This window comes from Orbicella faveolata, unplaced genomic scaffold (genome assembly GCF_042242905.1).
Source record: "Orbicella faveolata isolate gen_17 unplaced genomic scaffold, um_ofav_v1 contig_2, whole genome shotgun sequence".
Classification (NCBI taxonomy): domain Eukaryota; kingdom Metazoa; phylum Cnidaria; class Anthozoa; order Scleractinia; family Merulinidae; genus Orbicella; species Orbicella faveolata.
The window spans coordinates 28,259,801-28,465,555 of NW_028301547.1; the positions used below are offsets into that span (position 1 = coordinate 28,259,801).

At 39.0% G+C, this 205,755-nt stretch overlaps 13 protein-coding genes and 3 pseudogenes across 16 annotated transcripts; 7 read left to right on the forward strand and 9 right to left on the reverse strand.

The window, feature by feature from the left end:
- The first annotated feature begins 25,157 nt into the window (after positions 1–25,157).
- LOC110045119 (uncharacterized) lies at positions 25,158–25,954 on the forward strand. The gene is made up of 2 exons (XM_020750723.2): positions 25,158–25,329; positions 25,510–25,954. Exons 1-2 carry the CDS (start codon positions 25,203–25,205, stop codon positions 25,818–25,820), a joined length of 438 nt encoding a protein of 145 aa, XP_020606382.2. The 5' UTR covers positions 25,158–25,202; the 3' UTR covers positions 25,821–25,954.
- A 4,432-nt stretch (positions 25,955–30,386) lies between these two features.
- LOC110053973 (uncharacterized) lies at positions 30,387–72,604 on the forward strand. Of its 2 annotated transcripts, none has more exons than XM_089290630.1 (20): positions 30,387–31,513; positions 40,688–40,944; positions 42,542–42,656; positions 42,990–43,115; positions 50,872–50,997; positions 51,803–51,817; positions 52,657–52,724; positions 53,184–53,435; positions 53,762–53,903; positions 55,657–55,985; positions 59,239–59,383; positions 61,966–62,100; positions 62,769–62,950; positions 63,939–64,080; positions 64,424–64,767; positions 66,703–66,844; positions 67,564–67,907; positions 68,979–69,120; positions 69,333–69,869; positions 70,551–72,604. In XM_089290630.1, the coding sequence occupies exons 1-20, from the start codon at positions 31,447–31,449 to the stop codon at positions 70,862–70,864; spliced, it is 3,924 nt and encodes a 1,307-aa protein (XP_089146756.1). In that variant the 5' UTR covers positions 30,387–31,446; the 3' UTR covers positions 70,865–72,604. The 2 variants fall into 2 exon arrangements, with proteins under 2 accessions (XP_089146756.1, XP_089146757.1); XM_089290631.1 differs by lacking the exon at positions 30,387–31,513 and adding an exon at positions 33,128–33,463.
- Positions 47,870–49,201, reverse strand: LOC149112699 (uncharacterized). Its single transcript, XM_089290632.1, has one exon. The coding sequence runs from the start codon at positions 49,191–49,193 to the stop codon at positions 47,988–47,990; it is 1,206 nt and encodes a 401-aa protein (XP_089146758.1). The 5' UTR covers positions 49,194–49,201; the 3' UTR covers positions 47,870–47,987.
- A 7,398-nt stretch (positions 72,605–80,002) lies between the features above and the next one.
- LOC149112700 (adenosine receptor A2b-like) lies at positions 80,003–81,825 on the forward strand. Its single transcript, XM_089290635.1, has one exon. It carries the CDS (start codon positions 80,568–80,570, stop codon positions 81,510–81,512), a length of 945 nt encoding a protein of 314 aa, XP_089146761.1. The 5' UTR covers positions 80,003–80,567; the 3' UTR covers positions 81,513–81,825.
- Positions 81,826–86,082: 4,257 nt separating this feature from the next.
- LOC110053978 (uncharacterized) lies at positions 86,083–93,512 on the reverse strand (annotated as a pseudogene).
- Positions 89,003–90,176, forward strand: LOC149112701 (uncharacterized). The gene has a single exon (XM_089290636.1). It carries the CDS (start codon positions 89,080–89,082, stop codon positions 89,806–89,808), a length of 729 nt encoding a protein of 242 aa, XP_089146762.1. The 5' UTR covers positions 89,003–89,079; the 3' UTR covers positions 89,809–90,176.
- Positions 93,513–97,229: 3,717 nt separating the features above from the next.
- On the reverse strand, positions 97,230–97,842 carry LOC110053979 (uncharacterized). Its single transcript, XM_020760302.2, has one exon. It carries the CDS (start codon positions 97,791–97,793, stop codon positions 97,323–97,325), a length of 471 nt encoding a protein of 156 aa, XP_020615961.2. The 5' UTR covers positions 97,794–97,842; the 3' UTR covers positions 97,230–97,322.
- An 8,762-nt stretch (positions 97,843–106,604) lies between these two features.
- LOC110054004 (ribosome biogenesis regulatory protein homolog) lies at positions 106,605–115,880 on the forward strand. The gene is made up of 14 exons (XM_089290637.1): positions 106,605–106,818; positions 107,262–107,334; positions 107,839–107,877; positions 108,830–108,868; positions 110,343–110,393; positions 110,668–110,718; positions 111,121–111,199; positions 111,675–111,782; positions 111,913–111,962; positions 112,726–112,791; positions 113,325–113,366; positions 113,841–113,936; positions 114,111–114,145; positions 114,647–115,880. Exons 1-14 carry the CDS (start codon positions 106,625–106,627, stop codon positions 114,777–114,779), a joined length of 1,056 nt encoding a protein of 351 aa, XP_089146763.1. The 5' UTR covers positions 106,605–106,624; the 3' UTR covers positions 114,780–115,880.
- Positions 115,881–116,501: 621 nt separating this feature from the next.
- On the reverse strand, positions 116,502–118,883 carry LOC110054003 (uncharacterized). The gene is made up of 2 exons (XM_020760334.2): positions 117,420–118,883; positions 116,502–116,719 (listed from the first exon to the last, which is right to left on the reverse strand). Exons 1-2 carry the CDS (start codon positions 118,435–118,437, stop codon positions 116,538–116,540), a joined length of 1,200 nt encoding a protein of 399 aa, XP_020615993.2. The 5' UTR covers positions 118,438–118,883; the 3' UTR covers positions 116,502–116,537.
- A 5,187-nt stretch (positions 118,884–124,070) lies between these two features.
- On the reverse strand, positions 124,071–125,288 carry LOC110053970 (uncharacterized). The gene has a single exon (XM_020760296.2). The coding sequence runs from the start codon at positions 125,286–125,288 to the stop codon at positions 124,107–124,109; it is 1,182 nt and encodes a 393-aa protein (XP_020615955.2). The 3' UTR covers positions 124,071–124,106.
- A 1,760-nt stretch (positions 125,289–127,048) lies between these two features.
- Positions 127,049–179,222, forward strand: LOC110053988 (zinc finger ZZ-type and EF-hand domain-containing protein 1-like). Of its 2 annotated transcripts, none has more exons than XM_089290638.1 (88): positions 127,049–127,200; positions 128,919–128,946; positions 129,170–129,248; positions 129,604–129,685; positions 130,630–130,701; positions 131,542–131,601; positions 132,147–132,234; positions 132,511–132,575; positions 133,249–133,372; positions 133,711–133,819; positions 135,420–135,485; positions 136,300–136,446; positions 137,083–137,135; positions 137,481–137,559; positions 138,084–138,215; positions 138,813–138,929; positions 139,199–139,302; positions 139,398–139,478; positions 139,795–139,893; positions 140,136–140,227; positions 140,369–140,430; positions 141,104–141,205; positions 141,583–141,648; positions 141,939–141,981; positions 142,237–142,359; positions 142,584–142,679; positions 142,785–142,832; positions 142,953–143,023; positions 143,659–143,791; positions 144,188–144,299; positions 144,613–144,795; positions 145,336–145,397; positions 145,495–145,660; positions 146,317–146,438; positions 146,961–147,083; positions 148,181–148,282; positions 149,729–149,796; positions 149,973–150,054; positions 150,142–150,225; positions 150,645–150,756; positions 151,878–152,005; positions 152,418–152,512; positions 153,056–153,177; positions 153,385–153,464; positions 154,188–154,278; positions 154,737–154,813; positions 155,630–155,728; positions 156,304–156,401; positions 156,834–156,942; positions 157,188–157,243; positions 157,842–157,970; positions 158,595–158,661; positions 158,751–158,814; positions 159,516–159,673; positions 160,124–160,265; positions 160,789–160,840; positions 161,294–161,407; positions 162,055–162,098; positions 162,538–162,669; positions 163,193–163,294; positions 163,832–164,250; positions 164,621–164,703; positions 164,789–164,867; positions 165,291–165,424; positions 165,808–165,937; positions 166,144–166,197; positions 166,349–166,480; positions 166,960–167,071; positions 167,721–167,791; positions 168,068–168,187; positions 168,666–168,878; positions 169,829–169,929; positions 170,108–170,164; positions 170,608–170,770; positions 171,496–171,591; positions 171,887–172,060; positions 173,411–173,554; positions 174,021–174,073; positions 174,700–174,815; positions 174,970–175,057; positions 175,155–175,214; positions 175,617–175,733; positions 176,262–176,380; positions 176,621–176,703; positions 177,274–177,345; positions 177,578–177,691; positions 177,885–177,913; positions 178,265–179,222. In XM_089290638.1, the coding sequence occupies exons 1-88, from the start codon at positions 127,138–127,140 to the stop codon at positions 178,395–178,397; spliced, it is 8,925 nt and encodes a 2,974-aa protein (XP_089146764.1). In that variant the 5' UTR covers positions 127,049–127,137; the 3' UTR covers positions 178,398–179,222. The 2 variants fall into 2 exon arrangements, with proteins under 2 accessions (XP_089146764.1, XP_089146765.1); XM_089290639.1 differs by having other exon boundaries at positions 162,550–162,669.
- A 726-nt stretch (positions 179,223–179,948) lies between these two features.
- LOC110053989 (thiopurine S-methyltransferase-like) lies at positions 179,949–181,933 on the reverse strand. Its single transcript, XM_020760317.2, has one exon. The coding sequence runs from the start codon at positions 181,598–181,600 to the stop codon at positions 180,809–180,811; it is 792 nt and encodes a 263-aa protein (XP_020615976.2). The 5' UTR covers positions 181,601–181,933; the 3' UTR covers positions 179,949–180,808.
- A 473-nt stretch (positions 181,934–182,406) lies between these two features.
- LOC149112702 (adenosine receptor A3-like) lies at positions 182,407–184,139 on the reverse strand. The gene has a single exon (XM_089290640.1). It carries the CDS (start codon positions 184,120–184,122, stop codon positions 183,151–183,153), a length of 972 nt encoding a protein of 323 aa, XP_089146766.1. The 5' UTR covers positions 184,123–184,139; the 3' UTR covers positions 182,407–183,150.
- A 347-nt stretch (positions 184,140–184,486) lies between these two features.
- On the reverse strand, positions 184,487–199,078 carry LOC110053999 (uncharacterized). Of its 2 annotated transcripts, none has more exons than XM_020760329.2 (8): positions 198,451–199,078; positions 194,706–195,028; positions 192,971–193,065; positions 192,713–192,866; positions 191,979–192,042; positions 187,437–187,705; positions 186,727–186,901; positions 184,487–186,071 (listed from the first exon to the last, which is right to left on the reverse strand). In XM_020760329.2, the coding sequence occupies exons 1-8, from the start codon at positions 198,653–198,655 to the stop codon at positions 185,752–185,754; spliced, it is 1,605 nt and encodes a 534-aa protein (XP_020615988.2). In that variant the 5' UTR covers positions 198,656–199,078; the 3' UTR covers positions 184,487–185,751. The 2 variants fall into 2 exon arrangements, with proteins under 2 accessions (XP_020615988.2, XP_020615987.2); XM_020760328.2 differs by having other exon boundaries at positions 184,487–186,068; positions 198,451–199,077.
- LOC149112703 (uncharacterized) lies at positions 187,947–190,482 on the reverse strand (annotated as a pseudogene).
- LOC149112704 (uncharacterized) lies at positions 190,438–191,428 on the forward strand (annotated as a pseudogene).
- Positions 199,079–205,755: the final 6,677 nt, after the last annotated feature.

Here is a 205,755-nt window from a genome sequence, read left to right on the forward strand (position 1 = left end):
AAAAAACTTTTGTTTTGAAACATTCTAAAGTAACAGACCTAGACCGACTAGAGTTTAACAAAAATATGAACGAAAGCCGCGATTAATTTTTCATATTATACAGTAAATACACAATAAAGCTCGAGTTCAGGGAATTTCAGCACACGTTTGGTTAACTCAAACCGTCCAAACCAGCACATTCTCTCTGTTTTTCTAATTTTGTTTCAGTAACTTCAGCTGTGTCACATGTACTTACTCGAGATACTTCAATACCGGCGCTTTCCAAAAATGTAAATCTAAGTTAAATAATTTTTCGAAGTTTTGGCCTCTGAAATTACAACTCCGTAGCTAGGACTCTTTCTTGTTGTTTTCTTTAAGTTTCGTTGAGGATACTTGGCTTAAATTTGGAGAAAGTTCTTAAAGGGCGAACTCAACGGCTTGCGTAGAAATAGACCGACCACATTTTTATGTAATAGGTTACATTAAATGCAGCGCTGAGTCGAGAAGAAGTTTTAAACTTAATTTACGCCTAATTTAAACAGGTGGCTTTGACATGAACATGCAAATTTGTTTAACAACTGTCGTTCTAGACTGACTTTCCCAAAACAATTAAAAACTACATGACTTATCCTCAGACAAAGCTAGATGGCTTAAACTAAAAATCATTCCGCATTAAAGGCCGATACATTTATATTTAAGCAGGATTTCTCTGAAGTGTTTTCCTTTGTGTATAAGTTGGTCGCCTACTCGAGGTTTCCTTGTCTCAACTTTCCACATTTCGTTCCGAAAAAGATCCAATTTTAATTTCAGACAACAAGCCTAGTTTATTCGATCGTATAGCTGCGTGATTCAGTCACACTGTACATTTTCAGTTTCGCCTGTTATTCTTTTCCAGTCAAGCCGAGGTCGGAAAAACTATCACGATGGAAGTTTGGTTGAAACCTTAAAAAAATATGAATAATGAATCATTAAAGTTCTCGAAAAGCTTTGCCAATCATCTAAGTTTCCAGTGTAGTAAACACACTTCAAAATATTTCGTTTTGAAACAGTTTAAAGTAACAGACCGTCTCCTAGTTCAATAAAAAAAAATATGAACAAAACTCCGATTAATTTTTAATATTATGCGGTAAAGTCACACTATTATGCTCGAGTTCAAAGAGAATTTCATCACATGTTTGGTGAAGTCAAATCGTCCAAACCAGCACGTTCTCTATGTTTTGCCAATTTTTATTACCTAACTTCACTGGTACCTCATGCACCTACCCGGATGACTCAATACCACCGTTTTCCAACCATTTAAATGTGAAGCGCGATCTTTAATATTTCGAAGTTTTGGCCTCTGAAGTTGTAAGGCATTGCCAAATCTTTTTTTTATGAGTCTTAGCTGAATATCTTTCGATCGATTCTTCCAAGAGAATGATCTTTAATCCACTTGTACGGTGCCGTCTGCATAGGAAAGGAGTCACTTGATTTACAGGGTTAGTCGGTATGATAAAATCAACAGTTTATTCTACAGCGAAGGTAATTATAACTGACATTCAAAGACGATTGACTGAACTAAGCCGATACGAAACAACAACTTCTTACTCTCCTGCTTTCTTGCCCTTGACCGAGTTTCTAGTCTACAAAAGCTAAAAGCCCTGGCTTTTAACCAGAACTTTGAATGATGAAGTTATTAGATCGAGTAAAGAATGACATAAAACGTTTAAAAGAGAATATTTTGGTTGTAGACAGCAGGAGAGTACAAGCGGGGTTTCATGTCAACCGAATAGGTAGAACTCTCGAACGAACTGTTATTGAAATTTTTCAAACAGATCAAGCTTCAGTTTTGATTTGAATTATTACACAATGGAGCGGTCATTAACTAGGAGGGCCGGTATTATTTCAAAGGCGAGGGCCAAAAATTTGAGCCCCTCTCAGGTTAACTGCCCAAAAATCTTGCCCCCCACCCCCCAACACGTGAGCCCAAAAAATTGTAACCCTCCCCTGGGATAAAGTTTTGAGAATTAGAATGTTCCATCGCAAAAATCCATATGAGCGTGATTTTCAGACAATTATTTGATTGGAATAAGAAAAAAGTGTTATTATTTACAATATATTATTTACAAAATATTATTTACAAAACCCAATGCTTCACCAAGTAAAGAGAACCCCTGATAGCCCCATTGTGACTTTATATTGAATTCCTGTCTTGTGATCGACTTGAAGAGTGAACAGATTGTGCATATTAACTTATCAGCGAATGGCAATTCAAAAGGAAAATTGGCTCTATTCAGGAAAACGTCAGCAGTTCTTGCTCTACCCCTCCAGGTCCTGCAAGTTCGGCCATATCGTGTGGTCTGTAAAAGATTCCTCAAAAAAGTGATTCCTCCTCAAAATTAGCTTCCACAACTTTCCAAATCTACCAAAAACACAAATACATTCCGAGTACAATACACATATCATCAATTATCCGTGCACTTTGATCGCGGCTTTTTTTTAAAGAAAACTTTCATGAATTGATCTGCTATTCAGTTGTCCTATAATATAGGAAAATCGCATGCTGACGAGGCTGATTCCACTGAAAATTGCTCGAGAAAAAAACGATAAAAGGAAAAAAAAAAAAAAAAAACTGAAAGCGAAAACTAAAACGCGCGCTGTTTTCAAAGCCATTTCAAAGCCAAGCAAGCGATTTCGCGTGAAGTCACTCCTCATCTCCTGCCAATGAAGATTATCTTGCCCGGCTATCGTATTTAAGCAGCACTAAAAGTTTATAGCACAAAACCCATTATTACGCGCACATCGCCAAAAGTTTTAATGGATGGCGCCCAGAAATTGTGACCCTCCCCTAAACGCGGGCCCAGAAACTTTTGGCCCGCCCCAAATGAGCGCCCAAAAAATCGCAGCCCTCCCCTAAAATTCACCGGTCCTCCCCCATTAGTTAATGACCACTTCCTAATGAAGCGAAGAAGCTGTCATATGAATTAGCCAACGGGAAACGTAGCAAAAAGCAAAGGCAAAAAGTAGAAGTTTTCTTCATTCGGGTAAAGCGTTAACGAACTAAAAAAAAAAACAAAACGTATCAAAATGTTCAATGAGCTGGTTTTGTCCTGCGTCATTTGGTAAAGGTAAGGTCTGCATACGAGCCAAGTGGCCCATCAGGCCGGCGTCTATCCCCGGTTTCTGTAGCATGAAGAGACTGGGAGTATTTCGAATTCCTTCTGGATGGGATGCTAGTCCCTGGCAGAGTTGACCCCAGCGTTAAGTTGGCTGGCACCCATTTATACACTTGGGTGGAGAGAGGCACTTTGAGACTTAAAGTGTCTTGCCTAAGAACACAACACAATGTCCTCGTTCAGGGCTTGAACCCGGACTGTTCGAACCCGAGATAAGCACACCAACCATGAGGCCACCGCGCCTCCTACTGCGGCACTTGGGCGCATATTAATTACAAACTCAGTTATAGCTCAAAATTGTAGATAGATTTGCGTGTTTTATGTCGAGGAACCACTCAGCATCCACAACGAGCTTCTCAATCGAGTGAGAAAAGCAATACGAGCCTCTAAAAGCGTAAACGAGGAGGAAAAACTATTGGTATCATCGTTGGAAACATTTATAAATGTTGACAGGAATCAGAATTTACATGTATTGAAAGCTTTCAGAAAAGCCTAGCCTCGCGGATCATATATTTCTCTACGTGTTCATTAAAAGGTAAAGGAGAGTGACCCTCTGTTTGTGCTGCAAAGAAGTTTTAAGTTGAAAGAGGCATCGATATCGTCGCCATCATCGCAAGACGTGCAGGTCAAAGACTTCAAGTTTGTTTACAGTTTGATAAGAGGTAGCCGTCGCCGACTCAGATGCAGGTCTTGCTGTTGATAATCATTCATTGCCATTTCAAGTGATATTTTTAAGTAAGAATAATACATTTTAGGGTGTTTGCATAAAAAAAAAATTATCAAGAATTCGGCTGTGTTTACATGATTACATAAAGTTCCAGTGAAAATACACGCATTTATATTTTCCAACAGATTCAATTAATTACATTTGCCACGAACTTTGAAATTTTACAGAGTCAGTCTCTGGAATTGGTTACTATAATGACTGTAATCAACGTTGCGATTGGTGAATTTAGTGGAGGAGACTTAAAATGATTGGCTCATGTAACTGTCCGATTACAGGTGTCCGATTTCACCCAAGTGTTCGATTACCCTGTCAGATTACAATTTGGCAGATTAGTTAGAGCAAAATACAGCAGTTTATACAGCAATCACATTAAATTTGGAAGAAATTGTAATTGTTATGATCAATCCTCAAAATCTTGCAGCAGTACCTGAAACATTTTGGAAACCAAAACAAGTTGCAACAACGAACTACAAAATGGACTGAGGAACTTATTCGCGCGGGTTACATCTTGCTCCACTTAAACTGTCAATCAAATTACCAATGTTGCGGCGTAAGTTTGCAAGGATGCCATCAAAAGAACATCCGGTTTGACTGTAAAAGAAGTTGTGTCGAACTCGTCTCCGTTACTCTTGCATCGTTTTGCCAAAACAAAAGTTGCACGTTTTCTTTTTTCAGGAAAGAACAGTTTTTGGTTGAAAGCCACCTGAGAAACATTATTTTCTATTTTTACTTCGAGTCTTGATATTTTATTCAGAGGTTTTTCTCAGCTATTTACTGCACCATGCCATGTAATAACCTCAAGGTTTATGGGAAAACTCAACTCAAGTCCCTCGACATGAAAAATTGAAGGTTTTTTTGCTATGAATAACTTGGTTCCTGCTTGTTTTTACTAATAGAAACATCCTGTTTTTACTAGAACAGAAAAACAAAACTATGACACATTTTACAGAGGTTGGACTCCACTTTTCATCTCATAGAAACTGTCTTTTATTTTTCATTTTACTTTGATGGAAATTATTTTAATGTTTATATAAAGGCATGTCAAAATTTTTGTTCTTCAGGTAGCTGTCGTAATTTGCGATTCACCATTGATCCAATCCATGGTCACCGTCTGGATAATCACGTGATACGAACCATTGACGTCATCAGTGAGGATATCTGCCAACTGAAATGCTACCTGGAGCCAAACTGTGTCAGCTATAACTTTAAAAAGATAGCAGATACAGATGGAAAACACAGATGTGATCTGAATAACGTTACATATGAACACCACAACGAACACTCAGGAGACCTCGCGACGAACGAAAGTTATGTGTATCGCGGAGCTGAGGTAAACATTCAACTGCCAGGTTAAAGACTGTAGTTATCATAGTGATTCTTTACATTTAATTTATGGCCGCATTTGCGAAATTGTAAGGAAACGCAAGTTGTCTCGTTATGTATTTGTTTTCTATCCAGTGTTTTTCGAGCTTTCAAATCCAAGACGATAATATAAATTAAAGATAAATTCTGCAGACGAGATTCTATGACTGGCCTGCTATCCTGCTTCTGCACCATTAACGTTTTTACAACATTCCAAACTGCACGCAATCGGTTATAATTTCCGTTTTTTTTTTCTGCTACAACTCTGCTTTAAAATTCTTTATCCTACCGGAATTGTGCTGTCTCCCTTTAGCTGTCATTTTCTCTCGCTGTCGCCAAACAATCGTTTTCTTTTCTTTTCTGTTATTTAAAGAATGCTTGTGCAAAGAAACTGTGCCAGAACAATGCAACCTGCCAGGCCGGTTTTACAGACAGAGATTACCAATGTTTGTGCATTCTCGGATTTACTGGTCATGACTGTGAAGTGGGTAAGAAATATCGTCATTAACTCTACTAGTTACAATAAGGAATCTCCCTTTGAGACTGCGCTTGTTAAACTGACCTGTACTCCTATTTAACCATTGGATTGCTATGGGCCATGCAGACTGTTTTCTTCGAGCGATGTGTCGACAAGGCACAGTCGAGTGGACTTTGACTAATAGAAAACTCTTCCTAGCTGATTGATTGGAGCTTAACATGAAGTCTAAAAGCCAAACAAATGTGCTAGAGGGTAAATACAAACATCTGTCACGGAGCCAAACGACTAATGCTACTGAAATTTCTTTTGTTTCTTCAGATGTAAACGAGTGCACTAAAGAAACACACAATTGTGATGTTGATGCTGTGTGTAACAACACCCGGGGATCCTATAACTGCACGTGTAAAGATGGATTTTATGGAGATGGAATAAACTGTACTGGTAACTATCTGTAACACAGTTTGGTTTTAATAATGCCTCTTAATACCTCTTTTTCGTATTCAAAAGCAAGGAATTTTATCAGACGGTGGGAAGTTTTTGTGTGAAGCAATAAAATAGTAACAAATAAGGCACGCTATGTTTCAGAGCAAAAATATACGTAATCATAACATTCCAATAAAAAGTTTCCCAGTTATAGTTTTTTTGTTGTTTCAGATATCGACGAGTGTACCAACGGAACACATAAGTGTGATGTTAATGCTGTGTGTAACAACACCCGGGGATCCTATAACTGCACATGCAAAGATGGATTTCATAGAGATGGAAAAGACTGCACTGGTAACTAGATGGATGCAAAAAATATATCATTTTAGTATAATTGCTCAGGTAATAATAGAAATTCTCGCGCTCTCATTGGTCGAGAATGGCGTCTTATTCCGTTATATTAAACTCCGACTAATTTTCAAAATGATCGCCTCGCGCTTTGTCGATATCTCTGAGGAAGAAATGAATATAATGAAAGAAAATGCTATTCCGGGAAACACCAAACATGCTACAAAGTTCGGAGGGACACCTTTTTTCAAAAGTAGGATGTGAAAATTGTGCTAAATATTACAACGAAACCTGTTAAATTCCTGTGCGCCGTGGCTGCAACTAAGAGCGGGCTACCGCATGTTTGCAGTTCAGGATGGTGGCCAGTGTTTTGCTGGTGCTACTGCGCCGCCGACCTTCGACATGTATGGAAACTCTACGGAGTGTGGGGCTGATCGTGAAGGTGGAATGTGGGCCAATTAGGTTTACATCATCAAAGGTAATAACGCAGCTAACAATCGGTCAAACTGGATCATGGGCTCATTTTAAAGACATACAAATAGAGGTCTGCCCTGCTTGGATGACTCTTTTAGAATTCTCAACAGGATTGATGGCTTTCTAATGGCCAGTTCAAGTACAATCACAAAACAAGCGGTGCCGTGCGGCTAGCTGTTTTAAGGTTAAGAATCCATATACTATGATTTTAACTGACAAGCACAGATCTATCGTGACCTTCGATTGATAGTTATGATTCTCTGTCTTCAGTTCAGTGCGCTGGATGTTGTCCCGTGAAAGGAATAACGGTATTGCGAGACTACCGTTTCAACGAAATATATATACTCGAGAATTTCAACTGATGATAAGATTTCAGTGTAAGCAAAAAGCAACATAAGTACTTTAATGCTCCTGTTTCCTTTCTTTAAAGCTTTGGGTTGCCAAGAAATTATTGGCATGGAAAGTGGTGCGATCAGTAACGGACAAATAAGTGGCTCTTCCGGATTGACCGGTTTTTTTCGGTATTTAGCACTAAGTGTGCGATTGGGTCCACTGAAAGGCGTATAGCTATTTTACTACAAATAAGAAATTCAGCACCAGCTGTCAGTAAACCAACAAAGTTTAAGCAAGTAACAAACAACTCTGTGCATTTTTTTCCCGTTGTTGATAAAAATTATATTCTGTTTAGTCAGTTGTTTCCAAAACAAGTTCTGTTCAACCAGATCGCTTGATGTTCACCGGATAGCAATAAATATTGCGTTATGCGTTAATCTCTTTAACAATCAAGACAAACGAACAAAAATGTTTGACACATTTCTCGGAGATCTACAAGGAAACACGTTATTTTATTACTACTCTACAAAAATCATTAGCCATTAAGTTCAAAGGGTTTACAAAGCTGTGCCATACATAGGAAAGACAAATTTCCGTCATGGTAACAATAACAATAACAATAACAATAACAATAACAATAACAATAACAATAACAATAACAATAACAATAACAATAACAATAACAATAACAATAGCGATAACGATGACGATGACGATAACGATAACGATAACGATGACGATGACAAGGACAGCGACAATGACGATAGCGATAACGATAACGACAATGATCACAATAACAATAACAATTGGACCGAGTGGAGTACAATTCAGGGGGTAATCGCGCGAATAATTTCAAAATCGGACCGGCGCGAAGTACGAGGCCGATTTGAAAGTACGAGCAAGATTACTCCCTGAATTGTACGACACGAGGTCCAATTACTAATTAATCGTATATATAACAAATTTCGGAGTTAAAAATGTCTTTTGAGAACTTCTTTTGAGCGAAAATGAATGTAGCACGTTTCACAAGGTTTGAAAACTGTAGGAAACATTGCAAGGAAAGCCATTAAAACGCGCGCAATTGACATGCAAATCACGCGGGTATGCGATTACAGGTATCCAATTACAAAGTTCAAATTAGATAGCTGTAATTGGACACCCACATGATCGCACGCCGATTACGTGGCAAACAGGTGCGCGGAGAACCAATCACGATCGAAAATTTCGTTATAGATACGATTATGGTAATAATCAAAACAACAACAAAATTCTCGGACGTGATTGGCTATCAGCAGCCCGATTTGAGCATTTATTAAATCCATTTTGAAATCACTGGTTATCCTTGCAATCTGATTGGCTCTCAGTGGTGCGATTTATTCACAAATCGCACTATTTTTTGCTCTAAATCGCATCTTTTTCTCAACCAATGGGAATGGGACAGTAAAACAAACCAATCAATCAGACTTCAAGATTGGTTTAAAGTAATCAATAAAATTTCAGAAAAGTGAAAGGCAAAAAGCCATTTTGTGGAGAATTTTGCAACTACTATTGCCAAAACTTTGTTGTTATTGTTGTTTTTTCCCCCCAAAAATTGACGAATTTAATTAATTACAGTTTCTGAATGACGATTATGTGCTCCTTCAGGCTGAAGACCTACTTTAATGGAAGTTTCCAACTTTCAGTATCCATTTTGACGAATATTTTGGCGATTTTTCTTCAACATTTGCTCAAGATCCGTATGATACCGAGTCCAGTAAAACATAAACAAACGAAAACCACACAACAACAAATTCAGAGCCATCTCAAGAAGGTAGATGTTTCCAGGTTTCCGGTAGTTTCAAACGAAGCAACAAATGAGCCAAACTCTGTCGCTGTGAATAAACATAGTCAAAATACGCCCCGCTCCACAAAACAGTGAATGAATGAACGTCTTATGAAGCTGGTGCTAGTCCCGCCATCTTGGAAATATCTTGAAAGAAATGGCGCCGCAAGAACTTGACAAGGTCCTGAGTATTGAGTCCTTCGCCGAGGTCACAAAAAGAAACGTAGATGATAACGAGCTGGATTCCCTTAAAATCATGCCATTAAACGGTATGAAAGAAAAAAAAACGTACCATCCACTGGGCATCGTGCACTCGAGGGACTTTCACAACTCAAAAGAAATCCATCGCAAAATCACGCAGGATGCACCTTCAAATTCCTTCTCTAAAGGCAATGAAAAGTCTCAGCCTCAACCACAGAAGAAAGAAAGGCCTATGCCATCATTGATTCAGGCGACGAGAATTGAACTTTTTTAGCTGAAGTAGACTATTTTCGTTCTGACTTCAAAACTGCTTGTTTCTTTGTCATGCCCGGATGAGTTTTCGTCACATGACATCGTTTTGCATACTAAATAAGACGTAAAGGCGTTTTCGTTTGCGCTTTTTTTTCAACACACCGGCTACTGGAACAATACACCAAAAAATCTAAAAATTAAGGCGATGAAATTGTGAGATTTCAAAATGGATCTAATAAAGTGGCAATTGAACTTCGTGTCGTACAATTTTGGTCTGAAATCATACTTGTGATTTCAGACCAAATTGCCCTCCACTCAGTTCTATTACCATTATTAATTGGACAGTGTACGCGTCATGCTTGTAATTGGACAGTACGCATCATTTTGCGAGCGCTGTTGCGGTGCACTATGTTGAGTAAACTACTGTGTTTTTCAGCATTCATAACGACGTTTAATCGTTAGGCGCTCAATCGATGGTTTGTTCTTTTCTTGGATTTTGTCATAGTTTTGATTAACAGGTAACAGGACATCGCGTCGTCCAATTCAGTCTGTAATCATACTCGTGATTAACTAATCGGACTTCCGATTTTGTTAATCACTCGTATGATTACAGACCGAATTGAACTCCACTCAGTCCTATTACCATTAATAATAATAATAATAATAATAATAATAATAATAATAATACCATTATTTACGTGTCAATTGAGATTTAACATTGCTGTTAATTGGGGACACCTAAAACGAGTTATGAGTTATCAGGTTTATGTACACATTAACTTTTTAAACATTATAGTTATTTACATGATAAAAGCCTCTTTTTATCAAAATAAAAATACAAAAGTGAATAAAGTTACATATAAACTTAGTTAATTAAGAATGAAGAAATTAGTCAAGTTGATCACACATGATATTGGAATCCACTGCTCGCATCAATTAAAATGTTTAAATCCCTTTTCCTAATGTCAACCGAGGTCAAAACTGTTTTGGTTTTGCATATCTTTTAGAATGCCAAGACGCTCTTGGAATGGGAAGCGGTGCGATCACTGACGCGCAGATCACCGCCTCTTCCGAATGCGAGTCAGAACACGAAGACAACGTACATGTCGCTATGGCCATACACGGCAGACTGCACTTTCAAGAAAATGGAAGTATAGCCGGAGCTTGGGTCGCTAACACAAGTGATGAAAATCAATGGCTGCAGGTTGATCTGGGAGCTCAGTACGCTAAAGTGACAGGTGTAGCAACGCAAGGAAGGAATTCCTCAACTTACCCACAGTGGGTAACTAAGTACAAACTGCAGTACGGTGACAACGGGGCGACATTTCAGTTCTACAGGGAACATGGAAGTATCACGGACAAGGTAAAAGTTAACGTAATCCCCTAGAACACGTTATTTATCACTTCGTTTACTTGTTTTCTTATATCCCTTGTTTTAAAGTTCGCTTTATTTTCATGTAGTCATCAATCTTCAAGGAACTGGAGTTCCTATTTGATGTGATTCTGTTTATTACAGCACAAAAATTAATCAAGTTGACTCAAAAAGAATATCTGAATGCAAATTCGTTGTGCAGTGTCCACGATTTCAGCAACTACAAAACTTCATATCCTTTTGAGGCCGAAGCAGAACATTAAGAAAAGGAGATGTTTATTTTCAGGTGGGGTTGTAACAAACAGTTTACGACTGTCCGCACGCGTGAGAAATTGTGAGTTTTGTTTACCCTCACCCATCAAACTTCCGAGTGTCTCCGCGAAATAAAACTCACTTTTTGCCTTGGAGCCAGTCAATGTATAAGTCAGCAGTTAATGGCTAACAGTTTGAAATTGTACTGATTCAGGAATTTACCGGAAACACAGACCAGGACACTGTGGTTTATCATAAGCTCAACCCATTAATCACAACACGGTACATTCGTTTTGTACCAGTCACTTGGAATGGCAGCATTTCAATGAGAGTGGAGCTGTATGGCTGTAAGCAAGGTACTGGAAAGGGCATGACATTTCCAAAAACGATTTTAACGACTAAAACTGTGACACTTAATTAAAATGATGAAGTGGGTACTCAAAAACATTCAACAAAAGGCATTTCAGTATTAACAGGAGCCTGGCTCGTCCAACTTGACAAAAAAAGAATTATGAAATATTCATTGCCGTGATATATCAACCGCGAGAGAGAGTTTTATCGTATTTCTAAACACTGGGAAGAGTTGAAAATACGATGCACAAAGGAATATATTTGAGGATCTGTTAGGTGTTTGGAAATGTGATGGTTTGTTTGGAAATGGTGGTTTCTCAATAGAAACCAAAACTAAGAAAAACAACAGTCCTAATAAAAATCGAATTCAAACCACCGTCACAGTTATGATCTCCTTGGTAACACTTCGCTAATTATTAAAACAAATTGAGAAATTTTGAGCTAACTTTCCAACAGCGATTTAGTTCAAACTTAGAATACAAACTGATATAATATAAACGACACGCGCGTGGCAAAAGCTAATATGTTTCAGTATTATCAGACCATATTAAATGAAACACCGAGATCACGATATAGGCGCTTGGTCCTGTTATATTCAGTATGTTGAATATGTGATTCCATTGTGATTCTTGTGCATGTGTGCGTATTTTTCTTGGTTGATATCGACTTTCTCGTTTATCTTTATCTTGCGTCGGTCAAACAAAGCAACCATAAATGTGGAAACGAGTTCATGAAACATAACTGGAGCTTTTGTCAGTTTTGTCCTTGTGATAGCAACGCAAGCATAAACCAGGCATGATAGATCAGATCAATAAGGAGGAGTTCATTTTACACCGAGTTGATGTGACAGAAAACTGACATTGACTTGCAATCTTTCAATAACAGTAAATTATTTTTCTTTTACTTTTAACAATTTTTGCACCATTTCATTGGATGACAATTTTGCGCCAACTCTACCTTATTTGATACCCAATTTGTTACCAGACCTGAGCTTTGGACTGTTGTTGTTTCCTAATTACCCAGGATTCAATGCTACTTTTACAAATCTTGGTTCGAGTGGAAGAAAAGGTCCAAATACATCTGCAGTTCGTAAACACTACACAGGTCAGGATCATGACGGTCAAGTTACACTGTCCGGCGGTATTCAACAGTGGACTGTGCCGTACACTGGTCAATACAGAATAGAAGTAGTAGGAGCAGCTGGGGGCCATGATAACTACCAGAACAGTTCACAATACAGAGGAAGAGGTGCAAGAATGGTTGGAACCTTCAACCTCTCGCAAGGAGAAATAATTCGAATTCTGGTTGGTCAAGAGGGAAGAATAAGAGGCCACAACGGTTCCCGGAGTTCTGGAGGTGGTGGAGGAACATTTGTAGTAAGAGGAAGCAATACGTGCTTGATAGTGGCCGGAGGCGGTGGAGGCCTCAGAGCTGTAACATCGAGACACCAGGAATGTGATGCCAGCGCAAGCACGTCAGGAAATTCTGGATACAAATCATCATGGTCAGGAGGCAGCCATACACACGGTGGCACGACTGGTAGTGATGATGATGGTCCTTCAGGTGAGAATAGCGAATAATTATTTTCACTTCACCAAAGTGAGCTGTTGCAGGAAACTTCTGATTGGAGTCCTGCCACCTGATCTGTTTTTATTCTCCATCTAAAAATGTTCACGATAAGGATTCCGAAACTCAATATGACGAGGAATGCTATTAAATTCCATCGCACCAGTAAAATAGAAAGATCGCTTGGCGACTTCTGGGTTTAATTTTGCGATATGATAGTCATCACAGCTTTAAGTCGTAACTGTGTGTACAGAAGAATTTAAATGAAAATAATTATTCTAATAAGGTAGCACCAAACTATCAAGGCATTTTCTAGTTAACAAGGTAATGTGAAGTTTTCACGATGATGGGGAAAAGGATGTTCAATCTGTAAAACTTGTAAATTTGCGTGAGTGGAAAACAGCATTCCAATTAAGTCCAAGCTAGACTCGGTAGTGAAGATAGAATTGTTGTCTTAACCACAGCGCTCTTAACTCACGATTCGAGGAATCGATCAAATATGAATGATTTGTGTAAGCGTGTGGAGCGGGACGTGATCGCCTAAAGTGTGCGGTGTGGTGTTACACTTTGGGCCGTTGAGAATTTGAGCGCTCTAAAAGACACTGCATGGAGTTTGAAATAACGATGGATAAAACCGCGCGACGAAATAAAATGTCACTCTTTTTGATAAAATACAGAAAGTATACTCACCTAGCCTGGTTTTTGCCGTCCATTTGGCCTATTTCTTTTTTCTTCTTTTTTTTTGGGGGGGGGGGGTCGGGAATGGCCGGGGGAGGTTGTGGTGTTTATTTAGCAACTTTCCATAGACACCTCAAAAACCTCAAAAACGATGATTTTCTTTATTTTATTTTTGTCACTTGACCTTTTTGTTAACAAAAAGTTTCAAGATTCAGACGGGATTAATACAATTCATTTAGTGGTAAAACACGTTCTTTTAGTCATAAAATAAGTCCTCGTTATTGATGTAAGAGTAATACTATGCCCACACAGAACACGGAAGGTCATTTTATACGCTTTACGGCAACTAATAAAAGTTGAATGCTTAGTTCTTGAGCGCTTTACGATGCGATGAATTTTCTGTTCACTTTTTGAAGCAAGAAGCGTAGCCGAGTGTTTGTCTTACTTCTCGAGTGTTATCAAAAATTCGCAACCCGACATTGGAGGAGGAACAAGTGGACTATTTGCTCTATAAATATGTAAAAAGGAATGAGTGAGGTAATTTATGTTTTTCAGGTGGCGACGGAGGCGGCTTTCACGACAATGGAAAGGATGGAAACGACGGAAAAGGGGGTAAAGGATTCCTTCATGGAGGGGAGGGTGGCCAAAAAGGTGGTGGTTTTGGAGGGGGTGGTGGAAGAAGTGAAACAGGAAATAAAACCAACAAGGCTAGTGGAGGGGGTGGAGGGTACTCCGGGGGGAGCGGAGGAGGCAATGAAGATGATTCCTGTGGAGGAGGAGGAGGATCATATAACGATGGAAAAGATCAGCAAAATGAATGCTGTCATAATACAGCTGGTCATGGCCACGTGATCATTACATTACTGTAAAATATTACAGCTGTTATTATATTCACTGATTTTTTTGTCTCTAACTGAGTTTTACTCAGCTATTTTAAAAGTTGCAATCAATTTTTAACCGAAAATAGTCCGTCAGTTATACTAGGTTATGATCTCAACGAGATTGCTCGCTACAGGCGAACAACTTTTCCCATCAGTCATCATATACTTAGGTATATCTCCGTTTTGTGGGTAGAAGTTTTAAAAAGATCATTCACAGCCTTGGAGTTTTCGACTTCTTCCAAAGTCTCCAAACATTTGCGCGCGAATGCATCTACACTTGCCCCTCCTCCCACCCCACCTACAATGTTCGACAGGTTTACGCGCAATTTCTCTTAAGTTTCCACATTGTATTGGGTCGGAGAGGGGAGGAAGGGGGGGGGGGGGAGGGCGAACCGTATTTTGAAAATAATAGTAGTGCTTTTTCAAACTCCGTTTCTAAGGCTGGTTTTCACGGCGCACAAGCATAAGCCGACATACGGAGACGCTGTAAGATGTTGATAATTAGCGCCTTTTGTTAGAAAAATTTCTAACGAAAGGTGCTAGTTATCAATATCTCACTGCTTCTGTGTATGTCGGTTTATGCTTATGCTTATGTGCTAGTGAGGACCAGCCTTACAAACACAGATAATTCATGCAACGACCCAAGTGTCCTAAGGACTTTTCTCCACCATTGTAGCTAGCAGGAATTGTACAAAAAATGGTACAATCTAATCTGTCAGCATTGCTAGGTTTCCTTTGGAAACAGCATAGGTATACACATATTACACTGCATGCATGTCTTGGCATTGGCGTTACAAAGTATAGTCAGTAGCTTAGCTTTAGCAGTTGACAACAGTCACGAAGGGCAGATTTTCTTAAGGTATGAAATTCGCTAACTCAAAATGGATCAAAAATCAGGTTCGAAAAAGGAATTTCTTCTTTATTGAACTCCAAAAATGATGTAGTGTGAAGTGGAGTATCTTTTGAGTAATGTTATATAGACATATAAATTCTCCTTGCTGGTTCCTTTACACTTCTCAGCAGTCGTAGGGTGAAGTTGATATACGAACTTGACTTAAGACACAGTTTGTATACAGGTGTCATGATTTGCAAATCGAATTTAAGATTTGTCAAATTCCAAACTGAAGGACGAAAGTGAACAAGACAATTTAAAGTGAAAAGTTATAAAATTAAGTCAAAATCAGACAGACAGGCCCGGAGCTTTATGGAGTGATGGTAGAATTTCATTGTAATCTTAGATTATATTTGTTATGATAACTTTACTTAATTAATTATCTAAGAAACCGTTAATTACACCGAGGTGTAAACAAGTTAAAAGCTGTTCAGTGTTACCTGACTAAAAAGGATCTGTTCATAAGGGTTACTTGTAAGATTTAATGCCGGATTTTCAAGTTCCAAAGTGGCGTTTAGTTTTGAACTTTGCGTAAGATCTAAGCTTTCAGTTATGTTGTTGGTTTTGAAGTTCTTGAAATTTTGTCTCGCTTTCAAGCCTCACTCTAATTATATGAAAGCTCTCGTAAACGACCAAGTCTAACTGCGACCACATTTTTTATATTCCCAAGGTGATCGCAACCTGAGCTTCGACTGTATTTGAAAACCAATGAGAACAGAAAAATTCAACTTACTTCTAAATTGAAATGCCCTACTAAAACTAAATGGCTCCAGCAATTGAAGTTGACTGCAATTTTACGTTTGACTGTTTTCTTATTGCTTTTTTGACTGTTCATACCTGAGGGTCGTAGCGGCCTAATGTTATTGAATTCTAAACTCCTGATCCGAACGTTGAGATTCAGTTCTGCTTGGAGAGCTTGTGACGTTCTTTTACGTATGTGCTGTGATCTGATCTTAACCAACGGCTCAATTTTTAAAGTTATCTTCAGTAAGGAAAATTCTGTTCCATTGCTCTATTGATCTTGTGAGAACATTAACTGTTAATTGTAATACTTGTAATAACGGTATGCAATGAATTATTTGTCATATTTAGAGGGTTTTCAAAGCATGGTTTGTATTTCTTTTTTTTTTTTTTGGTGGGGGGAGGAAGGTCATAAAGACAGGCCCTCGAGGAAAGGTATAAGAAGCGGCTCGTTCCATACAAAGAGTCAAAGGCGGGAAAATGAGGCTTCCAAACGGAAAACATTACTATAAAGCCGGAAAAAACTTAAATTATCCCGCGCGATACGTAGTTCTGGGTCATACAATTTCCATTGGTTAAAAAGCATCAGGTGTCATTCAAAGCCATACTTACGCGATACGTAACAAGTGTTAATACGTCATTTCAGAGTTACATTGTACCTCTGCTTCAAAACGAGTCTTCGTGCAAAACCTTTCATATGAAAATAGATTTGATTTCCATGAAAATGAACCTTTAAGGGGAACACATTTTTAAATGATTGGTTTCGCACAAAGACTCGTTTCGACACAGATGCAAAAGGCAACTCGAAAATGGCCTATTATGAGGATCTCGGGACTACTTACTATTATTTACTGTATGCACGCATTAAGTAATGGAGGCCAGATTGTTTTGTTTGAGCTACATTAGAATTTCATTCGTCATTATCTTATTCTCTAGCCAATCAAAAGAAAAGAGGAAAATGAGTTCATGATTTGCGTCACTAAAAAAGCGTGCCTATGACTTGGAATTAAATTTCTAATACAGTTTGACAAAACAGCTGCAGCCCAGCTAGTGTCGACGACACCGAGTTAACGCGCTTAGTTTTTATATTTCATAGGACACAGGTCACAGCGCTAATAAAGTCTCCGTTTCTAAACCTTCTGACAAAATTTTCGTGATTTCACGTGAAATGCTAAAACTATATTACATAGAAACTACGTTCAATCAACGACATTATCACTGTCTTTTATCGTTGTTTAGGTTAGAGACAACATCATAGACTCATTACTGTTTACCATGCCAATAAAAAAAATAAATAATTAATCCACCAACGACAGTTCAGAGGAGCTCTTTTGTTGGTGCAACCACCAATGATTAATATGTGGCTTATTTCTGGAGCTGGTGGATTGAAAGCTGATTCAGACAGATGTCAAAGTTTAGCTTTTCATGATACGCAAAGTTGAACCGGACGTTTTAGCCTCTCGCTGGAATGTAACAATTTTGAAGCCGATTTGCAAAGATGCTTTTTGTACCTTTCTGCTTTTTTTTTTCGCGTCTTGTTGGCTTCCTTGATCCCAAAGGCGCAAGGTAAGGTTGTGTTCAGTCAATGTTCGAGAACATTTTTGTTTTAGTGCATGCAGCTTGTTTTGCTGTTATTACCGTGTACTCTCGTTCATTGAACGAATGTTTTCAGCACCCTTGACTGACTCAACTCCACTTTATTAAGGCGTCCAGACGAGTCTTTTATTAGTATATAGCTTGGCCTTGTTGTTAAAAACAATTTGGACAAAAGGTGGTCAAGCTCCGTCGCAGGTAAGCTTTCAATTCTTTCGTTTGTCATACTGTTACTTTTTAGGTAGGTAGCGGAGAAGAGTGTTCATATCAGTAGCCGTCTTCCTATTTGTGTTTGCACTTTTTTAATTTGTTTGTTTATAAAATCGTCTATGGCCTCCTGAATGTCCTGACTTTCGCCAATGCCTGTTTCAGTTTCTACATTAGACGCTTCAAGATCTTCAGAATTATCCCGCGTGATACGTGGTTTTGGGTCGTACAATTTCTATTGGTTAAAAACTGTCAGGTGTCATTGAAAGCCATACATACGCAACACGTAACAAGTGTTAATACGCCACTTCAGAGTTATCTTGTGCCTCTGCCACAAAACGAGTCGAAACCTTTTATATGAAAATTTTGATTTACATGAAAATAAACCTGTAACGGGAACACATTTTCGGATGACTGGATTTTTGAATATGCTATTTACTTCATAGGCCACGAAGAGCCAAATTCATGCTCCTCCTCGATCGACTTAAATTGTATCAAGCACTCCTACGATTGTGTGAAACCACTTCTTTCCATGCCCTACTGTACTGGAAATTACGTTTTAAAGAGTAACACGGTATGGGGCTTGTGCAAAGTTGATTTGTTTTCTATATTTCTAACTACATAGTCCGTTCGTATGCTGAAGGGTTTATAAAAAGCTTTCAGCAAGTACCCCGGAGTTTGATCATTATAATTTAAAACATTAATTTCAATGCCTGTGCGTTTTCTTCTGATAATCCATACCTAATCTTCGATTGTGTAAATTCACATATCAAAGGGTTATAATATAGCGAGGATTCTCCTTTCACTCAGGAAAGTAATTTTTCAATAAGGAGAAGAGGAAAAACTGCAATATTTATGTTTGGGGACTTTATATGAATAGAAACTCTAGGGAGTAAAAGCAATAATAAAATACAGCAATAAAACCCCTAGGGGCTACTACCCTATTTTGGCGATAAAACGGTGTGTGCCCGAGGGGATTGGGTATTGCCGGTTTTGAAGTTCCCGATCCTTTAAAAGGGGTGTTATACTTATTTTTGTTCCCGGACGACCCGGAGTGGTCCTCAAATAGGGTACCTAACTTGTGACAGCTAAACTTCTAAGGCGTAAATGCCCAGCTACACGAAAAACAAGTTCTATGCTTCGTAGTTAACTTCCGATGTTACAGAAACGAAATAAAGTTCACTTCATTTCTTGGTTTTGTTTTTTCCTTAAAACAGGGTGTCATTTTTTGGGTTTGTGCCTTAAATAGGCTATCAATTTGCGTTTGCTTTATCCTTAAATAGTAAGGGTTTAACACTCGTCGCTACACAAATCTATGTAAAATTCGGACCGCTCAGGCAACCAATCAGAATCGGTTCAGCCATGATAATATGTAAATGTAATTGACATCTAGCCAACATATATGCTCATTTGTTATCTCTAAACAGGACAAATTCAATAACATCCAGTCAAAGCAGTATGTATTATTTATATATTTTTTGGTCTCTCTAACGATAAAGAAATAGTTGTATTATACAAACTGAAATATGCTCTCGGATGGTCATTGAACATCCACAATGAAATCAAGGATTTTTGAAAGCTTTCCTGATGTTGTGAATTTTCTAATCTTCTTAGGTCGTGTTTTATCTAGACCACCATTACAAGAGTTAGCAACCGTATTTCGTTGATTTACTTAAAGTTTCTCAGTTGGTCACGGCATTTGCTCTCATTTTTCAGTGGAAACGTTTGCGTCATGACCTATTAAATATGCGTTATTGATCAAGGTGGTTAGATATATATTGGCCTTTTTACGTGTTTATATTGACTATTAAAGACGCAGTGGAGTCCATAAACATCCACATTATTCGCAATTTCGAGTAATCTTGAGTCAACAAGGTTGGTCAATGAAGGATTTATATAAAGAACACGCGAAAGAGTGGGTAATCCCAAACGGGTGGATCGCTCCGTCTTGCCCAGGTGGTTTGTTTGTTTTATTTTATTATTATTATTTTTTTGATATTTACAAGGTTCGTTGAATTTCGTCGTATAAATTCAATGAATGAAAGCAGCGAAAAGCGCATCATTAGTTAGGCTTCGAACTTCTGAATTCGCGTATTGTTAAGGCGCTGCAAAAGATTATCAAGGTAAGTGCCTTGATAATCTCGTGGGCGCTGTAAAAAGGCTTTGTAAAAGGGCTTGATGTCTAACCGCAGTTAATTGCAATAACAACTATAACTGAGTGAGTTGTGTGTTCACGGCGGTTTGTCAGGCTGAAACGAATTGTTAAATTCTTGTTCAACTGTTCTAGCCTATAGCGATTGTCGATTGATCTACAACTCTGTTGTGGTATTGGGAAGCGTCATCCGAATCTTCGAGAATCCAGCAGTTAGTACAAACCTACTGACCGACGATTCATCGCATGCAATCGGGTCCAAGAGATTTTGAAATATTAATTTTCCGTTTCCTTTAGTTCTTTCTTTTATATGGATATACTTTACACAAAGTGGCTCCTTGTGCTCAGTAAGACTATCAATCTTAGCCCTGTCAGATACTAATAAATAAATTCATTAATAATAAATTCAGTAATTTCAAAGCCTCCAGTTCATCTCCAGGGTTTTTCAAGTCCCTCGAGGAATTACAGGGAGAAACAACCTATTTAACGCTGCGAATTGCTATTGTCTTATTAATTCTGAGCATTTGACAAATTATTTTCTGGTAGAATAAGAATTGTTGTACCAATTAAAGTGGTCAAATTTGCTTAGCGTTATAAATAATATCGAACGCTATGACAGTGAAGAATGATCATCGCAGTTAATTTTCCAATTTAAGCAATTGGAAAGAAGAAGCCTGAAAAAAATCAGGGCTTCAACGGGATTCGAACCCGTGACCTCCGCGATACCGGTGCGATGCTCTACCAACTGAGCTATGAAGCCACACATTGGGAGCGAGGTCAATTAATTGAGTTCATATCTTCCCGTGAGGAGTGAAATGATGTGAAGTTTATATGAAATAATTCATATATGAACTGCGGTTGTAGATGACAGTGAAGAATGATCATCGCAGTTAATTTTCCAATTTAAGCAATTGGAAAGAAGAAGCCTGAAAAAAATCAGGGCTTCAACGGGATTCGAACCCGTGACCTCCGCGATACCGGTGCGATGCTCTACCAACTGAGCTATGAAGACACACATTGGGAGCGAGGTCAATTAATTGAGTTCATATCTTCCCGTGAGGAGTGAAATGATGTGAAGTTTATATGAAATAATTCATATATGAACTGCGGTTGTAGATGACAGTGAAGAATGATCATCGCAGTTAATTTTCCAATTTAAGCAATTGGAAAGAAGAAGCCTGAAAAAAAATCGCGTGGCTTTCGGCACGAAAACGAAAATACAGCTTACTTCTGGATAAATTCAGTCTTAGAAACCAGCAACTGGTCCCAAATTACTTTCTGTATCCTTACAAATGTCTTGACTTCTATCTCCGAAAGATTTGGCCGCAATTTTTGAGCAAATAAACATTTCGTCGACGGTGACCGCCATTACGTTGGCTTGCATACTAAATTAGCTAACTTGACAAAATTCTCCCGTGGGGGGGATATGACGAAAAGAGCTGAAAGATGGCCTATAATTGGCTAATGATGAGATCATCCCACTGTCCAAATTTGGTGAGAATCGAAAGAAACGCCAATTTTCTGTCACGTTTTCAATCTGTGGTCACTGGAGTGACCAAAATCGATACATCGGTCGGGATAGAGTTTTATTATTAAATTATATGACTTGGTGACTACTTTACTAGCCCTTTACTCGTGGAAAACACCAATTAAATTTAATCATGACTTTTAAGAAAGAAAGCTGTTGTTAATAGTGTTATTATCGTGTCATTTATATCGTTCATGCCCATACATATCCCGAAGAAAGTTCTACAAAGATTAAGACCATTAGGTCATCGGAGATTTGTCAATGGCTACCACTGATGGTGCAATAATACAGTTTGTGTTGATCAAGTGATGTGATGTCTACAGTAAGAAAAGAATCATCAATGACTACTTTGGAATGTGCACTCCGTTCCGACGGTAGTGCTAAGCAAACAGTTAAATTTTAAAAGCGCGGTTATAAGATCTAACAGATCTTCTTGTTTTATTTACTCAACACCCGCACTTTCTGCGTTATTTTTCTCTATAATTGAACCCAGTGTATTGAAGGCTTTAGTCTTTTATTATAAAGATATGTTACAAAGGTAACGCTGCAAAGAAACCTGCAATTCTCAGCTTTTTCTCTGTTACCGAAAGAACCCAGTTAAATGCAGCGCATGCGTAGTAAGTCAAAAAATTGCGATTGAATGAAAATTGCACTCTCGGAAATACGCCTATTACACGAAAACCACTCATTAGAATTTCACGAAATTTGCCACGAAAATATTTAAGGAAATAAGTAGCTTGAGTATTGAAAATAACTGAACTTTAACAAAGGAAATTCTAGATATTCCAGTGAACCTTCAACAAGGGATAATTAAAGATCTCTCTGTTAAATTATTAGCAAAATGGTGTTAACTTGTGAGAATCGTTACAAGCTTGTTGCATGCAAATTATAAATAAAATCTGATGACTAGATTTTCTATAAATAAACAAAACCGATGTTAAAGGCCTGTTTATATTTATTCATGCTGCCATGGCAACGGCACATACGTCAACTTAACTATCAAAAAACCAAAGTTTGTGTTATTAACTTGCTTGCTGCCATTTTTGGCGACCGAGGGATCAAGGGTTTTAGAGAAAAAGGTGAATGAACACAGGTATCAAAAACTGTGTTCAGCCACCTTAACATATGCATGGCGGACAGTCGTATTTTTTAGCGGCTCTCCCCATTCTCCCTCGCCGTTTTTACACTCGCTCCAGACCTTTCGTTCAAATATTGACCGTCTCTCGCGTTCGCAAAAAATACGACTGTTTTGCAGTCTATGCTAAGGGCAAATCTGCAAGGTGGGGTGAGGGGTGATGGGTGACGAGGGGTGAATATTGCTCGTTCCTCACCCCTCGATCTCGTTTTAGACCTTTTGCTCTGTAACTGAATTTATTTATATTTCAGTACGCATCTGGATGCTTTTGTAAAGACATTCCATAATTTTGGTGCAAGATAACGCCGTGACTATAAATTGTCTGCGCCTCTTCATTCACGAGGAATATACTTCTCTAACTTAATGAGAAAAATTAACAAAAGCCCACTTAAGCTTGTTGTTGCTAGTTTACCCTCCTTGAAGTTGAGTACTTTCCGTTCCCGGTGGCAGATTCCTAACATCCTTTCCTACATACGTCCGTTTTGGTTTTGCATCTGACAGAATGCCATGAGCTAAAACGTGACATGACTAATTTTGCTACTTTGCTAGATGTGTTTAAACAGAGCTTGCTTGACACCTCAACTACTCCTCAAGATAGGATTTCAGAGTGTGCTCAAACTTTCAACTGTCCAGCAACTAGCGATTCAGTCACAAAAGGTAAATTCCTTAAAGGTGTATCTTCAAACGAGTTAATTTCAAATACGCAGTTTGAATACAGCGATTTGCTTTCATTTCGTTTTACAACTTCTAATGCATGTATGATTCTCGACAAGCTTGCGTATATAGCAAGTGATACAACTGGATTGAACGAGCTCGCAGATTTACGAGAGCGTTTATTTGCACAAGTTATACTGACAAACAAATTATTATTATTAGCATATGAGATTGTACGTGATTTCTTTGAGGTCAGTGATAGGCAACGACGCAGATGACCGAATGAACTATGGCCTCATGTTTTATACGCGCAACCACGCGCTCTGAACTGAATTGTAATTTGAACTGCACTGTATGTAGTATTGATAATCGTCGCTAACAGTAAATTGTTCTTCAGTTGTTAAATACTACGTTGTTCAATTAAATAGTGTGCAATAGCTCAACCAACCAGATTACAGCATGTGTATTGGTTTTCTAGCAGAATTCTACTAATTTCTGTGTAATACGTTCCTTTAAAGGAATATGAAGTGCCTTGTTTTGTTCTTCATCTCTTTGGGTCTGGCGATGTCATTTCCTCGACCTCCTTACCGTGATGCTGAGGATCTGAAAAACCAGATGGCCGGTATGTCCGTCAGTTTATTGCTATAGTTAGCAGCCGTGTTTTCATTTGACCTTTGAAAGTAACACTAGTACTGTATTCAGTTGGGCCTGTTTAATGGTACTGAACACTTGCTAACCAGGTAGCACTTTTAGTTTCTCGGGCTAATGCGGTTTCTTTTGCGTAAATGTGTCGTATCTTATTCGGATAGACATTAGCAAAAGTTTTTGCCAAACGTGATTCTCTGTTTACTCCTTATTGTGCGAGTCTCGTACTAAACCTTTTATCTCTACTGTTTTGTGGGTACTTTTAATTTGTTCTGTTCCTTATATCGAAGCATAGCATGACCGATGAAAAGCCCCCTATATTCCAAGGAAACTTAATTCAATATTGTAACATCTCCGTTTTTTGCAGAAACAGAACTCGACCACCTTTGGCCGCCAATAGTCAAACGAGGTGAGATTAATAGACTACTTGTACGAGTTCGAACATAACCAATACCACTTGTTGTTAAATTGTTCCGTTTTGTAGAGCATAGTATAAAAAGCCTCCGATGTTCAAAGGAAACTTAATTCAATTGTAATTTGTCCGTTTTTACTGAAAGAAGAGCCCCTGTCAATTAAATTCAGATGTTATGTGGCCTTTGTTTTGTTTTTGTTTTTGTTTTTAAAAATGAACGAACCTCGACATTATCATCATGATATTATTTTTGTCTTAAAACAGGATAATATTTGTCACAGTAACTTAAACAGGGCAAGAAGAACTTAAAAAAAACCCGAATCTTACAAGGGAGGCCAGGTTGATAGTCAATATGGTTTTTATCATTACTCGTGTATGTGCGGCTTGGCCAATTCATTAAAATTATAAAGCTGTGAAAGCGGTTTTTAAGCTAGGAATAGAGGCTTGAAGAGAATTCCGAAGTTTATTTCTGGCCTTCTTTATTTGAAATGCCATCTATAGCAAGAAAAACATGAGTTTCATAGAATTAGAAACTTTTGGCACTTGCTTTGCAGAGCCGGAACTGAATGAGCCTGGCCGCAGACGTTACATGACGTTTGGCAACACCGCTGGCAATGTTGGCCAGCAGGGAATCAACTCGGGAAATGTTAATGTCGGAACTCAATGGAACGGTGGCTACGGCGGCCACTACTACGGCAACTACTACGGCCGACGAGGTGTGTACAACTTCTTGTAGAAAACTGTATAATATCTTAATTGATAGCTTGTTGCGTACATGTTAAGTCTTGTTGGTTTGTTCCTTTGTTCCTTTGTGACATCTTTCCTATAAAGATTTCTGTAATACCCTAAACTTAAAAGAAAAATTTCAATCGAATATTTTACATCTTTTGCTATAGAAACAGAGCTGGAGGAGCCTGGCCGACGTCAGATGAGCTTTGGCGGTACCGGTGGCAATGTTGGCCAACAGGGAACTAACTCGGGGAATGTTGCCGTTGGACATCAATGGAACGGCAAACGTCAGATGACCTTTGACAACACCGCTGGCAGTGTTGGTCAACAGGGACCTAACTCGGGGAATGTTGCTGTTGGACATCAATGGAACGGCAAACGTCAGATGACCTTTGGCAACACCGCTGGCAATGTTGGCCAACAGGGAACTAACTTGGGGATGGTTGTTGTTGGAAGTCAATTGAACGGCCGAAAATGAAAAAAAAAAGATTTCTTTCATCTTGAGTATGAAAAGCGACTTCCAGTTGTAGTTCAGTAATGGTTTAATGTGATTTTACTTGAGGGAAGCAATAATTGTAGAAGTAGTAAGAAAATAAAGGTGTTTGAAAAGCCGTTTTACTGTTTGCTGATGAGCCACGCATTCACTGGTCTATGTTGGGAAGTTTTTGCATTTAGGTAAGGGTTGAACAAGAAAAAGGTTCCGAGAATGTTGAAACCTGATCCAAGATTATTACGTGATAATAACGGAATCTTATGCTAAGCTGAATCCAGCAGCTTTGTTCTCGTGCTTTAAAATTTCCATTACAATATCTCCTCGCCTCTGAACATACATCACCCCCTCCCCCCCTCCTAAAATCTTACAATGCTGGATGGGTGCACCTCGTATCATGACGCGCGTTACCAGATTCGCGCATCTCTTGGTTTTCGTAGTGGTCTGAGCAAGTCTAAGCATCGTAAAGCGGATATCTGAAGACTACCTTGTGGTGTTCATAGTAGTCTGAGGATATCATATATGAACACGACTTTGAATCGCCTTGGCTTTGGAGTGTTAACCGTGGGAACAGCTATATTTTATTGGCTGCATTTTCAGTGATTGCATTTGTTGATTAGTTCCAGTCGCGACAGATAGCTCAGTCTTTGTCCGGTCGAATGTTGTTTAGCATCAGTGGAAAAGTACTCTGAAGGCAATTCCAAGATCCATAAGAGTGAGTCTAAACCAAGGAATGGCAATGTAAAAAAAGAAAAAAGGAAAAAACTCAGGTGCAACCCTGAAGAAACTGTCAATGATTTAAGAATGGCTGACTGTTAGGATCGAGAAACTATTTTAAACTAATCTCAGATATGTTGATAAAGTGGTTTTCCAAACCCTTTTAAAAACACCTATGAAGCGTGTGGAAAATAACAGCAAAATATAGGTCATGTTTAACAGCATAAAAAGGCATCTGGTACCTCACTTTCCCATTATTTTACTTTACAGCCTTAAAATATCATTATTAAACATATACCATGCTAAGTCTCATGCTCGAACTCGCAGTATTTCCCTTTGAGAAAAACGAAAATCTATGTCAATGTGTTGGGCGCAAATAACCCAATAATTATACAAGAACAAGAGACAAATCAATTTCAATGGCGAAAGTAAAAGGCTATAATTAATTAAAATCCTGTCATTTAACTGCTATCAGTAGAAACATAATGTCCACTACATAAAAACTGTTTTTAGACGTTTTCGATCGAAACATTGCGCGTTTACTTTGCTTAATTTCCTGTCCGCCGTCATGTCTAGTTTGTCATCGTGTGTATTTCCTTTATGTAAACAACACTGTGAATGGTTGTCATAACAAACGCAAAGAGATTTTCTGGAACCTCGATGTTTTCGATTCTCTAAAACGCTTTAAGTTCGTTAAGACACAATAATGGGTCAACTTGGAATGCTGTTTAGCATTAAGGACGTTAAAAGACTGTAAATTAATCGAGTTGAAATATCTTGAAGCAAATCAAAATCGCGCCCTTACGCTAATTGCTAAACAGCCGATCTCCGTTCAAGTTCAAGAAGTCGAGAGGTTAATCCGGTAATGTATTACCGGTACAGCAACAAAATCAAACCGAGGTCATCAAAAGTGTAAGTTTAAAAGTGCAGTGGCAAGTTCGAAATAAATTTCGCCCATATAAATTGGAAACAAGGAGTGAAACGGTCTGACCCGAAAGAAATAAACTAGATATTAATACGACTAATTTAATCCGAAAACGTTACAGAAAACATACCTAAAAGCCGTCGATTCCCCTCAATACCACTCCATATTGCCTTAAAGAGGCCAAGCTTTCTGCTGTAAGAATAGGAGGCCTTATGAATCTGTTTTTATCGGCAACCATGCTGCGTGGCTGATATTCGAGACTCAGTAAAAGTTGTCACACAACCCTACGAGCAGCCCAGTCACGCTTTCACTGCTCTCGCGCAAATGTTCAACATTTGGCAATTACAAGTTTAATGTAGTGACAGTAGATTGAAATGCACTTTTTAAAGCTCTTCTATCCAGGAGCAATTATTTCTTGTTCTTGAATGGCTCTTAGTTGTAGCTACAGTCGGGGAGGCGGGGGGGGGGGGGGGGGTGTACTCCCGGAAATTTTGGATATCTGTATGCCGTGGAAAATTAAGTGGTCTTCAGCTCTTAAAGGTAACACTGAAACACCAGATGATTCTCGAAGTATCACAGGGATCACTAAGCTAAATAATTTTGAGTTTAGTTCCGCTGAGTCAATTACTTGTTGGCGCGCATATTGCATTGACCGTGGACAGGTGGAAAAGCATTTAAACCGGAAAAGCCTGTTGCACATTATAATTTAGCGTTGTCCAACACGCAATCAGTCTGGTTGTAATGCTAATCGTATTTGATAGAATCTCAAGTTTTCTTCGACACATACTCACATACTGGGGTGGTGACATACTACTAGATGGGCGTGGCCGGGAGCCACGAGTTAAGTCAGGCAACTCGCAAAGCTTAACCGAGAAGAGTTTTAGTGAACCACTGGTGGAAGGACTGCAGATTGTCCCTACGCCTTACCCTAATAGGCCTCTGTGTTATTCTAATGAACTGATGCTGTTACAATGATACTATTTAGCTTTATGAACATGCTAATAGTCAAGGGTTTCTTCTGAAGTATAACAGATGATCTAATGTACTTTTTGTCCGACACTGCGCGCAGGCGCAGCGCAACAGTGCCTTAACAAACTAATCACTCTAGAACATCTGAAAACATAGATCTCGCGAACAGCTTACTTTCCTTAAAATAGTTTTTCACAAAGAACTACTTATTACACTGTAATTCCGGGAGTACACCGCCCCCCCCCCCCCCCTCGCCGACTGTAGCTACAACTAAGAGCCATTCAAGAACAAGAAATAATCACTCCTGGATAGGAGAGCTTTAAAAAGCGCATTTTAATCTACTGTCACTACATTTAACTTGTAATTGCCAAATGTTGAACATTTGCGCGAGAGCAGTGAAAGCGTGACTGGGCTGCTCGTAGGGTTGTGTGACAACTTTTACCGAGTCTCGAATATCAGCCACGCAGCATGGTTGCCGATATAATAAAAACAGATTCATGAGGCCCCTTATTCTTACAGCAGAAAGCTTGACCTCTTTAAGGCAATGTGGAGTGGTATTGAGGGAAATCGACGGCTTTTAGGTATGTTTTCTGTAACGTTTTCGGATTAAATTAGTCGTATTAATATTTTGTTTATTTGTTTCGGGTCAGACCGTTTCACTCCTTGTTTCCAATTCATATGGGCGAAATTTATTTCGAACTTGCCACTGCACTTTTAAACTTACACTTTTGATGACCTCGGTTTGATTTTGTTGTTGTACCGGTAATACATCGCCGGATTAACCTCTCGACAGGGAGATCGGCTGTTTAGCAATTAGCGTAAGGGCGCGATTTTGATTTGCTTTAAGAGATTTCAACTCGATTAATTTACAGTCCTTTAACGTCCTTAACGCTAAACAGCATTCCAAGTTGACCCATAATTGTGTCTTAACGAACTTAAAGCGTTTTGGAGAATCGAAAACATCGAGGTTCCAGAAAATCTCTTTGCGTTTGTTATGACAACCATTCACAGTGTTGTTTACATAAAGGAAATACACACGGTGACAAACTAGACATGACGGCGAACAGGAAATTAAGCAAAGTTAACGCGCAATGTTTCGATCGAAAACGTCTAAAAACAGTTTTTATGTAGTGGACATTATGTTTCTACTGATAGCAGTGAATTGACGGGATTTTGATTAATGATAGATAGCCTTTTACTTTCGCCATTGAAATTGATTTGTCTCTTGTTCTTGTATAATTATTGTGTTATTTGCGCCCAAAACATTCACATAGATTTTCGTTTTTCTCAAAGAGAAATACTGCGAGTCCGAGCATGAGACTTGGCATGGTATGTGTTTAATAATGATATTTTAAGGCTGTAAAGTAAAATAATGGGAAACTGAGGTACCAGATGCATTTTTATGCTGTTAAACATAACCTATATTTTGCTGTTATTTCTCACACGCTTCATAGGTGTTTTTAAAAGGGTTTGGAAAACCACTATATCAACATATCTGAGATTAGTTTAAAACGAGAAATAAATTGGAGTGGTTTTTCCACATTTGTTCGAAGTTTGAAGTCAATTGAATTTATTTTAAGACTTTAGCAGCGCTTCGTCCTCGCACCTTATTTCGGTCATTTTATTACACGAAAAACCGCACTTTGACCGCGCTTTCAAATTTTCGCAAATTTCTGAAAAATACAAATTCGCTGAAACCTTATAATATGATTTTTAGAATACAGTCACCTAAGGGCGTCTTTGGGCAAAATATGAGCGATTTGCCAAATGGGTCGTTGACCGGCGTTTCTCGATCCTAACAGTCAGCCATTCTTAATGATTTATCGAGGATTTAATTTCGCGCGACACTAGGACGTAATTAATGCAAATCAAAGACGCCCCCTCCCAGTCCTCCCTGTCCGTTCTGTTTTGCCCAATAGAGAAGCTGTGGTATTATACACACTGAACTCTGCTCGGGATAATTATTGGACACTCACAACGAAATCAAGGATTTCTGAAAGCTCTCCAGAAATTCTAAACAGGTGATGGTGGGAATTTTCAATTCACATAGGCCAATTTCTATATCTAGGCCACTATTTCAACAGCAGCCAGACATTCGAACCTCCACTAAGGGCCACCTTTCCACAATGGCCACTGGTCCTGATACTCTCAATCTTATTTTAACCATTCTACAAAAGCGCCCTCTACACAACGCCAACGGCAACTAAAGCGTGCCCGAAGCGCCAAAATTACCTAGCCGGGTTTCGCACGAAAACTCATTTTGACACAGATGCAAAAGGCAAATCGAAAACGGCCTATTATGAGGATCTCGGGACTACTTACTATTATTTACTGCACGCATACATTAAGTAATGGAGGCCAGATTGTTTTGTTTGAGCCACATTAGAATTTCATTCGTCGTTATGTCATTCTCTAGCCAATCAAAAGAAAAGAGGAAAACGAGTTCGTGATTTGCGTCACTCTAAAAAACCTGCCTATGACATGGTATCAAATTACTGATACAGTTTGACAAACAGCCAAGCTAGCGTCGACGACACTGAATTGACTTGCTTAGTTTTGTATTTCATAGAACACAGTTAACAGCGCTAATAAAGTCTCCGTTTCTAAATCTTCTGACATCTTTGCAAAATTTCGTGTTTTCACGTAAAACGCTAAAACTAGATTACATGGTAACTACATTGAATCAACGACATCATCGCTCTCTTTTTTCATTATATAGGTTAGAGACCGCAACATGACAAGATGTCAACGTCATAGCATTACTTTCCATGCCAATAAAAAAATAAATAATTCATCCACCAACCACAGTTGAGAGGAACTCCTTTGTTGCTGCAACCACCAATGATTAATATGTCGCTTATTTCTGGAGCTGGTGGTTTGAAAACTGATTCAGCCAGGTGTCAAAGTTTAGCTTTCCATGATGCGCAAAGTTGAACCGGACGTTTTAGCTTCTCACTGTATTTTGAAGCTGTTTTACAAGGTTTTCACGAGACCGTCTTAGAGATGCTCGTTGTACCTTTTTGCTTTGTTTTCCGCGTCTTGTTGGCTTCCTTGATCCCGGAGGCGCAAGGTAAGGTTGCCTTCAGTCAATGTTCGGAAATATCTTTGTTTTAGTGCAGCTTGTTTTGTTGTTATTAGCGTGTAGCAACAGAATGAGCGAGAGTTTTCAGTATCCTTGACTGACTCAATTCCATTTGATTAAGGGGTCCAGACGAGACTTTTATTAATATATAGCTTGGCCTTGTCGGGTAATAATTAATCAGCCAACACTTCGCGCATTCAGATCACGAATGCTCACAACATTTACCTGTTTTAAATTTTTTTACGTGCAAGAAAAAACCCACCGGCATATCTTCGAAAAAAAGCCTAAAACATAAATAATTTTGCAACATATTTGGGTGTAACACAAGCTTAAAAAATCGTGGCAGTGAAACTGCGAAAGCGGAAAGTGGAAGAATTGCGAGCAAGTGCTGAGCATTTCGACCACCAACACGGCACTACAAACAGACGGTTTGGCCTGCAGCAACTTTTTGCGCCCGTTTTGCGGCTTCTTGGATTTTCAACTTCTTGCGCTTCGAATGGTAAACCACAAAAACACGACATTTTTACTTCTTGCAGCGGCTTGCGAAATCTTGCCGTGCAAGAATTGTTGCGCCACTTCTTACGCGTGCATTATTTTAGGGCTGTACTGTATATGGCCTTTTTTAGACATACAATGATAACCTTCAGACACTGCAATAACTCCATAGTAATAGATGTCCAACAGTAACGGTTAAATGTAGAAATGATGATAGATCTCTGACGAATGCAGCCATAACACTACTGGAAAAAACCTGAAAAAAGTTTCAGGCTTTGAACGGGATTCGAATCCACGACCTTTGCGTTACCGGTGCAACGCTCTCCCAATAACTCTAGTCTACGTTTAAGACAATACAGCACTCCTTTCAACAAAATTCCTAGATTTATTTCCATAAGTTTATTCTGTGACGTTCTTTCATAACATTTGTATTCCAGATCCGTTTTCGCCGCTTTTTATCATTGCACCTGTTGAAGACTGTAGTTCCAGCAGTCGAAAGCTTGTAAAGATCTGAACATTTCTAACCAGTAAATGGTTTTTAAGTTTTTCATCTCTCAAAAGAGTAAAAATAGTATTACAAAGAATTTCAATAACGGTCCTTACTTGACGTGAAGCAAACTCGAGCGTTTAATGAACACCAAAAGAAACTAATTATTCAAGGTTTATTTGAAGGCAGCAGATGCAGTCGGTGGTGAAATTTGAAAAGACTGTTTTCTCAATGATAACGGTTTAGGGACGTTAAGTAACCAAATCAATCAAATGTCAGGTTTTCGGGTAGATTTCCGTCATTTGCAAAAACACTTTTAGACTACGAGTAGTCCCTCTTTCGCTTAGTCCGTCGTGCGTGACGCGAAAGAAAACCGCGAGAAAAAAATGCCCGCGACGGACTAAGCGAAATGTGGACTACTCGTTGTCTAAAACACTTTTGAATTTGTGAATTTGAATATCTAGAAATAAAAATAAAATCTCCGTTTAATTTCTAAACCTTTTGACATCTTTGCAAAATTTCGTGTTTTCAAGTAAAACGCTAAAACTATATTACATGGTAACTACGTTGGATCAACGACATCATCGCTGTCTTTTATCATTATTTAGGTTGGAGACAACATCATGACAAGATGTCAACGTCATAGCATTATTTGCCACCAACCAGAGTTCAGAGGAACTCTTTATTGTTGCAACCACCAATGATTAATATGATTCTTATTTCTGGAGCTGGTGGTTTGAACAGAGAACAAATTAAAAAATTGAAATTGACTCAAACAGGTGTCGAAGTTTAGCTTGTCATGACACGCAAATTGAATCGGACGTTTTAGCTTCTCGCTGAAATGTGATATTTTGAAGCTGTTTCGCAAGATTTTCACGAGACCGTCTTAGAGATGCTCGTTGTATCGTTTTGCTTTGTTTTCGTCTTGTTGGCTTCCTTGATCCCGGAGGCGCAAGGTGAGGTTGTCTTCAGTCAATGTTTGAGAATATTTTTGTTTAAGTGCAGCTTGTTTTGTTGTTATTACCGTGTAGCAATAAGGATGAACGAGAGTTTTCAGCACCTTTGCCTGACTCAATTCCACGTAAGGCGTCAGGACGAGACTTCGTTAAAGTGCCACTGAAACGAAATTTTCGTACTCTCTTTTAATATCCCAACCTATAGTTTCAAACGTGCTTAAAGTAATGGTGAACTTTATTTCTGTCAAATCCTAACGGAAAGTGCTTTTTTTAGCTGTTGAAATCGACTTTTTAGAGCAAAACTGTGTCCGGGCTCTGGAACCGAGTTTAAGGACCTTGTGACGTCACTGGTTGTATTCACGCAAGAAGCGCTATAGATTCTCTCTTGTTTTCACTTGATTTATTCAAGTTTATTCTTCATATTGTCGATATCTACTAGTTTTCTACCTCGTAATTTCTGTCCAGCGTTGACAGGAAATACACATCATAAACGTTGGAGGGCGCCAGAGAGTGTAGATTCATCAAAATAAATGCTACAGATTAGAACAGCTCAGTATACTTTTCGAACATCTTGAGTACTCGATTGGAGATTTCGAAGACGAATGTGGCAACTTTTATAATCACGTCCTGAAGCCTAAATACGATATTTCGTCGTCTGTTTTCAGCTTGGTTCTGAAATTTGGATTCTCACGTTTATCTAAGGTCTATTAACAAGGTTCGAATATATCCTCAGCAACTTTACTGCATTAAAAGCCGTAAGCGCATCAGCCATCCGCACAATCACGAAGTTATTAACGGTCCACAAGATTTGAGTCGAGTACTTCTTTGCACACAGAGGGCATCTTTTTATGATACTAATGAGTGAGAGTTCTTGTGGTAGACAAAATGTATCTTTGAAAATTGTGATCCGCAGCAGGGTTTGCTTTATCGCCGCATACGTATCAGTGTAAACAAAGCGGGAATTTCGCTTCTCTTTTATACGTATCTCCCAATTGCAATATTTCACGGCCGATGGATTACTTTGAGTTCTTTAACACATACTTATGTCTATGATCTCCATTTAATAGTATCCAAGTTCAAAACAATTCGTTAAAACGTCACTAGTTTACACTCCTTTCGAAGGTTTATTAAACAGAATTTGAACTAATTCGCATATATGACCTTTCGCCGCCGACATTGTCACGCTTTCTCTCCTTTCCTGAAAACATACCTGTAGGGTCATGGCAGCTTAGTTTACCTTTATAGTCTAAATTCGCTCCCTCATGTAAAAGAAGAGGGTTTCTTAAATTGTTGCCGTTGTGATAACTTGTAGCATGTAGCAGATACAACTGGACTAAAGTTCACTGTGGCACAATCTCGTCCGCTGTGAAACTCACAAAGTGTCCGGTTTCCTCGAAGCGAAGCGACTCGAAAACTCGAAGCGTTGTTGCTGCGATTCGTGCCGCAGCAGTTCGGATAATATTTTCAAAAGCCGCTTTCTCTTGTTTTCCTGTCTTTTTTACTTTACGAGTGTAGATATTGTTTAATTGAGTGCTGGCCATTTCACCAAGAGTCCCGATCATTTTGCGATCTAAGAACTCCCACTCGTTTGCTTGCTCACATTAAGTATCCTGCAAATATCCAATTAAATAGACTGGAAAGCCCCAGGATCGACTCTCCACCTCTTCATGTCTAAGGCCACTGTTATTATCTGCTTTACAGCTCTGAGATGTCCTTAAGATGTTTTTTTGGGGGTCTTCGAACAGTAATCTCTTCTCCCATAATCACTCTAAATTTTCAGCGCGGCATGAGAGCAATACAACCAGTGACGTCACTAGGCTGTTTTGGCCGCGCCAAAATGGCCGCCAATTTTGGCCTTAACCAGCCAACTTCGAACGGCTGAAAAAGCAGTTTTCGCTTACCGTATGCGAAAAAAAAGTTTGCAGTGTTTCCAAGTAAGGTTGAAACTTTATTACTAAGCAAAAATCTCACATACAAAAATTTCGTTTCAGTGGCACTTTAATAAATATATAGCTAGGCCGGAATGATAATTAATCAGCCAACACTTCGCACAGATCATGAATGCTCAAAACATTGACCTGCTTTAAAATTTCCTACCTGCGAGAAGAAAGCGACTGGTAAAAGTGTAACACTTTATAAGTAGTTTTGCAACACATTTAGGTAAAAAAAAAAAAACAAAAAAAAAACAACAAAAAAACAAGCCTACAAATCGTGACAGTGAAACTAGTTGTAATCCTGGTATACAGTGTTTGCAATAACTCTAGCCTCTAGAACAATGCAGCACTATTTTCAACAAAAGTGTTAGATTCATTTCCATAATATTAATCGGTTTTATTAGATGGCTTTGGCTTGTGGTCGATATAACGCGTGCTCTGATTGGCTAAGAACGAGATCTGAGCGGTCATTATGCAGCCGTAATGCCCACGGGCCGATTACGGATTATGCAAATTAGGAAGAGCCCGACTCTGAAAATTCAAGCCCATTGAAACGATGAAAGCCGATTAAAAACAGAAAGAGAAAGTAAATTTAATCCGAGTAGCTAAAAGTTTAGAGATTTTTCCTTAACAAAATTTATATAGAAGTCGTTTTTGACTTACCAGCCGGAACCTTGGCGGGCACTGGTGAAAAACAACCAAAGTTTACCGAGTCTGGTAAAGCTAAAATCGCTAAGTGAAAAACACCATCGGCAGATCTGTCATGCATCCTGAGCAGAACACCACGAAGAAACTTATAAGTTATCATCTTAGTCACAACAATTACTGAAATATTGAACTCCGCAACAGTTCTCGTCAAATAGATTCCCTCGCTTTAACACAAGCAAGTGTAAATCAGCTTCCAGGATCATCAAATATAAACAATCGGACGGTTTCTGTCGGTAGCAGTGTTTCTGATAACTGCAGGTAGTTTTAGACGTTCACAAGGCTTGAAAAGTTCATCCATAAATCCCAGAATGAAGAAGGCGAAGATATGTTGTCTAAAGCGAATGCGGAGATCGAGTTATTCTGAGCAGTACACTCTGAAGCATTAGTATTTTCTCTCACCGAAAGACCGTTGGTTTGGACTATTTTGAAGCACTTTCTGTCTCTTCTATCTGCGTTGACGTTTCGCCACAAAAGTCGGAAAAACTCCCCCATCAAGTTGTGGCACCACGATACTAAAATACCTTTTTGAGGCTGTGGCAATCATTTTTCCCTAAAGAAATGTGTGTTTTTCACGGAATACGTAAAGTTCACTGACTGTGTAGTTTTGCCCTGGGTTTGAGACGATCATGGATCGGTAAACGCGCGTATCGCCGGATGTAAATTGACGACTACCGCTCGAATAATTTTTTCTTTTCTTTAATTCATGAGTCATATATAAACAACTTAATAACCTCGACCGTTCGGTCGTTACGGGAAAGTCTCAAACCTCGGCCTACCGTATTGACCTCGCTATCGCTCGGTCAATACGGCAAGGCCTCAGTTTGAGATTTTCCCGTAACGACCTCACTCTCGGTTATTAAGTAGTTAGTATTACTTCAGTACATTTCTATTCCAGATCCGTTTTCGCCACTTTTTTTATCATTGCACCTGTCGAAGACTGCAGTTGCAGCAATCGAAAGCTTGAAAAGCTCTAACCCTTTATGACCACTGAATGGTTTTAATTTTTTTCATCTCTCAAAAGAGCAAAAGTGATATTACAAAGAAATGTTGGTCCTTCTTTACGTGGAGCAAATTTGAGCGTTTAACGAACACATAAAGAAACTATTTATTCAAGGTTTACTTAAAGGAAGCGGATGCAGTCGGTGACGAAATTTGAAAATACTGTTTTTTCATTGATAACAGTTTAGAGACCTCAAGTAACTAAATCAATCCAATGTCAGGTTTGGGGGTAGATTTCCGTCATTTGCAAAAACACTTTTGAATTTGTAGAAATGATATCTATATAGTCTTCCTTAAAACTAAGCTGAAATAATCATTAGGTTTCTTTCCCTATCACTCTTTTTGTTTTTTTGAACAGCTGAGCAAAATTTGGAAAAATGGTAATTAACTGTCTGCATGGGGTAAAATAAGACCGTTTTAATAAGTCAACGCATTAGAATGTATGTTAACACACCACCGACAGGAAGTTTTAACTTGGCACTTAGCTTGAACAGGTGGTTTTGTCATGCCCATGCAAATTTTTTAAAATACTGTCATGCTCTTATCATTTGTCGAAAAAATTATAATCTCGGACAAAGCGAGCTGGTATATTCTATCTTTAAATTTCTTAATTGTTATCCTTGGTGTTTCCGCAGTTCAGACGAAATTGAGAAAAAAACGTTGGTAGAAAGAGTTTGTTTTTATATTTAGTGGCACACAAAATAAATAATGACCTGTCTTCTTGCAACTGGTTAATCTGAATAAGTATTGGCTAGCGACTTAAAAGTGCGCTGTTTATGCTTTACGTAAAGTTAGACAGATGATATTAAGTAAATCAATATATCATAGCTAAGGAAACAACAAGGTAGGCTGCTTACGGTGTTTTTATTTGTAAATCAGGCATGGAGTAAGGAGCGATGGTTTAAAAGACGAGAGGTATTGAAATGAGACAAGGGTGCTCCACAAATGAGAGGAAAACAATCTTTTCAACTCCAACCTCTTCTTCTCCATAGCGACTTTTTTATTTCACTTTCGCGGGAATTGAGGTGGCTCAAAATTGTTTCCAGTTCTTAGATTTTGATGGGTCGTTATAACCGCTCTTAATCACTTGATGTTACAATCATGGTATCAAAGCATTGCCCAATCATTGGTGAACACGTTATCATTTTTGTGACACGACAGATTACCATAGCAACAGTATGACCTGCTAAAAACACCCTTAACACACGTCGAACCTAAGAACCGGCTGCGAGCAGTCCAGCAGCAAGGAAGGCGGGAATATTTACATTGCGTGGTGGCAATATTTCGTTGCATGTGGTTTTGTTTGTCGGCAGAAAAAACAACAATTTTCTAGTTACCGTGACCCCCGACAAGTTTGAACATAACGATAAAAAATTTCAAAGCTGACAAGCTTGTGGGGTCGTGTACTAAGTAAAAAGAATAGTTAAGAAGCTACCATTAAAGGGTAAAAATTATTCTTATAAAAGATATAATTTTGTTAGATTAAGTCAATAGTTAAAAAAATAGATAAAATTCTCAGATCTGTAGTTGATTATTTGTGGGGCTAAAACATTAAAATTAAAATCCTTAAAAGTAGCATCGATCCATTTAATCGTCCTGTAGCGTTCCAGAGGACAGCCCCTCAACAGAAAATGGAGTTTTGAAGGCAAAACTAGGAGCTATCAGCCCATCCTTCAGTCTTCAAAAAAATCTGTTGCGGTAGACAATCAACTCTTCAGCTCAGTAAAGTGCGAATTTCAGGTGTTGAATAACTGACAACACTTTTGCTCAGCTCAAACTGCCGAAGCAGACACATTTTAACTTTTACATTCGTGTGTTTAAATTCCGTTATTTCCGGCTTTGTCAACTACTCGAGATACCGAGTAGCTGACAAAGCTAGTGCCGATGTTTGAATACTATTTTTTGCAAGTTTTGGTCTGCAACGCAGCGTTAAATATTTATTTTCTTCCTCAGAAAATCGTCACGAAGTTTAAATTTTTAATTTGAGTATAGCTTGTTTTCGTGTCTATCTAGAGATAAACAAGTAAATAAGTATAAGTAATCATACGGTTTCGAGTTCAATTTGGAATTAATTTGCATGAGTGAGTTTTTCAAAAAGCTGAAATTTCACAAGCCACTTCGGCGAGTGCTATTTCAGCTTTTTGAAAATCTCACAAGTGCAAATTAATTCCAAATTGAACGAGAAAAGCCGTATTATTATTTATTAATAATATAAACGTGAAAAAATTCAAGTGGAGGAAGTGCCGGAAGATCTTTCTTCAGGTCATTTTCTCTCCTTCGAGAAAACTTTTTTCAAAGTTTCCGCACAAAATTCTTGTTATCATTTTACGAGATATCATTGGCTTAGAAAATTTTCTATTGTATTTCAGCCAATCATAATCCAGAATTACAATGTGTAATTTGCATTGGTGTTACACGTTTTGCACTGTGTTACACCTAAACTGCACTCCTCTCAGTCAATCAGAATCGAGTAATTTTTTTCATGCATATTATTAATGAATGAAGAAAAATATGGGTTATTGACCAAGTGTGAGGCCAAGATGGCTGGATATTGGCCAAGTTCTTTTTTTGCGTGTTTATGGACCGAGACGGAGTCGAGGTCCATAAACTCGCAAAAAAAAGAACGAGGCCAATATCCAGCCATCTTGGCCGAACAAGCTTGGTCAATAAAGGATTTATTACATTGCTTTCGGGGAAATTTTTCTCGCGGGACACGGCGAGTAGTCCCGAGCGGGCAAGATAGCTCCATCTTGCCCGCTCGGGTAGCCAATCACAGCGCAGGATTTGACTCATCTTGCCCGCTCGCGGAGCTAGCCATATAATAATATAAAATAAAATGATAATAACAATTAGTCATCATGCTATCGGCGAGGTCAGATTGACAAAAGAAAAAGTTTTAAATTCAACAATTATGGTTGAATTTCATTAGATGCGTGCTAAAAGCGACGCCGACAGAGTTAAAGTATTACTCAACCGCCTGCTTTCGTGATCCAGAGGTCCCGGGTTCAAGCCACTAGCGGGATTTGTTTCTCGGTAGTCCCGAGTTCAAATCCTCTGTCACGCTTTGTAAATAGGCAACTGGTCTGCGCCCTCCCCCCCCCCCCCTGCCCGTTAGGATTTTTAACTATGTTATTTTTATTTGAAATATTTGTTTCCTTAATTTGGTTTAGTGACATGCGTGTAAACTAGCCAAGCTTAGTGCTTGTATAGCTAATTGCATGACCATTATAAATAAGATTTACATTTACACTTACATTCGATTACCTTGAATAATGAATGCGCTTGTTCGGGTATGTTTAGCTCGAGCATGGTCAGCGGAATTTCAGGTGCACGTGGTTAAATGGCCGCTAGCCAGCGAACGCAGACGTATTTCCGCTGTCGCTTGTCTCCGCCTAAAATAACACGTTATTTTCGGTGGAGACAGGCGACAGCCGGAAGTACATCTGCGTTCACAGGCTAAGTAGCCGCATATGAATTCGAGTCGGGTCGTCCACCTTCGGCTTTGAAATTGCTCTTTTGCTCTATTTGCCGTGAAAGTTATATTTGAGTGTAGGAATAGTATGCCAATGTTTACTTTTTTCAGGTCACTGTCGCAATTTGAGATTCAAAAGTGCTCCAATCCATGGTCACCGGCTGAATAATCACGTGATACGTACTATTGGCGTCATGAATGAGGATTTCTGTGAAATGCAATGCTACCTGGAGCCAAACTGCGTCAGTTATAATTTTAAAAACAATGGAGAACACAAATGTGATCTGAATAACGCCACTTATGAACACGACAACGAACACTCAGGCGACCTCGCGAAGGACGAAAATTATGTGTATCGCGGAGCTGAGGTAAGCATGAAATTCAAAAGTTGAAAGTAATAACTTCAGTTTGAAATCTTAAACGTTGAACAGGTTATGGAGCTGTTTTGGTTTCGACTTCGAAACCTTGTGCAGGATCTTTTCAAGAGTTTAAAATCCTGTGTCGGGGCTCAAGTGGTACTATGATCAAATCCCCCCCCCCCCCCTTGATATTATAGGTGTATCATATAGAATTCCATGAAAGAAGAAAAACGCCGTTTACCGTTTGCAAGAGAGATATTTAAGTTTGAAAAATGTGTAAAATATGCACATGAGATGCCTGATGACGTCATACACTCAACCCAATTTTATATCAGGTATATAAATAGAGCTATCTTGGTCAATTTGCAGCACAGCCCATTGTAACTTGGCAGGCGAATAGTTCCACAGGAAACACACCTACAGCTACAAAAAACTCGGTTCCCATGGCAACTCAGTCTTTTCCGGTCCTCACCCACTTGATTTCAATATGTTAGTGATCTTCAGCTAGCAAAACATTAAACGATGCCACAAACTTGAGCTAACGTATTTATATGCCTGCTGGATCAAGCATATGAGGCATCATTTCCAAATATCATAATGGAACGCCAAAGGTTGCCAGAAATGCCTTTAATATTGAGGAGGTCTGGAACCCAATATGTTGCCATGGTAACCAAACTGTTAAGCTCGTATTGTGGGGCACATTAAGTAGAATCTTACTGCAAAGAAGCAAACATTTCTGCTACAAATTGGCTGAGATATCTTTTTTCATCATATTTGGTCAAAATTTGATTGAGTGCATGACGTCATCACTGGGCTAATTTGCATATTTTATAAACTTGAATATCTCTGGAACGAAAAGAGATATTTGAATATGGTAAACAGCATTTTTCTTCTCACACAGGCTACTTGTTTATGTTTTAAAATGGCTGCGATAGGAAAGATGCGATTATCTAAGCCTTTTACCGAACTGACGCGAAAAACATAACAGTACTTGGATAAGGCCAGTTCGCAAAGGCGACACAGATGGTTGTTAAAAATTAAGGGAGGCATTTCTTGCCCCGTTGACATTAACGTACCATATCATATTAGTATTTTTTGCTAAAGCCATTTTCGTTTGAAATTTAAGCAAATGCGAAGCATTGAAGCTGTAGTTGGCAAGATTTCGGTATCATGTAATATATCAAACACGAAAGACCGTGACCACATTTCCAAACACCGAGAAAAGAGTTGAAAATACGACGAACTTCGAGGTGTTTGGAAACGTGGTCAAACACTGTCTTGAGTGTTTGATATGTCTTCTCAATTGAAATTAAAGCTGAGGAGAAAACGGAGAAATAAAATCGTAAAAATCTATGGTAATTAAGATCAGGTATCCAAACACCGTCACGGTTGTGATCTCCTTTGTTTGAGAAGTACACATCAAATCCACTCTCCAAGAAAGACAAGTTTACGATGGTGTTACAGGTCATGATCGTGGGAATTTTTCAACATTTAATTTCCAGTCGTGTGGAAAGCAATTAGTGTTTATAGTTTATGTGTATTAATTGTTAAATATCGTCAATGCATGTCACTGTTGTAACGGCTATTTTTGTTCTTTTCGTTGAAGAATGCTTGTGCAAAGAAACCTTGCCAAAACAACGCAACCTGCCAGGCCGGTTTTACAGACAGAGATTACCAATGTTTGTGTATTCCCGGATTTACTGGCCATGACTGTGAAAACGGTACTAATACATTCTATTGCAATGAGTGGTCTTACTCAACTTAGCAATGAGAATTTTGATCGGGGACTTAGATACCAAGAATGAGAAGTTATAACAGGGAGCGTAACTGTAAATTTGGCTTTAATTTCTGTTGCTGTTACCATTATTGTTGTTGTTGTTTTTGTTGTTACAATTACTACTGCTGCTGTTGTCGGATCTTGCTTAAAAGCTGAAGTTTAAAAGGCAATTCATGCTGGGAGATCACATGGAATATAATAACAATTATCTCCGGTGAGATAATTTAATAACAATTGTCTTTACAGATATTTCATAGGAGTCTTCTTATTGTGTTAGATATTGACGAGTGCACCAATGGAACACACAAATGTGATGTTAACGGCGCTGTGTGTAACAATACACCGGGATCGTATAACTGCACGTGCGAAGATGGATTTGTTGGCGATGGAATAAACTGCACGGGTAAGTTGTATATTTAAACAAAGAGCTGTGCGTAATGTTCCACTGAGTCCCTTTCCACACTATGCTGGAGAAATTTGAAAACACAGCTGTTTTTCTACAGTTAGACTAGCGCCATACACACTAATCCGCAGGAAAGAGAGACCGGAGCTTGACGAAAACGCTCCAAACCGGATTAATTTGAAAACGCTGACTTTTAGTGAGGTTTAGTTTGGATGGAAAACATTTTGAAAACGCAGCTTTCGAAAACGATGGCGTCACGATAATCATGTGATTTGTACGGGTCCGCAAATGATCCCAGACCGGAAATGATCCCCATATTGGACCGCAAATGATCCCGATCAAAAAATAAGGAATGGCGTGGATTTATATCAGAGGAAGGTGAGAACATGTACAAAAATTATGAACCACAAAACATGTTTCATCATTTTACAAAAAAAAAATACCCCACAGTTGCTGTTTTGTTCTTCGAAGGGTACAGATCGTTTTCGCTGTCACGCAATAAAAAAATATAATAATAAATCGAAAACCAACCAATGGAAAAAGCTAAGAAATTGTGATGTACGCTATAGAAGATAACTAAATAAGATACTTCTCCAAGTTTTAGGCCTGTGCGTTTCCCCAGACTTCAGATATTCGTCGTAAATGTTTCCCAGAAATTTACAGAGCCCAGTAAGAAAACGCCATGTTGGTGTACATCCGTGGTACACCAATATGGCGGCCGGAATATAGTGTAAACATTTGGAACTTACTTTGGCTTTCTAGGCGACTGATTATCAGTACTAAACAAACAAGCATTTACATAAGCACTTTTCCTAGTGCTCTAACGTCTAAAAAGGCTCAAAATCATGAGATAAGCATATATTTTTCAACAAACTCGATCGTAGCCTTGTGTCACGCAAGCTCCATAACCCTGAAATTGAAACTGCTCTAGTTTCCGAACGAAGCTGCGTGACGCTAATTTTAAACAAATATAAATATACCGCCTCTTACGCCTGATGAAGATAAAAACACGTCACGTGAAGACGATCTATTGCATTAGATGTCTTAGAAAAACACATACTTGTAAATATTCTCGAAATCCCGGTGGCGATAGTATCAAACATCTATCAAACAGTTAATTGTCAAAACGAAGTGCAAGCCTTGGCCTTGCTCGCATGGTCATGAAGCTGAACTTCATAACTATAGCTTGGAATTTTGGCTTCTTATAATACTCAAGTAATCATTTCCGAGGAATTAAAGCCAAAATACGACCAAGGAAAAATTATAAAATAAATTTGTTCAAATTTCAAGTGCTACACACTAGGTGTTTTACAGTTTAGCGTTCAGAATAGACGAACACTAATAAGAGTTAATCTTCTTTTATTCTGCTAACAACAGAACACTCGAACCACAACAGCTTGCTCAAAGGGCACGTGTTTACAACTGGGGGGAAATTGGTAAATCCCCCTCCTAGAACTAAATGTCATGTGATAACGCAATAATGTTCTAGAAATGTCACGCAAGGAATGTTGAGGGTCACCACAACAGAGTGATGAAGCGTTGTACTTGGCTTACATTTCTTTGCAATTCTCAGTAAAATTATGATCAGTGCAACATACGCTACATATCCTCCTTTGCTACACATTGATATTTCGGTGTTATAGTTAAATACAGAAGTTGAACGAGACTTACCGGAAGTTGAAGTTCGACTGGGATTCCACCTTTGTCACCATACACAGAGGGATTACATGAGATAGCATTGCGCCTGCGTGAACTCAGTCTTTAAAGCACTAGCCATGTGCATCGTAGGAAGTAAGTAACAGGGTGGGTCCAAGGGAGGGCATGTAATCCCTCTGTGTATGGTGACAAAGGTGGAATCCCAGTCGAACTTCAACTTCCGGTAAGTCTTGTTCAACTTCTGTATTCCACCTTGTCACCCACAGAGGGATCACATGAGACTTCAAAGACAGATGCACAGGCTAGTAGTAAATAATTTCACACAAGTGAACATACTACTGCAAAACTTTATTGGCAAACATGTCTTCCACAATCTTTTTGTCATAGAATTTAGCAAAGGTGGATTCTGACTTCCATCCAGCCTTGTCAAGAATATTTGCTAATGGAACATCACTCAGCTTTGCCTTAGAAGTTGAAGCTGACCTTGTGCTATGAGGCTTGAAAATGTTAACATCAATGCCTGAACTTTGTAATACAAACTTAACCCAACGACTAATCGTGTCTCTAGACACTGGACCGTACGGTTTAACATAACTTAGCAACAGTTGACTACATGAACGAGTCTCCCTTGCAAACTTTGTTCTTGTCAAATACTCCTTAAGAGTGGTCACAACACAAAGTCTTGGATCTGTGAATGATTTAAGTTCAATCACCATACCCTTGGACCCTGGTTTGGACTGTTTAACATGCTCTTGAAGTCTGAACACTATAGAGGAGCCAGAATCTATCATGCTGTCCACATTGAGAAAAAGAAGGGATTGCCCCCTTTGAGCAGTGACTAGAGCTAATAACATTGTGAGCTTCAGAGTTAAACTCTTGAGAGAAATCTCGTTAACAGGGGACAAAGTCTTTAAGTAATCAAGAACTTGGTTTACACCCCAAACTGCTGTATAACGAGGCATCGCTGGGCGAGATTCAAATACTCCCTTTAGAAACCTAATAACTAAAGGATGTTGCCCAACTGGGATACCATCTATTGAAGGGAGTATTGAAGAAAGTGCTGAACGAGCAGTATTAAGGCTACTATAACTAAGACCACTGTTAAATGAAGTCAGTAGAAACTCTATGATTTGGGCTAAAGAGGGACGAACTGTACTAATCTGTTCTCCATGACAGAAGTCAAGCCAATTTTTGTAGTAGGATTGATACTGTTTAGATGTGCCTTTCCTCCACGACTTGAGGATAATCTTGGTAGCTTCTGCAGAAATGCCTTGCTCCGTAAAGGATTCCCCGATAACTTGCATGCAATTAGTTTCAGTTTGCCCTCCATGGGATGTGGTTGACTGGGCTTGCTTGGAAGATACAATGTCCCTCTTGTCACTGGTAACAGTCTGGGCTTGTCGACCAAAAGACTCATCAGCTTTGGATACCAAGGTTGGGTGGGCCAGACTGGAACAATTATGATCCCTTCCCCTTTCTCCATTTCGATTTTCTTTAAACAACGAAGTATCAGGCTAAAAGGAGAGAAAGCATAAAATTGTTCTTGAGACCAAGAGCAAGAGAAAGCATCCACAAATTGTGCCTCAGGGTCTGGCCTCCATGACACATAACGTGAAACTTTTCTGTTAATTCTAGATACGAAAAGATCAATGGATGGCATGCCATAGGTCTCAACAATGCTGTGGAAAATATTTTCACTGAGAGACCATTCTGTGTTATCATTAAATGTTCTAGATTCCCTATCAGCATCAACATTTTCTTTACCTGGTAATGAGATTGCTGTCACCCAGATATTTCTCTGGATGCACCAGGTCCAAATTTCACGTGCAATCTTATTACATTCCAAAGAATGAGTCCCACCCATGGCATTTATGTAACAGACAGCAGTGGTATTATCTATGTAAATGTTAATATGACAATTTGTCATTGAGTGGCAGAATGATTTCAAAGCAAAAAAAGCAGCAAGTATTTCTAACTCATTGATGTGACAGTTAGACTCAGTTACAGTCCATCGACCTCCTGCTTTATCTCCCTTGCACACTGCCCCCCACCCTTCTTTTGAGGCATCAGAATACAGGGAGAGTAATGGATCCCCATGGGATATCCACTTAAACGAGCTCTCAACATTTTCGATCCACCACTTGAGGTCTATGACTGATGTGACTGACAATGTCATTACGGAGTTGTAGTTTCCCCTACTTTCTTTCAGAGCTTTGATTTTGTCCATTTCTAGACTTCTATAGAAAAGCTGTGCATATTCAACACCAGGGAACATAGAAACCATTAAACCTATCATTTCTGAGACATCATGAATTGAAACATGAGTTTTTGTCAATACAGTTAAACATTTCTGTTTCAGCTTTTCAGCTTTCTCTGGTGTTGGTCTCACTGTCATCGTGAGTGAGTTTAAGATAAAGCCCAAAAATGTTAACTCATGGCTGGGTACAAGAATTGATTTTTCTTGATTTAGAAGAAAACCCACTTTGGTGAAAAGGTGGACAGTGTCCTGAACATTATTACTGCAGTCATTAAACGAGGGCCCTTGTATGTATGAATCATCAATGTAGCCCACATTTGTGTGTCCCATTTGCCTTAAGGTGGAGTAGACAGGCTTAAGCAATTTCGTAAACAGTCGGGGAGCAGAAGCAAGACCATTAGGGAGGCAAGTAAACTGAAATAACTCCCCCTGCCAGGAGAACTTCAAATATTTTTGGCATTTCTCATTGATTGGAACCGAATAATATGCATCTTGCAAGTCTACAGATGCCATATAACATCCAGGTGTCATAAGCAAGATTGCTGAAGTTAAGCTTTCCATTTTAAAATGATGGTTGCTAATATATTGATTTAAGTTCTTCAAATTGAGAATGAGCCTATACCCTCCAGTCTTCTTTTTACGAAGAAATATAGTAGAGAGAAATTCTCCATGACAGTGCTGTGATTTCACAATGACCCCCTTTGTCAGAAGTTTGTCTAATTCTGAACTGATAATCTGTGATTCTTCCGAATTAAAAGCGATTTCCTTTGGGGGAAGCATTTGTACAGGAGGGCAGTCAACAAAATCAACATTAAAACCCTTGAGGGTTTTGAGAATCTGCGGATCAGAAGTCAATTCTCTCCATTCAGGAAAATATAATTTCAATCTACCTGCCGTTTGTCCTGGTTCTACAAGACATAATTTTTGACTTACCTCAGGTAAGTCCTCAGAAGCTTTGTTTACTTGCTTTGACCCTTCGACTTGGGAAACTTGTCTGAATTCTTTGTGGCAGAACCGCGACTTGCGGTCTGTCGCCAGCCTAAAAAATGCTTCTGACTTCTTCTTGCTCGAAAAAATTTCCCTCTGCCACCACACGATTGGCTTTTGTATCCAAAGTTAGAGTGGGTCGGGCCTTTGTGACGAGTGACGGTGGAAGTAGTTACTTTCCGGCCAACACGGTTTACTTCGGAGATATCCTTGACTTGCTTCGACAAGTCGTCTCCGACGAGTTCAGCTGTCACTGTTGTAGACGCTGAGCAAAGGTGTTTGTAATCCGTGTGTAGGTCCGGTTTTATGAGCTCTTTCCTTCTATTATTAAGCTCGGTATTTGCATGTGCCAAAAGAGAAAGGCTGTCTATTGCCTCTTGGGCGAGCACTTTCCCGCCATTTATCTCATTAACTCGTTTCAAGATGGCGTCAGTGACGCGAGCAAGAGCTGTCATGCCCTTAACGACAGACGTTTGCACTTTTTGGAATTTCAAGTCTTGCGACCTGATGGTGGAGCTGAGGTTATCCCAAATCAGTTGGTTAACTCGAACTTTCGTCAAACCTTCACAGTTTTCCGGCTGCGGATATTTGTTTATCTTCTCTTGCAGCCGTTCTTCTAACATGCCGTCTCGCACGAGACGCGTCACAATTTTAGCGAGCTCTTCATGGATGGGAGGTCCCGTCTCCTCCGACTTCAGGTCATTTTGAACAGTTTTGAGGAAGTCTCCAACTGATTCGTCGACTTCATGTTGCTTTCCATTGCCATGTTCTTTGGCATCAGACAAAAGGTCATTGACCGAGGCATCAACATCCATCTGCTCGCTCGGTGAAGACGATTTTCCCGCCTTCTGGCTGGATTTGTCTTGTGAGGGGTTTGACAAGTTATTGTCGTTTAAGTCACCCTCGGTGACCTCCTCACACGCATACCTCTCAAGGGTTTGTGTTAGGGCCGTGGTCAATGACTCGGCCATCCGGGAAAAGCCTTGTTCCATAGATTTTTGCAAAGCACTGATCTGAGCGCTTGCCATGTCTTCATCGTGTTGACGGGAGTCAATTATGACCTTTTTCCCGTCTTTATCATTGCCGCGTCTCGAAGACTTGGAAGGTCTCTCTCCTGGTACCGGGTGTATCTCTACATGAATTTCTTTCGATGTTTTAGTAGGCGAATCAGGCGGCATTGTGTGTGGCAAAACCAAGTTTTCGCAGGACAGAAAAGACAATCCGTTCACAACGAAAGCAACAACGCACTGAGTTCACGCAGGCGCAATGCTATCTCATGTGGTCCCTCTGTGGGTGACAAGGTGGCATCACATTTTATCAGCCATTAATGCCACTCGTCTAAAGTTTTAAACTAAAATCTAACCATGAAGCAACTATTACAGAAGACGCTGTCACCTAAGTAGACCCACAAGCCTACAACGCTTCATCACTCTGTAAAACACCTAGTTTGTAGTACTGGAAATTTGAACAAATTTATTTTATAATTTTTCCTTAGTCGTATTTTGGCTTTAATTCCTCGGAAATGACTACTTGAGTATTCTAAGAAGCTAAAATTCCAAGCTATAGTTATGAAGTTCAGCTTCATGACCACGCAAGGCCAAGGCTTGCACTTCGTTTTGACAATTAGCTGTTTGATAGATGTTTGATACTATCGCCACCGGGATTTCGAGAATGTTTACAAGTATGTGTTTTTCTAAGACTTCTAATTCAATAGATCGTCTTCACGTGACGTGGTTTTATCTTCATCAGGCATAAGAGGCGGTATATTTATATCTGTTTACAATTAGCGCGCTTCGTTTGGAAACCAGAGCATTTTGAATTTCAGAGTTATGGAGCTTGCGTGACACAAGGCTACGATCGAGTTTGTTGAAAAATATATGCTTATCTCATGATTTTGAGCCTTTTTAGAAGTTAGAGCATTAGGAAAAGTGCTTATGTAAATGCTTGTTCGTTTAGTACTGATAGTCAGTCGCCTAGAAAGCCAAAGTAAGTTCCAAATGTTTACACTATATTCCGACCGCCATATTGGTGTACCACGGACGTACACCAACATGGCGTTTTTTTACTGGACTCTGTAAATTTCTGGGAAACATTTACGACGAATATCTGAAGTCTGGGGAAACGCACAGGCCTAAAACTTGGAGAAGTGTCTTATTTAGTTAACTTCTATAGCGTACATCACAACTTCTTAGCTTTTTCCATTGGTTGGTTTTCGATTTATTATTTCTGTTATTGCGTGACAGCGAAAACGATCTGTACCCTTCGAAGAACAAACAGCAATTGTGGAAAGTTTTTTCGCAAAATGATAAAATATGTTTTTTAGTTCATTATTTTTGTACATGTTCTCACCTTCCTCTGATATAAATCCATGCCATTCCATATGTTTTGATCGGGATCATTTGCGGTCCAATATGGGGATAATTTCCGGTCCAGGATCATTTGCGGTTCAATCTGGGGATCATTTGCGGTCCGGGATCATTTGCGGTCCTGGGATCATTTGCGGACCCGTACAGTACAGATTTCCTTTATGTCAGAGTCTTCCTCAAACACAAATCCAAAATTCCTCTAGCGTAGTGTGGAAGGAAAACATGTGATGCGTTTTCAAAGTGAAAATGCCGTTGTTAAATCTCTACGGCGTATTGCAATTGTGGACGGGATCTGAGTAGCCAGTGTTTTAGATATAGATTAAACTCGGAAAGGGCAAAAGCCAGGCGCGTTTTTAGATTTGCTCAGCTCCAGAACAAATGAAAACCACAAAAGACTTAAAGGAAGTCTAGTGGAGCATGAAGACTCTATTCTGATCAAGAGAACTTCAAAGGAACCTAGTCTTAAGGAAATTCGTTTTTGTTGTTTTAGATATAGATGAGTGTGCCAACGCAATTCCACCTGATTGTGACGTCAATGCAGTGTGTAACAATACCCAGGGATCTTACGTCTGCACCTGCAAAGAGGGATTTTATAAAGATGGACAAAACTGCACTAGTAACTATAAAATGCATTTTTCTTTAAAAGTTTTCCAGGAAAGAACTTTACCAGCGACGCAACTAACGCCACTTTCCCAGGCAGCAAGACCCGCCCTGTTAATCCCTTTTACTCTCCTTTATCCGAGGGGATCTTCCTAACAAACCATCAGTTTTACGACTTTTCCTTTCCGTAGTGCTACATAGAAATTGGTCATACATCGATCATGTACAGCGATACAACTGCTCTGTTTAAGTGTGACTGAAGTTTTTTTGAATTGGTTTCAGACTCGGTATAGCCCGTAAGATCATTGCAGCGAAGCTATCCTACCACACAAAGTTGTGATCCTGCAGAAAGAGTTTTACTGGGTTTTCCTGGGGTGGTCATGTACGACTGCAGGAGCACATTACTAGGAGCGTGCAACTACCCCATATTCCTGTTACGCCGTTTCCACAGACTGATGTATTTTTTGGTTGAACTTACCGCGAGTTTAGACCCCCCACAGGAACCTCTTTGACCAATCACAGGCAGGGACTTAATTTTTAACTGACTTAACCATTTTCATCGGAAGATTAAAAAGAAAATCCATCATTTTTTTTTCCTTACCGATGCGCGCACATGTAGACCGGAACTGACCTGTTTCGCGGGAAAAGAAGCCTAAAACTAGACCGGTCTGTAAAAACGCCGTGACATAGGCATCCTGACGACGATCAGTAGTTAAATTAGGTCAATTCTGTTGTTCGTTACTTTTACGCCCCATAACCATTTAGAAAACTAGAACATTTTTTACTAAATAGCTTTTTCTTTTTTTCCTACTTGTATGCAGGGTTTGTAGCTGGAGGTACGTTTATAATAAAAAGGAAAATTATTTGTAGGTTGGAATCTGAGTGATTGTAATGCCAAAGTAGCAAATATTAAAATATCAGGAGAGCATTTTCTCCTGACGAGGGGGGGGGGGGGGGGGGGAAGGGGGCTCCCACATAAAAAGGACCGGGTTGCTCGTCGGAAATTTTGACAAGAACCCATAAGAGATACCAAGATGCTGTTTTGTGGGCGTGGCTTAATCTTTTTCACCCCTTAGAGGTAACAATTATAAAAAAACCCACATTAATGAGGTTTTGATATTCTTATGCTTATGCTTATGTCGTGGCCGTCCTCACTAGCGCATAAGCTCTTTTTATGCTTATGCTTAAGCTTATGCTTGCGTCGCTAGTGAGGACCACGCTTAACTGACACTCATAATTTTCAATAGCGATCGATAAAGACGATTGCTTCAAATACCTCAACTCGTAAAGTTGATTTTTTTTGTCTGGGCAATACCCTAAAGAGTACCACAGAAGCTCAAGAGGTTCCAAAAGCGCGTTTTTAACCCTTAAAAGGTACGACGAGCACCCCCGTCCTTTTTATATGGAAGTGTCCCCCGGGAATCGTCTATCCTTTTCATGGTCTATTCAGTAGTCATTTCAAAGCTGAAAGCATCAGTTCTCTAGGAATCAATTCTACTGTTCTTGATTAATTAGAATCCATTGCTGGTGCAGTTGTATCTTTTAGCTGCCATTTTTGCAGTCATTTAAGCTAAATACTCTGACACTTAAATAAGGTTCATTCAGTCATTCATTCATTCATCCTGACACAAAAACGCAACTTTTGTAAACGGAAGTTTCTTGTCTAATATACTAGAGTGTGCTTCACCGATGGGAATGGAAAATGGTAACATTTCAGACTCCGCATTAAAGGCTTCTAGTAAGGTACGTATCAGCGCATTAAATGGCAAAATAACAAAAAAGCCATACCATGCTGTACTCTATCGCACCATGTCACGTGATGCCAAGACCAAGAGTGACATGATATTATGTCATAAAAAATAACATGCCGTACCACGTTATACTGATGCAGCGTTAATGAACTAGGTCTCGTATTAGTTAGCTAAGTGTTTTTTTTTTGTTGTTGTTTTTAATTTGGGAAACTTTTTTATTACTGACAATACAGGACTCTACAACAATGAAATACTCCCATTGGTTGCAGAACATCTAGTCCACAGGTTTACTAAATGTCAAATATTATTTTTTTTAATTATAAGTATAAATTGAAGATAAAAAAAATATTGAGGACTTCATCAAATGTTGTACTTACCGCTACAGGGCAAAAATGACTTAGGAGCAATAAATCGACTTGTGAAATGAAATGCACTTTATTATTTTTGGCAGTGGAGCGCTGCTACTGGACCAAGCAAAGGAAGGGTCGACCATCCCACCACCTACGTAGCCGAGAAGAGTAACAAAGAGCAGTGGATCCAAGTGGATTTTGGGAAGGTCGCCAAAGTAACCAAAATTGGAACGCAGGGTTGCTATAATCAGCATCATTGCAATGAAGAGTGGGTGTCTAAGTACACTGTCTCTTACAGTTTTAATGGTGAATACTTTGAGAATCAACTTCAAAACTCAAGCGACGTTCCTAGGGTAAGTTGAAAATTTCAGTCTATTGTAGACAGGCTCTCCATCATCCTGAGCTGGATATGAGTAGAACGTCATCCAGGGGAAGCTCAGTACTTTAATATAGATACATGTATTGGTATAAGAACAACAAACCCTTCACTTTGACCATTCGCTATTCTTCTCCATTCTTGTCCCAGCGGTGGACTATTTGGTGGAGTCGGGGATTGTAATACCGCGGGTTCCCTAATGATGTAGAACTGAGTTTTAGCGTTCTCTTTTGGTTTACGTTTGTTTGATAACTACATGTATCCTTCAGTTACACGTCAACAAATGAGTGTGTCTAATTTTAGGAATATGAAGCCAACAAAGACAGTGCAAATCTTGTCGTCAATACATTGGATGAACCAATCGTAGCTCGTTACGTTCGCATTCACCCATCCGCCTGGAAAGGACGCATATCGATGAGGTTGGAATTGTATGGCTGCTATTCAGGTAAGATGGCTAAAGGCCTGGGCTGATTTTATATTTGCTCCCTAAAAAAACTTATCCTACCTTCCAAATCGCAACGCCAAAACGTTACAAGGACAGAGAATATATTCACGAGACGATGTCGTGTGACGCGATTTTTGTCGTTTAGGTTGATGTTTTGAAGTTCTCGCGATCCGTGCATTAGCAGAGGTAAACATGACGCTACTAACCTTCATCGCAATAATTCGATTCAGCGCTCACGACGCTAATTTACTTTTGGCAAGGGAGGGCGCTTATTTGGAAGGGCACTTATTAGAGGCGGGACGTTTCTTTCTTTGTGAATTTAACAAATCGAATGTGGTTTAGCGTGGTCTGTACCCTTATCGACAACGAATACGCGTCATCACAGTGATCAAAATGTTGTGGACTTACGAGGCGCAGCCGAGTGAGTAGACTTGCCACAAGTCGACCTTTTGTTAATCTTTGACTTACTTAGCCCCCTGGAGCGAAGCGAGAGGGTAATCTTCGCGCGACGAAGGCAGGAGGGCGAGCGCGAGCGCGAACGATGCAGGTCGCGAGAGGTCGACCTTTCCAACGGCAAAACTGACAATTGAAATATTATTGAAAAGGACTTTTAAAAAGTCTACCGAGTCAGTCCACAACAAAACTTGACCACTGTGATGACGCCTTGTCGATAAGAGTACAGACCACGCTAAACCACATTTCGATTTGTTTTTTACCACAATATCAAAGATAACGAAAGAAATCTTTGTCAAGCTTTGTTGACAATTGAAAACTCGGATTTGAAAGCGCACGCGCTGCACTATGCAAATGAGCTAGTTGTATGCGTCAGACTTTCCTTCCAAAAACTTTTGCAAACTCGCTCAACATGCAGAAACAATAAGAAAAAATGTTTGGGAAAAGAGTGATGACACCTACTCGTTGTCGATAAGAGTACAGACCACGCTAAACCACATTTCGATTTGTTTTTTTACCTCAATATCAACGTCAAAGAAAACATTTTTTCAGAGCGCGAACTGGAAAAGGTATTGCGCGATACATTGACGCGAGCAGCGTGGTATAGACTTTTATCGAAAATGGCAGAGTAGCCAATCAGATCGCGAGATTAGCAGCAATTGTGGTAAAAATGTACATCTATAATGATAAACAATAGATACTTTAACTCGGGAACTGTAATTTTAGGGGCTCTAATAATCATGATGTTCAATATTATGTTAAGGTCAACAGCTAATTTATTGCGGGGTGGGGGGGGGGGGGACGAGGAGCGCCTATTGCAATATTATATAGGAACAGCATTCGATGTATACATGGGGGCGCAAAACAGCGCAATTGAATAAAAACGAACAAATAAAAATTTCACTTCTGAGACTGGAATTTTAGCTAACAACAGATTGGGGTAATAGATTTAGGCCAAATTTGATTTGAGCAATTTTATCTATATCTTACCCCCCCCCCCTCTCCCCCACATCCCACCTCCTTATGCTCTTCGCTAAACTAAGAACTGATTTCAAATTTATATTAATTGACTCATGATGATTTTCCTAATTTACCGCTGACCACCTCAGTTCTTATGAAAACATGGTTAAGTTTGTGACTCGGCAAAGCTTTGGCAAAGTTCGCCTCTGTAACAGGGTGCCCCTTTTTTCGGTTCTTCAAGACACATTTGTGCGTGTTTTCGTAGTTGAATGGCAAAATGGCCAGCTAGAATTTACAAACAGGGAAACCTAATTTCCAAACCACAAATTTTCTATCACAGGTTTTCCGACTTCTAAACCTCCTGCATGTATGGCTAGTCTTGGATTAGAAAATAACGACATCCCCGATTCGGCCATAACGGCTTCAAGCGAAGATGACTATAAAGAAAGCCGGGGTCGGCTTTACCAGCAGGAAAGCTGGATAGCTGACGTAAAGGGTACAGAGCAATGGTTTCAAGTAGATTTTGTAAATCGCACCAAGGTGACTGGTGTGGCCATTCAGGGATGTGCGTACCGGTCTTGGCAATGGTGGGTTACGAAGTTCAAACTTGCTTACAGTTACGATGGAGAGTTTTTCAGTGACTACAGGGAAGACGGCCATAATACAAAGGTATTGCTTTATTATAGTTTAAGAGCAGTCCATTTCAGATGCACATTTGCCCAATCGTCTCTGTGCTGTACGCCGGATTAAAGAATCTTAGTGCTTGCGCTGGCCACAAAATTCCGTCCTCATCGATGATGTCATAGACAAAACAGGAAAACAGATTTGAACGATTTGAAAGACAGACAGGCAGACAGACAAACAGACGCGTCGGGCTTCGTTTTCTTTTTGATTAGAAATTCAGGTTAACTTGCTTGGAGAATATCCAGCTGCTCCTCAATTCACTGTCTTGAAAAATATGATAATTTTGGATGTGCTTATGTTGTGCTTTCTCGTCTTCTTACGTGGCGAAATAACTTCAAGGGAAGCTATGATTTTGGCGTTTAAGGACGGTGCCTACTTTTGTTAGTGCGCACACGTTCTGCGCAAGGCATGGTTTAAGCGCCACGCGCGCGCTGGGTTGACATGACGCAATCAACTTCGCTACCAAGTACACGACTAAATGAATGAGTTGCCAGTAATCGGATACCCGTGTTTGCGCGAAGAACTCTGGGATCGTCAGGGGGCAAACATTGCTAGTCGCTAGAAGGGAATATATGGCGAAAAGTTGTTTCGAGGTACAAGAAAACAATTTTTGAGAGAGATTAACGCTTTTTCGCCGTCGTTTTTATCACGAATGGATTTAGCCAATGCTGATATGTCGAATATGTAAGTTTTTGTTTGAATAACCGTGAAATATGTGACAAAATCTACCGATAAACTCCGTTGCTTGCGTGAGGTTTATTGTGAAATTTACATCGCGTAATGGTCTGAGAATATTACAAAATTAATTAGGTATAAATCAAGAGGAAATAACCCAGTAAAGCCTTTTAAGCTGTGTACAGGCTACTTTTGGCTTATTTGAAAGCTCAGTCATACAAATAATACTGGAAATAAACCCGGTGGCGATCATTGTACTGTCTGGGGTTGATTCAATGACAAATGAGTCCGCGCGACTCATGCTGTGTGGCTACTGTGTCGCTCAAAGTCTTTGTTTTGCTTTTACAAGCACGTATTTCAGTGAGTTCCTTTTCTATAACAGATCAAGGGTGGCTCCTTGAATATATCTCTGAGTATTTGTGCGTGATTATGCTTTCCAAAGTTTGGTTTTGACGGTTGAGTGACACGAAGGATAGTACTGTAGTTCCTTCTGCAATTTTCGATTTCTGTTTTAGAGCTTCTTTTTTGTCTTTATATTTAACTTCTCGGAGGGTCTTTTCTACCATTTGCTCCGGGTAGCCTCTCGAGATCAGGCGTGTATTGAAATTTTTAATATTCTCTTCAATGTATTTCACAATAAACCTCACCCAAGCAAAAGGGAGTTTATCGGTAAATTTTATCACTTATTTCACGTTTTTTCACACAAAAACTTACATTTTCCATGTATCAACATTGCCAAAATCCATTCGCGATAAAACAACGGCGAAAAAGCGTTGATCTCTCCCCAAAACCATGTTTTTGGGGGTCGAAACAACTTTTCGCCATACATTTCCTTCTAGCGACTTGCAATGCTTGCCCCCTGACGATCCCAGAGTTCTTTGCGCAAACACGGGTATCCGATTACTGGAACTCATTCATTGAAAGCAAAATTCTCCTACTGTGACCAAATCAAGTTTAATGAACCTGTACTTCAACCAGGAACACCAGAGCAGTAGCATATCGCTAACCACTAACTGTTAACGTCTTCTAGCTAAAAAACTAGCTGTTATCTGTCGAAAATTATACTGAAATCCAAGTGTAAACATGTAGCTGCAGATGGCGTAGTGCGAGCGCAAAACAAGTGCGAGATACGCAAATGTTTTACTTACTGGGGAGGTGACAGGAAAAAATGTAACAAGCACCGTAAAAAGTTTAAAAAAGGATCAATAACTTTTAAAAACGCGTGGCTACCCCTATATTTTATGTTATGAAATGGAAGTGGCAAGCCTATTCAGCAAGTGATTAGTTTCTGGTTGTGAGCAAAAGATATTTAGACTGTATTTTAGCTAAAACAGAGGAAGGCTGTCAGAGACGCTAAAAGTGCTGTTGCAACGATTTTATTATTAAAAACATACCAAAAATGGTTTTTATGTTACCACTTATAAATCTTTATAAATGTGTTTGCTTTTCTGTATGTAAAGGCGAATTCTAAAGAAAGCTGTGAAGAAATATCCTCTCCTTCTATTTTCAGAAAAATGCTAATGTCAGCATTTTTGTTGAGATTCAAGGCTAATTATCTCGAAAAAATGCGTGGCTACCCTCTTTTTTCTTTGTGGATTCCGATAGCCCTTGCAAAGATCTACTTTTCCCGCAAGGTCCTAACCCGGCGCAAAAACCTTTGCATTTAGTGGGCACCGTCCTTAAGCTTAACAAAGAGTAGGGGATGCTAACTAGGAGTTAAACTTCCTTAACCCGAGATTTACTACCCGGCCAACAAAAGCTGCTTCGGTTTAACAAATTGACGTCAGTTTTTTATGCGTCTGTCCTCTTATTGATGATAAATTGCGTCATAACATTGTCAAAGTGGCTGTGGAACCACAAGGCGCAGGCGAGTGGTTCCGCAGTAGACTTTGACAATGTCACGACGAAATTTATCATCAATAAGAGGACAGACGCATAAAAAACTGACGTCTATTTATTTTTTACAATAACAACTCAAATGGTCAAATGCCGGGAATGAATGAGGGAAAAGACGCCTTAAACTTGCCGTAAAGAAAGATAAGTGAATTTTATTCAAGATGAAGCGAACATTGTCAATAGCTTTTCTCGCTTTTTGATTGGCTATACTTAAAAAAGTCAATAAAATCTCATTGGTTACAAAGTTGACAATTCGACAGCTGAATGTTGAACTGTTGAAAGCTTGCATAAATTAAAAATTTATCTTTCTGTACTCTTATTGATGATAAAAACGAGCCAATCAGCGCGCGAGAAATTAGACAGTTATTGTAAAAATGCTATTTTACCCGCTGGCTAAAAAACATTCGGTTAAAAAATTCGAATATAATCCAAGGTCAATTTGTTCGTCTTTTGAACAACCGGGTACAAGGATATATAATATATATCGTGGTAAGGTGCGATCTGGTTTAGCAATAAAATACCAAAAAAGACAAAAATGATTGTAACTGGAATTTAGGTAAAAGAGTTCTCCATGTAATGCTTTCTCCTTTTAACGTTTAGATGATATACCCCTACCCGCTGACATTAAGATACTCCTCTGCCTCCGTTTGTGTTCCTTTTGACGTAGGAATTCGCAGGAAACACTGATCATTTTCTCGTTGTGAGTCATTTGCTGAAAAATCCAATCAATGTCACTCGTTATATAAGAATTTATCCAGTGGCTTGGAACAATGGTATTAGCTTACGAGCGGACTTCTATGGCTGCAAATCAGGTACGCTGGATTATGCCATTATTTTTCACCATCTACAAAGTTATTAGGATTAATCCTACATAATATCTTCTCTACTTCTCTACTTTGACTTAATCAGTTACTCAAATTCCAATTACTAAGAGGAGCGAATGGAATGCGAAACCAATGTTTATTAAATTTTGTTATGCAGTATTTGTACTATTTCTTGTAGAAACAGGGCCGTAATATTTTTTGGAAAAAAGAACAATAAATTTGAAACAGGAGCCATAATCGGGGACGGAGACCGTAAGCGCGCGCCATTTCAAGTATTGGGGTTGTCCCCATGATATGGGACAATAATTCTATTTTTAGAACAAATTGCGCCATCACCTGCGGCACACGCGCGTACATGCTGCGAGGATTTTTGCGGATGTCGCGCGGGGGAAATGGCGTCCGAAATTCCCGAAATTTTTCATGTTTTTGGCCCACAACTCAACGCGTTTACGTCTGTTGGAATTTTGCTTAAGTATTTTCGTCGTAAGCTGCTCCAGTTTGAGTGAAGTAAGACAGTGTCGAATTTAGGTATGTTCCGCTGTAAGCTTATATATATCGCTGGCCAAGTTGTGTCCCGACGGATGCTTCTTTTACATGAGCTGTACATTACTCCACTCTAAATTTCACATATGTTGAAGATTAACAGCTTTTCCATTACAGAGCAAAAAACTAGCTGGATATATTAAGATATAGCAGAGCTTCAGGACTTCATAGTTTCCTAGCTCCTCTTGCCACACGCTTGCGAGGAATTTGCCAGTCTATCGCGACCGAAAACTAAACAAAATAATTGCTAGTTTGAGTTTCGCTTGAATTGTAAGCAACGCTTAATGTTTCATCAAGGCCCAATAACTTTACGTCCGTAGATACTGCTCAGTTTTATTCGTGTAAAAATCCAGTCAATTCTCTGTTGTCGATGAATGAGAGCGCCCGCCGATGCGTGTTTTGTACAGTCAATAAACATGACAAATTGTACTTCCGCCGCACTTTCGTGTGAAAGCGTACATCGAACTCAAACAATAACTCGATAGTTTTTAAATATGTTTAAGATTGATAAATGTTTGAGAACATATTAAAAGCTAAGCTGAAAATATGTGAATAAAGCAGAAATAATCAGCAAAGTTACGATGACGCTTTCGTTAATCAACTTCAAATAACGATTTCGATTTTGTTGATCGAGTTATCAAAACTCCTTGTCTATTTTCATTTTCACAGTGTAAAACTTCACTATGCTTATGTTGAAGAAACACACATGATGTTAGTAGCCTTTGTTGCGTTCGTGAAGTTTGTTGCAGCATCTCAGCACAAAAGACAACGAAAGAAATCTTTGTCAAGATTTGTTGACAATTGAAAACACCGACTCGGACTTGAAAGTACACGAGCTGCACTATGCAAATGAGCTAATTGTACGCGTCAGACTTTCCTTTCAAAATCTTTTGCAAACTCACCAAACAAGCAGGAACAATAAGAAACCATCAAAACAGGTTTTGGTTATGATTAACCATTGTCTGAGAAACTCACAAATTAACTCGATACCAGAGTAGAGAGTTTTCTTGCTATATTCTTGAGTCAGAACAAACGCAAAAACATACGCGTAAGCTTACAACTAGCGCGAGCAGATCTTATTATTCATTCCCATACGGGAGATTGAAGTCTTGTTTTCGACCCTGAAAATCCCACCTTTTCCGTTAGCTCAGAGCATAAAACTACTTATAAGCGCCCTGGTTCGTATTCCCTGCCTTATTCCCCGCCATCACTGTGAAAAATACGCAAGATAATCTCCCAAGGTCTCTCAACTCTCACCATTTGATCACGCAACGTGACAACACCCACGCGAGAGCCCCGACATGTGCGTGGATCCGCGCGGATATATGACGTCAGGATGGCGCAATTTGTTCTAAAAATAGAAAAATTGTCCCATATCATAGGTGCGCGCGGATCCCAAGACTTACGGTCTCCGTCCCCGATTATGGCTCCTGATTTGAAAACATGTTGCGACAGAAATTTCTATAGTGGTCATTACGATGTAGCTAGAGCAGTGAAAGCGTTCTTGTGATCCAAAAGAGGCAATTTGTGTATAAGCCTCTTTGTGGTGTGGTGTACAAAGAATATCAAAGAATAGGAGGGCGTCTTGTTCATTGCTAAGGATATAAAACGACGTTTAATAGATGGCGTCGGAAAAAAAGGGCGCACTGCACTGCTTCATCCACAGTCCTCCCAAGGTGGGCATGAAAAGGTTGGCGAGAACTGGTGCGGACATGTAGGATGGGCTGTTACTATGTCTATTTTCACCCTCCAGGTGTATGCCACTGATACCTCCAGGCTTAAACAGTTATTTCTGGGTAATTATAATGTTCAATTACCTTCTTTTTTAAGGAACGGGAGCGAGCTCACCTTGGTAATGCTCTTGGTCGTAAAATTTTCGAACCGTTGGTCTATTATGCAATCATGCAAGCTGGGGTTTTAAATAATAAATCAGTTCATATGAATTTAAGAAAATCAATTAATTAAAAATTTTGGAGAAAATTTATTTACATGGTTGGCTTATTTCAAGGCTTTTTTATTTTAAACAGAAATGGAAATCCCGCAGACGGTATGTGCTTCTCCGCTGGGAATGGAAAACGGAAGGATACCAAATTCAGCCATTGTGGCATCGTCACGTTACAGGCACTCTTATGGACCGGAACGAGGGAGACTGAACAACCAAGGTAATGTTTTCTATCAAAATATCATCGACCATGAGATTAAGCCAAAAAGCCTTAAATAAAACCTAGGAAAATCATCGGTGTAATTTTGTACATGGAACCGTGAAACTGTTTCTTTTAAGTGTTATATCGAAGAATACAACAGAACAAATTGGACAACCACGTGATAGCGCGCTGGTTACGTGACTAATCATAACCATAATCATAATCATAATCATAATCATAATCATAATCATAATCATATAGAAAGAAAACCCTATTATTTATGTTGAACTGATCACTGAAGCTAACCACCGTGCCCCCAAACGGCATCGCAATTGCACCACCGGGATCATCTACTGATTCGCACACAGTAAACAATGGATAAACCGCTCAGTCAATTCACATTCCTTGTTTACTTACGAAAACTAGTTACAACGATGTTGATCCTCGATTGCGAAGGCTGTGTACTGTTTGAAACAGCGTTAAATGGTGGAATTGAAAAGTTCGCGTTTGTAATTAATTTTGTTTCCAGAAAACACAAAACAGATCCCAGATGTACTTAGAGCAAATACTCAATACCATCAATATGAACTATTTAGAAATAAGACTTTATTCTGTAGACATCATTTGTCCTCCTTTCGTTTTCTATATTTCTTCATTTCCCCTGTTTTCAAATACAATATTAAAAGGAGGATGGATATCTGACGATGACTGGAAGGACAATCAGTTTCTACATATTGACTTGGAAAATGTTACCAAGGTGACAAGGATTGCCACTCAAGGATCATTTGATAAAAACTGGTGGACAAAAAACTACACCCTGGATTACAGCCAGGACGGGGTAACATTCATATCACACAACAATGGTCAGGTATTAGCATAACTCCCGCATCTACATATTAACAAAGGGTCTGGATGGGGTTGGCTTTTCATACGGATATACCATACAATTTCAAGAGAATAGTGAGTTTCAAGCGTTCTGATTGGCTAAATGTTCACCTCTGAGCAGCCGAAGGGAAACAAAATAGCTTCCGTTTCGGTTTGTTGATTTATTGTCAGTATTAAAGGTTTTTTGGATCTGCTAGGTATTCAGCTTGTGTGGTGTATATCAAAACAATTATTAACCTCATTGTCGGTGTAAGTGGTGAATATTTTACCTGGCCGCTTGGCGGCCTCGGTTAATAATAATTGTTAAACATTATTTTCTGCTATTATTCTAGAAACAACTACGGTCAATGCTAGTGTTTTGTCAAGAAAAATAATGGTATGATGACAAAATAGTGATAAAAGATAAGATAAAACACTGCTTTTCTGCTAAAGGAACTGGAACATAGTCGCCTGTGACCGTGAACTAAAAAATACCAAAAGTTCATCTTTTAATGAGTTTCAAAACTAACATGATTTGACCCTCGAAAAGGATTGAAGCGCAGCAATATACTTTATAGACTTCTCGTCTTTGAGGGCATAATGGAAACAGGCGGTGAAAGGGGTATGTTTATGTAAATTTCGCAAGGACGGAAGAACAGTCTGTCATTTTTGTCGCGAGCTATTTTGATTTCTACTCAGTGATGAATTATATCCCGTAAACTATATCCCACCTATCTCACAGATGTTGTGCCATTTTTTGTGTATCTACGCTTGCTTTTCCTCGAAATTAAAATATGCAAATGACTCGGCTCTCACGCGAAGGAAAAATCGCGACAATTCAGGCCCGATTTGACATCTTTCCCTGAGTTAAGGAATTCCTTCAGTTTATCATTTTTTCTTTATCCAAAAGAACTTCTTTACGAAAGCGTAACAAAAAGATAATAAAAAGGAGGAAGTAAAGGCTAAGATACTCATGTTCTTAATGTTTAAAGGTCCTGCAGGGAAACACGGATAATGTTCGTACAGCGGGCCACATCCTTGATCCTCCGATCATCGCTCGTTTTATTAAAATCAATGTTAAAACATACCAAGAAAGGCCGTCATTAAGGGTGGAGTTGTACGGATGCAGTGATGGTATGTATATTATGCTCGTCTGGCTCTCGTCTCCATATATCTACTTTCCCCAGCTGTCGTTCGTAAACGACGCTGTGGATGGATATAATTATAGTCTCCTCTATGTCAGGGTTGTCACCATAACGATAACTAAAGCTTACTTGCACGATAGAATATAAACTGCTGTTTAGTCTTTAAAACAAAAATACATCAGTATCTCTTGCTGATTTTCTGCAAGGTATATCAACTGTCAGAACTAAGTAAAAGAAGAATAGCCTGAATATTTTGGCCTATTCAAGATATTTTTATATCATCCTTGTCATGATATGTCGTCAGTAAATCTGTTTTCGTTGCAATAAAACAGGTTTCCCGACGCCAAAGCCTCCAGTGTGTTTAGAAGCCTTTGGAATGCAGAATAAACAAATTCCAGACTCTGCTATAACAGTTTCCTCTTACCTGTCCAGTAGAACTGAGGCTAAAAACGGAAGATTGCATTTTCTGCGCACATCAGACAGAGCGGGTGGCTGGGCAGCGGGAAGGGATGACAATAATCAATTTTTTCAAGTACATTTTGGTGACTGGAGAAAAGTAGCTCGAGTGGCTATACAAGGAAGAGAGGATCGAAATCAGTGGGTAAAAAGTTTCAGCCTATCTTATGGATACGACTCGGTGTCTTTTCAAGATTACAAAGAGGAGGGATTAAAGAAAGTAAGTAAAAGAATGAGTAATAAAAGGTTAATTAGTTCAACTCTGTCTACGTTCTGACATTAAGTGCTGTACTTAGTTTATACCATGTTATACCAAGTTACCTGTCACTGGGAGGCGTGGTGGCTTAGCAAGCAGTGAGTGTGTTCAGAGGTCCGGGTCTGTTTCTTACCTGGATCAACATGTCCTTGGACAAGACACTCATGCTTATATAAATAATGATAAATTAATAATAATTACAGGTTACCGCAATCAGCGAGTGAATTATCGGGATTTACTTGCTCGAGTTCGCTAACAATGAACGAGAAATTTCAATACCGCACGAGGCTTTGTCGAGTGCGGTATTGAAAATTTCGAGTTCATTCTTTGTGAACGAGTACAGGTAAATCCCGATAATTCATGAGCAATGAGTACGTTAACATTTTTATTATTCAAATTGAATACACTGCACAAAGAAACATTGCATTGAAACCACTATATTTGAGTCAGCCGAAGCCATGGTGTAATGACCGTGGTGTGTTGAATTTACACCTTGCTATTACACCACGATAATGACGTCAAGGTGGTTGTTTCGTCACAACCCAGTATCACGTGGCACAAATCAGCCAATCAGAAAATCGGAATTCGCATAGTGTATGAAAGTTGAATAATAATAACCTTTACTTACCCTCGCCGGTGTTTATAGCTCAAAGGCCAGTGAGGCCGAGTAAACAACTAAAACAAATAATTGAAAAGTGAAAATAACATTGCTAAAAAATCCCAACTAGCCGGAAGCAAACCAGCTGGCTATTTACAAGCGTAACTGAGTATTTGAACTAGAGTACCATGAAACAAATCTTGGTAATGGTCAGAGTGGGACTCGAACCCGGGACCACTGGATTACGAGTCCGACGCGCTGACCACTCGGCGACGCTGCCTTCTCCTATGTCCTACTCCTCCTAGCTTCAATGTTCATGACCGGCGAATGTGACAAGGGATACACAATTTATATTTAAGGGGGCTTTATTAATATTTTGTTCATTGGTTTATGGTGAAAATTAAGTGAATTAGTTTTTGTACTCTGCAGCCTTCCTCTACAATGACTTTTGCATAAAAAAAGAAACTTTGTACAATGTATGTTTTCATGATTGCTACTGGGTGATATTATGAGCTGTGTGTAGAAGTGAGGTTGTAAGGGGGGGGGGGGGCACTTCTTCTTAAGGGCTCACCAAAATGCAAAGTTCAGTCACGTTTGAGATGGCCATGGCGCGTCCTAAGGTTGCCATGTACCTTCAAAGTGAAAACTTCAATTTTCGTTCTCCTCATTCTATGAGCTTTCAGACAAAAAAAGGGAAAAGTTAGAAAGAGTTAATATTAATCGCGAAAATGGACACAGCCGACTAACCGAAAGTAAAAGTTTCTTATCTATTGGCAGCTTGATTTTCCAGACTAAACTCAAACAAAAATTTCTCTCAAATTTGGTCATATGAAAGATCAAACAACAACAAAAGAGTGATGGAAAATTTGAAAATCCTAAAAACGGCTTTTTAAGTTTTTGCTTTCCCAGAAAAAAAAAATTAAAAAAATATAAAATTGTGTTGAGTTGGAACTTAACAGTGATGACGTAAATCCTCCGATCTAAATTTCATTTTCTAAAAAACTTAATGAACTTTTTGAATAGCCCATTACAAATCTATGAGCTTATATTGGAAAAGGGGTGTAGGGTATCTGTGATGTAATTGCGAGGCGCTACCTCCATTGTACTGGAGAGACACCCCTGAGGTACAAGGTAACCTTAGGGTTGTTACTTGTGGGATTTATTCACTGGTATTAAATTACGTTACTACCTTTTCACGGATTGTTTAGGTTGGAGGGGGGCGAGGGGGGTGGCGAGCGGGGTGGCGCGACTTTTCTAATTTCGTGGTAAAATTGATCATTTTTAATTCTTCATTCTTTAAGGTATTCCCAGGAAATAATGATCAATATACACCTGTGAGTAATGATCTAAAATATCCCATCATCACTCCCTACATTCGTATTCATCCAGAATCGTGGCATGGTCGCATTGCCATGAGGACAGAGTTCTATGGTTGTATTGAAGGTGAGAATTAGCAAATTCAGTTACTTCGACTTTTCATGTAAATTAACCTGAACTATTTACTTCAGAAAAAAATTGGAACACGTTAAAAGCTTGACGAAACGAGCCAATTGGCAAGTGAGACCAACAGAAAGAAATATTTTAAAAGTGTCACTCATTATACAGTGGAAATAGCCTAACGGTCACCTGGTTAAACGGTCATCTCGTTATTACGGCCACTTTTTTGTCCCGGCGAAACGCCCATACAGTTTCTAATAAGAAGAGCCTGTTAATGCGGCCACCCCATTAATACGGCAAATGGCCACATTCTGAAATCCCAACCTGTGTAATACTTTATTATTTATCCCGTTCATTCGGCCACTCAAACCAGTTATGTCCGTCTTCAATATTATTAATAGTGCATTTAGCTATTCAAGTTTCAATTTTTAAAAGTTATATCTGCATTCCGCTTGCTTATTAAAGTTAAGAAGTGCACTTGTGCTATATATGTTAAGACGTCACTCAATTTAGACCAGTCATGAAATTTGATCCTACTTCGCTAATACGGCCACCCCGTTAATATGGCCAAATTTTCATGGCCCGTTGGTGATCGTATCAAAGGGGTTCCACTGTAATTGATAGCAAACTCCAGGAGACCAAAAAGAAAAAACAACGGCTTAGTTCTGTTAGTTAGTCTTAAAGGCTATCATACTGAACTTTGTAATTTTTCTTAAAACCCTCAGAATGTCAAGACGCTCTCGGTATGGAAAACCGAACAATCACTGACGCACAGATTACCGCCTCATCGGAACGCAATGCTGTACATGCTGCCTCGAACGCGAGGCTAAACTTTCAAGAAATTCCAAACAAGGCAGCAGGTGCTTGGGTCGCTAATTCAAGGGATGCTAATCCGTGGCTACAGGTTGATCTGGGAGCCCGGAACACTAAAGTGACACGAGTAGCAACCCAAGGAAGGAATTCAGCTTTAACTGATATTCCACAGTGGGTAACTAAGTACAAACTGCAGTACGATGACAATGGAGAGGCATTCCACTACTACAAGGAAATGAGACAAGCCACAGTTAAAGTAAAAATAGCTTAATTTCAGTCAAATGTTTCAATTCTTAATACTTGCTTGTTCATATATTTATATTAATAAACAGAAGTAAAATGGAAGAGCTATTTTATGTGATTTTGTTACACATAAAGTGTTTATGAAAATCGGTAGTATAGCAGCTCTTGCAAGCTTGTAACTCTATTTGTCGTCATTGCAGCAGCTGTTATTGTTTTGGGGCTAGGGAGCATTGTTTCTGTTGTTTGTTCTATTGTCCTTTCAAAGGGTTTCAAGTCATTCATGTGAGACCTTACGAGAGCTGCAACATGACCCAAGAGAATGACTGAATTGCTGAAAACTGGTTAGATGAAATTATCAGAAGGAATACGACGAAACTAAACTGAAACATTAGTAGCAAATATTGGAGGAAGCTTAAAAGGAATACTGAGCGCTAAAATTAATTTCTGTGAGGCCATAGAATATTGGAATATTTTCCCCCAAGAAATATGAAATTTACAGCTTGTAACTGAGCGAAACTCTCAGAGAATACGATTAAACTGTTCATGACATAACTGCTGCTCGATATCTTAATGTTCCTAATCTCCAATAAAAAGACTTTATGGTGACAAGTGAAATTATGAAACAATTTCACGCGCGTTTTGTCACGATTCTAATAATTTCCGAGGCTTTAGACGGGGGAAAGTTTTAGAATTTCGACACAGCGCAAGAGAAATTTTTTTTTTCAATTTTACCAGTATATCTTTTGACTACCTTTTAATATCATGGGTGACAAATTACGCTCACAATCGTGAGTTTTTTAATAACGTTGAAATTGTACGCCAAAATTAAGAAGTAATTTGTCACTCATGATACAGTGAAACCCCGCCTTACGCCAACGTACGATCCTGTTAATACGACCACCTTGTTATTACAGCCATTTATTCTGGCCCTAATAGAAGCTCAGAACCCTTTAATAAGCCCCCCCCCCCCCCCCGTTAATTCAACCATTTTTTTGTGACCCGTTGATGACCAGATTAACAAGGTTTCACTGAATTATTAAGCAAATAGGTTAATGTCTAACATTTCATTGTGTTACTTACTCAGGAATTTGATGGAAACACAGACGAGGACACTGTTGTGTATCATGCACTTAACCCACCAATCACAGCTCGGTACATTCGTTTTCAACCAGTGGCTAACCATGGCCACGTTTCAATGAGAGTGGAGCTCTATGGATGTGTACAAGGTATTTTAAAAAGACAGCTAAAAATGTGTAAAATCTGCACCAAGCGCGAAACACATTCTAAATTCTTGTTAAACTTTTACAAGGTTCATCTGTCTTTTCGTTTTGCAGGATAAAATTTAGTACCACCCGTTACCTTCTTGGGTAGCTTTAGGCACAAAAGTTGTTCGACTGTTGAATTTTGGACTCACGGTTATTGTTTCCCGCTTATTCAGGCTTCGATGCTACCTTTACAAGTCTCGGAGCGAGTGGAAAAGATGGTCCAAAGTCACTCGGTGGTAATTACACAGGTCAGGATCATGACGGTCAAGTTACACTGTCCGACGGCATTCAACGGTGGACTGTGCCGTACACTGGTCAATACAGAATAGAAGCAGTAGGAGCAGCAGGGGGGTATGATAACTACCAGAACAGTTCACAATACAGAGGAAGAGGTGCAAGAATGGTTGGAACCTTCAACCTCTCGCAAGGAGAAATAATTCAAATTCTGGTGGGTCAAGAGGGAGGAATAAGACACAACAACTGGAGTTCTGGAGTTGGTGGAGCTGGTGGAGGTGGTGGAGGAACATTTGTAGTAAGAGGAAGTAATACGTCTTTGATAGTGGCTGGAGGAGGTGGAGGCCTCAGAGCTGTAACATCGAGACACGAGGGATGTGATGCCAGCACGAACATGTCAGGGAATCATGGGTACAAATCATGGCAAGGAGGCAACAATGGAAACGGTGCAGAGACTGGAGATGATAAGCCGTCAGGTGAGAGTGACCGAGTTACCTGGTGCCTCGGTTTCAAAATGAGTCTTCGTGCAAAACCATTTGTATGAAAATGGGTTTTATTTGCAAAATGCGAATGAACCTGAGGACAAACTCATTTTCATACGAATGGCTATGCACGAAGACGTGTTTTGAGAGAGAGGCAAACTCGGGGATGGCCTTATTGCTTTGAATATTTTTACTTCTCCAAAGTTAAAATCTCCATTTTATTCCCGGTGTTGTAATGTTTGCAAGACAATGCAGTTAACCAAGTTACAAGTTATCCAAAATAGATTCCACAAAATCAGTAGCATTTATAATTCTGCAATGTTGGCTGAGAAAACCGGAAGACAAAAAGAATTATCTGAGTTAAAAAAGAAGAAACCTGCCTTGCTCTGCATGTCAAAAGAGATAACTTTAGCGTTCGAAATGTTCTTCTCAGACTTGGGAAGCCGCCAAACCGACGGAAACAAGAGACACAACTGTCAGGAGGCGAAGTTTGAACCCCAGTATTTTCGTGTTATTGAAAAACGCAGTGAATAGGGTGAGGTAAAAATCTTGTTTATATGAAAGGTAAGCAAGTGAGGATATATGCATTCAGAAAACTCCCATTGCCTGACACTGCTAAATCTAGAATCGTTAAATATATCTTAAGCAACCAGTCAACTGAGTTTTGTTTCTCAGGTGGCGGCGGCGGTTTTTACTCCAGTGGAAGAAATGGTACCGCGGAACAGGACGGAGAATGGGGTAAAGGATTTCTTCAGGGAGGGATGGGTGGACAATCTTGGGATGGCCACGGAAGCGGTGGTTTTGGAGGGGGTGGGGGTGGTGGTAGGGGTGGAGGTGGTGGTGGAGGATACTCAGGGGGGAGTAGTGGAAATAATGAAGATGATTCCTGTGGAGGAGGGGGAGGTTCTTATAATGTTGGAAAAGATCAGCAAAGTGATTGCTGTTACAATACAGCTGGTCATGGCAAGGTGATCATTACATTATTGTAGAAAAAGTAAACCTCATGCCTAAAAGCGCTGTTTTTGTTATTACTAATTCCAGGAGATGAAACTAAAAAGAAGTCTTTGTTAGCAAAGCGAAAGGTCTCTTGGTTAGCAATTTAATAATAATGAGAAGCTAAATTTTTTCGTTGCTTAAGTGTATTTTTTTTTTCTTCTTAAGTACCGTAAACTGCCGCTTATAAGCCTTCCCCCGTATAAGCCCCTCCGGTCATAGACCCATGCACCTGTAAGCAAAATTCTACTACTATTAAAAGACCCCCCCCCCCCCCACGCCCCCGGATATAAGCCCCATTTCAAGTTTAGAGGGAAATGAATATAAAAAGACGTATTTGTGAAACTGTTTTATCATTATTGTTATTATTATTCCGCTTAGAAGCCCTCCCGAATATATGCCCCTCCGTTTATAAGGTCATCCAAAACCCTTACGAAGTTATCAGCCCATGGCATATAAGAAGCGGTAGTTTACGATATGTCTCGTGTGGTCCTCCCACAGATATCTTTCCTTGAACTTAGTTTTGTTCTTGGTTTTGTCAAGTTTTCTAGTTCTTAACAATTGTACTCACGATATATAGCCGTTTTCGGCAGTCTTGCTGACCTTGGTTGAGACCTCCACGAAAGTATACGTTATGGTTCGATTTAGTTTACGGATGATCTATCCCATCGTTTTCAGTGGCCCTTCATCAAGTATTGCTATTCGTCTCGTTGGTGTGTGCGGTTTCTTGTTTAAGCTTAGCCAGGGGGGTCTCTTTAGTTCGCACGCTCAGTAAACCCAAACATGTATGCTGACATGAAGGTATTTAGCTGGAAGGCTTCGTGCTTGTATATTCATTAGGTTAGTCAGTCACACTCTCAGCAGTATAGTAAGTAGAATTTGTGCATGGAGAGTAAAAGTCATTGGAGCCCCAAGACTCTCCTTACCTCTCTCGTGGAAGGTGGTCGACCGACTGTTAACTGTCCAACGATAACAATAGGTGACGTCACCAATATCTTCGCTATATAGACTTTCTGCCCATGGAGCTTTTTAAGTGATTGGCAAATAGGTTTAGGTTCAACTTGTATATTGCTAAATTTACTACTTTGTAGCATGAGTTGCCACTTGGCATTTTTTAGTGGAATTGTGTCATCTTAGTTTGAACATTCTTTATCATATGTTTAATAGGCCCTGTCCCGGAGGAATTTGGAAATGGAGGTTTTACTCTGAAAACGCATCAAATGATTTTTGTCCACGCAACGCCGGAGGAATTAAAATAAAACACATCAATCAACGGTCATTTTGGATTTGTGTTTGAGGAAAACTCGGTCAGGGAAATCATATGATTATCGTGACGTCATCGTTTCCGAAAAGCCCCGTTTTCAAAATGTTTCCCATCGGCACGAAAACGCAAAGCCGGCGTTTTCAAATTCCTCTGGATTAAAGAGCGTTTTTGAAAAGTTGGACAAGTGTGGAAATAAAGCTGCGTTTACAAATTCCTCCAATGTAGTGTGGACGGGGCCTAAAAGGGTACTTTTGGCATGTTGAGGTTTTCAAAGCGCAGTTTGTGTTAAACCTTACGTATAATTGAGGCGTTCGGTTGGGTCAATAATTTTAAATGTTTAAAATGTAGTTTTGTTACTCATATCATAATTTAGTTGGTGTAAATGGTATGATTTAACTTCTAACATTATCATAACTAGCACTGGAAACTGATGTGTGCGACCATTTATATCAATAAAAAAGTTATCCAGTCATTTTGCTTGCCTCCGTCAGTTTTAGAAATTTCTGTGCGACTATTAGACGATAAAAATATATAGTTATTGCACGTGAACTTAGTTACTCCAGAGGGCTTATAACGAAAATGAACCAATCAGATTGCTCTGTTGCCGGTCCAATATTTTCCAAGTATTGGACCGAGCACTGTCCCGACAGAATGATTCCACTTGTTTGGTTTGCTTATAGTTTTATGGTCTGCTTTTGTAAGAGAATTAACTTGCATGTAAAAGATTCTTTTTCATCCAAATTAACGTCAGACGTTAGTAAACGCTCATTGGATCTCGGTCAAAATTGGTAGAATTAGTCCTTGAACGTCGTTTTTTTTTTCTTCAGAACATTCAATTGTGCAATAAATATTTCTTCCTCCTCTTCTTCTTCTTCTTCTTCTTCTTCTTCTTCTTCTTCTTCTTCTTCTTCCTCTTCTTCTTCTTCTTCTTCTTCTTCTACCCTCGAGTGCCTAGGCCATTGCACAATTGCGGTCGTTTGTATGATCCTGAGGCAGTAAATGACGATCATCTTCCATCTTCCATGCTTCATTTCCCTACTTATTGATACGTTTCTAGCACGAGCATCTTTTCGGCGTCAGGTTGAAATTGATTAAGCCGTACTGCCCATTCTACAGAACCATGATGCGAGAAATCTCCTAACGCTATAGTACAATGCACAGTTGAGAGGACAAGATCGCACCTTCACCCCCCAGGGGATGTATATAGGGGTTGAACCATGATATTTGACAATGTGAGGCTAAAATTGTTCACTGATTTAGGCCGTATGGACTCTTCCCCTAACATTTGTGATAATGACACTCAAATATTTGTTTTAAACTACTTTTACTGTTCTTTTTTTATCATGATCATGAGGGCTTAACTTTGATCATTCGACGAGACGTGGTGCTTTTCTTGTGGTATAGAAACGTCTTAGACAAGGATGAGCGAGCGCTTATGGCCTAGTGCAAATCGACAATCGGAGTCGTAAGCCGATTCAGAAGCACGAAGGAATCGGAATCGGAACAATCAAAACGTCTCCATCGTTTGTCGGTGTTGGAAGCAGGAACACAAGAATCAACCAATAATAAAGCCCGGAATCGAGCATTTTGATTAGTTGATTCTTCTTCTTTCGCTTTCGACAATTTAGTTTTCACTGGATGATAAGTGACAGAGTCAAAATCGGAATCGGTATTCCGTTTGTGTTATTTTCTGGTCGGTGCAACTGCAGAGCTTGATGATGCAGTTTTATGGGCGTAAATTTACTTTAGCTATATTTCAGTGTCCGAAATTTTTGTGCGAATTTCCGAAATATGGCAGAGACATTATGTGTACTCTTCCGTGATATTTTGTGTGGTTTATTTGTGCAGAAGTTATCAACATTTTAAGCTATTATTTTGACTCTTCGAATAGAGAGATCTGTGCAAAACTAACAGAAAAAAAGATAGTATTTAACAGAGATTTTGTGCGCTCTGAGCGAATAAACCTTCTATAGAGATAACCAAATCTCCGTATGGCCGTGCGTTTAAAGAGATCGCAATTTACAAATAAACAAAGAAGTTTAGACATTCGAAATGCATTTTATTAACAAGCTTTATTGAAGTCTTAAGGTGGTTCTAAATTTTCTACAATACCAGGCATCTGTATTTGACTTGCAGATATTTGTATGTTCTCCCACATGGATAGCTACCAAACACTGATTTTGCCACATTCAGCTTCCATTCGGTTTTGCCGTTACACTTGTCCTGCACGATTTGAAGAGAATTGCTGGCACGACAGTTAATGCTGCTCATGGCCGGATGTAAACAACTATCCCGATCCCGTCTGCCATAGTTCGCGTCTAGTATGCTGATTTTTTTCTCTTTTTGGCAGGTTATTTTTCCATTTTCCCCTTCAAAAATGACAAGAAACTCTGGCCTTTCTGCAGAAAATAAAAGAAGAAAATTAAAAGACGTAAGAGGAAGAGGAAGAGACTCTAACAAGAGAGGAAATTTTCCTCTAAGTAATTTCGCGCTTCTCAAGGACCCGACCGTTAATTTTGATCTCATTCTGGCTTCAATTTCCGGAAATTTCAAGGGACGAATGAAGAGGACAAGCTTGAGGGGTATGCCGAAATTTTGGAAATTTCTTGCTAGGAATTTCTATTCATTTTGACTCTGCTACCAAAATTTCCGAAATTTTCGGTTGAATCGTTGGCTTCTCGGAAGTTCAACAATATCCGGATTCTCTGGAAGCTTTCCAAGAAAATTTCTGTACTATTTGTCTTCGTTTCAAAATTTCCGGAAGTTTTGTTCGAGTAGAAAGCACCCAAAAGTTAAAAAAGTATGCGAAGTTTCACAAGAATCCATCGCAATCTCTTAAAAACATGGGATCTCGAACTTGCTAATTTCTACAAATAGTCTAAAAGAAATGTATTCAATACGCTCGTCAACATCTGACAGAACGAATGAAACTCCTGCTGAAAAATTGTTCAGCAAGCTGATTGCATTACAAAATTTATACAATATAAGGCGCCTTCGATAGGTTGCTTCAGTTGTGTACCTTATTACATGATATTTTCGCGTATATTTCGCGACACTTAAATTTCGCGATTTGCCAAACTTTTGTATTTTGAATCACTTTAACTTCTCGTTTTAGGGTAACACAATGTATTTCCTTGGCAATGTAATAATGTAACAATGTAACATGTCCTTGAATTTTGAATTTTGTAAATCGACTTCATCAAAGGTAAAATAACGTCAAATTGACCAAAAAAACAATGGGGGACTAAATGCCAACAGCAACATAATGTAAGTCACTTAATTTTCGCGTCATGTTTTCATCGCGACACTTACTGTTCGATTTTTTTTTAATCGCGAAATTTGCGAAATTAACGTCCCGCGAAAATTTCATGTAATAAGGTAGTCATTTTCATGAAGCGAATTAAACTTGGTTATGATGCATTTTGAAGCTTGTTGGCTTCTATGTTAGAAAGAAGAAAAGAGAATCCAGCATTTAGTACAAACCTACTGACCGACGATTCATCACAAGCAAGAGATTTTGAAATATTAATTCTTTTCCGTTTCCTTTAGTCGTTTTTTTTTTTCCGTTTCCTGTAGTTCTTTCTTTTATATGAATATACTTTGCACAAAGTGGCTCATTGTGGTGTGGACGCTGCCTGACCGTTACTTTGGAGGTTTTTACTGCGCTTTGTAAACAAATCATTTAAGTATCTAAACGGCCAACAGGGTTTTTTGTGGTTTTGGTATCTCTATAATGTGTTAAAAGGTATTCTAAGAAAAAAAATTGGATTCCGAAATTTTAACGCCCAAAGATCTAACTTTAAAGTTCCCGCCTCAGCCACGCCCAGTGACTGCGGTTGACCGTGAGTCAGTGCAAAAAAAGAGTCTGGGTTTCTGAATTGGCCCTGACGTCAAGTCAGGAATTGCCAAATCCTGCTAGTTCAGGTCGCTGTTGTTTCAGTAGTGGTTAGGAGTTTTCGTCGACAAAAAGCAAACAAACCGAAGCTGTTGAAACAAGGCGGTTGTCAATCAAGCAAAATAAAATCATGAGGCTTTGAGATGTTCCTGAGGTGACGTCATTCGTCACCAATCTTTCATTACGCGGTCAACTTCATTGGCTGTCATTTTGTTAAAAAGGGCGCACTGCTACGCAGCTCACTGTCTATCACAGAGTATGGTTCATGTTTTCCATTTACTAATTATTGATAATTAACAAAGGCTTTCTTGCACTTCTTGAGTGAATTTGTGTTTTGTCAGGTGTGCATGAGCTGAGGGTTGGGTGTGGAATTTTCTCCGCAAACTCTGCAGTCGGTCTGTAATTTATTCTGCTGCGATGAAGGGCGAAAGCACCAAGCGTCTTGTTTCTTGTTTCTTGTTTATATTTTTGCCATTTATAAATATATTTACAACATGTCAATGCATATTAAGCATGGAAGCCCACGGAAGCCATGCAATAAGGCTTAAGGAAAGGACTGCCTTAAATATATCTAGGACCTAAAAAAAATAATAAAAATGCTGCCATCGGCACCTAAAATGATCATAATTAATAATAAAATATAGTTAAGCAAAAGCTAGACTCGCAAATCAGCAAAAGCAAAGGAAGGGGGAAAAGCGAAAAAAGTACACAAGCACGTAAAGAGATATAAAATCAGTATAAATATACCAAATTTCAGTGCTGAGAGAATGAAATAATTTGGGGCCTTGAAAGCGGAGTAAGAATTTCGTTACGTTTGTCCTACACGAGGAAAAAAGGGACTGAATTCTTTGTTCTAGTATTGTATTTATATATAATTACATCACACTGAGCTTCTCATACTCACCCCAGCGCTTAATTTAGCTTTAAAAAATTCCGAGTTGAAAAACAGTTTTAAAAGTGTTTTACTTCATCACTTGTCTGCACTGTGAAGCTCAACAGCTTCTTTAGAAACGAACCTCATTCCTTCCCTCCTCGTGATAGCCTGAAACACAAGTCACTACGAGTGGGCATACCGTGCGCGAACTATAGATAACTGTTTTCCAGTCAACATTTGAATTAATACAAACGGTTATTGGAAAATGCATGGATGCCGGAGAATGCCATGGAAGCCTTAGCTCAAATTCTATTGCAGAGCTTGCTTTGTAAACACCAAGTTCAGCCCATTTTGTAGATAAAAATATACCTAGAGTTAGAAGGAGCTGCATTTATTGGAAAATTTGTAAAGTCCTGGGGAACGTTTAGTTGAAGGGGATAAAAGACAGAGGCATAGGAAATACTTCTGTGGCTGAGAAAAAGGTGTGTTGGTTTATTTTTTGGTAATATTTACAGGCATAGGCGTACGGGCCGAAGCGGGGGGGGGAGGGGGCTGCAGCCCCTTCCTCCCCCCCAAAAAAGAAAAAAAATTGGGGGCGACTCAGAATTTTTTGGGCAACAAGAGAGATTCGGGCAAATGGAATGCATTGTAAAAGCCCTGCTCACGCTGTCTTCATAAAAAGATCCAAAAACCTTCTCTGAGAGCAGAGCCTTATTAACCGCAATTTGTGACTTGGACTTCAGATTTTGTGTGCTGAAAGTAATCCTGAGCAATACTAATAGTCTGTGCTGATCTTCAGGGGAGGACGGTCGACGTCATGTCCGCTCGTACAAATGCGGACATGACCATTCAGACCCTGCGCCAGTGTCGGAGTGAAGAAAGTTTCAACAGCGTATGGTAGATAGTATCAGCAATGTGTCTGAAAATGAAGAATTGGCTGACCAGTTCTCAGTTTGAATTATGAGAAGCCAGGGCACCCAGACAAACGCCATCGCACCGCCCTCAAGCCCTTGTAGGTGAACATGCGCAAAGACAAAAGCAGCTGACACCGGAATCGCGCCACCGTACTTAAAACACTTACTATGCATCCATCGACAAGGTGCTGTCCGAGCTTGAGCTCAGGTCTAGCGGAAATGACCAGGAAATACTCTGTGCTTTGGGAAATATCTGTCACAGTGAAATACCTGATAAAGAAAGCTTCTCCCGCGTTGCTAAAGTTTACAAAATCGACGGCGAGATTCTGGAAGCCGAGCAGAAAATGTACGCGAGTTTTCGTCTCGCGCGCGGATTAGGCTGCTGGAGACAATGCACGAGAATGATCTATTTGATGTATTTCCAGAATTTTCAAATGTGGTGAATATCCTTGCAGTAATACCTGCTACATCGTGTTCTGCAGAACGATCATTCAGTGCGTTGCGCAGATTAAAAACTTACCTCCGCAGCACCATGGGGCAAAAACGTGTCAGTAACATCGCACTTGTTAACATTGAAAGGGCATATGTACAACTCTGTAGTCAACAATGACATGGATCGTATCATTGATATCTTCGACCGTCGAAATGGCAGAGACAGCTATTTATTTTAACGTGTTTTATCAGCTCATATGATAGAATCATATGTAAGAATATTTCACTTCATATGTAAGTCTATGTTAGTGTACCGTTAGTGACCCTCGTTTCTTTTCGACTCAGTTTCGTAAATATTTGGACAACTTGAGCGAATTTTTTTGGGCAAATGGCTCACCGCCCCAAACCCCCCCCCCCCCCCCGGCAAAAAGTTGCCCGCACGCCTATTTTATAGGTTGTAAACTGAGAGAAAACAAAAACAAACACAGAAAAAACCTGGCTGTCTTGCCTGGGTAAGCGTTGTTCTTCTGTCGTAAAAAGTGATCAAGTTAGGCGTAGTACGGGAAGCATGATCCCTTTAATAGCCCGAATCTTGTCAGGCTTAGCAGCCAACAGGTTAACAACAGATAATTATAGCGGTTGATATCCGCACCGTGGAGAAAGTCTACTCTCTGTTTATTTTGCGCATTTGCTATATTCCCGACAGCAATGGATTTTATTTGGATTTTCCCTGAAGTACCATGTCATTCAGTACAACAGTGAATCTGCTAACTGGATGACTTGACAGGTAAAATCAGGTGGCTCACTTTTTAAAGCTTTAAAATTATCGAAAATTAACCCGCAACAGAATTCTATAGAGTTGCATAATGTGAACTGCCGGTCACGCAACACAGAAATATTTTTTCCCGTTTTGTTTTGGGTTTCATTTTTCCGTATTAATTAACGACCGGCGCAATTAGTCTCAAAGTTTCGAAAAATCAAAATGGCCAAAATACTGGGGCCCACATATGAAGCCGTCCAACCCAAATTGGCAACTATGATGTGAACTATAAAAAGAAAATATTGAATAAAATACTTCCATGCTTCGAAACTTTGACGGAAAGGAAACTAAGAAGAAACTCTAGCTGTCAAGGTTATTTTTTAAAATTTAGCTGTCCAGTGACCATCTGCTGACGAAATAGAATAATTTTGACATTTAGTCGACGCAGTGGAAATACTAAAATTTCCATTTTATCTCTCGATGTGCATGCACTGATTCACTCGCTCAAACCTTCTCGTGCCCTCGGCTCGTAAGGCCATCCTGTACAGTCCAAATAAAATTGATTTGAGCCCGAGCTGTAAGTGCAACCATTGCATTGTCGATTCTTAACCGACTACTGAGCTCTTAATTTTTGTGACAGTCCAAAAAAGGTGTCGGTAGATCATCTTCAAGAAAGATAAACCGACGTGATAGGCTTCTTTATTCTCAGCATTTGTCAGCTCGATATTCAAATATATGCATTTAGTCAAGCGTAAAAGCGGGAGCACTCATAAAATACTAATCATATATTTGCTTGACACAAATAATAACAAAAAATTATCTATAGACCACTTTTGAGCCCTTGTTGTGAACCCTTTGCCCTAATTCCCACCCGCAATCGTCAACAAATTCTTTTATTTTTATTTTTCTGAAGTCTAAGGTTTTCTTGGTTAACTTAACATATCCGTTTTTATCGCTTTTCCATTGTCCAGTGCCCATTCTTGTGCCGTTATCTGTAGCCTTAAGGAGAATTTTATGCAAAACAGTTAAATTCAGATCAGGTTGAAGACACCTGTGAGACGAAGGACGTCAAAACATAAACAATATTCTCGCCTTCTAATAACGTATGTGTGGTATTTGAGTGGTGTTTTTATGCTTATTATGCTAAAGAGCTCAGTATTAGATATCAAGGATGCAACCCGCAAACAAGATAACACCTGAAACTTCATGAGCGTGGCGCTGATCATGTTCTTATGCAATGATTGTTAATTGCGCTGAGTCTAAATACAAAATGTTACGGTAAATTTTGTCGCAAGGCGAAAAATTTGCCCGCGAATAAACAGGGACTGAAAGAAGAAGAGAGGAAAGAGGCTACAACGGAGAAAGACAACTACAAAAAATAGGTGCTTGGAATTCTTGGCTGAACGAACTGTATACCTTGTTTACTACTTCGTTCCTTGCGGTTAGTGGATCGGAGTTTGCTGGCGAAAAGTCTGTTAATTGCGCTGTAGACATCTGACGTTAGCGGAGTGTTCAAGAATAAAGTCGAGGAGAAGTCTCTCTTTTAAATAATTGCAAACAATGAAATGCCATTTCTACAAAGAATTTTTTCATTACCAGAACGATACTTTCAAAGTTGAAGATCCAGTTGAATCGTTGTACATCGTTAATTCTGTGTTCAACGCCTTCTCAGCCTACTCCGCCATCATGCTGAACATTTTATCAATCCACTCGATAAGAAAGACTTCGTCGTTACCAAAGCCTTTAAAAACATTGCTTCTGAGTCTTGCTGCTTCTGATCTTGGTGTTGGTTTACTGGTTCAGCCTTTGTACATCACACTGCTACTCGCTGAAAACAGTCAAAACTGTGCCATGCCGACAGTATCTTTTATTATCATTTGGTTTTTTGCTAATGCTTCGTTCCTTGGTATTCTGGCCATAAGTGTGGACAGATTCTTGGCTATTCATCTTCATCTCAGGTATCAGGAACTTGTGACTCACAAGCGAGTTGTTGCTGGGGTGATCTTCATTTGGGTTTTTAGCGCATTTCTATCGTTACTTGATTTTTGGATGGCAAGTGCTCAAAATGTCACCTTTGAAGTATTCGTCACTATCTTCTTCGGTCTTTGTTTCATTTGTACAACTGTTGTCTATTGTAGAATTTATCTCACTGCACGACGCCACATAAATGAAATTCAATTAATGCATGTACAAGCGGTAGCACAGAATGGTGAACTGGGGAATGTCACGAGGCAGAGAAAATCATCTCTCGGAACATTTTACGTATATCTTGTGTTTTTGGCTTGTCATTTGCCAGAGTATTGCATTTTTGTTGCAAGTAATACAATCTCTGAACCAAGTACTATTCTAAAGGGCCTTGTGCCGTGCGCGTGGACCTTGGTGTTTTTAAATTCATCTTTAAACCCTCTGGTTTACTGCTGGAAGATGAGACAAATTCGGCACACCATTTTGGACACATTGCGAAACGCATTTTTAAAAGCAACAACTGAGAAAAGCATCGAGTAACTGAGTATAGAAATTTAATAATATTGCTTCTTATACCTCACCGAGAGATTATCTCACCACACTCGATATAATTAACTGAGTCTGACTTATCAATGGCAGTTTCTGTGGTAACGAACAGAATGATAATGAATGTATTTCCTATCTCTATTGACGTCAACTCAACAATAATATTCTCTGACATGCGTTTTTGCTGTTTCTTTAAGAACGTGAGGTATTTAATAGTAGATATGAAAGGGAAAATAAGTATTTTTAAATCAGTTACTCACTGTAAGGTATAATACAACTGATAATAAATCAAGAAATATAAGAGGAACCACGAGGTGTTTGTTTCGAGGTTTTTTTTTTTTTTTTTTTTTATTTTCTATAATTATCAAAAATTAATTATCGTTCAATTTCCTTGTTGTCTGTTTTCAACCACAGTTAATAGAAATAAATGGTTAGGAAACCTGGCAAAGTTCTTTGCTTTATGTTTTTGTGCGCTATTTTGGGGTTTGACCCCGCACACAACCTGCCAAAACACAAAAGATGGTTGTACGTGCTCATTCAACTAACCAGTAGAAGCATTGCGATTACGTAATCATGCATAGTCACGAGCACAACACAAACGATGTGCAAGGAGCAAGGACCTTCTAACATAAATCTCAACCTGTTTGCTTGCTTCTTTGATGTTTACGGGCTTTCCTAACCATTTCCCTCTATTAACTGTGTTTCAGCCGAATATTTGAAAAGACATGCACCTGCACCAGCACTTCGTGGCGGGATGGGTAGCCTTTGGCATGTATAAATGTAAATGTGAATAAAGTCCTTTCTAGAAAAGAATAATACCTTTTTCAATTCAAAATATGGATTTAGAGAGAATTGTTCGACCCCACGTCCGATCTTGGACATCCTGAACAAAATTCGAAACAATGTGGATGTAAAATTATTTTCATGCAGTATTGTTGTCGATCTGAAAAAGGCATTTGACACAACAGACCACTCGATACCGGTATACAAATTGCATCATTATGGATCAGAGGAACAATTAACGACTGGTTTGTTTTGTCATATCTGTCAAGCGGAACACAATCAAGTCAAACTGGCTCTATTGTTTCTAAGAAAGAAAATCTAGTTTGTGGTGTCACTCAAGGTTCCCTGCTTGGTCCGTTGCTCGTTCTAATCACTGTTAATGACATGCATCGTTCCTCTCCAAAATTTAATTTTTATCTGTTTGATGATGAGACCAATCTGCTATGCGCAGAGATAGATTTAAGAAAGCTCGAAATTAGCGTTAATCAGGAATTGTCGAAACTGCGTGACTGGCTAGATCGCAACAAATCATTCCTTAACCCAAGCCAATCTAACTTCGTTATCTTTCATCCTTTTCAGCCTAAACTGGACTACGAATTAAAAGTTATAACATAAAAATATTTGACAATAATCCCAAGCAACTGGTAACCCTCGATCGCAAAACTTATGTGAACCATCTAGGAATATTTCATTGACAATAATCTTTCCTTCAAGTGTTACATTGATTACATCTCATCAAAAAAAAAAGCAGTACAATACAACACAATACAATACAATAATACAATACAATACAATACTTTATTCAAGAGATCTAGATACAGATAATGTGCATATGTTAAAAAAAAAAAACCTCTTGAAACGGTAATAATGAGGTTAGCCATATACGTGACAATTTCCATAAATAAAACGCGTAAATGACGTGTACAATGTAAGAACTACTTACAAGCCAAAATGCAATTTCAATGAGTTTCCAGGTCAAAAATTGTAAAACATGTTTACATGGTAAATTTAAAAATATTCTAAAATTTACTACTTAACGTCCATAAAGGTATTCGGTCTTGATCTAAACAGAGTCAGTGATCCAGCGTGTACAACTTCACTAGTTGTAGACTATTCCATGCATTAATTGTACGGACAAAGAACGAATTCTCACAGTAAGGGAATTGGCGTTATTGCTAGGCTAAGAGATCTTGTAGAATTTACTACTCTCCTATCTATCGCTCGTTAATCGAACCGTACATTTCCTATGGTCTCATTGCTTGGGGCCAAGCCGCAAATACTCATCCCAAGAAAATTGCTATTCTACAGAAGCATGCACTCCGAATTGATGCATTCTTGGATTGCAAAACTCACAGCGCTCCTCTCTTTGTTAGCTCAGGAATTCTTCTGAAATAAATGCTCTATTGCAAATCGGTTGCCTGTTTATCACAAGGTGTTTGCCGGTAACCTACACCTTTTTTAGGTTCACTTGCTTTAATTATAATGAACCATTTTCCAGAGCTAACAACTGTCGTATGAGTAACGTGGGCGGTCAGTTGAGGCTTGTTACAAGCTAACATGTTCTTTTTCCTTTAACGAATAGCTGTACAGCTAGCTGTTATTTCTAAGGTATTTGTTGTTGTGACAAAGCTGGCGTTGTTTCGTTTGGGTCTATGCACAGCTCAGGTCAGCAAACAGCAACGTACCGAGGAGCGCACAGATTGTTAGTAACAATAACAATAATAAATGTTAGCCCAGCCCAGAAATTAAATTGATCGTTGCCAATTTTCGTGGGATCCGAGTAAGCGCCTGGTTTCTTAGAACATAAAAAAATTTGCGTAGTAGACGTAGTAGAATTAATTCTTAGTTTCTTCGAGAATCTGACCTGAATGAGCACAATTGTAAACAATGTTTATTTGAACTCTTTCTTGCCTAATTTTTGAGTACTGAGCTAACAAATGGAAGCTCTCGCACAAATTGATTAGCCCTCGATTACTGAGACCATGATTTTAACGAGCAGTATTCGAGTATATCAAATACTCAGAGCGATTTGAAATTTTATTTAATAAGCAGTATTATAGTATATAAAGTAACTTTTTTGCTCCGAGTAATTAAATTTACTGCATGACCGGGAGAAATTTGGAAAACCTGTGTCTTGAACATTGTTTGAGCATATTGAGTACTCTATATCGAGTTGTTAAAAGTTACTCAAGCAATTTTGTCTTCTACTTATACCACTTGAAAATGTTTGTTTACAAATCGGTTCCTATCACATTAATTCAATTTTTAACGCTTCATGTAGAACCAGGAGCATCGTCTATACTACTCTACCAATCAAATCGATCACAGACCAGAAAGGCATGGTAAAATTGAAGTGCAATTCTAACAATCAAATCTAACAATCAAATCGATCACAGACTAGAAAGGCATGGTAAGATTGAAGTGCAATTCTTATTTATGTTAACTCACGTTTGACTTGGTATAGCCGGACGTTCTGCTAATTGCCCGGGTCCGATAACTGGAAGACATTAAACTGGTAAAAGTGAAATTTGATTGGCAGATTCTGGTTATTGGCCCTCTGACTAACTTAGTAGAGTAAAAATACAAGCAATTAATTCACGCGCAATCTTTTGTAGCTGTTTGTTTCGTACCATCAAATAAACGTAACCCTTTTTACCTTAAGTCCTTAGTTGGTATGAAAATGGGTTAATTTTGCTCGTTAAACTCCAACTCAACTAGTTCCTGCTTTAAAATTTCCTCGAATTAATTTTGCTATCGCTACCGTCCACATGGACACCAACCTGAAATTGTGCTCAGCTTGTTGTTTTACCGCCCAAAATGACCCAGAGCCGGATGAACAGGGAGAACTGCTGCTGGTGGAGTCGACGGAAGTAAATCAAAGCAACTACTCTTTGAGCCCCTTCGTATATGGAGTCTTAGTGTGTATGGTCCTATACGGACCCACTTCACTGCATCCTTTTAGATTTAGCTACCATGTATCAGACATATCATCTACTAAAGGTTATCATTTTTAGGTCCTCTGTTCAGTTGTGTCCAGGGGTGAATGAATGCACTTTAAACTAATGATTAACTTTATTTCAGAGCAAGTAGCTTTTATAGCTGTGATAACACTAGACAGGTCTGCGTGTTTATCAAACATGAAAGAACGTACATCTCATTTGCGTTTAATTCTGGAAATTAAACTCTTATACACAAACGAAATATAGTGCCCATGATTATGATTTAAGCTAATCATTGAAAAGGTGCATGCGCCAAGTTCTTAGCGAACAAAGACTTTCCAGGCGTTTCCAATATGTCCCTCAATTTTATTGTCGTCACAATCCAATCTGGCGCCATTTGGTTTCATCATCCAATGATAATCATACTTTGAAATGCAGGGTGATTGAATAATCTGTCTTCAGTTTCGCCGCGCCCCCATTTACCAACTTGTATAAATACCACCTTCTTTTCCCAATCTATGGCAAAGTCCTGTTGACATTGAATTGTCATTCTCCATTCTAACAAACGAGCCACAGGCGTCGGGCTGGACATCCGTCTGACCGCTGAAGTACTGGACTACAGCTTCACCAGTGCTGCTAGCGACCATGGTTACGTGGAATGTACGTCCGTGTTTTTTACTGCAGTAGAATCTCAGCTGATTAACTTTATTTCAGAGCCAGTAGCTTGTATAGCTGTGATAACACTGGACGGGTTTGCGTGTTTATCAAAAGTGACCGAACGAGCATCTCGATTGCGTTCAATTCTGGAAATTAAACTCTTATACACAAACGAAATGTAGTGTCCATGATTACAATTTAGCTATCTATAAACAGATTCTCAATATCGTAAGTACAGTGTGCAAAGCATTTCGAGAAACCCATTTAGTTACGTGTAGTAGTGCATTATATAAGGTAATCTTAAACAGGTGCATGCACCAAGTTCTTAGCGAACAAACACTTTCCAGGCATCTCCGACTTGTCCTTCAACACCAGCGTCGTCACACTCGAATCTCCCGGAACCAGTTTGTCTCATTATCCAATGATAATCATACTGCACAAATGCAGGGTGATTGAATAATCTGTCTTTATTTCGGCCGTACCCCCATTTACCAACTTGGAAATTAGCACCTTCTTTTCCCCATCTATGGCAAAGTCTTGTTAACAGCGAGTTGTCATTCTCCATTCTAACAAACGAGCCACAGGCATCAGGCTGGACATCCGTCTAACCGCTGAAGTACTGGAGTACAGCTTCACCAGTGCTGTTGGCGACCGTGATCACGTGGAACGTACGTCCGTGTTGTTTACTGCAGTAGAATCTCAGCTGCGTGAAAGACAAGTGTGATCTCAGATCAGCCATGGCGCTTTTCTCGAGAAACATTTTTTTGGTGTGACAACTGTCGATTGCACGGAATGATGACTCAACTGAGAACTGGAAGGGTGCAATTGAACTGTCAATCACCATGTTGGAAACAAGAAGCCAGCCTCCTGAAATCAGGAAACGGTCAGCGGTATAAACAAAAACCCATATCAGTCAACTAAAGTTGGAGAGCAAGAACGCTGAAAATAAACCTTTATCTAGAGAGCCTACCTAGAATTGAAACAAATATAGATTAAAGTTACTTTGCTCTTTTCTTGAGAATGAGGCATTAGAATCGTAGATACATGAAACTGTTCACTGCCCTATAATCCGGAAATCCTATGTGATATGCCAACTGTATTTCCACTGCAATTTCCAAAAATCGAGAAGAGAGTTGAAAATAAGACGCGTAGCAGAGTATTTTAGACGAACTTTGCGTCAAAAAATATCTATAACATATGACTACCTCAAGTCTCTAAATTCCAAAGCTCGGCCACGGGTAGGCATTATCCTATCCGACAAAAATTGTCCAGCTCATCCAAAAATGTCATTTATCTCGCAACGTGCTGTAAATGTACTTACAATATGTAGGTTCCACATCAACTGAGTTTAAAATTAGATTCCGCAATCATAAATCAAATGTGCTCAACAATAAAAGAACATGTGAATTGGCGGTACATTATAATAGTTCCCAACATGACATTTCTCAAATGAGGTTTATCGTCATTGAGCAAATTGTATCCTTCCAAAATCCATTACATTTAGACCAGTTACTGCTTACCAGAGAAGCCTATTGGATGACACAATTATTCACACTTAATCCGCATGGCCTTAACAAAAGGCGGGAATTTCGCTCCAAAATGATCGTATTAATTATAGCAACTAATTAGACATTTTCACATGTTCTTGCTTCGAGAATGATCGTGACTTGTCCAGCTCCTATTTATTCATTAGTCCTTTGTAAATAGTTTCAATTGTTATGTGACTTGTCTTCTGCGTTCATGGGCCCCGTTGGAGGATTCTGTTAGTTTTGTTTTTGGTGGGCTGTTCATGGTCCCTCAGCAGGGAATTTATCACAGTATTGTTTGACAGCCCTGTTTTGGGACTATGTTATAGCCTTAATTAAGATCATTCAGAGGCCTTTTGCGGGGAATGTGTTACTCTTGGCTTATTACGTAACTTTCACCACTTGCTTTTATTCACACTATTGTAATTTAAACCTTTTTGTATCTCTTAATTAAGTTACTTATATAAGCCTGTACCTCCAATACACGCAGCCACTATAAATAGTTTTTAGTTTTTAGTTTTGACGTTTATCTGAGGAAGGCTGAACAGCCGAAACGTCATTAAATCGAGTCGGACCAGTAAGAAGTTCACCCCACTGTTCTCACTTAGTATTTGTCTATAAATTCATGTGGTGGTATTGCATCCTTTGGATCCTTCTGCTGGAAGTTCATTGTATGTGCAAGCATCTAAGCATTTATTCCGTGAATTATTTGCAACCCTCACCGCCATCAGTTGTCATGTCGCAGTAAACTGGTAAAGAGTTTCCGTTCCTCTCGGGGTCGATCCAGTACTCCCCGTCTCCCTTAGAGTCGCCAGCGTCCCGGATGTGCTTACAGGAATGACCAGGACGAGAGGAAGACGAGCCCAGAAAGTCTTAATTTGAAAGTAAAAAACGCTTTGTAAATGATTGTCAATAGTCTAGCGCATCACAACCTTGAAAGTATCTTTAAACCATTTCTTGATTGTACAAATTTGCACTAGAAAACCAATTATCCGTCTGACGAATCAGCCTCCGAGAGGGATAATGTTCCAGGTATAAATCCGTCGTTTAAACGAATTATCAAATGTGTATCCAAATTCGTCTTTGGCTGGTTCGCCTGTCTGCTCGTACATTTTACGACGTGCTGACAGACGAATCAATTGAAGACGAGCGATGATGATAAAGGAGAACACATCTCCAGTCGCGTCCATTGAAGACGAATTTGGCCATATAATTCATCTTGATCTACACTAGACGATTTACACGTCTCAAATGGATACTCACTTGATATAAATTAGGCGTCGGGTTATCCGTTTCTACAAAGTGGGCCAAAGAACCAAGAAACTAGCATAGATGCTATTTAAAAGTAATAACGTTTTTAATTTGTGCACGTAAAAGAAGTTATTTAACCCTTCTCTCTCTTAGAGAAAGGTTATCGTAGATGTCTTGCACAGATGGCCACTAGTTTATCAGTTCATTCTGTCATGGGTCACCCTCTCTAAATAGAGTTAATTATTATTATTATTATTATTATTATTATTATCATTATTATTATTATTATTATTATTATTATTATTATTATTATTAGGGATAGCCCGACAGAAAGTCCAACGGGCACTTGACCTTGCTGCGGAAAAAGGGTCATCTGTTTGGCTGACGGTACTCCCCCTTCGTGAAATGAGTTTCAATCTAAATAAGAGAGAGTTCCGCGATGCAATCAAACTGCGCTACGATTGGCCGGTTGATGATATCCCCTCCACCTGTGTATGCGGTGATGTTTTTACAGTGGACCACGCAATGATATGCAAGAGAGGTGGGTTCGTTACCCAACGTCACAATGAGCTGAGGGACTTAGAAGCCGAACTCCTGAATATGGTTTGTACCGATGTTGAGATTGAGCCTGTCCTGCAAGACATCTCGGGTGAACAGCTGGGAAGAGGTTCTAATCGAGCTCCAGATGCGAGATTAGATATTCATGCGCGCGGGTTCTGGGAGAACCAACGATCAGCATTCTTTGACGTGAGGGTTTGTCACCCTAATGCTGATTCGTATAGGGACCTAGAGCTCCAACAGATATACCGCAATCATGAGAACGAGAAGAAGCGCCTTTACCCGAGGAGGGTTTTGGATATCGAACAAGAAACTTTTACACCCCTTATTTTCACGTCAACAGGCGGCATGGGAAACGAGTGCTTGCAATACCATTCCAGACTGGCGCAGCTGATCTCCATCAAGAAAGGAGAACATTATGCTAAAACAATCTCCTGGATAAGAGCAAGGACATCCTTCGCTTTACTAAGATCCGCACTAATCTGCCTAAGAGGTTCAAGAGCTAGAAGGAAAGCCTTTTGTGACTTTAAGAACATTGATATTGACGTTGAAACCCAGGAGGGAGCCATTATGTAAACACTGTTGAAATAGGTTTTAATAGTTTATTTCTTTTATTTACTTTTACCTCGTAATATACCGATATTGACGTTGAAACCCAGGAGGGAGCCATTATGTAAACACTGTTGAAATAGGTTTTAATAGTTTATTTCTTTTACTTACTTTTACCTTGTATATACCAATTTGTATGGAATATGTTAATTAATGTTATGATGATGATAGTAGTATTAGTATTAGTTGTAGTAACCATGATATCATGATTAGATACGGAAACATGTTTTACAGGTTTAACAGACATCAAATTATGTAAATATTATAGCATTTTGTAAAGCTTAGCTCTAGTTTTTGTCACAATAAACACTCCTCTTTTACTATTTAAAAAAAAATTATTATTATTATTATTACTAATCTTTACATGTAGAATTAATGGGGCCTTTGAAATCGATAACGAACTAGCAAGATTTTAGTATTTTAGTATTATTGTTTATCATTGTACAGAAATTAATTTTATCAGAAATTTGAAATAATCTTTTCAAGGAAGTTATAGAAATTCATTTAATATTGCAGTGAAAAATAACTTATGAAATGTAAGTAGAATGTTTGAAGAGATAAATTATGTAAATAAAAAGTTACTGAGATTTAAAAAAAATTATTATTATTATTATTATTATTATTATTATTATTATCGTCCTCACGTAATGTTTGCTTAGAGTCCTTAGGGCCGAGACCAGACCATGGTCCTGGTGCACTAGGGGATAGCCAGTTTTTAGCTTGATAGCGCCCTCAAAATGTGTGCTGTACCTAGCAAGGTTATCTTTTGTAGTTCACTGATGCTTATTTGGCCGGGAATTCTTCCAAGATAATTTTCTAGTCCCTTTTTGATAGCTCCAAGTGCTCCAATGATAACTGGTATCGTTTCCGTTCTCAAGCCCCACATTCGGCTTGTTTCGATTTCCAAGTCCTTATATTTGGATAGTTTTTCAGTGACTTTCACGGATGTGTTTCTGTCTGATGTCATGTCAACAAATTTACAGGTTTTCGTTTTGTGGTCTTTAATCACTATATCGGCTCTGTTGGCTGTTATTTTCCTGTCTGTATGTATTGGCATGTCCCATAATATCGTGACATCCTCGTTTTCTGTAACTGTTTTTGGCTCATGGTCATACCACTTTTCTGATGTCTTTATATTATAGTTGCGACAGACTTTCCAATGTATATACGCGGCTGCTTTATCGTGTCGGTGGGTATATTCTGTTTTCGCAAGTTCAGGACACCCAGACACGATATGGTCGATTGTTTCGTCGTATTTGTTACACATCCTGCATAGGGGGCTAGTACCGTCTTTGATAATGCTGACGTGGTATGATCTGGTAGCTAGGCTTTGGTCTTGGGCTGCGATTATGAATCCTTCTGTTTCTGCCTTCAGTCCACTGCTTTTGAGCCACTGGTTGGTTTTGTGGTGGTCAACATCTGCTTCCGTTATTCTCTTTGGGTATCTTCCATGGAGGGCTTTGTCCACCACTCCCATCATCATCATCATCATTATTATTATTATTATTATTATTTTAGAGAAAGGTTACATGATCCACCTCTTGTTTTCCTTCTCAAGATTTTAATTTTTGAGCTGAATAAATTTTATCTCAGTGTTATGTAAAGAGCGAGAGTTACTTTGATAAAAAGTGTTGTATACTAGCTTGGCCTCATATTTATCTTTTGATTGCATTATTCGGATCCAACTGATGAATTCCATAGCAGTATCTCGTTACAACCAATTATTTTCTGAATACACGCATTTAATTATCTGTACCATAATAAGTGGACCCTGCTCTGCGCCTCAAGCGATTTGGGATTGAGTGTCTTGTGTGGTTACTTAACTGGCATGCACCATCAGTGTGACTGTTGTACGATAGACAGTTTTCATTTCTAAGACATCTTAACCCACAACCAAGCTCATCAGTAGTCTAGTCAGTGTTTCTATGACATGTCCAACAAATTCAAAACCTAAAAATTATCAGGAATATAAGGTTTAGACTCTTACAAGAGATTCTCAAGGTACTTACCTTGATAATCTCTTGACACTTATTAACTCCTGACTTGTACGCCAGGAGAAAGCTGGGAGCGGAAGAACACGGATTGTTTTCAGCTGTTAATGGGTTTCCAATGGAGCGGGGGCGTTTTTGTTTTTATTTCATTTCATACGACGCCTAGTGAAACAGAGATTTCTAATTTACCTTTGAATTTCGCAATTATCTAGATCTGTTCAGTGCGCCTATGGGTCGCAGAACTTGCTCAAGCTTGACATGTAATGCCAGAGATGAATTTCAAAAAAACACTGAAAATACGAAAAGTAGCCGCTGTTGTTCACGTTCTCCAAAATACGCAAAACTTTGTCATTTCACGTTGTTGTTTTGAAGAGGACGGATACGAAATGCTCAGAGATTTATAACGCACGTGCACCGCCATTGTTTTGCTAGTTAAACCTTTTGTTTGATGGCGCTCTCTTCGCCGTTGTTTGCTTAAGGGCCCATTAACCGATCTTTTCGAGCCGTTGCTAAGGAAAATTTATTCTTATATAACCTCATCACTTTTAGTTAGTTCAGAGTTATTTCATGTGTTTTAACTTTTTCATGATCAGTAACACTAGTGATGATGTCATCAGGCCACGCTCATGGTCATGTGACTAATACAAAAAAAATGCAAAGGCTCCCAGGCAAATTAATTAGTTTATCGGGATTTTTTTCATTGATTAAATATTTTAATTTGAATCCTCATTACGTTATGCATCGATTTTGTTTCATTTCTAAAAGGGCAGATTTGGGGAGCATTTCAAAATTTTGAAAACTTCGTAATTCTCTGAAAAAAGCATGATTTCGAGAAAGGAATGCATAGCTATGTTTCCAACATTGGCTTTAATCGAAATTCATCGAAAAAGGCTGGATTTAATGAAAAACCGCGTTTCCTTTAGCATTTAAAGAAACCGGAAGTGCGCCCGATAGATATTGGGAGTTACCCTATCAGCGCGAGCATGAATCGGTTAATGGGCCCTTAAGGTCCCTATTTTCATATCCAACGCGCACTCGCGGAATCATTGTTAATTAATGGGCGGTTTTTTAACAGTTAATTAAATCGGATTGAGATGCTTTTTAATCAGTCGTCAAATCCGCATTCATGACCTTATACCACCTGCTGTTTTTCTTTGTCTCATGTTTTTCATGAGACAATTCAATCTAATAGCTCTCTCATCCAAGATGAAAGGAAGGCTTGTGAAGACGTAGAAGATTAAACATAACTTATATTTTTAAAACATCTGTGAATTCCCAGCTTCACAGACCAAGTCAGAGTAAACAATGGTGTTTATGTTATATCAAACCCGCGAGATTGTTTTTTAATAAGGTGCAATGCACATATACAGATTTAATATTCTAATTCCTAACACTGCGATAAAAATCTGCCCTCTCGCGATCGGCGACGGTGACTGTGCTACACTGTTCCTCTAACGGAAGTCATCAGAACAGTATCACCTCAGTTAGAGAAATTAGTATTTACTAGAGTTCAGAACTGTTACCTTCAAGACTTTCAAAACGCATCATGTTCTTCAAGGAGGGGTTATACGGTATTGTGAGAACCAAGTCCGCTGAAAACACCACTAACAACATCAAAGCAGGAACAACGGGAAAACACGGCAAAATCTTCTTGATCATGCTGAAATGGACACCCTGCATGATAGAAAATACATTTTTGAACTTTGTAACTTACACTAATTTTCTTTCAAATGTCCGTTCGCCGGATATAGATATAAGGAAAAAATGTTCTCTCTTTGAGTACAATGAATGAAAGCAATTGCGCATCTTAAACCAGTTTTCATGATTAAGAATGCAAAGTACTTGTAGAGAATTTTGTGACCTTCAGATACAGCGTTAAGTGTAAACGAGGGTCGTACGGGGAGGGGGGGGGGGGGGGGGGTTCTGGCACGGATCACGAACGGAAAAAATAGAGGATCACGGATATAAAAATTTCGTTTACCCGAATTATGAAAATAGGCAAGTAAGATACTCTTCTTAATAATCTGTTCTTACACTAGAAAGAGTGAAGAAAGCAAAATCGTGAGAGGCTAAGTCAAGGCTCCATATTGCCAATCGCATACCCAAGTCACTCTTGATAGACGACTCCAACCATTCGAAGGACTCGCGTCTCAAAATAACGTAGAATAGAGTGGTGAAATCACGAAAATCGGTTAATAATTAAAGTTCTTCGCGGGTCACGGCTCACGTTCAAGTCACGGATCACGGAGAACAATTTCCTAAATTCACGTTTCATGGAAAATAAAATCAGCTAATTACGCATTACGAGAATACTCCTCTACGACTCTCATAAATCAACGAACGGCCCTTCTTACCGTGTTCATCTTGCTTCCCTCGCACATTGTAAAACAGCTTTTAAAACTTAAACTTAATCCTGACTCAGTTTTCGTTCACATCTCAAAAAACAAAAACCAACAAAATTCTCGAAGTATCTCAAAGAACTCCGTACAAACAATAAAACTGGAAAATGTTTGGCTTAAATAATTTGTTTCGAAGGTGAAACAAACGCTATATATTTTGTTTTGATTGGACGAAACATTACTTTTCCGCGTGGGAAAAGCTGTACTTGATTGACATATCAATATTTCGGCGTATGCTTGACACGAAACTTCTCAAACTCATTACTATTTCATCAAGTTTAGACAAAGAAAATCACTACCTTGACATTGTTAAAGTATCTGATCTTAATTATCTTTCGTGTTCATCTCGTACTTACATGTACTTCATCAGGTGCTCGACGCTCATGGTTCAATAACAAGTAATTAATTTTTCCCGTCTCGTGACTCCCGTTGAGAGCCACGGAAGGCTGAGTTAGGGATTCAATAGCGTTGCTTCTAGAGGGGAAAAGAACATTGATGTGTCTTTGCGAGGAAATTAAAGCTAAGTCACTCTTCTTCATTCACAAAAGTAATGACAGCTGGTAAAACCCTCTGCCTAGACGAGCCTTTTGTGTCTACACAATACTTTAATTTGATCTCCGGTTTGGCTATTTGTTTCTCTTTTCCCTGTAAGGAGCCTTTCGATTTTTCATTCAAACTCGTTGTGTTTCATCTCTATGTTAAATTGGTTTAATTCTGATACCACGTCTTAAAATCACTAATAGTACAGCGTGTTTCTCTCATTCATCATCCCCTTATGTGCGGGCTATAGCATGTTACACTGATACATGATAAATCCCAGTCCAGTAGTTTTGTACTGCATCAGGATCAGTGTCCTTTCAGATATCTCATGGGTTCTATGAAGTGTTTGGGGTATTTCTCAATGATGACCTCTCCAGTTGTCCAATATATTTTGAGAGCTAAGTCGGAGTGGAACATATGGCGTGCTATGTTTCTCATTTTTAGACCAACAAAGCTATCATACGGGGTATGAAAATTATCGCCCCAGTTCTCAAACTGCTTTTAATTTTTTTTTATTCATATGGATCATTCATCATGCAAGAGAACGTCCTACGAATCTTTGAGTTGTCATATTGATAAAATATTAACAAATACAGTCACCACCAACAATTGCGAATTTGATATCAAACGACAAAAATTTGAAAACATTATACAAACTTATAAGGCAGAAATCTTACCTTGAAGTTTCATCTTCGAACGTCTTCATATCAAGCGACTACATGGGTACTGTATCCTCAGATATGATCCTCGACAAAATTTTGGAGATGTAATCATAGTTTCCTATATATATATTAACTTGAGATGTATACCTACTTAGTTTCCTTATTCTACTAGCGTTTGTAAAGCATTTATGCATTTTCCACTTCTATTCATATTTCAATAATTGCTAATATATTCTAATTGAATTAATATTTAGTATATTAAGTGCCTTTCAATTTTTCGTTAATATTCATGCGTTTTATACATGAGCCCTGCGGCTCAGATGTGGAGGGCAACCTTGTCGCACTGAATTGACAGTAACAAATTGACTGATTGACTGATCGATTTATTGGCTGAATTGCCGCCAGTAAAATTAACAAGTGAAAAACTTCCGAGTGCAATCACTTCGTGAAAGAATCAGCTGTGGAATTCAAGTTAAGCGCTATCCTTAACCAGAACTAGTTCAGCTTATAAGGTGAAATATGTAATCAAAATTTTAGTGCCCATTTTACTTCATACAGTTTGTAGTTTCAAATGGCTGCTTCGCAAGAATTGTATCTCGAGTTAAAAGAACCCATAAGCCATTAGGGAACTTACACATTTATTTATAACATCACTGCATAGTACACTTAATTTCTTACATGACAACATGGTGCATTGTAATTTATTCTTTGACAGTTTGGTACATTGAAATTTATTACTTTACATCAAGGTGTTGTGTAATTTACTAAATCACAGCAAAGTGCACGGTAATTTATTACATCATTGCAACATGCGCTGTAATTTATTACATCACAGCAAAGTGCACTGTAATTCATTGCATCACAGCAAAGTTCATAGTAATTTATTACATCACAGCACGGTGTTCTGTAATTCATTATATCAAAGCATAGTGTACGGTTCATGTAATTTATTACATCACAGCAAAGTACTCTGTACTCTGTAATTTATTATATCAAAGCATGGTGTGCTGTTCATGTAAAGCAAGGTGCACTGGAATTAATTACATCACAGCCAGGTGTACTGTAATTTATTACATCACAGCAAGGTGTTCTGTAATTTATTATATCGCAGCAAGCTGTACTTAATTTATTACATCATAGCATAGTGGACTGGAATTTATTGCATTAGAGCACCATGCAGATTAGCCATTTTGCCATCAAGGCAACGTTTGTGTTTACAAACTATCAAAGTAGCTTGAAGGGTTAATCTTACGGAGGGTATTTCAAAAATCATTCACGTGTGATCATATGTGTCTAAAATTGTGCCCCTTACGCCTGGTAGACCGTGGTGGCATGAATTGTTTTAGTAGAGTTTTGAACGACTAGTAGATTTATACTGAAAAAATTAGACTATGAACTCGAGATTTCTGTGCGTGGTAGTTTACGGGGGCTGCGCCCTCGTCAACTATCACACGATAGAAATCTCGAGCTCATAATCTAATTGTTTAATAAAAACGGACTGGTAATTGGTGGCGCGAAAAGCCAACAGTTGTTCTAAAGGACATAGAAGTTTAGTTTTTAGCACTTAACTATCCAATTGTTTTATGGAGTGTTACCGTAAACAGCTGCCGCTCATAAGCTTTCCCGGTTGTAGGCCCATCTACTTGTTAACAAAATGTTACTTCCCATTATAAGCCCCTCCTAGTTTAAAATGAAATGAATTCGATTCATTGAGATGTTTTAAATCTTAATTGAAAATCAGTATATTAAAAACGTATCCCGATAAACACTGTTGTAGTTCACCCCCCCCCCCCTGGATATAGGACCCTCCGTTAATAAACCCATCAAAAACCCCTTACGAAGTTGTACAAGCCCAAGGCTCATAAGTTTAAGGCAGAGGTTTACGGTATTCAACGAACGTAAACCTTCCAGAAGTCTCCAGAAGACGGCTGATTTAAGAAGTCATCGCATTCCCATCTGTTTTCTTCTGGAAGGGTGACCCAGTGAAATAAATTTACTATGAAAGCTGGATGATCGTATAATTCACGCATTCCTTGGTGACTCCATGTCCCGGAGAAATAGTGGCCTTCATGGTTTTTTCCCCACAGGTTACAGAGTTGTGTGAGGTATGAGTTGTCGTCCTCCATCCGTACAAATGACCCACAGCTTGAAGGCATGGTCTCTGTTTGACCTGTGAAGTACTTTATCACAGCTTCACCAGTGCTGTCAGCGACCGTGGTCATGTGGATTGTACGTCCGTGTTGTTTGTTACAGTGGAATCTTAGTTGAGTGAAAGGTAAGTGTGATCTCAACTCATTGATTGCGCTGTTAGCAATAATCATGTTGTGGTTACGGTAACTGTCGATTTTGCGGTAAGACATCTCCGGACTGTTAAGAGTCTGAGATAAACTGTCGTCAATCACAATGTTCAGGATAAGAAGCCAGCCCCCTGAAATATTCAGTAAAGAGTTACGTTATAACCAAACTGATCCGGTTAGAACTGACATAAACATTTTAATGGTTTCATTAAAAAAAAAAAATGCACAAGAGATCAGTTTTAATTACTCACGAAGCTTGAACTCGTGTTCGCGCATCGAATTGAAATTTGGAGTGTTTTGGAGTGGGAAAAAAAATCGGAGACCCCGGAGAAAAACCTCTCGAATCAAGAACGATTGAACTAACTACAAACTCCACCCACTTATGACGGCAGGAGGCCGGCGTTCTTGCCAGTGAGTTGTTCCTGCTTCCCAGTGACATTCAGCAAACGCACGACTCCTAGCTGTAGGCGTAAACCAGCCACTTCTGCTTAAAGCGAGTAACTATTATATAAAGAGAAGGGCCTTTTTGAGATATGATATTCATACGTTTTTTTTTTTTAAAAGAATTAGTCTGGCTCAACAACAAAAACGGTTGTAAGAAATATGCCGGAGTCTTTTTAAAACGCACATTCTTGATCGATAAGTAAAAAAGAAGATAAATTCCAAGCTATAAAGTTGTCATCTTGTGTTTTAGAAAATTGTCCATCGCTTACCCTCTGCGTTTGTCATGTCACAGTAGACTTTCAAAGGGTTTCCGTTCTTCTCAGGGTCGATCCAGTACTCTCCATCTCCTCTGGAGCTCCCAGAGTCCCGGATGTGCTTACAAGAATGACCCGGATGATAAGAAAACCAACCCAGGACGTCGATATTAACTAAGAAATGAGATGACTTGTTTATTAAATAGTTACTCCTTCAATTTTCTCAGAGTATTTGTCAAAATTTAACGTATTCTCCCGTGGATACATAAAACGGTTCCTTGATTGAGCTAAAATAAAAGGCTAGTGGATATAAACCATAAATTTAATGCTCTTTCATAAATTATTGTTTTATACTTCATAAATCTTATATCTGATGTTATAGGAACCATATGAACAACTTCTTATTGTTGTTTGCCAATTGACAGCTGTAAAGAAACCGATGAACAGCTAGCTATGTTTCGTAATCAGTATTTGCTAACTACTCTCAGGTGATAAAACGGTTATTATCCTCGGGTTTTGTTTTTGTCACGAGATCTGCTGTAAAAGCCTTCGAACTGAAAACGAGTTTAGTTTGAATGAGAGCCTTCGTTTTCCAGCAAGACACCTTTAAATTCCAAACCCAAAGGGAATAACAAGTCGTCCAATGAGTTTGCGCCTCGGCGGGATAAATTTTGAACTTCAGCATTTTATTGCGGAGGTCTCTTTAGGGTGACGGGGCGGGGGGAGGGATCTGAGTATCCCCCATCCCTTTGGGTTCTGGCCTAAATATCCCGTATGCAGTTTATTTCAATTGCAAAAGTTGGCGATTTTCCTACTCGATATCCCCTCAGCTATCTGGTCTAAATATCCCATGTCCCTGCCATAAATTTGCCTCCAAATATCCTGTATCCTATTGATTTTTAACCCATCCCAAGAACCTGTAAAAGGACCTCGTTGCAGATAATTATTACATGTAACTTTTGCTCCAAACTATTCTACCTTTGCCATAATATGTGGAGCCTGCCTTGCGCCTCAAGTGATCTGGACTCGACTGCCTTTTGCTGTTACTTAGCTGACAAGTACCATAAGTGTGACTGTTGTACGATAGACATTTTTCATTTCTAAGACATCTTAACCCACAGCCAAGATCATCGCTAGTCAGTGTTTCCATGACGTGTCCTACAAATTCAAAACCTGAAAACATTTCAATGTTGATTAAGCTCTTTCCTCTTTTACTGGATGAGGGGAGGGAAGTTTATATACAGTGTAAATTACTATATTTGTTGTAATTTTGCCACAGAAAGCAAGCAAAAGTTAAGATGAAGAAGATGTGAAAATAGAATAAATTTTAAGGCTGTCATTGACTTTCCATTTATAAGGCGAACGGCCAGGCTGTGGAGTGGGGAAGTTCCCACACCAGTTTGCTAACATTTCATGACTTGAGCTAACACTTGTTCAGATTCCAAGAATATAAACATTAATCAGTTCTGTTTTCTTAGCTAGACGAGATTAAGGCAGTTGGCGTACAGTGCACACTCGTCACAGTGAAATGTTTTTTTTGTTTTTTTTTTTGTAATCGGCTATATGAAGTGTACAAAAATGAGGAATGAAAGTTCTTAACCTTCAGCGCTTGGCAGAATGTTAAAGTTTTTAGCCAGAATTAACAACTTCAGTTTAATTTACGTTTCGCATAATATATTAGTTTGAACCTTCTAGTACTCAGCTAACAGCTGGAATTAGACACTTTTTGCAGGCAAGATCTTTCTAAAAATAAATGACGTGTAATCAGAATGCCTGAACTAATTTCTGTTTGTCGAAACAAGGGCGTAAAAATGCCACGGTACGGTAGAGACATCATGTGAGAGGAAAGTTTTAAATTATACATTGGAAAAATCTGTGAATTTTCAACTTTGTTTAACAAGGAACACACGAGACAAAAAAACTAATTTATTGCGGTCATTCTTCTCGCGAGTCAGAGTTGGCGTCAGTATTATCAAGCAGACAGGTAGCGAAATACCATTTAAAAATGTTTTGACTTTCGCAGTTAATCTTATCCTTAAAAAATAAAATGCATGGCAATCAGTATTAAGGTAATATTGCCCAGGCTCAGCTCTCGGTACCTTCAAGACGTTCAAAACGTGTTTCCTTGCTAGTGGAAGAGTACGACGGTGTTGTAAAGACCAACTGGGCGGTAAACACCACAAACAACATCAAAACAGGAACAAGAGGACGACCCAACATCTTCTTGATCACAGTGAATTGACTACGCTCTGTGGGGTAGAGAATGAAATGCTTTTCTCAAGTTTTAAAGTTATGACATGTTACTATATATGATACTTGTATGTTACATCAGTGCACAGATTAATATTACAAAGCTAAGCTTTATTCGCAGATTCGCTCCGCTGTCATGAATGTACCGTTAGTAAGCACCCTTGTTATGACATTTGTGACTTCAGATGTAACATTGAATATATAACGACAAGAAACTCTTACCGTTTTCCTCTTGTTTTTCTTGTTCATGGCAAAACAATTTTTGAAACCAAAATTAATCCAGTTTAAAATAGTGAGAGAATTCCCGAGAATACCCTAAATTGATGCAGTCATCAAAGGAAAACAAACACATCAATGAATTTTATCTTCACTTTTTTTAAAAACCAAACTTAATATTAAGGCACGTCTTCTGCCTGGAGGACGCGTCATATTATTTGGCACAGGATAAGGAGTTTGAAGGAACTTAATTGGCTTATCGAGACTTAACGTTCCTGACAACGAGTTAAACAGCTGCTGTATAAACTGCATTGTCAGGCAATAAAACTTAAAATAATAGACGGATTGGACTAACGTGTTTAAATCCTTGTTTCCACCCAATCCGTTGTGATTCATTTGGGAGGTTACAACTGTGCAATTTGCCACACAAATCTGATTGCATTCGAGTATGTACAAACAGAATAGTTGTAATTACCTCCCAAATGAATCCTCACATGATCTGAATTGGGCGAAAACAAGGATGTAAACATTTAGCCGACTGGAATCCGCGTCTATTTCCTTAGATCATGAAGAGTCACAGTTGGAACATTTTTTTCATTCACAGGAGTTCTTTGTTTGTATTGATTAGTAAAGGTATAATTCAGACACGATATAAAATTAAGTTATGTTAGCTCACGCTAGTTTGTGAGTTACACTGTATCAAAATATCGAGGTCTGTTAGCGGTAAATTATTTGCTTATCTTATCCCCAACATATCAGAGAAATTCCTGAAATTCAGGTTTTTTATATCCTTCAATTGGACATTATTAAATTATTTTGGGAATGAAACATATGGCGTTATTGTTTAGAGATTATGAAAGGGAATGGAAAGCTATCCCTTCAACTTTAATAAACTTCTGGAGGTTCTTTGAACTCTTATTACTATTTAGGGAACAAACTGTAAAGATTAACAAATGAATCTCGTGCCAATTTGGAGAGGGTGCCTCTAAAATCACTGGAGAAATCCAGCAATCAGCGGGTGACGTGCGGGCTCACGTGTTATTTCTTTTTCTTTGAGAAAATAGCGGAAAATATTCCATAACAAAATTTGAAACAAAAAACTCAACTCCAAGGGATATATTTTAACAAACCGCGAGCAAAACCTCATTTTCAATGAATGAATGAAGGGTTTCACATGCCGTAAAGCTTCTTCTCGCGGAACAGTCAATAGGGATTTTTACAATAACTGTCTAATTTCTCGCGTGCTGATTGGCTCGTTTTTATCATCAATAAGAGTACAGACAGATAAAATGTTAATTTATGCAAGTTTTCAAGTTCAACTTTCACCTGTCAAACTGTCAACCTTTTAACCAATGAGATTTTATGGACTTTTCTTAAGTAGCCAATCAAAAAACGAGAAAAGCTATTGACAATGTTCGTGTCATTTTGAATAAAACTCACTAATCAAATCAGCCGCGTGACGCGGGACAGGGCATCATAACGTGATGCGTGATTTGCTATTTTACCAGCACTTGATGCGTGATTTACCAATTAGATTTCCGTGATAAGTGAACGTTCTTTGAACTAGAAAGATAGCATTCATTCAAAGTAAACGGGTAAAAAGAGTCTTAAAAAAGATCATCAAATCGTGGCAGACGTGACACCATTTTCTGGTCTTTTTCTTCCTTTTCTTGACCTCTGATGTCTTTGATCTTCGTGGATCTTCATGGTGCGATAGGTCCAAACAATTGTATATAAATTATAGGAATACGTCAATTGAAAAAAGTTAAACTTTGCAGAAGGACCACGAGTGTTAAGGACAATATACAAAGGCCAATTCTGATTAGTTAATAATTGTCTCGATATCTTAGTTACGAACGTAGTTACAATGTTTACTTCCTTTTTATTGGTTTTGTAATTGGACCTTAAGCGTCACCACGCGCATATAAAAGCTGAATTAGCGTCCTTTTAAGGTAGTTTTTCGTTCCATCTCGCGAGGCCTAGTCAACCTTGAACTCTTGGTTTTCTTTGATTTCCTAACCCTTGGCTCAAGCGGGACCGATATGTGAGTACCTTTTTCAAGTTACGTTTTTATAGCTATGGGCGAAGGAATACAAACGAACATTTGTACGGCGTTAATTGTTTTATAATCGTCTAAATTAGAAAATGTTCTTAATGTTACTAGAGTGACCGCCCACCTTTTAGGTTCGAGAGCAATCAGCTGTTCATCAGTTCCTTTGTTGTGTAATTCTGTGATTGCATCATATTTAGTATCTTAGCGTAGTATTTACGCTGGCTATTTTTTGATGTATTGTTATTCAATTTCGTTATGTTATCGATTCCAAGTCGTTAGTTTGTCTCGTGTAAGTTTTGACTATTTGTTACAAACTTTTCCGCTAAATTGATAGAATTTCGTTACATATTGTTATTTCAGGTTACGATCAGTTTATTTTGATGTAATAAATCGCCGATAACCGTCAACTTTGGTTTTCCGTGGTTTACATGTCTACCCTTGAAGACGACCTGTAAAGTAGTCCCACCCACTAGTTTGTCGCGACACGCCTAGAGCTCGTTTTGTTTCGTCCCGTTTTGGAATTTGTCAGTCGCTGCAAGCGCTACAATGAGCTTCAGCGTTATTCTTGTCCATTTTGTCAACCGATCATTTTTAGCAGTGCATCAGACCAAGATAATATGTCACACCATATCCGAAGGCTATCGTATAAAAGGTCAGAACGAATTTCGTCCAAAACGGCTGAAACGATAACACACGTTAGAGTTTGGTATCATTTTATACTGCTCGAGAAGACAGTTGTGTAAGCAACGAGAGACCTTTTCATCTTCCCCATTACTACAAGGCAATCGTTTGCATCTTCTTCTTCAGTATAGCTTAAGGCTTTGAACACTTAAAGGCCATCGCCATCAATAACGTCCTTGAACATGGCGAGTTGATACTCGGGGCATTCCCGCTCAAAACCAAGTAATTATTACAGTATTTCCCTTTCCATAGCTTTCAGTTCTCGAGAATTTCTCCACTTAATTGACCTCAAATCTAAATGTTGCGGAGACAATGATATCTGGTGGAACAACATTGAAAATTGTGATGATTTAGACGGCGAGACACCGGTAGTTGTTTTCGCTCCTAGGCATTCGTAGACAGTGCACGTTGTCGACGAAATTTGAACTACCTTAGCTTTTCGCTGCAACGTGTAATATTAGATGGCAGAGAGAACCTTAAACGAACGTAATCAATCAAGGCTTAATCAGGCTACTGTAAGTCAAGATACACAAGGTGAACGCGTATTTTAATATACAATCGATGAATAGCATAAAGTACAAAGCCGTTACAGGACATAAGCGTGCATATAAAGAATGTTTGGCAAATTAGCATATGACAGTCTTAAATTAAGGTATGTCCACCATTTTGAATAATCAAATCCGACCGGTGTCAGAAACTCGTTTGTCCGATTTGGCTATGACGTCAGTACTTTCTCATTGGCTCACAACCAAGCCTTTTGTTTTTACGCTTTATAAGTGCGACACCACCCGGATGGTTGGGCGGCTAGTTAACTCCACCGCAATATACACACCTCTCTTAATCTCTCTTAAAACAATACCTCGATATATAATTAAGTATTCTTCCTCAACCACCCCCCTAAATATCCCCCAATATCCCCTCCCAACCTGCATTTCATTATTCCCCTACATATACCTACACGTTCTACATCTCATTAATTCTGTACATATACCTATATCTCATTAATCCCCCACATATACCTACACAGCCCATATCCCTCATAGAGTAAATCCAATCCCACATATACCTACATCTCATTAATCCTCCACATATACCTACAGAGCCTACATCTCATTAATCCCCTGCATATACTTACAAACCATATATCTCATTGATTCCCCACATATACCTACACACCATATATCTCATTAATCCCCCACATATACCTACACAGCCTCCATCTCATTAATCCCCCACATATACCTACACAGCCTACATCTCATTAGTCCCCTGCATATACCTACACACCATATATCTCATTAATTCCCCACATATACCTACGCACCATACATCTCATTAATCCCCTACATATACCTACCCAGTCTCCATCTCATTAATCCCCCACATATACCTACACAGTCTACATCTCATTAATCCCCTACATATACCTGCAGACCATATATCTCATTAATTCCCCATATATATCTACACACCATACATCTCATTAATCCACCACATATACCTACCCAGGCTACATCTTATTAATCCCCTACATATACCTACACACCATATATCTCATTAATTCCCCACATATACCTACACACCATACATCTCATTAATCCCCTACATATACCTACCCAGGCTACATCTCATTAATCCCCTACATATACCTACACACCATGCATCTCATTTATCCCCCACATATACCTACCCAGGCTACATCTCATTAATCCCCTACATATACCTACACACCATATATCTCATTGATTCGCCACATATACCTACACACCATACATCTCATTAATCCCCCACATATACCAACACAGCCTACATCTCATTTATCCCCAACATGTACCTACACAACTTTCATCGTATTAATTCCCAAAATATACCCACACACCCCACATCTCATGAATCCCTCACATTCACCTTCACAGCCTACATCTCATTTATCCCCCACTATACCTACAGAGCATTTATCGTATTAATTACCAACATATACCTACACAGCCCACATCTCATGAATCCATCACATTTACCTTCACAGTTTGCATTTCATTAAATCGTTTCTAGAGTCATTACTCATTATACTCAGTGCTTATCAACTCATGTAGAACCAAGTAGTCTTGAGATATCTTGGAACAAGTAAATTGACTATCGTTATTCAAATTATCCGTTCACTTGCCTTGCGTTCAGACGTTCGAACGGATACCGTAAGGAACGTTTTCGCCTGAGAGGTCACATATTTTCCGATGCATTTTTGTGGTTGAATCAGCAGAGTTCTTCTTTTAACGACGCTTTTAGGGTCGAGAAAGTAAAATTGGCGATGTACTTATTTCTTTTTACGTGGCGCGTTCTCCGTGATGCGTGATTTAATAGAAAATTCAGCGTGATGCGTGATTGGTACCCCACCTCTGCCACCCTATTGTTTACGTCAAGTTTACGGCGTCTTTTCTCCTCATTCCACAGCCAGTTTGACAATGTTATGACGCAATTTATTATCAATAAGAGGACAGACGCATAAAAGAACTGATGTCAATTTGATAGTTAAGGCAACTCACGTACACGAGGGCGCCGCGGAAATGGACGACCGGAACTTGTTGTTCTCCGTTTCTTTTGGTCACGTGGTGATAACGACATTTTAAAACGATTAGCACTGGGCACGAGAACGACTAGTAAGTGACAAATGGGTCTGAAGTCGTCTTGTGGAGATGGAAATTTATTCGACAATTTTCTTTCATGATCAGGAACTGCAATTACTTGCTCATGCTTCACTTTAACAAGGCTCAATTTCTACCGCTCACTCGAATAAAACAATATCTGAGAAAGTCATTATCACTTCCAAGTTTCTACTGTATATAACCACAGGTAGAGAACCCTGCTCCAGGCTAAATTATCTATGCCCTGTCCTCTCCCACGGTAAGTTAAACCCTATTCTAGACTAAACCTGTCTGATTTCCCCACTCCTCCGGTGTTTCTAGGGCTTTGTAACCTCGCTATCGGAGATTTTTCCCGTCATGCTCCGAGTGCGTGTGTATTTCAACATGGCGGACAGCATGGAGATTGATGTGGCATCAGTGTTATCTGCAGCGGAAAAGAATACTAGAGAGAAGTTTAAATCGACAGAAGTCATAAAAGATATAGATCCGGATCTAGACATTGGAAATTTATTAGCTACAGATCTTCAGCCGATTGATATACGAGAATTTAGGTAAGTTAATACTAGGCAGCAAGCGTTACTACACGTGCAAAATCAACATACATGTAGGAAGAAAATTCAGTGAAAGACTTGATATATTTATCTCTATCAAGATCTAATTAAAGAGATAGTGTCCATTCTTTGTACAAGGCTTGTTGGAAGCGTTCATTCGTTCTAGCGGCACTCCACTAGTTAGACATCAAATATTAAGAAAGAGTTTCTCGTGCGAATAGCCTGGGTAGTCCATAGCGTGGAGTAAGTTAAGCTTATCTCTGTTACTCACTGATCAGTCACAACGAGATTTTTTCTTGAAACAGTGGATGTTATGGGCTACAATGCTATTTGATTCCTCTGAGTTTGTTTTCGATTGATTTAATATTTATCTCGTATAATTTTCGAAATGCACTGTGGTGTTTTGGTCAGGGTATGAAAGCGTGGAAGCATCTTTTTTGCAGGAAGAACAAAGAGGATTTCCTCAGGAATCTTGCGAGAGACAACACCCAGTTGCTATTTAATGCCATTTGGAAGGTACAGTCTATTCCCAGCATAGTCAATCAGACATTGGGAAATCGAATTCAATTGAGTTTGATAATCCAACCAAATCAGTTTGATTTCCAAACCAGTCGAACTCAATCAAAGAAATCAAACCCAAACAAACTCAATGCTAGTCTCAAAAACATGGAAAGCGTATTTTATACTGAAGTAAGTCAAGCCTCGAAAAACTTGTCGCTGATTTTCAACACCAGTTTTACAAAAATCGAGAGTTAGGAAATCAAACATGCGATTGAGGTTGTTTGTCTAATTATTTTTGTGCGAGTTTAATTTCATTTGATTGCTGAACTCAATCGAGCTCAATCCATGGATTGAATTCGATTGAGTTTGATCGAGATTCAGTTCAATTGGGTTTGATTTACTCTACAGTGTCTGTTGCATCAAACTTATAAAGCCATGTTTCTGTTAATTGCTCTTGCTGCATTAGTCATTGACAGTGTAAAATTTGTTGTTTAACAGTGTTATTATTTTGATTTTTAGCTTCCGAATGAGAGATCTGAAGGTCTGGTTCTTGCAAAGGTAACTTGAATGATTCTTGTTAACCTGAGTATAACCTTTGTAAACAATATTGCATTGCATTTCTTATTTTAGAGAATACCGAAGAATGTAAATACATGTACAGTGGAACCCTGTTAATCTGGTTGCCAACAGGCCACAAAAATCTGACCTTATTAACGGGGTGACTACATTAAAGGGGCTCGTTAAATGACTGACTGAGTTTATTCTGGCAATAATAACGAGGTGGCTATATTAACAGGGTGTCCATAAGGTGGCGTTTCACTGTATATACGCCCTAACAATCATGACCTTTTGTTATTAATAGTCTTTCTGTAATATACAGCACAATTGTGCAAATGCTACAATCTGATTGGCTGAGCTACTCGTATACTATCAGCCAGTAGAGTGCAGTGGCTGTCGGTCATCTACGAAATGGCAAGGTTTTTCTGTTTTCCTGGCATTTTCGAGGAATGTTTAGATGCAAATGGATAATTATTAAATTCCTAAGAAGACTAAACAAAGGACATTTACAGTTTCTTGACTTTAAAAACTCAAAAATACTGAAAAAATGGGTGGAAGTGTAGACAACAGCATACATTGTACATGTATTTCCAATGAAAATTCAGTCCCTGCAATTTTGCTAAAGCGTAAAGTTTAATAATAGGTGGAGAAATAGCTGGAAACCATTATTTGCATTAATTTCAGTAAAACAATTAGATTATTTGCTCTCAATTTCTATGAGGTGATAGTTGATTCAGCTATCACCCCATAGAAATCTCGATTTCATAATCAAATCATTAATTAGTCATTCAATTACGTAGTTAATGTTTTTGTTCTGTTTTTTTTTTTTTTTGTTTTTTTTTTTGGTGTGACATGTATATTGTTATCTTTCATTTAACACGTCTTTGTTGGATATATTACATGTGATTACTGATTATCCCATTAATCCCATTAATTTCAAATTCTTTGACAGTTACCTGAACCTCATACAGTTATACCAAGAGAGAAACCCGTAAGTACAAAGTAAATTTAATATCAAAAAAATCAGGGGAAGGTATCATATTACAGTAAACACCCGCGTATAAGAACCTAGTGATTTAAGAACCTACAGGCTGAAATTGGGCATTTTAATACCCAAATATATAAGAACCTATTTAGGCTGGCAAAGAACAATAGGTTCTTATACAAAAAAAACACTCTTATTTTTTAGCCAAAATACTGGATTTTAATTGATAGAAATTGTGAAATTTCTGAGAAACACCATGAAAATTATTTGTTTAATTGAAAATCTTTTAAATACAGAGTATAGAATACTGTATAAAATTATACTGGTGTAGCCTTGGGACTTGAATCTGTAGAGTGCCCTGACTTTTGCTCATGTGAAATACACATTACTGCTTGTCTTTTTCATTCCAACTGTAACAGTGATACCCAAAGAAAATGTTTGTTCTTTCTGTGTACAGTACAATGCATCTTTATTTCAATACGCAAGAAAATTAATATTTTGTTTCACATTGTATTTGATTATTTTCAAATTGGTTCAATTTTAATTCCCTAAATTGGGTTTTTATTTATTGTTGCTGTTTTTATTTATATATTTATATTGCTGTTAACAATTTACATTATTATCAAATACAACTGTAAATATGGTAGCCTATGATACTGAATTTATTATTGTTTAAAAAATAAGGCTTGGCATTTTTGCGGTTTAAAATACAAATGTTCAACCATTATGACATACTAGTACTACAGTAGCTCTCTGAATGGTATCACTATGACAACTCCTACAAATAAGAACCTACTAAGAACCTACAGTGTAATCAGCCTGAAAACTACCCCAAAATATAAGAACCCATTCAGCCTGAACCAAAAAATTCTAGGTTCTTATACGCGGGTGTTTACTGTAGTTACAGTAGGAAACTTTCAATGCAGGCAAGGAAGAAGTCGGCAAATTGTCTTCCTGGCTTTTCATCTTGCTTACACGGATAGTTCTCGTAACAGCTTTTTCTAGCACTACAGGTCAACTGATTTGTTTTTTTAAATGACCGTCAAATTGATGGATGGTACAAGTCCAAGCACAATAACAGCTATTCTTTAAGTCAAATATTAATTGACTTGACTTCTGTAAATGGGTCTTGGCACATTTGATGTTGTTAGGGTAACCTTACAGCTGAGGACTTGCATCCATTCAAGAAGGATTAGAATTACTTGTAGAAGCTTATTGCTCCAGAAACTAAGTTGATCATTGGCTTTATGCAGACTATGCACTGTATGTTCAGACCTAGCAAAGTGGTCAATGCAACAGTATAATCTGCTCTAAAGTTTACATCACCATATTTATTAACACTGCCTTATAAAAATAGCAAGGGGAGAAAGAATACTCATCTGTTACACGTACATTATCGTGTTTAAGATCAACTGCAGTGCTCGAAATTTCAGATCTCTTGCTTTTGTAACTATAAAAATTTCTCATCTTAATATTTCAGATCCCAAAACCAAAATTACCTTCAAAATGGGAGGAATTTGCCAAAAGAAAGGTAAGATGTTTAATCTGTACAGGTTGTGCACACTGTGTACATGATGTGTCATTCCGTTTTGTGCTTACATGTACCTTGTAGGAATTACGCTACTTTTATAATGTCTTTCACTTTTACTTCAAAAGACGTGTACATTGTTGTAATACAGCTGTTTATTAATCCATTAACAAATATATTTTGTTTAAGTTCGAATGATTTGGCAAATGTTCATGTTGAGCCAAGACTCACATGAGTCATATGAGTCACATTTTACAGTATATTCTTAATTTTACAGGGCATAGCAAAAAAGAAGCGAGAGAGAATGATATTGGACAAAAACACTCAGGTTGGTAACACATGTATGATGCAATTTAGTTGATTCTGTCTCTTACAAACTGGTGTACATGTACACTGTACAAAATGTAGTTACTGCTTTGAAATTATGAAAAGAAAATCATACTCAAAGGTGTTTACATGTAAAAAAAAAAAAAAAAAAACTACCAATGCAATGTAGAGTGCCAGAATTCAAAATGTTTCACTCGATAGTCTATATATTTCCCTTTGTAACACTTTATATAGTTGCTGCAATTTACTCTTTCTGTAATACATGTTTCATACAGTACTTAGTCTTTCACAGAATTGCAATTGGACAAATGCATGGTATCTAGGACATAGCTTTATGAGTGTAAATTAACGGCACTGTAATGTGTTAATTACATGTAATTAAACATTTTGCAATGGCTCTCAGGAATGGAAGCCACGTTATGGATACAAGAGGGGCAATGATGAAACAAAGGAGTGGCTGATAGAGGTTCCTCAGAATGCAGGTACAGTGTTTCCTGTTTGAAAACTGCATGACTGTTCAGTATTAATTTCAACTGGTCTATTTAATTTGGACATGATGGCAAGATTGAGACTTTTCATTGTCCAGTTTAAAAGGGTTGTGTGGCTTCCAACTCATGGACTGAGGATTTGGAGGTTCATGTACAAAAGGCAATCATACAAACAGAAAATTCAACATAATTATTGAATAACATACCAGCACTTTAAGTGTACCTTATATGCTAATGCATACATATCTGATTAAAGGGACCATGCAGGTTCCTATTTAACGGCCAAGCACCGGGCAAATTGACCAGCTCTGAGGACGATTTTGCCTGCCTGGTTTGACCATCTAGAGGAAAGTTTTTCTTATAAAGAAGTTCAGTTCAAAATGTTTGGACCACCTGCAAAAACAAGTTACCCTCCTGCTAAAAACATTAATGGAACTCCTGGTCATACATTTGTTTTGTTTTTTCTTAGATCCCTATGAAGATCAGTTTGAGAAAAAAAATCAAGCCAAAAAGGAAAGAGTTGCCAAGAATGAATATCAGCGGCTGAGAAACATTGCAAGAAACAGAAAGATTCCTAGTAAGTGAAATGTTTTGTTTTGTTGTTTAATATACTGTACATGTACAATCACGGATGTGTCTTGAGTTAATCTACACACTGTGCAACATGCAAGTTTTTAAATAATAATTGATTATTTGTCTTTTTTTAGTTCCAAATAAGGACCTTGCACCAACATCTGGACGACAAAGCAAAGAACAGGTGAGCACAAATCTGTGAGTACTGAGCACTGATGTCCAAATTCTCTCTGTTTAAAGACATGTTCTTCTTGCTGGGATCACTAGCAAGCAGGTGATCAGGTGCTTGATTCTTATGACCAACATGACAACAAACAACAAAAACTTTAATTGATTTAGAAAGAGTAAGGAATTTCAATGTTATAGAGTGAAAACAAAAATGAAGGAGTGTATGGAAAAATACCCTAGGTGACATCAGAGAAACTGCAAGATTCTCTTATTGCTTTTTGCTCCCTTCTTTGAAACAAAGGAGAATTTGACATGAGATCAAGAGTCATTGATAGTTAACCTTAATAGAGAATAATGGTTAAGAAGCAAACATCAAAGAAGCGAACAAACAGGCTAGATTTATGATGGAAAGTCGACCTTGAACCTGCTCATTGATTATGTCTGAATTACATAATCGCAACACAATCACCTTTTGTATTTTGCCAAGTTTTGTGTAGGGTCAACCCCCAAAATAGCCAACAAAAACATACTACAAAGAACTTTGCCAGGTTTCATAACCATTCCCTCCACTACATGTAACTATGAAATCACCTAAGAGTTGAAAATGCCAGGCAGCCAGTTGAAGGAAAAGATTTTTTTACATGTTTAGGTCAGGGACACAAAACAAACAAACATACGTGTAGACACACACACAAAGAATACATTGAAGTAAACAAAGTTACATGTAAGCTACATGTACATGTAGACTAAAGTTCTTGCTGTGTGATACATTAATCCAGGTTTCAACAAAAATAAATGTCAGCAGACTTTCAACTGCATCTCTGGGAAAATTCACGGAAAAGTTGGTAAGTATCATTTGCAATTTGGTAAGAACTACATGTAAAATCAAATTGTGGGAATTGTTTTGTTTTTCAGTAACAGGCCAAGTCAAGTCATTTTTATTTAGGCAGGGTAGCCCCATCAGCCATGGGCTGCTATCAAAAGGGGCCCTTCGTAAAATTAAGACTACAAGATTTAACGAATTCAGAATGTGAAAATTACCTCAAAGTTACATGTACAAAGAGTTTAAAAATTAAATAAAAAGGAAATTACATATCTATGAGGTACAATTTTTTTTTCTAGATCAATACAATAAAAGAGAACAATCAAAGTATATCTAAGTATTATGTTTGTAGAAAACTGATGGCTAAAATGAAAACTAAGAGAGTTTTTAAAAATGGAAAGCGACTTGGCATCTTTTACTTATGTGGGAAAATCATTAACAGGAACCGCGCCTGAAAATCAGGTGACTTTTTCGTGCAATTTTTTTTTCCGCTCTCAACTAAAACAATTTATTGTTGAAACAATGGTTGATAGTTTTTTATGTTTTAATTTTCAGCCCAAAGAAAAGATTCCTAGAAAAACTGGAAAGAAACGACAGGTAAGACCGTAGTAGCAGTGAAAGGACGGACAAGCTTGTTTTGCGAAGGAAGACATCACGTCTTATTATGACTTGACATTAGCAATGCTCGACAAACAAGAAAGACTTGACCATGCTCTGTTCTGCTACATGTATAAAAGCTTATAGACTACGTTATACCTGAGGAAGTGAACAGAGCACGAAAGAAGTGTTAGGAAAAACGTGAACCAATATGCGGGTGTTTCTCCTTGCTTCTTGAGCACAGTCAAGTCTTTCTGGTTTTTTCATTAATTTTTGTTTGCTAGGAATAAAACGTTGTTTGCAGCTGTTCTGATCATAAATGTCTGGTGACTTGTTTTTCCCGGAAACTTCGCGAAATTCACAACAATAAAAAGTCATCGAGTTGTGGATCGTCACGTGTTGTGAAGGAGGGCATCTCTTATTTTATTTTATTTTATTTTATTTTTTGTTTACTTTATTTTTATTCAATTTTAGTTTGAGCCAGTGGCCGGCGACTTGTCAAGTGAACGAAACCGAAGTAGGGAGCTGGCGGAAAAAATTGCCAAGCGAGACCCATTGGACGTTAATAAGGTACATGTACTTTACAAAGCTCGGCTGTGCTTGCGTTACGTTCACGAGAAGCTTGATTCGAATATGATACTATGGAAGATTTTTGGGCACGAGACTGCTATCAGGATATATCGTACTGAGATCCCATAATTACTGATGACATTGACTTGACGCCTATTTTGCTAACTTTTTCAGGCTGTCAGCCAGTACATAACGGAAACACAGAAAAGGTACGTGAAGGGAAGTAGGAAAAAAAATATATTTGCGGATTCACTGCATGAAGTTTTCGCAATAGAAAAAGTACAGAAGCGCGAGAGGTACTAAAGAAGGGACGGAAAAACGGTGCGGTAGTAGTAAGTTCAGCTTTCCCTGTCCCGCTTCCCCCTGGTCCTTGGTTCATGTCCCTCCTCGCTTCCTGTCCCCCTGCCCCCTTGTCCTTAGTCCATGTCCCCCCTTTCTTCCTGTCCGCCTTCCGTCTGGTCCTTGGTCCATGCCCCCTTCCCCCTGGTCCTTGCTTCCTGTCCCCCTTCCCCCTGGTCTTTGCTCCCGGTCTCCCATCACCCCTGCCCCTACTCTCTGTCCCCCGGTCTGTCCCACGCCTCCTCCTCCTGAATCAAGGGGTCTTCTCAGTGGCCCAGATTTAGAGCCTTTTCTCGCTTCGTCCAAGAAACTTAGGGTGACAATCAAGAGAATACCTGCGGAACTTTATTTTCTTTTCCAAACTTTTCTAGGGCGGGAGAGTCAAAGAGGAAAGGAACTGGCAAAGGAAAGAAAGGAAAAACAAAGTCCAGCTTGCAAGGAAAAAACAAGAAACCGGCCGGCAACTCTGGACGAAAATCGGGAAAGAAGAAAGCGAAAGTTTAATATAACGTCGATCTCTTGAAATGAAAATCTCTTTGAGCTTGTCTTAGAGAAAATGAAGCGAAAATGATTATCTTGTGACGATTGCTAAAATGTACATGCTAAACTCTATCTTCGACCTCCCCTACTGGGTTATGAATTTATTGTTATTATTGTTATTGTTATTATTATTATTATTATTATTATTATTATTATTATTATTAGTAGTAGTAGTAGTAGTAGTAATAGTAGTAGTAGTAGTAGTAGTAGTAGTAGTAGTATTAGTATTATTATTATTATTATTATTATTATTATTATTATTATTATTATTATTATTATTATTATTACGCGGTATTCTCAATTATTAAAGTGGCGTAACATTGACCACTTTCATAAATGGCGGCCAATTATAAATTCTTTTGCAAGTATTAAAATTAGCCTTACTAGCCTCAATTTGCAGTTGGTAATTCAAAAGAATTTTTACTCTGAAACAAGTTTAGGAAGGCTAATTTAAATGCATACAAAAGAAATTAAATTAGCAGCCATTTATGAAAAGGGTCTATAACGCTCACCGCACTTTGAGACAGGTGTGGTCAGTGATAATATAACGAATTGTCTGCAAGACCAGACAAACATCGGATTTAAGTATGGCAGGGAAGGCCTGGGCCTTTTTTCGATTTTTTTTGTTGTAGATCAGGGCTCAGGCTAACAGCAGCCTTACGACGAAAGTCTGAAGAGACACCTTGGAATTCACACCAGCATAATTATTATTAACCCTCTTGTTTATCCAGTGACACTCGTTTTCGTTTTAGCTAACATGAAACGACGAGTAAAAGGTTAATAAGAAAGAAACCTTATGATGGAACCAAATACAGGCTAGACTTGCTTATTTTTTTCTTCGTACTCCTCCAGACTCCTGCAAATAAGAGTTTTAGCTAACAAGTGACCATGTGTAAAAGTTAGAAATGGTTTTGAAATAGAGTTTTTCTTATCTCAAAGGGAACTCAAAGATGGATTAGGAACCCAGGCACATGCTGGAAGTGTTGTGTGAGGTTCGAAGCCTATTCCTGGAGAAATCGCAAACAAATCAATTGATCCTTGCTGCAATAATACTCATTCTTATCAGTCTGGTGTATTTCTTACATCTTGTAACGCACCGGCCGTGCTGATTTATTGGGCAGGAATGATCAACAAGCTCATTAATTTCGAGGCGGTACTGATCGTTCTTCCGTACTCTGGAAAACATATTGCTTCTCTTCTTGACGAATTTATCTTTAATATCTACATTTCATAACCTGGATTAAGAGCAAAATAGTGGGGGGTTTTTTCTGCGAATTAAGAATAGGCGATTTCCGATTTTTGGCAAAAAAACATTTCAGGAATCAAAACGTGCAAAACGTGTCATATGAAAATGAGTTTGATTCGCATGAAAACGAACGCGAAGGGGGAACACAATTTCGAAGAACAGATTCGCACGAACATTCGTTTTGACACACGTGTATTTGATTCAAAACCGAATACTTTTCGACGCTCAAATAATGAAAGCCGCTATGCTACACGACAAAACTAGTTCCGTGGATTAATAACAATCAACCAATCAAATTGCTCCAGGTGTTCGAAAACAATGGAGATTTTCTTTATTGTTAAAAAAATACAAAAAACTTAACAAATTCAAAATCTTACAAAAAATGGAAATTTTGGGCAAAATTTGTGCCGAAATCAATAATCCTTCGATAGGAAACAAACTGTACTCGCTTTAATTTTTTTACAGTCAACCAATGGTTACTCGACATCTTGTATGTCAACATTGTCCTCAGTTGCTCGTCTTCTTGGAGGATTCTGGTAAAATGACTTGTTAAACCTCGTGAATCTGCACCACGTTCGAGGCTCTTCCGCTTTAGACTGATCATGCCCTAGAAAAGGGTGATCCACGAATAAACTTTTCCGTGGCGATTCAGCTCGTTCTGTAAGTAAGTAAGAGGAGGAGACGTACGTTTGTGCGAGTACTACAAGTCTTCACGAGTTATGTCTGAAATACCTAAGCATTTGATAGCTTGGAGTTAGTTAAGAGCAAAAATAAAGAATGGTACTTTTATAAAATTAACCAAAAGCCAATGTCAAGAGACAGTTCTTGGATTTATGCTTTACTCTGAGGGAAAAAAGGGGGTAGTAATTCAGGCCCGTCTAATAATGTAACGATATCTGCCAGATAACCAACGAAACGTTGGGTTATTGCGAAAGCTTATGTTAACAAAATGACGGCGGCTTCTTTGCATCGTTTTCGAAGTGTCTGTGAAGAGGATTTAGATAAAGTTTTGAACGACTGCTAAATTTATACTAAGACGATAAGATTATTCGCTTTCTATTTAATTTCTATGCGTAATAGTTGATAGAAATCTCGAGCTCAGAATCTAATTGTTAAATAGACCAAAGAAGACTTCAAAATGTGGTAAGAACATCAGACGCGGTCGTTCTCCGATACACCGATGCTATTCAACAGGCCAAGTTCTGTGCCAGGATTGTAAAACATTTTGTTACAAACCAGGGCCTGTAATGCCGGAGAATTCTTCGATCAAATATGATTTGTGCTTGAAGTTAACGGAGAATAGTTAACGGAGCATAACAAAAGAGAACGTTTATTACTGCTAAATAACGTGTGCATACCGTCACAATACGAGTTTGATAATGCGCTTCGCTCGGGTTTTTTCCAATTAACTCCGAGGCAGTGTCCTTGTCCACCTCTCCCTTGGGGTCTTTCGTTGGGAAGTGGGTCCCAGTGTGGGGGATAGCGGGGAAGCTTGGCTGATATAGGCCGCTCCAATATACGTTTCACTTCGGCAGGCTCTGGTTCACCCCAGCCTTCAAAATCGTCCTCCAGTTGTAGTTTCTTCTTTTTTCTATATTGTTTCTTTTCTGGCATGATTGCAGGCAGACAGGGTGCAGCACCTTGCCATTTTGGTTTGCAGTCAGGCAGAGGAGGTGGAGGATCATGACCAGTGCCTGCTAATGAACAGTCATTGTTAGTAAGTTCTTGGAACTGCTGAAGGAAAGTCGATGGTTTTCTGACAGGTTTGTCGTGTCTCAAGAAAGAAGACATTGGACGCTCTAAGGCACTATCGTCTGATACACCACCAGCAGCTTCTTGCTCCAGGTTGAATTTAACCTTCTTCTTGTGACTGGAAATCTTATTGAAAGGCTGCTCATTTATCTGTGGCCTGGCCGTTTGCGGCGGGCTTTCCTTATGACAAAACCTCTCGTGGTCATATCCTTTTTCTGCGCATAAGCTTGCTTCCTCTTTGTACTTTGTTTCCTCCGTAAACGGTGCAAAGGTCCTCTCTACTCTTTGTTTAACGAAAATAGTTTTGCCAGGCTCACTGAAGCGATAATCTTTTTTTGAAACAGTAGGTGCTTCAAAAATTCCACTTTTCATCTCCAGTGTTATCAAGTGCTTCCGCTTGCCATCATGTTTCTCATTAAGCCCTCCAACAATGGAAGATGAACATCCACCCGCGCGGAGGACTGAGTCGTCACTGTGCTCATCCTTCTTGTCCAGTCTGTCACTGTCTCGATCCGCATCATCGCGCGGAACTTCTAAAGAAACTTTCTCTGATCCGCTTATGACACCACTTTGGCTTGTTTGAACAAAACAATTTCCATTCCCTTTGGCTAGTTCTTCCGCCATTTTTACTCCACTTAAGGTCCTTGACTCCTTGTTCGCGTCCTCCCCGTATTCAGGTATTCCGGTCTCTGTTTTGGCCTACAAAAATCAATATAAAGAAACCTCAGCTGCTCAGTGAGTTATTGTCTTGATTTAAGAACTACATTAACATAAGACATTTATTATTTTTGTTTTTATCGGACACTTTAATAGAGGGTGGCAAAGGGTTTTTGCTTGACGGGTAATCGCCCCAAAATTAGCAGCGTGATGCGTGATTGAGACCAAATTAGCCGCGTGACGCGGGACAGGACATCGGAACGTGATACGTGATTTGCTATTTTACAAGCACGTGATGCGTGATTTACCAATTAGATTTCCGTGATAAGTGAATGTTCTTTGAACTAGAAGGATAGTATTCATTCAAAGTAAGGGACTGTGCAATAATTACCTGGACGGGGTGGGGTTGGAAAGTTAGAGGGGGGGGGGGGGCATGGGAGAAAATGAAAACAAGAGAGAGGGGGCCTGGATCTAAAAATTAATACATGCAGAGGGGGCATTACTTTTTCATTCCTTTTTGCAAACTGGAAAAGTAGTGGAAGAGTTATTAGAGTTCAAATATAAATTTGACATTGGAATAAAACTGACAAATTTATCAACTCTAAGGTGTTCTGATCTATGAATTGATGTTTTCCTATCTGAAGAAAGACTAGGTCTTTGCAAGAGGTGCGTTCCCAGTACAACGTGGACGAGGCTGCATATAAAAGTTATGTACAGCACCTTGAGTTCCTCGACGAAAAAGCCAAAAAAAAAAAAAGAGTAAGAGAAAGGAACACTCTTCGGCTTATTTCTTGGACAATTGAAAAAAATGTAAAAGCGCTTACCAACAAGCAGCTGAAAATGTATCTAAAGCAAAAAGGTCTTAAGATAAGTGGAAGCAAGGCTGAGTTGATTGATCGCCGAGTTTTCACCCACGCGGGCGGGAACCTTAGTGCCAGAGATGCTGTAGAAGATGAGAAATCTCCCGATTCATGCAAGGACGACGCAAGCTCATCAGAGTCCAGTGATTCTGATGACTCTTCAAATGACATCTTTGACATACGTCGAAGAGTCATTTGAAGTGATGTTTGTACCGGAGGAAGAACTCCAACAAGTAAACTAGTTATGAGAGAATCAGTTGGAGGAGACTTTTTTCAAGGGGCGGTGGGGCGGGGGTTAGCATCATTATGTGAGGGGGGTTGAAATTAATCTTTGCTTAATGAGAGGGGGGTATGACTTAGTTTGGGGGCATATTTCACCTATTTACCAGCCCCCTCCCTCCCCCCTCCCCTTCCAGGTAATTATTGCACATTCCTTGGATAGTAAATAGAGTCTTAAAAAAGATCATCAAATCGTGGCAGATGTGACACCATTTTCTGGTCTTTTTCGTCTTTTTCTTGACCTCTGATGTCTTTGGTCTTCATGGATCTCATGGTACTATGGGTCCAAACAGTTGTGATACAAATTAAAGGAATAAGTCAATTGAAAATAGTTAAACTTTGCATAAGGACTATGAGCTTCAGTGTTAATTTTGTCCATTTTGTCGACCGATCATTTTTGGCAGTGCATCACACCAAGAGAATATGACACACCATACCCGAATCCGCCTATCGTATAAAAGGTCAGCACTGAATTTCGTCTAAAAGGGCTGAAACGATAACACACGCTCATTCAAGATACCGGTCACATATATATACCCTGGTATTCGATAATACAAATGTTTAACAAAACGAACGGCTTGTCGTTGTACGCCTTAGATCTGGATGGGATGTAATGAATTTCCTTTTAGGTATGCGAATCACATACCCTGGTATTCGATAATAAATTGTATCCCCAAGATGTGGACGTCATGAATTTCCTTTTGGGTAGGTGAATCCCACACAGATGGTCTCTCACTAATGAATAACAACACTTTTCTTAAATGTGTTCCAGGTTCCTTCTGATAAATCCGGCAGTAAAAGGAAGTAAAGTAAAACTTTATTTAACCCCGGGTCAGCCTTCGTGATAACGCTAGTAACATATAACGAATATTAAACTTGATCGAGGTCCTTAAAGAGTTCCACTCCGAAATATTTATTTTGCTTACGGTGTTTATTTATGGTCCTTTGCGCGGGACGTGCTCCGATTTTTTTCTCTTTGAACTCATTGAAGAACGCCGTCTGATTATTGACTTCTTTAGGACCCCAGGAAGCTTAGGCCCCTTCGTCCATACTACACCGGAGCAATTTAAAAACGCAACAATCACCGGTCGTTTTATATTTTTGTTTGAGGAAATCTCGGCCAGGGAAATTACGTGGTTCTCCTGATCCTATCGTGTTCGAAAAGGTCCGTTTTCAAATGTTTTCCGTCCACACTAACACTCAAAGCCAACGGTTTCAATTTCCTTCGGTTTGGGGAGCGTTTTCGAAAAGCTCCGTTTTCGTGACGGATTACTCTGGACCGTAGGCCTAACCGTAGAAATAAAGTTGTATGCGCTTTTAAATTCCTCCGGCGTAGTTTGGACCGAGTCTGGAGCAAATCACGACGTCAATGAACACCACCAAAAAAAAAGGCTTAACGAGCTTCAATAATTAAAATCTTTATACATTTCATAGCCGTCTTCTGCAAAGCAACAACACAAAATGGTGAACGATGAGTAGAACTGCTAATTTTTCGTATTTCCATTTAGAACTGAACGCTGTCATTACATATTTAGCCTGAGCGAGGCTTTAAAGCCATAGGCATCCTGGGCAGATTCAATTTTACAAGGCGTTGTCCTCGGCGTCGCCGTCGCCATTGTTAAGATCCCTATATTTGCTTCTCCTGTAACTCGGATGCATGCTGAAAGGTCGATCGATACACTTGAGCTTGTTTGACGTGGAGTCTGTCATCCTGAGTGGCTGCTTTGTGCTTGGCTCATGTTTTATCCCAAGACCAGTCGAACGCAGATGAGAGTATCGTGTGAAAACCGTAAAAAATCTCATAAATTGCAGCTCTAAACCAAGGTTCTTTTTAATTCAGCCGAGTTAAGTTGTCGAGCGTTTCGGTAGGAAGTTTTTATCCCTCCTGCTCAGTTGCCTGCTGAAACAATCTCGTTCGTGACGTTACTTCGCCGATGCAATACCTTTTCATCTTCCTCATTACTACACGGCAATCGTTTGCATCTTCTTCTTCAGTATAGCTTAAGGCTTTGAACACTTTAAGGCCATCGTCATCAATAATGTCCTTGGAATTGGCAAGTTGATACTCGGGGCTTTCCTGTTCCAAACCAAGTAATTATTACAGTATTTCTCCTTCCATATCTTCCAGTTCTTGGGGATCTCGCTACTGAATTGACCTCAAATCTAAATGTTGCGGAGTCAATATCTGGTAGAATCAAAATTGAAAATTGTGATGCTTTAGGCGGCGAGGCAGCGGAAGTTGTTTTCGCTCGTAAGCATTCGTAGACGGTACCCTTTCGCTGTAACGTGTAATATTAGATGGCAGAGAGAACCTTAAACGAACGTCATCATTCAAGGCTTAATCTGGCTACTGTAACTCAAGATACACAAGATAAGATAAGATACTCAAGATAAGGTGATCGCGTATTTTAATATATAACTGTATGCATAGCATAAATTACAAAGCCGTTACAGCACATAAGTGTGCATATAAGGAATGTTTGGCAAATTAGCATATTTTAATTAACCTTAAGTGATGGTATGTCCGCCATTTTGAATAATCAAATCCAGCCGTTGTCAGAAACTCGTTTGTCCAGTTTGGCTATGACGTCAGTACTTTCTCATTGGCTCACAGCCAAGCCTTTTGTTCTTTCGCTTTATACGTGCGACACCACCCGGATGGTTGGGCGGCTAGTTAACTCCACCGCAGTATACACAGCTCTCTTAATCTCTCTTAAAACAATACCTCCTGGATATATAATAAAGTATTCTTCCTCAACCATCCCTCTAAATACCCCCCACATATACCTACACAGCCTACATCTCATTAATCCCCCACATATACCTACATAATCTACATCTCATTAATCCCCCACATACACCTAAACAAATTACATCCCATTAATCCCCCACATATACCTACCAACCTACATCTCATTAATCCCCCACATATACCTACACAGCCTACATCTCATTAATTGCCCACATATACCTGCACGACCTACATCTCATTTATCCCCCACATATACCTACACAACCTACATCTCATTAATCCCTCACATATACCTACACAGCAATACATCTCATTAATCCCCCACATATACTTTCACTGCTTACATCTCATTAATCCCCCACATATACCTACACATCCTAAATCTCATTAATCCCCCATATATACCTACACAACCTACATCTCATTAATCTCCCACATATACATATACATATACCAAGCCTTTTGTTCTTTCGCTTTATACGTGCGACACCACCCGGATGGTTGGGCGGCTAGTTAACTCCACCGCAGTATACACAGCTCTCTTAATCTCTCTTAAAACAATACCTCCTGGATATATAATAAAGTATTCTTCCTCAACCATCCCTCTAAATATCCCCCGCATATACCTACACAGCCTACATCTCATTAATTGCCCACATATACCTGCACAACCTACATCTCATTTATCCCCCACATATACCTACACAACCTACATCTCATTAATCCCCCACATATACCTACCAACCTAAATCTCATTAATCCCCCACATATACCTACACAGCCTACATCTCATTAATCCCCCACATATACCTACATACATCTCGTTAATCCCCTACATATACCTACACATCCTATATCTCATTAATCCCCCACATATACCTACACAGCCTACATCTCATTAATCCCCCACATATACCTACATACATCTCGTTAATCCCCCACATATACCTACACATCCTATATCTCATTAATCCCCCACATATACCTACACAACCTACATCTCATTAATCTCCCACATATACCTAAACGTCCTACATATCATTAATCCCCCACATATAACTACACGGCCTACATCTCATTAATCCTCCACATAAACCTACACAGCTTACATCTAATTAATCCCCCACATATACTTACCAGCCTAAATCTCATTAATCCCCTACATATACCTACATAGCAATACATCTCATTTATCGCCCACATATACCTACACGGCCTACATCTCATTAATCCCCCACATATACCTACCTACACAGCATTTATCGTATTTACTTCTTTTTTGCGACGCGTGATTGGTAAAAAAAATTATCCATGATGAGTGATTTAATCAGTAGAAAAATTCAGCGTGATGCGTTATTGATACCCTACCTTTGCCACCCTCTTAATAGACAAGGGATATTGGTCAGGCAAGAGCCGCGATCCAAACAGGGAATAAACACGTACACGTATGTACGAGACGTCAAATTGAACAGCGTGGGTGCAGTTAAACGAATGCAACATGGTAAAACACACAGTCTTGTTCAATCACATTTTGATTACTACACTTCTTGACCTTCTTAGTGGCTGAGTCATGTAATACGCAGGGCAATCTACCTATCTTGAGAAGGGCTTTGATCATTTTTCATTGTAAAAGGAGTAAACGTGTCTCTATATATAACGTGAGAAAAATACGTTTTTCTGAATTGAAGATGTCTTACTCTCCCGGCCAATAGTCCCAGAAACGCCTAACCCACTCATTCACTAACTCATTGAGTTACCTTCTTGGAGCCATTATGGCGGCCGTCACTGATCACATCATCAAATGGCGTTGGTGCAACAGAATTACTTCTCTTCTTCAACCATCTTCCAAGCGCCGTGCGTGGCCGTTGTCTTTGCTCTCTACCATTGACCACTTGCCTTTCCCCTCCACCTTCGACACTCTTTTCCTCAGATAACTTTTCAGCTTCGGCAACTTCGCATTTAGACTCCACGGCACAGAGCTTCCCTCCCTTTTCAACTGGATTCTTGGATTCTTTCCCGCCAGCCATTTCACCTTTTTCAGCCTGACCACTGGAATGGGAGCTGCCAAAGTCTTTCCTTTTCTTTTCTTTCTTCTTTTTCTTTAACTTTGGCAGTTTAAGACGAGATTTTTGGTCCTTTTGCGGAGAAATCCAATCGTCTCCCTCGTGATCAAAGCTGAGGGTGTCGGCCACGAGAACAGGCGTGGCTTTGCTCCGAATGGGAACACTGGCAATGGAAGGTTGCTTAAGTTGAACAAGCGGCTTCCCTTCAGTGGAAGAAATATCGGGTAGACCATTCCTCCGCTGCAAATCCTTGTTCCCCTTATTATCTTCTCTCGTCTTTTGCTGCGTCATTTGATCATGCGGCAAGCCCCAAGCAGCTGAATAGCTGGGCAAAGTAGTTTGCTTCTTCACTGACTGGCTTAGCTTCTCAGGACTTGCCGCTGATACTTGACGTTGTGCAGCCATGACGCCAATGTTATCAAAATGTCTTGCTGCATTAGAACACGAGTTGGAAACTGTATCGACTGGTGGCAATACAGCTTGACTCCTACAACTGTCAATCTTGTCATTGACGAATTTATTGGGTTGTTCGTTGTCGACGAACATCTTGCACTTTGGTCTCGGATTTCTCGCCTCCTCAACTTCACTGCGCAAGAATACTCCGTCTGTCGCAGATGACCCATCTGCCTCTTCCATCTCCGCACCTGTAGAGTCCCCAGCCCTGGAGTTCAATCTGCTGCCACTAGAGCCTTTCGTGATGTTCAGTTCTGCTCTTGGGTGAGATTTCTCCTGCGGGAGAGTGGCTTTGCTTTTAGCGTGGTTTCTCTTCCCAGAAGAAGCGCTAGCACGTTCCCTGCTCTCGTTTATTCTGGAAGTCACCACAAAACTCTGTATATATCCCATAAACGTTACGAATTTGTCCATTATAACGAAATTTCACTGTCCAACTAGACACGATTTTTTCACGTGGCAAGGCACAGAAAATTATTTTCGATATGAGTGTTTGCTTTATGGCGTCATTAATTTCTATGACGCACAAAATTAACACGACGTATATTAATTGATTTAGAACAGTGTTGGAGATGGTGGAATGACTTGCATTGAATAAAACGAAATTAAATTGCATAGTTTAACATCAAACAGTGGTATACATGGTGTAGTACATTTTTCTCTATATATTGCAGAGTTTTGTTATTTCTGATCTCCAATGTCTTTACAGCGCGCGCAACCTAATCAGCAATCTTTTACTTGTCTGCACAATGCGCGCGCAGTGCAGAGCGAAAAGTCTGGAGGGGGTTGTTCGAAAGCTGGGTAGCGCTACCCACTGGATAAATCAGTGTCCAGCGGATAGCGTGGTTTATTTTGTTAACACTTATCCACTGGATAGTGATTTATCCGGTGGATAGCCTTATCCACCTTTCGAACAACTGGGTCCTGGATTCTATTTCAGTACAAAAAGTGGGGAAAAGGTTATATAGCGGAACAACGCTTGACTCTTAAGACGAGAAAAATTGACTTCCGTCGTCACTGCGGGACAGTGTATTTTCAAAAAGACCATTTTTTTAAAGAATTGTTGTTGGTAACTCAAGATAATTTGGTCACTGGCCCGCCATTTGTTAGCCTTTCTACTAAGGTCTTCAAGAAAAATATTTCTTCAGAATTCTCGGAAACATTGTTTAAAAAGTCTGTTAAATGTTTTTGACATGACTAACTCTATTGATATAGATGCTCTCCGGGCGCCTCTTATATAGACGGGAAAGAAAAAATCTCTGACGTGAAAAGTGTCCGAAAATAAAACTGTCCGAAATTTGGAAGCGTCCGAAATTTGAGGCGTCCGAAATATTTACAGTACAGTATAACACTTTTATGTAGCTCCAAAGCTCTTAGTTTCCTTTATGGAGCGAGAAAAACTGGTTGAGATACGTAAGAATTTGTGTTATTTCTCGTCAGTGCATCTGTAAAACCTTGAGTGTGTGGTAAAACTCTCATTTCCACAGGTCTTGTTTCAGGGTAATTCGCGTTTTGTAGGCGTAAATTTAGTTATGTTATACAAAAGATTATATATTCTTTTGTGTTATGTTACGTTTCAGCAAAGTGTCCGAAAGTGTTGTACGAAATTTGTCTGAAATGCGATAAAAAGTGTCCGAAAATCAAGACGAAATCCGATAGAAAACAGTCGAGCAATTTCAGGTTTTAGTGGACAAAAATCTGGTACCAGAATAATTTTAAGCATTTTACAGTCATTTTTACATTTTCTTAAGGGTAAATACATAAATAATTGCCTGAAATAACACCGAAAACAAGTTCCCATGGGAATGAGAGAAAATGAATTTCAAAGCGGTTCAGAGAACTTGTGCAAACACAGGCAAAATTTCATCATCAGTTTCATTTCAATTCACCAGTACTGTCAAGTGTTTCAGACGAAGTTCGACATTCGTTTTCGACGTTTGGTGTTGCTAGAAATGATTTTTTTTGAGAAGATATTTAAAACAGTCGTACAGGAGTTTGCCATACGATGTAAATAATCTTGGTACTAGGTTTTTGTCCACCTGTTACTCGAACTTCTGGTGGATTCCGTCTAAACGTACGTACGAAATTTCTAGCAATTTTCTGAAGCATGCGCGAAATGGGCAAAAGGTCCTTGCTCGCCCCAGTCTCTCTCAATTATTTGTGAAACCGAGAAATGACTGGGTACTGCACTTTCGATTCAATATGGCGAAGCTTTAAAATGTGCAAATTAAGGAAGAATGCTCATTTAAAAAACCCTTAAAACATGGGAAATGTAACAGGTGGAGGCGTGAACGATGGAGATGATGATGAAAACGAATTTTACGAGGTATTTATCCTTAAATTTTAATCGATATTTTGACAATTTATGCGCGAAATCTGTCTGGGTCGAATGACCCTGCTCGTTACGATAACACCGATCGGGCCATTTGTTAGCCTTCTGCAGGATTCAGTTCATTGAAATTCTCATTGCCAGTGTCTTAAAGCTTAAGTGCACCATTTTACACAAACGTATTGCGCTTCATTTGTTTATAAGCACGCACAATTAGCCTTGTAGCAGCCAAATAATGAGAAATAATGAGTATTACTTTTTACACCGGGCTACATGTTTTAGTGAACGGAAGCTGTTCACAGATGGATTTGTGATTCTTCCCGGATTTTTCTGCACGCTATAGTGATTCTCCACTACGGTTGGCTGTCTACAAAGCTTTGACGGTTAATCGCACTTTGATTTGAGATAATTCTCATATGCAGTTATTCCATTGTGATGGTTTGAGCATGTTAATTTTAAGCTTACATGTACATTGTTAATCTTCAGGGAAGAGTTAGGGGACGGATGGATAGAAAATGAAATGATCATAAAGTTGCTCAAGTCATTTTTCTATTAATATAATTAAATTATCATTGTTATTATCAGGAATTCTGAGCTGAATTGACCAAGCCTGAAAAAAAAAAAAAAAAATAAATAAATAAATAAATTAATTAATTAATTAAACCTAGGTTTGTTTACTTATTATTAAGTAGTATTCTGACTCCAGCACACAAGAGGATATCAACCATAACATCATTTTGCACCAAAATAAAAGAGAAGCTTCCTGCAAAGGAATAACCTTTGAGTTATAAAGATTATTAGTTTATTAGGTAGCCATGTACCTTTAGAGGTGTGCTCCGTAGCCTCCTCTGTCTATGACCTGTGTTTGTAAAGCTATAAAGTATAGCAGGACATGAGGAAACATCACAGCTGTTAAAGTGTATTTCACTTTCTTTTAATATTGACTTTTTTCAATATTTACTTGATTCATATAGAGCATTTGTAGTTTTCTTTGCTTTGAAAATTCAACAACAGGAAGAAAAAAACACCAAAAATTTGTGAAACTGCCAACCAAAATAATTGTGTACAAAGGGTAATACTGGACACTGGCAGGAAAGAAAAATGTTGGTTTTAACTAATGAACAAAGCTCTCACTCATAGTTTTTGAAGAAACTGTTGACACACCGAAAGTAAATTAACAGCCATAGATGCTGTAAACCTGAGGTTTGTGGCATTAGCTTTTCATTAGAGAAAGAAAAAGCTATTAATGACCTGCCTCTTGGTTTGCTTCCTGTCACAGCTGATGATTCATAGGCATGCAAGGTGTCCACATTCTTCAGTCTGGTCTTTCATTACTGGATACACATGTAGTTGTGATGCAGAACAGGGTCAGATCAGGATTTTTTCATGGGGGTAGGGCTGGTGCCTTGGGGTTGCACTATCAATGGGGCATGCCCACAAATTGTTGCCATTTGAGAATGGAAACCTATAGTAACTGAAAACTTTTACACCAGAAATACTGGCATTTGCCACAAAGGAGAATTTATAATGAGGTACATGTACATGTACCTGTTCTGTCGTAGTATTCATGATCATTTTCATAATTTTATTTTACTTTTTTGCTTCTCCATAAAAGGGCTGATGGTCACCTAATCCAAACCCTCTAAATCTGCCCCTGTGGAATATACATTTGTAGAGTATTTTCGTACTAAATTGATAATTTTTATTTCCTTCAGGATGGAACAGAGAACAGTTCACCATCAGGTAGTTGCATTTATTCTAAATATTGGATATCAAATATATAAATATATAAAAGTATATATATCAACTGTAATTTATATTTTGTAGTTGTTATTTGGTGAGTGTGAGTAACTTATTATTTAACTGTCTCAACTGACAGTAGGACACCATCATCACTGTAAGTACATTGTGGTACCTACATGTACCCGGCCTCAGAATGTTTATTGTTTCAAACTGATTATTTCAGGTGATATCACTGAGGGAGCTTTAGACCTTGCTATGCTATTTGATCATGGCTTATTACGAGATGCTGCATCAAAGATCAAGTAAGAATTTGTTTGATTTTTGTATTAACCAGAGCACAAAGATGCTTCATAGGCCAGACATTTCATATTGCCAATCTGTGAAAGTCCAGCTTCCTTGTCATAAAACAGCTTTGTAACTGTATTTGAGGTGATCAAAGAGGTAGCCTTTGCAGTGGGCATTAAATAGTGTCGGAAAGGCAAAGTGTGGATGGAAGGAGGCGGACTGGGAAAATGAAAGGTTCCGTCCCCTTCTTCCTCACGTTTTTTGCCTCCCTATCCCTTCCCCGTTTACGTCTGCTATGCAGGCCATCAAAGAGGACAGGTGAAGAATTTGTGACGAAATATTAAATCTAGCTGTTTTGTGGTTTCTCTGTAGAGAGGAACCAAATGAGTCTTTCATGCAGCAACACTCAAGTAGCATTGTACGGTGGCTTGAAGAAAGAAGAGCCAGACATGAGGTTTGGACAATGACAATTTATTGAAACTTAATTGGCCAGGAGATTCAGAGACTGAAAGGACAGTGCAATGTACATGTAATGGGTCCAATCAATAGCAAGTAGGAATATCATTTCCTTTAAGGTTACTCCAAAGTTTTGTGGGGTTACAGCTTCATCCGGACGATCCTGTTACAACTCATTTAATTTAGCAATTTTTGTTTACACTCAAGTGTTGACATTACGCTTTCGAAAATTCTTCACAAGATTGAAGCCATCGTCAAATTTGATAAAGTGTAAAAAGTCGCTGTTGGGAATGCTCTGGCTTTTCTAACAAAACCAGGCTCTTGTATCAAGTACTTTCAACTTTCCTGGACTCAAAACTTATTACCCCAGAGATTTCATGTGTATCATGAGTGCCTAGAGGTCCTTGAAATCATGCTGACCTGTTTCAGTGGTATGAAAACACTGTCAGACAAATCTGATCTGATCTGAAGCCTTTAATTATTCCATCTTGGAACATACACTGTAGGCCACTGACAAAGTCAGTCAGACAAATACACCTGGAAAAAAAAAAAAACTGATAAGGCATCATGCATAAAATTAGGAAAATGCAAAAAAAGAAAAAAAGAATAACAATGACAGAAAATTTGATCACACTGTCTAGCACTTAAGAAGAAATCTTTTCCCTGAATTTATTTCTTTTTTATATTTTTTAATTATTTGTTTCCTAAATGATTGAAATAGCTACACTAGCGGGACTTTTTCTTCTTGAGACTTGTTGGCTGCCATTATATATTTTTGCTAACGCATTCCCGAAGGTTGACAATTACATGTAAGGCTTGGTTATGAAGCTACCAATGTGATTTATCAAAGACATTTTACCTACTATAATTCTAATGTACAGTCGGAGTAGAAATAAATCGTTAAGTAACTATAAACTTAATTTTTGATTTTTCATGTTGTAGGAGTATGTTAGTTTATCGCAGTTCACAGACATGCTGACCGGCAGAGGAGCCAGTAAGGAAGACTGTTTAGAGGTTGGTTGTTGAACAATTTCCTATTTAAACGTTGTTGTTCAGAATCAACAGTAAAAGTATCAAATAAGTCTATTGATTCTCCTTAAAAAAACTACTTTATATCAGTGAAACCCTATACATGAAGCTGACGAGGAAATGGTATTCGCTGGCTACAACAAATCTTTCTCAAGTTTTCCAATTGAGTAAAATTTTGGTAGACTAGTTCCATGTACACGTGTATTAATGATCAGCTTGCAAGACACTACTTACTATTATTATTTAAGTTGTTCAGTTAGTATAGTACCCAAATTTGTACAGTTTGCTGACACATTGTAAGTTACAAAAGATTACTGTATTTTTTCGGTTATAAGGTGCACTTGGTTATAAGGTGCACATATTAAGTGTATCAAGTTTACTAACTGAAAATTTATCCTAAATACTTGGTTAAAAGACACAACCTGGAGTGCAGGAAATTTTTTGATCATGTTCACGTCGATAACAGCAATATGCTTCCAAATTCGCTAATTATGGTCCTTTCACTCTAACTTGTAAACAAAAGATAAAAAAGTCACAAATAATACTGGTATATAATGTCGTACACTTCACCTTCAGAGCTTACCGTGAGGTTGGTGCCCCACAAAATCTGTGTTTTATCTGTCTTGTGATGAAGTTCTCCTGAAAACACTTGTTCCATGCACTACATATGTCAGCTATATAAACAAAAGTTAATTTAATACAAATTAAAATTAATACAAAAATTAATTCATAATAATTTATAATGTAGTGAACTGTACATAATATTTAATATGACGACAACAAAAATATTTTTTGCCATTTTATCCCTTTCTACTTTTTGTCCAGTTATTTAGTCAATTTGATGCTGATGGAGAAGGATTTGCTGATGTAGAAACTTTTCTGGAGGTTTGCATTATTTTTAGTAACAATTATTAATTTCTAAAAACAAAATTCTGATTAATGTAAAGGAGGTTTGAAACCACTTTCAACTGAAAGTTACATGTATATGCCAGTATTCAATGTTTGAACGCACATGCACCATCAGCAGTGCCTTAAGTTTTGTCTATCTCTGCGTCATGTGGCATTTTAACTGTCAGATGTTGCTTCTGCAATCAACATTTTTCTCAAAATTATCTGTCTAGAATATATGGATCTACACTTTGGAAGAGAGAATGTTGGAGAATGTGGTCTTGCAGTACTTACAATGAAAATCACCACTTCGTATTTGGCTGATCAATTAGGGTTTCCTTTCTTATTTAAGATTTTCAGCAGGATAGCAACTTGCTTTCACAGGCAGGCAAATGTTTTTGAAGTGAATTTCTTTATAAGAAAAACTCCCCTCTAGACTAGGTGATCAAACCAGGCTGGCAAAATCATTCTCATAGCTGATCAATTTGCCCAGTGCCCGACACTTAATGAAACCACTGGATCAATGCTCCTTTTGCTTTTAGACCCTCCAAACCTTCAGTGGTGGAATCAGTGCCAAAGGAGATTTAAGGACTTCAATAAAGACCCTACAAAACTGCTGTCTTACGCCAGGTACAAAATAGAAATAATTCAAGGGACTATTTAGCTACTTAACATGTATGTATCTACATCAAATAACCATAAGTAAATATTTAAAGGCAATTTGATGCTGATATCCAGCAGCGTGCATATGTGTACATGAGAACGTACATTGCAGGCAAATCATCCCATTTGTTGGCTCTATACTTACAGCGGGCATTGTTGTGTTTGTTGGTGCTTTCAGTGAGAATATCATAGCTTTGCATAAATTTATTTACTAAAATGCAGTAAATAACTTTCCATTGGCAGGATTTGTGGACTGTTTTGCTGAGAACAAGGAAGCAGTTGTGAATCATGGTCGTAAATTGCTTAAGGTGGGTTTCGACAACTAATCTTTTTATTAGCTTTCGTTGTTGCTGGATATCTGTTGTCATACAAGCATGTTCATTTGCCAGTCTTTCTTCATTACTTTTATTGCTTAATTTTCTATTGGGTACACGAATACCAAATATGATGACATTCCAACTTATTCTGTGCTTGATTTTTCATAAACAAAGTTTGCACTAATTACAAACAAAGGAGAAGAGAGCCAGAAATCTGCAACATGTCCGCCATTATGGAAATTCCAGGGAGCCCTAAATTTATTTGTTAGCTTGAATCGGTCCCACTGATAGTTCTGGGCATTTTAAAAATTTCTTTTTCCCATTAATTTTAAAGGGAGTCAGTATGGGGGTTCAGTAGAAGGTTAGCTGACCAGGGGCCCATTTCTCAAAAGCACTGGAAACCTTTCGGGTTCGTAAAGCCATTTTGAGTTCATCTGTATCCAAAACGGAGAAGTGTATATGCCTGAAACTTCTTGTATGAAGGGAACCTCTGTTCATCTTAATAATATGTAAATAAAACAGCTCTGTAATCATAAGGTTTGAGATTTTGCTATGGCTTTCCAGGGGTGAAAACTTTTTGGGACCATTGAGAAACGGGCTCCAGGAGTCAGTGTTTATTTGAAACCCTGCTAAAAGTGTTGTATACTGATGTTCTACTTTGTAGTTCTTGCTGAGAAACAGAGCCACTAGTACATCTCTTCCTTTGCCTGCCCTAGAAGGATTCTGTAACACTTCTGAAATGAGACTGAAAGTTTTACAGGCTTTCATGGATGCACTGAAAGAGAAAGGTAAACAGCTGGGTAAATGCTACATGTAACTGTACCTATGCTTGTCTTAAACAACTGAGTGAGTGCCTCACAGGGTCTGGACATTGTACGTGTTGGTGGGGAGAGCTGAGGCAGTGAAAGAAAAGAACCTTTTCAAAAAACTCAGGGATGAGACTTAAGTTACTTGTCTCAAGTCAGACAAAGTTACTACAAGAACGCCAGTCTGTGATCAGTTACAAAGTACATTCCAAGCTTGTCAAAAACTGGATAATTTGTTTGAGTAGTCTGTTCTATCTGGAGAGGTAAATAAATATCCTTATGGCTTTTGTTTGTTATGCTTTTTTTGTTTGGTTTAATAGCTGAAGTACAGAAGCAGGTCCCATCCGTGGAAGAAGGTGAAGTGCTCAAGCCCTTGATGAAATGTTACACAGCACTTGAAGTGTCAAGCAGCAAGGGCGACATTGCCAGGTATGAGAACTTTTGCTTTGATCTGGCTGAGTGTGTTTCTAAACTTGTAAAGTAGACTAAAGTAGTTGTTAAAAAAGAAGTGACTTTCTCTGTGTCCGTTATATATCCAATACAACTGTCATATCAGGAAGACACTGTGAGAGGTAATATGTAAATTTAGCCAAGCCTAAAAGCAGAGCTCCTGATTGCATTATAATGAACCATAATTAACCATAATTAACCTCTGCAACTGGAGGTTTGACTTTCCTTGACTGTACACCCTCCTTCTCCCACGGAGTAAGAACCTGGCAAAAATCTGTGATCAACACAATGCAACGTGCTGTGGCATACTGCACTGCCTGCCCCGCCCTGTTGTTAAGTGTACAAAATACACATAAAAGTCAATATTCTCTAAGAAAATATCTGTAGAAATGTTGAAATACAGAATCAGTTTTATCGCCTGCTGAGACTCACAACATCAAGGTTTGAATTTGGAATACCTTAAATCCTTGAATTAGCAACCAGGGCACTTATTTCAAATTTAGGAGAAGGGGGCGGGGGGGGGGGGGGGGGTGTATTCAAGGGGGGACTTATTTAACTTTTCCCAAATCATGACCTGACATGGTCATTTTTTAATACATCCTATGCACGTAAACAACAACATAAACTGTTTGTGAACATAAAAAGCTGATCCTAAAGTTTAAATCGTGGCACCTTTGCTACTGGTAATTTTTTTCTCTAAACTTAATGTGTTCACATACTGAAACATGTTTCAGGTTGCATTGTAAAGATGTAAATTACTAAATGACTGTAAGAAAAAAGCTGGACAAGAGTGATTAAACACTAGGAAAACTATACAGAAATGTACATCCTTTGTTGTCTAGTTACTCATCCACGAAATGGGGGGGGGGAGGGGAGGGGAGGTGCTTATTTCAGGGGGGCACTTAATTTTAAATTTTGGCTGATAGGAGGGGCACTTATTCAAAAGGGGCGCTTATTTGAGGGGGGGGGGGCACTAATTCGAGGATTTACGATGCATGCAATCTTAGCTAAGGCTATAGTGCACCCTGTGTGGAAAAACGTTAATTATAATTCATTATTATATGGCTCGTGCTTGTAGTCAATATAACAGATGCTCTGATTGGCTTATTCTTGGGCAGTAATCTTCTGTAATGCCCACAGGCCCATTACAGGCCTGCCAAAAGAAAGCAAAAAGCCATACATGTATGAACATTTAGTCTTTACAGGAAAATCTCAAACCTCAGCCTTGCCATATTGACCTTGCTATTGCACACTCAATGGGTAAGGTCTTGGTTTGAGATTTCCAGGCCATCAACTGCAAATTTTTGGTTAATAAGTAGTTAATATTGATTGTGCAGTACCAGAAAATATCCATACTCCCCCCACAGAAGTGATCGGAATTTCCTGGGGGGTGGGGGTTCTCTAAGACCAAAAAATTGAAAGAAATGTATCAAGTTTAATTGGAATTTCCAGAGGGGTTGGGGTGGGGGTTTGTCTTGGAAAAAATCCCTTCCATGGGGGGGGGGGGGGTATGAATATTTTCTGGAACTACACATTGATTATTTGTTGCTGGTTGACAAATACCTGTTTAATGTTTCAGGTTGACAAATGGAGACACAGGTTCTTACTGGCAGTCAGATGGACCTGCCAGGTCTCACTGGATAAGGTAAGTACTGTTACCACTTTGTGACATACAGTACAGTGTTGTGCAAAGTAATGCAAGCAAAGTTCAACAAAATTCCTGGCTTTTCGAAGAAATTTAGCTTGAAATGATAGTTCAACAAAATTTCCCCGCATTTTTGTGACATCTATCTTTGCAATCCACGCGAATTGTCGGAGAATAATTCACTGTGCCATAATTTACTCCTCCCGAAAAATTTGCTGTGAGTTTTTAAATGATGATTTGCTGTTCCTGAAAATTTGCTGCAATTTTTCAAATTCATCTTCTGTTCACAAAAGGCTAAGAGCTATGAGTGGAATACATAAATGATCATGAAAGAAGTCTTTAATATCATGAAATAAAATCATAACTCCATGAACTGTTAGCTATGAAACTCACCTGGTTATTTCACAAGGAACACTCAATATGTTGACTTAATCCAAACCCCAAAACACCACAGTTCCATTAAATACCTGAACTTGTTGTTAATCACTTAATACACTTGCCAAAACGCCATTTTCAAATTGTTGAACTGTTTACACTCTGACTGAAATTTCCTGAATTTTTTGGATTAAGGTGAGCAACCATAATCTAACAGACAGTGTTTCTCCAAATACAGTGTCAATACATATGTCAATACATATGACACTGTCAACTCTTATGACTGTCAGAGTTGAAATTGAAGCTGTTGATCAGAGAGACAGTTGGGTTTTTTAAAAATATTTTTCAAAATGAGCTTTGAGATTTGTTTGATTAGTTTTGTGTATTTTTTTGAGTTATAATTAGTGTTTGAGACTGATTTATCATACTTGTGTTTCAGATTACGAATGCGGCCAAATGTTGTGCTAAAACAACTGTCAATCAATGTAGGCTCATCTGACCAGAGTTACATGCCACAACATGTTGTTGTAACAGCAGGACGGGATGAGCAGAATCTCAGGGAAATCAGTGACTGTAGGATCCCTAGGTATTACATGCATCCCTTGTGAACCTTAGCTCAAAATAAGAATTCTCATTGCTTGACATACATGCACGCTTCTTTTTGTGCCCGTCTTGAGAATCTCAGGAAGGGGGAATCTCATATAAAAGGGATGGGAGTTCTCATGAGAAATTTTGAAAACAACCCATGGATGAGAGGTACCAAGATCCTGTTTTGGGGGCATGGCTTCAATTTTTTACACCCTCAAGAGATTATACATGTACCCATTGTAAAACAACACCTCATCTATCTCCTGTCATATTTTTTTGGCTCAACACCCTAAAAGGTACAACGTGCACCCCCCTTCCTTTTTATGTGGGAGGCCCCGCAGCCGAGAATTTGATGTCATATCAAGATGATATCCCCTTGTAGTCAAACAGTCCTTTTTGTCATTCTCATTACTTGACTGCCGTGGTGTCCAATGATTTTATATTGAAGGCCAACTTGGATGTTTAGATTTAAGAAGAATTTAACAGAGCATTTCATTGTACTTCCGGCTGGTGAATGCTAGGTCACTTACAGTCTTTATAGTGGAGTTGATAAATTACAATGTTTTGAATAATGTTTAACACAGTTCTGGGTAAAAGAAGCAAGTTAATGTCTTTGTATATTTGATCCCATCAGTCAGTTCAATGGGGACTTTGTTTTGGTGGATAACGTGAAAATTCCTTATCCAGGTATGTAACAAGTAAAATTACACATTTGTGTGATAAATTAGGTTATTCTGTAAGAATATTTCTGGCAATGAGTGCTCAGTTTGCTGCAAGTTCAAAACTGTTTCACACAATGAATTGTAAGAAATCTCAAAGTCTACTCTACATTTGCTTCACTAAGTTTGTTGTTCTAATTTTAACAACTGAGTTATTAAATGACTCTGACAACTTATGAGTCAGGATGTTTTGTGTCTGCATCACAAAAATGTTGACAGGTGGTAGGGAGACCATGCACTGTCCATGAAAGAACCTCTACATGTTCACACATTGTTATTTAAAGTCACTGTCTGTGGTTTCTTGTGATTCCAGTGATACAAATCAATATTAGAAGATGCCACAGTGATGGCTGTGATACAAGAATACGAGGAATCAAAGCTGTGGGGTACAGGTGAACAACTGACTTATATTATTAACAGCTATAATTTGTTTGATTTTATAAAAAAGGCTAGAATGTCTGGCTGTCATTGGTTTCTTTTTCTTGACACGAAGCCACTATTAAAGTTTTACCACATGTAAATTTATGCTGTGCTACTCTTGAGTGATGCCAATTCACTGTAGGTTATGTAAACCCACATTATATCTGGTAGGTTTCCTCTTTTGTAAACAGTTTGTCAGCACTCATTTATTACTCTTGTGCTAGAATGATGTTTGAAGGCTGGATGACACTATCAAGCAGATAAATGGCTATCCAATGGATAAGTGTTAAAAATACCAACTACGCTATCGACTGGATAGTGATTTATCTTTCAAACAGCCCACATGTGGTTTAGAGTGTTTCTTTGCCAACATTTGATATGTACATGTACGGTACCTTCCATTTTGTCTCCCTGGCACTCAGAAGGTCTGACTTGCTTTTCTTATTAAATGTGTGATACACTCAGTTGTCTGTGTAACTGGTGGATTTTGTTTCAGAGTTTTGAAAAGTAAAGGCATGAGTGTGGGTGATGCATCAGCTGTATGGTTTCTGTCTGTTCTGGGAGCGACTGCTACTGCTGCTATGCCTATGGCACCACACCTTAGGGATCTTATCTTGTCTCATACAAGGTAATTAAACAGCCTAGGGCTAAATGAGCTGTGCTATCAAATGGAGTTTTAATGATTGCGAATGGCAATTAATAATGGTTATTTAGGAGGGAGATATATAAATAAATGCCCCTTTAAGAAGCATGCTATTCTATTAAATGCTATTAAATGTTAAAATACAATGTACTGCTTGTTGTGCATTGAAAACAAGACCACAAAATCCTTTAAATTTAATCACAAGTAACAATACGTGATTGAAGGAAAGTTGTCAAGAAAAATAATAAACTGTAAGTCAGTGGTTTTTTTTTGGAAACTTGTGTTTACCATGTACTTACATGTATTTGCAGTTAGAATTGTTTGTAGACATGTATATTGAAGCATGTACATGTAGTTAGTTAACCTGACTATGATGTATTGACTGACACACTTTTTCAGTGTTCATTCTCATTTTTTCAGAAGCTTGTATCCTAGTTTATACTTTGTATGGACAGTGCTTTCAAACAGCTGTGTCCAGTCAACACGTATCAGTTTTGTTGCGTGTCAATTTTTCTTATAATTATATCTTTTTTAGACTTACTTGGCAGATCAAATGATATAATTTTTTTGTTTCATTAAAAGGTCAGCCCTAAGCCACATGAGGCCAATGTCATTATCCTTAACATCACCAGACAGACCAGCATCCCTCTCTCATAATGTTCTTGAGGAAATTGAAAATTTTCTCCATTCTGTTGTAAGGTGAGATATATGTTGTACTTTAATTTGTAAATCCCTGTTTTGCCCTAAAGTTACTTTTATCAATCTGATTATCAGGCTACAGCTTTCTTTGTTTACTTGTACAGTGTATTAGGTTTTCTTGAACTGGTTCTGACATTACCTCTGTATTGTGCTATCATTGTCATTTCTGCTGAACCCATGCTTTTTTTTTCTGGTTTCTGTCAACAAGTCTCTACCTGGCAAAGTTTTTGGTAACCAAAAATTATTTGTGCATCTGAATTTCTTTGTAGATATGAAGGTTCAATTCAACCAGAGAGTTTAAAGATTTTATTGGAATATACTTTAGCACGTGGAAATCTAACAAGTATTTTTAAAGTTCTAAAATTACTGTATGGTAAGAGAAAAATATATTTGTTTTTTATGTCATTTTGGAAATTACCTCAACTGAGTTTGTGAACTGATTTTTGTACTTTAAAATCTTTCCTTAAGAAATTGCTTTTGAAGATTTTGCTGCTGCCGAAATTGTGAAATCATTAGAAGATGTTCAACTTAGAGCTACAAAGCAACATGGTAAGTAATTGTCGTTGTTTAAATTTATATTTGTTTTAACCTTTTCAAACCCTCTGGCGAATGCAACAGAAGGTTGCTGAAAATTTATAATTAGTTTTTACCAAAGTTTTCTTATTAGATTGATCGCACATGCTGTTAAATCACCACTTCACGGGCCTGCCCAGTTTCAGATATTTTGTTAAATCCACCACCCCGGGGCCATGCATTGTTTATATGTACAGTAACATGTACATCATAACTTTACGCTACAAGAATCAATTGTTGTTATTTAAGTACATTGTATCTGAGTAACAGCATGTGTGTTTCTTGCTGTTAGGTGCAATCTTAAAGATGTCTTTGTCTTCTTGTGATGGAGGCCACAAAGATAACCTTTCAAAACCAGAGAATGTTTTGACAGACAACTGGTCATCTGAAGGTAAATGTATTTAATGTAAATTCCGTTGTCAATCCAAGCAGAGTAGCCTGTTGACACTAGAAGCAAGGCAACTTTCTGAACTCATTTGTCACCTGCATTATGTGCTACGTGCATTTAGCTTTCATTGCCAATGTTTGGGCTTTGCATTTTGTTAAGTGTACAGAGTATGTAAAGCGTAACTCACCATACATGTCAGAAGGTAGCAACTTAATCATGTCTACGTGTACTTGCTTTTGATCAAGCTTACTTATCAGAGAGTGGGAAGACGAGAGTGTCAATGATGTTTTCAAGCGCTGCTTCTGTTCGTGTTAAACTGACAAGGTTAATCATCAAGGTTGGTAGCATAATTATGGTAAAACAACTTACCTTTAACCAGTAGTTATATCTTTTTTTGACTTTATCATGAGCCTGGTGGTGTTTTCTTTTGGCAACTTGAATCTTAATAACCTGGTCAATGTAATCGTCTCTTTTCCAGGTGTCCAAAGGAGAAATTGGTCCATCACATGGGTTGGTGTTTGTTCTGGATGATTTAAAAAGGTACAGGTGATTTTGTCAGCTACACTGTATCCGTTTCAATAAAGATCAGCGATTCAAAGTTTGAAAACAACCAAATGGTATTAAAAACATTCATGGTCCGATAGAAGAGGCATTCAAACCAGCGCGAGAACCCTGTGGTGTTGGTCAGCTTGCTATCATGTTACCATAAAATTCCGAAAGTAACGGCCCGCATTGCTTTTGGATTTAGCAGACAAAAGAGGCCGCTAGTTTCAGGTAGCCGTTGACAGTCATTTCAGACAAAGCGGGCTCGTGTATGATACTGACTAACCACATAAATAAAGTAGACTGTGTGAACAAGAAAGGCCTTAAATTTTGGTACTACTCTCGGATAGGCCGTTACTTTCGGGAAGACTGCTACTTTCGGGGTTTCGATTGAAGGTAAAAATTAACGTTACTTTCGAGGAGCCGTTTTTTCTCGAGGAGGGGTGAGGGCGTTATTTTTGGAATTCTACGGTATGCTTTCATACCATCTATGCTCTGTGATTTTACCAGCTCACTACCTAAGGTTATTTTTTTTTTTAACGTTATAGTTAAATTTTTAAAAAAAGACTTTGATCACAAGTTTTGCCTATGTTTTGAAACTTTCTACAGGTTTACCGTAGATTAATTACTATTTTTTACTAATGGAAGGGAGTGATTTATTTCATTTCAGAGATGAAAAAGAAAAAGAACGTGAAGGAAATGGACATGAAACAGATGCATTAAGCAAGTACAATGACTGGACCAAAGCTACATACACAGATTATTTAGCAAGGTGAGATTACATGACTTGTAGCTACAGAGCAATTCTAAGGCTTCTAGGAATATTTCTTACAGTTTGCTTGACTTATTTAATTGTAACTCTCCTTGTTTTTCTACATAATTTAGTAAATTATTACTTGAGGGTTCTTTGCTTTGAAGATCATTTTGTATAAACCTTATAAAGGTAAACAGCTCTTGGGTTATTTTACTATGGACACAAGTTGTTACTAAATCATTGGCAGATGGATTTAAACTTAAGACCCAATATCGGTGGAATTAATACCAACAATTTATAGCTTTCAGTCCGGTTTTTTCCAGTGCTAAAAAAAACTGCTAAAACCTCATTGATTTTAACTGGTTTTGGTTTGGTTTTTATTTTCTTATTTTCAGTTCTAAGGAGAAATCAGAGATCAATCACGATGAGCCAGTGGCCTTTTTTGCGACAGAGGAGGACTGGTATGTTGAACTAGAAATGAGTGTGCAATGTACCTTAAGTACTCAAAACTACATATCAATTGATTTTTGGTAAAGTTAGTGCCTAAAAGTACACTTTTTTAGAGATTAATGGGTGGTAAGGCGTTTTGTATCCACAGTATGTGTAGTCAGTGTGCGGCAAGAAAATAGCCATTTTTGCCAAGTTTTTGGTGACTCTGTTCAATGGTCTTTGCTAAATAAAACAGCAACCAGACATTAAAATCGGAACGTTGTTATTTAATTACAGTTCAATTATTATTATCACTTTTCAGGGATGAAGTTGAAGTTCATGTTGATAGGATTTTGACGGGAAAGGTATTTCCTTGTCATATTGTGTGCGATAATAAGAATGTTCTCTGTGCATGTGATCATGTTGTGTCTTAATATCTTAGGACATATGAATTTGAAATTGCAGTTAAAGATGATAATTTAACCCTTGGTCAAGGTTAACCTTGGATAAACACTCATGGGCCTTGAAAAACATTAATCACAGGCTCTATATTACGTTGTAACTGCTGTTAAATAGTTACTACAGGTACTGTCCATTCTTTCCTGTGTTCTATTTTACAGTATGTTGTGGTGAAGTTTCTTGGAGCAAGGAAAGAAAGCGCTGAAAGAATCGGAGTGCTAGGAGTCAGCTTTTTTGGTTATGAAGTCAAGCTCAACTGTCCTTTACATGATGATTTGCACTTGGTAAAGTTTGGAACCTTTTTGGATTGCCTCTAGATATTGTTATAATGAAATTTCCTAGATCTTTTAATTATAAGTTTAACAACACTCACTTTTGTTAAAAGAACAATCTTTGTCGAGATCATACATTTTCCATGTTTTATATCCTATTGTTTGCTATGCATGTGTCAGTGTTGAATATCTAAGCCTGTTCTAACATAAATCAAAAATCATTGTTTTTATTCCAGAATGATGTGGCTCCTCTACCGAGTGGAAACACTGTAGAAGGCTCAACTTTGTTTATTCGAGTTCTTTCATTTCTTGATGAAATGGCTAAGGACCAGGTACTGATCAATATTTCGCAAAGTTTTCCTGTGTAAAGTAGGATTTTCTGCTTTTTCAAATGCAAATTGTTATCACCCGTGTTCAACTTTGCTCATTTTTTCCAGATTCGTCTGAAATCAAGACCTAAGAATCCACCTTTATTTAAGGAGAAGGTATAAAAATTAATATAAGTGTGCTTTATATTATATTGTATTTGATTTATGTGTCTGCATGTGTGTTTTATGATATAGATAGATTATTGTATTATGTTATTACTTTGTTTGTATTTGCAGGAAGGTCAGCTAGAAATGAGTAGTGTCAGTCTGGAGCTAATCTGGGATGTTTATTCACTTGTTACAAGCAGGTACAGCTCAAGACCGTGAATGATAACGAATTAGAAAACAGTCCTAAGAAAACACGCGCGCTGATTGGTTAACATTCGTGGTTCTATTAAACAATTAGATTATGAGCTCGAGATTTCTATTGCGTGATAGTTGACGAGGGCGCAGCCCGAGTCAACTATCACGCAAATCTACTAGTTGTTCAAAACTATATATAAATCCTCTTCACAGACACTTCAAAAAGCCAAGAAGCGGCCGTCATTTTGCTAACAAACACACACTGCCACGTTAACCACTATCTATCACAGAATAGATAGTGAGTAGCGTAGTCAATCAGAGAACGGCATTCGTGATAGAACGCTAGTAGATTTAGACTAAAACTCGATAGAAACACGGTACATGTTTTCTATATATTTCTTAAATCCTAGTCCTTATCCTCAGAGCCCAGTTGTTCAAAGGGTGAATAACGCTATCCACTGAGTAAATCACCATCCAGTGGATCATTATTGGCAAAACAAACTACAACTGTAAACTGGGTAGTGACTTACTCTGGAGCCAGGTCATCTACGTCTGAACGAACAATGATTACTTTCCTACGTTGTTAACATAATAATATTCTACTATACCGTGGGCCGTAACTTTGGTTGTTTATTTACAGAGGAGTAACACACAAGAAGATAGTTGTGTCTAGTTTGCTTCTTCTTCGTCTGTTCCACCAAAGCCTTCCATACTTGAAATCCAACATCAGAGAACTGGTAGCTGACAACACTGACAAGGCAGCATTTGAAAAGGTTCGGCTCAATTTGTTTTCTGTATTTTCGCAGGGAATTTAGTGTGATAAGAATAAAACGAGTATTGCCTGTCTCTCTGAGGTTACAGCTCCAAGTCCCGGAATCTTAAAATGCCATCTTAAGAGCTCAGATGAGATTTGCCTATGAGTGTAAATGGAGAACCTCGAACATTCCTGTCTTTGATACTAGACATCGGCTAAGAGGAAAACCAACGAAAGAGATTCAAAATCTAAAATGGAACAAGTGTGTTGGTTTTATTGCAGAGCAAAAACTAACTGTTGTATTAGTTTAGCATTCTGCTTTTTACATATGTGCCTTGAGTTAGCTTAAAGGCTTGTAGAATGTAGGACATCTACAGTGGACAACAATTATGTATTATGGATATTTATTTTTCAGCAACAAGAACTGTCTTCCAAAGTTTTTGCTCATTTGTGTGATGTTGTGGATGATAACAAGCAGTTTTACGATGAGAAGATTCATCAGATTTCAAAGTTGATTATCTTAGAAGGTAAAAGCTGGAAAAAAAAAGCCAAACGGTTATTTGATATCTATTACTTACATTTGCAATTGACATTGGTTCACTTCACATTACATTAGAACCCGCCTTAGGCTCACCTCGTTATCATAGTTATTGGTTTTACAATATTTAGTGTTTGCGACCAGTTTGGTTTTTACCGCAACAATTAATATCTTTCACTTTTGATACCACCGAGTTTATGTGAAAACGTTTGCGATATTTCTTCATGTAAGAGTCTACATGTGCGCTTTAATTTTTTGAAAGTAACAATATTTAAAGATTGGCCTGTATCTTTCCCTCGTAGGAGCAGAGATTTTCTTCCCAGACTCGCAGACAAGACGAAGTCATCTTCTGTCCATGGTGGATCAAGTGATGGAAGAAAAGAAAGCAGTGTCTCTTGGTCTGACATTTGAGTCACTTTGTAGATTCTTCAGTAACAAAGATGCCAGTGGTCTTCTTGGACTTCCCAATGCTGTGACAGAGGCAAGTTTGTCTGATTATGGTCACGTACTGTCGAGTTATTTGTAGACTTATATATTTATTATTCGACAAAATTAATTGTCGTGATGTAATCTATATGTGACTGATGTCTTACAACATACATAGTTTGCCATATTTGGAAGTACCCTCAGGAACATTTTTTGACATTGTAAAACCCTGGCCCGTCTTTTCGAGTCTGGGAATCGGGGAGACGAATGAAATAAGCCCATCAAATCCCTGTACAACCACAGATGTCTTAGCTATAGAGCGTGTCCGCATGACGTCACGGCAGCCCTATTGGTGTTCCAAAACAACGAAACGGCGGCCATCTTTGTGTACCAAACCAATCCTGTAGGAGTTGAATTCTTTTCTCATGTAAACACTTGCTTTTGGTCCATTAAATTTGCATGGCTGCTTGCCACGCGAGTGAAAACGCTTTATAAAAATACAGGATAATCAAATATTTTATCACACCATCATTTCCCAAACGCCATGTCATGAGTACTCATTCAGATGTGTTCAAAAATTGTTGTGTTGTTATAGGAAGGGTTTGACTGCGGACCTGTTCTTGGTGTCATGACAACACTACTGTCCGTAGCATTTCAAGAGGTACGCTCAATGCTAATCATAATGCCACTCTCATCTTTATATGGCATACTTCACCGTCACCTTTTCTCTAAATTTATGTCTGCTATTTTGTATTTAGTGCCTCACTTGTTTGGCAGCAAGTGATCAAAGTCACAATGATTCGACATCTAACCTTGTTCAGTTATTGTGTGCAATGCAAAGAAGTCTTCTCACATGGTGCAGCACACAGATCAAAAGTGGAAGTTCATTTGGCCAGGATGTTGCAACGACACTTGTAATAGAATGTAAGTTTGTAACAGTTGCTATTATATCTCTCAGGTACTACGTGCACTGAGATTGGTCAATTTAGCGGGCCATATTCCACCGTACTAGTCACTAAAAATTTATTCCGGTAGTTGTTGCCAAAATGTTTCGTGATTTATTGCCAGCAGTCTTCAAATTTTATAGCAAGTAAAAGTTTAAAACTTTCTTTTACTTAAAATTGTGTGTTAAAACGTGCTAACGACTTAACAACGATTTCAAATTGACTCGTTTTGTTTTCGACGTGCGTCAGAAATTTGAAGCCGTTCCTCGTGAATGGAAATCGTTCCCGAACCCGTAAGACACACAATAGAGATAAAATAAATATCGTACTAACCTCGTCTTCTCGGTTAGTACTGTAAGTTACGATCCTTGTTTTTTTCCCTTTCGATTTATGTCCCGCGCGCATTAATCGAAGGGAAAAAAAAAATCGGTCCGTAGCTTACAGTACAGACCTCGAACTCGGTTTGAAAGTGGTATTTACAGTCCAATTGTCTGCAGTTGTGTAAACGTTCTATTCAATATTTGGCAACATAGCTGCCTAATAGACGCTCAGGGTATATTGTAGTCAGCCTCATTCTTAAGGTGAATCGTGTTATGTTTGATTCCTGTCATTTATGTGCCTTTCTTGTTATTACAGACGTTGCTATTCTCGCCAACAAAGTGTTCCTGTCACTTCAGGCGGTAAATGATGCAGAGGATCAACTGACCGTGATTGACAGACTTGAACACTCATATGTGTCGGCAGCCATGAGGCAGCTGGTATGTCGGGTTTCAATTGTTCTGTTCACCTCAGCTTCTGTAAATTAGCCAGCTTTTCCTGCATTGGGTTTCTGTGATTATAAAGAGTCCTGGAATGCCATACAATGTACACTTACGTATTATCAGGCAATTCGTATCAGACTGTAATTGTGCTTGCGTTCCCTGTGCTTGCCCGGGTTGGTCGAAGGGATCTTGTCAGCTCTGCCTAAAAGAGTGTTCACTACAGATTATTTGCTTCATTGCTACACCCTTGTCGTTCAGTCGAAACTTCTTTTTAGTGTTTTAACAAAACGTTTGTTTCAACGGCTTTTTTAGACTTTCTTAAAGTTCTTTCCGATAATATTTCCGGGCCTGTTGGTTTAATGTCCTTTTGTAAGCGAAGGACTAAGCAAAGGTCAACTTGTGACAAGTCTACGGCTTTTTAAGCCGGTGTCAAACCCGCTTTTATATGTCAGGAATCCTGGTTTCAATTGTAGTATCTTTCGTATAACCTACTAATACGCCATATTGTATTTGCTGCAGGTTCTCTTTCTTAACTTGTTTACAAATGTGGATTCCATTTGTATGCCAGTACTCAGAAGCCTCCAACCAGTGACTCTGGAGTTAAAGAAATTTTCAAACAAATATCCAGAGCTTTTCTTTAAAGTAAGAGTCATTAAAAGTGTTAGCGGTTAGGTTTGACAAAGTCTCAGATTACGTAAACAGTTGTACTGAAGCAAATATACTACACATTATGATCATAGGTTTCAAATGATATTCACGGTTTACCTTTATCGACTCCCTAATACCGGTGTCCCAGGGCATTATTTTGAGCTTAAAGTACGGCCCCGTCGACACTACGCCGGAGAAATTGAAAACGCAGCTTTATTTCTACAGTTAGGCCTGCCGTCCACATTAATCAGTCACGAAAACGGAGCTTTTCGATACCGCTCTTCAATCCGAAGGAATTTGAAAAAAAAAAAAGGAAAAAAAAAAGAAAAAAAAACCGCCTGCTTTGCGCTTTAGTGTGGACGTAAAACATTTTGAAAACAGAGCTTTTCGAAAACGATGGACGTTGAGATTATCACGATATTCCCCTACCTGAGTTTCCCTCAAACACAAATCCAAAATGGCCGGTCTACATTCAAGATCTAGTAACGTACTACCAACCTTCCAGAATCCTCCGATCATCACACTTATTACTTCTTAACCCCACGAATTTTCACCTGAAGACGTATGGTTCTCGAGCTTTTGCTGTTTCCGCTCCTGAACTCTGGAACAGTCTACCTGTTTCTATCCGCTCATGTGACAATCTAAGTTCTTTTAAATCTAAACTCAAAACTCATCTTTTTAAGAAAACTTATTACTCTTAGCGATTTTTAGTTTTTATTACTTTCTTAAATGCACATTTTCAATTATTAAGATTAGTACAGCTCATTTTAGCGAATTGTACAGCGCCTAGAGCAGGCATGGATAGGCGCTATATAAATATTATTGTTGTTGTTGTTATTATTATTATTATTATTATTATTATTATTATTATTATTATTATTATTATTATTATTATTATTATTATTATTATTATTAATTGGTGTGTTTTCAAATTTCTCCAACTTAGTGGGGACAGCATATTTTCGCGCCAAACGGAGGTTATCGTTTATTTAACGTAGATCAATTAGTTTGCCTCCATGTGAGATTTTCAATACTTTCAAGGATAATTATAACATTCTGTTCATGGATTAAACATATCTTTTCGTCCACAGATTGATTCTGAAGAGTGGAATAAGACCCAGGGACAGACTGTGCTGAGAACATGGGAGGTGGAGTCTGCGCACAACTACGAGAACAACCAAGACGTCAAAATGGTAAACTCGACAAACTTGTTTTTCACGTTTTTCTTTTTCTCTGGCAGCTGTCCACAGTTTCAATATCATAATCTGTATCTAAATACAGTCCAACCCCTATTAAGCGGCCACCCCTATTAGTTAGCCAGTAATCAACGTCTCTATGAGGGCTTTTCTATTGTTTTTACCTCTATTAAACGGCCAACCCCTTTTAAGCGGTCACTATCCATTTCCCCGAGGATGGCCATTTAGTAGGGGTTAAAGTGTAGTTGTGTGATGTAATAAAATAATGATTAAAGTAAGGAAAGAAAAAAAGGAAAAACGATCCCCCACCCCAAAACAAACATTGTTGCTGGAAAACTATTTCTTGTTGTATATCAACTGTGGGAAGCAGCGCTTTAAACTAGGTTTACACTAAAGGAGATTCATCAAGTTTAGAGTACACGAATTCATAGGCGTTTACACTGAAAAGATATTCGGATTCCTAACCGTTTACACGCGACGACAACTCCTGGAACATTCATGATGAAATGGTTAACAAGCTGCCGCCGAAGAGAAGGCTAGGGGTAGATTGAGACAGTCTGAAGTTTTCTTTCCACTCGCTGACCACAGTTTTGTTGTCAATCATGTAGTCCCACCAGGCATTTGTTCTGGTCTTATCCAGAATCGTCCAGGTTTTCGATCGTGCCATCGTCATCTCCGATAAAGTGTGGAGGACGTCAAGATTGTCTGCGTCGATAATTTTGGTTTCTGAGGAATATAGCATTACCCATTATAAGAGATTGTCTGGACCTGTAACAGAATGAGGCAACTAGCGACCGCCAATAATGGTCATCGATGTTCCAACGACTGTGACTACATTACTAGATCCGCCATTTTGGTTCTACCGCAAACTCAAATGATCGCAGGCGGAAAAATATCCGGATTCGTGAGAAGATCGGTTTACACGACAAAACTCTCCGGATTCAAAAGTTCTCGGATTTAAAGTTCCCACTTTAAATTCCGGATTCATTCTCCGGAGACATGACCAAACCGGGGAGATTTTATTTCGGATTCGACCCAATTGCGCGTAAACGGCAAAACCAATCCGGCACTAAAACGTTCCGCATTCGTGACGAATCCGGAATGATTTCCTCCAGTGTAAGCCTATGCCAGCCTTTTCAGCACTGCTTAAAGTCCCGGTCAAACACGCGCAACATTTCAACGCAGTATATTGTAACATCGATAAGCGCGACATGTTGCAAAGGTTTGGTCACCCTGTTGTATCATCATCCAACGTCTTGCAACTGGGTGGCTGAAGGGAGGCCAAAAGCGGGCAATATATTGCGCGGGCGCGAGGCCAAACGCGGGCAAGACATTGTGCGGGCGCGAGGCCAACAGTTGGCAATATTTTGCGCGCGTTTGAACGGGTCATAGAAATTGTTTAGTAAAGGTGTATCAATTCTTTACCATTCATGTCTCTCTTAGGTTTTTAACTGTCCTGGTTGTTCTGAATTTACTGTTGAGTTTGATCCACGATGTGAAACAGAAAGAAGGTACTGTTGACTTTTACCTTTGTCAGTAGTTAGCAAATGCGCTTGGTGACATGTTTAAACGTTTTTAAATGGTTTAACCAAACATGCCGAGGCAACCCTATAAACGAGTGGCAAACACTTGAAAGTCAATATTAATGTAATTCTGAAGTTATTGTTTTGTTTGAATTATGTTGCAGATATGATTACTTAGAATTTACAGATTCAAACGGAAATAAAAAACGTTTTGATCAAAAGGTTGACACTGAAAAGTGGCCGAAGGTATGTCACCATACTTATGAACATTTTTCTAAAACAAGCGAGGTATTTCGACATTTCTTCACTTGCTGAGCTGTGATTATCTTGCAGAGCGTAGACTTCAAAGCTGGAAATCGCCTGCTGTTTAATTTTCACTCAGATGGCAGTAACAATGAATGGGGGTACAAATTCAAAGTAAGAGCAAACTTTATCGACTTGTTTTGCTATTTGATCTTTGCCACTCTCAATTCGGCTGAGATTGTGGCGATCGTTACAGAGCGACGCATCTTACCTTTGCCACGTACGACAGTTTTTAATTAGTTTTTGGCAACTTTTTGACTTAGGTTTTTTACAACTTCTGTTGGCATCCGTTTGAAATAGTCAATCAATCTGCGACAACTTCCCTCCGGTTTCAAACGTTTGCAGGTTTTACAATTTAACATTTCTGCCCTTGACAGCTCCAATGTTTTGACTTGCCGGCTCACATAGAGGCCAGCAAAAATGTGTCAAAAAGATGTCAAAATTTAATTGCTCAAGTGGCGAGGGTGCGACGCGTAGCACTGTAATGTAAACCATGAGTTGACTTCAAAATGTTTTTCTACCTTGGACTACAGGTAACTGCAAAAGGTTCTCCAGATGTAGCTTTGTCGTGGATTTTCGATCTACAGCTTGGAATGGCTCGCCTGTTTGGTCAGCTCTGTAGTGCTGCTCTGGATAGTAGAAAAGGTAGGTGCAAACGACCAGTGTAACATGCAACCTCAACACTGTGAGAGGCACCCAGTGCTGTTAGAACCTTTAGTCGTGGTCGAACGGTGCATTATAGTCCATGATTGTTGATTCTCCCCTAGCTATCATCGACTATCATGAAGAATTTGAACAAGCTCAAAGTGAATGATAGCCGATGTTAGAGCATTAGTTTGTCTTGTGTGATCGTCCGGGTGAAAGTAGTTCTCAAAAGAACTGTTGTCGGTGTGTTATGTTTCGACAACCTGAGCAGAAGTCATCTTCAGAGTCAAGTGAATAGTGTTTGTCAATTGATGGGGGCATAAGTCTGGTCCGTTGAACGTTATTGTCAGTTAAGCCGTGATGATATTAGCTGAAAGACTCACGTAAAGTTTAACAGCGATCATTGGACAGTTTTAGTAAGTTTCGATCCGTCTATTATTAGTCAAATTAAGTCGGTCTGTTTGAGGTCCGTCCGTACATGATAGTTGGTGGTCAAACCGAAGCGCGTGCTATCTATCATCGACTATCATTAACTATCATGCACCGTTTGACCAGACCTTACGTCTAGCATAATCCAAGCCGTTTATTTGGTTACAACATCCACGAAGACAAAGTTGAAATGATTATCCAAGATAACTCTGACCTATCTGTACATCGGATTGGAAGAGCTGCTATTTAGATGGCGAACACAATGAATCGGGTTTATTGAAGTTCTGATTTCCACTAGACTGTTTTTTTTTTTTTTTTTTTTAAACTGAGAAGTGGGTGCCCGGTTTTTCAAGAACAATTTTGAAGCGTCAGTCAATGTTCCATTAGGACAACTTCACACTAGGGACCTAACGACATGAACATAATGACACGTTACGTTTACCGTGTGAAAATACTGACGTAATGACGTAATAGCAACATAACAGCATGAACATAACGACACAAGGAAAAAAATTGATCTTTTCCTGACTTTGTTATGCCGATGCTCATGTTACCCACACAAGCAATAATGTTATGTCGCTAGTGTTAACCAGGCCTTTTTGGGTAGAATTGTTTTACGCTTGAATTTTCTCATGCGACAGCTGGGTCCGGCTAGCATGTGACTTAAACTTGTTTTTGTTTTCTCTTTGTAGCCTCCCCAACAGTGACAAATGTAGACAACGAAGAAGAAACCAAGTTACTACAGAGTGAGATCTGGACCACCCTTTTTCGTGGAGGATATATGACAGGCAAACTGCAAAGGTCTCTTTCTGGTTACCACGTGAGTGATGTTTGTTTGTTTGGTTTTTTGTCAAAATCACACTTTTTAAATGCCATCGTGAACTTCGAAAGTCTCATTGGTCAGCCAGATGGATTGCTCTCGTTTTCCGATATTGGGTTTGAGTAGTACTCAGCTTTGCAATTCTTCATTTCTTTGCTTACATAGTCCTTAAGCTTCTTGTAACGTGACCAGAGTTGAGAAGAGTTAAATTTAATAGCCTTGCGATGGAGATAATCGCGTTGGCAATAGCTTTTGATAACCGCGAGTTCATCCACGGACAGCGAATTCCACGTATCCTTGCTTTCCTCACAGGCACCTGTCTATCGGCAATATTAGTAAACAATTTGTTCCAAGTGGAGACGGCAGAGTCAACATCTTCCTTGTTTTTATTATTATTATTATTCTATCACAGGCAACAACAGGTACTCCAGTGGAAAGTTCCGTCAACTCCTTCCTCCACGGGATCATGAGTGGTGATAACAGCACCATGGAAGACGTTATTAAAAGGTTTGTGTCCAGCTGAAGGCGAGTTGGTAAGCATTTGGACTTAACGGTCTGTGACTTGATGATGCAGTGATGTACGATGGAAGTAAAGCGAAGACGTTGAGCAAGTTAGAAATGAAATTCATTAACCCAAAGTAGCCCAACTAGTTTGAAATAAATAATCATTAAGGAATATCATTACACTTTGCGTTCTGAAGGCAGAACGGAAGAAAATAGCACGTTGGCTACATGGCGTTTGGAACTCCTTTCGATCTATTTGTCCACGTGACATCATAGTTTAATGACAAGGATTTGATACCACATAACTTTAACCTAGTGATAGAAAGCCAAGTATGAGGTCTAGAAGCTCATAGCTTTGTTAGTCTAACCATTCACAGACTGGCTTTTGTTTGCATAACTTCTGGTTGCTGGGCTAATGAAGACACACACCCCGCCCTGTTGACAATGAAAGTTTTGCCCTTTTTATTGTTCAGTTGATCTGTTCAGCTACACGAATTGTAGACAAAATGGCACCATGAAAATATCAATGGTTCATTTTCCCTTCAGGTGTCGTGAGAAGGCCCCTGGGCCATTTATTGGAGGTCCTCTGGTAGACAAAGCTGTACACTCTGTCTTTGCTGCTCTCATTTGGCATTCGCAGGAATTGAGGGACCAGGTTGTACTTTTTGGTAGGTAGACCTACAAGTACTTTGTTTTCCACTTAACTACAAATATGGTAGCAAGACAATCAATTCAAGCCATTGTGAGGCAGTTGAACGCATTGCCTTCTGGAAGTGTTATTCTTTGTCGGCTTTTGCATTAAGCATACTTTGTGTCATTTCCAATTACAGTATGGCGTTAAATGATACCTTTAATTTTTTGTTTTTGTTTTTCAGCCAATAACACACCTCCTGAAGCTGTCCCAGAAGGCGTTCAAGACGCGTATTTAACGGCGGAGTCTCTCAGACGTGGTTTGGTATGTGTTATATTAAACACATTTTCACATCCTGTAGTTCCTCATTTTTGCTGGAAGTCAAGACTAGATTTGAAACAGTGACGTTTCAGTCCTTGTTTTTTGTTTTTATTCTCGGATTATCTCCCGTCTGTGCTCGTTATCCTCTTACGTCCCAGTCACAAATTAAGTAAGATATCAAACATGAAAGACCGTGTTTGACCACATTTCCTAACACCGGGAACAGATTTGAAAATACGGCACGCAGCGGACTACTTTTAATGAACTTTGATGTGTTTGGAAATGTGGTCAAACACTGTGTTGGCGTTTGATATATCTTCTCAATCGAAACCAAAACTAAGGAGAAAATGGAGAAAAATATCGTAAAACATCCATGCGAATTAAGATAAGATTCGATTTCCAAACGCCGTCACGGTCATGATTTCCTTTGTCTAAACATGATGAATCATTAAACAGTTTGAGAAGTACATATTATATATTACATATTATCGAAACCAAAACTAAGGAGAAAATGAAGAAAAAAAAATCGTAAAAATCTATGCGAATTAAGATCAGATTTTCAAACACCGTCACGGTCATGATTTTCTTTATTTAAACTTGATGAATTATTAAAGAGTTTGAGAGGTACATATTACATATTGCTTTGTTTATGTAGCGAGCTATTTCAAAAAGTAGGATTCCTACAACATTTCAACTTACAGGCAACTCTTTGTTATAAATTTCAAGGTTGATCGTCGCCAGCGTTTGATTCTGCAAGCTGAAGAAGAATCTACCCAGGAGAGCAGCTCTTCTCAAAAAATCAACCCAGACACACCTGGTATGTCCTAAAAAAGTGCTAGGCTGCGACCAAGATCCTGTGATCATTATTAATAAAATGTACTGTAATTTATGTTTAGCGAGGCTTGCGCCCAATAACAAGCTAGCATTTTAAAAGTCCACATAGACCCAAGTGGCCCATCAGGCCGGAGCTTATCCCGGTTTCTGTAACATGAAGCGACTAGGAGTATTTCTGTTCCCCCCTGGATGGGATGCTAGTCCATCGCAGAGTTACCCCCAACATTTATACACCTGGGTGGAGAGAGGCACTGTGAGAGTAAAGTGTCTTGCCCAAGAACACAACACAATGTCCCCGGCCATGTCTCAAGCCCGACCCGCTCGATCCGGAGTCGAGCGCGCTAACCATGAGGCCAACGCGCGTCCCACGCTAGCAGTTTGGCTTGTATTTTCTCTGTTTTCAAAATGCATGTTACAGTAACGTTACATTTTTGGTTTTAGTGATCGCCTGTAAAGAAAAGGCACAGTTTCTTCTCAAGTTTGCTGGGTTGCAGAGAATCACTGACAAAAGCGCAGAGGTATAATTATTATTAGCTACAGTGTAGAAACCAGTTTGATTTACAATCAGTGACAACTGTTTTGCAATTAAGAAATAGAAAACATGTCCCGTGTTTCTATTGAGGTTTAGTATAAATCTACTAGCGTTTATTACAAATGCCGTTCTCTGATTGGCTACGCTACTCACTATCTATTCTGTGATAGATTGTGAGTAGCATAGCAGTGAACCCTTGTTAACAAAGTGACGGCCGCTTCTTGGCGTTGTCGAAGTGTCTGTGAAGAGGATTTAGATAAAGTCTATTAGACTATTAGATTTATACTAAAACGATCAGATTATTCGCTCTCAATTTCTATGCGTGATAGTTGACTCGGGCTGCGCCCTCGTCAACTATCACACGATAGAAATCTCGAGCTCATAATCTAATTGTGTAATAGAACACGATTTTCAACCAATCAGCGCACGTATTTTCTTAGGTTTGTTTTCTAAACACGTTTAGATGTTACGTGCCATTATCCATAAACTGGATCTTTGAATAATGCGTTTTGAGAGTTTTCATTAGTTTAGCCATTTTGGTAAGTGTACGTGTAATTTGTTTGGCCGTTTTTATCTTATTTTAGTTTTCTATATTTTGGTGGTGTTTTTAATAAAACAATTATTCCACTCGCGCTTGTTGGATGTGAGATGATAATCGCCAACTCGGCGCTACGCGCATCTTTGATTATCTGTCGTCTCATACCCAACGGCCGTTCGTGAAATAATTGTTAATTACTATTTGGAAATATTTAGTTGCGTGCAGTTTATAAAGTGATGTCTTTGTTATTTGGTGTTATTCTAGGGAAGAGAAAACAGACGTTCCAAGTGGTTAAGCAGGAAGTCATCTTGGCAAAGGACATCTACAGAGCATAGTGGGAGTCTATTGTTAGGACCCAGGCAGGTTAGATATCCCACTTATTCTACTGATATATGCTAAGTTAGATCTGCGTGTTTCAAACTATTTGCTGTCTTAGCTTCTGGGTGCTTGTTTGTGAGCTTCCAAAGCAAGGACTACCGTACGATAGCGGTTGATAAGTACCGCACGATTTCGTAGCAAAACATAGTTACATTTAAAGGAAAACAATTTTAAGAGACTTTCTTCACCGACTCTGTAATTTCTGCACATGTTAAACTCCTGAAAAGGTGAGACTTAAATCTGCATAGAGACATAATAATTGGAGGCTTACTAGAAAACCCTTGGTTACTTCAGTCTCCAGACTCATAGAGTACACTTTTTTCTTTGTCTTTACATTTCACTGTAAAAAAAACTGTAAATGTACGAGTAAATAAAGTTATTATACTTACAAGTATCACCTCAAATAGCGTCACTTACAACCCCTTTAATTTGTTTTCTGCATGTACTTGATAGCGTGTTGAATGTCGTCTCTTGCACTCCTTGTTAATGTTGACATGATTTGACCAACCTTATAACTTGGGTGCACTAAAGTGTAACTGAATTCTTTATATTTTCTACAGAGAACGCTGTCACTTGAAGAGATCAAGACTATTGACAAACACCCAGCATTCAAACTGATCCTTGACTTTGTGACAAACGATTCGTATTCTCATGAAAGGTAAATGAACATGTTTATGGACGTTTGTTCTAGTTAGCTGCTGACTCAGTACACTGTTAAGAAATAGTTACCGTAGTCAAGTAAAAGCAAAGTGTTTAGAGGAGAAACTCACTCAGAAATTAGCATATAAACCACGCAGAGCTCGATGCAATGGATGGCTCAGGAAAAAGTTCTGTGAAATGGCGCAAGAATTCTAGTGGTCTAGGGATTTAAAATTGCTTCGTCCGTAAGTCACCCACGAGGGCTATTGCCACCTGTATATGGCTATGGAAGTGTGGAGATCTCGTCATAACGTTTTCTAATTACAAGCTACAGGTCACTTAGCCACATTGGCAAAAGAGCAAAAAACGTTTCTGAAAGTAAGACTGTTTTGTGCTGTTATTTGCCTTGATAATTGAAATAGATGAAATAGACTTTTCTTTTTTAACGTAGAATCCAAGCCCTGTTGCAGCAGAGAGTGAAACATGCCAACGCTGTTGCTGACATTTACCTCTTTGCTGCCGAATTTCTACGCATTTCTTCGGAAACCGACCTCGTCCAGGTAATAGTCTAGTAAAATATTACTATCGCAGCGCAAGTACATGTATCTCTATTACAGTTATCCTTAATTTTGTTTATATATTCTCTAAACAAACGTTTTGAAGCTTTTTATATAGTTGCCTATTGGCCTTGCAATACCAGAACGGCATTCGAACCATTCTGTTACACCAGTTTAGGATCAGTGTTTTGCTTTGTGGGTTTATTTATCTTGTTTTTTTTTTTTTTTTTTTTTTTTTTACTACACAGGCTCCGGCTGTTCTTTTCTTACAGCAGTTTCTGGCATCCCAAAAGTTCTTTCCAAGGTAAAATCAGTTGTTTTTTGACGAGGTTCACAAATGCTGCTCAAGTCAACGCCAATTTCCAATATACTGGTCAGAGTTTTTAAACGTAGTATATCAAACACGAGAGATCGTGCTTGACCACATTTCGAATCACCGAGGAGAAAGTTGAAAAAATGGACGAGTAGCAGAGCAATTTTGACGAACTTCGAGGTGTTTAGAGATGTGAGAAGACACTGCCTCGAGTGTTTGTTCTCATTCGAAATTAAAATTCAGGAGAAAACTGTGAAATAAAATCGTCGAATTATATGCTAATTCAGCCCAGTTACCCAAACACCGTCACGTTTATGATTTCCTTTCGTTAAGGTGGCTTTTTACTGTAACAGTTTATATGAGGAGAGATAGATTTTAGGTGTTACTGTAATAGGCCATTTCCGAGTTACCTTGTTTCTCATTTTCAAAGCGAGTCTTAATGCAAGACCTTTCATACATATGAAAATGACTTTGATTTACACGAAATTCAACCTGTAGGCGCAACTCATTTTCAGGCAACTCGTAAATGGCCTATTGCGTTGTTACTGGCAAAGTTATTGCAAGTGCTTTATTGTTTTATGTTTTCCAGGCACTATGCTGACAATCTTGATGGCTGTGGTTTGAACCTGGAGGGTAAAGTACGGCGAGCTTACTACGCGCTGGTGAGACGATGTCTAGAAGGAGTCAAATGTTATCATTCGCAAGATTCAAGCCAAAGGTAGAGTGAAGTAAACCCACTTAGGAATTCAAATTATACTTTATCACACAAAAAAAATTGATTTAATTTGGAGTTATAGCGGGGAATGATGTTTGTTATATATGTAAGCTACAGTCGAACCTCTCCACAACCTTGGGAACAGAGGAAAGTGACTGGGGTAGAGAGTTGGCCGTTATGGGGAGTCAAGGGTGTAATATGACACTGGATTTTTTTCGAGGGGTTCACCATTTTTGTCATCAGAAAATACTTGGTGTAACATGTAAATACGTTGCACTATCAAAAAATATCAGTAAAACAGAAACCAAACAGAAATAGAGATAAACGACTGCGCGGTACGGATCAAGTTTCGTGACCTTTTACAATAAAAAAATGGGGTTTTGTATATATCGTTTGTCAGTCGTTGACTAACTGATCGTTGTCATGAGGTTACTTTAGCAGTCGGGACGCGACTTAGTGGCGTTGCTGTTGTGGAGAGGTGGCCGTTGTAGAGAGATTAAAATAAAAGTAAATGTCTGGACTGTCCGCCGGGACAAAAAACGTGGCCGTTGTGGAGAGGTGGCTGTTAGTGGAGGTTCGACTGTACTATGTTACAATCTATTCTAACGTATCTGTCTTCAATTCAAGGCCAAGTTCTGCGGCGTTTGAGTGTCTACGAGCTTTTGTCCTTCATCTTCTTGACACCGAATGGAAGGTTTGTGACGGCATTCAGATTCTAAGAAGGTATCTTTCTATAGAAATGTTATGTCAAACTTGACGTTGTTTGGTATTTTTGCTTGGTAGGGTTATGATCACACGTTTGTTCTAGATGTTCATCTGCCTGAGTTCCTGCTTGACACAGCGAAAGGTGAGTGACTTTTTCATTAATTCAGCCTTCAATAAAAAGCCGGATTATCCATAAATGTTGTTCATGAAATCTTTTACTTGGAAGAAAACTCAGGAGACACCATTAACTTTTTACCCATTCAACAATTGAAAGGACTGTTAGCTTATTCATTCAAGCCCACTTCCCAGTTTAAATGTTGTTCTGGTGTAAATAAAGAGATGCGGGATAGCTAGACAGCTCTTTAAGACAACATGGAAGTGGGTTCATAAAAAAGTGTTTTTGCCCTGTTTTAGTCGCGAAGATGTTGTAAAAGTTCGCAGGTATTTCCTTGTCTCCACTTGGTCTTTATAGGATTTCAGACGTGAAAGCGTAAGGTTGTGCGTTTCACCGCCTTCTATTGCTGGCGCACTATATCAAACACAAAATACCGTGTTTGACCACATTTCCAAATACCAAGAAGAGAAGAGAGTTGAAAATACGACGCGTAGCGGAGTATTTTTGACGGACTTCGAGGTGTTTGGAAATGTGGCCAAACACTGTCTTGACGGTTTAAATATCTTCTCAGTCAAAACTAAAATTACGGAGAAAATGGAGAAACGGATCATAAAATCCTATGGTGATTAAGATCAGATATCCAAACACCGTCACGGTCATGATTTCCTTTGTTTTAACTTGATGAATTATTAATGAGTTTGAGAAAGTATATTCAACTTGTCTCTTAGCGACCATAGTAAACCCCAATAAAGATGTGAAGGACATGAGTGAGCAGCAGGAACTGGACCACTATGAAGAAGGCAATACCTGGTTAGAGGAAGCTAAGCGGGACATGTCCTGGGTCTACCGCCTGCAACACGAAGCACAGACGGTCGAGGAACGGCGGGTTAGTCACCTCTTGTTAGTGGCACTTCCAAAGCAATGTTGGTTGTGCTTTAAAATAATCAGCGTAACCGATTTGTTAAGGAGTTGTACACACAAAATGTAGTTGATTTGACAAATCAAAATCTAAGAAGTCTGAGGAGAGAAGACAAGACGCTTGTGCGATACACACGATCTGAGATGATCGTGTAAACCACCAAGGCGGCACTCCCGACCACGTCTTGAGAAACTTAGAAAAAACGACGCCCCATGAACTCTGACTAGCGACTATGAGGGGATTGTAGAATGTTGATAGATCGGACGACCACGTATGGGAAAAAATGGACCGTCTTTTTGAACACGAATACGGAATGGTTCTAGCTAATTTAATATTGCATTTGACAGAGTTGGTTTTAGATTTTTTTTTTTTTTTTTTTTTTTTTTTCATCTTTCTTCATTTCTTCATCTTATCCAGCGAATGCATTTATTCGTGGCACGGTTCTCGGACATTCTTGATGTGTCGATAACATGCAATGGCTGTGATGTCAGCCTGTCAGGCAGGCGATACCGATGCCTCGACTGCTTGGATGTTGACTTGTGCAATAGCTGTTACACGAGTGAGTATCAGAGCATCTGCTTCAGTTTTAATTCTGAGAAATAAGCGACCTTTGTATCTGTACGCACACAGGGTTAAAACAACTGCGAACATGTCTTGTCGACGGCCTTCTTAGACTGCGAGCAGTCTCTCCTTTGCTTGAAAATCCGCGGGGAACAACGTAAACGAACAGAGGGGAGGAGCGAAGCCGTGAGTTGTGAGTAGCGCGTTCAACGTTCGCCTCTACTCCTGGTTTTCGTTGTTCCCTCGCCTATTCTCGAGCTAAAGAGGGACTGCTTGCAGTAGAGGCTCTTCTTTACGAAAAATGTCTGACGAAAATGCACCTCTTTTAACGTAACAAAAGTGACTTTTTTGAAAGCCGAGGACAAGTTTCTTGTGTTGTTTCATAGCCTCTTTCACGTACACATTCGCTTACAGCTTTTAAAATCTGTTGTTTTTTTTTTTCTGTTGTTATCCTCGTGTAGTTGAGCTATGTTCTGTTTGGAATGTTTTGTTTGATTTATATTTTTTGTGTTTTGGTACAGACGGTATGAAGCCTGATGGGCACTTGGAAAGTCACACTGTTATTGATATGAGGTTAGTGATGAGAACAAAACCGTCCGTAAATCCTGGCAATTTATCTGTGAAATTCGTTTTAAAAATACGGAGCACAGGGTGTGATACTTTTGGTACATCTTTTACTCAAACGCCCTCTAGAACTTGAGCTTGTCTTGAAAGCCATTAGATTTTACTTGTTATCTTATGAGGGCCAAAATTGTTATTGTACGTAATGTGTAAAATTCTTCGCATTTTGGTGTCTTAAGAACAAACTCTGCTCAGTTTTGCTTACTTCTTAAAAAAAAAAAATAATAAGTTCAAACTGTAATTTCTCTGGCGCAGGCCTTTATCACTAGTAGACACTTCTCTGCGGCAACGCTTTTATTGACAGGGCAGGTGTGAGGAATCAAATCACTGTTGCGAATGATGTACACTTACCTGCATTAGATTAACGTTCACAGATGTGATTGTGTTTGATATTCACTTGTTCAGGTTCAAGTGCGATGAGTGTCAGAGTTTTATAGTTGGTACGCGGTTTCACTGCAACGAGTGTGACGACTTTGACTTGTGCATTGGATGCCATTCATTTGGCAAGTTCCCAGAAAGGTGAGTCACCATCATTATCATGTTTTATTTCCCACACCATAAATAAAACAACATAGACAATAACAAGCAACAAATTATGATAGGGTAAGGTAAGGTAAAGTGGCCCCATCAAGCTGGAGCTTATCCCGGTTTCTATAGCATGAAGCGACTTGGAGTCTTTCTCTCTCTCTTCTTCCCCCCCCCCCCCCTCCCCCTTTGTGGATGGGATGCTAGTCCATCGAAGAGTTACCCGAAGAGAGCACTGTGAGAGTAAAGTGTCTTGCCCAAGAACACAAGGCAATGTCCCCGGCCAGGGCTCAAGCCCGGCCTGCTCGATCCGGAGTTGAGTTCATTAACGATGAGGCTACAGCGCCTACCACAAGTGAGAAAAACCTCCATAAAACCACCAGGCTTAAAGCGGAGGCCACCTCAGTTGACACTGACCTTATCAGACTTCACGAAATCAGTAGTCAAATTGTGGTTCTCATTTCAAAAGAAAGTTCCAGCCCCCCCCCGCCCCCCCCCCCAACCCTGATGTTTTCAGTAGTGACACCATGGTGGATAATAAGGTCAAAATAGCTTTGTCTTTTTCCTTAAGTTATAAACTTTTATAAGACATGACATCTTCCTTGATGACTCATTTTTTTTATTGAACTGCTTTTTTCTAGACACTCCGCGTCCCACAAAATCACTAAATTTCCACTGAAGACAGGTGAGACGAAGAATTAAGGCTCTTTAACTTATTTTTTTATCTTCGAGACGCGAAGTTGCATGCATCAGAATCGTTCTCAGTCTTTCTGCTCAATCTTGTCACAGCACCCTGTCATGAAGACAGAGTAGGATTTACTTATCCCCTTGTTTTTGAAAACAAACTCACAATGAAGTACACAGCCAGCTATGGGATGTTTGTTTTTAGTTGCTTTCTGTTGTTAAGGAATATCATCACTAGATTGCTAAATTGTTGTAACTTTTCTACGGCATAATTTTAGACGCTTAGAGCGTAGTCAGGCAGGCAATTTTTTACTTTGGTTTTTGGTTTTACTACGCTTTGAGTTTGGCTGAGTAGTCTAATTGGGAAGTGAATGGTGTGATTTTGGTTTTAGGGCACTCTATCGTGCCAGCAAATGAATAATTGTGTTAATGTGTTTAAGGTTCACTTCTAGACACGACCACAAATGATCCTACGAGTCGTGTCCAAATGTACACTCATCACCATGCCTGGCTTCAGTTCGCTGCTTTAACTCTTACGCTGGCTAATTCTCTCAACGAACCAAACAAGTCTGGTAAGTATTTTTATGTTTTTTATACTTGATTCACATTCATTTTAATTGGACACTTAACATTGCTAAAAGTTTTAAAATATACACTCGCCATTGCATTATCTACATGTTTGTGCTCTTGTTGACAATGAACATCAGCCAATGACGAGGGGAGAAGTTTATCTTTTGTTGTTATACCTCTCAACTCAAATCCGATTGGAGGAGAACGTGTCATGTGTCGTGGGTCAAAACTCCCAAAGGCGAACAAACCTCATTTAAAAAAAAAAAAAAAAATTGAACTTTCGACTCGCACGTTATCAGGTCATGCTCCTTGAAACCAGGCAAATTTGTGAGCCAGCCGGCGTCAAGCAAACGATTTCTTCGCAGTTTTGTTCTATTTTAAGTTGGGAGATATAACACTGTTCCCTCAGGGAACATTGAGGGTCTCGGGGAAACAAAACTCACTGTGTCCCTTGGGGCCTGTCATTAAGTGCTTATTTTAATATAATGTATCTTATCGACTACTAATCTATTTTATGATTGCCAGTCTTTAGCTCGGACTACCTGCTAACCGCTGGCCATCTTCACATGGAATGCCTTGGTCTCATCACAAAATGCTTAAGCCACGCCTCCTGTAAACCAGAGACAGGTAATCCAAACAGATTGATTAAAACTCCCTGGTTACATGTGAAAATCTAGTATGTCCATTCTCCTTAGTACCAAAGCAGTGCTTTAGGCCCCGTCCATACGCAGGAGAAATTTAAAAACGGTGTTTTCACTGTCAAAACGCATCAAATGTTTTCCGTCCACGCTACGCCGGAGAAACTTGAAAACGTAACAATCTGCGGTCATTTTGGATTTGTGTTTGAAGAAAACTCTGGCAAGGAAATGGCAAGGTTATCTTGATGTTATCGTTTTCGAAAAGCTTACATTTCAAAATGCTTTCCGTCCACACTAAAACGCACAACCGTCGTTTTCAAATTTCTCAGGGTTTGAAGAGCGTTTTTGAAAAGCTCCGTTTTCGTGTTGTATCAGTATGGACGGTATTTGTAACCGTAGAAATAAAGCTGCGTTTTTAAATTTCTCCGTCGTAGTGTGAACAGGGCTGTAGTCAGTTAAGAACCCTCTTGAAATCGCTTGGTTAACCCTGCTGTAATCTGTGAATAACTGCTAGATGTTTCCGTAGGCGACAGTGGAACAGACAGTGCAGAGTCCTCTGGGGAGGCAGCATCTTCAACTGCTGCTGCGGCTCCGGAGTCCATCCCCGAAGGTGAGAGTACAGAGGAAGCAGAAGGTGAGGCTGCTGTGACGCAAGATAAGGAGGCAGATGTCTCAGGAGTAGCTGAAGCCAAAGACGCTCCGGAAACGGTTTCCGAAAAGGGAAAGGGTCCAGAAGAAAGCACTCCTCAGACGGACAAAGAAACAAAGCAAGGAGATGATGATGTAAAAAGTGAGGAGTGTTCGTCTGAGAGTAAAGTTGACGGGATTGATAAACAGCAAGACACAGAAGCACGGAGCCCTGAAGACATTGAAAAAGTGTTTGCTAGCAAAGCACAGGAAAGACTCATAGGACTTCTTGGAGCGGTTCTTCCGCAGGATTCAAAGGTACAAATTTACAAGTCATGTATTCAATTGAGCTTACAGGCATTCTGTTGTAATCCAGTCTCCCCAAATTTATTTAGCCTGTGGAGTTATACCAGGATATGTCGTCAAGAAACTACGCACAGCAATAAATTCTAGTTACGCAACGTTCTCTCGTGGTATACCATAGAATATCCCACGAGTCACTTGTATTTTCTCGGAAAACACACAGTCAAGTATACCAAGAAAATACAAGTGACAACGGCTTTCCTGTATTCTTACTGGTTGTATTTTCTATGGCGAGGTATAAAGCATAGTTAACAACTTTTCCTCTAACTGCCACAGCCCAAGACACTGTATGTTAGGGTAACACGTTTTTCTTTTCTCATCATAGATCAGGCACTGGACAACTTACTGCTCTGGAATAGAAGAATTTATGTCTGATAAATTCCTTCCTACCTTGTTAAAAATTATCAGGTGCGAGCATTGTTGATTCAATCTCAGCGAGTCAGATGCATGGATAATAACAGTTATCCTGACGTTTCTGTCCTTGTTTCAACAGGAATGGCGAATCTGATGACAAAACTAAAAGTCTTGCTCTTGGTATTCTTGGCAAATTTCTCCAGTGTACGAGCCCTGATGTGAGTGTGTAAACTTGATTGATTTCTGTATATTTTAGAAAGCTCCCTTGCAGATAACACATCTTGAAAAGTTTACTGTAAATTGTTAAAGCCTGTCTGTGATAATCCGTCTCAACATTTTCCAGCCTTAGCCTTTCGTTTTCCTTTTTAAACAATCATAGTTTTCTAATTCTGGGGTTTGTGCACCTAACTAAACCCTTACCATGAGATTTCTTATGATTCGAACTTGATCTGTGAGAAATAAAGTATGCTGTTGTCGTTGTTGATGATGGTTTGCTTATATTTTCGTGCTAAAGGTGAGACAAACTAAAACTACCCCCTTGCAAAGAATGACATCTTCTTTACCCGTTTGGTTTTATTTCTGTATTGACGTCAATTTGAGATAAGAGAGGGATATGACTGGTGCCTCTACAATTTGTTCAGGTTGCCGATCGCGGAGTAGCGCCATATTACACATTACCTGTCAAAACAGAGAGCGAAAGCAGTGGTGGAGAGAGATCATCTGGCAAGGCAACAGTCGAGTTTCTCTTTCAGCTCGGAGCAGAGTATCTAGCAAGGTTAGTGGCCACTTTAGTGGAGAGTTCTCTAAGGGATGTGAGCAGCCAGACGGAGTTGAACAACACGTGTTTTGTCACATTTTCAAACACCGAGAAGAGAGTTTAAAATACGACTGGCAGCGGAGTATTTTTTGACGAACTTCGAGGTGTTTGGAAATGTAGTCAAACACTGTCTTGAGTGTTTGATATATGTTCTCAATCGAAACCAAAACCAAGGGGGAAAATGGAGAAATAAAATTGTAAAAATCTATGTTTATTAAGATCAGATATCAAAACACCGTCACGGTCATGATTGCCTGTAATCAGACTTGATGAATTATTAATGAGTTTGAGAACGGTATGTGTAAGTCAAACTTATCACTCGTTGCTTGTGTTTGCCACAGATCAGATCTCAACGCGTCGTCTGGCATGGCGTCCACATTACAGCAGCTTGCCAGCTCGTCTCAGTGGCATCCCAGTATAGCAGATCATGTAGGACTGTGTCTGGAACGATTGGCTCAACCTGCAGCCGAGGTATTGTTAACCTTTCCTCACAGTTGCCTGTCCGTTGGGAGGGATGTTTCACAGTGTTCCAGTTTAACTTCCTTTCTTTCTTACCCCCCTTGCTTTCCTTTATAATTAACCCTCGGCTTTGTAAATTCATTGATCTGCGTGTAGTTGACAGGGGCAGAATTTGTTCTCAACATCTTACCGTTATTTTTTGGTTATGTTCCTTGCAGAATGTAGAATTAAGTGCCGTTTTTGGACTCCTTGTTTTCGCGAGATTTCCTGATGTAAGTATGAAGAGCAATATTAGGCGCGGGTGAAGACTGGTAACTGGTGTGGTTGATGTGTGTAGCCTGGTTTCCATAATGGCATGCAGCCGTATGTGTATCACCTAACACATGACTACATGTAGTTATGATGCATATTGGGTATTTTCAGGTTGTTCGGACGGGGTCTGTGGCGGAAATGAAGGATCTTAGTGGAGAGAAACGGAGAGTTGTGGTTTTAAAGAATTACCCCGACAAGGGATCTGTCACTGTTATGGATATCAAGTCACACAAGAAGAAAACGGTAACGAAGCCCTCTATAATTTCTTGTAAGCGAAGGAATGTGCACCATTCATCATTCTAAAACTGTCTCAATGGTGCGCGTCAAAGACTAATAGAAATGCGACAAGACTTAATGTAATTTATGTATTCTGAATAATTGGCTTCCGGTTCCGGTGGCCTCGTAGTTTGTGCGCTCGACTCTGGATCGAGCGGTCCGAGTTCGAGCTCTTGGGCCCGTTTCTCGAAAGTCCCGAAAGGTTTCGCACCCGGAAAGCCGTAGGCATAGTGTTGTGTTCTTGTGCAAGACACGTGACTCTCACTGTGACTCTCTCCACCCAGATGTATAAATGGGTACCGACTAGCATCCCATCCAGGGGGGAGTAGAGATATTCCTAGTTTTAATTCTTTTTTCGTGGTAAAAGAAATATTTTTAGGGTAGTATAGTATCGGTCCATCGCTTCATGTGGTAAGCAAGTAGCCAAAACTTGTCTTGATTGACAGGTCAAAGAACACCTCCTCGAGGAATCTCCAGCACTGAGTGAAACTTTCAAGACTTCAAGATTTTCAGTTCTTCTGGACATTGTTGTTAAAATTCTTCAACTTCTAAAAGACAGTAAGTACCATTGTCAGTTAATTTTAATTATTATATGGCCATCTCCATGAGCGGTCAAGATGAACCAAATGCTGCATTTTGATTGGCTACCCGAGCGGGCAAGATGGAGCTATCTTGCCCGCTCGGGACTTCCCGCTGTGTCCAGCGAGAAAAATTTTCCCGAAAGCCATATAATAAATCAATTATTGACCCGACTTGTTCGGTCAAGATGGCTGGATATTGGCGTCGTTTATTTATTTATTTATTTATTTTTTTTTTTTTTGCGAGTTTATGGACCTCGACTCCTTCTCGGTCCATAAACACGCAAAAAAAGAACTTGGCCAATATCCAGCCATTTTGACCTCACGCTTGGTCAATAACACATATATACCAGTCACACTACTGAAAGGCAGATGTTCTATTTTGTTACTTGACGTTTGCTGAGTATAGTGCGGATTTAATCGTTCAGATGTTTTTACTTCTAGTTATGTTTAGCATGTTTACACGCTTTGTCGCCGTAGTTGTTGCGATGTCTATTTTCATGGTGTATTTGGTAATCAGGTGTCGTGTAATTGTTGTGGTTTTAATTAAGTCCATGAAGAATATTTGAAATTTAAAGTAACTTGCGACAGGCGTTAAGTGTGAGTTATCTCGTGTTTCTTTTGAACAGAAAAAGCCGTTCCAGTGGAGAGAATGTGGGTTCTGTATCTTGCATTAAAGGGACTCCTGGGTAGCATAAAGGTACTGTACAACAGTGCTTTCTAAGGACAATTTTGCTTTAAAATATTAAACTCTGTCTTTCTCGTACATGTAACTGGCCAAACTTATTTAACGCAGCTCCGGTACAAAATTTCTGTCCACCGTATAAACTGAAATTGCTCGATCTTCCCATCGGATTTTGTGTTAACGTTTTCTATTTCAAGTTTCTTAGCTTTAGCAGCATTACTAAAAGTTTATTTAGCTGCAAACGGTTGCATTTTCGTGCTAGTTGTGCTAATGCGGTTTTATTTTACTCAGGCCAATTCCAAGTTGAGTCTTAATTCAGAGATGGTATCCAGTGGTATTGTGTCACTGCTCGCCAACATCGCTTGCCAGGGAACAGCATTTAGCAGTCAGTGGATTTTGCGAGACTTAGAGGTAAGAAGCGTTTCCGTAAAATGGTTTAAAATGCTTCCTGTAAAGTGAGATTGCATTTTTCTCCCTATTGAACACCCTGAACTTAGTCAATACCTAGGGCCATCGCTATGTGAGAAACTAAAGGAAAGGACCATCAAATCTTTGTCAGCTTTTAGAACCAGGATACGCAAAAAGGATATGTCAGCTGTGTTAGAGGGATGTGGGAGAGATTGCAAATTATGTTCAACTTAGCTCTCACTGTTCAAGAAATATACTGTAAATAGGTAGTTTTAAGAAAAATGCTGTAAGTTGAGAATCTTTTAGTTTTTAACTTTTAATTTTCAAAATACTGTATTTTATGAGTCCCCAATTAGTGCTGTTGGCGTTAGAACAACCAGACACTTTAATAAAGGATATGTATGTAGGACACTAGATTCTGAACGAAATTACCATTTTATATTACCCAATTATTTTTTATTTTTTTGTTCAATGTAAACAGGTGTTATCTCTTAAACTCTACAAATCCGAGCAACCTTCTGCGGCGACTGCTACTAAACCTGCTGACAAAGAGGAGAGCAAAACAGAAGAGAAGACTACACAGGAATCTGGAGTTACTTCTACAACGATGGCGACCATTGCTATAGTGAAAGAAGATGAAGGAGGACATGATCCACTCGGAGGGCTTGATGATATCACTAAAACATGCTTTGAGGTTTGAACAACGGCATTTTTGGTTTATTTGGTCACCCTTTTTAATAGAAGAATATCGTTTTTCCAGCTGAGGTTAAATATTCTTATTTTGCTACCGATTTTAGGCTAAAAATATTCTTGAGAATATTCTTAGATTATAGCGTATGACATTTCTGTTTTCGAATGTATTTGGTGTCTGGATGATGTTAAAGTAATTTTAGAGCCAGCCTGCAGGCATTAAAGCCTGATGTGACTCACAGAACTTCTTGCAGAAATGTTATCTACATCGAACATACGGCTAGTGCTGTTTTTGTTGCTTTTGGGCTAGTTTTGCCGTTTAAAGAAAGGAATAATTTTATACGGTTTAGTTAAAAACATGTAACTGTATTGTATTTACAAATTTTCAACACAAAATTATATTCTTTTCAAAATCTCAGCCTCGGATTTATTCTTAAATTATTCTTATAATTTCGCAAACTTCAGCCTCTATATTCTTAGAAAATATATTGAGAGTTTTGGAGACCACTCAATCAGGGTTGCCACTGGTCAGGAAATGGTCATGGAAAAAAAAAATTCTTCAAGGTCAGGGAAAAGTCAGCAAATTTTATTTTGACCCAGGGTAAATTGACATTTTGAAAAAAAGTCAGGGGAAATTGAAATAATTTAACACGGCTGTTTTGATACCATTGAAGGCTGGAAGAAACATTTGGGATCAATGTGATAGCAACGATATTTTTCCTTAATGATGTAGGAACATTTGTTGAAAACATATCCGTCCTAATAAACAAGTAGAAAGGAGGGCTGTAAGTTCACGCTCGAAGTCGCTACTAGATCTGACATTTTGTATTTTTTTTCGTCAAGGAAATGCTATTTTTAGTCTGTGCAATCAGGACGATGTCTTCGCTAAAGTCGTGTTGTTTTCTAAACCACGTTTCATTGTAGCGTGCGTTGTCTATTTTTCATTTTATTCAGACTATCCACGAAGCAATGAACGTTTCTTGTTCAGTGTTAAGAGCCATTTATGAGAATGTTGAACACGATCAGAGCCGGCTGCTGGTGGAAGTACAGAGAGGGTCGGTATTTCTTATTTTTTATATTATAGCGATTTTATTGCGTCTCTCATGGATTGGACTTGTAAAGTAAATCATAATTTCACTGTTTACTGATATGATAAAGGATTAGATTTGATAATTCATAGCCATTGCCAATGGCGCTTCGTGTTAATGTTTATATCTTGATTATTTTTTTCAGGTTTGACGGAGCGGCTTTTCAAGTATCTGACGAGATAAAAGAACAAGCGAAGAAGTGGTAAAATAACTTTTGTACATCAACGACGTTTGAAAAGTTTCATAAGGAAGCATTAGCCATCTGCGTGATTTACTTCTGTGTTGAAATCAATCACGTTGTGTGTCTGTTTCATCAACTTTTAATTTAGTTGTCTTCTGTTTGAAGACATGATTGATCATCGCATTTATACACACAGTTATACATCACAGTTATACATTGCAGTTTTTAAATCAGTTAAAGCCCCAAAAACATTCAGGCTTGAACGGGATTCGAACCCATGACCTCTGCGATACCAATGCAGTGCTCCACCAACTGAGCTATCAAGCCAATTTGAGCTGGTCACATTGTGCTCTTTCATATATTCACTTGCTACCTTCTGTTTGTATAGCTATTTTCTGTTTATTTGTGATAGTTTGTTGTTGCTCTATTTTTTCCTTTCTTATTTCGCTTTTGTTTCTCTCTAGGGAACCTGTTGTCGCTAGTAAGCCCACGTGTCCTGTTGTTGATGTCGGTGTCGTACGTTACACTACAAACGAGATACTACCTCAGAAAGTTCAGGCCAAACCAGAAGAAACCGAAGTGGCTCAAAAGCTTATCCCTTCACTTAGTGACGCTGAAATCGAAGAGGTTAGCATGGCTATGTGATCAGTGATCTCCGATTAACCATTAGATTATTCGCTTTTGATTTCTGTCGAAACAACAGATTGTTTCTGATTGTTTCTGATAATTGGCCCACTGAAATGTTCTTAAAACAACGCCTCGATTCCCTGGCAAATATGTTAGTTTTAATAACATCGAATCTCCAAGGGGCAACTAACAGACCGGTCGTTCCGAGACATTACTATACTATATTGCCTTTATTTTCATCAGTAAATTTTCTTCCGCGCGCCAGTTCAAAAATCATATTGAACGATTTTCAACTTTTTTAGATGGAAGGCGCGAAAGACAAATTTAAAATTTAAAAAAAAAAATGACAAAAACCCACTAAATGCAGATTATTCTTGCGTACAGCTTGTTTACAGAGAAAATTTTACGGACGAGTACTATCCATCCGGGTATTTTCCTTCGAACGGGCACTTATGGACAGATAGTGTGCCTCCGCAGATGAACACTATCTCGGCCCGTGATCCTCCTTATTGGTGAACTATCACGCTTAGAAATCGAGAGCGAATAATCTAATTCCTTTAGTATAAATCTATTAGTCGTTCAGAGCTTGAATCTAAATCCTCTTCACAGACACTTCGAGAACGCAAAGAAGCGGCCGCCAGGTCGTCAAAAACCGCACAATGCTAGGTTTCACACTCTCTACAATTTTGCTGACAAAGCTAACGAACTTCTGTAATTTGTTTCAGACTCGCGAGAAGCAAGCCCGTACTAAATCGGCTGAGCTTCTAAAGAAGGAACTAGAAAAGGAAGAAAACCTGGGATGTACAGAATATCTTACTAAAGTAAAGAACTTTGATTGATTTTTCTTACTTGTTTCTTCTCATGTTTGGATGTCTACAAAGTCAGAGAGATTTTGTTTTTCAAATATCACGTGTTTGAGGCCACAGAGCGTCAGTTGTGAACTCTGATAACAAATAACAGAAAGTGGAAGAATTTTTTAACTTTTCTCTGAACAATATGGCATGTACATTTATCCTTAGAAGTGTCTTCCTGTTTTTCTGTTTATTACTACGTTCTTTACTCTTTACCCTTTTTTAGCCTTCTCACTTTTTTTGTGTTGTGCTTTTCTCTTTTCAGATTAATCTCGCGTTGTCTGTTATCTACTCGCGCCATTTGATAGCCATGCTGTTGGGAAACTGGCCTGAAGGTCACATGATCACCTCTGAGCTGTTGGATAACAGTGATGAAGTACAGCTAATTGGTTTGCTTGACATATTACAAAGGCTGGAGAGTAAAGAACGTTTTGAACAGGTGGCTAATGCATGTACTCAAGTAAAGTATTGCTTTAGGGAACGTCGCTGAACGAAAGGCTTAATGAGCAAAACAATGGCTGTGTACGTGCATTATAATTGTTGGTACATTTCATAGCTTTCCTCTTCAAAACAGCAGGGACCTTGAGCAAACCACGACGGCAACGGCAACAAGAACGTCACCAAACAGAAGATTTAATGAGCAGAACAATAGCTGTGCACGTGCGTCATAAATCTTTGTACATTTCTTCGCCTTCCTCTGCAAAACAACAACGTGAAATGACCATGTTCTGTGTATTTTGGAGAACGTGAACGAGAGTGGCTAATTTTTTGTATTTTCATTTGGAATTGAACGCTGGCGTTACGTATTTAGGTTGAGCAAGTTCTGATACAAGTAGGCCCACTAAACAGATCTAGACATCTGCGAAATTCGAAGATAAGATATAAGTTCATTTTTTACTAGACGTCGCCCTTAGCGTTCCGTCTTCGTTGCTTAAGCTCCCTAGCAACTTGAACGAAGCGCGCGAGTGACGTCATAACTCAGACAAACTCAGACAAAAAAAACGGACTGGTGGAAGATTTGACGCTTTTTCAAGCGCGTAAGCAAATGTTCCTAAAACAATTTTTAAAACCAAAATTTGGCGTTCATTTTCCTTCTATTTCTCTCAGAGCACGCTTATGTTGTCTGACTCTCGCGGGGTTTCAATAATTTGCATTCTATTTTTGGACTTCGCGCACTTCGTCATTCTGCGTTGTGTGAGAGTGAACCACGACGGATAATTTTTAAAATTTGTATTTCGAATTTCACTCTGTGTTCCATATTCGATTTAGAGAATATGGCCAAGAGAAACAAACTAAATGACTTTAGAGTATCACGAGATTCGTAGGTAAAATATATAGCCATTTTTAATCGACGTTATCCTTGGCGTCCTCGTCGTAGTTACTTAAACGCCCTATTGTTTTCGTCTAGTTGGCGACCTTACTCTAACATTTATGCTCTATGCTTTGGAGTAAACTGACAACAACGCAAAATTGCTAACCGTCATTAACTGATTCTTCAAATTTCTAACTTGTTTGTTTATGCACTAAACCGCTTCCATGTGATTCAGTTTCAACTTAAAATGTTCATTTGTTAACGCCCCCCTCACAATACTCCTCTTTATAAAATAACTCATTCGTCGATAGGTGTGCATAACTGTCTCGAATTGCATTACTCTTGCATATTTGGTCAAGACAAATTAATTATTCACGGTATGTCTATATGACCTTGTCAATGCCAGTAACGTCATAAATCACCTGTCTGTGACGTGCGGTATTGAGTATTTGCGGCTGCTTTTCATTTTTATTTCAGGTCGTAAGTTCAGTGGTACGACATGGAGACCCTGAACTGGTTCCCCCGCTCTCTCTTGCTGCTGCTCACTGTATGGGTGAAGTAACGCTATCAACAGAGACCAGAGAGTCCGCTCACAAATACCCAAACGATACTGTCGACAAGGTAAGCTTAGCTCTCCAGAAAACATGTTAAAAAACATGTTTGAGGAGATGAAACACGGAGAATGTGTTGTATAGTACAGACAGTAGTTATACGTTTTCAGAAAATAGCCCAAAGAAAATGCGCGTGCTAATTGTAACTAGAAACACGGAACTAGCACAAGCTGTTGATGGCGCGAACAAAGAGAATTTACCTTTTGATGTTCAAAGTAAACTAGTTGTTTCCTCGTCGCGATATTTTCTAAAGGAAATAGAAAACATTTTCTCTGTATTCCGAACACTCGTGAAAGTTTGGGAGAACTCGAGAAAGCTGTGGAGACACTCGCCTGTCGGTTCGTGTTCACACAGAATTTCTCGTTCTCCCACTCGCGTTTCTATAGCTCGACAGAAACACGGTACATGGTTTCTATTTATCGATTAAAATACTTATAACAGAGCACTTCTAACAAACTGTACCGGTCATTTTACAGGGGAAAGTGCATATTCCTGGAGCGGCAACACTGTTTGTTAAATTTGATCCCAGGTATGCTACTGGACAGATTGCTGTTACATTTAATGTGATGTTTTATCGAATAATAAATCCAAAACATACTTTTCTCCGTGACTTTGTGGGTTATGCTGATGCTTTTACGGACAATGTGGATGATGATTCTTTTTTTTTTGTTTTGTTTTGTTTTGTTTTTACTTCTCTATCTACAGTATGCATACAAAGTCTTATCGACAACCTCATTCCAAAATATTTTTTTTATTCTTCTCACTGATAGTGAGGTCGACTTCAAGAAATTCTTAGTCTATCATACATGACTCTTAGCGTGTTTGTATCACCAGCTAAAGAAACTTATGCCAAAAAGGATTTTTAAACACAAACTGAAACAGTGTTTGCTTCACCATTTTTAACCTTAGTTTGTAGTAGTATTTTTAATCCTAGTTCTAGTTTTAAACCTTAGTGTTAGTCTCACGTTTTCAGCTGTTATTACTTCTGTATTTTAGACATTTAATGTATATTTTAGACTTTTATATTTTATACGACCCTCCTGAAAACCACCTCTACGTGATTTAGAGGCATCCTCTTAAAATATTAATTTATTATTATTATGTTAGCTACGTTGTGCTGCTTAGAACTGTCAGGCTCACGTTCTTTCGCTACAGATGTGCAACTGAAGAAGGATGCGACGAACTTCAAATTGCGTCTTCACCAGATTACGATCAAAACAAACACGTGTTCTCTGGTCCAACTGGCCGATGGATTGATGTGGAAATACCAGGTCAGTCAAGCGGCATTAATTGGACAGCCTCAAAGCTGTGTTTTTTTCTTTCTTTCTTTTGAACAAAAGAACAAGCAGCTTTTAGTTTATCATCTCTGAGACATTATTTAAAACATTATATTGAGAGCAAACCGCTTTTTTCTTTTCGTTTCAGGTGACACTTTGTACTACATCTTCAAATCAGACAGCAGTACAAACGATTGGGGCTGGAAATTTGTAGTCACTGGAGGTCAACTTGGCAGGTAACGTGACTGTACTAAGGACTAGTAATGAAATCTTTTCTACTAAGTGACAACGACCAAGACCACTGATTGCGTGACTGTTTATTGAATTTCACAGATTCAAGACTGGTTTTACAGTACTGAATGCCATGCTTTCCTTGGATAACAAAGTCGCCAGGTATTTTTGGATGTAGCAAGCTCAAGTTGACCCCCCCCCCCCCCCTCCCCCCAATCCCCCCAGAAAAAAAGGATTTAAGGAGCCTGACGGAAACGTGGGCCAAAACTCTTGTAATAAATGATCCAGAAATAATAAAATAACAATATAAGACTGCAGTAGTCAACATTAGCAGCAAGTGAATGTCTACGCAATGGCAAAATACTACTGTTTTTGTTGAAAAAAAATGTTGTTGTTTCTATACTCTGCGATCGCACTTCTGCCCGCGAAAATTGGCGTATTTCAAAGAGGAATTCGTAAAACGGCACACGATTTCAGAACATTACTTTCTCATTTGTAGAAGCAGAATGTAACCAGATTTAAACTTACCAACGTGTTTGGTTGATTTGTTGATTTCGTTTCCAGGTCCTTGCCTCTTAAGAAGTTATGGGTCTGGCTGGTATCAGTAGCCTGCTGTCAAACTGGTCAGCAGCGGCTCATGGCAACCGGCTTGTTGCTAAGACTTCTGCTAGTCGTATCAGGGTAGGTTATATTAGGATGTAGTTCATAAAACTGAAATAAATATAAATGAAGGATGGGTCTTCAGTGAGGATAATTACTACAGTATTTTCCTCGTTTGCATCGTTAGACTAAGTGGTTTCATGTTTCTCCAGTATTTTCTCAGTCATTGGATACTGTTGCATAAGAAATGGAAGGTTTGGAGTAAGACTGACCTTATAGAAAAGTTTGTAAAATGCGTGGCCAACAGTGCTAAAGATCTTGAGTAATGTTATGTTTTCAATACAGTAGTGGTTTAAGGCGCTGGATTTGAACTCTGGAGGTCCCTATTTCAAATCTCTACTCTACCGCTATCTGGATTTGTTCTCGGTAGTCCCAAGTTGAACGCTTCGACCGCGTTCTGTAAATAGTCATCTCGTCAGCCTCCTGCCAGTTGAAATCCGTAACAGTTTATGTTCTATTTGCAATATTTGTTTAGTATTGTAAGAGTCTTCAAATACCACAAAAGGGCTAAATATATTTGACACTATTTTTATTTTTATTTGGATACAGACAAGCTGTGGATAGAGATGGGTCGCGTTCATCTCCAATGGAGACCAGTGACAGACCAGATCTCAGTCTGTTGAAGCCTCTTTGGTCACTTTACACCAGGATGCTTGAAAAGGAAGGAGGTGAGAAAGCTACAAACTTGCCATCAATAACGTTTGAATAAAAACCATAGACACTGAGCCGAGAAGTCTCAAGAAGGCGGAAACAACCGCCAGTAGTTTTATAACAGTTTCGGACTGTCCTGGGTTTTTGAGCTGCTGGAATCTTCTTCAGTTTTCCAGTCGTCTGGTCTTGTATAGTAATAAGTATTTTCTTAGTTGAGGTGTCACTATTGTTAATTCATTTGGTCGTTTTGTCAACAGGCTCTGGTTCAGCTCCTACGTTAGTTCCTCCTGTCCTCAGAGGCCTTACGGAACTCTTCTTAGTTGTGGAAAACCTTGCACAGGTCAGTATATATGGGTTATTGACAAGCGTGAGGTCAAGACGGCTTGATATTGGTTAAGTTTTCTTTTGCGTGTTTATAGATCGAGACGGAGTTGCAGGTCCATAAACTAGCAAAAAAAGAGCGAGGCCAATATCCAGCCATCCTAACCCAACAAACTTGGTCAATAAAGGATTTATTATATAGAAAAGAGCACTGTTTTACTGCAGGACGCCGCGGGTTATCCCGAGTTTGCAAGGTAGCGCCATCTTGCCGGATCGGGTGGCCAATCACAGCGTAGGATTCGGTTCATCCTACCAGCTAGCCATAAAATAACAACTTCATGTGTGTTCCAAAATATTTGGGGGGGGGGGGGGGAGGGGGAGTGGTGGGGGTGGGGACTCCTCCATTCTTATTGACTTGACCTGCCTGACACGTTATGACTTCCTGATCATGTAACGGCGAATTGCTCGAATACCCTGGTTGGTCTGACCATTCTTCAAGGTATGTGACTGCATTGTATCTCTACCGCTGGTTACTGCTATTGTTAGGCCTAACGTCCTGTCATATTCGCATTATCATTTGTCTGTGTAGGACTGGGGCATGGCAGAAGACCTTGTTGTTGGTTTTACGACAACCGAGAGCTTAAAGCGATGTTTCTCGCAGGTAGGAAGTAATCTATAGTTTACTGAGATCCAACTCATTTGTCTTCATCAACCGGAAATTATCTCTTGGATCAGGTTTCTTATCTTAAATAGGAACTGTTCCTCAAACAGTGATTCCAGTTAACTTGAGCATTGTAGAGGAAGGTTGTTACGAGACGTTGCGTGACAACCTTGCTTAAGGCCATAAAGAGGACTGTTAACAAGCTCGTAACTTCTCTTTCCGTTTGCTGCAGGCTGTTCACAAGGTTGGTCTTATCGGTCTTGCTATTGGACAGCCAAACAAGGCCTCAGAGGCTCTTATCAAAGCCGCCTCCACGCCCAAGCCCCAACAGGACGAGTCGAAAAAGGTGCGTCATTTGGTCACACGGTGTTAAACGCTGTGTCTTTGTAGGTTACATCTGCCATATGCTTATTGATTCTAGCTTTCAACAGTACTTGTTGTTAGTTGGTGTTACTCTCTTCCCATCTGGAAAAAGACGCACACTTGTACCCTCTTTGAACACATAATGACTCTTGGTTCATTTTAATCACGATCAACAGGAGAAGTCCAAAGCAGCCACGTCTGAACGGTAACTGGTATTTCTCTTCATATTTGTAGGTTGTTGTTGTTGTTGTTGTTACTTGTTGCTAGTCAGGAATAAAACTACTGAACCAGGGCTACATCGACATCAAATGTATCTTTTCGTGCCAATATCTTATTTTACATCGAGGAAGTCCAAAGTATACTGGAAGAGTGGAAAGAATAACATTAAGAACCGCACTTCCTGCGATTTCCCATTCCCAATTTCTAGTTCAGCCGTTAAAGAACTTTCAACTTGATTAGCCTTAGCAAGCGATTATCAGCCCAACCTTTTCATGGTATGTAAGCTTTTACATGTGATGTGTTCGTGCGTTATTTGACGAGTCCTCGTGTTTTGCAGCACCACAGGCATCCAGTTCGTGAGCCATTTTCCCATCTCGATTGGTTTGAATGACGAAAACGAGGATGACACCACAGGAGATGGGTCCAGTGACGACTCCAGTGACAGCAGCTCATCCGATACCTGGAGCTAGCCACGCCACCTGTTACGTCAGAACACATGACTGGACACCAACGTGTCACGTGGCAATCATGTGACAGGATTCAGGGAAACTGAAGTAATTCAAGATTCCAAAGTTGGGTTATCAACACGATTATACTGGAGCAGGTGCTGATTTGCGAGGAAACACGACAGATCAGGCCATGAATACTTTCCTAGACTATGAACCCGATGCTTGATTTTCATATAATTTACGATTCAGAAATGACAAGCTGGTCCAAAATAATTGGCTTCTAAGCAGTGTTCTTGGATTATAAAACTATATTATCTATCTCAGCTGATACATGAAAACCGACACTGACCAAACTTTGCTGTTACCTCTCATCATTTGTGCTTTGTCAGCCATTTTAACTGGTTGCAGTGGACCTTTTCACGGTTTATAATTACTTAAGAGTCGATGCGGAATTTTAGGAAGCATATCAAATTGAATACTCCTGAAAGAAGTTACTTATATTCCCCACGATGATCAACATCTTATTACTCGTCAAAATATCAGTACAATGTCCAACACACAGATGATAATAAAAAAAGAAGGTCATCAACTAAGGGATGGGGTGGAAGTGTATATTCCAAAGTACATTTTTTCAAGAAATTGCATTTCTTAAGAAGCCGAGGGCAAGGCTGAGACTGTTGTCCGATGCTAATCGGCATGCCTGGTGCTATATGAAAGCAGTGTCAGACTGACGAGGCAAAAGGATGCCATATATAAGAAAATTGATCCTCTCGCTGAAGGAACTTGCTCTTCAGGTGTTTAGTACATTGAAATGTTTTGAAATAAATATGGTTCGTTGATAAAGAATTCTTACGTGTGATTGTAAGACAGTTTACTAGTGAACGTAAAACAAAGATGTTTTAGAGGAGCTGGATAGATTTTAACGGATAGCGTGGGAGCGTGACACGCGTGCCACGAGTAGCGCGGCTTGCGGCTTCGCGTGTCACGCTCGCGCGCTCCCGACCGCTCACTTGTTTGGCGTTCTTTTCGTTCTTCCCCACGGAATTTCGAGCAAAAGAAAAACTGCTAGCAGTCTAGCTGTGAATTAAAAAATCGCCGTTCTAAATCCATTCTAATTAGCGCAGTGCCTAAACGTCGCTTAACACTCGTGTTTTATAAGGGGCGGACCATAATTTTTTTGAGGGGGGAGGGAGGGGGGTTGAGCAATTTCCCCCCAAAAAAGATTCTGCATAGCAAACACTGCTGAAAAATAATTGTGCAATGGGAGCCACGGAGGAAAAAACAGCCGAGGAAGAGCTTTCAACCTGATACACGTCCTGCGTTTAACTTTTTCAAAAATATTATTGCACAAGCCATTGCCCACCAAAAAATAATCAGGCACAACCTAAAGTTGAGAAAACATATTACGCCGCAGAAAATTACCCAACCTCCTAATAACGACAACGTGAAATTCCTGCTATCAAGTGGCGTCGACGTCCAAATGGCTCGTCATACAATCTTTCCTCTCGAGGAAAGATTGCGTGACGAGCTCATGACCAATGTCTGCGTGGGTTAGCAATCAAGCAGAAGCGATCACAACAGCATCATCTTTATATCCTTACAGTCTATATAGGACAGTTCAGGTCAGGTACCCAAAGGTTACTGTGCGAGCGTGTCTCATTTATGAACTACAGAAGCTAAAAAAAAAAAGGTTTCGTGGACGTGGTAGGTCAACACTTTACAGAACATGGAGCCTAAATCTCGTTTTGATCACGGTAAAATGATGTGAATAATCTTACAAACAAGCCTAAAATGATAAACAAGGCGAGCCATTTTTATCTTATTTTTCGTATTTCTAGTGGCTAAACTCCCATACAAAATTTTATTCCCGGCAAGTTGCTGCGTTGTAGGAAAAAAAAATGTTCATACAGTGAGGTCAAACACCTACGATGCAACACGTGATAAAGCTTATTTATTAGTTCTTTATTATGCAAATATCAAACCGACAAAACTAGTGCCACAACTCTCTTTGGATTGCGTGACGATCCCAAAGAGCGTCTCATTGGAGGCTTCCGTGGCATTGAAAGAAAAGCAAACAAAAGTGAAAGTGTGGTCTAATTCGATCTAATAATTAAGGGTAAGAATTAAAGAGCTGTTATACACTCCCTCTTCTAGGACAAGGATAGATCTTTCATGTAACGGTTGGCAATCAGTTCGGTCATGCGACAAGCCCATGAAATAAGAAAGTGGGAAACACATTTACATGTCTTACGTTGTAACATTATTCACAGCATGGCAGAAATGCAAATCTTGTTGTATGCATGGTAATTATTCCAACCTACGCCTCGGCATTTATGCCGACTTAAGGCAACGCATCGAAGTAAAAACTGAGCTTAGCATTGCTACACTTGGATTTCTAGCTACTTATACATAAGGCACTCTAATTGATTGAATTACTTGAAGTCCATGAGGTAATAATTCATAACCATGACTACTCCTTCTGTATCCTCGCCTCCATCCCTCGCACGGTCTTCAGACTTCTCGGGTCTGTGTTCCTCTGACCCTGGTGATTCATCTGACATTTTCTCTTTACCAAGGTACTGAACTGCGCATCTTTCGCCAAATAACTCGTGCACATCCTTCTCCGAAACGAATTTAAATGACTCTGGCAAGCCCTCGGGAGATTCGGGCGCGAAAACCTCGAGAAGATAACGACCGTCTGGCTTAAGGCAGTCAAGCATGATCTCCGTGTACTGCTTGAGTCGACCTTCTTTCATCATTTTAATTGCAGTCATAGATCCACGATCCCAGATGCAATCGAACTGGCCACCAACGACCTCAGCTGTGACATCGAAAATACTACCCTCGAGAAGCGTAATATCTTTTTCATTCGCTTTGAAAACTGTCCCTTCAATCTCGGATGAGAGCGGAATGGATTTCACGTGATGTGTTAGCTTGTTCTCGTGAAAGAAAGCTTCGATTGCCTTTCCAATCAATTCCACACCTACAACAGCGTGTCCTTGATCAGCGAACCAGTTCATGTCCAGAGATTTTCCGCAAAGCGGCACCAGAATTCTAAGATTCTTTCGTCCACGCGTGAATTCACCATATTGTTTGATCAACATGGCGTTCACCTCATCGCTGTGAAATTCTGGGTTGTCAGTTGTCCAATCCTGCTCCCATGCCTCTTTACTCTCAAAGTCAAGTGTAGCCAAGTGCTCTAATTTTTCTTTAACTTCGGCCATTACGCTGCAAACAAATTATGTTGCCAACTAGTTCAGACGTAAGAGGCAGTGGTTCGTCAGAAGGAATTCCGAGAAAAGACTGGTATCGAACGCTCGCATATCATCGTCCGCGTGTGAGAAAAGTTACTCTCAGGAGCTCTCAGGACACCTTGATTTGCGGGATCATTATTATTAATCAAACTGCAATATTTCTACTCATATGAACACTTTAAAACCATCCACCTCTCCCTCACTAAATTCTTTTAAAAATATATATCAATGGCATACAAGGCATGTAGTTGCGTGATCAGTCTGCTTTCGTGACTGCATTTGAATGTCTTACATTTGAGTGTCACGCGAAGCAGATCACGCGATCCGTTCATTAAGAGTTTGAGCATGTAAACCGTTGTGAAAAAAAAAAAACTCTGGCGTCTCCCACTGGTGCTTCCAAGGGCGCAAACCATTTTTTTTCTTTTATTCGATTTATACTCGCCCAAATATTAACCGTATGCGATCTGAATTTTCCATAGAGTTAAATGCATAGCATAGCATCAGTCAGAGGTATGCGATAAAATGCATCCGCGATCAAGGCTAACATTTGCAAAACTACAAAACTGTCGTACGGCACGAAACGTATTTAAAGATTAGCGGCCATATTATTAGGAGACTCTTTACTGTGACATTTAATAATAAAGTCACCTTTTCTCGTAACCACAGCTTAAGCTTACAAAATCGATGTAACTAACAATTATTGTTTGAAATCGAGGTAGATATGCTGCCGCTATTCACCGAGATTGAAAAGAATACTTCAATGGGAACCCTTGCTGTCAGGCGTTAAAATACTTTTTCTTTATTCAACCTTTCAAATTATTAATTCCAGGAGCCATCGGGGGCTCCTGTTAATTCGCATGCTTAAACCTAACATCTGTTTTGTTGAGGTTTTGTGAGGTTTCTTTAGACTGAACTTGTTACAGATGTAAGCAGTATTAAGCAATGTTTTGTTCCTGTAAAAAAAAAAAAAACATCTGTTTTGTTCCACGACAATTATCTTTCCTGACTTTTGTCAAAGCTAGTTTAATTTACAAACTAATTGGTATGTTTCTTTGGAGAAAATGTTTTCTTTAAGTTTCGATAGGTCACGTTCCTGGTTCAGTATTTCTCCATTACCAAATAAATGTTGAAGAAAATCGTGCAACACTGCCGTTTCCTTCAAGATGTTTGGGAACTATCTCTGAAAAAAACTTAAAGAAAATGGAAAAATTCGTACTTTACTTATTAATTATGAACGAGACTTTCAGCTTACGCATTTCAAATGATGATGTCAGGTTGATTATTTCTTTTTACAATAAACATTTCACCTCGCTATTGGTTTTAAACGTTTTCAATTTCTTCATTTTTTACCGCTCGAAAATCCAAATCATCAAACGTAAAACAGACGTAAGAGGCTTTTAATATCAGGAGTTTCAAATTACGGTCACAATCGTGGGTTTTTGTCCTTTTTCATTGTATTGAGAAATTTCGCGCCAAACGTTGCAAAGGCATTTTTGTTATTTCTCAGGTGAAATTATAAATTAACGCTGCAAATTCGCGCCAAAATTAAGGAGTAATTTGTTACCCATGATATTGGCAAATATATTTCGCAGCAAGGTTATGACTGCACGACGAAACTGCCTCATTTTCAGACAGTAAATCACAGGATTCAAAGACGAATTTAGAAATACCATGGTTAGAGTGCAAATTAGTAAAACTTGTCTCACAGTCCTTGAAGCAGAGAACACTAGGACACCATAACTGCAGATCTGTGGCAAGTAGCAAACCAAAAACACAAAATACACGTAGCAAGTACCGACTGCAGTTTTTTTAAGGCTCGCAGCATTTGTCATTTCGCCATTTATTGCTCTGTGGTGTGGTTCTTGCAGTTGAAAAACCTGTATTTGATTTGTTAGACGTCGTACGGCCATGAAAATCTTGAAATTAAGCACTGTTGTAGTTAGAAGACAAGCAAAATCAATAATGGAAAAAGTCATGTAGGAAACAATTGTCGGGATGGACAAGGCGATGAACGAAAAAAATGCACTCAACACCCATATTGAGATTACTACAGCAACAACACGCTTGTGAGTCACCAGTTCCTGATATCTGAGATGAAGATGAATAGACAAGAATCTGTCGACGCTTAGAGCCATAACACCAAAGAGCGACGCGAAAGAAAATAAAGTTACGGAGTAGGTAAATGCCTGGTAGAGGTTCACGTTGCGGTCGTAGTCTTGTATCCTCCTGACCATCAATGCGATGTACAAAGGTTGAACCAGTAAACCAACACCAAGGTCAGAAACAGCAAGGCTCAGGAGAAGTATTTTTAACGGATTCGGCAATGATGAAGATTTCCTTATAGCGTGGATCGTTATAATATTCAACATGATGGTGGTATACGATAAAAAGGTGTTCAAAACGACGTTGATTATGTACAATGAATATAACTCGTGGACCTCAGAAATTGATCTCTCGGTTTCTTTTGATGACTCATCAAATGGATCTGCCATTTTTGTGTGCTTTCAAAGGAGCTGTTATCGATGAAGCATATGCTACACAAGTTTGATCATGAACGACGCAAGAGTGGATCAAAAGGGTTTGAATAACTCAGTGATGAGAAAACATCAGATGGTACAACTTTGTCGTTTGTCAATTTTGTCTTCCAAATTTGCATAAACAATAAGTACAACAGACTGACGAAGTATCAAAATTCAGTGCAGTAATAAAACTAGTCTTGGTCAAATTTACAAATTCACAATCGTCACTTTCCTTGACTCAACATTCTTAGTGCACGAGGGTGGTTTTTACCTTAAACAGTAAAACTGAAGTTCTCCTCTCAAGTCTTGCTTCATTGTTCTTTGAAAAAAAAAGCGCTTTACGGATCTGTTCTTATATTTACACTTCTATACTCAGCTCTCTTAGTTACATGCTATCAGATTTTAATAATACCCTGGTAACATGGAAAAATGTTTGCTTTATAATTATACTTAAATGACTTGTTGAAGTGCCTAAAACCAGGTGTCTCATCTGAAAATGAACTGACTTAATTTTTTTCAGTCTGTGTAGCTAGCGGATTTCTCGCGCGCGATTGCGGAGCGAGGTTGCGAGTGGAAACCATTTTTCTCGCTACAGGACCGCCATTGTAATTTAAAACAAGATACTTGCGCACGAAATCCTGTTAGCTATACGTAGGCTAAGCTATAGACACTGAAGTTTCTATGAGAGAAATTATTATTTTCCGAAACTCCCAAGCAAATACTTGAAAAAATTATGTTAACATTACAAAGATAACTTTCTGAATATTTCACAGGCTGCTGGAGGAACTAAAATTCGATTTCGCGAACTTATACTCCTGCTACCGTTCAATGCCAAGTTGAAACTGGCGAGAGAGAAGTACTTGACGTCACCACCATAGGAATCTATTGTTAAAAATCTTTATCTCTGTGCATTATAGTGTATAAAGACCTCTTTAAACCTTTTTCTTTATGCACAAAAAAAAAAAAAAATAAGAAAAGCGTATTTTTAAAATTGTGCGCTGCAAAATTCTCTTAGCAACTCCATCTTTGAGCAGGTTATGCAGACTGTATAAACTATTATTTCCAGTCTTGAAACCAAGACGTGGGTGTCAGACATTTAAGCGACTGTCCTATTATTGATGACAAATTTCGTCATAAAATTGTCCAAGTAGCTCTATGTAATATGGTCGAATTATTCTCGCTTTTTGGTTGGTTCTTACTTAAGATCAATCGGAGGACAGACACGTAAATGACGTCAACAGCATTTGCGAACTTTTAACACCTACACACTCTGTAGGACTGTTTCAAACTAAACTCGTTTCGACGAATCCCTAAGGGATGTGACCCTCCATTGATCATGCGGTTGTTATTTTGTCTTAAATAGTGTTTATTTTGATAGTGTTTACTATCTTCAATCCTTTAAAAAAAAATCCTTAAAAATAGGATTATGAATTACATTAAGCCTTAGCCATGCTAACAGTCATTTCATGAAGATTAATGGTGTTCATATCTAGCTAATTTTTCTCGAGGATGCGTGTTCGTTCATCTTGAGGAAGTAACACCCTCATCTTAAGCCAAGCGACAATTCCTAGAAAAGTTGTGCCTACGGATATTTCAACCTCTTCAACATTGTTCCAATCCATCGACTTGGCTCTTCTTTTTTGATTTTCTCGTTAGGTTTTGAACATTATAAGGCAGCTCGGAGCCAATCTTTCTGATGGAAGAAACCCCAGGGATGGAACTAAGCTGACTTCCGATGATAGAGAATCCGTCAAACGGGCTAATCACTGTCTGCATGCTTTGTAGTCTCTGCTTGCCTTCCTCCTTCATGATGTTCTCCACTTTAGCTCTGCACTCCTCACATAAATCTTCCACTTCATTTCTCAAAAGGATTGCCTTTTCTGAATCTTTGTTTCTGTCATCTTCTTCCATTTCAAAATCTTCTTCGTATCAAAAAAGAATATCCAAGAAAAGAGAATGTTATATTTTTTGAGACATCGTGCGGTTTTCCAATTAAAAACGGGGGAGGTGGAATACTACCCGAATTATTCCGAAGATTGCAGAAGATTGCCGAAGATCGCCGAAGATCATTCCAAAAATTTCCGAAGATTTTCCAACAATATGGGAAGTTTGGTGAATAGTGGGTATTTTAGAACATATTTTGGAGATCAAAGGCACTTAAGCCTGCCAAAGTAAACAATTAATGCATGGATCTTAAATAGCCAATTTATCAAGCTATCATGTGATCATTCTCGTGCAATTTGGTATAAATAAGCACTGTTAGTTAGCCTTGGAAAAATTTACTAGCGCTTATCTATTCAAAATTGCACTCGAAATCGTGTGATTGCATAAATCCCACACTTGTGATCAGGCGAGTTAATTTTTTCTACAAGAGGAAAAGGGTTCTTTGTATGGCATTTCACTCTAAATGTCACAATGTCTGTAATAGCCATACACTACAGAGTAACGACAGCTTTTTCAAATAGAAAGTTCTTTGCCAACATTGTCTAGAGCCGACTTGAACATGGTCGACCTCACTTTCATCGACAGAAAAGGAAACCTGGAACGTTAACAGACGTTGAACTTTAAAGCACTCACCATTGACTTTATTGAGACGTTCCATCTTAGGTTTGTAGAAAAAATATTCCCATATAAGGCCACCGCCCACAAGAACGGCAAACAAAGCGAGAAGAATGATGAGGAAGTCATAATCATCGAATAAGCTTGTACTCTCTCGCTTGTTTTCCACCACGGACACCGAATTAGACAAAATCTACAAAAAAGAAACCAGATTACCAGTGGGACCAGGTTATGATCTCTTGTAACCATTAATACATGAACACTTGATAGACGCCTCTGGAAAGCTAAAGAATAATTTAAATTTCATTTAAATTAATCCTGGTGACGGTTTTTAGAACCATTTCCTTGGTAATTGAATAAACTTCCATTTATCGTTTGTTCGTGTTTTGATGACGCTTTTTCTATGAAAACAAAAAAGAACTTAATTTTCCTTAACGTAAAATAACTGAAAGGAGGTTTTTTGTGTTCTGTTGCAAGCATTGTGCAACAGAGACATTTGCGAGTTATGGGAAGCACGAGGTCAGTATTGTGAAGCACTTAGTTAACTTGGATTATTCTTCTTGTCTGACAGTGTAAGGAAAGATGTAAAAATAAATTTCAAGTTCCGGTCGTTTGTTCTGCCTTTAGTTAACGTAACATACTAAGCGCAAGTAGTTGCTGCAACGGCTATTAATTGAATGAGTTACAGGGATTTTTGTCCCTGTGTTTCGAAGTTTGGCTCGGCTCACCTCTAATGCTCTCAGCTCAAACCCTTCACTATGCGCCAGGTCCTCAGCGCACTTATTTACCATCTCACAAATCTGAGTTGCGTTTTGAGGAGGTCTGACGCTCATGCCAACGAAGTACTCATAGTCTACAAGTCGGCCGATCTCCAGCGACTTATCTTTAAGCGTTTCAAGTGATGCAACAGCCACGTGTCTGTCCAACAGCAATCCGTTAACAACTGGATTCTTTGTTCTAGACAGCGCATCAATCATATCATCGATGTCATTAAATGCTAATGAGAGAAACAGCACAATAAGCCATTTTGAGTTACCTTGTGACTCTGTTTCAAAACGAGCCTTCGTGCAAAACCTTTCATGTGAAAATTAGTTTGTTACGTTTTGCATGAAAATGAACCTGTAGGCCTAGGAACACATTTTCATATGAAAGGTTTAGCACGAAGAATCGTTTTGACACAGAGACAAAAAGCCACTCGGAAATGGCCTCTTAGTTTTAAGTCATTTGTTGTGTCTTTTTGGCGTGTTGGGAAATCAATAAATCTTAGATGAAATCTAAGATGGTAGCTCTTTGTATATTATGACATCATCATCTCAGATTGCTTACCCAAAGGAAATTAAATTCAGTTCTTTGGACGTACTATGTAGCAGTTTCATCTTCATTACTTGAATATTTCAGTAAAATTAAGTTGCCGGGGATGAGGATTTTGTCCTTCTCCCCTCAACCGGGATAGACCACAAAAATTCTCTTGGGCATTTTGTGTTGTTTACAGTTAAGGTCATTCCCCAGTATTGCATTGCGCATCCTTACCGCGCATAATTTATGGCGTCATTAACGCTCGTTCGTGCACGCGCACATTAAAAACATGGCTGATTTGCCTTGATATTGAGTTCTGTCAGCTGAAAAATGGCTATAGCTCACCAACGAGCTCAGGCACCCCAAATTTTTTTCCAGTCATTTTAATCAACTAATCATTAGCTTTGCGTGAGAAAAGACTGATCTGATTTCTATTGTTGAAAATTGAAGATATACAGGCAAAAACTAACGATAGACAAATCCGACGTTTCGGCGACATCTTGGCGCCATTGTCAAGAGAAACTAATTAAATATGCGATTTCAAGAGTAACTAAGAGTTCAGAGTTACTAATTTGCATAAGTTAGACAAAGACCTTAGCGCGAACTGAGTCTGATTGTACATTTTAACACGGTCGTAATTGTTTAATGAGTAACATCTCATTGATGAGACAATCAAACTTGTGGCATTTTTTCAACACGCTAAAACAATTGCGAAGGTCATCCGGAATCCTGCCTGCTTGTCTATTATCATAGTGATTGCGTATTGACGAGGTCTTGCTTCTATGTCCATCAACGCGTACGAACAGATGGCCACGGGTGTAACCGACATAACCAGCATCGCACTGGTCACACTTGAAGTTATACACAAAGCATTGTAGATCAATGAGCTGAGGCTTAGGTTCGCTTGTCGGGAACTCCTGGGCAATCTTGCGGCTCGTAAACACCGGTTGAACACTAGTCTGCAGCTTCACACTGAGATCTTTTAACTGTGTCTTCACGATATTAGCAGACTCCTGGTCTTTAAAGGGTATGACAACCCGAGTAGTGTTTTCTGTGGTAGATCTGGACCGTAATGAGGGCTGGTCAGCGACCTTTAAATTTAGGAAGGTTTTATCAGTGGAGTCAACAAGGTGCTTGGGATATTTCAGTTTAGAGAAAACAGACTTCAGTCGTTCGCACTCCTCAGTGAAGTAGGACCATGACGAAGACAGGTGATGTGCGCGATCGAGCATAGTTGTCAATAGGCCGCGCCTGTACCTATTATCGACATGACTGTGGTAATGGAGGAGCAGGCCACTGTTTGTTGGCTTCAAGAACACTTAAGTTTCAATACGGGGCGCTCTGTTTAGGAGTTGAGTACCGAGAAAGGGAAGCATTCCATCGTTTTCGACCTCCATAGTGAACTTGATGGTGGGGTGAGCGTAGTTGAGGGTGTTGACAAAGTCCCTAGCTGTAGACAAATCGGGCATCACAGTAAGTGTGTCGTCAACAAATCGACGATAGTAAGTTACCAGCTTACCCTCAACATCTAATTTCTCTTCAATAGACGACATGAATACGTTGGCTAGCAAGGGCCCAAGGGGGGACCCCATCGCTACTCCGTCGATCTGTTCATACAAGGATCCATTAAATTGGAAAAGCTACCCCTTGGTGGCCACACCCAAAAGATCAATAAGATCCTGCTTTGAAATGTTCATATCATACTCGGAATTAAACCAGTTGTTTCTAAAGGCTCTGTCTGCAAGAATCGTAATGATTTCATCCAAAGGTACATTCGTGAGCAAAGAGGACACATCATAGGACACCAGCAAGTCACCAGGTGTTATGTTGAGGTCTCGCGGTAGTTCGTTCACAAAATCGAAAATGTCCGTGACTGTGTACTGATTTAACGACAACGGTTTGAGCTTGTTGTCCAACCATTTCGCCAGAGCATAATTATACGTATTAGTCGCTGATAGGATTGGTCGCATGGCTAATTTCTCCTTGTGTGTTTTCGGTAACCCGTACAGGTGTGCCAGTCTAGAACCGGTCGGACGAAGAGACTGGGCCACAGCGTGGGGGAGGATCCTTGTGATGATAGATTGTACAAGAGCCTCCTTTGCTTAAAGCGGATGATAGTGCTTGGGTGGTCTGCCTCGGGTTTTTTTTCGTTCAGAAGGAATGGGACGAAATTTGCTGGTGTCATTGACAGAAGCTTCGGATAGTGGATGTATATATTCCGACTTATCCATTACAACGACACCTGAGCCTTTGTCCGGTTTTGTTATGACGATATCATCACGGCGCTTTAGTTGTTTAATGGCTGTCAAAAGCTGTTTAGGAAGACTCGGACCTTTACGGTTGATGTAATTGAGAGCTATAGATTTTAATGTTGCGGCAGCCAGTTCCTTAGAGTTGGGCATTGCAAATCGGGAATTACAGTTCCTCACTGTGATGCCCGATTTGTCTGCAGCTAGGGACTTTGTCAACACCCTCAACTACGCTCACCCCACCATCAAGTTCACTATGGAGGTCGAAAACGATGGAATGCTTCCCTTTCTCGGTACTCAACTCCTAAACAGAGCGCCCCGTATTGAAACTTAAGTGTTCTTGAAGCCAACAAACAGTGGCCTGCTCCTCCATTACCACAGTCATGTCGATAATAGGTACAGGCGCGGCCTATTGACAACTATGCTCGATCGCGCACATCACCTGTCTTCGTCATGGTCCTACTTCACTGAGGAGTGCGAACGACTGAAGTCTGTTTTCTCTAAACTGAAATATCCCAAGCACCTTGTTGACTCCACTGATAAAACCTTCCTAAATTTAAAGGTCGCTGACCAGCCCTCATTACGGTCCAGATCTACCACAGAAAACACTACTCGGGTTGTCATACCCTTTAAAGACCAGGAGTCTGCTAATATCGTGAAGACACAGTTAAAAGATCTCAGTGTGAAGCTGCAGACTAGTGTTCAACCGGTGTTTACGAGCCGCAAGATTGCCCAGGAGTTCCCGACAAGCGAACCTAAGCCTCAGCTCATTGATCTACAATGCTTTGTGTATAACTTCAAGTGTGACCAGTGCGATGCTGGTTATGTCGGTTACACCCGTGGCCATCTGTTCGTACGCGTTGATGGACATAGAAGCAAGACCTCGTCAATACGCAGTCACTATGATAATAGACAAGCAGGCAGGATTGCGGATGACCTTCGCAATTGTTTTAGCGTGTTGAAAAAATGCCACAACAAGTTTGATTGTCTCATTAATGAGATGTTACTCATTAAACAATTACGACCGTGTTAAAATGTACAATCAGACTCAGTTCGCGCTAAGGTCTTTGTCTAACTTATGCAAATTAGTAACTCTGAACTCTTAGTTACTCTTGAAATCGCATATTTAATTAGTTTCTCTTGACAATGGCGCCAAGATGTCGCCGAAACGTCAGATTTGTCTATCGTTAGTTTTTGCTTGTATATGTTTATCTAAATCATTGTTGATTAGAAAATTGAATAAATAAGGAAAATAGCAGCTGCACTGTAGTCTTTTGTATTTCGCAGTTTGATAGCCGTGGCAAGCAATTTGGTTCCAATATCATAACAAGGATTCAGCTGTCTGTCAAAATCAAACTTAAAAAGTTTATTTGTGTCCGACACAAGTATTGACTGTAGTTTGAGGCGTGTTTTCATGAGGCTAGGCTCACAAAGAGTTTACAATAACTTGGAATGCGTTCTTGTAATAAGCATTAAATAACGCTAAAATGGGACCTTTTCAATGCCTCACTGCTCCTTAACAAGCATGGGCACGCCCCTTTTTTATTTTATAATTAAAGCTCTCATATGATAAGTAATCATTGGACAAAGTTTGAACAAAAATCTATGTGCAGTTTTATTTCAGGGAAATTACCTTAAAATCCATACTTGCATCCGACGTGCCCTCTGTACATGTTGCCGTATTTTGAACACTATACTACAAAAACAAGTTTTTAAAAACCTTACCCATGTACTTTGCGCCCTCCGTCACAGCTGCTTGCTGTGCCAAACTCCCATTCAATACTGCAACCTTAAAAAATTGGCAGAAAACAAATAGATTCTTTATCATAGATAATAAAACCGTTTTTTATGCGCTCTATCAATTAAGTTTTTTGCAGAATTGCACAACCCTATCGGTATAGTCTTTCAAAGAGTTTTCACTGCTTTGGAAATGATATTTATTAGCTGCTCAATAATGGCTTCTAACAGATAGATCCGCTTTGCATAGTTAATAGAGGGAAATGGTTAAGAAACCTGAAAAGGTCTTTGTTGTATGTTTTTGTTGGCTATTGTGGGAGTTAACCCTACACAAAACCTGACAAACTACAAAAGGTGGTACAATTATGTAATATACTGCTGATAGTCTATGAACATCAAACAAAAGATGTGCAGGGTCAAGGACCTTCCAACATAAATCTTAGACTGTACCTGTTTGTTTGCTTCTTTGCTGTTTACCAGTCTTCTTAACCATTTCTCTCTTTTAACTATGACCTTTGCAAATACTTAATGACGGATCGGAAATGAAACTGACTGTAGTAATGGCCGATCTTTACTGTAGAGTTGTTTCATTTTCTCCAGACAACAATTTCAAGTTCCAGGTGACCGTAAAGCCGGCCGGCCATTTGTGCATTTTCTGCAAAGTATTACCGTCGCAGAAAAAAACTGACTTGGGCTTTCAATTGAATAAAAAGTGAACCCACCTTTTTGCCAAAGAGATTTAAATCTTTTTGAATCTCATGATTCAAGGAGCTTGTGAAGTTGGCTGTGAGAACTGAAAACGCCACCATTCCCAATAACATCCACAGAATACTGTACAGGCGGGCTGGGATGGACTTTGGAGCTGTGTCTCCATAACTAAAACAGAAACTTGCATGGTTACAACTTACTTCCATAATAGTATTCTTGTTCTTATGAAAATTACAATTGTATGATATAACGTAATAAGGACTTCTACTTACCCGACAGTTGTCATGGTAACGAAAGCCCACCAAAAGCCTTGCCACGTACCGCGGATAAAAGAAGGCGGGAAATCTACGGGATTCTTGTGACGATCCTACATTGAACAAAGGATTACTTTCTGTTAAGGTCAAGTCTGCGTAGGGTTAAGCGACGTCGCTTCTGTAACAGGAAGGGACTGAATAGAGTAGGAGTATTTCTACTCCTGTCTGAAGTAAACCCCAGCATTGCATTCGCTGGCATCCATTACTAAAGGTGAAGCTAGGTGAGTGAAGAGAGGCAATTTAAGGGGTTGACCGTTTTAATTTTGAGGGGGATAGGAGGGTGGTTTTGACATAAGATATGTCTTGCAAGCAAAACAATGCACCAAAACGTTGTCATGCACCCGATCACTGCCAAGAAAAAGCATGTTAGACGGAGAAAAAATGTCATGCTTACATCTCGAGGAAAAACATCTCCCAGTGCATGGAAGGTTTAAAAAAAGTCGTGTCTATAGCAAATCTCTCCCCCCAATAAAGAAAATTAACGCGAGAGAGGAGGCAAAATTTCAAAATGAGGGAAATTAACGTGTCTGCTACACCGAAAAAAAAAAACAGAATTTGTTGAGAACAGGAACGAATTTATTTTAACACTGTAAAGCTGACAGCGAACCCGAACAAAATTCAGTCGAAGTACAGTAAACGATTTACAAATGTGAAAGATTTATGTGAAATGTAAAGTGCGCGAATAAAATTTATTGTTTGGCTGTGTCAAGAATGTCTGGTGTGTGTCACAGATTTGGGCGAAAATAATGGTAATTAACGTCGCGGAAATTAACGCGCAACTTAATTAACAGCGCGGAAATTAACATTACCATAAATTAACGCGACTTAAATTAATGCGAATTTTTTAAATTCGCGTTAATTTCATGAAGCGTTAATTTCCTACAATGAGGTAATTTTTAAATTATTCTTTTTAAATTATTATTATTATTATTATTACTATTATTATTATTATTATTATTACCACGAGATGGCACATATTACATTACAACATAATACAAATCTTACTGACACTAACTATTTTAATACACGTTTAAGCATTTTCAACACAAAAGTTAGCGAAAATAATAAACGAAGTTTCGACAACGTCGGGATGTCATTGTCAAGTAACTATGTAGGTTAGTTTTTGCGTTATAAATAGATACACATGTTTACTTCACAATGACAAACCGACGATATCAAAACGTCGTTTATTACTTTCGTCAATGCTTCTGTTGAGAATATTTTCTAAACCTTAGGTTTGAACGTGTTAATTAAGAGTGATTATTTGGAATCCATAATTGTTTTATATATAAAACTTCGCCTAACTAAAATACTTATAGGCATAGAATTTTTATGAGGCGGGGAAACCACTACAGCCTAGCCATTTGTTTGTGAGTCCACAACATTTTAACCACTGTGATTATACACGTCGTTGTCGATAAGAGTACAGACCACGCGAAACCACTTTCGATTTGTTAAATTCGAATTGCTAGAAACAGCACGACGGCGAGCTCGCTATGTTGCACCTGGGACAGATTGTTCTCCAGGTTCTCATAACGTCAACGTCTTACAGAACTGGAGCCCTATTGTAATATTGAAGTAGTAAACGAGGTGGTTTTTTGGCGGATAGAAATTTAGATTCCCCAGATGAGGCGTAGAGGTGAAAGAAGGGATTAATGATTTGGACTGCAGATATAATAATTATCGCACTTACCAATATCCAAATAAATACCCCGGATATAACCGTTAGAATGAGTGTCAAACCTATGATCTGACCGCCATTAATAAATGACAGCCCAAGCTGGGTCAGCGGCTTCATCTGGTTTCTTTTAGCAACATAGGCTGGTCCTTTGGAGAGATGTACTTTGATCTCACACGGATCGTTCACATTCTTTTTGATCATGACTGGCATGGAAATAGTTACATTTCCAGTGCTGTTGGATATTAGAATTGAAGATTTTGTGAATTTTCTCCGTGCCGATTTGTAGGTAATCCTGTCTGGTTTGATCATTCTACGAAGTAGTTCGTACAGAAGACCTGTGATAAAATTTGAAATACAAAAGTTAGGTTAGGGAGTCTCAGAAAGATTAAAACTGATTTAGAGAATTTGATATGACTTGTCCGAAAAACAAAAGGTCCAAGCCCCCGGGTGCTAGCTTGTCCTAAAATACAGTTTTCCGGTTCTCTTAATTGATTCAACAATAAGTGTATTACAATCCGTTTGCAAAATGCATTTCCCCTCTCTCATACTCATGCCAAATGCTATTTAAAAATTTAACAATTCAATTCAACAGTTCGATAACAGTCAAATTATTAGTGTCATGCATGGGAAGAGGTTACCCTCGGTATTCGAGCCAGGGACTTAAGTATAAAACGCATGACAAAGATAACGATAAAATAAGCTATAATCCTTATAATCAGTTAGATCTTTATAATCGAAAATTTATTAACAATTAGATTATGCACCTGTATTAAGGGCCTGCATTTTCTACAAACGGATAGTCAGCCGGAGGCGCGGCCGAGGTTTTAATCATTCATAGCAGGAAAACGACGGAGAAAAGTTTGATTCTCAAAGCTCACTGTCTAAAGAAGCTTAAAGAAGTGCCAGCCAAAACAGCCAATTTTATGTATTTTTTGGCAAAATGTTATAACAACAAAGTTTTTTCTTTTAAAAGCGGTGTCTGTGCCCAATCGTTTTTCATCAATGAATAGAGAACGATGGGAGAACCAGTCAAATTGGCGCATTTCCAATAGCACATGCTGAGTGCCTACTAAATGATAATACACATGAGATTATGTTAGTTCAGTTGGACGACATGTCAAAGAGAGAGGGCCTTGGGAACGAGGTTACCTGGACTCGTTACCAGTCTCTCGATCAAGGCATTGCAGAGCTAAGATCCTTAAAGACGTGATTTGTATTTAGTTAAGTGACACATTTTACAATTAATGCCAACGATACAAAACGACGTTCCCGTGTTATCTTGACATCATTATCAAATTAGAAATAAAAATAACGGTAAGTTTTGTTTGTATATATACAAACGAGGTGCAAATGGTCTCATTCTTGGTAATGACGCATAGATTGGAAATGTCAAACAAAGACTTTCGCACGATTAGGGTGTGATTGAGTGTTTATTTCCGGTTTTGTTTTACGAGTAAACAGCATCTCAAAGGTAGGACAAGCTAGCTTTTCTTTGCATCTCTTTAGTATTAATTAAACATTTGCTAGCAAGGTCAAAGATATTATCGTTATGTTTTTCTTGTAAATGTTTGCCTACGGAAGACGACTTTTGCTCTTGATGTTTTGATATATATGTCTTTCTATCTTGAGAAAAATCCCAGAAAACTATTGAAATTAGTTTCCCTGGGGCAGTTCATATAATATTATCATGGTATTCCAGGCCGCGCATTTTTTGTTCGAGCAGTAACACATTTTGCAATGAATGTGAACGATAAAAAACGACTTTCCCATGTCATCTTGACATTATCAGCATCAAGTTAGAAATAAAAATAACGGTACGTTTTGTATGCCTATGTACAGGCGAGGTGTAAATAATCTCATTCGAGGGTTAAATAATGACACTGGCGGGGTAGAAATTGGTCATTAAAGATGCCAGTGATGACAAAACACCGAGAAATGTCAAACAAAGACTTTCGCACGAATAGAGTCTGATTGGGTCACAGTTCAGGTTTGTTTTACAAATAAGCAGCATAAATCAAACAATCTAGCTTTCCTCCGATGTTGCTGAAATTTGCGAAATTTTAAGAATATATTAGAATAAACCCGAGGCTGAGATTTTGAAAAGAATAATAATGTGTTAAACATTTGTGAATACAATACAATTATACCTTTTTAACTAAATCGTATAAAAATTCTTCCTTTCTCTAAACGGCAAAACTAGCCACAAAGCATTAAAAACAGCGCTAGCCGTTTATTCGATGCCAATCTCGGCCATTTGTGCAAGAAGTTATGTGCGTCATATCAGGTTTTGATGCTCCAAAATTACTTGAACACCATCCAGACACCAAATACATTCGAAAACAAATATGCCATTCGCTATATAATGTAAGAATATCCACAAGAATATTTTCAGCCTAAAATTGGCAGAAAAATAAGAATGTTTTGGAAACTAATTGAAATTGGTTTTCTTGGAGCAAGTCACATAATTAATGTTATCATAGTCTTCTAGGCGCATTTTTTGTTCGAGCGGAAGTCCTCAGTCATGATTTTAGGACTGTCTTTTGTTATTTGTTTTGTTTTAGCAATTTTTTTAATTTTTTTTATTTATTTATTTTTTTTTTTTTTACCAAATATGCAGCCCAATTGTTTTTAATAGACATTTTGCTTTAATTTTGCATATTCAATTTTGTCCGAGTCACTTATCAGGAAAGACGAGGAAATTGTAAAGCCAAATTTACATCTTGTGTAACTTGTTTACCCTGTGTTTTACAATGCAGTATGTCAACATACATTGTGACCAACAGTGTTAGTTTTGGCTACGGGCCATCACCTGTCGAACGAGCTGCTAAAGCTATGGAAATGATCTTGTATATTTTCAGCATTTATCTTACCTTCATCGGTTTCCGTGGATAAATTTATTTTAAAGGCGGCTTAAAGTAACATGTTTTAGTCTGCCAAATAAAAGTCTGTTATTTCGCAATGAAAAACGAAGATCGCTTTGAAACTAATAGTCGCATTTTGAGAGAATGAATTAATTCAGTGTTGCAGCCAAAACTTTTACAAACAAATTGCTATAAAGTGACAATTTTAATAGCGTTTCTTGAATTAATTCACATTTTAGGGACATTTTAAGAACGTCGAGTTATTAAGGATAGCAGTAAATTTTCTCATTGCAAACCTTATGTTTACAAACACATATTGTGCCTCTTCATGTATAGGTCTCTGAACAATTTTGGCTTGCAAACAATTCTTAACCGACCACTACTGGGAAGTAATATTATTTTGCAAACTATCTAGGAGATATTTGAATAATAGTCTTTGTTTTTTTTCAAATGTTTGCTTTAGTGCTTTGCTTCTATGCAAGCAGGTATCAAATAGGTTTTGAACAGACTCACAGGACCCCTAAAATTTGTAATTACTTCAACTGCGAAAATTAAAACTACAAATCTATCGCTGTTACCAAATAAATTCTACTTACGTTCAAGTCAAAATTAGTGGAACCCAATGCATTATGACAAACAGAATAAGGGATGAATAAATGCGAAAATTAATCGCTTTACTTGCCCGATGACTGAACCGCCTAGGATTCCTGAAATCATTTCCATCGCCAGTAGGATGCGAAAAACGCTGCCGGCTATAGTGGAATGTTTACACGTATGGCAAATATATTCTGTAAACTTGAACGTTTTGGTTCAATCCGTTTAAAGGTACTCGCTGAGGAAAGAACTTGACACTACAAGAACTAGGCTAATGATTAAAATACAAACATATACCAAACCTCCTGTTGGCGGCGGGGGCTTGTCCAGATGTTCGGATGAAGAAGATGTAGAATCGTTCAGGTAAGGCTCTAGTCCCCACCATTCCACCACAAAACTTAACTGGGAGGAAGAAAGCTGGTCGCATCTCGGCGAGTTAAACTGCAAAGTTGCAGTGATTGTCGTTCCCAGAAGAAGCAAAACCAGCTCTCCTATCACGTTGAGCATTGTCAACAGAGGGATAACAAGCTAGACGGTTGTCGCCTCAAATAAAGCTCAAGCGCGCGCAGGAAAAAGTATCCAAATTAAATCATCGCTCTGTACCAGTGACTATCACTTCAGTTCGTAAGTCCATTCCGCACTCAACGATTTATTTTCTCGTTTCGTGGAAAACGTGTAGGCGCTAAGCGTTTCTTGTTGCCATAGGCAAAGAAGGTGAATTGAAACATTAATAACTAACTTGCTGCCCGGCAAAGTGCCTATAGCCGGGTTAAATTATTAATGTGGGACAGATAAAGCTGGTCTCGTTCAAAAGAAACAGGTGTTGACGACCTGACTTTTGAGAAGTATCCTCTTTGTCTCACACCTGAGCTAGGCCCGTAACGATGGGATATCAACAATGACTTCAGCGACGCCTGTTTTGTAAAATTGAGGTGTGACACCATTTGCTAATGAAAATGAAGGGAAGTTTCTGGTCAACGCGAAAGGTCATAAATATGTAATGCTTTAGCAGGTCGGCCGTTTGGTAAAACAAACGAATTGAATGCAACTCTTTGTATGTCTCAGATTTTATTTTGGCGTCGCTCAGCTTTAATGTTCGTTTACATTAATTCTCAGATTTCTTCAGTTTGGTCGTTTCTCAAGTATTCGAGATCACACCCACTAGCGATGAAGACCAAAGCAGTTATTTAATCACTACAAGATCTGGCTATGCGCATTAATTTTGTGAGCGGATTAGAAAGGAAATCCCTAGATTTCACTGATGGGAAAAACCGCAAGTGGTTAAAAACAATTCGAGACCTCGGGGGATCAACATTTCAAGAACATCCACTTCGGCAGCAGATGCCGAGATGTCTATCACAAGAAAATGACAAGCACGTATAATGAACCGCGCTTTTACACTGATTAATCATAACAATTACAATTTCCTCAAACGTGATTGGTGCATAAACTGCTGTAGTTTGCTCTAATTAATCTGCAAAGTTGTAATCGGACAGTGTAATCGGACAGTTGGCTGTAATCGGACAGTTACATAAGCCAATCATTTTAAGTCCTCTCCACTAAATCCACCAATCACAATATTGATTACAATCACTATAATAACCACTGACTGAGACTGACTTTGTAAAATTGTGGAGGTTTAGTCTCTGGTGACTGTTTTGAAATAGACTTGACAGCCATTTTGCGAGCTGTTCTCCATATTTTATAATTATGATATTTAAAATGACAATAAAAAGCTCTTTATCAAATGAAACTTTTACTTTTGTGGGAAATTGTAATTGTTAATGATTAATTGGTAACAGGACATCGTGTCGTCCAATTCAGTCTGTAATCATACTCATGATTAACAAATCGGACTCCCGCTTCGCGGTCGTCCGATTTTGTTAATCACTCGTATGATTACAGACCGAATTGGACTCCACTCAGTCCTATTACCATTATAAATATGAATATGTTATGTAACGTGCGAATGAAATCGACCTGATTATTTCAAGCGGTATACACTTGGAGTTCGTCTAGTTTGGTTGTCGGTTAAACCAACAATAACTTGTCAGCAGCGATGGGCATACAAGGGTGGGTGACTCCAGCAGTATACGGTCGAATTAATTATTTGCAGCGCAGAAAACCGCAGACAGATTTCTGTCTTCTTGTTAAGAAAAGAAAGTTTATACAAGTTACCATGCAAAAATTTTGATAATAATATTATGGGTGACAAACTGTTCCTTAATTTTGGCGCGAAATTTCAGCGTTAATTTAAAATTTTACATGTAAAATTACCAAATTGCCATGGCAACGTTTCGCGCGATATTTCTCGATGCAACAATCGAGTCGAAAACCCACGATTGCGACCGTAATTTGTCACTCCTAACATTAAAAGGTAATCAAATGGCATACTTGTGAAATTAAGAAATAATTCCACTCACGCTTGGGGTTTGAAGTACGGCGTTTGTCAAAAAGCGAGTGAAATTATTTCCTCGCCATAATAACATGTCTATAGCGCCAATAATTATTACCGAGCAAGATGAGTTAATTTGCAGATCGAATAGCCCCTTGCATTGTTCCGGGGGGGGGGCTGGGGTACTCCCTTATATGGGGTAAATAGGTATGTGCGGCCCCAAAGGGTAGGGTTTTTCAGCCGTTTTGGTCGTAAATAGGGTATCGATTTTGGCCATTTTGGTCTTAAATAGGATATGGTTTTAGCACTCTAGTCTTGAATTGAGTATGTTTCTTAGAAAAAGCTACTTTTTCATAATTATCAATAAGACTTTCAACAAAAAATCCCCCTCGTAACTTATGTTTAGGGCAACTGTGCCATCTGCGGCAACGGTCATAAATAGGGTAGCAAAAATCGCAGATTTTGGTCATTAATAGGGTAAGGGCTTTGGGAAGTGGGCCGCACACCCCTACCCCACTTTTGTGGGAGTACCCACCCGGGTGCGTTATTAACTTTCCTCATTTGCATTACATTATAATCCAGCATGTATGTGAGGGAATAGGCCACTTTCGATGACATATCAATATTCTAACATGGCTCCGAGGCTATTGGGTCAAAATTCTAATTTTTTAAGTTTCTTTTGTGTCTCAATTCCCAAAAGAGACTTGGATACAAAGAAAACACCACCAAATATAGAAGTTATAGCCTCGGAGCCTTGTTAGAATTTTGATATATCGAATGTGGCCTATTCCAGGCCATTTTGCACTCCCTGTTCGAAATTCCCTTGCATCCACGTTGGATTATGTCGCGATGGAAATGGTAAAATTAACCGTGAAAAGAACACTTGAAACACACTCTCTGATTCATATTAGTAATTCCTTTCCAGACTGCCGCGTCATAACGTTGCAGAGCAACCACGCCTTCATTCGTTACCAGATCCTTGTGCGTCTTGTAGTGTGTCGTCAGGGTAGAGTGTCGATTGAACGCTTTTTCACAAATCTGGCATTTAAAGGGTCGCTGGTTGGTGTGGATGATCTTGTGTCGACACAGCGTGCTGGACAGTCCAAAACCTTTCCCGCAAGTTGGACAGGCAAATGGTCTGTCACTGGTGTGTTCAGGCATTCTCATATCCTTTTCGAAAGTGTACTTGTTTTTAAAGACTTTTCTACAATAAGGGCAGTGGTACTTAAGATCAGTCGCTTTTCCAAACAGCTCGTTTTCGTGATCATGAAGTTCGCTGACGGGATAAGGAAGAAAATCGACTGTGTATCCATGAGCGGTCATTTCCGGCAAGTGTTCTGTGAAGTTAGCATCGGTAATTGATTCAGCACTAAATTCCTCTCGACTAGTTTTAACTCTTGCGTTACGTGCAGTGACTTCTTTCAAAGCTCTTGAAGTTCGTTTACTCACAGTCTTACCTGCATTCAGAAAAAGAGAGTTAATTTGATAGAACTCAGAGGAATACCACCTGTGCACATGGGAAATGGAAAGTGACATAAAAATACACCTGGGGGCTTCGAACTAAATAAAAAAAAAAGTGAAATTAAAACACGATGTGGTGTTTGTCTTAAGTTTCATACACTGAATTGGTAGACAGCCAAGCATACGGCAGAGTTATAACAAAACGAGACCCACATTTGATTCCGCATTCGGTAAAACACGGCAAGTTTAACTACTCCAAGGCTAACCCGTTATGCTACTTTATCAGCAAGTGTCACTACCACTGAATTCAAACGACCACATTTGTAAAAGTGTTCTCTACAGTTTGAAATCGATCAGAAATAAGGTGATCCATCGCTGAATAATTGGCAAAGAAGTCGAAAGAGTTCTGACCAGTGCCGAATTTGGGATTTTCCTGAAATTCACACTGCAACAGTATTGTATTTGAAATTTGATGATGCAGAAATTATATTTAAAGTAAACAACTGAAAATACTGGTTTAATCGCGTACTGCTTTCAAGCCAGACCAATACGGTAAAACCTTCACGTAACTTGGACGGAGCGAAAAGCAAACTGCGTCCCAACGGCTCGGTCAGTACACGTAGCGTGTGTTACTGATTTTCTCACACCTAAAATACCACTTCGTCTCGAAGTTGGCGTTTCACTGGTAAGTAATCCTACCAATCGCGTCGATCACCCCAACAAACTAATTATATTAAGTTGAATTGAATGAATCTAACCCTTACCACAAGTGTCTGATACATTTGGATGCCTTCTCGTGTTTCTTCTGATGCTAAATGATCGCGGCATAATCGCTTTTCTCACTGTAGCTCAAAGATCTGAGAACTTCCACAAGTTGAAGTCAATGGTCTTGGTACTTCTGAACAAGTCAGTAAACACACCGATAAATTACTAATATTCAACGGTATTTTTATACCCTTGCGACCAACAGGTAGATACCACATTTTATTGACTGCTATATATTCACCCGTCTAGGTGTAATCCTTCATTATTTTGAAAGTTCATAAACTCTAACCCTGTATGGCCACCTGCCTAACCAAAAAGACTCATAGCCACCTGGTTGCTACGGTTGTTATTGAGTTGGGTAAAATTTATGCAGTAGGATGATTAGCCTTGACGTAGTTTGTGACATTGGACTCATACATGCGACACGGACAAATTACATTCACACCCAGGTGATGTATTGAAATCTAACTGGTATTAATATCCATATGCCCTTAACAGAAATTTTCGTGGGAGATTTGGCAATCCGCGCTAGCTACCTACGCTGTGTGGGAGTTATAAGGCTAAGAATTCTGTAATTGACGCAAGTTCAACAAGAAAAAGTCTCTCACCAGCTGTGCCTAGCACAGATTTTGCGGAAATAGTTCAGTAGAAAAAAACAATGGAACGTTAACAAATCGAACACAAATTAGTAACGGAAAACAGTTGATTTTCTTGGATTGTTACGTTATGAGAATAACAAATTTGCGAAGTTAATTCAAACTACTTAATTCATTGTGTTTCCATAACATTAGACACCTTAATCCTCTTGTCTTAATTAAAACTTTAGATTGTGTTTTACTGAAAAGTAATTTAGGCGACGTTAAAGGCCTGTCTGATTATTTACTGCAAGAGAGTAACAATTTCCGTTCTCAGCTCGCGGCATCAGTCACACCAATTCATGCATGGTGGTGTTAGGGTTAATTTTTTTTGTTTTGCGTTTACTTTTGAAGTCGAGATCTAACTGCTAGTCTGAAACGAAAACAATACATGGGTTGAGTAGACAACAAGGCACGTGTAGCAGATTGTATTCAACACAATAAGGAGGTTAGCATTCGCGCAAACCTTTAAGTGACAGTGGCTTGTTTACTTTCCTAGCTAGGGATATAAGAATACAGTACATCACCCAGTTCTCAACTTTAGTTCTAATCGACAAGTTGTTGCTCTATCCAAAGAGCAGTCTTCTTCTTAACATCAAATATTTAACAGTTTTACTCACGCTACATTTTTTTGGCTGTTTCAGTAGCTTTTATTTTATGGAAATCTTTACTGTTTTCGTGGTTTTATTACATTGTTGTAACTAAGAACTTCAGACAACTTTATTCCCTCACCCGGAACTTAAACTAATGGCAAGTAAGAGCTTAAACTGACCGGAATCGACCATTTTCAAATTGCTGCAATTAACTAGAGCTAATAAATAGTTAATTATAGGTTAAGTTCATAGTGATATTAAAACGTAAAAAATAATTAAATGGCTTCTGTTGTCTCAAAACATTTCATTATTCCTCATTACACTGGCCGACAAGTCAGGCATTTTTTAATCTTCCGCGATAGAAATGTCTGAAAAAACCCAGCTGTTGAACCATCCAACTAATCCCAATATTGTTTCTCGAACAGAGCGTGGATTTCTTAACTGTCTTTAGAGGGTGGATAACAGGTTACCAGTCAGTCCAGAGTATTTAAATTTGAAGGACTATAACATACCACGGGTTAGAAAGACCCTTATGACGTCACAGAAGACCTGATAGACATGTCTTCTTGTGAAAGTTAATTATTATAACTGGGTATTTCAATTCACTTCCTTTTAATAGCACTGTGTTGCTTTTATTCCTTAGAACAGGTACCGTCGTGAACAGGAATAAGAAAATAGTTAAAACTAAGAATTTTGCAAGCTCGTAAAACGAGGTAAAATTTACACAACAAGAAAGGCCAGTCTTATTATAACGTGACGAGCAGTATCTAATTGAATTACTGAGTATGTTACATGTAATTGCCGCCAAGAGTTGTAAAGCAGCTAAATATGTGTCAAAAGGTTCCATGGCTGAAGCTGAAAAGTGCCACACGCACCAAATCAGTAGTCATGAAATAAATTGCTGTATGCGTAGTTGGTATACCAGAGCCTTTAGATGCCTTGTACATCACTAGCTATAGTGTTACAGTAGCCACAAGTGCAAACTACATATTGTACACGAGTAAGAGTGTTTTTCGATGGCGTAACTGGGCAAATCAGTAAAAATCAGGCCCTTCATAAATTACACGCCCTAAGTCGCGTTTTTTCCGAAGCACGGCCACAGGGTTGCATGCAAAATCTATCGGTTTTGGCCTTTTCCGGACACAAAGTGGAATATGAAAAACAAAACCAGCTGCTTTCTGGACTGGCGACCAGGAAGGTACTGTAACAGGGTATACATAGAGTGTGCAGTGTTCCAGCTGGGCTTACTGACACAGAATTCCTCCAGTATTTTCATCAAGTTGCCCAAAACAATTCTGAAAGGCTTTCGAATGGACTATCCTGATATGACCGACTTGGACTTGTCATAGAAAAAAACCTGTTTAGCACAAAGAGCTTATTTCTACCATTGAGCCGGTCTTTTGTTGGGGAGTGGGTCCCAGGTGCGCAGGACAGCGGGGAAGCTTGGCTGATGTTCTGGCCGCTTTAAGATATATTTCATTTCCGCAAGTTTCTGGGCTCTTACTTGGTGTAAAAGACACAGCTGACATACGTAGGACAATTGCGATGCAAGTGTGGTCTGCGCGCGCTGTGCGTAAGATAGTTGCTGACCACAACTGACAAAAGGACTCTCTCATTGTTGTCCCCAGAGTCTTACTTTTCGCGGCATTCCAGAAACGAGTGGCTCTGTGCACGAGACTGAGAACGCGGGAACCTGCAAGCTGGTTGTCATCGTGCATCCCAGGCGACGCAGGACTACAGTAGTAAGCAGGATGGGGG

Excerpts from the sequence above, each read along its gene's own strand:
- LOC110045119 (XM_020750723.2), top strand. The coding sequence starts at position 25,203 with ATGACGTTTGGCAACACCGCTGGCAATGTTGGCCAGCAGGGAATCAAC. Across the intron at positions 25,330-25,509 it reads CAACTACTACGGCCGACGAG|AAACAGAGCTGGAGGAGCCT; the intron begins GTGTGTACAACT and ends CTTTTGCTATAG.
- LOC110053973 (XM_089290630.1), top strand. The coding sequence starts at position 31,447 with ATGCTCGTTGTACCTTTTTGCTTTGTTTTCCGCGTCTTGTTGGCTTCC. Across the intron at positions 42,657-42,989 it reads TGGCCATGACTGTGAAAACG|ATATTGACGAGTGCACCAAT; the intron begins GTACTAATACAT and ends TTATTGTGTTAG. Across the intron at positions 66,845-67,563 it reads GTTCTATGGTTGTATTGAAG|AATGTCAAGACGCTCTCGGT; the intron begins GTGAGAATTAGC and ends TAAAACCCTCAG.
- LOC149112699 (XM_089290632.1), bottom strand. The coding sequence starts at position 49,193 with ATGCCGCCTGATTCGCCTACTAAAACATCGAAAGAAATTCATGTAGAG.
- LOC149112700 (XM_089290635.1), top strand. The coding sequence starts at position 80,568 with ATGAAATGCCATTTCTACAAAGAATTTTTTCATTACCAGAACGATACT.
- LOC149112701 (XM_089290636.1), top strand. The coding sequence starts at position 89,080 with ATGAGTTTCAATCTAAATAAGAGAGAGTTCCGCGATGCAATCAAACTG.
- LOC110053979 (XM_020760302.2), bottom strand. The coding sequence starts at position 97,793 with ATGTCTTACCGCAAAATCGACAGTTACCGTAACCACAACATGATTATT.
- LOC110054004 (XM_089290637.1), top strand. The coding sequence starts at position 106,625 with ATGCTCCGAGTGCGTGTGTATTTCAACATGGCGGACAGCATGGAGATT. Across the intron at positions 112,792-113,324 it reads GAAAATTCACGGAAAAGTTG|CCCAAAGAAAAGATTCCTAG; the intron begins GTAAGTATCATT and ends TTTAATTTTCAG. Across the intron at positions 113,367-113,840 it reads AAACTGGAAAGAAACGACAG|TTTGAGCCAGTGGCCGGCGA; the intron begins GTAAGACCGTAG and ends ATTCAATTTTAG.
- LOC110054003 (XM_020760334.2), bottom strand. The coding sequence starts at position 118,437 with ATGGCGGAAGAACTAGCCAAAGGGAATGGAAATTGTTTTGTTCAAACA. Across the intron at positions 116,720-117,419 it reads ATCAAACTCGTATTGTGACG|AACGAGCTGAATCGCCACGG; the intron begins GTATGCACACGT and ends ACTTACTTACAG.
- LOC110053970 (XM_020760296.2), bottom strand. The coding sequence starts at position 125,288 with ATGGACAAATTCGTAACGTTTATGGGATATATACAGAGTTTTGTGGTG.
- LOC110053988 (XM_089290638.1), top strand. The coding sequence starts at position 127,138 with ATGGGAAATGTAACAGGTGGAGGCGTGAACGATGGAGATGATGATGAA. Across the intron at positions 153,178-153,384 it reads GGACCAGGTTGTACTTTTTG|CCAATAACACACCTCCTGAA; the intron begins GTAGGTAGACCT and ends TTTGTTTTTCAG. Across the intron at positions 177,692-177,884 it reads AACAGGACGAGTCGAAAAAG|GAGAAGTCCAAAGCAGCCAC; the intron begins GTGCGTCATTTG and ends CACGATCAACAG.
- LOC110053989 (XM_020760317.2), bottom strand. The coding sequence starts at position 181,600 with ATGGCCGAAGTTAAAGAAAAATTAGAGCACTTGGCTACACTTGACTTT.
- LOC149112702 (XM_089290640.1), bottom strand. The coding sequence starts at position 184,122 with ATGGCAGATCCATTTGATGAGTCATCAAAAGAAACCGAGAGATCAATT.
- LOC110053999 (XM_020760329.2), bottom strand. The coding sequence starts at position 198,655 with ATGCTCAACGTGATAGGAGAGCTGGTTTTGCTTCTTCTGGGAACGACA. Across the intron at positions 192,043-192,712 it reads TAAATCTCTTTGGCAAAAAG|GTTGCAGTATTGAATGGGAG; the intron begins GTGGGTTCACTT and ends CAATTTTTTAAG. Across the intron at positions 186,072-186,726 it reads ACGTCTCAATAAAGTCAATG|AAGATTTTGAAATGGAAGAA; the intron begins GTGAGTGCTTTA and ends TTTGATACGAAG.